Genomic DNA, 216786 nt, shown 5'->3' with positions numbered 1-216786 from the left:
TCATTGACAAGATCCTCCCGTGTAGTTCTGGGCTGATTCCTCACCGTTCTCATGATCATTGCAACTCCACGAGGTGAGATCTTGCATGCAGCCCCAGGCCGTGGGAGATTGACAGTTATTTTGTGTTTCTTCCATTTGCGAATAATCGCACCAACTGTTGTCACCTTCTCACCAAGCTGCTTGGCGATGGTCTTGTAGCCCATTCCAGCCTTGTGTAGGTCTACAATCTTGTCCCTGACATCCTTGGAGAGCTCTTTGGTCTTGGCCATGGTGGAGAGTTTGGAATCTAATTGATTGATTGCTTCTGTGGACAGGTGTCTTTTTATACAGGTAACAAACTGAGATTAGGAGCACTCCCTTTAAGAGTGTGCTCCTAATCTCAGCAAGTTACCTGTATAAAAGACACCTGGGAGCCAGAAATCTTTCTGATTGAGATGGGGTCAAATACTTATTTCCCTCATTAAAATGCAAATCAATTTATAACATTTTTGACATGTGTTTTTCTGGATTTTTTTGTTGTTATTCTGTCTCTCACTGTTCAAATAAACCTACCATTAAAATTATAGACTGATCATTTCTTTGTCAGTGGGCAAACGTACAAAATCAGCAGGGGATCAAATACTTTTTTCCCTCACTGTATATATATATATAAATATGTGTGTGTGTGTGTACAAGTAAAAGTTTGGACACACCTACTCATTCAAGGGTTTTTCTTTATTTTTAAAATGTTCTACATTGTAGAATAATAGTGAAGACATCAAAACTATGAAATAACACATGGAATCATGTAGTAACCAAAAAAGTGTTAAACAAATGAAAATATATTATATATTTGAGATTCTTCAAAGTAGCCACCTTTGCCTTGATAACAGCTTTGCATTATCGCAACCAGTTTCATGAGGTAGTCACCTGGAACGCATTTCAATTAACAGGTGTGCCTGGTTAAAAGTTCATTTGTGGAATTTCTTTCCTTACTGCATTTGAGCCAATCAGTTGTGTTGTGACAAGGTAGGGTTGGTATACGGAAGATAGCCCTATTTGGTAAAAGATTAAGGTCGTATTATGGCAAGAACAGCTCAAATAAGCAAAGAGAAACGAGAGTCCATCATTACTTTAAGACATGAAGGTCAGTCAATCTGGAAAATTGTGCAGTTGCAAAAACCATCAAGCACTATGATGAAACTGGCTCTCATGAGGACTGCCACATGAAGACCCAGAGTTACGTCTGCTGTAGAGGATAAGTTCATTAGAATAACTGCGCCTTAGATTTCAGCCCAAATAAATGCTTCACAGAGTTCAAGTAACAGACACATCTTAACATCAACTGTTCAGAGGAGACTGCATGAATCATGCCTTCATGGTCGAATTGCTGCAAAGAAACCACTACTAAAGGACACCAATAATAAGAAGAGACTTGCTTGGGCCAAGAAACATGAGCAATGGACATTAGACTGGTGGAAATCTGTCCTTTGGTCCAAATTTGAGATTTTTGGTTCCAACCACTGTGTCTTTGTGAGACGCAGAATAGGTGAATGGATGATCTCTGCATGTGTGGTTCCCACCGAGAAGCATGGAGGAGGAGGTGTGATGGTGTGGGGGTGCTTTGCTGGTGACACTGTCAGTGATTTATTTAGAATTCAAGGCACACTTAACCAGCATGGCTACCACAGCATTCTGCAGCGATACGCAATCCCATCTGGTTTGCGCTTAGTGGGACTATAATTTGTTTTTGAACAGGACAATGACCCAAAAAACACCTCCAGGCTGTGTAAGGGCTATTTGACCAAGAAGGAGAGTGATTAAGTGCTGCATCAGATGACCTGACCTTCACAATCACCCGACCTCAACCCAATTGAGGTGGTTTGGGACCGCAGAGTGAAGGAAAAGCAGCTAACAAGTGCTCAGCATATGTGGGAACTCCTTCAAGACTGTTGGAAAAGCATTCCTCATGAAGCTGGTTGAAAGAATGCCAAGAGTGTGCAAAGCAAAGGGTGGCTACTTTGAAGAATGTAAAATATTGTAAATATATTTTGATTTGTTTAACACTTTTTTGGTTACTACATGATTCCATATGTGTTATTTCATAGTTTTGATGTCTTCACTATTGTTCTACAATGCAGAAAATAGTAAAAAAATAAAGAAAAAACCCTTGAATGAGTAGGTGTGTCCAAATTTTGACTGGTACTGTATATGTGTATATACACTGGACAAAAATATTAATGCAACAATTTCAAAGATTTTACTGAAGTTCATATAAAGAAATCATTCAATTGAAATAAATTCATTAGGTCCTAATCTACGGATTTTACATGACTGGGAATACTAATAAAATAAATAATAATAATAAAATAAAGTAGGAGCGTGGATCAGAAAACCAGTCACTGTGTGACCTTCATTTGCCACATGACACATCTTCTTCGGGCTGTTGATTGTGGCCTGTGGAATGCTGTCCCACTCCTATTCAATGGCTGTGCGAAGTTGCTGGATATTGGCAGGGACTGGAACACACTGTCGTACACGGATCCAGAGCATTCCAAACATGTTAAATGGGTGACATGTCTGGTGAGTATGCAGACCATGGAAGAACTTGGATATTTTCAGCTTCCCTGAATTGTGTGCAGATCCTTGCGACATGGGGCTGTGCATTATTTACATTTTCATTTTTACATTTTCGTCATTTAGCAGACGCTCTTATCCAGAGCGACTTACAAATTGGTGCATTCACCTTATGATAGCCAGTGGGACAACCACTTTACAATATATCCCAAAAAAAATTGGTGGGGGAGGGTAGAAGGACTACTTTTATCCTATCCCAGGTATTCCTTAAAGAGGTGGGGTTTCAAGTGTCTCCAGAAGGTGGTGAGTGACTCCGTGTCCTGGCGTCGTGAGGGAGCTTGTTCCACCATTGGGGTGCCAGAGCAGCGAACAGTTTTGACTGGGCTGAGTGGGAACTGTGATTCCGCAGAGGTAGGGGGGCCAGCAGGCCAGAGGTGGATGAACGCAATGCCCTCGTTTGGGTGTAGGGACTGATCAGAGCCTGAAAGTATGGAGGTGCCGTTCCCCTCACAGCTCCGTAGGCAAGCACCATGGGCTTGTAGCTGATGTGGGCTTCAACTGGAAGCCAGTGGAGTGTGCGGAGGAGCGGGGTGACGTGAGAGAACTTGGGAAGGTTGAACACCAGACGGGCTGCAGCGTTCTGGATGAGTTGTAGGGGTTTAATGGCACAAGCAGGGAGCCCAGCCAACAGCGAGTTGCAGTAATCCAGACGGGAGATGACAAGTGCCTGGATTAGGACCTGTGCCACTTCCTGTGTAAGGTAGGGTCGTACTCTGCGAATGTTGTAGCGCATGAACCTACAGGATCGGGTCACCGCTTTGATGTTAGCGGAGAACGACAGAGTGTTGTCCAGGGTCACGCCAAGGTTCTTTGCACTCTGGGAGGAGGACACAACGGAGTTGTCAACCGTGATGGCGAGATCATGGAGCGGGCAGTCCTTCCCCGGGAGGAAGAGCAGCTCCGTCTTGCCGAGGTTCAGCTTGAGGTGGTGATCCATCATCCACACTGATATGTCTGCCAGACATGCAGAGATGCGATTCGCCACCTGGTTATCAGAAGGGGGAAAGGAGAAGATGAATTGTGTGTCGTCTGCGTAGCAATGATAGGAGAGACCATGTGAGGATATGACAGAGCCAAGTGACTTGGTGTATAGAGAGAATAGTTGAGGGCCTAGAACTGAGCCCTGGGGGACACCAGTGGTGAGAGCACGTGGTGCGGAGACAGATTCTCGCCACGCCACCTGGTAGGAGCGACCTGTGAGGTAGGACGCAATCCAAGAGTGAGCCGCGCCGGAGATGCCCAACTGGGAGAGGGTGGAGAGGAGGATCTGATGGTTCACAGTATCAAAGGCAGCAGACAGGTCTAGAAGGACAAGAGCAGAGGAGAGAGAGTTAGCTTTAGCAGTGCGGAGAGCCTCCGTGACACAGAGAAGAGCAGTCTCAGTTGAATGACCAGTCTTGAAACCTGACTGGTTTGGATCAAGAAGGTCATTCTGAGAGAGATAACAAGAGAGTTGGCTAAAGACGGCACGAGAACAGTCTACTAATTGACATCAATATTGTCAGATCTCTGGATTATAAATGTAACGTGTTGTGTTCACTGATAGTAAGTGCTGCGGCAGTAGGTGTAGAGATCCATCCAGTCCCACAATTGTCTAGGACTGTGTCATTGGCCCTGGCCTGGAGATGGCTGCCTTCTCCCTCACGCTCAGGGACAGGCACATCTTGGGCACTCTGCAGCCAGCAGCAGCTTGTGTGCCTGCGCATTCACAGTGGGACCAGCGAACCCCAGCCTAACCCCGCTGCCTCCGCCTGGTTCCCACACACACTATCAAAAGGGATCAGCCCAGAACTACACGGCAGGACCTGGTCAATGACCTGAACAGAGCTGGGACCACAGTCTCAAAGAAAACCATTAGTAACACACTACGCCGTCATGGATTAAAATCCTGCAGCGCACGCAAGGTCCCCCTGCTCAAGCCAGCGCATGTCCAGGCACGTCTGAAGTTTGCCAATTACCATCTGGATGATCCAGAGGAGGAATGGGAGAAGGTCATGTGGTCTGATGAGACAAAAATAGAGCTTTTTGGTCTAAACTCTACTCGCTGTGTTTGGAGGAAGAAGAAGGATGAGTACAACCCCAAGAACACCATCCCAACCGTGAAGCATGGAGGTGGAAACATCATTCTTTGGGGATGCTTTTCTGCAAAGGGGACAGGACGACTGCACAGTATTGAGGGGAGGATGGATGGGGCCATGTATCGCGAGATCTTGGCCAACAACCTCCTTCCCTCAGTAAGAGCATTGAAGATGGGTCGTGGCTGGGTTTTCCAGCATGACAACGACCCGAAACACACAGCCAGGGCAACTAAGGAGTGGCTCCGTAAGAAGCATCTCAAGGTCCTGGAGTGGCCTAGCCAGTCTCCAGACCTGAACCCAATAGAAAATCTTTGGAGGGAGCTGAAAGTCCGTATTGCCCAGCGACAGCCCCGAAACCTGAAGGATCTGGAGAAGGTCTGTATGGAGGAGTGGGCCAAAATCCCTGCTGCAGTGTGTGTAAACCTGGTCAAGACCTACAGGAAACGTATGATCTCTGTAATTGCAAACAAAGGTTTCTGTACCAAATATTAAGTTCTGCTTTTCTGATGTATCAAATACTTATGTCATGCAATAAAATGCAAATTAATTACTTAAAAATCATACAATGTGATATTCTGGATTTTTGTTTTAGATTCCGTCTCTCACAGTTGAAGTGTACCTGTGATAAAAATTACAGACCTCTACATGCTTTGTAAGTAGGAAAACCTGCAAAATCGTCAGTGTATCAAATACTTGTTCTCCCCACTGTATGTCTGCCAGACATGCAGAGATGCGATTCGCCACCTGGTTATCAGAAGGGGGAAAGGAGAAGATGAATTGTGTGTCGTCTGCGTAGCAATGATAGGAGAAACCATGTGAGGATATGACAGAGCCAAGTGACTTGGTGTATAGAGAGAATAGGAGAGGGCCTAGAACTGAGCCCTGGGGGACACCAGTGGTGAGAGCACGTGGTGCGGAGACAGATTCTCGCCACGCCACCTGGTAGGAGCGACCTGTGAGGTAGGACGCAATCCAAGAGTGAGCCGCGCCGGAGATGCCCAGCTCGGAGAGGGTGGAGAGGAGGATCTGATGGTTCACAGTATCAAAGGCAGCAGATAGGTCTAGAAGGATGAGAGCAGAGGAGAGAGAGTTAGCTTTAGCAGTGCGGAGAGCCTCCGTGACACAGAGAAGAGCAGTCTCAGTTGAATGACCAGTCTTAAAACCTGACTGGTTTGGATCAAGAAGGTCATTCTGAGAGAGATAACAAGAGAGTTGGCTAAAGACGGCACGCTCAAGAGTTTTGGAGAGAAAAGAAAGAAGGGATACTGGTCTGTAGTTGTTGACATCGGAGGGATCGAGTGTAGGTTTTTTGAGAAGGGGTGCAACTCTCGCTCTCTTGAAGACGGAAGGGACATAGCCAGTGGTCAAGGATGAGTTGATGAGCGAGGTGAGGTAAGGGAGAAGGTCTCCGGAAATGGAGATACATGAGGTGATGGCGGTGGATGAATGGCATGACAATGGGCTTCAGGACCTCGTCACGGTATCTCTGTGCATTCAAATTGCCATTGATAAAATGCAATTGTATTCGTTGTCCGTAGCTTATGCCTGCCCATACCATATCCCACTGCCACCATGGGGCACTCTGTTCACAACGTTGACATCAACAAACCGCTCGCCCACACGACACAATACACACTGTCTGCCATCTGCCCGGTACAGTTGAAACTGGGATTAATCCTTGAAGAGTACACTTCTCCAGTGTGCCAAGTGGCCATCTTAGGTGAGCATTGGCCCACTGATGTTGGTTACAACGCCAAACTGCAGTCAGGTCAAGACCCTGGTGAGGACGATGAGCATGCAGATTAGCTTCCCTGGGACGGTTTCTGACAGTTTGTGCAGAAAGTCTTTGTTGTGCAAACCCAGTTTCATCAGCTGTAAGGGTGGCTGGTCTCAGACAATCCCGCAGGTGAATAAGTCGGATGTGGAGGTCCTGTGCTGGCGTGGTTACACGTGGTCTACGGCTGTAAAGCCGGTTGGACGTACTGCCAAAATCTCTAAAACGACGTTGGAGGCAGTTTATGGTAGAGAAATTAACATTCAATTCTCTGGCAACAGCTCTGGTGGATATTCCTGCAGTCAGCATGCCAATTGCACACCCCCTCAAAACTAGAGACAGCTGTGGCGTTGTGTGACAAAACTGCACATTTTAGTGGCCTTTTATTGTCCCCAGCACAAGGTGCACCTGTGTAATGATCATGCTGTTTAATCAACTTCTTAATATGTCACACCAGTCAGGTGGAGGGATTTCAAGTGCAAACAGAGTGAGCCGGGCGCCAGACTGAGTTCTGGAGGTGAAATGGAAGTGAATGAGGGCGAGTTAAGTGAGGTGGAAGGTGTGGTGAAAAGCTCGGAATCCGAGCATGGCATCAATGGACATGATAAAGAAGAATCTGGTCCAGTAGTAGTGAACTTTTTGGGGAAAGTGGATCCTTGCCTTTTGGTGGATCCATTTGTTGTTTCAGGGTGGGTGAGAAAGGAGTTTGGTGCAGTTGAATCAGTTAACGTAACCTGTGGTGGACTTATTTGTTTGTGTTTCTTCTGACCAGAGGGAGTGGGTGCTACATGTTACGCAACTTGGGTCAAGATCTGTTTCTTGCTTTGCTCTTAGGAACAGGGCACCATTGAAAGGAGTGATTTCTGGGGAAGTGTTAAGTGTGGAGGTGGAGCAATTGAAGTTTAAGATTCCTGGTGTTTGTGATAACCGCCGTTTGGTGCGGCGCAGACCCAGTGGTGAGCGTGGTGAAGTAGAGGAGTCACTGTCAGTCCTTTTGAATTTTGAGTCATGGTCTTTAGCCGACAAAGTCATGTTAGGATAAATCAGTTATCCTGTTAGAGCTTTTGAGCCGAATCCACTGCGCTGTTCTCGCTGTTTCAGGTGCAACGTTTATGGTCATGTTGCAGCAGTTTGTAGGAGGGAGATTCCAAGATTTGGGAACTGTGCAGGAGGGCATGTGATAGAGGATTGTGTAGTTTTGGTAGGTAACATTTTGTGTGTTAACTGTAGGGTGCCCATGTTGCTGGGGATCAGAAGTGTCCTGTGCGAGAGAGGCAGGTTGAGGTGGCTAGAGTCAGAGTAGTGCAGAAGGTGTTGTATGCTGAGGCAGTGAAGAAAGTAGATGAGGATGGTTCAAGGGTGAGGGATCCTGAGAGGATCCCTGTGAGTAGTAGATCTGTGTCAGCACAGAGGGATAGGCCAATAAGTGACATATGCTTCAGTAAGGCAGGTAGCTTAGTGGTTAAGAGCGTTGTGCCAGTAAACGAAAGGTCTCTGGTTCTAATCCCCGAGCCGACTAGGTGAAAAATCTGTCGATGTGCCCTTGAGCAAGGCACTTAACCCTAATTGCTCCTCTATGTCGCTCTGGATAAGAGCGTCTGCTAAATGACTGAAAAGTAAATGTAAGGTTGGCTTCTTAGCGTTCATAGCAATGGTTATCAACTGTACTGCAGAAATGGAATGTAAATCACAGAAAATAGATGTGGTGGCAGCTGCAGAGAAGTATTTGGGTATATGGGATTAGACGTCAGAATAGTTGTATTTATTTTTATTTTATACTTCAGAAGAGTTACAGGGTGTGTTGAGTGGTAGTGTTCCGTCCTCCCAGGCCGTTGGCATAGTGCAGAAGTAGACAGGGTCAAAGTAGTGGAATGGGGTAGTGGGTTTTTAATGAGTGTAGGATTAGTTTGAAGGATGTTTTTTTATTTCATTTTGTATTACGAAGTATAATGGATTTATATTATAGTGCAGTTGGGGGCGGTAATGCAGCATATTGGATGCTACCCGCCGTTAAACTCAGAAGAAGAAGAAGAAGAAAGTCATGTGCATTATCTTGGCAAAGGAGAAATGCACACTAACAGGGATGTAAACTAATGTGTGCGTATGGAACATTTCTGGAATCTTTTATTTGAGCTCATGAAACATGGGACTAACACTGTTACATGTTGCGTTTATATTTTTGTTCAATATTTGTATGTGTTATTGAACTGGTTTGAATTGTGTATTTCGCTATTGTTGCGTGTCATTTGTAAACATTGCAAGAATTGCATAAAAAGTTAAGCCCTTCCCTCAACGTTAACGCTTGAATCTACTTCCGGTGCATTTCTTCGGGTCAGTTTGGACGTGTGCTGCTAGCAGAAAAATGGCCTCAGACAAGCAAAATGAAGGAAAAATATTACCTTTGGACGAGAATAAAGAAAATACAACGGAAGATGGAATAGGACTGGAGAGTATCCTTTCTAAAGCTATAAAGCTGACCCGGGACAAATATGTAATTTAGCGACAGGAGGGCTTACCCAACTAACTAGTTAGCTAACGTAATGCCGGATGGCTAGCGCTACGTGTCATTAGAAAAGCGGTTTACAGATGTTGTTGTCATTAGAATATTGCTAAAATCATGTGTATTTAAGTAAATTAACATTGTCAACTTGCTACATCCATCACATAATGCAAATCCACTGCTAAAGTATATTTAATGTGAGCTTTTCTCAAATGCACCACTGTGTACGTAACTAGGTTCTTGTGTGAATGTAGTAGACTGGCCTTTAACGCAGACTTGCAGTTCTCCAGATCATCAAGGATTCCCAGCAACAACATGGTTTACGACACGGGGATTATCAAAGATACAGGTGAGATGGAGGACTGGACACTGACGCGATATGGCAGAGAATGGGAGTTTGACAACCATAGACCATACCTTATGGTTGGCTCGTAGTTTCACACTGTAAAATTCACCTGTCTTTCTCTCTGTCCTAGGGGATACTGCTCCCGGCGCTTGCGTCGTCTGCGCAAGACCCTGGGCTTCAAGTGCGGTAACAGGCACAAGTTCATTGGGAAGAAAGTGACTGTCGAAATGCTCTCTGACAACCGGTACTGTGACAACAGGTATTCCCTACCAATCCCATTCTTTCAACAGTATTAAAGTAGAACTGGATTTACAATCCAAATACTTAATGCATGATACCTGCCGGCAACCATCCTGCTTGTATCATGCAGTTCTAGAACTACAATCAAAATACTCATCATGCATGGTGCCCAGAGAGGCACCAAAATGGCGGCCAGCACTAAAGTTGGCCCAAGTCCCTTGAATATAACAAATTCCCTTCCCCTTTTAGGTATCTACTGCTGGTACTGATGGAGGCTGAGAGGGCGTGGAGCTATGCCATGCAGCTGAAGCAGGAGGCAAACACAGAGCCCCGCAAGCGCTTCCACCTGTTATCCCGCCTGCGGAAGGCCGCCAAACATGGAGAGAGGCTGGAGAAGCTCTGTGAGAGCCCCCGTGTGGATGCAAAGACCAAACTGGAAGCACAGGTAGGCTAATGCCCTGACATGGAGAGTCAGTGACTTTCCCTATTGTTTTACCTTCATTTATTTCAACATGTGGTTCAAATGCTGTTGAAGTGAAGTAAGAATTTTCAACTGAAACTAATATTTGAGACACATATCTATCAGGTGAGGAACCAACAGTATAGGCAGCTGGGTGTGTCCTGGAGGAAAGAGTGCTTCAGGGCCCTGTCTTTGACCTAGCCGAAATAACTGCTGATGACCTCTGAATTAATAATAATAAATAATGAATGCAACTTGTCTGCAGGCCTACACCTCCTACCTGAGTGGCATGGTGCGCTTTGAGCTGCAGGAGTGGAAGGCTGCCATGGAGGCCTTCAACAAGTGCAAGTGAGTCTGACCCCACTACCTAAAGGCCTAAGTGTGGCACTTTTGATTGCTGAGCTTTTGATCTAGAGGAGTAAGATGATACTTTGACCTGGGGCAAATGAGGCCTCAAGAATATAGGCTACATTGTATGTTGACAGATGTCAAGTTGTCTAATGTTTAAAAGCGGTACCTAAGCGTATGCTTAGCATAGCCAAACACATTCAGCAAATAGCTGTATTCCCGGACCACCATCTCGCTGCTTGTGAACTATAGAAAATGCCATGTGACTGTATTGTAACATCTCTCAGGACCATCTATGAGAAGCTGGCCAGTGCCTTCACTGAGGAGCTGGCAGTGCTGTATCACCAGCGTGTGGAGGAGATCTCACCCAATATCCGCTACTGTGCTTACAACATCGGTAGGTGACACACACAGTCCATCGCTCAGATTGACAGTGAATTGCACTCTCATATGCATTCACACATGCACACCTCTCATATAGAGAAAATCCTACACACCTATTCATTCTCCCACTTCTCTCTTTCCCACACACACACACACACACACACACAACTCATTCCTGTTCAGTTGACTGGTACTGAACAACCCTACTTTCCTCTGACTCCAGGGGACCAGAACGCAATGAATGAGCTGATGCAGATGAGGCTGAGTGCAGGAGGAGGAGGAGGCATGATGGCTGAGAAACTAGAGGTCAGTGTGTGGTCCCTCTCACTGTAAAACACATACATAATAACTACTACTGTGCTACTGGGAAGTATGGTCATAAATCTGTCCCTACATCTATATTTTACTCTTTAGTGCAGAGAAAATCACTATGTTCCAATGTCCATACTGTTATACCACTTAGAATGCATGCCCAATACATTGCTACCTTTTTTCAGTAGCAAGCTAGTGTGGATATTGGATCAGACCTGTCTTATGTAGCATACTGTTAAATGGTCTTATTATGGTATTATTCTAGGCCCTGATCACACAGACGAGAGCCAAGCAGGCAGCCACCATGAGTGAGGTGGAGTGGCGAGGCCGAACGGTGCCCGTCAAGATCGACAAGGCCCGCATCTTCCTGCTGGGCCTGGGAGACAACGAGGCCGCCATCGCCCAGGTCAGTGACCCTACCAGGGGACTAGTCACATACGCCATTTTCACACTACTGAGCCAAGCAGAACATGACTGGGCTGGCCTGGTTTCACATCCACCACAGTTGCTAGAACTGTGCCAGAAAGGACAATGTGAAAATAAAATATCAGAGCCGGAACAGTACGATTCAGGTCAGCACGATAGTGTTAAAAGCAAGGCTCGACATTAACGCTTGTCCTCTTGTCCGGGACAACCAACAACAAAAAGTCGGACAAGCAGAATATAGATTTAAGTGGTCCGAATGGACAAATAAATAATTCACATCAAAATATCAAGCAATTACTCTGATTAGAATTGGATCTAAGTGTCTTCTGGATGTGCTGTCTTGCGCACTTTTTTCCCCAATCTCTGCAGAGCGCATCTGAGTAGAATTATTGTATTGCATTGACAGGTACGAGCGATCTTTCAATCACCTGTGGTTGCAAGATGTGCTTTTGAGATCACCCTGTTCATGTTTGTTCATTCCTTGCTAGCTAGTGAGTTATTTGCCCAGTTATTTTTGGTCAGCAAACAGGGTTCATTTGCATCTTACAACATGCTTATCGGTGACCTTTTTTGGCCTATGGTGTTACAGGCCTTTAATTGTTTGGGGGGGACAAGTAACTTGAGCTTTCAGACAAGTAAAGAATTTGTCCTACTTGTCCGTTGGACAAGTGGCTAAAAAAACCGTTAATGTCAGGCCCTGAAAAGGGTTTTGCTGTTCTGCTTGGACACCTCTGCTTCATTATGGGCTAGTGGGCTTAGGGAAGTAGCTACAGGGCTAGTAGTAAACTTATGGGGCTAGTGGGCTTAGGGAAGTAGCTACAGGGCTAGTAGTAAACGTATGGGGCTAGTGAACAAGGATGCCTAATGGAACTAGAGAAACTGTTGGTGAACTAGGGGGCCAGTGAACAGGGGTATCAAGCTGTTATCAACCAGTCTGTTGGTGAACTAGGGGGCCAGTGAACAGGGGTATCAAGCTGTTATCAACCAGTCTGTTGGTGAACTAGGGTGCCAGTGAACAGGGGTATCAAGCTGTTATCAACCAGTCTGTAGGGAGAGGTTATCCTAAAGGCAGGTAAGGAGAAAGGGTGGCTATCATCTCGTGTAGTTGACCTTGGGTCTCAGTAGGTGGCGTTCTCTCCACTACAGCTCACTGACAGGTGTCTATTGTCAGACTCTCCTTACCTTCCCTGTCGGTCTTGATGTAGGCCTACCTCTTCCTCCCTGTGGCCACACCCGTCACACCCAACTGCACTCACAGCTCTGGCATGCCGCCGCTCGTGCTGTCAAGCTGCATTCTATGCATAGCAACCCACACACTCACACGGCTACACCCATCATCCCTAGTCTCTATGGACAGACAAGCATCAGAGCTAAATGGTTATCAGTTTGGGAGTGGGACCATCATTTGTGTTAGATGTAGCATAGAATTACATGTAATTGTGCTTACACTTTTGAAGTAAGGCTACATTTGGGTATGGTCAGAAATTCCCCTCATACCTGTCCTGTCCACAACCAGTTCTATGGTCCTCTGTAGCTCAGCTGGTAGAGCACGGCGCTTGTAACGCCAAGGTAGTGGGTTCGATCCCCGGGACCACCCATACACAAAAAAATGTATGCACGCATGACTGTAAGTCGCTTTGGATAAAAGCGTCTGCTAAATGGCATATTATATTATTTATCCAAATGTGCTTTTCGAGTTGAAGGTTAACATTTTATGCACCTTAATCCTTAATTGATATATTGTGAGTCAATGATTCTGTTACATTTATGGCCAAAATGTCACATGCCAACTTGAATTATTTTTCATTTATGCATTTAGATACAAATGTCCAATATATGTCAACAATCCTTCCTCCAAAGGACTATTCTGTAGATTACATTTAGTGAAAATCCCCCAAATCATGGCCATTTTTGTCTGGGTTTCGTGAGGAATCACTCAACCATTCCAACGGAACTGCCATTTAAGGCCATGCACAGGCCCTTGGGGACATACTGAAAAGATATCCGCCATCCCTCCCTCTGTTAAAGGCACAGAAGACACCAGACTGGTTCTCCCAGTGCTGTTAGGGACTAGGTGTTGCCAGGGTGGTGGCAATAGTTTGTGTGGCACCACAACACACCCTCCCTACATGCTGGATGGATAGGAGTGAATGTTACTTCAGTCTGTCCAATACGAATTTGTGTTCAAGGGCAACTCCACAACTCTTCAACCTCATTTTAATTATCTCCAGCACAATACAATTTTTTACGTTAAGAAGTTCTACCCGATGATATCAAAATGTACAAAATTTTTAAAAACAGTGATTTTCAAACACAGATTCGTGGTGATGTGGGGAGCTAGAAACTCATAGTTTTTTTTAATGACTTTTTTTCCTTTAATCCTACTCTGTGATGTCACGAGAGGTTTCCATCCAATTCCAAAATCTGCATAAAGAAAATATCAGCGTGTGGTGTGTTTCCACAAGAAGTACTTACAGCAGATTTAAAAAAAATCGGTGCCTGATGACTTATTGTACACAATGTACTTTTTCTCTTTAAGTTTTCATATATATCGAATAACAATCGAAAGTTCAATGTGTTTCCATTGCATTTTCAACTCTACCAATAGTATCAAATTGTATTTGTCACATTCGGCGAATACAACCGGTGTAGACCTTAAAGTGAAATGCTTACAATCCTTTAACCAACAATGCAGTTTAAGAAAAATAAGTGTTAAGTAAAAAATAGGTAAGTCAAATAATTAAAGAGCAGCAGTAAAATAACAGTAGTGAGGCTATATACAGCGGGTACCGGTACAGAGTCAATGTGCGGGTGCACAGGTTAGTCGGGGGGGGGGGACAGACAATGCAAATAGTTTGGGTAGCCATTTGATTAGTTGTTCAGGAGTCTTATGGCTTGGGGGTAGAAGCTGTTAAGAAGCCTTTTGGACCTAGACTTGGCGCTCCGGTACCGCTTGCCGTTTTGTCACAAATGGTTGCGCTAAATAGCAAATGTTCCTACTCTGGTCTTGGCACACGCGCTCTAGCCAACTGCTTGCAAATACAGTGCGTAGGGTTGGGCTATATCCGGATTTTCATACCGTTTCTGTACCATACACGGTATTTCCAGAAGTGCACACAAGGGGCGCTATACTTTTGAAAATTTTATTTTAAGTAGTCATTTTTCTCTCACACAAAACAATTTGGGCAACAGGGATCTTGATCCAGGAAAGGATTGAATGTCTCTGCTGTAACCAAGAAGCTTGATCTTGACATCTAGCCACTTAGCTAGCAAACCAAATGCATAGCTGGAGCCCTTAAATTATTTGACACAACTTAGATTTATTTTAATTTAACAGTATTTAAAATTATACCGTCGGTATTTCGAAATACCCAGATATACGGTTTAACCGGTATACCGCCCAAGCCTAACTGTGCGGGTAGGCTACTTTACATAATGAGATTATTAAGAGCGAGAATATATTTTTGTCAAACGGCAGTCAAGCATCGATCATCATGTCACCAGAATAAGACCGTCAATATTAATTGGAAAGGAGCATCAAGGTCACTGTGCATTTTCACCACCCTGTGAAGTTCATTATAAGTTATTTAATATGTAGCCTAATAAACTGCATGGTTTCCCGAGTTGTACTGGGAGGACCACAGATCATATAATCTCATGACTCGATATGATGATTATTATGTAAATATTTGTGCATTAAGGAGTCTCCACCTCCATTTCTCGCATAATTAATTTTACAGACACAAAAAGATCCCACCATGTCGAATGAACAAATTATCTTTCGGCATTTATAAAATTGTACTGAAACCATCAGTTTCCATCACAGCTGTCATAATAAATTTTTTAAAATACGGTATGACTTTACTCGCATAACTGGATGGAAATGTGGTTAATGGTAAGCATTCTTTTAGGATATTTTTATATTTTTAACCACAGATCATATAAATGTGCCTTTTCAAATATGTAGACATTGGTATGGTGCTGGAAATAATAAGATGATGAATATGAGGTTGAAAAGTGGCAGAATTGTCCTTTTTAAGTGGAACGCTCCCAAAGCGTTCCCCGCCATGTTTTAGCACTTTATTGATTGCTTAAGTGTTTTTGTCAGCTAAAGAGAAGACACTGGCGAATCCTCTGAGAATTACGATGTCTCACACAGATTCGTCAGAGGATAAAATGCAGCAAAATAATTTAAAGATTGGATGGATTCGTCAGCAGGGGAAAATATAACAAACAAATTTTATTAGCAATTTTTTATTTAATATGGCCGCTGCTAGGACGTTCTAACTAGGACATATTAGTCATTGACGATATTGTAATATTTAATCCTATATCATTTCTCTGACTCACACTCATCTTCTAAAATGACTGACATTTTACATAAACAATACAAACCACAACACTTGGCTGCCTCCTAACCTGCAAGCTAGCCTACTGTACCGTAACCCAGGCTTATTGTAAGCTAGCCTACTGTACCGTAACCCAGGCTTATTGCAAGCTAGCCTACTGTACCGTAACACAGGCTTATTGCAAGCTAGCCTACTGTACCGTAACCCAGGCTTATTGCAAGCTAGCCTACTGTACCGTAACCCAGGCTTATTGCAAGCTAGCCTACTGTACCGTAACCCAGGCTTATTGCAAGCTAGCCTACTGTACCGTAACCCAGGCTTATTGCAAGCTAGCCTACTGTACCGTAACCCAGGCTTATTGCAAGCTAGCCTACTGTACCGTAACCCAGGCTTATTGCAAGCTAGCCTACTGTACCGTAACCCAGGCTTATTGCAAGCTAGCCTACTGTACCGTAACCCAGGCTTATTGTAAGCTAGCCTACTGTACCGTAACCCAGGCTTATTGCAAGCTAGCCTACTGTACCGTAACCCAGGCTTATTGCAAGCTAGCCTACTGTACCGTAACCCAGGCTTATTGCAAGCTAGCCTACTGTACCGTAACACAGGCTTATTGCAAGCTAGCCTACTGTACCGTAACACAGGCTTATTGTGTAAATCTTGGGGGGGATATGAAGAACACGGCTTCTCTTTCACATCGATCCTGAGCTACAGTAACTCTAGGGATTGACCAATTACAGGAATGTCTACAGCAACCTGCTCTGCTGCATACTTCTGTCTCTCTCCCAGTCACAGCCTCACCCAAGACCTACTTTAAGTTTTACACTAATATTTACATGTTTGTATAATTTCATCTGATTCGTACAGTAAGCAAGGCTCTACAGTGCAACCATTTCAAGTATGAGCACATGTGCGAGTAAAATGCTGCCATAGCTATTTTCAAAGTATTTCAGCTGTTTTGTTTCATACTCTTGCTATCGCACAAAGAAATACGAATCCCATATCCCACCTCGCGCTGCAACAGTGCCTGGGGGCTGTGCACACTGTAAGTAATGTGCTAAGAGATACATTTTTAGAAGGCCACAGGCATAGGGAAGATCTCTATTGCCTATGCCTCGTGTCCTCTATCCTCATGTCTTTCTCAATACCCATTGGAGGAGAAGGTCAGTGGAGAGGAGGTATATATGAATGTATATTGTATGTCGTATTTATACTGGCTCACCATTTGTCACCCACAGGCAGCCAATGAGGAGACCAAGGAACGTCTGTACGAGACCCTGCTAGCCGAGTGCAGAGACACCATCCAGGCTGTGAGAGAGGAGCTGAAGACTGAAGCGGTAAGGATGACTGACTGACAGAGATACAGACATTACCGTTTTGGGTTACGGAATGACACATTTGAGGTTACAGACATGACAGTTTGGGTTACGATCTGACCGGGGTTCACATTGATACTTGGGGTTACGGACCTGACATAGTAAAGTTCAAAGGATAAACAGTAACGTGAGTAGTAGGGTCAAGGACTGCACCCAGACCCTGTCACTATCTGTCCATGTGTAAATGCCCCCTGACTTTTCAACTCTGCAGAAGCAGCGAGAGCGATCTGATGAAGCCAGTGGCAAGGTGTCCAACCTGCAGTTCCTGCACAGGTAAGAGAGGTCATTGTGTCTGTCTGTGACATTTGTCAGAGGATGCAAGATGCATGGTGACCCTATCTCCTCACCGCGTCCTCAACCGTATTGGAGGAGAAGGTCCAAGGTCCCTCCCCTCAGACCGTCTTCTCCAATGAGTTTTGAGAAGATGAGAAATACAAGCAAATATGAATTAAGAGCCTATCTGTACATGGAACCGGTCTTTGACCTGTTTGTGTTCCCCCTTCCATAGCTACCTGACCTACATCAAGCTGTGGACGGTGGTGAAGAGGAATGAGAGCATGGCCCACGTGCTGCAGGCCAAGCTGAAGGAGCCGCAGACGGACGAGAACAAAAGGGGCCCTCGCCCCCAGGACCTCATCCGCCTCTACGACATCATCCTCCAGGTACAAAAACACACATTTGGGTTGTATTCAGTAGCCACAAAAAGGGGAAAAATAGAGTAAAACAGGGCGGTACAACCTGAGGTTGTTAAATGAAAATGTATTTTTATTTTTCTGTTAAAATGTTTTGCTGTTGTGTGCGCTTATGAGTACACTTCTGATAAAACAACAACACGCGTCGCTTGTCATCTCTGGCTCATTCCAAATGTCTATCTGTTTCCTTGTCGTCTGATAATGTTACAGTAATTGATAGTGAAACTGAATGGTTTGATATTTTCCTGCTTCATAACCACAAAACATCCAAACCACTCTTGTAGTTGGAGAAAGTTAAAATACCTCTATTTACTCAGCATACCCAGGATCAAGTCCAAAAACTATACTGAACAAAAATATAAACTCAACATGTAAAGCGTTGGTTTCATGATCTGAAATAAAATAAAACAAATGTTCCATACGCACAAAAAGCTTATTTATCTCAAATTTTGAGGACAAATTTGTTTACATCCCTGTTAGTGAGCATTTCTCGTTTGCCAAGATAATCCATCCACCCGACAGGTGTGGCATATCAAGAAGCTGATTAAACAGCGTGATCGTTACACAGGTGCACCTTGTGCTGGGGACAATAAAAGGTCACTCTAAATTGAGCAGTTCTGTCACACAACACAATGCCACAGATGTCTCAAGTTGAGGGAGCGTGCAATTGACTGCAGGAATGTCCTCCAGAGCTGTTGCCAGAGAATTGAATGTTAATTTCTCTACCATAAGCCGCCTCCAACGTCACTTTAGAACATTTGCCAGGATGTCCAACCGGCCTCACAACCACAGACCACGTGTAACCACGCCAGCCCAGGAACTCCACATCCGACTTCTTCACCTGCGTCTGCGGGGGTGCCTGCCATTCAAGCCTAATGTTAAGCCTATAGAAATATAATGATTATTTCTGGTTAAGCCTCTACCAGTGAGTCATCTTGTCCTTGTTGATGTTGCCTCATGACTGTTTCTACAGAGTCTGGCTGAGCTGTCCACCCTGCAGGGGCTGGAGGAAGATCACACATTCCAGAAGGAGGTGGCCCTCAAGATGCTGGTCTACAAGGCCTACAGGTCAGAGCTCACACCACATAGGACACACATTACACACACATACGCAGTACACACACACACACTCCCACAGGTGTTTCTTCATAGCCTTGATGTACAAGCTAGTAAAGAAATGGAGCGAACAACATATACACACACACACAGTTATTGGCATGACCCCTGCCATTCAGGTGTTTCTAATCTGCCTCTGCCAGAACAGAAGCATGCACACAGTCACTAACATCCCTCCTATTTCTCCCTCAGGTGTTTCTTCATAGCCCAGTCGTACGTGCTGGTAAAGAAGTGGAGTGAGGCTCTGGTCCTGTATGAGCGGGTCCTGAAGTACGCCATGGAGGTCCAGTCCAAGGCCAAGAGCCTCAACAACAGCCTCAAGGTAACAGGCACTGACCCCTGAACTTTGACCTCTGACTGTGGCCAGTGTGTAAACGCACATTTTAACATACAGGTAACTGCCAAAATAAAGGAAATGCCAACATAAATTGTCTTAATAGGGTGTTGGGCCACCACGAGTCAGAACAGCTTCAATGCACCTTGAGGATGGATGCGACACCATTCTTCCACAAGAAATTCCATAATTTTGAGTTTTGTTGATGGTGGTGGAAAACGCTCTCTCAGGTGCCACTCCAGAATCTCCCATAAGTGTTCAATTGAGTTGAGATCTGGTGACAGACGGCCATGACACATGGTTTACCTCATTTTCATGCTCATCAAACCATTCCATGACCACTCGTGCCCTGTGGATGGGGGTATTGTCATCCTATGGGGGCATAGCCATGGTAGCAAAAATAATGGCTACCCAGTATTTCTATACATGACCCTACTCATAATTAACTCAGCACACCTGTGTGGAAACACCTGCTTTCAATATACTTTGTATCCCTCATTTACTCAAGCGTTTCCATTATTTTGGTAGTTACCTGTATATATAACTCAAGGGGTGAAGAAAAGCTTTGTCGTCTGTCAAATACTACTCATGATATAGAATCTATTGGCTCTGAGTTCAAACCATGACAATATCCACAAAGTAGGTGTTCTATTATCTGTTGGGCATTTTTGGGGGAGGGGGCCTGTCATTGAAATTGATGCAGGTAGGTAAACACGTGTTATTAATGATACTCTACTGTTGGACCGTCTACAATGTCTTAACTAATGTATCTGTCTCCCTTGCCTATAGGATCTGCCTGATGTGCAGGAGCTGATCACAGAGGTCAACGCTGAGAAATACTCGCTTCAGGCGGCAGCCATCTTAGGTGGGTACCTGACTTGCAATGGCAGCCGTTTCTGTTTCTATAGGGTAATGCCCTTACCTGGGTTAGGCAACTGTCTTTGTAGTGACTTTTCTGCTTGACTTGTCATTGTTTTTTTTTTTTTCTTTCTTCCAAGACTAAGGTCTCTGGTTTATTTTGCTTGTGTTATGAAGCTGAGGGTGTGTGTTTGTATTTTAGACACGGAGGATGCTCCTGAAGCTCCCTCTCAGCAGAAGGTGAAAGACAACACGGTAAGAACAAAGAAAATCAGCCTCCTGCAAAAAAAAAGTCTCACAGTTAACCACCCCCAATGTGCTTGGCCCTAACACTAATCTCTTGTGGAAAGAATATTGGTGTAATTACGACGTTTGGGTTTTTCCGTCACTGGTTATTTGGACTAAACAAGATTTCGACCAGCGTTAGCATCTTCACTTTCAGGTAGTGGTGGAATAAATGGAAACTGAGTGTAGTGAATACTAATGTATGTATGTATGTATGTTAGTTGTACAGTAGTGAGAGGAAGTAGTGTTGGGAATAGTAGTGTGCCTACCACAGATCATTGCCTTACATGTGCCAGCCTGTGGGAAATAATACTCCCAGACCTGCCTCAGTTAATACAGGACAGAGCTGGAATGCTGCCTAGCAGACTGACACGGAAAAACAACAATGTTTGGGTGATATATGACCTATATCAGGAGGCCTCTGCCAGACATACTGTATGTCATTGCGTAATCCCACACCGGATTGGGTTTCATTCTTAAATCCGTCATAGAAATGTCATGATGCTGCTGCCATGAGCAGTGTATGTCGACATGGCAGGTATTAGAGTTGTTCACTGCTGAACCTAGTGCTGGTTCATGAAAGATTACCTCTGCTTTGCTAACAGACCAAACCTCATGACAGGTTCTAGTCATTTACTTTTACCAGTCCCTGCTCTCCCTCTAATTTGTCTATTCCCCCTGTCCGTCCGTCCATCCAGCCTCTCTGCGAGCGCCTGGAAACCTTCCACCTGGACCCCACCCTGGTGGGGAAGCAGCCCAACCTGGTCCAGTTCCCCCCCGACTTCCAGCCCATCCCGTGCAAGCCCCTCTTCTTCGACCTGGCACTCAACCACGTGGCCTTCCCGCCCCTCGACGACAAGGTGGAGCAGAAGGGCAAGGGCGGCCTGACCGGCTACATCAAGGGCATCTTCGGCTTCGGCAGCTAAATGGAGTCCCAGGCTTCGGCGAGGCCTTCAGGGTGGAAGCCACCATGGGCCCCAATGATATTGATAAACAAGCTGAGTGGGTTTCTAGAATACTGGCTCTGTCTCCACCTGAACTGTGGAAACAATGTCTGTGTCTGGAAATGGCAACCTGTTCCCTTATGTATTACACAACTTTCCTGGTCGAAAGTAGTACTCTGCATAGGGAATAGGGTGCCATTTCCAAAGCTACCAGTCTGAGACTTCATGTTATAGAGGTTTCCAGGCCTTGTGTTTGTTCCCTTCAACAACCCCCAACACACTTTACATAGGGAATACAAGCCCAATTGATTTATCTTGAATTATTTTCATTTACCAACTCTTAAAAGCGCCTTCATGTACCCGGTCTTAATGTCAGTATACAGAAGGGAGAGGAAGTGTTATATTAATCACGATCATAAAGGACAAACTGTAATAAATGCACAGGGTAATTCCACGACCGAGCCGTGATGTCTCATAACACATTCATTTCTGATAGGATTTTGACAGTATCACCTCTGTATTGCCTCAACTTTCTTATGACTGTAATATCTAGATTGTGAGACAAGTTCTCATTTTAGAGAATAATCTATTCAATGTATCTGTCCTTGTCCTGCACGCCAATACATCTCTGCATGGATGACACTTAAAGTTAGACTAGACATTAGGATTGAAATGGTCCTGTTAATTTCCTTACACAACAATGTGGTTCAGTGGCCAATTACTTTATATTTGGTACAGGAAAGAACTCTATAACATGTATGTTTATATTCTCTAATGATCTTACTTTTTAAAACATTTATGTAAGTTCTGTGTGTGACAAAAGACAGAATGACCTTTGAGGTCAAAGGTGACTGCTTAGATCCCTTTTTGCCTCACCCCCGAAAGTCTAGGAGGCAGCGTTCATGAACATCTGTCCAAAACAACCCTAGTATGTCTAGAAATACTGTATTTTAATACACACAGTTGGGTCGTATCAGTTGGGTCGTATTCCAACATCTTTTTAAGGGGAGGGAGCAGGCACCCTTTTTGAGTGCCCAACACCTCTTCAGCTTTCCCCGTACCAAAGCCAGTTCTGTAATCATGGTTCTTTAGCTATTCAATGGACCTCATATTTGCATTTGTCTATGATGACTAACCGTATTCTACACTACAGGTTGTCAATTTACCTTCTGTCCTCTCTTCAATCTGACTCTTTTGTTTTCTGTTTAATTCGGGTTTATGTAAGTCTTGTACTTAGTCATTTTACTTCTATGCATTTTTTAAAAATAAACAGGATTTGGGTTAGATGCGTATTGGAATGGTTTCACGCATCATCACCCAAGATGGCCCAAAAATAATTGTTAACATGATTTGCAAAATAAGTGGAGTATTGAAAGAAAAAATTGTGAAATGGATGATGAAATAGTTTCCAGGCTTCTAATTAAAAAAGAGATACATTTGCGCCAAACATGACCAGAGTTTGACCTTTATTCACTCATCCCTAGCTTCGAACGTTTCAAGATGTGAAAACTTAGTTTTCACTCACTTTTTTTAGTTTTACTTTTTCTCTTAGGATTGAACATGTGACTGATAATGACTTTGTACTGTAGCATAGCTGCAATCGACAACCTCTATCACACAAACTTTAAGTCTGCTACTATAATTTCGCAATAAGGCCAGAGGGGCTGTGATATATGCCACGGCTAAGGGCTGTTCTTAGGCGCAACGTGTAGTGCCTGGCTACAGCCCTTAGCCGTGGTATGATGGCCATACGCCACAAACCCCCAAGGTGCCTTATTGCTATTATTAACTTGTTACCAACTTAATTAGAGCATTACAAATAAATGTTTTGTCATACTCGTTGTATACAGTCTGATATACCACAGCTGTCAGCCAATCAGCACTCAGGGCTTGAACCTCCCAGTTTATAATAGTGCTTTTGGCACTCCCACAGAAGCTTATTAGTGTAGTTTTGTGATCATAGGCTCCTGTGTCAGGTGTGGGAGCAGCATGAGATGCCGGTGTTGGGTGTGTTTTTGTCCCAGGCAGGCATACAGGTGCTACATGTTAACAACTTTAAAAGCTAATCAGCCTCCCACCACCGAACGTTTTTCCTTGATCCCTTATTGGTTATCAACAGTTGGGCTCTCATCACAAGCCGATATGTGCATTCCACCACACACTTCAGACACCATAAAATGCGTTCTGACCTCGTGGTATGGGTAATTGTGTGTGTTTGATAACTGCCCATGATCAGGAGTCGTCATCAGTATGATGATGATTGATGTACTGTTTGTCTGGTGAATCCGTTTCATTCTACTGTATACATATCTATACAGGGTTATGTACTTTCGTATAAAATGGCTAATCAAAATTCTACTTTATGTGTGCGCTAAATTAATGTGGCACACCCCTGTATTAGGCTACATGGATTACACCATCGCTGTATTACACCCCTGTATACACACAATCTCACACCTATGTTTACTGTTTTCCCATGCACTCTTACTGCAAAAGTGTTGCCATAGGAACCTTGAGGCTGGCAGTTCCTCCAAGTTTTACCCATGTTCCTTGTACTCCACCCAAACACCTACACGGTATGGCAGCGTGACAACTGAGTTTTCCTAATGATTGTGACTTTAGGAAAAGTCAGATGTGGTATGGCTTCAATATAAGGAAATTGACAACCCTGTCCATTGATAAAAGCAGCCATATTTCCCCCCTCATGGCCATTCTTGAGGAAGACTAATGTTGAGGGCATTACCAAAACACCGCAGGTAACACCTGATTACACTCAAACCCCTCACAGAATTAGCAAAAACAGTAACTTATTATCAATCAATGGGCAAATAATATGCTTGTTAAACCAGACTGAACATGACATCAAGTAAAACAATGGTGAGTTCAACCAGGCTATAGGCAAATAATCCCTTAATGGCCCCAATGGCTATTTATGACATGAGTAAGGTCATTTTATTTAGTTGTACATAAGTCCATACTTAACAAAAAAAAATGCAACATGTTTCGTGAGCTGAAATAAAAGATCCCAGAAATGTTCCATACTGACGAAAAGCTTATTTTTCTCAAATGATGTGCACAAATTTGTTTAAATCCCTGTTAGTGAACATTTCTCCTTTGCCAAGATATTCATCCACCTGACAGGTGTGGCATATCAAGAAGCTGATTAAACAGCATGATCATTACAAGCGTGCACCTTGTGCTGGGGACAATAAAAGGCCACTCTAAAATGTGCAGTTTTGTATCACAACACAATGCCACAGATGTTTAAAGTTTGGAGGGAGCGTGTAATTGGCATGCTGATTGCAGGAATGTCCACCAGAGCTGTTGCCAGATAATGTAATGTTAATTTTTCTACCATAAGCTGCCTCCAACATTGTTTTTGCGAATTGTGCAGGATGTCCAACCGGCCTCACAACCACAGACCACGTGTAACCACGCCAGCCCAGGACCTCCACATCCAGCTTCTTTACCTGCCGGATCGTCTGAGACCAGCCACACGGGCATCTGATGAAATTGAGGATTATTTCTGTCTGTAGTAAAGCCCTTTTGAGGAAAACTCATTCTGATTGGCTGGGCCTGGCTCCCCAGTTAGTGGGCATGGCTCCCAAGTGGGTGGGCCTATGCCCTCCCAGGCCCACCCATGGCTGCGCCCCTGCACAGTCATGTGAAATCCATAGATTAGGGCCTATTGAATTGATTTCAATTGACTGATTTCCTTATATGAACTGTAACTCAATCAAATCGTTGAAATTGTTGCATGTTGCATTAATATTTTTTTCAGTAGAAAATGTCAAGCTATTTAAATAAAATCGAAGGAAAATCAAACATTCAATAAATCAAAAGCTCAGTAAATAATATGTAACTAACTCAAATAATCAAGGCAAACTAGGCAGATCAAATAAAAAATAGTAAACAAAAATCTAATGGCCATCAAAAGGAATGGAGGGAAATATCTATCAACAATAAAGAAATAAAAAAAGCAATGTCCTTTCGCTGTATGGCATGAGTAAAGGAAAAATTAAGGCTGGCGTGCAAACCGATATTTAATTTCAGAATTGGTTAAAATTAGGATAAGGTCAGGGTTAAGGATTTGGTTGAGGTTGGGAATAAATTATGCTTCCATTAACTTCTCCAGTGATTTTTTTTGTCGGCATTTAGAAAGTTTGCATAGAAAATAGATGCGACAATTGCCTGCTAAGGTGCGTTTCCATTGAACTGTCTTGTGTCGATAAAAACAGCTGGATGTAATTATGTCACACCCCCAAAAAATGTAGAATAAAAATGAAGTGGTTGAAGTGTTTCCATTATCCATTTAGGCAATTGGACATGAATAAATTGGTGACAGCCTGTATGCTCTCCCACCTAGCATTTATAATTACATCAGGTGCCCCGCGTACCTTCAAAATGATTCTGCAATTATCATTTATTCGAAAAACACAATTTCCATCACCATTTGTCGCAATAAAGAAAGACAAATCCACCCCTGTCGAACAGATACACATTTTGTCGATCTTTAGAACATTTCTACTGTAGCTGCCGTTTCCATTACATTTTTTTTGCGACATTGCTTTTGTCAAATAAACCTGAGTCAATAGAAACCTGCCTACTTTTGGATTTTTTCTAGTCGGGCTGTCAATGGAAGCTTAGCAGACATCCTAGTCTTGAATGAATGTACAAGTCTTCCGTTTGGCAAACAAGGACACTATCAATGTATGAAATATTTGTATGATTAAATATTTTGCAGTGGGCCTACTAGTTGAGATTTCCCTTGTCTTAGATCACTCCCAATAACAGTAATTATAGGCCTCTATCCTGTTCCTTGTTGATTGCTGGTCAACCTATTGATTAGAGCATTCATACTTTTGATATCTGGTTTTATAAAGGTGCACAGCAGTCTCCTGTCTATACCTGGGTAATTGAGGATAATGTCAAACTTTATTGTAGATTTGTGACAGGCCATCGTTTGACGCTAGTTTCTACTTCACAGTAGGGCTGTTTTTGGTTGCAGAAATGGCTTCATGAAGATGTGAACTTTCATGTGTCTTAATTATAAACTTGTATGGGAATAATAAATATGAATACAAATGTTAAATTATGAGCCTAGTTTAGCCAAGGAGAAAGCACTGAGCTACAGTGGGGAGAACAAGTATTTGATACACTGCTGATTTTGCAGGTTTTCCTACTTACAAAGCATGTAGAGGTCTGTAATTGTTATAATAGGTACACTTCAACTGTGAGAGACGGAATCTAAAAGAAAAATCCAGAAAATCACATTGTATGATTTTTAAGTAATTCATTTGCATTTTATTGCATGACATAAGTATTTGATCACCTACCAACCAGTAAGAATTCCGGCTCTCACAGACCTGTTAGTTTTTCTTTAAGAAGCCCTCCTGTTCTCCACTCATTACCTGTATTAACGGCACCTGTTTGAACTCGTTACCTGTATAAAAGACACCTGTCCACACACTCAATCAAACAGACTCCAACCTCTCCACAATGGCCAAGACCAGAGAGCTGTGTAAGGACATCAGGGATAAAATTGTAGACCTGCACAAGGCTGGGATGGGCCTACAGGACAATAGGCAAGCAGCTTGGTGAGAAGGCAACAAATGTTGGCACAATTATTAGAAAATGGAAGAAGTTCAAGATGACGGTCAATCACCCTCGGTCTGGGGCTCCATGCAAGATCTCACCTCGTGGGGCATCAATGTTCATGAAGAAGGTGAGGGATCAGCCCAGAACTACACGGCAGGACCTGGTCAATGACCTGAAGAGAGCTGGGACCACAGTCTCAAAGAAAACCATTAGTAACACGCTACGCCGTCATGGATTAAAATCCTGCAGCGCACGCAAGGTCCCCTGCTCAAGCCAGCGCATGTCCAGGCCCGTCTGAAGTTTGCCAATGACCATCTGGATGATCCAGAGGAGGAATGGGAGAAGGTCATGTGGTCTGATGAGACTAAAATAGAGCTTTTTGGTCTAAACTCCACTTGCCGTGTTTGGAGGAAGAAGAAGGATGAGTACAACCCCAAGAACACCATCCCAACCGTGAAGCATGGAGGTGGAAACATCATTCTTTGGGGATGGTTTTCTGCAAAGGGGACAGGACGACTGCACCGTTTTGAGGGGAGGATGGATGGGGCCATGTATCGCGAGATCTTGGCCAACAACCTCCTTCCCTCAGTAAGAGCATTGAAGATGGGTCGTGGCTGGGTCTTCCAGCATGACAACGACCCGAAACACACAGCCAGGGCAACTAAGGAGTGGCTCCGTAAGAAGCATCTCAAGGTCCTGGAGTGGCCTAGCCAGTCTCCAGACCTGAACCCAATAGAACATCTTTGGAGGGAGCTGAAAGTCTGTATTGCCTAGCGACAGCCCCGAAACCTGAAGGATCTGGAGAAGGTCTGTATGGAAGAGTGGGCCAAAATCCCTGCTGCAGTGTGTGCAAACCTGGTCAAGACCTACAGGAAATGTATGATCTCTGAAATTGCAAACAAAGGTTTCTGTACCAAATATTAAGTTCTGCTTTTCTGATTTATCAAATACTTATGTCATGCAATAAAATGCAAATTAATTACTTAAAAATCATACAATGTGATTTTCTGGATTTAAGTTTTAGAGTCCGTCTCTCACAGTTGAAGTGTACCTATGATAAAAATTACAGACCTCTACATGCTTTGTAAGTAGGAAAACCTGCAAAATCGGCAGTGTATCAAATACTTCTCCCCACTGTATATAGGGAGAAAGACAGGTTCCTTCATGGATAGCCATGATTGTCTGAGATAATGGTGGGGTTAACCATACTGACAGTTGGTCCTGCGTTTACATATGAATTCTTAAAGAGTTGGGTGGGGCTAAGGCTTAAGAGGGTGTGAACGATGCTGAATGGGCATTCACAAAGAAGAGCTCTCTAGGAAGTGTGAAAATAATTTTCTCCGAAATGGGATAGCAAGTTTCGCAAATTTCAAAGCAGCATGTTTACTCCAACAGTGTATGAAATACCATTTTGAAGCCGAGTTTGTATAAAATGTAAAAAACTAAAGCAAAATCACTTACATTTGACATAAGCCCCCATAGAGAAATCTGGTCACATTTGTGAAAGCTTGGTTGAAGCCCACTGTAAGGAATATGTACTTGTATTGTATATAACAGACCCAATTTTCTTATGGTACAGTTGAAGTCGGAAGTTTACATACACCTTAGCCAACTACATTTAAACTTCGTTTTTCACAATTCCTGTCATTTAATCCTTGTAAAAATTCCCTGTCTTAGGTCAGTTAGGATCACCACTTTATTTTAAGAATGTGAAATGTCAGAATAATAGTAGCGAGAATGGTTTATTTCTTTCATCACATTCCCAGTGGGTCAGAAGTTTACATACACTCAATTAGTATTTGGTAGCATTGCCTTTCAATTGTTTAACTTGGGTCAAACGGTTCGGGTAGCCTTCCACAAGCTTCCCACAATAAGTTTGGTGAATTTTGGCCCATTCCTCCTGACAGAGCTGGTGTAACTGAGTCAGGTTTGTAGGCCTCCTTGCTCGCACCTGCTTTTTCAGTTCTGCCCACACATTTTCTATTGGATTGAGGTTAGTGCTTTGAGATGGCCACTCCAATAGAATACCTTGACTTTGTTGTCCTTAAGCCATTTTGCCACAACTTTGGAAGTATGCTTGGGGTCATTGTCCATTTGGAAGACCCATTTGCAACCAAGCTTTAACTTCCTGACTGATGTCTTGAAATGTTGCTTCAATATATCCACATCATTTTCCTTCCTCATGATGCCATCTATTTTGTGAATTGCACCAGTCCCTCCTGCAGCAAAGCACCCCCACAGCATGATGCTGCCACCCCCATGCTTCACGGTTGGGATGGTGTTCTTCGGCTTGCAAGCAACCCCCTTTTGCTCCAAACATAACATTTTACATTTACATTTTAGTCATTTAGCAGACGCTCTTATCCAGAGCGACTTACATTACACTTTTTTTTTTTTTTCATACTGGCCCCCCGTGGGAATCGAACCCACAACCCTGGCGTTGCAAACGCCATGCTCTACATCCCTGCCGGCCATTCCCTCCCCTACCCTGGACGACGCTGGGCCAATTGTGCGCCGCCCCATGGGTCTCCTGGTCATGGCCGGCTACGACAGAGCCTGGATTTGAACCAGGATCTCTAGTGGCACAGCTAGCACTGCGATGCAGTGCCTTAGACCACTGCGCCACTCGATGGTCATTATGGCCAAACAGTTCTATTTTTGTTTCATCAGACCAGAGGACATTTCTCAAAAAAGTACGATCTTTGTCCTCATATGCAGTTGCAAACCGTAGTCTGGCTTTTTTATGGCGGTTTTGGAGCAGTGGCTTCTTCCATGCTGAGCGGCCTTTCAGGTTATGTCGATATAGGACTCGTTTTACTGTGGATATAGATACTTTTGTACCTGTTTCCTCCAGCATCTTCACAAGGTCCTTTGCTGTTGTTCTGGGATTGATTTGCACTTTTTGCACCAAAGTACGTTAATCTCTAGGAGACAGAACGCGTCTCCTTCCTGAGTGGTATGACGGCTGCGTGGTCCCATGATGTTTATACTTGCGTACTATTGTTTGTACAGATAAACGTGGTACCTTCAGGCGTTTGAAATTGCTCCCAAGGATGAACCAGACTTGTGGAGGTCTACACATTTTTTTCTGAGGTCTTGGCTGATTTCTTTTGATTTTCCCATGATGTCAAGCAAAGAGGCACTGAGTTTGAAGGTAGGCCTTGAAATACATCCACAGGTACACCTCCAATTGACTCAAATGATGTCAATTAGCCTATCAGAAGCTTCTAAAGCCATGAAATCATTTTCTGGAATTTTCCAAGCTGTTTAAAGGCACAGTCAACTTAGTGTATGTAAACTTCTGACCCACTGGAATTGTGATACAGTGAATTATAAGTGAAATAATCTGTCTGTAAACAATTGTTGGAAAAATGACTTGTGTCATGCACAAAGTAGGTGTCCTAACCGACTTGCCAAAACTTTAGTTTGTTAACAAGAAATTTGTGGAGTGGTTGAAAAACGAGTTTTAATGACTCCAACCTAAGTGTATGAAAACTTCTGACTTCAACTGTATGTGTAAAATATAGTTTCTCTGTTGGATATATTCTAACATTCAGAACTTTTTAAAATCAATGTAATACTTGGAAATGTATTGTTTTACAACAGGGATCATCACACAGTAAACCATCTATCTGCCACTTCTATTTGTTTATGCCCCCCCCCCCCCACCCACACACACCCACCCACCCACACACACACACACACACTATAGGAACAGAGTACACAGGCATCCACTGTGTTCATTAAGATAGGATTGTACTTCATCTTGCCTTGCTTAAGGTTTACATTACCTCCACTACCTAGTATCTAATTACCCACAAGCCCATATGTTATTCTACACTGATCCTTATAGAAACGGAATGTTTCTCCAGACTAATACTCCCTAGCAAAATAGTAACAGTGACTTTAGAAAACCTGACAGTGAACTAATGAATGGGGAGGGTTGAACTAGAGAGGTGACTGAAGGAGGGCAGGAGTGAGGAGAAGGGGGAGTGTGTAGAACAGGTTGGCCCGGTCCTGTGGAACTAAATAGATGTCTGGGTGTTGAGTCGACACACTTGTTAACAGGGAGGGGCACAGGTACACTTTCAGTCAGCTTAATCACAGTGCTGACACCAACAGGGACACATACTAAAATACGCACAGGGAGTGTGTGTCTTTTCTGTGAGAGCGAGAGCGGAACAGAGAGTGTAAGGGGACCAGAGAGATTTGAGTTCTGTCCGTGGAGTGGAACTTCCACTCACCAAAAGATCCAGGATGTTCAAGAAGAAGGATAGTAATACCGTGAAGGTGTCCAGCAAGACCAGCAAGTGAGTCTTTAAGGAACGATAGCAAACTCGGTCCACCCTACCTCCTTCCTCCTTTCCTCTCCTTCTTCCTAAACTTGGATATGTTTCATATTTTTTTTGCTGTGTTGCCCTCTTTCTCATAGAATCCTCAGGAATCTCCTTTGTTTGTTTCATTCCTAACTCCTGGATAATGGAGATTGGAAGATAGATGGTTTACTGTGTGTTTTGTCATGTTGTTGTAGTCAAGAAGACAAACTTTGTTCTATGTAAATTTCACCCTATAGAAAAATATGAGTCACTTGAGCTTCCCTAAGGTTGATAATCAACCTTTACCTTTTGTTTTGTCTTGCACTGGGCATAGACAGCTTGGCACCAGGATGGTTGGTGTTTATGTTGAGGCAATGGAGACTGACGTTAATGGAGATGTAACCTATAAGTCTATGGGTGTTACACTGCTGAAAAGACTCCCACGAGAAAGAGATGGGAATGAAAATGCTTGAAGCGTGAATTCATGGAAAGTGTGTTAGTTGATCATTGTGATACTCAAATAGCAGGATGATCGTCTTCTAGTATCCATGCACTATTCCTGGACTACATTCAAAAACTTGTCATCGGTTTCCCTTTGCTCTTTCCTTTAAGAACACTGATTTAGTGAAAGGACTTAGCATGTCTCTACTTGGAAAGCTTTTAATGGAGTCAAGGAAAGTTAACAATTTAGGATTATTGGTACACAGCTCTCTACAGTTTGACAGTTCAAATGGGTCTTATCCACTGTGTCCTGAGCAAGAGGGAGGGAGAGAAGAAAGAGAGAGATGGAAGGGTTAGAGACCGAGATGAAAGATAGAGGTGATGACAATTCGGAGAGCGAGAGTGAGAAGAGTGCCACTGGTTTCACCCTGCCTCAGGGTCACTGTGTGTTTGATGGCCCTGCTGATCAGGGCAGGGCAGATAAGGCTTCTGTCTGTGCTGTTCAGCTGGTTTCTCCATGGCCTACAGGTGTTGACTCACCCTTTCGCCACGGTGGTGCAAATGGGATATTTAAAGGGAATGTCCTTGTCTGGTTGATAGACTGCACTGTGAAGAGTACTACAGTACAACTGTTGATGAAGTATTTAATCACAGTGAAAATACTTTAGTATAGTAGGCCTATCTTAGTTATGGAGGAGGGCATTGGGCGGCAGGTAGCTTAGTGGTTAAGAGCGTAGTGCCAGTAACCGAAAGGTCGCTGGTTCTAATCCCCGAGCCGACTAGGTGAAAAATCTGTCGATGTGCCCTTGAGCAAGGCACTTAACCCTAATTGCTCCTGTAAGTCGCTCTGGATAAGAGCGTCTGCTAAATAACTAAAATGTAAATGTAAATGTATTGGTGTAAAATGTATTTAATGTGTTTAAGGCGCATAAATAGTTCACCCAGTCCGTCGCCTGTAGAAGTTGTCATTGGAGGGATAGTGGTGTTTGAAGGGGAGGTTTGTGAGTCATGTAGTGCTGGTATTTAAAGGTTAGTGACTTATCACATCAGTGCTGGTATGGGTCCATAGGGGCAGGTTGACATGAAAACACGGATCTACGGATCACTGAATCTGTCATCTTATGCTGCTGGTACAAGCATATGTCATCTCATTACATCACAATACATGTTTTACTGTTGATAACAACACTTTAAATTCAAAATGGCTCCTTAGGTTAAAAGGAACATGGACAACAAGATTGGGGTCATCAATTGTAGTCAGTTCAGCAAATTCATCTTCACAGTCAAAATAGTGGACTATTTTCGACACATGAACTGAATATCACCTGAATTGGTAAAATGAATTGATCCCAACTCAGATGAACAGTTGTATTTTACAGCTTATCAGGCAATCTGAATAGCCTGGATTCAAAGCTGTGGAGAAGTATTCAGCACACTTCTAACCCTCTCTGGAGATCAATGCTCTACCTTGAGTACCCACTAGGTACCCCTGTAGCTCAGTTGGTAGAGCATGGCGCTTGCAACGCCAGGGTTGTGGGTTCGTTTCCCACGGGGGGCCAGTATGAAAAATGTATGCACTCACTAACTGTAAGTCGCTTTGGATAAGAGCGTCTGCTAAATGACAAAAATGTAAAATGTAGGTCAGCCGAGAGAGAGAGCAATACAGACAGTCACAAAGAGGGAGTGACAGAGAGACAAACAAATAGTTGTTATGGAGTGTTCAGCGTTTTGGGAATTCTCAGGTGGGGCAGTGGAAGTGATTCACCCTCCCGTTGATCCCAGGTCAACAGGAGGGTGGCACACTATTCCCTACATATTACACTACTTTTGACCAGAGACATGGCCAAAAGTACTGCACTGTGAAGGGAATAGGGTGCCTTTCGAGACTCCTGCTTGGTCTCATTTCAAGAGTGTTGTCTTATGTAGGGCCAGGGGTTTTTCCTGAACATGAAGAACTCAGTGCCCTAGTTATAGGTTCCAGAGTTCTTCTGGTCCTAGTCGTACAGCTTCACACACATCTACTCTGTCTGTGTCACTATCTATTCTTGCCTGTGGTTTTATATCTAATGATTTTGCATGTTAGGTTTTGTAACTGAATAGCTTACACAAGGATAATGGCCTCAGCATCCATCTTAAATGTTTAGCACCTCAACCTTGACCTGCATTGGTCACTTAAATCAAGGACAACAACTGCAGTGCTCGTAAATGGTCCAAAACTAAAAAATGATTCAGACAGAGTTTCCATTTCCACATTCCTCTCTCTGCCTCTTTCCTTTTTGTATTTTGTATCTTCTTTGCTATTGATCTAAATCTTTATTCTTTAACTTTTGCCCTCTTAACAGGCCCACAACCAACGACTTGGCCTTGGTGATTGCGCGCATGCAAAGTAATTCCGACCAAGTGGAGAAAGATATCCTCCGGGCCGAAGAGCTACTTGCTGTGGTGAGAACACACACTCACAGTCTCTCTCTTTCTTACTCTAGAAATAATAGTGTGTCCATGGACTCAATTCTGGCCACTAACCGTTCTCGTCTCACCTACTGTCTTCATCCCCATTGCCATGTAGGACGCAGAGAGTGAGAAGAAGAACCTGCCCCTCCAGCACCAGAAAGTGGTGGCAAACAACCTGTCTGAGGCTGAGGGCCTGCTGAATGACCTCTTCCTGGATGTGGACAAGGCCAAGAAGTACAAACACCCCCAAGGCAGCGAGATAGAGAGCGAGTAAGTGACCTTTTATAGGCCCAACCCACTGTGCACAGACGTCAATTCAACGTCTATTCCACGTTGGCCACAGCATTTCAATGAAATGACGTGGAAACAACGTTGATTCAACCAGTGTGTTCCCAGTGGGATATCCCCAAGCCATAAGACTCCTAACAGCTAATCAAATGGCTACCCGGACTATTTGCATTGTCCCACCCCCTCTTTTACGCTGCTGCTACTCTCTGTTTATTATCTATGCATAGTCACTTTAACTCCACCTACATGTACATATGACCTCAATTACCTCGACTAACCTGTGCCCCCGCACATTGACTCTGTACCGGTACCCCCTGTATATAGCCTCGCTACTGTTATTTTACTGCTGCTCTTTAATTATTTAATATTTTTTACTTATCTATTTTTTACTCAACACACATTTTTCTTAAAACTGCATTGTTGGTTAAGGGCTTGTAAGTAAGCATTTCACTGTAAGGTCTACACCTGTTGTATTCGGCGCATGTGACAAAAAAAAGGTGATTTGATATATCTTATGAACACTGATATCATTTGGGCTCTTCAGCTGCTTCAAAAAGATGAGTCTTTACCATAAATCCATCTTTCCCTTTAAGACATTTGATCATTGGGGGATACAGTAAAGGTCCAGCTGCATTTATTGACTAAAACGTGCCAGTTCCCTTTGTTATCATGCTCATGCTGAACATACTAAACGTCTTTTCCCCTCCCTCCCTCAACCTTTGGGTCATTCCAGTGTCAAACACCTCCATGACCGTTGGCTGAAAGACTGTGCCTTCTACCGGGACATCTATGAGCCTGTCAACGATGTGGAGCTAATGCCCAGAATCGACTGGGCTTCAGTGCTCAATCAGAAACAGGTAAAATTAAGTGTCCTCTTCTTCTTTGGCAACTAACTTAAGACCAAGCCTCCCTATTGTAAACATCCTTATAAAATAATGGTTCTCATCCCCTTGACAAACTGTTCTGTTGACCAATCCAAGCTGAAATGTGCATGCAATCCACCTTCCTTCAGTTGTACTATATATTGACTGACTTGGTTAAAACAACAGTACACAACACAACAACTAACACAACAGTACACAACGTTCAGTTCATCATTATCCTAAAATACCCCATAAGAATGCATACTACCACAAAGCCTCTTTAGTTTTCTTCTGAGTGTAATTGTGTCCGTGACTGACCATACCCTTCTGTGTGTCTGTCTCTCAGAGGGAGGTGAACACAGAAGAGTATGGGCCCACCATGGCTGACCTGAAGAAGCAGATCGCTGCCCACAACATCCTGCACAAGGAGATCGAGGCCTACAGCTCCCAGCTCAGCACCAGCTCCACCAGCACCAAGGTAACCCCTTCAACTCTCTCATCTCCGTGACGACTAATTCAAGGGTTCATGGATTGAATGGATGTATTTGAAAACGTCTTGTAGCTAGTGAACATGACAACAATTCATTTGTGTTTCAGGAGGAGTATGCTCCCATCAAGAAACAATACAACAACCTTTTGGTAAGTCATAGTTGTCATATGGGTACTATGAGATACAGAGGAGGCTGGTGGGAGGAGGTATAGGAGGACAAGCTCATTGTAATGTCTGGAATGGAATAAATGGAACAGAGTCAAACGTGGTTTCCATATGTTTGATGTGTTTGATACTGTTCCATTTATTCCATTACAGCCATTACAATGAGCCCGTCCTCCTACAGCTCCTCGCACCAGCCTCCTCTTATGAGATCGGTGGGATTTCACTTTCGATCTTAAAAGTAATTGTAACATATGTTCTCTTTTTGGTGTGACTCTTTACAGTTGTTATATAATATTGTTATATCCCCACAGGACAATTCAAAATGGCGGCACCACTACCTGAGCAGTCTGTATGACTACATGCAGGGCTGTAACAAGGAGCTGGCCTATCTAGGAGACGAACAGGACAAGATCCTGAAACAGGACTGGAGCGACCACATGTTGGATCCTCCGGATGTCCGCAGACAGTATGAGGTGAGAGACCATCTTAGGGGTCAAATAGAGTGTCATTCGATGTCAATGGACTTAATATAACAACAAAGTATGAAAATGTTGCTTGAGGAGGTGCTTCATACGTTTCTGGCATGGATGTACATTTAGTTTTCCATTACTGAATGAGCCGTGTTCAGTGACATCATATTACATTTTTTATCTCAATCAGAACTTCAAGAACAACAGCCTGCTGTCCCATGAAAGCGAAGTGAACAAACTCCAGGATGACGGAGATCGACTCATTGAACTAAAGCACCCGGCCAGCACCACAATACAGGTACATGCCAATAACCAATAAAAACTTGTCTTCAATCAAGAATCAATCACTCTTCCATAGATTAGACTTCTACATTTAGGTCCACCAAGTTTAGAATGTTCCTGAAAGATATAGAGATTTTCCTTTACGTGATGGCTTCATCTTTATACTTGTTTCAGGCTCAGAGAGATGCTTTGCGGAATGAATGGCAGAAGTTCCTTAACCTGTGCATCTGCCAAGAGACCCATCTGGATTATGTTGAGGATTTCAAGAAGGTAAATGTCACTCAGAATACATTTACAAGGCTTCTTAGTATCTACATCAGTTTAGAATAATATTCAGACTTCTGTCTTTCTGGTCAGAATGGAAAGGGTATCTTCTGTTTGGTTTTGAACCAGAAATGTCCCTAACCACATTACTATAGACATTCATACTGCAGCATGATCAGAAACCTGGATAGGTCAAAGATACTGTATGTGAAAAAGATGCCATGTTCTGATGTTTTGTCTGTCTGTGTCCCTGTTCAGTACCAACTAGATGTGGAGACACTATCGGAGTCTCTGAGTGAACTCAACTCTAGCCTGAAGAAAGTGGAAGGTATAACTGGGAGGAGCGGCTCAGCGATGACTCTGCAACTGGAGGTAAGATAAGATATCGTTTATTAGTCCATACTAGATGGACATTTGTCTTCTACTGTTTTCCCAACCCCGCCGATACACACACACACACACACATACACAAATATAGGTAATGCCAGGATTTTAACACTGATAATCTATTGTACATCTGGATGCAATTCCAGTCTCATTGACGCTTCGGTGTTAACTTGCGCAGTAAACTTTCAACACACCCATGAATCATAAAAATGCTACATTGCATTTCATATTGTAAAAAATTAAATAAAACTCATGCTTTTACCTCTGCATATTTATTATCAATAAAAAATAAAATAAAACATTTTCAAGACCATAATTTTTTCTAAAATGTCAATTTTGGGGCTTTAACAATAGATAAATAAATGGTAGTCTGTGTGTTAACACTTCACTTCTAAAGACATTATATTTCTTTCACACATTATCCAACGTTATCATGACATTACCCTACTACATTATGTAAATAATGTGAAGAAAAATTGTTATGCCGAAATGCAACGCAGGTGGTCCTAATTCCCCAATTTCACCCCCCGCCCCTCTCTGTCACTCTCTCTTTCTCTTTCTTTCTCCATCTCTCTCTCTCAGGCAGAGGAGAGCACAGTGCAACGTAACGAGCAGCTCCTGGCTGACCTGAGGAAGAGGAGCACCACCATCGCCCCCCTCAAGCTGCGCCGCTACCCGCCCACCAGGTCCACCACCGTGGAGTCCCTCTGTGACTGGAAGACTGAGAAGGTATGACCAGCTGCTCTGACCTCTCACCTTTTAACTTTGACCCTGTCCTGGAGCCTCCACCACAGGTTACGGTATAAAGTCAAAGCGGGTTCGAAACCTCTGTAGAATCTTTGATGAAGTTACTGAGCAAGGACGTGACTGCTAGAATAGAATAGAATGCTCTACCACTACACTGAGAGGTGTGTCAAGGCATGTAACGTAATGTAGGCCCATGTAAACATCACAAAACCAAACATTACTTTGACTAGGGAACTCACTAAATTAAATTAAAGTTCCTAGATACCTCAGTATTGGGCATTGTGTTTGAAAGATGGAAAGGAATATTTACATGTGATCCATTCTGAGGAAAGTTCTCTCTTTGTGTTCTTTTAGGCTGAACTCACTCGAGGGGACAAGTTCACCCTCAAGTCGAATTCAGACGTTGAGAACTGGGATGTATTGAACAGCAGTGGGGCAACCAAAAGCTTTCCAGGGGTCTGCTTCCTGATCCCACCACCTGACCCAGAGGCCATTGCCACCGTAGACCTGTAAGCAACAGGAGAATATGTCATTTATGTCAATTATATGACATGCATATGGACAACAATATGTCAATTTTGTGGTTTTTGTGCATGTGTGTATGTGCGCACAGACATGGTGATGTGCTTGACGACATCAAGAAGAGGAGGGCTGTTTATTTAGGCACAATGAAGGACAAGATCCGTTGTGTCGAAGAGAGACCTGTATACACAGGTGAGAAAAATGTGCTCTATTAATCCCAATACCTCAAAACAAAGCCTTCCAAATAACTCTGAAACTGCTACTGTTACTGTTATGATCATTAACTGTAAATAAGGAGAAATGGCTTCTCTAACTTTTGATTCAATTCATCACATCATGTAAACCCCAAGCCAAAGTGTATTTATGGGACATTAACTAAGGCTGCAGCTAAAATGGCACCCTATTCCCTACATAGTGCACTACTTTTGACCAGAACCAAAAAGGCACCCTATTCCATATACTGTATAACGCATTACTTTTGATTAGGCCAGATTATCATTGCCCTGTGCTCCCCACATAGCCCCTCCATCCAACCCTAAAGCTAAAGCCGTGGCTGGTCAGCTGGATAAGATGGATGAGGACCTGGTCAAAGCCAAGCAGGGCATGCTGAGCCGTCTGAGGGCCCCGCTGGACCGCAGTGACCCCACCACCGACCTGGCCAAGAGGCTGAAGGAGCAAGAGGTGAGAGAGAAAGTCTTGTTTTTAACTTTATTGAGACAGATACAAGTGGAAACGAGCAGGGAGAGAGAGAATAGCGGTGGAGCCGGGATTCGTACCCACGCTGGGGGGTGATATGTGTTGCAGGCCACATTACCCACTAGACCAGCCTCAGGCACAGTCTAAGGGGACATCCGAAATGGCACCCTATTCCACTACTTTTGATAGATAGAACGCATGTCTACCAGCCATTGTAACTGTACAATATATCTTCATGCTGGTAAACTAGCTAAATCTGAATAATTTTAGATTGACATTGATGGATTCGCGCCTCCTAAAGATGATGAGGACAACGATGATGAGTCTAATGACTATGGCGATGATGATGATGGTTATGATATTGTTGGTGAGGATGGTACTGATCCTAATGATACAGTGGTTGTATCTCTTTTAGAAAGCCGCAGATGCTCTGGCGGCTATGGAGCAGCCGAAGTTGGAGAAGGACGCCTCCAAAGGCCTTGCAGCCAAACTTCAAGCTACCAAGGACAAGCAAGATGGCATCGCAGCCCTGGCCGACCTATTTAACAAGAAGTACGACCATTTTACAAACATACATTATCACCGATCACCTGTCTTAGCGATATGATATTATCAGAAAATAGAATCAAACAACAAATCTTGCTGTTTCAAAAAAATAAATGTTTATGACATTTCTTCTATAGGGCTAATGCATCTCTGAACCTGGAGAAGCAGATCAAGAAAGTGGACGGCATCGTCTCTGGCTTTGAGGAAAAGCTGAATAAGGATGGCCCTATCCCAGATGCCCCCGATGCTATTCAGGCCCGCACCCAGGAGATCCAGGTTGGTGGGACATTACCAGTGCACCCTATTCCCTATATAGTGAAATACTTTTGACCAGGGCCCATTGCCTACACTGCCTTGGATTAGCCATTGGACACACCTCAACTTTCTTAAGAGAACCAAATAGATTCTACAGTATCCTTGAACAAATTGGACCAGAGAATACCCTAGTAGTTGACTTAAAGTAATAAAGGACTATGTCATTTGACTGCACATTTCAGTCATCCCTTGTAATTTAGCTAAAAGCACACCACCAGGACACATATTCATCATATCTGTTCTCTACAGAGTCTGCGTAAGGACGTGGCAGGCTCTCAGGATGAACTGAAGAAGCTGGGCCAGGACCTGGAGACCAGCCAGCAGCTGTGTAGTTCCCTGCAGCAGGGCTACCAGGAGTACTGCCCAGACATCCATCGCCAGGGGACCCAGGTCAAACAACTACAGAACCGCTACTCTAATGTCAACAACCAGCTGAAGGAGAGGTGAGCCCAGGGCCACTTTGTCTGTTAGCTAATGTTGACTACACACACCATGTCTGCAAATATATGGTATCAAAATAGTCCATTAGTTTGCTCGAACGTCAGATGAACAGAATACTTGTTTTCAGTTTGTCGTCATGAAAGTGTTTTTCATTGCGTTTTTCTATCGTCTCAGAGAGGGCCTCTTGCAAGAGGCTGCAGGCAAGAACCAGGAATTCCAGAACACAAGCAAATCTCTGAACTACTTCCTGAAAAATCTGCCCGACAACAAGATCAGCCCCAGCGATGACCTATCACAGGTCAACTCCAAGCAGACCTCCCAGAAGGTCAGTTTGTTTGTGTGTCAAGAAGCTCTGAAATTGTTGGCGATATTCTTTAAATATCATTGTAAGACACATATTTTGCAATCAAGTTTAATTTTGTAATTGTTTATTCCCCCCCAACCTACCTACACCTTTATTGCAGAGGGTGGTGGATGACATCAAGAGGAAGGGAGACGACTTGGACAGAGTGGTTGACCTTTCCCAAGATTTGCAGAATATCCTCAATGTAAGACTCTGATTAAGTTACATTATCCTACTGCATCATGATAAACCTTTTATTTGTGTAACAGATATTTAAATATTTGGATATTGAATAATAACATCTTAATTTCAACTGCTTGTGCAGGAATATGAGGTCAACACTGACAAATACAGCAGCACCCTTGATAATGTGGGAGCCAAAGATGCCAAAAAACGTCACACCTCCACCCTTGCTGATACTGTGCAGAACCAGGTAATGCATAAAGAATGGAAGTCAGTAGACACAAATTACATTAATGTTCATCCACTTCTATGCAGACCAATGTAGGGCGCATCATGTTTTCCTGCATGTTTTCTTGAGCACTGTGAGCTGAAGGCTTCTTTGTGTATTACAGGAAAAGGCTTTGGTGAACCACTATGCTAAAACGTCAGCTGAGAATGACCAGCTGCTCAGTCAGATGGGCTTTGCTAAGAACCTCATCGCTCAGGTGAGTTGGAAAATCTAGCTGCACATAACTTATTTCCCGCTGCCAAGTTTGATCAATTGAATGTGTTTAGGATACAGACAAAAAAATGATGAAAAGGTTTAAGTATTTTCCCTGAAATTGCTTTTAAACCTATGCTTTTTTGTTTACTTTTTGCAGAAACATGAGAAACAATCCATAGAACCAACCATAAAACCAACCATAAACATAAAGAGCCTGCAGCAAGAGTTGAGTGCGGAGCACGATAGACGCAGCCGTGCTGAGACTGACGTGGAAACATTCAAGACCAGGATGCTATCTCTGAAGAGCCGTAAAGGGATGTATCGAGTTGAGGAGAAGGAGGTGCTCGAGTACTACCGCGACCCTAAACTGGAAACCGACCTAAAAGATCTGGAGGACCAAATCCACAAAGAGGCCTTGAAGCGCAGCCGTACCCAGGGTGAGATCGAGGGTGTGAAAAGCAAAATCGCCACTGTTGGGGGCGACCTTAAGTGCATCAAGCCCAAACTGGTGACTAGAGAGGTGACTGAGTTTGAGAGAGATCCTCAGTTGGATGTAGAAGCCTCCAAGTTAAAAGATGAGATCGGCAAGATAAAGGATGAGGTTCGAGTAAAAGAGGGAGAAGTAATTCAACAGAAGACAGAGGTCACCATTCTGAATGCTACAAGACCCAACATCAGGGAGAAGGTTATGAAAAAGGAGGTGATTCGATTGGAGAAGGATCCAGAGATGCTAAAGGCTGTTAAAACGTTTGAGAAGGAAATCGCAGATGAAGGCAACAAGAGCAAGACTCTGAATGACGAGATCTTCCAAACGAGGAGCCAGATCAATGCATTGGAGAGGATCATTCCCACCATTCAGCCCAAGGTGGTCACCAGGGAGGTGAAGAAAGTCGAACAGGACCCTGAGCTCATCAATGAATCCAAGAGGCTTCGATCAGGCCTAGAGGAAGAGAAAATTGAGACAGACTCTCTGGTCAGGGAGGTCTCTCAGCTCAAAAGTCGCTATAGCGAGGTGGGGCAGTGGAAGTCCAAGGTCGAGCTCAAGGAAATCGTCAATGAGATCTACCGCATAGATCCACAAACAGAGTTGGAGATAATGCGTCTGAAGAAAGATGTTCAAGACTTGAACAAGCAGCGTTCTGACTTACAGGATCAGATCACTCTGGTCATGGTCGATCTGGAAGCCCTGCGTTCCAAGAAGCCAAAGGTGGAGCTGAAGGAAGTCATCCAAGACGTGGTGAAAGAGGAGAGGAGCCCTGAGAACGAAAGAGAGATACAGAGGCTCAATGATCAGGTGAACCATCTGCACCGTACTTACAATAATGTAGAGGACCAGATGAACCTCCTGAGAAAAGAGAGGGACGAGTGGAAAGCAGAAAAATCCAAGGTGGAGACAAAGCTTATGACCAAAGATGTCTTCAAGTATGAGGATGATCCGCTCTTGGAGAAGGAGGCAGATCGGCTGAGGAAGGAGGTACGCGAAGAGCAACAGCGTCGCCGTACCACTGAGGAGATGGTGTTCGACCTACAAAACAAGTACATCCTGCTGGAGAGACAAAAGCCAGAGGAGAAGGTGGTGGTGCAGGAGGTGGTGCGTCTACAGAAGGACCCCAAGCAGATAGTTGAGCATGATAAGCTTGGCAGGAGCCTGGATGAGGAGGTTAAGTCTCGCCGGCAGCTAGAGCTTGAGATGCAAAAACTTAAAACCTTAGTGGAGGAGAAGGAGAGCATCCTAAAGCAGAGTGATGAACATCAGAAGAAGATTAAAGTGGAGTCTGAACTGAAACAGATCAAACTGCGCATCAAAGAGCTGGAGAATGCCCCACCGCCCGTCGAGGAGAGTATCGTTGTCGAGGAAGTCCTGAAAGTTGAGAGAGACCCCAAACTGGAGAGGATGACCAACAGTCTTCGCTCAGACATGGACAAGGAAACCAATGATGTCCTGCATATTCAGAGAAACATCAGGAACACAAATGTCAAGCTTGAGCTCCTTCAGCGAGAGAAGGCCATAGAGAAGACAGTGTACAAAGAGGTGATCCGGGTGGAGAAAGACCAGGCTGTAGAAGCAGAGAGATACCGCCTGAAGAGCCTGGTGTCTCAGGAGAAACATGCCAGGCAGGACCTGGAGGAAAAAATCAAAGAACTTTCTGACAAACTCAACCGACTGAGTGGCACTCAGTCAAGCACTTCTCGGGAAGAGACAAGTCTCATTCTGGCCAGGGACACCTTGCAGAGGGAGAAAGACAACCTCACCCGGGAGCTGAAGAAGTTGGTGTCTGAAAGGCAGGACATCAGTTTATCGTTCCAGCAGCAGACCAAGCTGATGAGCGAGAGAAGCCAGATTAACAGGCAAAAGAGCGTCAAGATGGAGTCTGACGTGCAGCGTCTGGAAAGGGAGATACTGGACGAGAAAGACACCATCCACCAGAAAGACAACACCATCAGGGAACTCCAGAGGGACAAGGAGAAGGAAGACAATACAGAGACCCGGAAAAGGGAGACCAACGTCTCCACTAAAATCACCATCTTGGACCCTGATACCGGCAAAGAACTATCGCCATATGAAGCCTACCTGCAGGGACAGATCGACCGTACCCAGTACATGCATCTGCAAGAGCTGGAGTGCGATTGGGAGGAAATTACTTCCACAGGACCTGATGGGGAGACCTCTGTGCTGCAGGATCGCAAGAGCGGCAAGCAGTACTCTATCAAAAATGCCTTGAGAGACGGCAAACTGACCCAGTATGATCTGCAAAAATACAAGGGTGGAAAAATGCCCATTTCAGAGTTTGCCCTGCTTGTCGCAGGTGAAAAAGAAAAACAGCCCAAGTTCAACTCAATCACATCAAAGCCAGCATCCTCGCTAAAGTCGTCCCCTACTAGCAGCGCCCCTGTTCCTGCCCTTGCCCCTAAGGAAATATATCCTATCGCTGGTGTAATTGACACAAACACAGACACATGCTTCTCCATACGCAGTGCTGTGGCCCGCAAGCTGATCGAAAGCGGCACGGCACAAAAGCTGTTGGAAGCACAGGCTGCTACAGGGGGCATCGTTGACATCAGCAACAAGGAGAGATACTCAGTCCACAATGCAGCCGAGAGGGGCCTCATCGATTCGAGCCAACTGCAGAGACTTCTCAACGCCCAGAAAGCCTACACTGGCGTGGAGGACCCCATGACCAGAGAACGCCTGTCGGTGGGAGAGGCCGTCCTGAAAGGTTGGATGCCCAAAGAAACTGCCCTGCGTTACATGGAGGTGCAGCACCTGACAGGAGGGCTGGTCAATCCCAACAACACGGACCGTGTTGGCATACAGGAGGCCATTGGAGCCAAGATGATTGACAGCACCATGATGAGAGAGCTTCTGTCCGAGTACAACTACGCCAAGGAAATCGTCGACCCCACAACAAACGATAAAATCAACTACAAGCAAGCGATGGACCGCTGCAAGACAGATCCTCTGTCTGGCCTGCTGATGCTACCTGCTTCCTCCAAAGTGTCTGACAGCAGCTACACCCCTACATACAATTCTCATCGATTCTCTTCTAGATAATAGACCTGTTAACAGTGTGCTTGGAGGGTATTCTTGTCTCTAGGGTGATTTATATGAAGTCAAATTATATTGTATAAACTTAAATATCAATACTACCCAGAATGTATAATTTAATTTTGTCTGAAAATACTGCGTAGCTCACTGTAAGGTCATAATTGTTGCTGCTGAGTTGCTTTTGTTTACCAAATTAGTTTGAAGTGGGCAGAATTTACTTTAAAAAAGGAAAGTTTTATGTTATTTGTTTATCCTTGATATTATTGTTTTACTAGAGATGATGGGACTTGGTGCAATGTTATTTACTAAATTTTGCTTGTTTATTTCTTATTATTATTATGTCTTATTATTTCCCTGACACTGATCCTTTTAAATGCAACCTTGATACTGTATCAATAAAATAATTATTCATTAAAGATTATATTGTCAACATGTGTTTGCTTCTTCAATTTCAACACAATAGAAGAATTAACTACAAAAAAATTAAGCAACACGATAACACACCTCGTCCACAAATACATCTAATATTAAATCAAGAATAATTTATTTATGTTTCTCACAAAGATAAATTTCCAAGCTACATATCAGTTTTCATTCACAAATGTAACCATTCATAAATGGCCACATCAAACATTCTCTCTGATCTTAGATTAGCTACAATAATAAATGTAAGTATGCATTTTCTTGACCTACTTTATACACCTGCCAAACACTGTCAGGAGGAAGAGGGTGTCTTCCAGAACTGATATCGTATGACAAATAATGGCAGGACTTTACAGTGCACCAGAACAAGCAGCTTTTATGTATCAATCAGGACTTCCTCAGAAGTCTTTTTATAGCACAATCCATTCTAAATTAGCTAGAGGCACAGTCTCATAATCCTTGACATCCCCATGTAATCAGCTATTTGGGCAAATATCCCAACCATAATAAAATCTGACCTTTTGACACAATCCATCTGAGGTATAAATGAGGTCATATAAACATTACAACATTCAATTCAACCTGGTTCATAACTTTCCACCAGTAGCACTGTATCAGTGCACGGTTGTGACTGATTAATTCTTATTGGGGTCCAGGTCAGGGAGGAGCATCTCCCTTGCTCTCCATCCTCTCTCTGAAGTAGCTCCTCTGTTCATTGACAGCTCTCTGTAGCAGGGCTAGGTTCACCCCATCTACACAGTTCAGCACACGGGCACGGACCATCACACCATCACCTCCTGTGAAGAGATAGATAAGTGGGACAGTGGGTTTTGGGAGTTGCAAAGCATATAACCAAATAAAAACCTAATCTTACCCTCTGAATTTTCAATCTCCCCCACAACTAGGTACTGGGCTCCAATGATGGGTTCAAAGGGTTCCACAAATGTAGTCTGAACAACAACTTGGTGCTGTGTTGCTGCATTCTGGGCAGATAGTGTAGCCTTCGATTCCTCTGGTTGGTAACTCACCAATCTAAAAAATTAACTTGTCTGTTAGCCATGCAATCCAAAAGGGATAACAAATAATTTTTAAAAAACTATTATTGACTATTATTAGGTATATTGTGTTAAAGACAGTACCAAGGGAGGCTGCTGAGGGGAGAACGGCTCATAATAATGGCCGTAATGGAGCAAATGGAATGGCATCGAACACCTGGAAACCATGCGTTTGATGTATTTCATACCATTCCACTGATTCTCTTCTGTCATTAACACGAGCCAGTTCTCCCCAATTATGGTGCCACCAACCTCCTGTGGTAGACACACTCCTCACCTTCCAAATGTTCTCACTGAGCCTCCCTCCTTGACTGCACCAGAGTTGACTTCCCAAGGGAAATGAAAGACTGCAGGTGCTGGAAGCATCTTCTCAAGAAGTTATCAAACGGTAAAATAGGCCAAATACTATAAAGATCCCAGTTGTGTGTTTTGTCAGTTCATGTCGGTAGTATTTCACAACGTCACATAACGTGATTTCTTTTTTATCCGCCCCCTCTTGTAGCGTTCAGGAAGTTGTCAATAATTGGTCAGGCTCCCAGTTATTGCAGTGCTGAACTTGGTTCCTATAGGCCCAAGGTTATACAACTCACATTTTTATTGCAACAAGCAACGTGGTCTTTTGCAAGGGAAAATACATTTATTTCGCCATGAATCCTGACATAACTAGAGAGCGTGAGAACGCTACATTTAACGTGGAGAAACTCACACATATTCTGGACGGTGGCATCGAGAAGACCAAAAGAAGAAGAGAAATTGGTAAGGTTGGAATGTCTTGTAGTGTCTCGTGTGTGTAGCCTCTTTGGTTGCAAGGTAAAGCATCATGAAACAAGTGTAAACAAAACATTGAACTAGCAGCTAGCTAGCTAACAAAACAAGTTGATAGCTAGCTAGCTATCCAACATTAGTTAAGGTTGGTTATACATAGCCTGGGCAGCCGATAGTGGTCGCTAGATCTGCACGGCCACTATCGGCTGCCTGGGCTAGGTTAACAAGTTAGTTATCTATCTGTTGTAACAGTAGTTATAACTAGTCAGCTGTTGTTTATAATTGTGAGCCAATGACAAGATGAAGACCAATTTTTGCATTCATTGTAACTGTGCATGCTGTTTACGAAATGCATGCTGTTTGTGTAAAAACAAGGCTCTGATTTGTGCATTGTCAGATAATATAGCCAGCTAGCAGCAACCTTGCTAGCTAGCAAGTTAGATTAGGGTCACTTGACCCATTCATATAGCTACAGTCGTTGGTTGACCCACTGGCTATTTGTATAGTGAAGGTTGACCCCATGCAGGATTAATTATGGCATCATATAAAAATAAATAAGACAGATGATATGGGGTGTATTATGTTGTAGATAGAAATGTAGCTAAGGATATTAGACACAATTATTTATCCAATGGTAATACTACACAATCTGCACATAATGTTCGACCTAGTCTCGCATTGCCACCCTTCCAAAATCCCGTCTTGTGTGAGAAGCCTGGGTTTCTGAGGCTATGCTCCACTCTGATGTCTTAATCCCCCAATCTTCTCTATCCCCCACAGAGTCACTGGTGATCAGTGACCCAGACTTCCAGAGTGAGGACCTCAACTTCCTGTCCAGGAGCGAGCGATACAATGCCGCCGCGAAGAAGAGTGCCCAGATGATCCTGAAGCTCAGAGAGTATGGCATCTCAGACCCTGAGGAAATCTACTGCTACAAGAGGTAAGGCTGGGACACAGACCTAGGCCAGCTACCTGCTATGGGCGGCAGGTAGCCTAGCAGTTAAGAGCGTTGGGCCAGTAACCAAAAGGTTGCTGGTTTGAATCCCGAAATCAGCCGATATACCCTTGAGCAAGGCACTTAACCCTAATTGCTCCTGTAAGTTGCTCTGGATAAGAGCGTCTGTTAAATGACGTCAGTGTAAATGCTATGGACCTGCACATCACATCTAGATATGGAAAAATAAGTATAGGATTTTGTCCGTAGAGTTGTCTTCCTATCAGCTAACCTGTTAGGTGTAATGACCGATGCAGGTGAAAGGTGAGGAAATAAGGATCATTTGGGCTAGTTTCGTTGTTTACAAGCAGGATTTGGTTTCAATGGACTGTATGAATTCTGTAAGGGTTTGGGATGATCAAAGCAAATGTAATGTATCCCGGTATTCTCCTCTCATAACTCCTTCACACATTTCATGGATTTTCTTGACATTTCACAGAAAGTTCTAATAGTAAACACAGTGTGACAAACATCAATTAGTTGTTTATCATGCTTGGTTTGAAGTGCAGATAGCTGTATTGATGTTGCTTTGGACGCACTGAAGCAAAACGCAGCATTCGCTGAAATTACACAAACAGTCTCTAAGCCTTTCACCTATATGCTAAAGTCTTCTCAACATCCCATGCAAATGTATTGCCTGCTATTAGCCCCATGAGTAATTGCATTGTCATGCTATGAGGAGTTTGTTGGTGTCTTCCTGATCAGTCTGTATTATCTATGGTGAAGCAATAGGAATGTTACGGTACTTTTTGCACTGTTATAGTGTTGCCTATGGGGCAAGACCCTGGTACTCTGCAATGTGGCTACAAATGTTTGTGTGTGTGTTAGGGATGTGCATGCTTATTCAAATATTAGAATATCAGAACGGACGTTAGTATTCGAATACTTGTGAGTCATATTTTTTGTCACATGCACAAGTACAGTGAAATGCTTAACTTCAGAGCTCTACCCAACAGTGCAGTAATAGAACAAAAATAAACGCAACATGTAAAGTATTGGTCCCATGTTTCACGAGGTGAAATAAAAGATCCCAGAAATTGTCCATACGCACAAAAAGCTTATTTCTCTCAAATTTTGTGAACAAATTTGTTTACATCCCTGTTAGTGAGCATTTCTCCTTTGCCAAGATAATCCATCCACCTGACAGGTGTGGCATATCAAGAAGCTGATTAAACAGCATGATCATTACACAGGTGCAACTTGTGCTGGGGACAATAAAAGACCACGTGTATGGCGTCGTGTGGGCGAGCGGTTTGCTGATGTCAACGTTGTGAACAGAGTGCCCCATGGTGGCGGTGGGGTTACGGTATGGGCAGGCATAAGCTACGGACAACAAACATAATTGCATATGGATGGAAAATTGAATTCACAGAGATACCGTGACGAGGTCCTGAGGCCCATTGTGGTGCTATTCATCTGCTGCCATCACATGTTTCAGCATGATAATGCACGGCCCCATGTTGCAAGGATCTGTACACAAATGTCCCAGTTCTTCCATGGCCTGCATACTCACCAGACATGTCACCAATTCAGCATGTTTGGGATACTCTGGGTCGATGTGTACGACAGTGTGTTCCAGTTCCTGCCAATATCCAGCAACTTCGCACAGCCATTGAAAATGAGTGGGACAACATTCCACAGGCCACAATCAACAGCCTGATCAACTCTATGCAAAGGAGAAGTGGCGCGCTGCTTGAGGCAAATGGTGGTCACACCAGATACTGACTGGTTTTGTCATCCATTCCCCTATTATTATTATTATTATTATTATTATTATTATTATTATTATTATTATTATTATTATTATTATTATTATTTATTTTTGACCAACAGATGCATATCTGTATGCCCAGTCATGTGAAATCCATAGATTAGGGCCTAATGAATTTATTTAAATTGACTGATTTCTTTATATGAACTGTAACTCAGTAAAGTCTTTGAAAATGTTGCATTTTATGTTTTTGTTCAGTATAGTTTCAAGTTACAACGTGCACAGGATAAAACGGGTGTAAAACAGGACAGTGAAATTCTTTGAGAGCTCTTTCCCAACAATGCAGTGATAATAATAGAAAATAGAATAAAAAATAAAAGTATGAATAAAAACCACACAAGAACTATGATGAGAGTTAAAGAACACGAGAATGCAATTATACAATATACAGTGCCGGTACCTTATTCAATTTGCAGGGGTACTGGAGTGGTTGAGGTGGGTTTATACATAAAAAGTGACTGGTAGTAAGATACTACTGAGTGTACAAAGCATTAGGAACATTAGGAACACCTTCCTAATATTGAGTTGCAACCCCTTTTGACCTCAGAATAGCCTTAATTCGTCGAGGCATGGACTCTACAAGGTGTCAAGTGTTCCACAGGGATGCTGGCCCATGTTGACTCCAATGTTGTGTCAAGTTGGCTGGCTGTCCTTTGGGTGGTGGACCATTCTTGATAAACATGGGAAACTGTTGAGTGTGAAAAACCCAGCAGCGTTGCAGTTCTTAACACACACAAACCGGTGCGCCTGGCACCTACGTCCATACCCCGTTCAAAGGCACTTTAATCTTTTGTCATGCCCATTCACCCTCTGAATGGCACACATACACAATCCATGTCTCAAGGCTTAACAATCCTTATTTAACCTGTCTCCTCCCCTTCATCTACACTGAATTGAAGTGTATTTAACTAGTGACCTCAATAAGGGATCATAGCTTTCACCTGGTCAGTCTATGTCATGGAAAGAGCAGGTGTTCCTAATGTTTTGTACACTCAGTGTACACATACACATTGCTGAAAAGTGACTGGTAGCAGGAATATATAAATACTTGTAATGGTAATATACTAATGGTACAGTGCCCTCTGTAATTATTGGGACAGTGAATAATTTTTTCTTCTTTTAGCTCTATACTCCAAAAGTTTGGATCTGAGATCAGACAATGACTGAGGTTAAAGTGCGGACTGTCAGCTTTAATTTTAGGGTATTTATTTATTTTACTTTTACCTTACTTTTTTTCTCCCCAATTTTCGTGATATCCAATTGGTTGTTACAGTTTAGTCCCATCACTGCAACTCCCCTACGGACTCGCGAGAGGCGAAGGTCGAGAGCCATGCGTCCTCCGAAGCACGACTCTGCCAAGCCGCACTGCTTCTTGACACACTGCTTGCTTAACCCAGAAGCCAGCCGCACCAATGTGTTGGAGGAAACACCGTCCAGCTGGCGACCAAAGTCAGCTTGGAGGCTTTTTGCTACTTTAATACGCATAAGTGAATTTGTCACAATACATTTGCTCCCCTAAAATTGGGGGGGACTATGCACAATTAGTGCTGTAATTTCTAAACGGTTTACCCGAATTGGTAGAAAATACCTTCAAATTAAACCTCAAAGTCATTGTTTGATTTCAAATCCAAACTTAAGAGGAAAAAATGCTTCACTATCCCAATAAATACGGAGGTCACTGTACATGTAAACAGGAGTATTAGTGACCAGTAGTGGGATAAATATACTGAACAAAATATAAATGCAAGAATTTCAAAGATTTTACTGAGTTACAGTTAATTTAAAGGAATAGGTCAATTGAAATACATTCATTAGGCCCTAATCGATGGATTTCACATGACTGGGAATACAGGTAAGCATCTGTTGGTCAAATATACCTTAAAAAAAAAAAAAGGTAGGGGCGTGGATCAGAAAACCAGTCAGTATCTGGTGTGACCACTATTTGCCTCATGCAGTGCGACACATCTCCTTCGCATAGAGTTGATCAGGCTGTTGATTGTGGCCTGTGGAATGTTGTCCCACTCATTTTCAATGGTTGTGCGAAGTTGCTGGATGTTGGCAGGAACTAGAACACGTGGTCGGACAAGTAGATCCAGAGCATCCCAAACATGCTCAATGGGTGACATGTCTGGTGAGTATGAATTGTGTACAGATCCTTGCGACATGGGGCCTTGCATTATAATGCTGAAACATGAGGTGATGACTGCGGCTGAATGGCACGACAATGGGCCTCAGGATCTCGTCACTGTATCTCTGTGCATTTAAATTGCCATTGATAAAATGCAATTGTGTTCGTTGTCCATAGCTTATGTCTGACCATACAATAACCCCACCGCCACCATGGGGCGCACTGTTCACAATGTTGACACATCAGCAAACCGCTCACCCACACGACACTATACACGTGGTCTGTTGGACGTACTGCCAAATTCTCTAAAACAACGTTGGAGGCGGCTTATGGTAGAGAAATTAACATTCAATTCTATGGCAACAGCTCGGTGGACATTCCTGCAGTCAGCATGCCAATTGCACGCTTCCTCAAACCTTCTGTGGCATTGTGTTGGGTGACAATATTGCACATTTTAATCCATGCACCTGTGTAATGATCATGCTGTTTAATCAGCTTCTTCATATGCCACACCTGTCAGGTGGATGGATTATCTTGGCAAAGGAGAAATGCTCACTTTTTATTTTTTTATTTTTTTTATTTCACCTTTATTTAACCAGGTAAACCAGTTGAGAACAAGTTCTCATTTACAACTGCGACCTGGCCAAGATAAAGCAAAGCAGTGCGATAAAAACAACAACACAGAGTTACATATGGGGTAAAACAAAACAAAGTCAAAAATACAACAGAAATACATATAATATACAGTGTGTGCAAATTTAGCAAGTTATGGAGGTAAGGCAATAAAATAGGCTATAGTGCAAAATAATTACAATTAGTATTAACACTGGAATGATAGATGTGCAAGAGATGATGTGCAAATAGAGATACTGGGGTACAAATGAGCAAAATAAATAACAATATAGGGATGAGGTAGTTGGGCGGGCTAATTTCAGATGGGCTGTGTACAGGTGCAGTGATCGGTAAGGTGCTCTGACAACTGATGCTTAAAGTTAGTGAGGGAGATAAGTGTCTCCAGCTTAAGAGATTTTTGCAATTTGTTCCAGTCATTGGCAGCAGAGAACTGGAAGGAATTGCGGCCAAAGGAGGTGTTGGCTTTGGGGATGACCAGTGAGATATACCCGCTGGAGCGCAGACTACGGGTGGGTGTTGCTATGGTGACCAATGAGCTAAGATAAGGCGGGGATTTGCCTAGCAGTGATTTATAGATGGCCTGGAGCCAGTGGGTTTGGCGACTAATATGTAGTGAGGACCAGCCAACAAGAGCGTACAGGTCACAGTGGTGGGTATTATATGGGGCTTTGGAGACAAAACGGATGGCACTGTGATAGACTACATCCAATTTGCTGAGTAGAGTGTTGGAGGCTATTTTGTAAATGACATCGCCGAAGTCAAGGATCGGTAGGATAGTCAGTTTTACGAGGGCATGTTTGGCAGCATGAGTGAAGGAGGCTTTGTTGCGAAATAGGAAGCCGATTCTAGATTTAACTTTGGATTGGAGATTCTTAATGTGAGTCTGGAAGGAGAGTTTACAGTCTAACCAGACACCTAGATATTTGTAGTTGTCCACATACTCTAGGTCAGACCCGTCGAGAGTAGTGATTCTAGTCGGGTGGGCGGGTGCAAGCAGCGTTCGGTTGAAGAGCATGCATTTAGTTTTACTAGTGTTTAAGAGCAGTTGGAGGCTACTGAAGGAGTGTTGTATGGAATTGAAGCTCGTTTGGAGGTTTGTTAACACAGTGTCCAATGAAGGGCCAGATGTATACAAAATGGTGTCGTCTGCGTAGAGGTGGATCTGAGAGTCACCAGCAGCAAGAGCGACGTCATTGATATACACAGAGAAAAGAGTCGGCCCAAGAATTGAACCCTGTGGCACCCCCATAGAGACTGCCATAGGTCCAGACAACAGGCCCTCCGATTTGACACATTGAACTCTATCTGAGAAGTAGTTGGTGAACCAGGCGAGTCAGTCATTTGAGAAACCAAGGCTATTTAGTCTGCCAATAAGAATGCGGTGGTTGACAGAGTCGAAAGCCTTGGCCAGGTCAATGAAAACGGCTGCACAGTACTGTCTATTATCGATCGCGGTTATAATATCGTTTAGGACCTTGAGCGTGGCTGAAGTGCACCCATGACCAGCTCGGAAACCGGATTGCATAGCGGAGAAGGTACGGTGGGATTCGAAATGTTCGGTGATCTGTTTGTTGACTTGGCTTTCAAAAACTTTTGAAAGGCAGGGCAGGATGGATATGGGTCTGTAACAGTTTGGATCTAGAGTGTCACCCCCTTTGAAGAGGGGGATGACCGCGGCAGCTTTCCAATCTCTGGGGATCTCAGACGTTACGAAAGAGAGGTTGAACAGGCTAGTAATAAGGGTTGCGACAATTTCGGCGGCTAGTTTTAGAAAGAAAGGGTCCAGATTGTCTAGCCCAGATGATTTGTAGGGGTCCAGATTTTGCAGCTCTTTTAGAACATCAGCTGTCTGGATTTGTGTGAAGGAGAAGCGGGGGGGGGGCATGGGCAAGTTGCAGCGGAGGGTGCAGAGCTGGTGGCCGGGGTAGTGGTAGCCAGGTGGAAAGCATGGCCAGCCGTAGCAAAATGCTTGTTGAAATTCTCGATTATTGTAGATTTATCGGTGGTGATAGTGTTTCCTAGCCTCAGTGCAGTGGGCAGCTGGGAGGAAGTGCTCTTATTTTCCATGGACTTTACAGTGTCCCAAAACTTTTTGGAGTTAGTGCTACAGGATGCAAATTTCTGTTTGAAAAAGTTAGCCTTTGCTTTCCTAACTGCTTGTGTATATTGGTTCCTAACTTCCCTGAAAAGTTGCATATCGCTGGGGCTATTTGATGCTAATGCAGTACGCCACAGGATGTTTTTGTGCTGGTCAAGGGCAGTCAAGTCTGAGGAGAACCAGGGGCTATATCTGTTCTTAGTTCTATATTTTTTGAATGGGGCATGTCTATTTAAGATTGAGAGGAAATTACTTTTAAAGAACAACCAGGCATCCTCTACTGACGGAATGAGATCTATATCCATCCAGGATACCTGGGCCAGGTCAATTAGGAAGGCCTGCTCGCTGAAGTGTTTTTGGGAGCGTTTGACAGTGATGAGGGGTGGTCGTTTGACCGCGGACCCGTTACGGACGCAGGCAATAAGGCAGTGATCGCTGAGATCCTGGTTGAAGACAGCGGAGGTGTATTTAGAGGGTAAGTTAGTCAGGATGATATCTATGAGGGTACCCATGTTTACGGATTTAGGGTTGTACCTGGTAGGTTCGTTGATAATTTGTGTGAGATTGAGGGCATCTAGTTTAGATTGTAGGATGGCCGGGGTGTTAAGCATATCCCAATTTAGGTCACCAAGCAGTACGAACTCTGAGGATAGATGGGGGGCAATCAATTCACATATGGTGTCCAGGGCACAGCTGGGGGCTGAGGGGGGTCTGTAGCAAGCGGCAACAGTGAGAGACTTATTTCTGGAAAGGTGGATTTTTAGAAGTAGGAGCTCAAACTGTTTGGGCACAGACCTGGATAGTATGATAGAGCTCTGCAGGCTATCTCTACAGTAGATTGCAACTCCACCCCCTTTGGCAGTTCTATCTAGACGGAAAATGTCACTAACAGGGATGTAAACAAATGTATGCACAAAATTTGAGAAATAAGCTTTTTGTGCGTGTGGAACATTTTGTGATCTTTTATTTCAGCTCATGAAACATGGGACCAACAGTTTAGATGTTGCGTTTTATATTTTTGTTCAGTATAGATAAATACTAATGGTAATGGCAATCAATAATCAATGGACAGCAGCGTAATGGAGTAATCTGATCAATAATAATTTTTGCAGCAGCGTAAGTTGTCTTAGTGGTTAGGGACCTGTGGATGGTTATAGTCTGTTTGTCGGAGCCTTGATGCACCGGTACAGCCTATTGGACGGGAGCATGGAGAACAGTCCATGTCTCGGGTGGCTGGAGTCCCTGACAATTTTTCGGCCCTTTCTCAGACACTGCCTGGCATGTACATCGTGGATGGCTGGGAGCTCGTCCCCAGGTTTGTGCTGGGCAATCCGCACCACCCTCTGCAGGGCCTTCCGGTCACGAGCGGTGCAGTTGCCATACCAAACGGTGATACAACCAGTCAGGATGCCCTCAATGGTGCAGCTGTAAAAGTTTGTGAAGATCTGAGGGGCCATGCCAAATCGTTTCAGCCTCCTGAGTGAGAAGAAGCGTTGCCATGACTTCCTCACGACTGTTCTGGTGTTAGGGGCCCATGTTAAGTCCTCAGTGACGAGGACACAGAGGAACTTGACGCTCTTGACCCGCTCCACTACGGCCCCTTCGATGTGGATGGAGGTGTGCACCTGCCCCTGTTTCCTGAAGTCCAAGATCAGCTCCTTTGTCTTGCTGACGTTGAGGGAGAGGTTGTTGTCCCCACACTACCAGGTCTCTGACCTCCTCCCTGCAGGCTGTCTCATCGCCGTTGGTGATCAGGCCGACCACAGTCGTGTTGTCAGCAAACTTAATGATTGAGTTTGAGACGTGCGTGGGTCACACAGTCGGGGATGAACAGGTAGTACAGGAGGGGGCTAAGCACATACCCCTGGGGGGGCCCTGTGTTGAGGGTCAGCGTGGCGGAGGTGTTGTTGCCTGCTTTTACCACCTGGGGTCGACCCGCCTGGAAATTTTAACACTGAAAATTATTTTTTCTAAATTAAATTCTAATATGTGACATTGTTACATACAAGGATATACCATGACATTTCAAATTATTCATTTAATAAAAAAAACTTTTCAGTGTAGTTTTAATGACGTGTGACATATAAAAAGATTAGTAGCCTTCACGTGTGTAGCTTGTTGTTTTGTTTTATGTTGGCCAATCAAAGCGGCAAAGAGGCTGGATCTGTAGCAAGTGGAGAGAGAACTCACTAATGCAATGGAAGATGTAATAAAATAATGGAATTAAAAGTGAGCGAAATGAGAAGTCGTAGGCTATAATGAGCAAACAACAGGTAGGCTGTTTTTATCTATTTTATCTTTTATTGTATAATAAAGCCTATCACCCAGCTGGAAAAGAGTAACGGTCTGACTAGGCAATATTTTTATCAGCCATCTTCCTCTGTCTGCTCCATTCTGATCACACACACAAGGCCCCTCCGCAGCTGCAGCAATAGAGCGCCAGCCTCTCTCCCTTGCGCAGCAGTGCTCAGCTTTAAAAACCAAACGTAAAAAAAAACACATGTATTTCGGATATCCGACAAGTTCATGATACTATTCGAATAATGAAATTATTTCAAAACTCCATCCTTAGTGTGTGTGTGTGTGAGTCATGGAGTACTGCTGCAGGACAGCACGATCTCTCTAGGCAGAGCAAAGTTCACAAAAAGATTACAACTGTCACAGGCTACGCTATGTCCTACCTTTTCACTTGTTCAAACTGCCAATTTGCCTTGTCAAATATGTTTAGCCTTAAATAGCCCAAGTCAACTATAAAATATATTTTATATTTGAGATTCTTCAAATAGCCACCCTTTGCCTTGATGACAGCTTTTTACACTCTTGGCATTCTCTCAACCAGCTTCATGAGGTAGTCACCTGGAATGCATTTCAATTAACAGGTGTGCCTTGTTAAAAGTTAATTTGTGGAATTTCTTTCCTTTTTAATGCATTTGAGCCAATCAGTTGTGTTGTGACAAGGTATACAGAAGATAGCCCTATTTGGTAAAAGTCCATATAATGGCAAAAACAGCTCAAATAAGCAAAGAGAAACGACAGTCCATCATTACTTTAAGACATTAAGGTCAGTCAATCCGGAAAATTTCAAGAACTTTTAAAGTTTCTTCAAGTGCAGTCGCAAAAACCATCAAGCGCTATGATGAAACTGGCTCTCGTGAGGACCGCCACAGGAATGGAAGACCCAGCGTTACCTCTGCTGCAGAGGATAAGTTCATTAGAGTTTTTTGATTCCAACTGCTGTGTCTTTGTGAGACGCGGTGTGGGTGAATGGGTGATCTCAGCATGTGTATTTCCCACCGTAAAGCATGGAGGTGTTATGGTGTGGGTGTGCTTTGCTGGTGACACTGTCTGTGATGTATTTAGAATTCAAGGCACACTTAACCAGCATGGCTGGTTTGGGCTTAGTGGGACTATCATTTGTTTTTCAACAGGACAATGACCCAACACACCACCAGGCTGTGTAAGGGCTATTTTACCAAGAAGGAGAGTGATGGAGTGCTGCATCAGATGACCTGGCCTTCACAATCACCCGACCTCAACCCAATTGAGATGGTTTGGGATGAGTCGGACCGCAGCATGAAGGAAAATAAGCCTACAAGTGCTCAGCATATGTGGGAACTCCTTCAAGACTGTTGGAAAAGCATTCCAGGTGAAGCTGGTTGAGAGAATGCCAAGAGTGTGCAAAGCTGTCATCAAGGCAAAGGGTGGCTATTTGAAGAATCTTAAATATAAAATATATTTGTTTAACACTTTTTTTTGGGGTTACTACATGATTCCAGATGTGTTATTTCATAGTTTTGATGTCTTCACTATTATTCTACTATGTAGAAAATAGTACAAATAAAGAATAACCCTGGAATGAGTAGGTGTGTCCAAACTTTTGACTGGTACTGTATGTGCACCACGTCATTGCTCTCGCTCAATCTACTGTGTGTGCGTGCGTCTTGCTAGCTGTCACTCAAATGGTGAGGAGCTGAAGCTCATTGGCTAGAACTCTAATTGCTAGGGGACTGGCCCATGTGGGGGAAAATGTAGGTAGAGTGGCGCTGCACAGCTTCATGTAAACAGTTGCTTTCAAACTAGGGATTTCGTTGCTCTATGCATGTATGAACTACACATTGACACATCTAGCCCAAAAGGGGAGATTTAAAAAAATACTTACTAGACGCCAAAGGTCCAGAGCATGTCTTTAAAGGGATACCGTTTTCTACTTACCCAGAGTCAGAAACTTGTGCGTACCATTTTTATGTCTCTGTGTGCAGAATGAAGGACATTAGAGAGCTTCAAGTTCCTTGGTGTCCACATCACCAACAAACTATCATGGTCCAAACACACCAAGACAGTCGTGAAGAGGGCACGACAAAGCCTATTCCCCTTCAGGAAACTGAAAAGATTTGGCATGGGTCCGCAGATCCTCCAAAAATTCTACAGCTGCAACATCGAGAGCATCCTGACTGGTTGCATCACCGCCTGGTATGGCAACTGCTCGGTCTCCGACCGCAAGGCACTACAGAGGGTAGTGCGTACGGCCCAGTACATCACTGGAGCCAAGCTTCCTGCCATCCAGGACCTCTATACCAGGCGGTGTCAGAGGAAGGCCCTCAAAATTGTCAGATTCCAGCCACCCTAGTCATAGACTGTTCTCTCTGCTACCGCACGGCAAGCGGTACCGGAGTGCCAAGTCTAGGTCCAAAAGACTTCTCAACAGCTTCTACCCCCAAGCCATAAGACTTCTGAACAGCTAATCATGGCTACCCAGACTATTTGCACTGCCCCCCACCCCATCTTTTTACGCTGCTGCTACTCTGTTAATTATTTATGCATAGTCACTTTAACTCTACCCACATGTACATATTACTTCAACTACCTCAACTAGCCGGTGCCCCCGCACATTGACTCTGCACCGGTACCCCCCTGTATATAGCCTCCCTACTGTTGTTTTATTTTAATTCTGCTCTTTTTTTCTCAACACTTTTTTGTTGTTTTATTTTACTTTTTTATTTAAAATAAATGCACTGTTGGTTAAGGGCTGTAAGTAACCATTTCACTGTAATGTCTGCACCTGTTGTATTCGGCGCATGTGGCCAATAAAATTTTATTTGATTTAGAGGTAGTTTTGCGAGCCAACGCTAACTACCGTTAGCGCAAGACTAGAAGTCTATAGGTACAGTAGCGTATACTAGCGTACCTGTAGACTTCCATGCTTAATTACCAGAATCTTGCAGAATCCCTTTAACAAATAAAAAGCCTTGCTTTTAAGGGAAGGTCATGTTGACACTAGTGTCAACCCTAAACCTGGGTTATTTTAAGTAGGCAAGAAACACTTTGAAATGGAAAACTAAAATGCACATTCTTATTGGACAAGTTTAGGTAGAACCTCCCCTTTTTTAAACAGAGTATGACCACGAACCTGCTGAGTGGTCCCGTCCAGTCTGTCCATCCGTCAACCTGTGAGTCTGTCCCCCTCTCTCAGCGTGTTTCGGGGCCACCATCACGAGGCTCTGGGGACCCACTTCCTCATGTTCCTCCCCACCCTGTACACCCAGTGTAACAAGGAGCAGTTCAAGAAGTGGGTCCCCCTGGCAGAGTCCTTCAAGGCCCTGGGCACCTACAGCCAGACAGAGATGGGGCACGGTCAGTTCCATACAGATAATTTATAATAATGATAATGTAATAGCACTATTTATACAACAAAGTGCTTGTGCAATTTTTTTAACTAGCTAGCTAAGTAAGTTATATGTTTGAATTATGGAAAGGATCATAGGGAGGCTTAGGGATGGACAGTTGTCGATCCTTGATGTAGGATTTTCTTTTAATGTTGTTTACAAATCATGGGGTGGACATTTTGATTGAAAGTGATTCCTTGTAGGTGTTTGACAGATCACTGTAGTTGTTTGTGTAGACAAAATGTGCCCAAACAGTAGGCATAACGCAATAGTTATTAGCTAAACTGAATAGCCAAAACAAAATGCTGGATTCAAAATGTCATGATTGCTTGTTTTCCGAGTCCTCATAACCTGCCCAATACCTTGGAAAAGGTGGCTAAATAAACAATAGAAGGACAAAAAAAATCCGTAACATTGCGCTTAGAAACAATACAAAACAATCCTGTCCTTAAGAACCTAAATGACTCCCATCTAGTTTTTAGTTTCATTCCATTCCTCCTCAAACCCCTTTATTTCCTCTCCTTCTGCTAGTAGTGGCCTATTAGCCTAATGAGTCTTTCCAAGCTTTTGTCAGTTAACTCTGATTGCTATTAAGTCTTGATTTTCTCTGAATCCAGGCTACTCCTTACAAATGATTAACCCTAACACTGTAGAATTTTGACTTTTTAAGCAAATGACCTAACATTCTGAATTGTGCATTTGAGTGAGTTAAAATTCCTATGTGGGTGGTTGGATGGTTGTAGGCCTAATTGTTTGGCTGTTCGTGAATTAATGGCTTGGATGAATGAATATAGGCCTCAACTATTGTTCTTGTCTGTCGAAGTCTCAACTCATAGGGAAGACTCATGGTGTCCTGCCAAAAAACATGCATGTGGGTTGATTTTCGGAACCCTGAATATCCCATTGATAATCTGTAAGCAGAACAATCTGTGCGATGTAAAACAATTTTGGTCAAGCCAGATGTCTCTTGTTGCCAATGTTTCACTTCTATGACGCTGCGAAGTGGACATTATTCACGATCACGTAACCGTGGCATTTCCATGACAATGTTGTACTCTAGGGAGAGTCCAGGACTGGCTGTTCAGAATTTTCTGTGGGGATCCAAGGCCTCCTTTTTCAGAGTTCTGTTCTGGTTCACTTCTTCTTAGCAACTCACTAGCTAGGTTTCCATTAACTTGTCAAGTGATTTTTGTGTCAATATTTAAAAAGTTTGCATATAAAATAGATACAATTGCCTGCTGTGGTACGTTTCTATTTTAATTAGCTTGTGTCTATAAAAACATCTGGATGTAATGACCTCGCACCTAAAAAGTACTTTTTTGGAAAAACCTAAAATGTCGAATGAAAATGTAGTGGTCGAAGTGTTTCCATTACCCATTAAGGCAAATTGCGCTTTAATTAATTGGCAACAGCGCTTATGCCCTCCCACCTATCTGTCTCATGTCTCAGGGAGCCCGCTAAAGCCAGCATGGATAGAATACAATCACTTACTAATATTTGCCATATTCTAATAATTCGCATGTGCCAACGTATTGCCACTCCTGTAGATCGGAAATAATTGGTTGGTGAAACTTGCCAGCCAACCAGAAAAGCAAGGTGTAAGTAATTCAAAGTCAGGATAATCCTTGTCCTGCAAATAAATATTATTTTGATAGTTACGTGACGACGTCACATGCCCGTGTACCTTCAAATGTATGTGGCAATCAGCATTTATTCGAAGAACACTGGTTCCGTCATTTGTCACAATGAAGAAAGTTCGACAAAATAAATATCCACCCCTGTCGAACTTTGCCTATCTTTAGAAAATGTATCCTATATCTATTAGTAATAATTAGGTGGGTACTTACATTTGTCCTATTTTGCACATGTAAAAGTGTGTACATATGTGTGAATTGGAAATTATTATTATTTTTAATTATTTTTTACGGCCAGGGATCAGCCATTATGCGACTATGGAGCAAAAGTGCCTTGCTCAAGGGCACAGTGGCATATTTATTTTCACCTAGACGGCTTGGGAATTCGAACCAGTGACCTTTCGGTTATTGGCCCAACACTCTTAACCACTAGGCTACCTGCAGTTTCCGTTACACGTATCGCACAGATGTTTTTTTTGCAGACATTGCTTTTGTCGATTAATCCTGGGTCAATGGAAAACTGCCTATTGTCTTAACCTTAAATGTCCTTACAGCTTCTTCACCCTTCCTTATAAACCTAAAGCAGGGGTAGGCAACCCTGATCCTGTAGTTTTTCAGGCACTTCATGTTTTTGATTTAACCGACCTGGAAGACCAGTTGTGTTGAATTTAGGCAATCACTGAACTGGTCAATTAGCTCAATTGGTCAGGTGTGGTGCATAGTTGGAACAAAATCCTGCAGTACCTGTGGCCCTCCAGGAACAGGGTTGCCTAGCCCTGGACTAAAGAGTCTGCTTTAAAACTGCAAGTTGCACTGCACTAGTTGGTGGCATTAGCATAGAATATAATGTTGACTTATTGGTTGACATGCATTTGACATTTTACTGCCTCAGGGTTGTGTTCATTAGGGCATGCAATGAAAAAACATTTTACAGTGGAAAACTAAATTAGCCATTTCTTAATGGACCAAGTCCAGTTAGTCCCTTCTTGTGTCAGTTTTCTTCCGTTGGGTCCCTAATGAACATGGCCCAGAGTTTGCCTCACAATTAAATTGGAATTTGAAATAGGTTTTCAGTGAAATGAGAGTACAGGTTACACTGCTTTTGGAGATTAACATGTCAGGCAAATAAATGAAAGGTTGCAACAATCATGCCTGAGAAGGTTATTTTGTATGAAATAATTAAATTAATACATATTTTCTTGAGTCAAGCCCAGTCTAAATGCAGATGATTCTAATCCGTTCTCCGCAGTCAATTTGCATGACTAGCTCAGTTTTTATTTTTTATATTAATAATTGCACTTTCCCCTCCATCCCTTCATCCATCTATGCATCCCTCCCTCTATTCATCCATCCTCTACCCCCAAAATATGATTTACTAACACTTCCAATCTCCCATCTTTTCCAACCATGGCTCCATTGTCATGTCCTATTATATGGTCTATTCTATGCCTAAAAACGTAATTTTTTTCCTTGGCTATACCTTATTTTGCATGCCCCTCCCATCCTCCCTTTACCCTCTTCCCCCTTCAAACTACCCTCCTATCCCCTACCCCCTCCTCTTGCCCCTCCCCCCTTGCCGCTACCCCAGCTGTGTGCACCGTGGGCGGTCAGAGCCGCTGGACCTCCACCTGGGAATGTTCCTGCCCACCCTGCTGAACCAGGCCAGTCCTGAGCAGGTGGAGACATTCTTCATACCCGCCTGGAACCTGGAGATCATCGGCACCTACGCACAGACAGAGATGGGCCACGGTAAAATGCTGAACAAACCGTACCTGATCACCAGCCTCCGGTCACCCCCATGCTCTGTGGAGTGGACGAGATGCATGCCCACCCTCTTTGATATTTGAGTCGAGCCACCAGAAAACTCTCACATACTCGTTAGGGAATTTTGCGTAAAAACGTCTCCCCAGATAAAACGTTTGTGTTGTTAAAGGTCCAATGCAGACGTTTTTATCTCAATATCAAATTGTTTCTGGGTAACAATTAAGTACCTTACTGTGATTGTTTTCAATTAAAATGGTCAAAAATAGCTTCTTAGCAAAGAGACATTTCTCAAGCAAGCACTGTCTGGGAGTGGTCTGAGTATGGAGGGGAATACTCAAAAGTAGCTGTTATTGACAGAGAGGTTTGGAACTAATTTACCGCCTGATGATGTCACCAGGCATTCCAAAACTCCATCCCACCAAAACAGGCTGACATTTTAGGCGGTCTTTTCAAACAGCTCACTAAAAGGGCATTATCAATAATTTTCACAATTTCACAGTATTATTCCAACCTCATAGTGTGGAAATATATATAAAACACAGGAATCATATTTGTGACTGCACTGGGCCTTTAAAAAAAAATGATATAAATAACAAAAAGGGCATTTCACTCTGGCCTTTTACTCTAACAACTAAAACCACTAATACTGGCTGGCTTGGAGAGTGCGTGTTGTGGGCCGTACAGCTTCGCACGGCTTCCCTTTTGGAATGTGCTCTGCCCCTGGTTCTCACACAGTCTTGTTGCCAGCCACGGTGAACGTGCATCACTTGTAAAGCACCCTAAGTGACTTCCTTTCCAAAACGTGTACCCTCCACCGCCTCTGTCCCTTTTGTCCCCCTTACTGTGTTTGGAAGTACATTGAGTTTAAAGATAGACAACCAACGTCCTTCGTCACATGTATCTGTCAAACCGATTAAAATAATGAATCGAGTTAGTGGCGTTAGTTATAGGCATACTATGTTTTCATTGTAAAGGAAAGAAACAATCTATCAGAATGTTTCACCATAACACAAAAGTCACTGTAACACACAGCTGGCTATTAATGGTCCCAATGTTTAAGTAGGCCTACTCCCTCTTATCATTGTTCTTGAAGTTTAACACTTGCCCACAAACACACTCAAGTACTTCTTTCATTCCAATTTCTAATTGGAGGGATGACTATAGGGGGGGAAAAAGAACTGGCTCTATGGATACAAATAACATTTTGAACCTGTTCAACAATGTTATGAGTTCCACAGAAGACTAACAACAGCTCAGCCAGGTCTGAGTTGATGTAAAATATAATACAGCTATTAGATCTACCCTAGGCTACTGATCCATGTTCTTCATCAACTAGTCACAAGCTGCTGCTACTAGAACTGGGATCATTTGCTTATATCTTTTGACCTGATAACTAAAACGGTAGCAAAATTAACAGCATAAAAAATGTCAGGGGTTAACTTTGACAGCCATAAACCGTACACATATTAGTTATGCGGATTGTAAGAAATATATTATTTTCTTTGGTTTTGATTATTTGGTTTTGGTCTGTCAAACACCTACAATAGTTTTTCCACTATATAATAGAATAACTTTTTGTTTTCAGATGAGGGAACTGGTTAAAAAACAAAAATGACATAAACAAAGTAGGCTACAAAGGATACCCACTAGACCCAACAAAGTATATTTACTGCTGTAAGAAAAAGCTAAGTTTGAAGTTGCAGTATTATTTGAGATTCGATGGCTAGTCTTGTGTCAGTTTTGCACTGCATAATATTTGAAAACATCAATGTACTCCTGCCATAACTTAGTGATAACTCTCTTTCTTTGGTTTTATGTGTTGTGTGTTTGGGGGCCTTGGTTTCTTTCTCATTGTCTAGGCACCCACCTCAGGGGGCTTGAAACCACGGCAACGTATGACCCGGCCACCCAGGAGTTTGTCATGAACAGCCCGACCATCACCTCCATCAAGTGGTGGCCTGGTGGATGTGAGTACACTCACGCACTTTAGCTTCAGGGCATGGTCCATACACATACAATCAAACCAATCCCCAGTTAAGTTAGTGGACTTTGCTTCTGAAGAAAACACATTCCACAACATTGCTGAACAAGATCAGACCATTTACTGCTGATTCTCATTGTAGTGTGGACTAGAGACTTAAATGACTGCCAAATTATTTCAATAGAATTAGTTAAATAGTGAGAACTGACATACAGTGGGGGAAAAAAAGTATTTAGTCAGCCACCAATTGTGCAAGTTCTCCCACTTAAAAAGATGAGAGAGGCCTGTAATTTTCATCTTAGGTACACGTCAACTATGACAGAAAAAATGAGAATTATTTTTCCAGAAAATCACATTGTAGGATTTTTAATGAATTTATTTGCAAATTATGGTGGAAAATAAGTATTTGGTCAATAACAAAAGTTTCTCAATACTTTGTTATATACCCTTTGTTGGCAATGACACAGGTCAAACGTTTTCTGTAAGTCTTCACAAGGTTTCCACACACTGTTGCTGGTATTTCGGCCCATTCCTCCATGCAGATCTCCTCTAGAGCAGTGATGTTTTGGGGCTGTCGCTGGGCAACACGGTCTTTCAACTCTCTCCAAAGATTTTCTATGGGGTTGAGATCTGGAGACTGGCTAGGCCACTCCAGGACCTTGAAATGCTTCTTATGAAGCCACTCCTTCGTTGCCCGGGCGGTGTGTTTGGGATCATTGTCATGCTGAAAGACCCAGCCACGTTTCATCTTCAATGCCCTTGCTGATGGAAGGAGGTTTTCACTCAAAATCTCACGATACATGGCCCCATTCATTCTTTCCTTTACACGGATCAGTCGTCCTGGTCCCTTTGCAGAAAAACAGCCCCAAAGCATGATGTTTCCACCCCCATGCTTCACAGTAGGTATGGTGTTCTTTGGAAGCAACTCAGCATTCTTTGTCCTCCGAACACGACAAGTTTTTTTGGTTTCATCTGACCATATGACATTCTCCCAATCCTCTTCTGGATCATCCAAATGCACTCTAGCAAACTTCAGACGGGCCTGGACATGTACTGGCTTAAGCAGGGGGACACGCCTGGCACTGCAGGATTTGAGTCCCTGGCAGCGTAGTGTGTTACTGATGGTAGGCTTTGTTACTTTGGTCCCAGCTCTCTGCAGGTCATTCACAAGGTCCCCCCGTGTGGTTCTGGGATTTTTGCTCACCGTTCTTGTGATCATTTTGACCCCACGGGGTGAGATCTTGCGTGGAGCCCCAGATCGAGGGAGATTATCAGTGGTCTTGTACGTCTTCCATTTCCTAATAATTGCTCCCAGAGTTGATTTCTTCAAACCAAGCTGCTTACCTATTGCAGATTCAGTCATCCTAGCCTGGTGCAGGTCTACAATTTTGTTTCTGGTGTCCTTTGACAGCTCTTTGGTCTTGGCCATAGTGGAGTTTGGAGTGTGACTGTTTGAGGTTGTGGACAGGTGTCTTTTATACTGATAACAAGTTTAAACAGGTGCCATTAATACAGGTAACGAGTGGAGGACAGAGGAGCCTCTTAAAGAAGAAGTTACAGGTCTGTGAGAGCCAGAAATCTTGCTTGTTCGTAGGTGACCAAATACTTATTTTCCACCATAATTTGCAAATAAAGTCATTAAAAATCCTACAATGTGATTTTCTGGATTTTTTTTCTCAATTTGTCTGTCATAGTTGACGTGTACCTATGATGAAAATTGCAGGCCTCTCTCATCTTTTTAAGTGGGAGAACTTGCACAATTGGTGGCTGACTAAATACTTTTTTTCCCCACTGTAGCTAATGTTATGAATCCATAGAAGTGTAATGGACTCGCTTTCCCTGTCCGTCTCGCTCTCTTCTCCTCTCTCTCCAGTGGGTAAGACGTCTAACCACGCCATAGTTCTGGCCCAGCTCCACACCCAGGGGAAGTGTCACGGCCTGCACGCATTCATCGTACCTCTCCGCAGTATGAACACCCACATACCACTGCCAGGTACTGTACACACTGCTGTGCGTGTGTCAAAAAGAGTGTGTTTGTGTCTGTTTTCCAGTGTCTGTGGTAGCCTACTGTCTAGTGAACTCACTCTCTTTCTCTCTCAGGTGTGGTGGTAGGGGACATAGGACCCAAGTTTGGCTTTGATGAGGTTGACAATGGTTACCTGAAATTGGAGAACGTACAAATTCCTCGCGACAACATGCTGATGAAATATGCAAAGGTGAGTGACTGGGCAGTTAAGCACATTTCAAGGAGACACTGTTCTTTTATTCTGTTGGTTAGGATAGATTCTAATGCTGTCACAGCATAGATGTTAAGGTATATTGTATGCATATTCGGAGGGGAGTCTGTGTGTCTGTATGTGATGACACGCAATACTTTCCATTACACACTTAACTTCTTTGAGTTGAGCTACTTGATTGTTTGACCTTACAGTGTATACTTACTAACTGATTGTCCTAGAACTGTATACCACAGACCAGTGGTGGTCGGTGCCGTTTAAGATGAGGGAGGACGATTTTCTTTTTTGAGCCTTATTTCTATTACAGCATATTGGATGACTGTCGTTCATATTCCATTCACCCAGCTCAATGTAACAGCGATAGGGTTAGGCTACTACATGATACTACACCTTTCCCATACCCATCATGAGGTTGCTACAACCTAGCCTATGAATGAAAGTTTACAACGTATGTGCACACATGTCGAGAGAGAATTTTGTAATCAAGGTGACAGTGACACATTCAATACCGCCTTGCACACTGTTGCCTGCATCTAGCTGATCTAAGGTGTAATCAATAGATCAACAGTGGCAAACAAGAGTTTCTATTGGACAAATTCAGGTATGTTTATCCCCGTTCCTTTTGCTTCCGTTTAAGAAACATTTTTCAACAGAATCGGTGGAATGAATACACTCCTGATCACACACAAACAGTTCACTTTCATAGCAGCCACTTACAAAAAGCATGATCACTTTGCTTATTGTATTCCTTCTCGCATATTAGTCTACATGCTACTAGAACTAACACTTTTTAGTAAACCCACTACAATCATGCAGTAAGTACAGTGTGCAGTCAGCAAGCAGTTTAACAGTTACACCGGCAGGCCCCAGTGGCAATAAATTAACTTGACTTGGAAGAGTTCCAGTGTTGGATAGCCATAGCCAGCTAGCGAATATAGAATCTGTTTCTGTTTGTGCCGGGTGTTTGAGTAGGCTAAACTAGCTAGCTGCATTCGCTAGCTAAGTGAAAAAAATACAATGACAAATAGCTAGCTCCCTCTCTCTCCACCTTCATAAAAAAATAAAAATAAATGTTTGTTCAAAGCTGTTCAACTATTGTCTTTCTCTTTCTTTGAGTCAACTACTAACCACATTTTATGCAGTGCTAACTAGCTGTAGCTTATGCTTTCAGTACTAGATTCATTAATTGATCCTTTGATTGGGTGGACATGTCAGTCCATGCTACAAGAGCTCTGAAGTTGTCATAATTACTGTGTAAGTCTATTGAAGGGGGTAGAACCATGAGCCTCCTCAGCTTTGTATTGAAGTCAGTGTTCCCAGAGGAGGACAGAAACAAGCTGTCCTCCGGCTACACCATGGTGCTACCCTACATAGTGCTGTTGCGGCTATTGTAGACCTACATCAATTATTTGGTGACGTGAAGATATTTATTATAGTTTCATCAACAAAAAAATGAAATATTCTGAAATTCACTGAGGAGGATGGTCCTCCCCTTCCTTCTCTGAGGAGCCTCCACTGCCACAGACAGTATGTATTCTCCCCACCAGGTGGAGGCAGACGGTACGTACGTGAAGCCTCCCAGTGCCAAGCTGACCTACGGCACAATGGTGTTCATCAGGTCCATGATCGTAGGGGAAGCGGCCCACGCCCTCGCCAAGTCCTGCACCATTGCCATCCGCTACAGCTCCGTACGGCACCAGTCTGAGATACGCCCAGGGTCAGTCGTAGCTCTGGACACACCAGGGTGGTGTCCATTAGGTCACACTGTAGCAAAAGGTTTTGAGACGAAAATGAGTGATTCTTATTGTACAGATACTACTTTCCTGTGTTTATGTTTAGGTGAGTTTTCATCCGTTTGGTGCCTAATGAACATGAGCCTGGATATACACATTTACTAAAACATACATAAATAGTCAAACGAATACAAAAATACTCTTATGTATACTTACACACATCCATACACAAGTAACACACTCCGACACAAACAAGAATAGGAAGCAAAGTACTATAACCTTTACCATTAACTAAATCTATACTCATATTCTAATTGTGTGAGAGCTGATGTAGAAAGACGTTATATAGAGTTTGGGTAGATATTAGGAAGCGTTACTCATATAATATCTTATCTAAATGTTCTTCAAAGACTAACACATGATAGCAAGCGAACCATTAACCTTATATCTAAGTCTATATTCTTATTGTGTGGTTCCTCCAGAGAGCCGGAGCCCCAGATCATGGACTACCAGACCCAGCAGTACAAGCTGTTCCCCCTGCTGGCAACAGCCTATGCCTACAAGTTTGTGGGTCATTACATGAACCAGGTCTACCACCGCATCACTGGAGACATCAGCCAGGGAGACTTCAGTGAACTACCAGAGGTACATACAGTAAATACTAGCCTGAGATCCAGAACCTGTTTTGCTAACTTTCCACGCCTTGTAGTCCGTGTCATGCTAAACAAGGAGTGACAAGGAGTGGAATGATAGCTAAACAGACTGGTACCCAGGCTAAGTAAATACCTCCTCTTGATATAGTACATGGTACATGACAAAATAGTTTTTTTCTAACCACGTGACCTGACCTGACCAGGAAAAAGGGGAAAACACTGCACTCACTGAAAATAGTCTTGAAATGTTTCATCCAATTTAAGCGGCAGAAGTCTAATGGAGGTGTTTTGACAACAGGCTTCGTCTGTGTTAATTCTTTAGTCTAAGACATTGGGGGAGGAGGGAGGTGCTAAGCTGACATGGAATTGTTTAAAAGATGGTCATCCTATGGATCATTTAGCTATTTTATTTGGAATTTTAAACAATTTATTTGATAAAATATTGAATTTGGCCTTTACTACTGAAGCCCATAGAAACACATTGAATAACATTCATAAATAGCAAAAAGGAAAGTCAAAACTTATCATAAGAAACAAGGTTTTGAAGTGTCTGTCCTAAATCTTTTTTTTTTACACATATGTTTGGGGTAGGCATAAAACTACCTTCATACTTCCATTTGTTTATTAAAACCGTTACCGGTTACCTTAAGATGAGTTTGTAGCCCAAACGGTTCGGACAGTTCACACATCGACGGTACCGACTTAAGACGTGTCTCCTGACACTTGTGGGGGTTGTAGAGCAAAACAGAGAACGTGTTCGTGAGAGTCTCCCCTTTCCATAGATAGAGTGGTTCGGACGCTACAGAAGTTTTCGTGAGAATACCGATTTTCTGGATGTCTCATGGTCTAACAAACACCGCTCTAGCTCTGTCACCTTTCACCGCAGATGCGGAAGTGCGACACTAGCGGATGTGGTGGATTGAGACACATCCAATGCAACAAAACAGATATCTCTTGCTTAAACTTACCCTGTGCCCATCCTCTACCATTCTGTGTCAATATAACTGTACCCTGTGCCCATCCTCTACCATTCTGTGTCAATATAACTGTACCCTGTGCCCATCCTCTACCAATATAACTGTACCCTGTGCCCATCCTCTACCATCCTGTGTCAATATAACTGTACCCTGTACCCATCCTCTACCATCCTGTGTCAATATAACTGTACCCTGTGCCCATCCTCTACCATTCTGTGTCAATATAACTGTACCCTGTGCCCATCCTCTACCATCCTGTGTCAATATAACTGTACCCTGTGCCCATCCTCTACAATCCTGTGTCAATATAACTGTACCCTGTGCCCATCCTCTACCATCCTGTGTCAATATAACTGTACCCTGTGCCCATCCTCTACCATCCTGTGTCAATATAACTGTACCCTGTGCCCATCCTCTACTATTCTGTGCCAATATAACTGTACCCTGTGCCCATCCTCTACCATTCTATGTCAATATAACTGTATCCTGTGCCCATCATCTACCATCCTGTGCCAATATAACTGTATCCTGTGCCCATCCTCTACCAATATAACTGTACCCTGTGCCCATCCTCTACCATCCTGTGCCAATATAACTGTATCCTGTGCCCATCCTCTACCATCCTGTGTCAATATAACTGTATCCTGTGCCCATCCTCTACCAATATAACTGTACCCTGTGCCCATCCTCTACCAATATAACTGTACCCTGTGCCCATCCTCTACCATTCTGTGTCAATATAACTGTACCCTGTGCCCATCCTCTACCATCCTGTGCCAATATAACTGTATCCTGTGCCCATCCTCTACCATCCTGTGCCAATATAACTGTATCCTGTGCCCATCCTCTACCATCCTGTGTCAATATAACTGTACCCTGTGCCCATCCTCTACCATCCTGTGTCAATATAACTGTACCCTGTGCCCATCCTCTACCATCCTGTGTCAATATAACTGTACCCTGTGCCATCCTCTACCATCCTGTGTCAATATAACTGTACCCTGTGCCCATCCTCTACCATCCTGTGTCAATATAACTGTACCCTGTGCCCATCCTCTACCATTCTGTGTCAATATAACTGTACCCTGTGCCCATCCTCTACCATCCTGTGTCAATATAACTGTACCCTGTGCCCATCCTCTACCATCCTGTGTCAATATAACTGTATCCTGTGCCCATCCTCTACCATCCTGTGTCAATATAACTGTACCCTGTGCCCATCCTCTACCAATATAACTGTACCCTGTGCCCATCCTCTACCATCCTGTGTCAATATAACTGTACCCTGTGCCCATCCTCTACCATCCTGTGTCAATATAACTGTACCCTGTGCCCATCCTCTACCAATATAACTGTACCCTGTGCCCATCCTCTACCATCCTGTGTCAATATAACTGTATAACCCTGTGCCATCCTCTGACCTGTGCCCAGCTCCATGCCCTGTCCGCGGGCCTGAAGGCCTTCACTACATGGACGGCCAGCGCGGGCATCGAGGTGTGTCGCATGGCGTGTGGCGGGCACGGCTACTCCCGCTGCAGCGCCCTCCCAGACATCTATGTTAACTTTGTGGCCACGTGCACCTACGAGGGAGAGAACACCGTCATGATGCTGCAGACCGCCAGGTAGGTACACACACACACACACACACACACACACACACACACACACACAAATATAAGACACAGATGTGACACACACACATAGACACACACCCTGAAATGACACATTCTTTCCTCGCTGAATCAAAAACATCAATTAGTCACATTATACAGCTCACACAAACACACATTACAATGTATTCCAATACTTGCAAATCAGGGCAAATACAGTACCAGTCAAAAGTTTGGACACACCTACTCATTCCAGGATTTTTCTTTATTTTTACTATTTTCTACATTGTAGAATAAAATTTACATTTGAGATTCTTCAAATAGCCACCCTTTGCCTTGATGACAGCTTTGCACACTCTTGGCATTCTCTAAACCAGCTTCACCTGGAATGCTTTTCCAACAGTCTTGAAGGAGTTCCCACATATGCTGAGCACTTGTTGTCTGCTTTTCCTTCACTCTACCGTCTGACTCATCCCAAACCATCTTAATTGGATTGTGGAGGCCAGGTCATCTGATGCAGCACTCCATCACTCTCCTTCTTGGTATAATAGCCCTTACACAGCCTGGAGGTGTGTTGGGTCATTGTGCTGTTGAAAAACTAATTATAGTCCCACGAAGCCCAAACCAGATGGGATGGCGTATCGCTGCAGAATGCTGTGGTAGCCATGCTGGTTAAGTGTGTCTTGAATTCTAAATACATCACAGACAGTGTCACCAGCAAAGCACACCCACACCATAACACCTCCATGCTTTACGGTGGGAAATACACATGCTGAGATAATCTGTTCACCCACACCACGTCTTACAAAGACACAGCGGTTGGAACCAAAAATCTCCAATTTGGACTCCAGACCAAAGGACACATTTCCATTGCTCGTGTTTCTTGGCCCAAGCAAGTCTCTTCTTCTTATTGGTGTCCTTTAGTAGTGGTTTCTTTGCAGCAATTCGACCATGAAGGCCTGATTCACACAATCCCCTCAGAACAGTTGATGTTGAGATGTGTCTGTGACTTGAACTCTGTGAAGCATTTATTTGAGCTGCAATTTCTGAGGCTGGTAACTCTAATGAACTTATCCTCTGCAGCAGAGGTAACTCTGGGTCTTCCATTCCTGTGGTGGTTTCATCATAGCGCTTGATGGTTTTTGCGACTGCACTTGAAGAAACGTTCAAAGTTCTTGAAATGTTCCGTATTCACTGACCTTGATGGACTGTCGTTTCTCTTTGCTTATTTAAGCTGTTCTTGCCATAATATGGACTTGGTCTTTTACCAAACAGGGCTATCTTCTGTATACCCCCCTACCTTGTCACAACACAACTGATGCATTCCAGGTGACTACCTCATGAAGCTGGTTGAGAGAATGCCAAGAGTGTGCAAAGCTGCCATCAAGGCAAAGGGTGGCTATTTGAAGAATCTCAAATATAAAATATATTTTGATTTGTTTAACACTTTTGGTTACTACATGATTCCATATGTGTTATTTCACAGTTTTGATGTCTTCACTATTATTCTACAATGTAAAAAATAGTAAAAATAAAGAAAAACCCTTGAATGAGTAGGTGTGTCCTAGCTTTTGACTGGTAGTGTAGGTCTAGTATTAAAAAGCTATTGTGTGATATTGTGCCCTGCACATCAAAGGTAGTAATGATCAACAAAGCATCGATCTAACTGTCTACAGGTTTTTGGGAGTGTGTTCAGTTAAGCACTGCCAAGTGTGAGGTGTACAATGGAAAGTAATTGAATGGGAGTGAGTGAGACTAGGACCAAATGAATAGGTGTGTATGAGTTTTTGTTTCCTTAGCGCTAGAGCTGGGTGTTCAACCGCATTTGACTATACACCTGTAATGATGCACGGACTGGTTTGGATTTGTACCTTACATAATGGTATTTCAATGTTTGGTTAAATGTAATATAAATGTAATAACTGAGTGATTTAACTTGGAAAATGATTGCAATCATCCGTTCTTACCGCCAGAAAGAGCATGCTTACAGTTGAGAACTGATCATTTTCTAGGAAGAGCTTTGGGTGCGCACATGTAATTGTGTGCCATGAATAGGCTAGTGCCTGTGAGGCAGTGATGGTGCCAAAAGCGCCTTAGAAATTGACACAATGCCCCTTGTGGCTAAAGTAAGAACTGCCATGGAATCCATTTGAAAATACATGGTCAGAGAATAATTATTTTCATTAAGGAAAAGTTACTTTTTCACAATAGAGGCATACAAAGACAAAACTAATATTTTTCAGTGTGAAAATGATAACAAATGAGTGAAGGAAATTGATGAAAAGGCTGAAAATTATTTTGGGTTTGAGTTTATATAAAACAATCAAAGACAGAAAGCCCCATTTAAACCAGGTAGAATGTATTTGTTGCCACCCTAGGGTCATGCATTACTCATGAATTATATTTAGAACTTTTTATTATTCCAAAACACAAAATACCGTCAATTACCGTCAAAAATGAGAAAGCTATTGTGATATGATATGTTGGCCCTATCGCCCAGCTCTACTTTGTGTGCGTTCTTGTCTGTGTGTGACCTTTGACCCTATCCACTGTCTTCCTCACTTGTTTGCATCCCCCTCTCCCCAGGTTCTTGATAAAGAGCTACCGGCAGGCGTCGGCAGGCCACCAGCTGAGTGGCATCGTGTCCTACCTGAACGAGTCAGAATGTAGGCTGCAGCCCCAGACTGTGTCCTCCGGACCCACTGTAGTCAACATCAATGACCTGGCCAGCCTTGTGGAGGCTTACAAACTACGAGCTGCCAAGTAAGTGGGCCTACAAACTCACCAAAATGTAATAGTAATAGATCGCATTTAGATATTTGGTCTTCACTAAATATCAAAGGCCTGTACATTATAAGGCAGAGACTTTCAATCAGAGCAATGTATTAGTTGGTGCCAGGCAATGCAATGGGTTGCGCTAAAACGTTCCACCAGTCCAGCAAACCAGCACACAGCTAAATGTACTTGTACTCTATGGACAGTCATGCATCAGTTTCTGTTAAACGGTGTCCTATGTCAATGCCTCTGTGTGTCTTTAGGCTGGTTGAGTTGGCAGCTAAGAGTATTCAGCAGGAGCTACAGAAGAGGATCAGTCAGGAGGATGCCTGGAACAACAGCGCTATAGACCTGGTCAGAGCCTCCGATGTAAGTCACCTTACCAACCTGGGATATGGAATGTGTTGTTTTTTGGGAGGGAGCCACCCACACACAGTAAGGTAAAAAAAACAAAAAAACATTGTTGATGTGAAATGCTAAAAACTAAATCCTACTCCTTTCCTCCCTCTTTCAATTTCCTTTTCCTATCTCATTCCTCCTATCGTCCTCATTTAACTCTCATCTATCACTTCTCCCCCTCCCCTCTCCATCTCCAGGCCCACTGTCACTATGTGGTGGTGAAGCTGTTTGCAGCTAAGCTGGGGGAGATAGGAGACACGGGAGTGCACTCTGTCCTCGGCACCCTGGCCCTGCTCTACGCCCTCCAGGGCATCCAACAGCACAGCGGAGACTTCCTCCAGGTAACCACCACCATGGCAACTGTCAAACCCACACTATCTCCCAGGGGGGAAAAAGGGACTACATACATACTCTAGTACTATGTTAATATGTGAATTTCAATGCGACCATAAATGGGTCCCATATTAAGTCTATATTCATTTTTATAACGTCATGTATGATGTTTAAAGCAAGACATGGTTTTACACTCTCGTACTTGTATCACTTATAAAAGGAAGATTATCTTCTTACTCTTAACTTTCCGATTTGTTTGATTTGATCCTACATATAAAGGCTTTACCTCGTTTGTCATGACATTTTAACCTATTATTGCCTATTTATTGAGAACACATTCTCTTTAACAATAACGACCTGACAATAATTCCTTCCTTACTCTAGACTGGTCTCCTGAGTGGGCCCCAGCTCTCCCAGGTGTCCCAGCGTCTGAAGGAGCTTCTGGCCCAGCTGAGGCCCAATGCAGTGGCCCTGGTGGACGCCTTCGACTACCGCGACGAAATGCTCAACTCCGTCCTGGGACGCTACGACGGCAACGTCTATGAGCACATGTTCGAGTGGGCCCGCCGCTCGCCTCTCAACAAGACAGAGGTCAGAATTAATGGAGAGGGCCTTAAAAAAAGAGTCTGAGATTAAGATTTTTTTTTTTTCATTATTAAGAACATGAATAGGCCATTTGAGAACCATTTACAAGCATCTGTTTCAGATTATGAAATGCCAAATTGTCTCTTTGTTCATTGCGTAGTTTGCCTACATAAAGATGGCTATCTAATGAATGATTTGCTGTAGTAGTAAGTCTTCTGCAGAGTAACCTTGTCCCCAGGCTAATTGCTACCGACAAAGAGAGAGGGAGCCGGTGGGTGGAAGAGACTACCTGCAGAGTATTCAAACTGACCCTCCTTCCCTCTCCTCTCTCTCCTCTAGGTCCACGAATCCTACCACAAGTACCTGAAACCCCTGCAGGCCAAGCTGTGAGATGAGATGACCCCTGAGCCTTCACCTTTGACCCCTGATTCTCACCTGACCCCTCCACTACAGGGGACAGGAAGCACACTAACACTAATCCAGCTGTGGGACCCCATCAAGGCCGCCTATCCACCAATCGGAAGGGCTCATTCCACCTGCCCCTTCTGTGTTTAATCAACCACAGGTGGTGAACATTGGAGATCAGCCTCCTTACCCCACCTCTACTGATGTGCTGCTAATGAATCAATCATTCTACTGGACTTATTCAACTAGCTAACTAGACTCATAGGTATTTAGTTTGAGTTTTATATACCCCATGCCTAGTTAATGGATTGAATCCAAGAATCGAAGGTCTGAGAAAACATAAGAAGGAGAGGAAGCAAAACTACTGTAGTTAGCATGCGAGGTGGCCTAAAGATGAAGGGGTTTTGATGACTGATCCTTGTGATCTAATCAAGCTCTTTGGATCATGTACATTGCAAATCTCTCGATTTGTTGAGATATGTTAAATCCCATTTTAATCTGGATGATTTCTGATCATGCATGTCACAGTATTTGACGCTAATGTACTGTGGATGGGTGTCTGTAGTAGTGCGGGTCAGTTGTGGTTTGCAATGAACCAAGGTGTGCATGTCTGTCTGTCTAGATGTGAGAGAGTTTGGTTGTGGGGTAGTGAATGTGATTAGTGAATAATGAGTTGATGAGTAAGCTATACCAGAGTGTGATTCTGAAACTAGTGATTTGAGGAAAGGGGCCTTTCAATTCTTGCACTTAATACAAACTACTAGTATATATGCATGAGGATCTTTTCTACCACGTGGGGCTTAATTACCAAGAAATTACATGAAAATCAAACTAGCTTGATGAACAAGGTCGTATTCATTAGGGCACACCGTGGTAAAACGTCTCGCAAAGGAAAGAAAACAAGCGGTTCTTATTGGACAAGTCCGGGTAGTTCCCCCTCTGTTTCAGTCAGTTTTCTTCCGTTTGGTGCCTATTGAAAATAACCCTGATGTGGCATTTGGAACAAGTACATTCTTCAACACAATGAAATAAGTATTTTTATACTTGATTACTAACTGTTGATTGTACTGCTGTTGGCTTTTACAGTATGTTGCAGATTGATACATGATTGATAGTTTCAAATGGAACGAAACAGTAATTACTGTTTGTGGGAGAATTATGTGCCTGCAGAATTTGTTTTACTTTAATACTAACATGTTAGCTCCATTATCACACTTGGTTGATGCGTATATTTTTGATTGAAGAATATGCTTTATACATTTATTTTGTGGATTTTCGTAGCAATTTAAGGATGTATGATTATTATTTCAATGTACTTACCGAATTTTTGTTTAACTAATTTTTGTGATAGTATTAGAAATCCATTCAGACTGAATGTTGTTTTTAAACAGATTTTGTTTATTGAATTTTAACTGAAAGTGAATCATTTGTCATGCTTAATGATCTTAGTAAAAAACTGGAAATATTAAAAACTATCAAACGATTTTCATGGTTTCCTTCAACTGTTTCATAGACTGCCAGAAGCAACCACTAGATGGTGCTATGAAATCAGAGCCATGTTTTTTTCATTACATTTTTACATTTTATTTCAGTGGCATATAGATTTAGGAGAACCAATTATACAAATGGATGGAGGATAAATGATTGAGTGTAATCATTCATAAGATTATGAAGAGACTGATTATATTAGCACATTAGATTATAACACTGCAATGAATCTGATTCAGAAAATTAATCTGTACTTTTACAATAAATCAATGCATTCTATTTAAAACCTTTGGATATTGTTTCTCTTGATGATATTCTTCTTCTGGAATAGTTTTAACTCATGCGTGGGTGGAAATGTCAAATTAAGTGCTCTCACTTCTCCTTTCCATATATAACTATAGCAAGACGGGTTACTTTCATGTTAGTTTTCTTTAGCATTTTGGGGAGGGATTGTTTTTGCTGGGAAAGTCTCATGTCTCCCTTATTGCGTCATTTAGGGGTGTCAAGCTTCGGGACTCAAAGAGCATTATTATCAAGTTATATTTATGCCCTTTCACAAACACAAGCATGCAAACAACCAAAATATATAAAACTATTACAAGCCCATCAACGGCGGACATAACTGGACTATATTAATATTATTACTAAACCATTCTTGACTTCTATGTGTGTCTGTCATTTATCAGATAGGTTAGGCCTGTCTAGTATTAACTCCGCCCACCTTCGCCTGAGAGTCGCAATCAGGATATTTGGAGAGAGAAGGAAAGTAACACGTTGGTGCTACATTGTATGAATGTTAGGAACAAAAATTGTATCTTGTTTTGAGTTACATTGATGAAAGTAACATATTTTTCCATAAAGGTGAGTAGCCTATTTTCTTTTCCAATATTTAATAGTTTTTTCAAAATGTGTTTATGATCGAGTGAGCACAATGTGTGGTTTTTACCAGTCCTCTTAATGGAGTTTCAGACAGCGAAACAATAGGAAAATTGTAGGCGTGAGGAAGTCACATGAATTATAGTCAATGAATTATAAAGTAATTTAACTATTTGAACATTGGAATTGGAATCATCAAAGGACCGCAAACGATATCATGGCACGCGCGCAGGTAAAAGGTGAAAACATACTATTCATATTCCATTGTTGCGCTGCCCGGGAAAAATAATTCACTGAAGGAAAATGTGTCAATTCCATTTTCACACAACCTTCGTTCAACTTCCGTCAAACGCCCGCTAACTGTCCTCACGTTACAACTCCGGTTGGTTTCCCACTTTTCCAGAAAATGTGGGAGGGTTTGGTTTGTTGACACGACAGGATACAGTATCGTTTTTATTGAAATTCGGTAAGGAAACAATTTTTTTGTATAATTTTGTTGACCTGTTTAAAAAATGTTTTTGTTATGGATACATGAAATGTCACTAAGCTTTAGTTCATGTACATGTAGCCTAGTAATGTAGGCTACTACTGGACTTGGCAACGACTTGCTTAATTATGCAGCCTCACTGTAACTAAGTAACGTTATGTAGTTCAACATTGTTAAATAGTTGCTACATATTTTTCTTATCTTGTTGCCAAAGTTATGATATTAGTTTACGGTGCAATGAATTACATGCCTTTTTGATAGATGTTTGCCACAGTCACTGACTGAACTGGAAGATTAATGTACATGAGTTAACGTTTCTTATAGGGTTAAATAGTGAGAAAGTAATATGTGATATTAATATTATATCTTTATGAAAATGCTCAAATATCGTTTTAATGCAGTCTATAAAATTATGCAACCATTGTTGCAGTGCTGAGAAACTGGTAGAAATCTGCAGATAAGTAGTTCAAGATAGCCTGCCCTACTGAGGAATGGATTGTATATTGTAGGCCTAACTTTGAAATGTCTGTATCATTAGTGCTCTTTTATTCATCCATGTTTTAAACAATGGAGTTTTACAGATCTCTTCCTTTTGAACTATGCATACTGTAGTGTATTTCAGAGGGAACAAAGAATATAATGTTGATAAGCAACCACTGATCCACAACACCTGCATCAGTAGTCTTTAACTGTTAATTCTGTTACACCACAAGTGCACCTGCTGTCAAGCTAACAAGGTGTAGTGGAGTGAAATGTAACCTATGTAAATGCTAGTAGGAAAACAGAAAAAGTCAAATGGCCATGGTTGACTGCACTGGGAATCAGAAACAAGGTTGGTTTTCCAGATTAGCAAACATTTAGAAAAGGAAAGGAAGATGCCTAGTCAGTTGTACAACTGAATGCATTCATCAGGTAATTCATCTGCATTAAATGGTTGGATGGTAACCTGGAGAATGACTATTCAGGCCTACAGTCGTTCATTCTGTCTTTCCTCCCCCTTGGATTCTATGGAGTCATGATTGCAACCCCCCCGGCCCCTCCTAGGTTTCTGCTCCAGTTCTCAGCTGTTGTGCCACAACATGCCTGCCAGAAAGCAGAGCCTTGACTCTCTCCTAGCGACACGCCTCATCCCAGTAGTATCTGTGGGCTCATTGGGATTTTTTCCTGCTACGTCATGGTCATGCCAATTCAACTTCCATACTGTCTGACGCATCAATCTTTGCTTCGACACGACACAGGAAAAGGGCCTAAACCTCAACCTGAAGGGAAGCAAGGCTGCTGAGGTAGTGGGACTTTGACATTAAATGTGATTCTCATAAACATCAGAGCATCGGAAGTTCAAAGCTTAATCCATTTTCTAATTCATGCACGCTGATCCAGGAAGGGATCTGACTGAAATGTCTGCGAATATTGGCGGAATGTGTGTCACAGACTCGTAGTATCCCGCTGTGTCTTCTTCAGATCGCTCTCATCTGCTGAGAGTGAGCCAGTGACGCATTCCACAGTCTGGAGGCTGGCTGTCTAGATGGCTGGCTTCCTCCTTGTGCTGTACTGCGCTCTAATGCAGTTGCACCCACGACAAGCCAAAAAACATGACATGCTGTGCAACTGGGAAATATCAGCACTGTCCATGTTGGATCCAGTTTGAAAGGTAACCCTGTTGAGCTCAGTGTCTCTGTGTATGCAAAATATTCACGGCCCTTGAAGGCAGCTAGGGGTCTCGGTAGAGGTGTTTTGAGCTGTGGTATTTGTAGTAAGCTTCCCGCCATTGCAAGTTTGGTCCTGCATGCATGCTCTGGGAAGTGCAGATTCGGTTTTCAGCTACAGTAGAACACTATCCAAGAATACTGTGATGAATCTTTCACAATAATTCTCTAGTTTCTCTGAGAAGCTTTCAATTGCTCAAAATGACAGAGGGTCTCATAGATTTGAGATCAGATGACCTAGCCTACTACTGTATTTTTCAACAAAAGTTATTCAACTTCTTAAACTGTTTGGTCACAAGAAAAGAACTAGCCCTTTGAGCAATGTAATTACCACACACATTGTGGTTAGGTTGACGAGTGAGGGGGTGTTTTCAGTAGCTACACTGATGTATTGATGCATTCTGAAGTCACTTTCCTACACCATTCGATTAATTCTCCTCCTGGTATGAAGAGATTACTGTTCTTGCTTGTTCATCCATGCACATGCAATTGCCAATTACACCATCAATGCTATTGACATATTGCACAATTCACACAAGTCCTTTTGAAATCTATTGAAGTCTGACATTTGTCATGATCTCGAGTCTCTCAAAGTTCTTGGTGGGTATTTATCTACAATGTTCTGACTTGTGGTTCAAATGCTCTTTCAGGTTGAACTAATCAGGGTGGTAGAGAAGATGGAGGATGTTGCTGGTCACAGGATGTGGTGATGAGGCAATCATCTGAAGGACTCTTCCTCTTTCGTCCTGCTGCGAGTGGTCGGAGGTAACAGAGACCGATCGTCAGGCAACACCCATTTCTGGTGGCGAGTCGAGCAGTAAGTGTGAACGCTGTTCCACAGCTCCAAATGTGTGAGAATTATGTCAAGTGAGAAAATATGTGCTGGTACAGTATTTAACTGGCTTCATTTCTGTTATTTGTTTGAAACAGCTGTGTTTCCTACTCTTTTGAAATGTGTATGTTATGTGTGAGGAGTTAGTGTTCATATTGAAGCAGTGATGGAGAACAATGGATGTATATTGTACAGCTGAGAATGCTGAGCATATCTGTACTGTACAGCTCTGCACAAGATGCCATTGAAGCTACAGTATATTCTTCAGTGGATGTTGTCATGTATTTCACAGCAAAAAGTGAAACTTCTGCATAGGTATCTAGTCTTAGAGAGTCTTAGCGTAGAACACAAAGGAAGGTTAAATGGCACCTGACGCGCTTAAGCATGTAGCCATGTAGCTAAACTCACCCAGGATGTACTGTACTTGGGCCGAACTGTTCAACATTGAAGCCTATGACAGAAAGTGAAACATGACACCAACTGCCCTTGCCTTTATCTATGTTTGGGAACTGGGTTCTAGGCCATTACCACTTCTGACTGTAACTAGCTATCACCGGTGGCAACCAAACCTAAACATTTCTGAAAGAGCACATTCCTGTCTGCCTGTGACCAGGGCTACGGTGTGAGGTGGCAGCTCACAGGTGTAGACCTTACCGTGAAATGCTTACTTACGAGCCCTTAACCAACAATGCAGTTTTAAGAAAATAGATTTCATAAAATATTTACACCATTTTTAAAAAGTACAAAAAAACAACAACAAAGTAACACAATAAAATAACAATAACGAGGCTATATACAAGGGGTACCGAGTCAATGTGCGGGGGTACAGGTTAGTCGGGGTAATTTGTACATGTAGGTAGGGGTAAAGGGGTGCTTGGCGTCACGATAACACGCAGCAGCAGCACTCTGTGGACTATAGGGGCTTGGTGACAGACACTCATTTTCGCAGGAGGACACACACACACACTCATACAGGAACACACGGTGGCACCAAACACCAAGGATGGAAATGAAGCATTGACGCCACAGGAGGTTGGTGGCACCTTAATTGGGGAGGACGGGCTCGTGGTGATAGCTGGAGCTGAATGTGTGGAATGGTATCAAATACATGAAACACATGGTTTCTATGTGTTTGATGCCATTCCATTTGCGCCGTTCCAGACGTTATTATGAGCCGGTCTCCCCTCCGCAGCCTCCACTGATTGACGCTAATCTGCTAATGACTTAAGGCCAGGGTCATGTTCATTAGGCACCAAACAAAATAAACCAGACTGAAACAGGGTAGGACTACCTGGTGCTTGTCCCATAAGAAACCATCATTTTAGTTTTCCGTTGCAAAATGTTTCCCGGTGCGTGTCCTAATGAAGATGACCCTGCTCTCAATCATGTCATCTTCAAGAGCCCCACTCTCAACAGTGGCCCCAATGTAAGAAGTGGACAGATGGCTTAGATTTCTTGAGTGGCTTGAAGTACACAGAGAGAGGGGGTGGAGAGAGAGACTGGGAGTGTGGAAGCTAGTGATACAGTAGTCGTGATAGGAGCACAATGGTTGTCACCCTGGGTATGTCACTACACGTTTGTGACTCACTACTGGGATGTGTGACTGGGCTGGGACTTGGAATTAGAGTGTACAAAACATTAAGAATACCTGCTTTTTCCATGACATAGACTGACCAGGTGAAAGCTATGATCCATTATTGATGTCACTTCAATCAGTGTAGATGAAGGGGAGGAGACAGGTTAAACGATTATTTTTAAGCCTTGAGACAATTGAGACATGGATTGTGTATGTGTACGGTGAATATGGTGAATGTATGGTGAATGTAGCCAGGCGCACCTGTGTGTGTCAAGAAATGCAACGCTGCTGGGTTTTTCACGCTCAACAGTTTCCGGTGTGTATCAAGAATTGTCCACCACCCAACTGTGGGAAGCATTGAAGTCAACATGGGCCAGCATCCATGTGGAACGCTTTTGACAGTCCATGCCCGAAGAATTGAGGCTGTTCTGAGGGCAAAAGGGGGTGCAAATAAATGTTAGGAAGGTGTTCTTAATGTTTTGTACACTCAGTGTATATCATCAGCTGTGTTTTCTCTTTCAAGACGACTGTGACACTGTATTTTGGTTCCCACTACGGCTGTGGCGGTTATAAAATTTTGTCTGCCGGTGATTGTCAAGCAAATATATGCCGGTCTCACGTTAATTAACATAAACACATTTAGCATCTCCTGGCTTCCACACATAGCCTACAAGCCACTGATGCAGTCCTTTGGAACATCTACATTTTAGTCTAGTGAGTCCATGTAATATAGCCTACACCTTCACAATAAATCCATTATTTATTTTAGACAGGTCTAAAGAAACATGATATGAAGAAAGTGTAGTCTGTTTCAGAAGAACATAATAGCATACTCTTGAGCTGTCCTGATCTGGCTATGCCATATGGCTGTGGGCTACGCTAGTTCATTTAGCAGACAAGGTTTGCTTAGAATTCCGTGGCGTTATTTTATAGTATAAGGAATATAATTGAACAAAGCTGAATAAAATAGAAAGGATATTTGAGGGAGTGCGCACATGTGGCTATTCTGTGTTGAGCGGTTAACAAAGAAATGGGTACTCCTGTATGCTTAATTTAGTTATTAATGTAACTTTAGTTGTTCTACAAATGTTGGGCTATATGTTTAGATTTTTTATACATTGTAAGGCTGCATGATGCGACTTTAATGATGATTTGAAAAAAGTTGAGCATGACGCTTGAAAGGCATGCTTTGTTTTTTGCACAGGCTGTACACAGTTCATCAGTCTCTCATTCACAATTTGACAAGCACTTGATAATGCCTCGAATTTCCCAGTGGCATCCCATAATAATTCCCTTCTCCCTGAACGCTATGTGCTCTGAAGCACCTCTCACTCACATGGCTCTCCATCACGTGATTGGGACTTTCTCACAGGCTACAAGTGAAGACACACCCATTGGAGACGCAACCGCAACTTATCCAATTCCGAGGTGCATATTGAAGATGGGAAGAAATGTCCACATTTACTTTTCGTCAGCAAACAAGATGAGTAGGCCTAATGAACAGCAAAAGCACTAGCCTATGTCAATCTACTATCCCCCATAGTACAAATGTTGACCTATTCTGTGCGAGAAATAAATATTCCAAACATAGTCTGGGACAGTTGTGGGATGCGATAGATCCAAAATTAATACAACCACTAGCATCCCAAAAATTGTTTACGAAATGAGGCTGATGCAACAGATCAGAACGTTTAGCTTAAAATGTTGATGAACTATTAGGCTATTTCTTCACATTATAAGCGCAGCAATGCGCACACGGCAGTAGGCTATAAGCGCAAATGTTCCATTAGCGGAAAACACCATTATCAAAAGTGACCACAAATGCGATTGCGAATGCGATGTAGTGCTTTCATTATAAAGGTGAATTTTTATGTTAAATTATCTTCCCCAAACATGAAACTCACACTATGCTTATGTATGCCTGTTAGGCACTACACCCCTTGTAAAGCGGATTAATGTGCTTAATTTTAAGAAGTTAATTGGCTACTTTAGTTGTGATACAAACCTTATCAAAACATATAGGCCCATGGGCTAGGCTACATGAGGTGTGCGACTATGATTTAGAAAAAGTCACACAAAAAAGGCATTGTTTCTCGCCTTATGCTGGACATCATTCACAAGTGATAATATATAATTCACAAGTGATAGCCTAATATTGTCACCCATCAGACTATTCTTGATTTAATCTTGTCTTTACTTTTTTTAAACTATTTTCTACATTTGTAGAGTAATAGTGAAGACATCAAAATTATGAAATAACACATATGGAATCATGTAGTAACCAAACAAGTGTTAAACAAATCAAAATATATTTTATGTTTGAGATTCTTCAAATAGCCACCCTTTGCCTCGATGACAGCTTTGCACACTCTTGGCATTCTCTCAACCACCTGGAATGCATTTCAATTAACAGGTATGCCTTCTTAAAAGTTAATTTTTTGAATTTCTTTCCTTCTTAATGCGTTTGAGCCAATCAGTTGTGTTGTGACAAGGAAGGGGTGGTATACAGAAGCTAGCCCTATTTGGTAAAATACCAAATCCATATTATGTCAAGAACGGCTCAAATAAGCAAAGGGAAATGACAGTCCATCATTACTTTAAGACATGAAGGTCAGTCAATACGGAACATTTCAAGAACTTTGAAAGTTTCTTGAAGTGCAGTCGCAAAAACCATCAAGCGCTATGATGAAACTGGCTCTCATGAGGACCGCCACAGGAATGGAAGACCCAGAGTTACCTCTGCTGCAGAGGATAAGTTCATTTGAGTTACCAGCATCAGAAATTGCAGCCAAATAAATGCTTCAGAGTTCAAGTAACAGACACATCTCAACATCAACTGTTCAGAGGAGACTGTGAATCAGGCCTTCATGGTCGAATTGCTGCAAAGAAACCACGACTAAAGGACACCAATAATAAGAAGAGACCTGCTTGTCCTTTGGTCTGGAGTCCAAATTGGAGATATTTGGTTCCAACCTCTGTGTCTTTGTGAGACTCGGTATGGGTGAATGGATGATCTCTGCATGTGTATTTCCCACCGTAAAGCATGGAGGAGGAGGTGTTATGGTGTGGGGGTGCTTTGCTGGTGACACTGTCTGTGATTTATTTAGAATTCAAGGCACACTTAACCAGCAAAGCTACCACAGCATTCTGCAGTGATACGCCATCCCATCTGGTTTGGGCTTAGTGGGACTATCATTTTGTTTTTCAACAGCACAATGACCCAACACACCTCCAGGCTGTGTAAGGGCTATTTTACCAAGAAGGAGAGTGATGGATTGCTGCATCAGATGACCTGGCCTCCACAATTCCCCGACCTCAACCAAATTGAGATTGTTTGGGATGAGTCGGACGGCAGAGTGAAGGAAAAGCAGCCAACAAGTGCTCAGCATATGTGGGAACTCCTTCAAGAGTGTTGGAAAAGCATTCCAGGTGAAGCTGGTTGAGAGAATGCCAAGAGTGTACAAAACTGTCATCAAGGCAAAGGGTGGCTATTTGAAGAATCTCAAATATAAAGTATATTTTGATTTGTTTAACACTTTTTTTGGTTACTACATGATTCCATATGTGTTATTTCATAGTTTTGATGTCTTCACTATTATTCTACAATGTAGAAAATAGTAAAAATATAGAAAACCTTTGAATGAGTAGGTGTTCTAAAACTTTTGACCCATAGTGTACTAAATAATATATGTGTGAAATTTGTTTTGATTTAAAATGGACCATTTCATGCACCTGTCTCGAAGCAGGGGGAAAAAATACATGTCATCTATGCACTTAAATAGCGAATGGAGGACGCTTTTCCCGTGGTTCATTTTCATGCCAGCCAGATAGGCTAAACTCCTGTTGTAAAGAGAAGCAATGTGCTTAATATTAGGAAAGTTGAGAAATAAATATACTAGGCCTAGCCTATAGAAAGCTGATGGGATCCTCCTCTTTTTAATAGAGGCCATCACTCTGTTTTCTCACACAATTGCATAGCCTATAGAAATGTTGCGCAACATGGGCTCTCATGAAGTGTTTGATTCGATTTTCGATTACATTTGCATTGATGGTAGAGTGATTAGAGGGACAATAGAGTGCTGAGTACCAGGCAGTTAACAAGTTTGGCAGGCTACTAATGACCATCAGAAGCCTAATTACCGTGACTAAATGGTCACTTGGAATTTGACTGGTGACCGCTGGTGTGGCGGTAATACGGTCACCGTAACAGCCCAAGTTCACACTCACTTAGGATATTTGAGTGGCAGAGAGGGAGTGAGAGACTGTGAACTAACAATCTACAGTACATTTTTACATTTTAGTGATTTAGCAGACGCTCTTATCCAGAGCGACTTACAGTTAGTGAGTGCATACATTATTTTTTTATTTTTCATACTGGCCCCCCGTGGGAATCGAACCCACAACTCTGGCGTTGCAAACGCCATGCTCCACCAACTGAGCTACATCCCTGCCGGCCATTCCCTCCCCTACCCTGGACGACGCTGGGCCATTCGAACCAGGATCTTTAGTGGCACAGCTAGCACTGTGATGCAGTGCCATAGACCATCGGGAGTTACAGTACAGTGCTCAGTGTGCTGGGAGTTACTGTGGAAGCCATGGGCTGTGTTTTCACATTTAATATTCCCAGACTACTGTGTGAGTGAGACTCCCTCTGGACTCCCACCTACAGTTATTAATTATTACAAATGTTCAATAATGATCAAGAAAACATACCCTTATGCCACCAGCTAGTAGCTACTATTATGTTTCTCACTCACTCTCTAACGATTGGGTAAATCTGAATGTGCAACAACACAAAAGTTCCCCCCTGAGAGGAAATCCCTCATAGTCCTAGAGCTGTTGTTTCCCCAGTGGACTGAAGATGATGATGCTAAATGTTCCAGTATTGCCTGAAAATCACCTCTATGTTGCTCGGTAATCTCCTTATATTTATTTTGGCTGTGGAGTGAAACAATGTCAACAATGAGACCGATCTCTCGCTCTCGCTCTCCACTCTATCAAAACAACAACACCCTGACTCACTCCCTGACTGTCTCCCGATGGAAACTATAAAAGCATTCTCCACATTGACAGACTGTGCGGTTAGTAACTGTCTGCCACTGAAGCCCGGAACCACACTGTTAAAACCCCTCCATTAGTGAAAGCCTTGGATATTTCATTATGTGAGAGGGTGTGGGCCTGATCCGGTCCCATAGGAACACATAATAGTTATCCCACCCCCCAACCAGTCTCCGTACTATTCTGCTCCCACAGCCACAGACTTGATTGCCATTGACTTGACTGGTGTCAAATTTCCCTGCCGCTGCCGTTCCTGACGCTGACACCAAGGCCCTTTCTATTGATGTATAGCAACTCAAAGGCTTCAAGACCTTGACTAGACTACATAATGGACATGTATGGCCAGGGAGAATACCGCTATAGGAATATTGCAGTCTTGCCTTTACTTGCCTATGGAAATATACAATGACACAATGCAAAAAGCTTGAAGAGTGAGGACTAATTGAGCTCTGAGTGGGTCCAGAGGCCGATTATGATTTCTAATGGAGACTTGAAGCCTGGGACAGGAAGGCATGCTCATGATGATGGTTGTGGCCTTGAGCATATAAGAAAGGTAGGCTTATGTACTGATATTGAATGTCATTTTAGTTAAGTTTAGTTTATTTGATCATTTAAAGGTACACATACAAAATTATGCACTTGATTAAGAATCATCGAGGGTAAACACAAAAGTTGATTACTTAGTTCTGTTGTGGTCCTTAAGTAACATCTCATTAAAGATGAGGGACCCAAGATGGCTTTCAGAGATAGTTGCTGTATGGTATTACTGGATGTAAACACTTCATGATGGTCTTCCTGTGCACATGGCTCTGCAGTCAGTCAGTCCATTAATCATGGCAGGACTAAATTTAAGACGGTTGCTTTGCTGGAGGGTCTTTTTACATGGATTTTTCTGCATAGAAAATGCTTGGGCAGGCCGTCTAAGTGTTTTTCAGGCTGCCTAAGGTCAAACAGTGTAATATAATCATGAATGAATAATGATGTGAGAGAAAGTTACAGGCACAAAGATCATACCCCCAAGACATGCTAACCTCTCACCATGACCAATAACGGGGGAGGTTAGCATTTTGGGGGGGTGGGGGTATGATATTTATGCCTCTGTAACTTTCTCACTCATCATTATTCACGATTCATTCATGATTATCCGTAATCATTGTAGCATCCACATTAATGGAGAAGTGCTTAGAAAATATTGTATTCTTATTTACAATAAAAGTGACTCCAAAAATGACACAATACATTATTTACCATTCATTTCTATTGGGGAAACATAATCTGAAACACAACCAAAACAAACAGCAAATGCATCCAACATGTTTGTAGTCACAAGCTTGATGTAATCATTGCGTGCTAGGAATATGGGACCAAATACTAACATTTTGACTACTTTACTTTAATACACTAAGTGAATTTGTCCTAATAACAGATCTAGATGCATGAAGTGCTTTCATTTCTAAACGGTAAAAAAGATATGTATGAAAATACCCTCAAATAAAAGCTTACATTCTGTACTGTTGCCTCATTTAAAACATTTGATCTCAAATCCAAAATGCTGGAGTATAGAGCCAAATATTTTTTTTTAGCTTCACTAACCAAATAAATACATACAGTGAGGGGGAAAAAAGTATTTGATCCCCTGCTGATTTTGTACGTTTGCCCACTGAAAAAGACATGATCAGTCTATAATTTTAATGGTAGGTTTATTTGAACAGTGAGAGACAGAATAACAACAAAAAATCCAGAAAAACGCATGTCAAAAATGTTATAAATTGATTTGCATTTTAATGAGGGAAATAAGTATTTGACCCCTCTGCAAAACATGACTTAGTACTTGGTGGCAAAACCCTTGTTGGCAATCACAGAGGTCAGACGTTTCTTGTAGTTGGTCACCAGGTTTGCACACATCTCAGGAGGGATTTTGTTCCACTCCTCTTTGCAGATCTTCTCCAAGACATTAAGGTTTCGAGGCTGACGTTTGGCAACTCGAACCTTCAGCTCCCTCCACAGATTTTCTATGGGATTAAGGTCTGGAGACTGGCAAGGCCACTCCAGGACCTTAATGTGCTTCTTCTTGAGCCACTCCTTTGTTGCTTTGGCCGTGTGTTTTGGGTCATTGTCATGCTGGAATACCCATCCACAACCCATTTTCAATGCCCTGGCTGAGGGAAGGAGGTTCTCACCCAAGATTTGACGGTACATGGCCCTGTCCATCGTCCCTTTGATGCGGTGAAGTTGTCCTGTCCCCTTAGCAGAAAAACACCCCCAACGCATAATGTTTCCACCTCCATGTTTGATGGTGGGGATGGTGTTCTTGGGGTCATAGGCAGCATTCCTCCTCCTCCAAACACGGCGAGTTGAGTTGATGCCAAAGAGCTCCATTTTGGTCTCATCTGACCACAACACTTTCACCCAGTTCTCCTCTGAATCATTCAGATGTTCATTGGCAAACTTCAGACGGGCCTGTATATGTGCTTTCTTGAGCAGGGGGACCTTGCGGGCGCTGCAGGATTTCAGTCCTTCACGGCGTAGTATGTTACCAATTATTTTCTTGGTGACTATGGTCCCAGCTGCCTTGAGATCATTGACAAGATCCTCCCGTGTAGTTCTGGGCTGATTCCTCACCGTTCTCATGATCATTGCAACTCCACGAGGTGAGATCTTGCATGGAGCCCCAGGCCGAGGGAGATTGACAGTTATTTTGTGTTTCTTCCATTTGCGAATAATCGCACCAACTGTTGTCACCTTCTCACCAAGCTGCTTGGCAATGGTCTTGTAGCCCATTCCAGCCTTGTGTAGGTCTACAATCTTGTCCCTGACATCCTTGGAGAGCTCTTTGGTCTTGGCCATGGTGGAGAGTTTGGAATCTGATTAATTGATTGCTTCTGTGGACAGGTGTCTTTTTATACAGGTAACAAACTGAGATTAGGAGCACTCCCTTTAAGAGTGTGCTCTTAATCTCAGCTCGTTACCTGTATAAAAGACACCTGGGAGCCAGAAATCTTTCTGATTTGAGAGGGGTTCAAATACTTATTTCCCTCATTAAAATGCAAATCAATTTATAACATTTTTGACATGCGTTTTTCTTGATTTTTTTGTTGTTATTCTGTCTCTCACTGTTCAAATAAACCTACCATTAAAATTATAGACTGATCATTTCTTTGTCAGTGGGCAAACGTACAAAATCAGCAGGGGATCAAATACTTTTTCCCCTCACTGTAGGGGTGTGTGTATGTATAGATAGATAGATAGAGAGAATTTGAATGCTAGTGATCTCTCTAAAAATGTGTCCCAGCGGGTGCAACTTTCTATGAATGACATGTTGGAGCCTACACCCCCACTAGCACTGCCAAGTAACAAGCTATTGTCTCAGTCACCTCAGTGTCAACTTAACCTGACACCATGCATTCATTCAAGCTCATACCATGATGCTTCTATCAATGACTGGCTGGCGTCCTAGAGATGAGGTCACAGTCCCTACAGAAAACCTATTGTTAACTCATTCAGTGTAGCGGCCCACAAGAACCCTTAACTAATTGCATGTCAAATAAGAATGATGGTACTAGTAGACGGACAAGTGTTTGTGTGCTGTTACTAAATTGCATAGAAGTGTTGCTAATACACAGGGTTGCTAATGTAACAGATCTTTGGGGTCTTGACCAGGATCGCATCAAATGAACATGGAAAAAACACCTGCTGTTTTTCAAATACATGTTTGATTGGAAAGGCAGTCAATGTTTTCCTTCAATAGATATTGTTATGTACTGTATGTGGCGGAAAAGGCACCTACTGGGCCCCAGTGATATGGATATTGTTTACGTAGTGCCGGTCAGCGACTGTTACCCAAGAGTGAGGCTAGTGTGCCAGGCTCCCATCCTCTCACATTGCTGGGTCTTGTTCATTAGGGCATGCAAAGGAAAATGTTTGAAAACGCTTTGCAACAGAAAACAAGAATGAGCGTTTATTGGCCAAAACCTGGTAATCCCTCCCTGTTTCAGTCCATTTTCTTTTATTTGGTGTCTAATGAACACTACCCTGGGGAATGAGACAAGTGTTATGCCTGTGTTGTGACGGAGTTATCATATAGGGTTACTTTCCAGCTTGATCCACTGACCCAGTCTACATATAGCGTGTGTATTTAAGACACAGTAGCATGCCCAATGTGCACATACAGTATATATTGTTTAGCCTATATATGTAGAGTTCTGAGGAAAGTTAGATGGAGATGTCCAGGCATTGGATTTTATGGTGTTGGGACCGCTGGGGTCAGAATGCGCTGCAGTCGGGTATGCTGTGGCGGGCTGCTTTGTGTTTGGTATGGTTTAGCTGATAGGCTTTTACATGGAAAACGAAGCTTCAGCAAAAAGGGTGGTATTCAAATCCAGTGGTTTCCCTTCCCTATACACATGCAAAAGGTTATTTCAGCAGGGCGATGTGTCCTTCCTTGTTGCAGATAGGAGTTCCTCTAGTAATTTGTCATTTGGCTAATATGTTTGTGTTAAAGTAGCTACTTCAATTAGTTCCTGAATGGTTCAAAGTCCCTGTCAGTGTTGTTTGGCTTTTCTTTGTAAATGGAACCACATTTGCGTAAGTTGTGAATGAAAGTGGAAGTTGTATGCTACTGAGAAATAGAGGGGATCTGAGAGTTGTAAGGAATGGAAAGAAGGGATCACAGCTGGTTTCTCATCTATTTTTGAAGAAAGAAATAAGAAATGCAAGTTTTTGTCTTTGAAGAAGATTATTTCTCAACATGCCATTAATCAATTTTACTCTCGTTTGCCCTCAGAACTCAGATAGGATGCAGTCACAGGAAGGGGAGGAGCCTTCTCCTAACAGCAGCCAATCAGACAGCCGGTTGAAGAGCAAGAAGCCGCCCAGTCTGGTCATAGCCATCCCTGCCCCAGAGGAAGAAGAGAGGGTTGAAGAGAGAACTGAAACGGTCAAGCAGGTACCACTTTGACCTGCTCTTTCCATTTTGACCCCTGTTATGCCAACATGGTGTCTACTTGGAAAATGGCAGTTGAGGCTCTGATGAAGGGCCATTTCAATAGGAAAGGGAAGAATTGGCATGCAAACTTCTACAGTTGGTAGTATAGTCAGAGTTTCAGCCCCCAACTGAAACACTTTTTACTATAGAGGAGCATGCTGTCTCCCTTTCCTTCATATAGGTATGTCATTTCATTGGGGGGAAGTATGGCATTTGGGACATCTGCTGGTGTCTATGGGCACTGGGCCATCCATATCCCAACCAGGGTCCCCCCCCCCAGTCCACTCATGCTAGTGTTGCACGGTCAGTCACGACTAGCTACTCTATAACAAAGCTGAGATAGGCCCTGTTAACATTCCTGTCTTTACATTTTGGGTTTTATAAATAGGGGCAGGTTGTTTTTTCTGATTTGGACAAAATTGCCCCCAAAATCCAGAAATGTTTTCCCTATAAGACTCGTAATCAGTAATTTTAAAATCTAATCTAATGTAGTCACATTAGCCAGTTTTTGGGTCCAATTATCCATTGTCCTGTTTAACTCACTTCTCTTGTCTTAACTGTCTGGCACACCCTGGGGGACTCCTTCAGATTAAGTGGTTATTTTGCCCCAAATGATCTGCTCCATCAAGCATTAAGCACTCCCTGCACCATTACTTGTCAAAAGTCATCAGTGTTAGGGGTATGCCTGCAGAGAGTGTGTGGGTGGGTGTGTGTGTGAGGGAGAGTGCATGTGTGAGAACACAAGTGTGTGCGTGTGCGTGTACTCATTAATTTGTGTGTGTGTGCGTCTACGTGTGTGTATGTGTGTGAGCACTGTCAGTACACAGGGGTTTCCCCAACAAAGAGCCTCTGGTGGCTGGCTGGCTAGCTAAGCACACCCCCTGCTGGTTCACACACAGGCAGCACATATGGCTCTCACAATACTCAATTAACGTCACAGTGACTCGACAAGTCTTTATCCAAGTCACTGTTAAAGACGGGAATGGGGTTTTGAAAGAACGTGCCATACAAAATGAAAGAACATTACAAAAACAAATGCCCAAGTCTCCACTTTTGAAGTATAAGACGTTAGTCTAATGGAAAAATACTAAGCTTTAGGATGATTTGGTGGTTCCTTAGTATCACTTCTTTGTTTTCTAACAAAGTGAAAAATGATTTATGCATAAATAAAACTCCTTACTTTGCTTTTCTTATACTTCTGTTTTGGAATAAGTTGATTGATCTGAGCTAAAGCAGATAGCTGTAATCCCTCACTAAAGTCAATGGAACGCTGTGGGCTGAATCATACAAAATAAATAATGCTCTTAACACGCATCCCCTTCCAAATGTTCCATTGACAGTAATGCATGATTTACACGATCTTCAAATTATTCACACACCCCAAGTGAAGATTTAGCCCAGTAGTATACCAGTGATGGCGTGAATTCCATTTAAATTCAGCCAATCCATTTTGAGTGCCCTTTATTTTCATGGCCTACAGTATACTGACTCTCTGAGCTAGGATTATGCTCAGTAGTCCCTCTGCTCTCTCCCCTGTCCAGCCCCTGCGTTCATCCCTGAAGAAGAGTGAGAGCCTGCAGCAGGCCAGTCCTCTGTCTGACAGTGGTACTGATGGGGGTGGAGGTCACTCTGCTGGGGACAGGAGGGCAGCCTTCTACAGACAGACCTCCCTGTCTCAGAGCATACGCAAGTAAGTGGGCTGGGGGGGGGAGTGGAAAGAGAGAGGGAAGATATAAGGGAAGGGATGAAGAAACTAATGGAGGGCAGAAGAAAATCTGATAGGGGGCATAGGAGGATTTTAGGGGTAGTGGGTGAGAAAGGAGGAAGATGAAGAAAGAGGGAAGAGGGTGAAAAGACAGGGAAGGTACTGTATGATAAGATTAAAAGAGGTTGGGGTTGTGGAAAGAGACTGTAGATTAACAGATGGTGGCAGAGAGAGAAACGAAAGAGAAAGAGAAAAGACAGTGGGAGAATCAATATTACTCCTCACATCCTCTCTCCTGGCCTCTTTCTCAAACCCCATTGGAGAAGAAGGTCAGAGGGGAGGGACCTCTGGCTTTCTCATCCAATGGGTTCTGAGAATTGGGGGGTGGTGGTGGTGGGTGGGGGGGACATACAGCGGGGGATTTCCTTTTATGACTGTTTGGAATGTTGGACATAATCAAGTTGTATTCTCTCCTCCCCCCTCCCTCTCTCTTTTAACCCTCGCTGTCTCTCTCATCTCTCTTCGGTATTCCTCCCTCCCTCCCTCCCTCCTTTCTTTGGTTTACCCCTTCCTTCCTTCCTCTCTCCCTCCTTTCTCTCCTCTTTCCCCTTCCCTCTCTCTCTCCCTCTTCCAATACCCTCTCTCTCCCTCCCCGTCCTCCAGGGGTACAGCCCAAGCTACAGCCCAAGCAGCAGGTTGGTTCGGGGTGGGTGAGAACTGTGAGACCAAGCAGCAGCTATGGCAGAAGAAGAGTCTGCGCCACTGCAGCCAGCGCTACGGCAAGCTCAAGGCCCAGTACAGAGAGCCAGAGCTCCCCGTCAGCATGGACCAGGGCCTGGACTCACCCGCCGCAAACAAGATGCCCAAGGTAGGCTACCGAACACACACATACATATGGAGACCACTCCTAGCCCCTAGGTCTGACAGAACTGGATAGGTACAGTGCATTCGGAAAGTATTCAGACCCCTTGACTTTTTCCACATTTTGTTACAGCCTTATTCTAAAATTGATTAAATAACGTTTTTCCCTCATCAATCTACACACAATACACCATAATGACAAAGCAAAAACAGTTTCTTTATACATTTTTGCAAATTTATAAAAAATAATAAACTTAAATATCACATTTACATAAGTATTCAGACCCTTTACTCAGTACTTTGCTGAAGCACCATTGGCTGCGATTACAGCCTCGAGTCTTCTTGGGTATGACGCTACAAGTTTGGCACACCTGTATTTGGGGAGTTTCTCCCATTCTTCTCTACAGATCCTCTCAAGCTCTGTCAGGTTGGACAGGGAGCTTCGCTGCACAGCTAGTTTCAGGTCTCTCCAGAGATGTTCGATCAGGTTCAAGTCCGGGCTCTGGCTGGGCCACTCAAGGACATTCGGAGACTTGTCCCGAAGCCACTCCTGCGTTGTCTTGGCTGTGTGCTTAGGGTCGTTGTCCTGTTGGAAGGTGAACCTGTTTCTCAAGGTCTGAGTCCTTTAGGTGCCTTTTTGGCAAACTCCAAGCGGGCTATCATGTGCCTTTTACTGAGGAATGGCTTCCATCTGGCCACTCTATCATAAAGGCCTGATTGGTAGAGAGCTGCAGAGATGGTTGTCCTTCTGGAAGGTTCTCTCATCTCCACAGAGGAATTCTAGAGCTTTGTCAGAGTGACCATCAGGTTCTTGGTCACCTCCCTGACCAATGCCCTTCTCCCCCGATTTGCTCAGTTTGGCCGGGCGGCCAGCTCTAGGAAGAATCTTGGCCACTGTGTTCTTAGGGACCTTCAATGTTGCAGACATTTTTTGGTACCCTTCCCCAGATCTGTGCCTCGACACAATCCTGTCTCGGAGCTCTATGGACAATTCCTTCGACCTCATGGCTTGTTTTATTTCTCTGACATGCACTGTCAACTGTGGGACCTTATATAGACAGGGGTGTGCCTTGCCAAATCTTGTCCAATCCAATTGAATTTACCACAGGTGGACTCAAGTTGAAGAAACCACTCAAGGATGATCAATGGAAACAGGATGCACCTGAGCTCAATTTTGAGTCTCATAGCAAATGTCTGAATAGTTATGTAAATAAGATATTTCATATTTACATTTTTAATACATTTGCAAAAATGTCAAAAAACCTGTTTTGACTTTGTCATTATGGGGTATTGTGTGTAAATTGATGAGGACATTTTTTTTTTTCAATCCATTTGAGAATAAGGCTGTAACGTAACAAAATGTGGAAAAAGTAGACGGGTCTGAATACTTTATGAATGCACTGTATAAGAGGCAAGTAAAGATACTACTATATGCATATTTTTTGATCTACATGAAGTGCCCAGGGAGTGAGGGATAGGGATTGTTTCTAGACGGGGCTACTGTATTTGTTGCACCATCAAATCAACTTTACCTAACAAGACGCTATCATCAACAACCATCATCATTTGTCTCGGAGTCAGACATCAGATTAGACTCCACTTTGGACCTCTACTCAGAATGGAGAAATCATAGAGAGCAGGTGGAGGAAAGGCGGCAGTAGTGCCACTCAGGGGGAAGTGAAGTGCACCCTCTGCCTGGCATAAATAATGCAGAGTGTGGCACCATGATGGCAGGAGGTAGGCTACATCAGAGCCTCAGCCAGTGTGTCTGTTAGCCCCCACACACTCCGCTCTCCTCCACCGACTCTGACACACCCACTCACTCCTGGGTGCTTATATGTCTCCACGACTCTCTCTCTTTCTCTCTCTTTTTGTCTGTCACTCTCTGCCCCCTTATTTCTCTCTCTCTCTCTCTCTCTCTCTCTCTCTCTCTCTCTCTCTCTCTCTCTCTCTCTCTCTCTCTCTCTCTCTCTCTCTCTCTCTCTCTCTCTCTCTCTCTCTCTCTCTCTCTCTCTCTCTCTCTCTCTCTCTCTCTCTCTCTCTCTCTCTCTCTCTAAATCTTTCTTTCTTGTTGTTCATCCTTCTCTTTTGCTCTCTGTCATCTCCTATGAAGAGTCGGGTAAGACTTCAGAACAAGCGTCTACATTCTCTCTAACACACTCACGCTGACTGACACCTCTACACACACAGACGCAAACACACACACACACTCTCACACGCAAACGCACACACACACACACAGACATGCAAACTTCGAACACTCCTAGTAGATGGATTATTGCTGTGTGAATGTCATTGTGACATCAGTAACGCTTTTATGTAGAGCTGTCAATGTAATTCTGTGTCAACTCTTGTAGAATGCAATGTTTTCCTGCTTTAGTTTCCTCCAGCTAGCAGAAATGTCACCATTTGAGGATTTCAGCATTACAATGTAGCTTTTTTGTGATGAAGCTAATGATGTGACAGTTAATTATTTTATTGTTTATTTCTGTTTAATCAACATGAACATGTCTGTCCTCCTCTTTTTCGCTTCCCCCCAGATTGTGGACCCCCTAGCGCGGGGGCGAGCGTTCCGCTACCCGGATGAGACGGACCGTCCTCCCCGTACCCCCCACACGGGACCCGTCACCCCGGGGTTCACCTCCCTTTCCTCCTTCACCTCCCAGCGCTCCGGGAACTACGCCCGCCTGCCCCGACGCAAGAGGGAGTCTGTAGCCCGCATGAGTATACGAGCAGCATCCAACCTACTCAGGGTGAGTGGGCACTGGGGAACGTTAGGTGAAGTGTGTGCATGGATGTGTGTGGATGGGGTTGCATCTGTGCCGCCTCCAACCTGATCATCACTGGGGATTGTTAGTGGAAACTAGATTACGTTTGAGTGTGTGCATGTGTGTTGCTGTTAAGCACTTTTGACATGCATTTATAAGGAACAGCTGTACAGATGAATATTTGATGGTTTTGCGTACGTGTATCTACGTGCCTGTCATAAATACAGATTTTGCCCTTAAAAGACTTTGTTGATCTGTGTATGTTGTACTGTACATCACAGTCATATTTGAGTTGTCTCTCCTCACATGCTAGTCGTTGTTGTCCCACTAACGTCCTGGTTGTGTGTCTGTTTCAGGGTCGTTCAGGTCTAGTGGGCTCCCAGACAGGTCGTAGTTTCCCCCGGCGGAGCTTCGCCCGGCCCAGCTGGCTGGAGGAGGACACTGTGGACTCAGCAGACACTCACGAGTCTGTGTTCTTCAGCAAGGTAATGATACTCTATCTACCTTTTCTCTCTGTGTCCTTCTCTTGCTTTTCTGTCTCTCCATGTCTGTTCTTCTCTTGCTTTCTCAGTCTCTTTTTGTTTTTTCTATCTCTCCGTGTGCCTCAGTCTGTCTCCTTTCTCTCTCCTCTTTCGCTGCCTCCATCTGCATGTTTTTGTTTGTATTAGTTCTCAGTCTCTGTCTTTTCCCCTCTCTGTCTCTTCTATATGTCTCTATATCTCTCTCTGTCTCTTCTATATGTCTCTCTCTGTCTCTATATCTGTCTGTCTCTTCTATATGTCTCTGTCTGTCTCTTCTATATATCTCTGTCTGTCTCTATATATCTCTCTCTCTGTCTCTTCTATATGTCTGTCTCTTCTATATGTCTCTCTCTGTCTCTTCTATATGTCTCTGTCTGTCTCTTCTACATGTCTCTCTCTGTCTCTTCTATATATATCTCTCTCTTCTATAAATCTGTCTGTCTCTTCTATAAATCTCTCTCTCTCTTTCTCTTCTATATATCTCTGTCTGTCTCTTCTATATGTATATCTGTTTGTCTCTTCTATATATATATGTCTGTCTCTTCTATATATCTGTCTCTTCTAGATGTCTCTGTCTCTTCTATAAATCTCTGTCTGTCTCTTCTATATGTCTCTCTCTGTCTCTTCTATATGTCTCTCTCTGTCTCTTCTATATGTCTCTCTCTGTCTCTTCTATGTCTCTGTCTGTCTCTTCTATATGTCTCTGTCTGTCTCTTCTATACATCTGTCTCTCTCTGTCTCTTCTATATGTCTCTCTCTGTCTCTTCTATATGTCTCTGTCTGTCTCTTCTATATATATCTGTCTGTCTCTTCTATATATTTGTCTCTTCTAGATGTCTCTGTCTGTCTCATCTATATGTGTCTGTCTCTTCTATATGTCTCTCTGTCGGTCTCTTCTATATGTCTCTCTGTCGGTCTCTTCTTTAAATCTGTCTGTCTCTTCTATATGTCTCTCTCTGTCTCTTATGTCTCTCTCTGTCTCTTCTATATATCCCTGTCTGTTTCTTCTATACATCTCTGTCCTGCTCTTCTAAACTCAGCAAAAAAATAAATGTCCTCTCAATTTCAACTGCATTTATTTTCAGCAAACTTAACATGTGTAAATATTTGTATGAACATAACAAGATTCAGCAACTAAGACATAAACTGAACAAGTTCCACAGACATGTGACTAACAGAAATGAAATAATGTGTCCCTGAACAAAGATCAAAAGGGTCAAAATCAAAAGGAACAGTCAGTATCTGGTGTGGCCACCAGCTGCATTAAGTACTGCAGTGCATCTCTTCCTCATGGACTGCACCAGATTTGCCAGTTCTTGCTGTGAGATGTTACCCCACTCTTACACCAAGGCACCTGCAAGTTCCTGGACATTTCTGGGGGGAATGGCCCTAGCCCTCACCCTCCGATCCAACAGGTCCCAGACGTGCTCAATGTATTGAGATCCGGGCTCTTCGCTGGCCATGGCAAAACACTGACATTCCTGTCTTGCAGGAAATCATGCACAGAACGAGCAGTATGGCTGGTGGCATTGTCATGTTGGAGGGGCATGTCAGGATGAGCCTGCAGGAAGGGTACCACATGAGGGAGGAGGATGTCTTCCCTGTAACACACAGCGTTGAGATCGCCTGCAATGACAACAAGCTCAGCCCGATGATGCTGTGACACACCGCCCCAGACCATGACGGACCCTCCACCTCCAAATTGATTTCTCTCCAGAGTACAGGCCTCGGTGTAACGCTCATTCCTACAATGATAAACGTGAATCCGACCATCACCCCTTGTGAGACAAAACCGCGACTCGTCAGTGAAGAGCACTTTTTGCCAGTCCTGTCTGGTCCAGCAACGGTGTGTTTGTGCCCATAGGCGACGTTGTTGCCGGTGATGTCTGGTGAGGACCTGCCTTACAACAGGCCTACAAGCCCTCAGTCCAGCCTCTCTCAGCCTATTGCGGATAGTCTGAGCTCTGATGGAGGGATTGTGCGTTCCTGGTGTAACTCGGGCAGTTGTTGTTGCCATCCTGTACCTGTCCCGCAGGTGTGATGTTCGGATGTACCGATCCTGTGCAGGTGTTGTTACACGTGGCCTGCCACTGCGAGGACGACAGCTGTCCGTCCTGTCTCCCTGTAGCGCTGTCTTAGGCGTCTCACAGTATGGACATTGCAATTTATTGCCCTGGCCACATCTGCAGTCCTCATGCCTCCTTGCAGCATGCCTAAGGCACATTCACACAGATGAGCAGGGACCCTGGGCATCTTTCTTTTGGTGTTTTTCAGAGTCGGTAGAAAGGCCTCTTTAGTGTCCTAAGTTTTCATAACTGTGACCTTAATTGCCTGCCGTCTGTAAGCTGTTAGTGTCTTAACGACCGTTCCACAAGTGCATGTTCATTAATTGTTTATGGTTCATTGAACAAGCATGGGAAACAGTGTTTAAACCCTTTACAATGAAGATCTGTGAAGTGATTTAGATTTTTACGAATTATCTTTGAAAGACAGGGTCCTGAAAAAGGGATGTTTATTTTTTTGCTGAGTTTCCATATCTGTCTGTCTCTTCTATATGTCTCTCTCTGTCTCTTCTATATATCGCTCTGTCTCTTCTATATGTCTCCCTCTGTCTCTTCTATATATCGCTCTGTCTCTTCTATATGTCTCTCTCTGTCTCTTCTATATATCTGTCTGTCTTTTCTATATGTCTCTCTCTGTCTCTTCTATATATCTGTCTGTCTTTTCTATATGTCTCTCTCTGTCTCTTCTATATATCTGTCTGTCTTTTCTATATGTCTCTCTCTGTCTCTTCTATATGTCTGTCTCTTCTATATGTCTCTCTCTGTCTCTTCCATATGTCTCTCTCTGTCTTTTCTATATGTCTCTCTCTGTCTCTTCTATATATCTGTCTGTCTTTTCTATATGTCTCTCTCTCTCTTCTATATATATATCTCTGTCTCTTCTATATGTCTCTCTCTGTCTCTTCTATATATATATGTATGTCTCTTCTATATATCTCTCTGTCTCTTCTATATGTCTCTCTGTCTCTTCTATTTGTCTCTCTGTCTCTTCTATATATCTGTCTGTCTCTTCTATATGTCTCTGTGTCTCTTCTATATATCTCTCTGTCTCTTCCATATGTCTCTCTCTGTCTCTTCTATATGTCTCTCTCTGTCTCTTCTATATGTCTCTCTCTGTCTCTTCCATATGTCTCTCTCTGTCTCTTCTATATGTCTCTCTCTGTCTCTTCCATATATATCTCTGTCTCTTCTATGTCTCTTCTATGTCTCTCTGTCTCTCTTCTATATGTCTCTCTCTGTCTCTTCTATATCTCTCTCTCTGTCTCTTCTATATGTCTCTCTGTCTCTTCTATATATCTGTCTGTCTCTTCTATATGTCTCTCTCTGTCTCTTCCATATGTCTGTCTGTCTCTTCTATATGTCTGTCTGTCTCTTATATATGTCTCTCTCTGTCTCTTCTATATGTCTCTCTCTGTCTCTTCTATATGTCTCTCTCTGTCTCTTCCATATGTCTCTCTGTCTCTTCTATATATTTCTCTCTCTTCTATATGTCTCTCTCTGTCTCTTCTATATATCTGTCTGTCTCTTCTATATGTCTCTCTCTCTCTTCTATATATCTGTCTGTCTTTTCTATATGTCTCTCTGTCTCTTCTATATGTCTCTCTCTGTCTCTTCCATATGTCTCTCTGTCTCTTCTATATATTTCTCTCTCTTCTATATGTCTCTCTCTGTCTCTTCTATATATCTGTCTGTCTCTTCTATATGTCTCTCTCTGTCTCTTCTATATATCTGTCTGTCTTTTCTATATGTCTCTCTCTGTCTCTTCTATATGTCTCTCTGTCTCTTCTATATGTCTCTCTGTCTCTTCTATATGTCTGTCTGTCTCTTCTATATGTCTCTCTCTGTCTCTTCTATATGTCTCTCTCTGTCTCTTCCATATGTCTCTCTGTCTCTTCTATATATTTCTCTCTCTTCTATATGTCTCTCTCTGTCTCTTCTATATATCTGTCTGTCTCTTCTATATGTCTCTCTCTGTCTCTTCTATATATCTGTCTGTCTCTTCTATATGTCTCTCTCTGTCTCTTCTATATGTCTCTCTCTGTCTCTTCTATATATCTGTCTGTCTCTTCTATATGTCTCTGTCTCTTCTATATATCTCTCTGTCTCTTCTATGTCTCTTCTATAAATCTGTCTGACTCTTCTATGTCTCTCTTCTATATGTCTCTCTCTGTCTCTTCTATATGTCTCTGTCTGTCTCTTCTATATGTCTCTCTCTGTCTCTTCTATATATCTCTGTCTCTTCTATATATCTGTCTGTCTCTTCTATATATATATCTCTCTGTCTCTTCTATATATATATCTCTCTGTCTCTTCCATATGTCTCTCTCTGTCTCTTCTATATGTCTCTCTCTGTCTCTTCTATATGTCTCTCTGTCTCTTCCATATGTCTCTCTGTGTCTCTTCTATATGTCTCTCTCTGTCTCTTCCATATATATCTCTGTCTCTTCTATGTCTCTTCTATGTCTCTCTGTCTCTCTTCTATATGTCTCTGTCTCTTCTATATCTCTCTCTCTGTCTCTTCTATATGTCTCTCTGTCTCTTCTATATATCTGTCTGTCTCTTCTATATGTCTCTCTCTGTCTCTTCCATATGTCTGTCTGTCTCTTCTATATGTCTGTCTGTCTCTTCTATATGTCTCTGTCTCTTCTATATGTCTCTCTCTGTCTCTTCCATATGTCTCTCTGTCTCTTCTATATATTTTTCTCTCTTCTATATGTCTCTCTCTGTCTCTTCTATATATCTGTCTGTCTCTTCTATATGTCTCTCTCTGTCTCTTCCATATGTCTCTCTGTCTCTTCTATATATTTCTCTCTCTTCTATATGTCTCTCTCTGTCTCTTCTATATATCTGTCTGTCTCTTCTATATGTCTCTCTCTGTCTCTTCTATATATCTGTCTGTCTTTTCTATATGTCTCTCTCTGTCTCTTCTATATGTCTCTCTGTCTCTTCTATATGTCTCTCCCTGTCTCTTCTATATGTCTCTCCCTGTCTCTTCTATATGTCTCTCTCTGTCTCTTCCATATGTCTCTCTGTCTCTTCTATATATTTCTCTCTCTTCTATATGTCTCTTTCTGTCTCTTCTATATATCTGTCTGTCTCTTCTATATGTCTCTCTCTGTCTCTTCTATATATCTGTCTGTCTTTTCTATATGTCTCTCTCTGTCTCTTCTATATGTCTCTCTCTGTCTCTTCCATATGTCTCTCTGTCTCTTCTATATATTTCTCTCTCTTCTATATGTCTCTCTCTGTCTCTTCTATATATCTCTCTGTCTCTTCTATGTCTCTTCTATAAATCTGTCTGACTCTTCTGTCTCTCTTCTATATGTCTCTCTCTGTCTCTTCTATATGTCTCTGTCTGTCTCTTCTATATGTCTCTGTTTGTCTCTTCTATATGTCTCTCTCTGTCTCTTCTATATATCTCTGTCTCTTCTATATGTCTCTCTCTGTCTCTTCTATATATCTGTCTGTCTCTTCTATATATCTCTCTCTGTCTCTTCTATATATATCTCTCTCTGTCTCTTCTATATATCTCTATCTGTCTCTTCTATATGTCTCTCTCTGTCTCTTCTATATATCTGTCTGTCTCTTCTATATGTCTCTCTCTGTCTCTTCTATATATCTGTCTGTCTTTTCTATATGTCTCTCTCTGTCTCTTCTATATATATATCTCTGTCTCTTCTATATATCTGTCTGTCTCTTCTATATATCTCTCTGTCTCTTCTATGTCTCTTCTATAAATCTATCTGACTCTTCTATGTCTCTCTTCTATATGTCTCTCTCTGTCTCTTCTATATGTCTCTGTCTGTCTCTTCTATATGTCTCTGTTTGTCTCTTCTATATGTCTCTCTCTGTCTCTTCTATATGTCTCTCTCTGTCTTTTCTATATATCTGTCTGTCTCTTCTATATGTCTCTCTCTGTCTCTTCTACATGTCTCTCTCTGTCTCTTCTATATGTCTCTCTGTCTCTTCTATATGTCTCTCTCTGTCTCTTCTATATATATCTCTGTCTCTTCTATATGTCTCTCTGTCTCTTCTATATGTCTCTCTGTCTCTTCTATATATCTGTCTGTCTCTTCTATATATCTGTCTGTCTCTTCCATATGTCTCTCTCTGTCTCTTCTATATGTCTCTCTCTGTCTCTTCTATATATCTCTCTGTCTCTTCTATATGTCTCTGTCTCTTCTATATGTCTCTCTCTGTCTCTTTTTATATGTCTCTGTCTGTGCTCTGTGTTCCAGGTGAAATCAGCCAGTCTCAGCCTAGCTACCGTGCTAGCTCACACAGATTTAGATAATTAACACAAAATGTCAGGTGGCTATTTTGGGTCTCCTTCTCTCTCTTCCAGCAGTCTGTATGTGCTACCAGATTAATCACAGTCCAGCCCCCAAAGTAATGTACCGTTGGAGTAAGAGAGATGAAGGGATGTAGTCTGGAGATATGTATGGGGTATTGAGGGCTATGTGGGATGAGGGTTGGGAAGAATAGTAGGTGCTACAGTTAGTGGAGTGATGAGGGTGCAGAAGGGTGACTAGAAGTTGTCTTGAGATTTTCTTGGAAGTTAAGAAAGCCAGATACTGTACTGTTGGAGTGAGACATATGTGATGGCGTATGTAGTGATATATACAGTGGGGAGAACAAGTATTTGATACACTGCCGATTTTGCAGGTTTTCCTACTTACAAAGCATGTAGAGGTCTGTAATTTGTATCATAGGTACACTTCAACTGTGAGAGACGGAATCTAAAACAAAAATCCAGAAAATCACATTGTATGATTTTTAAGTAATTAATTTGCATTTTATTGCATGACATAAGTATTTGATACATCAGAAAAGCAGACCTTAATACTTGGTACAGAAACCTTTGTTTGCAATTACAGAGATCATACGTTTCCTGTAGGTCTTGACCAGGTTTGCACACACTGCAGCAGGGATTTTGGCCCACTCCTCCATACAGACCTTCTCCAGATCCTTCAGGTTTCGGGGCTGTCGCTGGGCAATACAGACTTTCAGCTCCCTCCAAAGATTTTCTATTGGGTTCAGGTCTGGAGACTGGCTAGGCCACTCCAGGACCTTGAGATGCTTCTTATGGAGCCACTCCTTAGTTGCCCTGGCTGTGTGTTTCGGGTCGTTGTCATGCTGGAAGACCCAGCCACGACCCATCTTCAATGCTCTTACTGAGGGAAGGAGGTTGTTGGCCAAGATCTCGCGATACATGGCCCCATCCATCCTCCCCTCAAAACGGTGCAGTCGTCCTGTCCCCTTTGCAGAAAAGCATCCCCAAATAATTATATTTCCACCTCCATGCTTCACGGTTGGGATGGTGTTCTTGGGGTTGTACTCATCCTTCTTCTTCCTCCAAACATGGCGAGTGGAGTTTAGACCAAAAAGCTCTATTTTTGTCTCATCAGACCACATGACCTTCTCCCATTCCTCCTCTGGATCATCCAGATGGTCATTGGCAAACTTCAGACGGGCCTGGACATGCGCTGGCTTGAGCAGGGGGACCTTGCGTGCGCTGCAGGATTTGAATCCTTGACGGCGTAGTGTGTTACTAATGGTTTTCTTTGAGACTGTGGTCCCAGCTCTCTTCAGGTCATTGACCAGGTCCTGCCGTGTAGTTCTGGGCTGATCCCTCACCTTCCTCATGATCATTGATGCCCCACGAGGTGAGATCTTGCACGGAGCCCCAGACCGAGGGTGATTGACCGTCATCTTGAACTTCTTCCATTTTCTAATAATTGCGCCAACAGTTGTTGCCTTCTCACCAAGCTGCTTGCCTATTGTCCTGTAGCCCATCCCAGCCTTGTGCAGGTCTACAATTTTATCCCTGATGTCCTTACACAGCTCTCTGGTCTTGTCCATTGTGGAGAGGTTGGAGTCTGTTTGATTGAGTGTGTGGACAGGTGTCTTTTATACAGGTAACGAGTTCAAACAGGTGCAGTTAATACAGGTAATGAGTGGAGAACAGGAGGGCTTCTTGAAGAAAAACTAACAGGTCTCTTCTATATGTCTCTCTCGGTCTCTTCCATATGTCTCTCTCTGTCTTTTCTATATGTCTCTCTCTGTCTCTTCTATATATCTGTCTGTCTTTTCTATATGTCTCTCTCTCTCTTCTATATATATATCTCTGTCTCTTCTATATGTCTCTCTCTGTCTCTTCTATATATATGTATGTCTCTTCTATATATCTCTCTGTCTCTTCTATATCTCTCTCTCTGTCTCTTCTATATGTCTCTCTCTGTCTCTTCTATATATCTGTCTGTCTTTTCTATATGTCTCTCTCTGTCTCTTCTATATATATATCTCTGTCTCTTCTATATATCTGTTTGTCTCTTCTATATATCTCTCTGTCTCTTCTATGTCTCTTCTATAAATCTGTCTGACTCTTCTATGTCTCTCTTCTATATGTCTCTTCTATATGTCTCTGTCTGTCTCTTCTATATGTCTCTGTTTGTCTCTTCTATATGTCTCTCTCTGTCTCTTCTATATGTCTCTCTCTGTCTTTTCTATATATCTGTCTGTCTCTTCTATATGTCTCTCTCTGTCTCTTCTACATGTCTCTGTCTCTTCTATATGTCTCTCTCTGTCTCTTCTATATATCTCTCTGTCTCTTCCATATGTCTCTCGCTGTCTCTTCTATATGTCTCTCTCTGTCTCTTCTATATGTCTCTCTCTGTCTCTTCCATATGTCTCTCTGTCTCTTCTATATATTTCTCTCTCTTCTATATGTCTCTCTCTGTCTCTTCTATATATCTGTCTGTCTCTTCTATATGTCTCTCTCTGTCTCTTCTATATATCTGTCTGTCTTTTCTATATGTCTCTCTCTGTCTCTTCTATATGTCTCTCTCTGTCTCTTCCATATGTCTCTCTGTCTCTTCTATATATTTCTCTCTCTTCTATATGTCTCTCTCTGTCTCTTCTATATGTCTCTCTGTCTCTTCTATATGTCTCTCTCTGTCTCTTCTATATATATCTCTGTCTCTTCTATATGTCTCTCTGTCTCTTCTATATATCTGTCTGTCTCTTCTATATATCTGTCTGTCTCTTCCATATGTCTCTCTCTGTCTCTTCTATATATCTCTCTGTCTCTTCTATATGTCTCTCGGTCTCTTCTATTTGTCTCTCTGTCTCTTCTATATATCTGTCTGTCTCTTCTATATGTCTCTGTGTCTCTTCTATATATCTCTCTGTCTCTTCCATATGTCTCTCTCTGTCTCTTCTATATGTCTCTCTCTGTCTCTTCTATATGTCTCTCTCTGTCTCTTCCATATGTCTCTCTCTGTCTCTTCTATATGTCTCTCTCTGTCTCTTCCATATATATCTCTGTCTCTTCTATGTCTCTTCTATGTCTCTCTGTCTCTCTTCTATATGTCTCTCTCTGTCTCTTCTATATCTCTCTCTCTGTCTCTTCTATATGTCTCTCTGTCTCTTCTATATATCTGTCTGTCTCTTCTATATGTCTCTCTCTGTCTCTTCCATATGTCTGTCTGTCTCTTCTATATGTCTGTCTGTCTCTTATATATGTCTCTCTCTGTCTCTTCTATATGTCTCTCTCTGTCTCTTCCATATGTCTCTCTGTCTCTTCTATATATTTCTCTCTCTTCTATATGTCTCTCTCTGTCTCTTCTATATATCTGTCTGTCTCTTCTATATGTCTCTCTCTCTCTTCTATATATCTGTCTGTCTTTTCTATATGTCTCTCTCTGTCTCTTCTATATGTCTCTCTCTGTCTCTTCCATATGTCTCTCTGTCTCTTCTATATATTTCTCTCTCTTCTATATGTCTCTCTCTGTCTCTTCTATATATCTGTCTGTCTCTTCTATATGTCTCTCTCTGTCTCTTCTATATATCTGTCTGTCTTTTCTATATGTCTCTCTCTGTCTCTTCTATATGTCTCTCTGTCTCTTCTATATGTCTCTCTGTCTCTTCTATATGTCTCTCTGTCTCTTCTATATGTCTCTCTGTCTCTTCTATATGTCTCTCTCTGTCTCTTCTATATGTCTCTCTCTGTCTCTTCCATATGTCTCTCTGTCTCTTCTATATATTTCTCTCTCTTCTATATGTCTCTCTCTGTCTCTTCTATATATCTGTCTGTCTCTTCTATATGTCTCTCTCTGTCTCTTCTATATATCTGTCTGTCTTTTCTATATGTCTCTCTCTGTCTCTTCTATATGTCTCTCTCTGTCTCTTCCATATGTCTCTCTGTCTCTTCTATATATTTCTCTCTCTTCTATATGTCTCTCTCTGTCTCTTCTATATATCTGTCTGTCTCTTCTATATGTCTCTGTCTCTTCTATATATCTCTCTGTCTCTTCTATGTCTCTTCTATAAATCTGTCTGACTCTTCTATGTCTCTCTTCTATATGTCTCTCTCTGTCTCTTCTATATGTCTATGTCTGTCTCTTCTATATGTCTCTGTTTGTCTCTTCTATATGTCTCTCTCTCTCTTCTATATATCTCTGTCTCTTCTATATATCTGTCTGTCTCTTCTATATATATATATCTCTCTGTCTCTTCTATATATATATCTCTCTGTCTCTTCCATATGTCTCTATCTGTCTCTTCTATATGTCTCTCTCTGTCTCTTCTATATGTCTCTCTCTGTCTCTTCCATATGTCTCTCTCTGTCTTTTCTATATGTCTCTCTCTGTCTCTTCTATATATCTGTCTGTCTTTTCTATATGTCTCTCTCTCTCTTCTATATATATATCTCTGTCTCTTCTATATGTCTCTCTCTGTCTCTTCTATATATATGTATGTCTCTTCTATATATCTCTCTGTCTCTTCTATATCTCTCTCTCTGTCTCTTCTATATGTCTCTCTCTGTCTCTTCTATATATCTGTCTGTCTTTTCTATATGTCTCTCTCTGTCTCTTCTATATATATATCTCTGTCTCTTCTATATATCTGTTTGTCTCTTCTATATATCTCTCTGTCTCTTCTATGTCTCTTCTATAAATCTGTCTGACTCTTCTATGTCTCTCTTCTATATGTCTCTTCTATATGTCTCTGTCTGTCTCTTCTATATGTCTCTGTTTGTCTCTTCTATATGTCTCTCTCTGTCTCTTCTATATGTCTCTCTCTCTCTTCTATATATATATCTCTGTCTCTTCTATATCTCTCTCTCTGTCTCTTCTATATGTCTCTCTGTCTCTTCTATATATCTGTCTGTCTCTTCTATATGTCTCTCTCTGTCTCTTCCATATGTCTGTCTGTCTCTTCTATATGTCTGTCTGTCTCTTATATATGTCTCTCTCTGTCTCTTCTATATGTCTCTCTCTGTCTCTTCTATATATCTGTCTGTCTCTTCTATATGTCTCTCTCTGTCTCTTCCATATGTCTCTCTGTCTCTTCTATATATTTCTCTCTCTTCTATATGTCTCTCCCTGTCTCTTCTATATGTCTCTCCCTGTCTCTTCTATATGTCTCTCTCTGTCTCTTCTATATATCTGTCTGTCTTTTCTATATGTCTCTCTCTGTCTCTTCTATATGTCTCTCTGTCTCTTCTATATGTCTCTCTGTCTCTTCTATATGTCTCTCTGTCTCTTCTATATGTCTGTCTGTCTCTTCTATATGTCTCTCTCTGTCTCTTCTATATGTCTCTCTCTGTCTCTTCCATATGTCTCTCTGTCTCTTCTATATATTTCTCTCTCTTCTATATGTCTCTCTCTGTCTCTTCTATATATCTGTCTGTCTCTTCTATATGTCTCTCTCTGTCTCTTCTATATATCTGTCTGTCTTTTCTATATGTCTCTCTCTGTCTCTTCTATATGTCTCTCTCTGTCTCTTCCATATGTCTCTCTGTCTCTTCTATATATCTGTCTGTCTCTTCTATATGTCTCTCTCTGTCTCTTCTATATGTCTATGTCTGTCTCTTCTATATGTCTCTGTTTGTCTCTTCTATATGTCTCTCTCTGTCTCTTCTATATATCTCTGTCTCTTCTATATATCTGTCTGTCTCTTCTATATATATATCTCTCTGTCTCTTCTATATATATATATCTCTCTGTCTCTTCCATATGTCTCTCTCTGTCTCTTCTATATGTCTCTCTCTGTCTCTTCTATATGTCTCTCTCTGTCTCTTCCATATGTCTCTCTGTGTCTCTTCTATATGTCTCTCTCTGTCTCTTCCATATATATCTCTGTCTCTTCTATGTCTCTTCTATGTCTCTCTGTCTCCTATATGTCTCTGTCTCTTCTATATGTCTCTCTCTGTCTCTTCCATATGTCTGTCTGTCTCTTCTATATGTCTGTCTGTCTCTTCTATATGTCTCTGTCTCTTCTATATGTCTCTCTCTGTCTCTTCCATATGTCTCTCTGTCTCTTCTATATATTTTTCTCTCTTCTATATGTCTCTCTCTGTCTCTTCTATATATATGTCTGTCTCTTCTATATGTCTCTCTCTGTCTCTTCCATATGTCTCTCTGTCTCTTCTATATATTTCTCTCTCTTCTATATGTCTCTCTCTGTCTCTTCTATATATATGTCTGTCTCTTCTATATGTCTCTCTCTGTCTCTTCTATATATCTGTCTGTCTTTTCTATATGTCTCTCTCTGTCTCTTCTATATGTCTCTCTGTCTCTTCTATATGTCTCTCCCTGTCTCTTCTATATGTCTCTCCCTGTCTCTTCTATATGTCTCTCTCTGTCTCTTCCATATGTCTCTCTGTCTCTTCTATATATTTCTCTCTCTTCTATATGTCTCTTTCTGTCTCTTCTATATATCTGTCTGTCTCTTCTATATGTCTCTCTCTGTCTCTTCTATATATCTGTCTGTCTTTTCTATATGTCTCTCTCTGTCTCTTCTATATGTCTCTCTCTGTCTCTTCCATATGTCTCTCTGTCTCTTCTATATATTTCTCTCTCTTCTATATGTCTCTCTCTGTCTCTTCTATATATCTGTCTGTCTCTTCTATATGTCTCTGTCTCTTCTATATATCTCTCTGTCTCTTCCATATGTCTCTCTCTGTCTCTTCTATATGTCTCTCTCTGTCTCTTCTATATGTCTCTCTCTGTCTCTTCCATATGTCTCTCTCTGTCTCTTCTATATGTCTCTCTCTGTCTCTTCCATATATATCTCTGTCTCTTCTATGTCTCTTCTATGTCTCTCTGTCTCTCTTCTATATGTCTCTCTCTGTCTCTTCTATATCTCTCTCTCTGTCTCTTCTATATGTCTCTCTGTCTCTTCTATATATCTGTCTGTCTCTTCTATATGTCTCTCTCTGTCTCTTCCATATGTCTGTCTGTCTCTTCTATATGTCTGTCTGTCTCTTATATATGTCTCTCTCTGTCTCTTCTATATGTCTCTCTCTGTCTCTTCCATATGTCTCTCTGTCTCTTCTATATATTTCTCTCTCTTCTATATGTCTCTCTCTGTCTCTTCTATATATCTGTCTGTCTCTTCTATATGTCTCTCTCTCTCTTCTATATATCTGTCTGTCTTTTCTATATGTCTCTCTCTGTCTCTTCTATATGTCTCTCTCTGTCTCTTCCATATATATCTCTGTCTCTTCTATGTCTCTTCTATGTCTCTCTGTCTCTCTTCTATATGTCTCTCTCTGTCTCTTCTATATCTCTCTCTCTGTCTCTTCTATATGTCTCTCTGTCTCTTCTATATATCTGTCTGTCTCTTCTATATGTCTCTCTCTGTCTCTTCCATATGTCTGTCTGTCTCTTCTATATGTCTGTCTGTCTCTTATATATGTCTCTCTCTGTCTCTTCTATATGTCTCTCTCTGTCTCTTCCATATGTCTCTCTGTCTCTTCTATATATTTCTCTCTCTTCTATATGTCTCTCTCTGTCTCTTCTATATATCTGTCTGTCTCTTCTATATGTCTCTCTCTCTCTTCTATATATCTGTCTGTCTTTTCTATATGTCTCTCTCTGTCTCTTCTATATGTCCCTCTGTCTCTTCTATATGTCTCTCTGTCTCTTCTATATGTCTCTCTGTCTCTTCTATATGTCTGTCTGTCTCTTCTATAAGTCTCTCTCTGTCTCTTCTATATGTCTCTCTCTGTCTCTTCCATATGTCTCTCTGTCTCTTCTATATATTTCTCTCTCTTCTATATGTCTCTCTCTGTCTCTTCTATATATCTGTCTGTCTCTTCTATATGTCTCTCTCTGTCTCTTCTATATATCTGTCTGTCTTTTCTATATGTCTCTCTCTGTCTCTTCTATATGTCTCTCTCTGTCTCTTCCATATGTCTCTCTGTCTCTTCTATATATTTCTCTCTCTTCTATATGTCTCTCTCTGTCTCTTCTATATATCTGTCTGTCTCTTCTATATGTCTCTCTCTGTCTCTTCTATATGTCTATGTCTGTCTCTTCTATATGTCTCTGTTTGTCTCTTCTATATGTCTCTCTCTATCTCTTCTATATATCTCTGTCTCTTCTATATATCTGTCTGTCTCTTCTATATATATATCTCTCTGTCTCTTCTATATATATATCTCTCTGTCTCTTCCATATGTCTCTCTCTGTCTCTTCTATATGTCTCTCTCTGTCTCTTCTATATGTCTCTCTCTGTCTCTTCCATATGTCTCTCTGTGTCTCTTCTATATGTCTCTCTCTGTCTCTTCCATATATATCTCTGTCTCTTCTATGTCTCTTCTATGTCTCTCTGTCTCTCTTCTATATGTCTCTGTCTCTTCTATATCTCTCTCTCTGTCTCTTCTATATGTCTCTCTGTCTCTTCTATATATCTGTCTGTCTCTTCTATATGTCTCTCTCTGTCTCTTCCATATGTCTGTCTGTCTCTTCTATATGTCTGTCTGTCTCTTCTATATGTCTCTGTCTCTTCTATATGTCTCTCTCTGTCTCTTCCATATGTCTCTCTGTCTCTTCTATATTTTTTTCTCTCTTCTATATGTCTCTCTCTGTCTCTTCTATATATCTGTCTGTCTCTTCTATATGTCTCTCTCTGTCTCTTCCATATGTCTCTCTGTCTCTTCTATATATTTCTCTCTCTTCTATATGTCTCTCTCTGTCTCTTCTATATATCTGTCTGTCTCTTCTATATGTCTCTCTCTGTCTCTTCTATATATCTGTCTGTCTTTTCTATATGTCTCTCTCTGTCTCTTCTATATGTCTCTCTGTCTCTTCTATATGTCTCTCCCTGTCTCTTCTATATGTCTCTCCCTGTCTCTTCTATATGTCTCTCTCTGTCTCTTCCATATGTCTCTCTGTCTCTTCTATATATTTCTCTCTCTTCTATATGTCTCTTTCTGTCTCTTCTATATATCTGTCTGTCTCTTCTATATGTCTCTCTCTGTCTCTTCTATATATCTGTCTGTCTTTTCTATATGTCTCTCTCTGTCTCTTCTATATGTCTCTCTCTGTCTCTTCCATATGTCTCTCTGTCTCTTCTATATATTTCTCTCTCTTCTATATGTCTCTCTCTGTCTCTTCTATATATCTGTCTGTCTCTTCTATATGTCTCTGTCTCTTCTATATATCTCTCTGTTTCTTCTATGTCTCTTCTATAAATCTGTCTGACTCTTCTGTCTCTCTTCTATATGTCTCTCTCTGTCTCTTCTATATGTCTCTGTCTGTCTCTTCTATATGTCTCTGTTTGTCTCTTCTATATGTCTCTCTCTGTCTCTTCTATATATCTCTGTCTCTTCTATATGTCTCTCTCTGTCTCTTCTATATATCTGTCTGTCTCTTCTATATATCTCTCTCTGTCTCTTCTATATATATCTCTCTCTGTCTCTTCTATATATCTCTCTCTGTCTCTTCTATATGTCTATCTCTGTCTCTTCTATATGTCTCTCTCTGTCTCTTCTATATATCTGTCTGTCTCTTCTATATGTCTCTCTCTGTCTCTTCTATATGTCTCTCTGTCTCTTCTATATATCTGTCTGTCTCTTCTATATATCTGTCTGTCTCTTCCATATGTCTCTCTCTGTCTCTTCTATATATCTCTCTGTCTCTTCTATACGTCTCTGTCTCTTCTATATGTCTCTCTCTGTCTCTTTTTATATGTCTCTGTCTGTGCTCTGTGTTCCAGGTGAAATCAGCCAGTCTCAGCCTAGCTACCGTGCTAGCTCACACAGATTTAGATAATTAACACAAAATGTCAGGTGGCTATTTTGGGTCTCCTTCTCTCTCTTCCAGCAGTCTGTATGTGCTACCAGATTAATCACAGTCCAGCCCCCAAAGTAATGTACCGTTGGAGTAAGAGAGATGAAGGGATGTAGTCTGGAGATATGTATGGGGTATTGAGGGCTATGTGGGATGAGGGTTGGGAAGAATAGTAGGTGCTACAGTTAGTGGAGTGATGAGGGTGCAGAAGGGTGACTAGAAGTTGTCTTGAGATTTTCTTGGAAGTTAAGAAAGCCAGATACTGTACTGTTGGAGTGAGACATATGTGATGGCGTATGTAGTGATATATACAGTGGGGAGAACAAGTATTTGATACACTGCCGATTTTGCAGGTTTTCCTACTTACAAAGCATGTAGAGGTCTGTAATTTGTATCATAGGTACACTTCAACTGTGAGAGACGGAATCTAAAACAAAAATCCAGAAAATCACATTGTATGATTTTTAAGTAATTAATTTGCATTTTATTGCATGACATAAGTATTTGATACATCAGAAAAGCAGACCTTAATACTTGGTACAGAAACCTTTGTTTGCAATTACAGAGATCATACGTTTCCTGTAGGTCTTGACCAGGTTTGCACACACTGCAGCAGGGATTTTGGCACACTCCTCCATACAGACCTTCTCCAGATCCTTCAGGTTTCGGGGCTGTCGCTGGGCAATACAGACTTTCAGCTCCCTCCAAAGATTTTCTATTGGGTTCAGGTCTGGAGACTGGCTAGGCCACTCCAGGACCTTGAGATGCTTCTTATGGAGCCACTCCTTAGTTGCCCTGGCTGTGTGTTTCGGGTCGTTGTCATGCTGGAAGACCCAGCCACGACCCATCTTCAATGCTCTTACTGAGGGAAGGAGGTTGTTGGCCAAGATCTCGCGATACATGGCCCCATCCATCCTCCCCTCAAAACGGTGCAGTCATCCTGTCCCCTTTGCAGAAAAGCATCCCCAAAGAATTATATTTCCACCTCCATGCTTCACGGTTGGGATGGTGTTCTTGGGGTTGTACTCATCCTTCTTCTTCCTCCAAACATGGCGAGTGGAGTTTAGACCAAAAAGCTCTATTTTTGTCTCATCAGACCACATGACCTTCTCCCATTCCTCCTCTGGATCATCCAGATGGTCATTGGCAAACTTCAGACGGGCCTGGACATGCGCTGGCTTGAGCAGGGGGACCTTGCGTGCGCTGCAGGATTTGAATCCTTGACGGCGTAGTGTGTTACTAATGGTTTTCTTTGAGACTGTGGTCCCAGCTCTCTTCAGGTCATTGACCAGGTCCTGCCGTGTAGTTCTGGGCTGATCCCTCACCTTCCTCATGATCATTGATGCCCCACGAGGTGAGATCTTGCACGGAGCCCCAGACCGAGGGTGATTGACCGTCATCTTGAACTTCTTCCATTTTCTAATAATTGCGCCAACAGTTGTTGCCTTCTCACCAAGCTGCTTGCCTATTGTCCTGTAGCCCATCCCAGCCTTGTGCAGGTCTACAATTTTATCCCTGATGTCCTTACATAGCTCTCTGGTCTTGTCCATTGTGGAGAGGTTGGAGTCTGTTTGATTGAGTGTGTGGACAGGTGTCTTTTATACAGGTAACGAGTTCAAACAGGTGCAGTTAATACAGGTAATGAGTGGAGAACAGGAGGGCTTCTTGAAGAAAAACTAACAGGTCTGTGAGAGCCAGAATTCTTACTGGTTGGTAGGTGATCAAATACTTATGTCATGCAATAAAATGCTAATTAATTACTTAAAAATCATACAATGTGATTTTCTGGATTTTTGTTTTAGATTCCGTCTCTCACAGTTGAAGTGTACCTATGATAAAAATTACAGACCTCTACATGCTTTGTAAGTAGGAAAACCTGCAAAATCGGCAGTGTATCAAATACTTGTTCTCCCCACTGTATATATGGACAGGTAGAGGGGGATGATGGTGTGTAGGGGAGGATTGTAGATGGAATGATGAGTGCAGAATGGTGGATGGCATTTTCTACATTAGAAAGTTGAGAAGAGATTTGTTTTCTGTGGGCCTCTCAATAACATACTCCCCACGTCAACTCTCTCTCAGGTGGATGCCCATGAGGAGTTGTACTCCATGGCTGATGATGTGTTCGAGTCTCCCCCTATGTCGGCTTCCTACGGAGACCACCATGAGCCCTACCAGAGCCTGTAAGTAGCCTACATTAGAGGGATGGGGAGAGCGATTAAAAGACGTAGATTGATAAAGTCTCGTTGGCTTTCTCTCTCTCTGTGTCTCTCTCTCTGTGTCTCTGTCTCTCTCTCTGTGTCTCTCTCTCTGTGTCTCTGTCTCTCTCCCTGTGTGTCTCTCTCTGTCTGTTTGTGTCTCTCTCTCGCTGTGTGTCTCTCTCTCTCTCTGCCTCTGTGTGTCTCTGTCTCTCTCCCCCCCCCCCAGTAGGGATTTGTCTAAAACCCCCACCGTGCATATTGAGAAGGCCGGGCCACAGCAGCGGGGCCGTCGTATCGCCTCCCAGGTCAAGCACTTTGCCTTTGACAAGCCCAAGCGGCAGTTCGGCATGGGCGTGGTGGGGAAGTGGCTCAACCGCCACTACCGCCACAGCATCAGCAGCCAGGTGCAGAAACAGCTGGACGACTTCAGCAGCCACAGGTGAGGCGGGAAGGGAAACGCATGCATAAGAACACGTACAGACAAACACACACACACACACACACACACACACAATCCACACCTAGTACATATTTAGTGGGCATTCATTCATCTGTGAGAACCACAAAGGAAACTTTATTTCATACATGTGATTTTCGCCCTGCGGTGATATCGTTGTGTACATTTTCAAATGATCCAATCCAAATAAGTAAAACAACCCTGCTGTGTCGTCTCCCTCAGACCGTACTTCACCTACTGGATCACCTTTGTCCACGTGGTCATCACCATCCTGGCCTGTGCTACCTATGGCTTTGCCCCTGTGGGGTTCGCCCAACACTCTACCTCTGAACTGGTGAGGAGTCCCATAGGGCCTAGGCAACTGCACCGCCTAATTGGATCCAAAATGGCTTCTGTGATCCAATGGTTTCTGTGATGGCTTCTGGCATAGCTCCTTTTGATCCACAATGGCTACCTTAGTGATCTATTGAGCTGTTTCTCCTGACTGTGTTTTCTTGGTCTCCCTCCATAGGTGTTGAAGAACAAGGGCGTCTATGAGAGTGTCAAGTTCATCCAGCAGGAGAACTTCTGGATCGGCCCTGGCTCTGTGAGTCACTGCTCTTCTATCTCACATGTCATACATGCTGTATGTCTTTTCAGTCTTACATTTGGGGTCTTTTAGTTTTGATGGTCTACATCTGCAGTGGTGTTGGTAGGTGCTAGGTGGGAGGCGAACTTAGCCTTCAACAGGACACGCTAAAGAGGTTCTGGACTCACTCACTAGTACTTATTAACTAGTTATTTACTCACTTACTGTAGTGTACTTACTAGTGTGCCTACTGACTGTACTGAAGTACTTACTGACTGTACTAAAGTACTTACTGACTGTACTAAAGTACTTACTGACTGTACTAAAGTACTTACTGACTGTACTAAAGTACTTACTGACTCGTTCACACTTACTGACTTCACTTTGCCTTGAGAAACTTCACGCTTGTCAGGTTCAGATCCACTTCAACAGTGATACAGAATGTTCATTTCAGAGAATGTGGTGGGCTGACAGTCAGTAACCCATGTTACAGTTTATGTTCTATGTAGTTTATGTTCTATGTAGGGTGTCAAGTGAAAAAGTGGGTGTTTTCTAATAAAGTAAGACGATGGCTCCACCACAGCATCCCACATAGGCCACAATATGAACAGAGTAAAGGGTCCCACACGACTAGTCTAGTGGGTGGCTATAACTCAAATAACTGGAGCTGTGGGTTTGGTGGCTAACTGTGTCTTTGTCTGTTCTGTACTGTGATGCTTTAGCTACTACCTTTGCATGGTTGACTATCAAAATATGATCTCTTGACTACTTACAGTACAGAAAAGAGGTCTAACGGTCAGCTAAAACAAAGGCTAGGCCAGTAAGCCTAACTCTTTTTTTTGGCCCTGGTTCTGAGTTGCCCGGTTAGGTTAACTTTATTGGATTCCCAGGTTAGGTGAACTATTTTTGGTTGCTAGATCAAATATGTGTCTGGTTGCCAGATTAAGAATGTATTCCTGTGTTCTATCCCCCCTCTCAGGAGGACCTAATCCACCTTGGGGCCAAGTTCTCCCCGTGTATCCGCAAGGACAGCCAGATAGTCAGTCTCATCCAGAAAGCCAAGGACCAGGAGAGAGAGTCAGGCTGCTGTGTACAGAACGACAACTCAGGCTGTGTCCAGACCCTCAACAACGACTGCTCGGTATGCAAACACACACGTACGCAGTACATGCATATGTATTATTGTAGGCCCACACAAATACTGTAGTAGACCAATGCACGTGCACACACACACAACCCCCCATTGTACTCCCACTTATGCTCTCTCTCTCTGTGTGTCACACTCACACACGCTCTCCTGCCACCTAGAGATTACTGGTTGTAAACTTGAAACAAGATTATCAACTTTTTTGTCTGGCTGTGTTTATTCTGGTCTGTGTGTAGGAGTCATTGGCCACCTTCATGAAATGGAAGGATGAAGATGTGGATATTCTGAGGTCATCAGGCTCTGTGTGTCACCAGGACCCCAGGTACTGTCTTTGATACTGTTCTACTATACTGAATACAGTGCTAACACACACACACAGACACACTCACACTGGAGTGCTGACCTGTTAAGGTAAAACTGTAACTTGAGGGTATCATAAAGTGTCTTCCTGCTATCTGTTTTCCTGATGCATGCTGGAAACAGGACCTGTGAAGAGCCTGCCTCCGCAGAGCCTCACATCTGGCCCGATGACATCACACATTGGCCGGTGAGTGACAGGAGGATCTTCCAATGTTATGCTTCATCTGACAGCCCTGCTAATATGTATTGTGTGACCAGACATCATTATACATGACATGTATACATTCAGAATGTTGTACCCCACTGTACAGTATAAGCCCCTGGTATTAAAATACAGCAGTGGATGAGGGGTTACAGAACCATCATAACCTCAGGTCTTGGATCAGTGGAAACCAACACTAGCTTCTTCTCACCCTCCCTCCATCTGATCCCAGATCTGCACCTCCCCCCGCAAGACGAACCTGACAGGCTACAGACACATGGACTGTAACATCAAGGGACGACCCTGCTGCATAGAAACTAAGGGCCGGTGTGAGATCACAACGAGAGAGTACTGCTCCTTCATGCACGGTTACTTCCACGAGGAGGCCACCCTCTGCTCCCAGGTAGGTGGGTGTGTGTCCGTCTGTCCGTCCGTCTGTCCTATGTGGATGTTGTTTACAGGGTTCGTTGAATGACAGCCATCTCCCTATCTGATCCTGTGGTCTCTCTTTGTTAACAGATCCACTGTCTGGATGATGTGTGTGGCCTCCTGCCCTTCCTCAACCCTGACGTCCCTGACCAGGTCTACAGGCTGTGGCTCTCCTTGTTCCTACACGCAGGGTAATCATACACTGTATTTCTATAGTACTTTTTATACATTATCTTGTTTTTAGCCTAAAGTGCTTTACAGTATGAGTATGTAGACCCCAGGTCATCTCACTGTAGTCACATCAATACTTAGTGCCAATCCAAACACCATAGGTAGAGTCATGGGTTTTTGCTGACCACTTGACCTGGCCAGGAACATCTCTGTTATACTCTGTTAAAGGTCCAATGCAGCCGTTTTGATCTCAATATCAAATCATTTCTTGGTAACAATTAAGTACCTTACTGTGATTTGTCTGGGAGTGGTCTGAGTGGGGAGGGGAAAACTGAAAATGTTCTGTTATTGGCAGAGTGCTTTGGAACTCTCTTTCTTATTGGTCTATTAACTCATTTACCGCCTGGTGATGTCACCAGACATTCCAAAACTCCATCCCACCAAAACAGGCTGAAATTTCAGGCAGTCTTTTCAAGCAGTGCTTACACTAATAGGGCCTTATCGTCATTTTCAAAATTTCACAGTATTATTCCAAACTCATAGTGTGGAAATATATATAAAACACAGGAAAATCACGTTTTAGACTAAACTGGTTCTTTAATACTTTGTTTAACCCTAGTTGTAGCCTACTACACGGCTCTGATTGTTCCTTGTCAGTTTACATGGTCAGTGAAAACTCAGGGATATCCTATTGTATCCCACAGTACCTAAGTATGGCCTTAACAGAAAATACTGTGTTGAGGGTTCCCCCACATGATTAAGATATGGGTGCTTAGTGAGGAGATTACAGCACGTGCTGGTGTTCAGGTTTGTTTGTGTGTGTGCACAGGTTAATATAACATAAGCCTACAGTATGTGTGTACATTTCCATGCGTTGTCCTCTGACTGGCCTCTTCCCTTTCCCTATGAAGCCTCCTCCACTGCCTGGTGTCCGTAGTGTTCCAGATGACCATCATGAGAGACCTGGAGAAGCTGGCTGGCTGGGTCCGCATCTCCATCATCTACGTCCTCTCTGGCATCACCGGCAACCTGGCCAGCGCCCTCTTCCTCCCCTACAGAGCTGAGGTACACACACACAGGCTCACACATAGGAGCGCATGTACACACTCACACACCTTTTCAGCTCACACAACTGCCACTGCTGATCTCCATTGAGCTGGTCAGGTGTTTTATAGGAAAGCTGGTGAGAGAAAGAGCGTTAACATCTCAGCTATACCCTTGGCAGCCGCTGAGCTTAGCTCGGTTACTGGAGGAGCTTTGGATAGGGAGATTACTGGACTGGACGTGACCCTGTCTGGAGGGTAAACGGTAAGGACTTATCTGCCTCTGCCCTGCCTCCATATCACCATTACACATGACTTGAGAAAGCCATAGAGATCCTCTATTCATTTGTATGCGCAAAGCATTGGTAGAAACGTATTGCAATTGTGCGAACTGGCTGAATTGCTAGGATTGGCACTGTCAATGAGACGTTCTTACAGCCTGAGAAATAGGGCCTTAGCTGCTGTAACCAGATGTGGTGTGCCAGGATCCCCCTAGTGGTGAAAATTAGTTTCAATTCACTCCATGTAAACTGTAAAGGTCCATGCATTCCATACATTTGCATTCCTTTGTGCAACACACAAAACTGGGTTTCAAGTTCATGTATTGTCACTAATTAGTGTTGACCCAGTCAGTTGACTCATTCTTTCTGTCTCAGACCATGTCTGAATCTCTCAAGTGTGGTCGCACACACATACACACACACTCTTACACGTTTTGTCATTCACATTGTAGCCCTATCCTCCCTACAGAAGTAATGTCCAGCTTTCTGTGTTCCTCTCCCTGACCGGGAGACACTGGTGCTTGTTGTGTTATCTGGACATGATCTAATCCAACCAACCCCTTTTCTTCTGCAGTGTGTGATGTGCTAATGGAAAGTTAGTCCAATCCCCTCTGAGGTGAGGCAGCTGGCTTAATTGTGCCTGTGTGTTAAGGAGAGAGCGAGAGAGGCAGGGACACTCAGTACAGGTTGCGGAGTCAGCAGTAGGCTAAATGTGAAGGGCACAGGAAGTGATTTCAGAGCGCCTTTGGACAGGAGACACTGTTCCCTTGTAATCTCCTCTCATAGCTTTATCAGGAAAAGTTACGTTCCATTAGGCTATTGCTGTCCATTTAGCATAGGAAGAGTGGACAAGTGACTTTAATGTTTTCCCCTTGTTCTATTTCTTCTGGTGTTAAGCCCCCTTTCTGTATGACCAGACTGTAATAGCCCACCCATGCTAAACTTCATTGATTACAATTTGATTTGGAGAAATGAAGAGTGCAAATGTTACTGGAAAGAAGAGCGTGCTCTACAGTTTTGTGCTTGAGGACAAGGCTCAGTATCTTGGACAGGATGCGTTGTTTGTGACGTGGGCATTGCCAAGTGGGAGGAGAGAGCTGGTGTGGATTACCTAATTGGTGCAAACTAACCTCTCCCAATTGACCTCTGTAAGACGCAGCCTCTTTCTTGCTTGCTACACTCTAATTATATTGTGTGTGTTAACAAAGGGCACTGCTACGCTAATCCAGATTCCTGGTCTGTTAAATTGTTGAACAAATAAATGGTCTGGTCTTCCAGTGCTTCTACATACAGATTATGGATCAGAGTTTAGTACTCCTGAGGAGTACCTATTTCTAGAAAATCTGTTTTTTCATTTCACCAGACTACCAGCTCTATTATAAAAGTCTGCAGGTATGTGGCTGCAGCTGTGTCTTTGACATGATTTGGCGCTACATACGTCTGTCACGGTTCTAGTGTGAAGTTACAGTGAGGTAGCACTCAGAAATGTCACCGCTGCTGCACCAGCAGGACGCAGGCTTTCACGCAACAGAAATAGCCCCAGAGACGTAAGGCGAAGCACGACTCCTCATCTCAAGCCAGTTAGTGCCCCGTTTCAGTAAGAGGGGATTATCCCATTGGTGTAGTAAACAAGACCCCGAAGCTGTGGCCGGACCACTCTCTATCCACTGTGGTTAAACACATCACAAGTAAGGATTCGTTTGAGGTCTTCATGATGTTGGAAACGAAATGTTTGTTATACCCCTGAAAGGGGGAAATCTATAAATAAATCACACAGAGATGTAGCTTCGGCTTCAAGTCACTTGTAATGAGTCTTTTCATATAAAATCATCAACCATTTACATAGGTACAAAATATATTATCTTCAATTACATAGCTGTTACAATTGTTCAATAAACCAGTATTGTCTCATTTATACATTACAATGGCTCAATTATTCCGTTATTGTCCCTCTTTAAATTGACACTATGAAATGCAATGACAAACCTTTTAACCTTTTTTAAATGCATCACATATCCCACTATTTATTATCACCATGAATTATCCTTGTATATACTGTTCCTATATTTATTACATACTGTATGTATTAATTCCTATCAGTATGCAAACTCATCCTAATAACAAAAACATGTATAACCTTGTATTAATTAGTATTTAGTGCTTTAGATTACAACAACATTCACATTTCCCTAAAGTTTTCCATTGTTCCCATTCACCCACACACACACAGGAGCTGTGGGCGCGGTCTCTCTCAGGCACGCTCTGATCACGAAGTCACCTCGTGCAAGTGAGCAGCCTTCTAGAAAGCTAGCTAGCAAAACGGCTAATTTCGAAGTGGCCTAACCTTACAAATAACACATTTACTGTTTTAAACATCGTTGCTGCTGACCAAATAACCCACAGTAACAGTCTGACATTAACAAAAACATTAGAAATTGCATTCATACCTGATAGAAATAAATCACACAGATGTCGCTTCGGGTTCAAGTCACTTGTAATGAGTGAGCAGTGTTGCCAACTCCTCAGTAAGGAAAGTAGCTATTGGCTGTCCTAAAAGTCGCTAGAAGTCGCTAAATGACGTCATCACCTAATTTGCATAATTGGCCATGTGCATGGAATTGTGATGGACGCTGTAGGAGAGAGGAATAACGTTATGGGAGAGACAAATAGTGAGTAAAAAAAACACCCTAAATATGTTTAGAAGTACAAATGAACAACCTTCTGTCGATTCTTGTTTTTTTTTATGTCACAATTCCAACCAACCTCCTTTATCCGGGCTTGGGACCGGCAAAAGTGACCCAAAAGAGACACTGGCGGAGTTACTTAGTTCTTTATTTATTTTTAATATATATATATTTTTAGTTTAGTTTTCTTAAGTTTGGTTTGGTTTTTAACCTTATGGTCCACTTAGGAGCCTACAACAAGTCACAGTAAAACATGAAAATTTTTAACCATAACATTTTAAACATTTTTTTGTATACAATCTACATTAACAATCTAAATGGACCAAAAAGAGACAATTAGAAAAAACTGTCAATGGCAATGTGAGAAAATTATGGTAACTAGTCTGGCCCTAATTCAGGTTAATTGTTTTTTTTCCCCAGACCCCACCACACACACACAGGCTGTGCTGGCTCACAGAAAGAGTGGGTCATCGTCATTTTGGTCAAGGCTCTCTATGGCAGGTTTAGCAACTGAGGGAGCTGACTTAAATGAGTAACATTATCAGGCAGCTGGTACTCATAGCAAGCCTCACCAGACAGCTTCAGTCCATATCGAATGTACAGGATGGAGTTAAGGGTCTGCAAGGACATCCGATTTCTAAGTTTGCTTTTTACCACACTCATCTGGCTGAATACTCTCTCGACTTCAGTATTCGAGTGTGGCAAGGACAACACAGACACAGCAGCCATGGCAAGTTCTTGAAACGGGTTGATATCAGCTGCATCCCTGAACTTCCAAATCTCACTCCAGAAGCCCAGTGTGTTTTTTGTCTCATTCCATTTACTAAGATGGATGGCACGCCATTGCTGGACAATCTTGTCTATCTCTGCAGGGGAGTAGCCAAGGAGCTTGGCTATTTGTTCTATTTCTCCAGGGCTCTTATTGTGGGTTAGAGTTTCCTCCACATTGAAAACTGACGTGTACTGCAATGCTTCGATGTTGTCCGGCAGTCTCACCCTCTACTCATTAGTGAGGGAGATGGTGAAGGCTACACACCGCTTTCGTACATTGTTTTCATCCTCAGGCGCAAGGTGGAGCTCAGCTGCCTTTGACTCAAAAAGGTAACCAAGGTACGGTTTGGGACTGATGTACAGTTGAAGTCTGAAGTTTACATACACCTTAGCCAAATACATTTAAACTCAGTTTTTCACAATTCCTGACATTTAATCCTAGTACAAATTCCCTGTTTTAGGTCAGTTAGGATCACCACTTTATTTTAAGAATGTGAAATGTCAGAATAATAGTAGAGAGACTGATTTATTTGAGCTTTTATTTATTTCATCACATTCCCAGTGGGTCAGAAATTTACATACACTCAATTAGTATTTGGTAGCATTGCCTTTAAATTGTTTAACTTGGGTCAAACGTTTCGGGTAGCCTTCCACAACCTTCCCACAATAAGAATAATAATAAGAATTTTGGCCCATTCCTCCTGACAGAGCTTGTGTAACTGAGTCAGGTTTGTAGGCCTCCTTGATCGCACACGCTTTTTCAGTTCTGCCCACACATTTTCTATAGGATTGAGGTCAGGGCTTTGTGATGGCCACTCCAATACCTTGACTTTGTTGTCCTTAAGCCATTTTGCCACAACTTTGGAAGTATGCTTGGGGTCATTGTCCATTTGGAAGACCCATTTGCGACCAAGCTTTAACTTCCTGACTGATGTCTTGAGATGTTGCTTCAATATATCCACATAATTTTCCTTCCTCATGAAGCCATCTATTTTGTGAAGTGCACAAGACCCTCCTGCAGCAAAGCACCCCCACAGCATGATGCTGCCACCCCCATGCTTCACGGTTGGGATGGTGTTCTTCGGCTTGCAAGCATTCCCCTTTTTCCTCCAAACATGAAGATTGTCATTATGGCCAAACAGTTCTATTTTTGTTTCATCAGACCAGAGGACATTTCTCCAAAAAGTACAATCTTTGTCCCCATGTGCAGTTGCAAACCGTAGTCTGGCTTTTTTATGGCGGTTTTGGAGCAGTGGCTTCTTCCTTGCTGAGCGGTCTTTCAGGTTATGTCGATATAGGACTCGTTTTACTGTGGATATAGATACTTTTGTACCTGTTTCCTCCAGCATCTTCACATGGTCCTTTGCTGTTGTTCTGGGATTGATTTGCACTTTTTGCACCAAAGTACGTTCATCTCTAGGAGACAGAACGTGTCACCTTCCTAAGCGGTATGACGGCTGCGTGGTCCCATGGTGTTTATACTTGCATACTATTGTTTGTACAGATGAATGTGGTACCTTCAGGCATTTGGAAATTGCTCCCAAGGATGAATCAGACTTGTGGAGGTCTACAATTTCCCATGATGTCAAGCAAAGAGGCACTGAGTTTGAAGGTAGGCCTTGAAATACATCCACAGGTGCACCTCCAATTGACTCAAATGATGTAAATTAGCCTATCAGAAGCTTCTAAAGCAATGACATCATTTTCTGAAATCTTCCAAGCTGTTTAAAGGCACAGTCAACTTAGTGTATGTAAACTTCTGACCCACTGGAATTGTGATACAGTGAATTATAAGTGAAATAATCTGTCTGTAAACAGTTGTTGGAAAAATTACTTGTGTCATGCACAAAGTAGATGTCCTAACCGACTTGCCAAAACTATAGTTTGTTAACAAGAAATTGTTTGAAAAACGAGTTTTAATGACTCCAACCTAAGTGTATGTAAACTTCCGACTTCAACTGTATCCATCTGTTGGCCCTTTGAGTACATCAACATTTGCCAGTGGATTCAGCACCCTGCTGCTCACAGACTTGATCAGGCTAACCAAGCTGTCAAGTAGCTTAAGAGGATCTACTTGCTCTCCCTCAAAAGCCTTGATGGCCAACTGTACCTCACCCAGCACTGACTTCCAAAAAGTCAGATACAATATATTTTGAGGATCACTGTACATGGAGTATAAAACCTCAGCCATGTAGCAGTGTTCACTGGACTTGGTGACTACGAAATGCAGCCTAAGCTCCTCCCACTGGTCCAAAATGCGTGAAACCGCGGGTTCAATGGAGAGCCAACGTGCGGCACACTCCCCACAGTTGATGGTCTCATATATGGCCTTGTAGGCCTCCCTGCGCTTTGGAGACACTGAAAACCAGTTATAAGTCTCTCGTACCAAGTACTCCACACTACGGGGGATGGTGTTATTGGAAGCATGACTTACAGCAAGCTGCAGAGAGTGGCACACACAGCGAATAAGAACCAGATCTTTGAGGCCATACTCCTCCTTCAGCACTTTATGGACCCCATTGTTAATCCCCATCATAACAGAGGCATTGTCAGTCCATATTCCCAGGAGTTTCTCTTTTTTAAGACAACACTTCTCGAAGGAAAGCCACAACAGCACGGGCTATAGATTTGGCATCTCCTCCCTCCAACTCAACAAGCCCCAGAAATGTTGATACAATTGTCTGCTTGGTGTCACTAAAGTACCTTATCACAACCCCCAGGTACTTAGTAACACTTACATCTGTGGACTCATCGAGGAGGAGGCTGAAACGCTGGTCACCCACATCTGCGACCAACATTTTCAGAAAGTATATGCTAGAACACCATTAATAATTTCTGTGCACTTTGTCCTGTGCATTTTGAAGTGGGTAGCAGCAGTGGAGTCTGAGAAAGCAGCTCTACATGCTTCTCCAATGTGATCACATGCCAGCATGGAACAGTGTTCAGCGATAGCTAATGCCATGGTGGCCTCAGCCTTTTTTGCAGAGTCAATTTTTTTAACCATAAATGGCAGCTTGTTTTGGGTGGAACTGTTATAAGGCTTTGCCTTTTGAGTGTGTTTTTGAGTTGTCATGTGTTTTTTTACATCACTAAGTTTGGCGTAGAAATCAGCCTTACAATACAGGCAGTATACTCGTGTATCATCTCCAATAAACGGCTTCAACCAGCCTTTGAATTCAGGGTTTGATTCCCACTCCTTTCTGTATTTTTGAGTGTACAGTTTAGACTGAGACATGATGAGCTAGCCAGCTAGATGTTTAGCTGATGTCACAGAGAGGCACACACACAGTGGACGAGGTGAGTAAGTGACTGAGGCTGTGTGAGTCAAATGCAGTGATTTACTTTTGTGCAGTGATTTATTTTAGACAAAGAACATTTTACATTTACATCCCGCCCTGAATGTAAGCCAGGGCGGGATCAGCCAGCGGCGGCTTCCCGCATGCGCGATTCATTTGCAGTCTAGACGCGGAGGGGTGAACATCTCCTGCTCTAACTGCAGCTGGGAGGGACTGCTGCGCGAGGACTGGGCTGCCTGTGAGTGCTTTGGGACGGGGGTGGGGCCCACGGCAGCACCCGCTGCTCGTTGAGAAGAGTAAGAACGATACGTGCTTTCACGTCAGTCTCCAAAAGTTTCCAATAACACCAGAAAAAGTCGCTAGTCGATTTTTTGAAAATGTGTCGCTAGAGGGTTATGAATACTCGCTGAATATAGCGACACAGTTGCTAAGTTGGCAACACTGCAGGGAAGCCCCGTGCGCCCCTATAGGAATTCCTAGGTATAACCAATCAAACTCAGATCAGACATCAATAGAGCACACAGATCGTATAATCAGCATTTAGATAAATGAACAGAATACTACTTACTGGACACATTAGGATTCTGTATTATTATTTCGTTATTATTAAGGCACTTTTTTTATTCTATCACATTTGCTCATACCAAGTCTGACTAGTAAGACATTTCCTTTGCAAAATATTAATTCAAGATCAACCAAGATGAACAGGGTAAATTGAATGAGCTAGACACTTAATTAACTCATCAGAAACCTTAAAATAGCAACCATTTAGTTTTCTTGGCTTTTGATGAATAAACTACCAAAGACCTCCTCTTCAACCCTCTCCCCCATGTTGTTGTTATGAAGTGAGAGTACTACAAAGGTCACACTAGTACACCAAGTTTCACAACAAGGGCTACTGAATACCAATCACCTTCTGTGTTAATCTCCCAGTGCTGCTGGAAGTGGAAGTGGTGGAAGACCAGGTACGTGTCATATGCCAAAGTAAAGATTACATAAAGAGGCATCAGTCCAAGGGAATGCCTGAGAATATGTGCGTGTGTAGGGTTGCATAACTCCTGGAACTTTCAATAAATTCCCTGGTCTTCCTCAAATTCCTGGTTGGAGGTTTGCCAGAATCAGAAGGGAATAAGCAGGAAATCCGGAATCCTCAAACCAGGATTTCTGGGAAATTTTATTGAACGTTCCAGGAATTTTGCAACCCAATGCGTGTGACTTGATGTCAGGGTCTATTATTACTGGCTAAAGCATCTGGTGATGCGTGATGATTCCCATGAGGTCTAAACCAGATTACCGTTCGGCATATCATTGATCCGCTCAGTGAGCAGTATGACCAGGAGTCTTGGGTGGGTCAGGGTTGGATGGCCTAGGGTTATCTCAAGATTTTTATAGAAATTGCAAGATTTCTTGGATTGCTCATTCAACTTTAAAAGTAGTTCATTCAGTTCTGGTGGCGGTTTCAGAAATGCTTAATGACACAACAGTAACACTCGCTAGTACTTCTTCAAAGGACTTTGCGTCACTCTTCAGTGCAGAAATTCTGATGTCAGAAAAAGTTCAGATGTTCTGAAACTCAGCCTCTCTAAAGAAACAACTAGATCTCACAACAGTAACACTCCCTAGTTCTTCTTCAAAGGACTTTCTGAGTCACTCGTTAGTGCAGAAATTCAGAAGTCAGAGAAAGTTCAGACATTCTGAAACTCAGCCTGTCAAACGAAGTGTTGAATGGCGAGTGAAGCTTAGACTGTCTAGTGCTGGCTGGGGTATGACTGGATTCAGATCACCCATATAGCATGTAGGCCACGTGCCTAGGGCGTGTGAAAAGCCTTACTCCTCCTCTCCCGTCGTTGTGGGAGGTTAGAATCTCAGATTAGCCATCTGCCCCGGTACGCCCACCACAGCCCTGACGTCAATCTAATCAGGATGCCAGCCGTAGAACCAGTGACCAAAGAAGCATTGCTCTTGGTTTCAATCTAGACCTAATTATTGAGACGGTACAACGGAAATGTAACTAAACAGTCATAAGGTTTGGAATGGAGGCACAATGTAATACTCTTTTCTTTTTATACTACTCCAACAATGACACATTCCCATTTTTGGAACATCCACCATCACTGTATACATATAAAAGTGACGGTGGTTAAAATGTCAGATGGTGTAATTACATATTGATCGCAGCATTTATTTGGGGACATTATACCAAAAATAATTACCCTGCGGAGAGAAAGTCAATTGCAGGGCTGAACCTCTCCAGACCCCTGAGCTGCATGCATTTGCATCAGTAGACTACTGACTAAATTCACTATTACACACAGACGTCAACATGTAATGCACTCAGCTGGTGCACCTGCTTCCCATTTTGCCTGATTCCTATTGTCTTCTGCTATGAGGGACTATAACAACTCAGCCTCAGTCATCTGCCTGTCCATTAACAAGGCGCACGCTGACGTACGCTACCACCACTTCCTTCATGCTAATGTACTAGCATTTGATAGGAATTTCAACAGATACTACTGAACCGCCAGTGAGCAGGATGCATGCATTTATCCCTGCTTCTTCCGCTGATATGCCCCATGCTATGGTCAACAGTGACTCATTCATTCATGCACATGCTGGCCTTGATACCCATTCATCCAGTGGTGGCATCGTCATCCAGTGAAACATCAACCCCCAACCCCTCCCTCCATTTTGTTTGGTCAGAGCTGGTGGATGTATGACTCTCTTTTCCCTCACTCTCTCTGTCTTTCTATGGTTATCATCCAGGTTGGCCCAGCTGGCTCCCAGTTTGGGTTGCTTGCCTGCCTGTTTGTGGAGCTCATCCAGGGCTGGCAGATGCTGGAGAAGCCGTGGAAGGCCTTCCTCAAGCTGGTGGGCATCGTCTTCTTCCTGTTCCTGTGTGGCTTGCTGCCCTGGATCGACAACATCGCCCACATCTTCGGCTTCCTCAGCGGCCTGCTGCTCTCCTTCGCCTTCCTGCCCTACGTGACGTTTGGCAACTTTGACAAGTACCGAAAGCGCGTCCTCATCCTGCTGTCGCTGCTGGTCTACCTGGGCCTGCTCTCCTCGCTGGTCGTCTGGTTCTACATCTACCCCATCAACTGGCACTGGCTGGAGCACCTCACCTGCCTGCCCTTCACCAGCAAGTTCTGCGAGAAGTACGACATCGACCATGTGGTGCACTAGGCTAGCACTCACTAAAACGCTAACAGCTAATGCTAGCTGGCTTTAGAGCCTGGACAGGAAGCGCAGTGGAAAATACTTTTAAGGGAAATGGAACTTTAAAGGAGAGGCCCGTAAGGCTGTAAGTGTTGAAAGCACCCAGGGTATCTATGCACATTGACTTCAAGACTGTAAAGCCATGCTAGTTCCTCTGGAGAGAGAGACTCAGTCTGAGCATGCTGTTAAAGTAGACTTGGAAGACTACAGAGGATATCTTAACATTCGGTTCATAAACTGTCAAGTTAATACTACAGAGGCCTCTTATTTGTTACCTTTTGTACTCGTTTTCTACAACACTGGATGTATCTAACACTACGTGATGTAGCATTTCATTATGTTCAAATACTTTGAATTAGCTGTTCATGTGAGCATTTCATTATGGTATTGAATACAAGTCATACAGTCATTCATGGTTTCAACCTGAACCTAGTTTTGTTTGCTTTTCATGACTTTTCCATGGCGCTTTTGTTGTTGTTGACCAGTTAAGTGTTAAGAATTCCATCCAATAGCAGTTGCTTTTCACAATGAATTATACTGTACAGACAGTTTCAGTGAAATTGTGTTATTGTATCTGTAAATTATGCTTGTTCTTCATCTGAATGATTGGTCTGACCTTCCAAATCCTGCCTTCCAATCTGCCTAGGTTATTTAAATCAACTGCCACAGGTGCTAGATAAATATACGTCTAACTAATTCCAATTTAACTGTGTCACTGCCCCAAAGACAAGCTGTTAGCCTTATGGAAGGCTTTTCAGTTGAAGTGCACTACTAATTAAACACGTTGACTTGTTTTGGCCATAATTGTGCCATATCACTAGACATTGTGTTTATAACTTTGATACTCAAACGTTAATTAAATGTATGATTATAAAATTTGACTGACCGTCCAAAAGGCAGTATGTGATCTGATTGAGCAAGCTAGAAAGTCCATGTTGTTTCACGTCAAACTACGATGTGCTTGCACTATGTCTCTATAGTAATTATAGCACTTCAGTGATATCAATCCAAATGACTTATCAATGTGTTATGTGTATATATTTCAAAAGCGAACGAAAATCAATGTACTGTGCTTTGATCAATGGCCATTGATTCAAGAAAGGCTGCTAGTCATTCTTGCCATTACAGATACCAAATTGGCCAACAGAGTTTCTGCTACCCCGGCCTGCTCCTGTGTTCTTGGATTATGTCCCTCTGCTCTGGCAGGTGTCCGCTCTTAACTGCTTAGGACGTTTCCTGAGAGGTGGATTACTGCGGTGATGTGGATTATTTTAGCAGGATTTACTATGCTTTGTTTAGTCACTTTACACACCAGCAGTCAACTGGTTGCGTTAATGGCCGACTTTGTCAATAGTGTGGAATTCTTCACAGGTGTTGGTTGGACAATCGTTGAGTACTGTTTTACATTGTTTTACCATTGTTTTGTCATTTGGGCATTTAAATGGTTGTGACCCTGTTTCATTTGCTAGGAACCTGTCCCTCCTTTTCTTTTTATATGAACACTTCAGCACAGTCTGCTCCTCGTCATAGGAATTCACAGTGCCTTCTGAAATGTGTGTAAGCCTTGAATTTGAGTATCTGCAAGAATAAGTCTATATATGCATTTGGACCAAATTGATTAATTTATTGGAATAAAAAAGGATACTTTGGAATTTGCTCTTTTACTGAGATATTGTGATATTTTTGCTGCAGTTTTTGAAGATATTACTCACGTATGTGTATGTAAAAATTCAGATGATGTTCTTGAAAATAAATGTAAATCTAGTCATGTTTTCCCTCTTGTGTCTTGACCTCATAGATTCAACTACTGGTAAACTTTCCTGACTTTTGCCAAATGGCACAAGGAACTACTATGGATCTATGCGTCTGAACTATTTCTCTTGACAATCGCATTCAGCCAGGTAGTGTGGTGGCGCTTGAAAAGCTGTTGTAGATTCACCCTCTTCAAGAGAGATTTACTCCACAACTTTAATCTCTGTGGGTCACGTTTTGCAAGCTGAGATGTTGAAAACAAGTCACTCTGTCCTCTAAATCTGGCGTTTGTTAATCATAGAAACCCTACAGTGTAATGCATTGCTACATTCCAAATGAAAGGGAAACAGTCAGAAACAAATGTTAGAAAAATAAATAGTTTATTTTCTTATTTTCAAAATGTTATAAAAATCAGTCATGTCTTGATTCAAGATTGATGGAGGCAGAGGTGGTGGTTTTCTACAGGGAAAAAGGAGACTCCTTTATCAGGGGGAATGGAGAACACCGGGGAGGTATATTGGCAAACATTGCTGTGTTTCAAACATCAAAATGCTATAAGTCTATTCTCAAACACTGTGCCAGCTACAAGTATATTGTTCACATACTAAATTGGCAGCAGCAAATAGACGATTCTCGTAAATCCCTAGAAGTTAATGACAATAATACCTGCTAATGGACAAGTTAGCAGTTAAACCCCTATAGCCCCGGGGAGAGAGGTGTGCAATACTGGTCTACTTTGGAGACCGAAAAACAAACACCGCCTGGTTTGATTATATTTCTGCCTGATATACTGTATATCGGTAATCTAATCAGTGTTTTCTCACAATCTAGAAAGAAACAGGTGCTAGCTAAGAGACAATACTACTACCATGAATAATACTACCATGGTATATAGAGGTGTATATAACATGGTTCATAAAAGCTATTTTAGCTACCCAGGGCATTTTAAAGGCATACATACAGGCATAAATATAGAAGGATAAACAAAAACATTAGTGATCTTGAAAAGCAAATGAAAGTCCCAGGCAATCGCCCAGGTGTTGATGTGCCATAAAGCTGCATATTCAGACAGGCAGATTGAGATTGAAAGTCTCCTTCCTGGTTGCTTGGCTCACGAGACCACAGTAAAAAAGAGACATTGAGTTAATGCTGTTTTAATGCTTGCAATGGATCGATACACAAGCAGCACAGCCACAAGACGCTAACAGGAAGAGACAGAAGCTAGCTGATCCTCCTATCTGCATTTTCATTAGATGCTCAAGTCATCCATCAAAATGCAGTTTGTTTGCTAAAATCTCAGACTGAACATGAGTTGAAAAATGTCTAGCATTTTATACAAAAATGTAATTGACAACAAACATTGTTTTAAAAAATAATAATTTAAAGTTATGTACAGTTTAAGTTATTTTCAATGCCTTGCTGCACTTCTCTAATGTAAACCTATCATTTTTGGTAGTTAGCAGATTCTATTTGGTCATCATATGAATAAGAGATTTTGTAAAAATGAATGAAGTAATAAACGTATAATCACGTAATTACTCAAGTAATTCCATATCTTCCCCAAAGATCATGTCAGCCTTTGAGATGAAAAAAAGCCTTTTGTGAACTAAACTCACACATGACTTTTTCCCCCTCTTACTAGCTCTGACTTTGCTGATAGCTACTTTGAGGAGAAATATACTTCCTATGACTGATATGTTGTTCTCCCACCTAGCTATCTTAAGATGAATGCATTAACTGTAAGTCCCTCTGGATAAGAGCATCTGCTAAATGACTCAAATGTCAAATGTAAATGTTTGAGTTTTGTGGTAGGTTAAAGTTGGTCTCTTACGAGTCAACTGTCTTCTCTAACACCCACAACACAGGACACACAAACCGTGCCACACCACAAATCAGTGAGCACAGACAAACACCTGGCAACCACTGCACTAGTAGCCCACATGTAACTCACAGCAAGCGTAATCTCATTCCCAGAAACTTTGTGCAATAGACTGGGGACGAGGTTACAACAAGCTGCTCACATAGCCCTCTTCCAGCCACGGAAGCTCGGTCAAACACCCCCCATTGAAGGAGGCATCCATCTTGGTTCGCGGCCCCTCAAACACCACTGTTGCGGCGCATGTATGCGTGGCCCCGGACAGGGTACATCATCTCAATGAAGGCCAGTGGCCCCACGGTGATGTCGCTGGGGCCCTGCACTTTAAAGCCCGACTTCTGGTAGAACGGGACCAGGAAGTCTTCGCACATGAGCACGGTGCGGCGCACATAGGGCAGGCAGCGCAGGTACTGCAGGTAGCGCCACATCAGGATGGAGCCCTTGCCTTGCTGCCGGAAGGTGCGGTGGACAGCCAGCACGTGGAGGTGGACCGTGGAGCCATGGGGCTTGTGGAGGGTGAGAGCGTCCTGAAAAAGGAGGGAGGGAAGGAGTGCATGAGTGCTATCACCCGACTCTAACCATTTATCATTGTCATGGAGATTTCTTCATGATGGATGTAAGGTTGGTTGTGTGGATGTAAGGTTGGTTGTGTGGATGTAAGGTTAGTTGTGTGGATGTAAGGTTAGTTGTGTGGATGTAAGGTTGGTTGTGTGGATGTAAGGTTGGTTGTGTGGATGTAAGGTTAGTTGTGTGGATGTAAGGTTAGTTGTGTGGATGTAAGGTTGGTTGTGTGGATGTAAGGTTAGTTGTGTGGATGTAAGGTTAGTTGTGTGGATGTAAGGTTAGTTGTGTGGATGTAAGGTTGGTTGTGTGGATGTAAGGTTAGTTGTGTGGATGTAAGGTTGGTTGTGTGGATGTAAGGTTGGTTGTGTGGATGTAAGGTTGGTTGTGTGGATGTAAGGTTGGTTGTGTGGATGTAAGGTTAGTTGTGTGGATGTAAGGTTGGTTTTGTGGATGTAAGGTTGGTTGTGTGGATGTAATGTTGGTTGCTTTCTCTGATTTTGAGGTGTTTTACATAAAAACCTTGAAGTCCCTGTGCTAAAAAAATAATTTTACTTATCCATTGATAAAATACCACATTGAAGTATATCCTCAAAGCTTGACTTTTGATTCATTGGGTAGGCTACCAAAAGTCATTTATTATAATAAAGACAATGTCCTACTTATTCAACAGGTTTTGACTTGGGGCTTACCATGGCTAGTTTCTCCTGGTCCCACAGTGATCCTATGATGAAGGCAACGAGGCGTCCCTCCTCAAACCAGCCCAGAGACAGCTCAGGGCACAGCGTCAGGAAGTGACGCACCTCATCCAAGTGGAGTGGACACTCTCCAGACACAGAGATGAAGGCTGAGGAGGGCAGACAGACAACACAAGTCCATGACCAAGTACACATGTAGTTGCTTAGTCTAATCTCAGGTTGCTTAGTTCCAACTACATTTTTTAATTTTATTTTTATTTTTTATTTCACCTTTATTTAACCAGGTAAGCCAGTTGAGAACAAGTTCTCATTTACAACTGCGACCTGGCCAAGATAAAGCAAAGCAGTGCGATACATACTTGGTGACATGAATCCCATCATGACTGACTGACTGTTTGTTTGTCATGAATTTGGTTGGTATCCAAAGATGTATTCCCAAAATGTATATTAGCCTAGTCTATTAAAAAACGTTAGTTAACTTTAAACGTAAAGCAAAATGTATATTAGCCTAGTCTATTAAAAAACGTTAAAGTAAACTTTAAACGTAAAGCAAAATATATATTAGCTTAGTCTATTAAAAAACGTAAAAGTTAACTGTAAACGTAAAGCACCTCATTAAGTCCAATGAATGACAGCATATTTTTTCCACAAACCATTACTATACCTTTTAACGTCTAGGTACAAAGTTGTATAGAAAAACGACCAGTATTGGGGTAAAAACAAGTTCTACATTTGAGTAAGTTAAAAGTTCTTACCCTCTCTCTCGATCTCAAACACGCTGATTGCGTCCTCCGGGCTGAGGCAACGGAACTCGCTGGCCGGGAGTGTGTGGCGACGCCCGCGCCTATGGGAGTGGGAGCCCATGGGAGGGCGCATTTGGAGACTAGATTTCAGGAAAGGCAGGGCACTGACTGTCGACATGGTGTCTGATCGAAGTTCCAAGGTCTTAAATCAATTTAAAATGTTGATATTTCAATATAGTTTCTCCTTGTGTATTGAATGGCTGTCTGTCTCGTAAAGTCTGGTTAAAGTGGCGCGCGGTGTGTATTTATACCTTTGGTGCTTAAGCGCTAATGGTCATAAGCCTACAACAAGCTGGATGACCAAATCCTCCATTCTGAGAGATTACCTGTCAACAATAAACATATTTACCCGGATTTATTGGGGATATTCGTCACTTGTGTTTGGAATTCGCCTCTTGTCAAGATGCAACTAATGGATCGGCTTTTGGCTAAGCCTACCTATCACCTACTTTCAGTTATTTTATTTATATACACTACCATTCAAAAGTTTGGGGTCACTTAGAAATGTCATTATTTTCGAAAGAAAAGCAATTTTTTGTCCATTAAAATAACATCAAATTGATCAGAAGACATTGTTAATGTAGACATTGTTGTAGACATTGTTAATGTTGTAAATGGCTATTGTAGCTGGAAATGGCTGATCTTTAATGGGATATCCACATAGGCGTACAGAGAGCCATTATTACATTTTACATTTTAGTCATTTAGCAGATGCTCTTATCCAGAGCAACTTACAGTTTTAGTGAGTGCATATATTTTTCATTATCAGCAACCATCAGTCCTGTGCGTTTGCTAATCCATGTTTATCATTTTAAAAGACTAATTCATCATTAGAAAACCCTTTTGCAATTATGTTTGCACAGCTGAAAACTGTTGTGCTGATTAAAGAAGCAATAAAACTGGCCTTCTTGAGAATAGTTGAGTATCTGGAGCATCAGCAATTGTGGGTTCGGTTACAGGCTCAAAATGGCCAGAAACAAATAACTTTCTTCTGAAACTGGTTAGTCTATTCTTGTTCTGAGAAATGAAGGCTATGCCATGCGAGAAATTGCCAAGAAACTGAAGATCTCGTACAACGCTGCGTACTACTCCCTTCACAGAACAGCGCAAACAGGCTCGAACCAGAATAGAAAGGAGTGGGAGACCCCGGTGCACAACTGAGCAAGAGGACAAATACATTAGAATGCCTAGTTTGATAAACAGATGCCTCATAGGTCCTCATCTGGCAGCTTCATTTATTTTTTATTTTTTTTATTTCACCTTTATTTAACCAGGTAAGCCAGTTGAGAACAGGTTCTCATTTACAACTGCGACCTGGCCAAGATAAAGCAAAGCAGTGCAATAAAAACAACACATAGTTACATATGGGGTAAAAAACATAAAGTCAAAAATACAACAGAAAATATATATACAGTGTGTGCAAATGTAGCAAGTTATGGAGGTAAGGCAATAAATAGGCTATAGTGCAAAATAATTACAATAGTATTAACACTGGAATGATAGATGTGCAAGATATTATGTGCAAATAGAGATACTGGGGTGCAAAAGAGCAAAATAAATAACAATATAGGGATGAGGTAGTTGGGTGGGCTAATTTCAGATGGGCTGTGTACAGGTGCAGTGATCGGTAAGGTGCTCTGACAACTGATGCTTAAAGTTATTGAGGGAGATAAGAGTCTCCAGCTTCAGAGATTTTTGCAGTTCGTTCCAGTCATTGGCAGCAGAGAACTGGAAGGAATGGCGGTCAAAGGAGGTGTTGGCTTTGGGAATGACCAGTGAGATATACCTGCTGGAGCGCAGACTACGGGTGGGTGCTGCTATGGTGACCAATGAGCTAAGATAAGGCGGGGATTTGCCTAGCAGTGATTTATAGATGGCCTGGAGCCAGTGGGTTTGACGACAAACATGTAGTGAGGACCAGCCAACAAGAGCATACAGGTCACAGTGGTGGGTAGTGTATGGGGCTTTGGAGACAAAACGGATGGCACTGTGATAGACTACATCCAATTTGCTGAGTAGAGTGTTGGAGGCTATTTTGTAAATGACATCGCCGAAGTCAAGGATCGGTAGGATAGTCAGTTTTACGAGGGCATGTTTGGCACTATGAGTGAAGGAGGCTTTGTTGCGAAATAGGAAGCCGATTCTAGATTTAACTTTGGATTGGAGATTCTTTATGTGAGTCTAGAAGTTGAGTTTACAGTCTAACCAGACACCTAGGTATTTGTAGTTGTCCACATACTCTAGGTCAGACCCGTCGAGAGTGGTGATTCTAGTCGGGTGGGCGGGTGCCAGCAGCGTTCGATTGAAAAGCATGCATTTAGTTTTACTAGTGTTTAAGAGCAGTTGGAGGCTACTGAAGGAGTGTTGTATGGCATTGAAGCTCGTTTGGAGGTTTGTTAACACAGTGTCCAATGAAGGGCCAGATGTATACAAAAGGCATTAAATAGTACCCGCAAAACACCAGTCTTAACGTCAACAGTGAAGAGGCGACTCTGGGTTGCTGACCTAGGCAAAGTTGAAAAGAAAAAGTCCATTTTCTGTTCTTTTGCCGATCTTAATCTTTTATTTTTATTGGCCAGTCTGAGATATGGCTTTTTCTTTGCAACTCTGCCTAGGTCAGCATCCCGGAGTCGCCTCTTCACTGTTGACGTTGAGACAGGTGTTTTGCGGGGACTATTTAATGAAGCTGCCAGTTGAGGACCTCATCAATTTGATGTTATTTTAATGGACAAAAAATTTGCTTTTCTTTAGAAAACAAGGACATTTCTAAGTGACCCCAAACTTTTGAACGGTAGTGTATATGAATGACAATTTACATATAGGTGTAAAAATTCTGTGTTTGATGTGTACACTTTTGGCTTACTATACTGAACAAAAATATAAACGCACATGCAACAATTTCAAAGATTTTACTGAGTTACAGTTCATATAAGGAAATCAGTCAATTGAAATAAATTAATTATGCCCTAATCTATGGATTTCACGACTGGGAATACAGATATGGGTCTGTTTGTCACAGATAGCTTTTTTTTTTTTTTAAGGTAGGGGTGTGGATCAGAAAACAAGTCAGCATCTTGTGTGTCCACCATTTGCCTCATGCAGGGTGACAACTCCTCTGCATAGAGTTGATCAGGCTGTTGATTGTGGCCTGTGGAATGTTGTCCCAATCCTCTTCAATGGCTGTGCGAAGTTACTGGATATTGGCACGCCGATCCAGAGCATCCCAAACATGATCAGTGGGTGACATGTCTGGTGAGTATGCAGGACATTGAAGAACTGGGACATTTTCAACTTCCAGGAATTGTGTACAGATCCTTGCGACATGGGGCTGTGCATTATCATGCTGAAACATGAGGTGATGGCAGCAGATGAATGGCACGACAATGGGCCTCAGGATCTCCTCACTGTATCTCTGTGCATTGAAATTGCCATCGATAATATGCAATTATGTTTGTTGTCCGTAGCTTATGCCTGCCCTTACCATAACCCCACCGCCACCATGGGGCACTCTGTTGACAACACTGACATCAGCAAACCGCTCGCCCACACAATGCTATACACGTGGTCTGCGGTCGTGAGGCCAGTTGGACATACTGCCAAATTCTCTGAAATGACGTTGGAGGCGGCTTATGGTAGAGAAATTAACATTCAATTCTCTGGCAACAGCTCTGGTGGACATTCCTGCAGTCAGCATGCAAATTGCACACTCCTTCAAAACTTGAGGCATCTGTGGCATTGTGTTGTGTGACAAAACTGCACATATTAGTGTGGCATTTTATTGTCCCCAGCACAAGGCGCACCTGTGTAATGATCATGGTGTTTAATCAGCTTCTTTATATGCCACACCTGTGAGGTGGATGAATTATCTTGGCAAAGGAGAAATGCTCACTAACAGGGATGTAAACAAGTTTGTGCACAAAATTAATAAGAAATAAGCTTTTTGTGCATATGTAAAATGTCTGGGATCTTTTATTTCAGCTCATGAAACATGGGACCAACACTTTACATTTAGCATTTATATTTTTGTTCAGTGTATAATTTCAAACATATGTGGAGAATATGTGTGTAATTTTAAAATGCCTATTTTATTTAAATGTTGATATCAATATCACATGGCATAGGCCTGCTGGTGACTGTATTATAATCCTATCGGGTTGCCCAAATCTATTTACCAAACGTCTCAGTTAAGGGAAACTTTTCCATTGGGAATTAATTGTCTCGAGATGGTGGTTCATAGTTTGTTTCCCATGATATTTTGTTCAAATCTATAAGAGGATTAGGGGGAGCAGGTAAGTATTTGTTGATCATTATTTCAGTTTTAATTTATAGTTTATCCCCTGCTGCTAATACGTTGTTGACCTATACGAAATTAGTTTTACAAAAATTTGGCAACCTGATAAATGCAGGTATAGAACAGAGTTAGCCTATGTATTTGACGGAATCCCTTGTGCAAAAAATATCCCTTATGCTTCTCGCATTATTACATTTTAGTCATTTAGCAGACGCTCTGGATAAGAGCGACTTACAGTTAGTGAGTGCATACATTTTCATAGATTAATATGCTTTGGCATTGTGTAGAAACGCGCATTTTTGCGCATGCCAAATAAGACAAACGTCCCAATATGCCCCGTCACGTTAGCCTACTACAGTGTCAGGCACGGTATGCACAAAATATGTTATTTCATGTCACAATCCTGTGTTAAAACCATGTCTGTGTCTGCAATAATAAGCGAACTTGAACACTCGCACACTGACACCAAGTGGCGAAAATTGGTCCATTCATGCTTATGGGTGAAGCGCGCGCATAGAATGCATATTCGAGCTCGGGCTACAGACTTGTTGATGGCATTATATTTAAAAGACCATGATCATGGCTGTGATATTTAATTAACTTAATTGACAATAGGCCGTGTCCTAGGGGGACCCTAATTCTATGAAATTGGGCACATGACATCATACATTTGTATCATCATGTAGCTAGCAACACCTTACTGTGTGACTAGAATATAAAGAAAGATGTGTTATAATAACGGTGTGATATATCTGTCTCAGACTCATGTACTCACCAAACCCACGCTGAAATAAAAAGCGCCTATGTCGATCTGACAGGCCCTCGATTATTCTCTGAGCGCATTTACGCAGCGCGCGCCCTACGTATCGACGTAAACACGTGCACTTCCCTGGTTACGGGTTTCTCTTTTTTCTTCTTCACCATCCTCTCCCTTTCTCGCATTATTCCCTGACAACAGCAGCGATGGCGGAACCCGTGGCATCGGAGGCAATAGCAACAGACGCAGCTCTTTCTCCGGCTGTAAGCCCGGGTTCGGAGCCTCCATCCATAGCGCTCTCTCCTTCTGCAGGCGGCTCCCAGCGGCTTCTTTTCTCCCACGATTTGGTGTCAGGTCGGTATCGTGACTTGGTCCGGTTCGGCCTAGTCAGAATGATACAAGGCGAGGAGGAGTTTGATTCAGACTCGGACCTCGACGATGGCGGAGGTAGAAGCGGTGGTGGTGTTGGCGGTGGCTGTATCCCCTGTAACTCGGACACCGAGAGCAGTGTTGTGGACAGCCTCGCTCCTCTGGGAAGGGGTTTTGTCCGGGTGCAGTGGTACCCAGAAGGAGGGAAGCAAGACATTCGGGAAACAAAGGTAATTGTCTGTTAACGTTAGCTAATTAGCCACACAATATGTTTTCAACGTTGGCGGTAACGTTAGTTAGCAAGCTTACAACACTTCCAAGGTGTGTTTTCCCGTTATTATTGACAGCTAACGTTAGCTGGTTCAATTAACTACTAACGTTACACCGGTTTACCATGCTATAACCAGCGTTGCGAACGTTTTGTCCGCGCGCTTGTTTAGTTTGTTGCGGTTAACGTTACCTAGCTTCAGCATATTGCACACATTTCTTGAAATGTGCAGTACAACTGGGTGTGACTTAGCAGGCTTAGCTAACTAGCTGGCTAGCTAGTTTTTTTTAATTAGTGTTAGCTAGTTTAATCGGCACACAGACATTTATTTCTGTAGAGTTAACATTAAACACTAACCAGCTTAGCTAACTGGCAGGATGTCTAGGCTAACTTGATAGCTAATTAAACGCACATTGCTGCCCAATTAGCTAGCTAGTTTGCATCTCAGGTTTTAAATAAATGAGTCAAATGATTGATAACTTTTGTAGGAGAGGGAACACTTGCTCAAACTGCTGATAAAACAATGAGACTTTAACTGAATCATGTAAGGTGGTCTCTCTAGCTGATGCTGTATCTGACACTGACAGCTCAAGCTAGCCATGACACATAACGAGATGAGATGGCTAAGATTATATCACCTATAGAACAATGAGCCAGATGTTTCACCGGATCTAGAAATCTGAGGCAAATGGTTGGCGTTTCCACTCACCACCAAATATTGGGATGGGAGGAGATGGAGCTAGATGGATTTTGGCCGACATTCTGCTAATTTTCTCATCGATTAAACATATTTGATGACATCAATACAGTTTTCTGTTACCAAAACTAGAATATTTTACGAACAGAGTGGGTTGTTCAGGAGTGCAAGGGCGAATTGAGCTATTGCACACGCGCACTTCACAGAGTAGGCCTTCCCTAACAGAAATATGCAAATACATGCTAGAATGCGTCAATAGGATCTCGCTAGCTCGTGCTTGGCTCTGCCCACATTCCAGCTTGTTCTGCCCACTATGATTCATTTCCTCCAATTGGAAACTAAAAGGCTGTGGTCTTACTTGGGTTAGTTATAAAAAATCTTTGATTCTATGCTATAGCGAGATATCCAAGGCCATCCCTCCACTGCACGAGGAGTCAGTAACAGTTTAATCAAAGATACTGATGCTGTAATGTTTGTTTGCATTGGCCAAAGGCAGTTTTAAAGTGGATAACAGCCTGCATACGTTTTATTTTTTATTAACAATAATACTTTGATACAAAGGTATAAGTGTTATTTGCCTATGAATTAGTTTTGCATTAGCTACCTAACCTAGTCGGAAGCAGGTTGAGACTATGGCCTAGTATAGTCATTATCAAATCAGGTAACCATAAAACTATGGCCCACAAAATGTACACTGTGTCTTATGCATGAACCTATGCCATCACAAAAATATCAAGGTAAATAGGCCTTGGGTCCAATCGATTCACAATATTCATTCAAAAGAAAGATTGCCCAAAGCAGAGTATCCAAGCGCTCAAAGCCCATGCACAAAAGCATTGTAGAGTTAAGTGACAAAGGCAGTATCATTACAAACCAAATAGAGAGCTATTGTCGTGTTGACATAATGGGATTCAGTACTGCAGTAACAGGGAGCTCACTCCAGGGCCTTATGGAAAAGGGGCACACTGAGCGAGAGGAGCTGGGATGGGCTGGGCCTAGAAGATGCTCACGGTGAACAGTGCAGGCAGGCCGTGCTGCTTTGTCCTCTGGGGTAAATGTGTAAAGTTCTAGCCATGGAGTCAGGGTCTGGAGGTCAGGACAAAGGTCGAGTCGTGTGTCTGTGGGGATAACAATGGGTCAGGGATGTTTACCTACACACACACACGGGTGACTTGGCTCTGTGTGACTAAATGCCAGTCATGTTTTAGGCCTTAAACATTGCCCTCCCTGTGTGTGTGTGTCATCCTTATTAGGTTGTGTGTTTGTCCAGCCTGATCTGTGTGTTTATTCTTCCTCCATGTGTGTGTGCATCTGTTTGGCTGTCTGTTAGGGCTGGGAATTGCCAGGGACGATACGATATTATCACGTTACTTAGGTGCCCATACTATATGGATTGCGATTCTCACGGTTCTGAATGTATTGCAATTCCATACTCAGATATTATTACGATTTGTTGTTCCAAACATATTGCTCACTATATGTCTACTGCAGAGGGACAAGAGGGCCGTGAGAACTAGTTTTGATCAGTCATGGAAATTAAAAGTGCTGAAAACAAATTGGCCCCCTATTTAAAATTGAGATGGAGAACAAGCTATGAAGGAAAATGACTGGAGTTTTAGTGCTATATTGTCAAAACAATATGATATTTCGTCATAATATCCCGATATGTAACTGTATCGATTTGTTTTTCCCCATCTCTACTGTCAGTGTGCGTCCTCTGTCCACTTGCTGCTCAGATGGTGTTTCGTCAGTCACATATTCTCTTGAGCAACTCAAAGATCCACATCTGTAATTCATGACCAGGCCACTTCCTGCAGTATGCAAAAATATAATATTTCCAAGAAAGTCTGTCCTTAGATTGACTGCTTTTCTTTCTCACCTTCCTCTGCTTTATACCCATTTTCACACTCTTCCAGGGACACTGGAATAGGGGGATACATCAATGTGTACGAAAAGTAATTACCTCAACCCTAGTTTTGCATAGCCATGCATCCAAATCACGTTGTTGTCACACCAACCTTTGGCGGTCTGAAGAATTGGCTAGAATGGTGTGCAACATTTTTAGTGGATGATACATTTCAAGAACCTCCCCCCACGTGCTAGTAGAAGGGGTGCTGCGTTATGTTAGTCACTGTTTTCTGACCGGATAGGACACATTTTGCAGAGTTGTTGCGTATGCGCCATTCAGGTCTCCCGAATGGCGCAGTGGTCTAAGGCACTGCATCGCAGTGCTAGCTGTGCCACTAGAGATCCTGGTTCGAATCCAGGCTCTGTCGTGGCCGGCCGCGACCGGGAGACCCATGGGGCGGCGCACAATTGGCCCAGCGTCGCGTCCAGGGTAGGGGAGGGAATGGCTGGCAGGGATGTAGCTCAGTGTTTGCAACGCCAGGGTTGTGGGTTTGATTCCCACGGGGGACCAGTATGTAAAAAATAATGTATGCACTCACAAACTGTAAGTCGCTCTGGATAAGAGCGTCTGCTAAATGACGTAAATGTAATGTAAATGTATGCTATTTTGTAACATTGCATAAAATTTAAGAAACCTAGAGGAAAAACTGAATTCTGTTTTGCCAGAAGTGTGCTCTATACACAAAATCGAGTCATTGAAGGCTATACAACTCTTCTGCTTGAGCACTACAAAAAACAAAGGTGTTCGTTATGACGTGTCTACCTACAGGCTATGGTAAAAGTTGAGTGTATCAAGTGTGGCCGACGGTCTCCGATTGATTGAAATTGAAAGTCACCACAAACACGGCTACATCAACATATTTTGATGGGATTTGAATGAGCTATTTCCCGACCATCGTCATGCACTGTTGCTCCTATGGCACAAACAAATTTAGTGGGCACCTTTTGAGCTCCGCCCAAGCAAGGGATTGGGTTGACGTGTTGCGAAGCGTCACTGGTTTCCACCCCTTTGTAGCTACTTTCTGCCATTGACTTCACCAGGCTTTCCTATTAGGGAAGCCTGGTTCTCGACGAGGCTACCTGAATACCTGATCTACCAGCCCCCCCCCCCCCCCCACACAGTTATTATTCGTACTCGGAGAAAGTGTAATAGAAAAAGAAGCGTCCCGTGGGGTGCACCGCTTGCGTTTCCCACTGTCACCTCGGTAGTTATTTATCTTCAGATGGAACCATATTACTCTTTATCCGCGTTCCCCTGTGGAAACGTATTTAGAGGGACGCCGCCGCCTCAACAATGGCAGACTGACTCTATATTTCATCTGCACTGTAATAAGCTACCCTGCGTTTACCCAATGAAATCTTAATTACATCTCCAAAGGGAGAGTATCGTATGATTGGTCTCAGATCTTCCACCGGAGTGGCGCTGTTTCAATCACACCCCAGAACCCCATTATCGAAGCCGGTCAAGAACATGCTTTTGCCTCTGACACAGTGAAAGATATGGGGGATATGTGTAAGGCTTGGCACATTGCATTGAGCCTCAGTCGCTGTCTTTTCTAAGAGATGATAATGGGTGTGAGTAATCATATAATCTAGGGCAAGGACCACCGCCTCTATCTCTGTGACGTCTTTGTTTGAGCGGACAATCCTTTTCCTCTATAGTGATCTCTCCATCCAACTTGATTGGAAAGGAAGGTGCTTTGTTTTGCTTTGCTAGTTCTCTGAGGTGGACTACTACCCAATGTTTGAACCTTGCTTTCTTCAAGACTTATGAGCGAAATGGTTTTAATGAGGCTCAGTTGAATAGAATGTGTAGCTACCCCTTTTAAACCTGATTGGATAGGAAGGGGCTTTGCACTCTCATGAAGGTGGCCTACAGTCATATTATAAAATGCACAAAGAACCCCATGTTTCAGCCTTGCTGTCTTCATCAAGACTGATGTATGAAAAGCCGTTAATATTGCGCTCGGTTAAATGGATTAACCACTAACTGGAGGTGCCCCATGAATAGCAATTACATCGCTAGCCTAGCAAGGACGCTAGGACTGAAAATAGTGCGTCTCTTGACTACTAAGGACATTGTTTCTCAATGAGGCTAAGGAGCCTATTGAAGGTCTTTGACAGGGTCCATGCTGTGGAAGCCTGTGGCTGCCTAAAATTCAGTACAGCGACAGTGGACACACAGCGGCATTGCTAGGACACTAGCTGACTCAGCCCTGTTGCTGCAGTACACTGTCTAGCACTCCCAATCGACCTATGATAGGCTATCACTGCAGCAGGTAGCTGACAGTGGAACGCGGGGCGTGGTACTGTGGTGGGGCGATGGGTTCCCTCCCACCCTCTTATCCCTTATTCAATGCTGGGCTCGGAGACTGAGCTGTCAGACAGAGGGGGGGCTGAGTTGACCGTGACGCCCAGGCCAGGGGCCCCTCCCTGCGGGGACGGCGTTGGCCCTGGGGGTGGAGGAGGAGTGGAGTGTGGCTTGATACTGGTAATGACGGTGGGTGCAGCCGGGGCCAGGGCCGACTGCTGCCGTCTCTACCGCAGAGAGAGAGGGGGATGAAGAGAGAGCGGAGGAGAGATGGAGACAGTAAGGGGAGAAAGAGGAGGATGAAGGGAGATGGAAAGATAACAACAGGATGATAGAGGGGTAATGAGAGGGGGCATGATGGAGAGATACAGGGAGGGGAGGGAAAGCGAGGAATATAAGGGCTAGATCTGGACAGATGGCTGCTATGCTAATGAAGAGCTTTTTGTCCTTAAGTGATAAGGCCCCCCCCCCCCCTTCTGTCCCTCCGGTTCGTTTTTCCTCTTTGTATTTAATTTTTTATTTTACCGTGTCTATTTTTAGAGTCATTTCTTGTTGCATGCAGTTGCAGTTATAGGCCTATCCCCTTAGTTTGCTGAATAGGCCTATATCCTTTTTACATACAGACTTGGGAGTATTTGGTCCCCTGTTGTTGCTCTGAAGGTAGTGCGGTACTTTCAGGGTGCCGTTTTAAAGGTATTGCTAAGGCTAATCTATGCTAGGCTAAAACGCTGAGTATCAGCATTGACCAGTATTGGTCTTTATTTGTTTGCAAAGGGCTGACTCTGGTTTATCCGGGGTAATGAGTGAGCATTCAGTCAGATAACGGCCTGTGTTGGGCACTGGAATGTAAATAATGGTTTGATATACATTTGGTGTCACCACACGACCAGCTGAAAAGGTTAAAGAGGTAGGCTTTTCAGAGGCTCGTAAGCAGCAGCACAGCAACGATTAGATGAAGAAGGTTCATGCTTTGCATTTCTGACCTCGTCTCTCCTGCTCTGTCCCCTCTGGAGAACATGATGTCATACATAAGCCTTGGTCCTATTTGTCACCTTTTTTCCCAGTCACTCCACATATGCTGATAACAGTAGCTAGCTAGCCTTCTCCAATCTCATTGAGACAGGAACCATCTTGTCATTATTAGGTTATTAATTATGTAGCCAACTCATTAGCATGCTGTTTGAATAATTGCCATTAGCGGTTAGCCATTCCCTACTGAGGAGCCTTAAGCTATCACAAATTAGGGTATCTGTATTTAGACATCAGATGATCTAATTGACTTACAGTTAAGACTAAATGGCTGACACCACCTTGATGCAGCACCATTCTCCTCACATGTTTATTGACATGTAGTTTGTTTCAACGCAATTAGCATTAGCATCACAGTCATTAGCCACATTAGCAAACTGAGGGTCTTTGCTACTATGTCACTTTTTCGTTACTAGCCTCTTTGCTACTTAGCAACCTGGTTCTAGTCCTGTAGTGCTCAGAGAATAGAATAAACTGCTGGTCCTGTAGTTGACTATTAATGAAGTAAACTGGGACACACTGCCACTGCCAAGTAGCCTCAGTGTTCGAGGGGAGTGCTTGAGTAATGTTGAGCAGGTGCCAGGGCCTTAGCTTAGAGAGTGTAGACAAACACACACACACACACACACAACACACTGCTGGTCAGCCAAAGGCCTTAGGGTCCAGCTCTACACACACACACACACACACACACGTCACACGTTCACAAGCAGCCAGAACAAGGGATCATCAGCATAGGGAGAGAAAGTGACAAAGGAGGTCTGGAAGGTGAAGAGGCGTTACAGCAGGTGGAGGAGAGGTGAGAGTAGAGAAGGAGAGAAGCAGCTGTCATCTTGGATCCATCCTTCCCTATAGCCAAGGGCTTGAGAGAATAGCCTCGGTAACTCACTACAAAGATGTGAAACGGTAAGCTGTAAACCTTGCCCCTTATCTCCCGTCCTCCCTCTCCTTCTCCTATCTCTCTCGTCCCCTCCTCCCTGTCCCTGTGGAGTACTGTGCTGGAGAATGCAGAGCAGTGATGTAATGTGGAAGGGTTGTTGTCAACCACACCCCTCCTTAGATTATGTATCTGATGCTCGCTCTCTTTCGGCCTTGCTCGCTCTTTCTCTCGGCCTTGCTGGCTCTTTCTCTCTGCCTCGCTCGCGCTCTCTCTCTGCCTCGCTCGCTCTCTCTTGCTCGCTCTCGCTGCCTCTCTGTGTGTGGTGGATGTGTCCACTGGGGACTTGAGAAGAAAGGCCGGCTGGCTGCAGCCTCTCTCCCTCTGCAGTATTGACCCCTCACAGTGGGGGAGACAGGCTGGTTCTGTGTCTGGTTCTCTTTCTCTCTGTTGTTTTTTCCCCCTCCCTCTGCTTTGCTCTGAACTTCCCTCTCTCTCCACCCCTCATCTCTCTGTCTGTCTCCCCTTATCTGTCTGACTGTCTCCCCTTATCTGTCTGTCTCCCTCTGTCCTCTTGCCCTGCCACTATTTTCACTCTCAATCAGTAATTCTCGCTCTGTCGCTGCTGACCCATCCTCAGCTCCCATCAGTTGTTTCAGAAGTATATAGTGGTTTTATACCAGACTGTTAGTTCTATTAACGGCACCTGGTTCTCCTCTCCCCCAGGAGAACGGGAGTAAAGGCCTAGAACATTACTACATAGCCCCTCTAATGAAGCTGTGTGGTCCCACTGTCTGGATCAATGGACCTCCAGCTCTGTCAGACAAGGCTAGTCTAAAGGAGATGGAGGAGGGAAATGTAGGGGTGTTTGTGTGTCTATGTGTCGTACATGGCCCTGGTGTGTGTGAGAGACACAGAGGGAGAGTGAATCTAGTATGATAAATATTTTAATCTTTATCATCTTAGGTATGACCATGCTGTATGTGAATGGAGAACAGGCGTGGCCCAAGGCTGCAGTCTCTCCTCTCTCGCACTCCTTTTCCTCCATCCTTCCTCCTGCACCCCACCTGGAGAGAGTGACTCGTGTTAATGAGCCCAGGAAGACAACACAAATACTGTTGTACTAGGGATGTGCATCTTTCCCTTTCAAGAACATTTGATATGTATCTAGGTACATGGGCTCCGATATGATACAGGAACGATACGTTTTATTTTGAAATTATTCGGTGCGGTTCGTTTAATACGATTCGATGCACTAACATTTGCTGCATGAATCACATTCATTTTCCATTCTGAATTCAAATGTGCTGCTGATGGAGCTCATGAGCTGGGCCTGTCTGAGCTGGGCCTGTCTGAGCTGGGCCTGTCTGAGCTGGGCCTGTCTGAGCTGGGCCTGTCTGAGCTGGGCCTGTCTGAGCTGGGCCTGTCTGAGCTTGAGCTGTCTGAGCGGACTTCTCGCTCTCTCTCTTGCTCTCTCTCTCGCTCTCTGTGTGAATTATGTGTATGTAGGCACCTGAGCTGTGCCATGAGGGAAACTGGGTATCTACCACCCCACACTTTTAATCTGAAATTACCATCACCCACTAAAGAATTTCTAATTTTTGCAGAATCAGTGTTTGAGCTAGTAATATATCAATATTTATCTTTAAAAATGTGCTATGACATAGCCATTGTGTGTGTAGAGAATGCAGAGCACACATACAGTGCATTCAGGAAATATTCAGACCCTTTCCCTTTTTCCACATTTTGTTATGTTACAGCCTTATTCTAAAATTGATTCAATTTTTTTTCTCATCAATCTACACACACTACCCCATAATGATGAAGCCAAAACAGGTTTTTAAGAAATGTTTGCAGAAATACCTTATTTACATATGCTACCAGTCAAACGTTTGGACACACCTAGTAATTAAAGGGTTTTTCTTTATTTTTACAATTGTTTTACATTGTAGAATAATAGTGAAGACATCTCAACTCTTAAATAACACATATGGAATCATGTAGCAACCATTTTTTTTTGTTGAACAAATCAAAACATATTTTATATTTGAGATTCTTCAAATAGCCACCCTTTGCCTTGATGACAGCTGGTTTGGGCTTAGTGGGACTGTCATTTGTTTTTCAACAGGACAATGACCCAACACACCTCCAGGCTGTGTAAGGGCTATTTTACCAAGAAGGAGTGTGATGGAGTGCTGCATCAGATGACCTGGCCTCCACAATCCCCCGACCTCAACCCAATTGAGATGGATTGGGATGAGTTGGACTGCAGAGTGAAGGAGGAAAAGCAGCCAACAAGTGCTCAGCATATGTGGGAACTCCTTCAAGACTGTTGGGAAAGCATTCCAGGTGAAGCTGGTTGAGAGAATGCCAAGCGTGTGCAAATCTGTCATCAAGGCAAAGGATGGCTATTTGAAGAACCTCAAATATAAAATATATTTTAATTTGTTTTACACTTCTTTGGTTACTACATGATTCCATATGTGTTATTTCATAGTTTCGATGTCTTCACTATTATTATACAATGTAGAAAATAGTTTAAAAAAAGAATGAGTAGGTGTGTCCAAACTTTTGACTGGTACTGTAGATATTCAGACCCTTTGCTATGAGACTTGAAATTGAGCTCAGGTGCATCCTGTTTCCATTGATCATCCTTGAGCTGTTTCTACAATTTGATTGGAGTCCACCTGTTGTAAATTCAATTGATTGGACATGATTTGGAAAGGCACACACCTGTCTATATAAAGTCCCACAGTTGACAGTGCATGTCAGAGCAAAAACCAAGCCATGAGGTCAACGGAATTGTCCGTAGAGCTCCGAGACAGGATTGTGTCAAGGCACAGATCTGGGGAAGGGTACCAAAACATTACTGCAGCATTGAAGGTCCCCAAGAACACAGTGGCCTCCATCATTCTTCAATGGAAAAAGTTTGGAAACCCCAATTGCTCAGTTTGGCTGCCCAGCTAAACTGAGCAATTGGGGGAGAAGGGTCTTGGTCAGAGAGGTTACCAAGAACCCGATGGTCACTCTGACAGAGCTCCAGAGTTCCTCTGTGGAGATGGTTGTCCGTCTGGAAGTTTCTCCCATCTCTGCAGCACTCCACCAATCATGCCTTTATGGTATAGTGGCCAGACGGAAGCCACTCCTCAGTAAAAGGCAAATGATAGCCCGCTTGGAGTTTGCCAAAAGGCACTTTAAAGAACTTTCAGACCATGAGAAACAAAATTCTCTGGTCTGACGAAAACAAGATTGAACTCTTCTCTTTGTCCTGAATGCCAAGCATCACATCTGGAGGAAACCTGGCACCATCCCTATGGTGACAGCATCATACTGTGGGGATGTTTTTCAGCGGCAGGGACTGGGAGACTAGTCAGGATCGAGGGAAAGATGAAAGAAGCAAAGTACAGAGATCCTTGATGAAAACCTGCTCCAGAGCGCTCAGGACCTCAGACAATGACCCTATCACACAGCCAAGACAACGCAGGAGTGGTTACGGGACAAGTCTCTGAATGTCCTTGAGTGGCCCAGCCAGAGCCCGGACTTGAACTCGATCAAAAATCTCTGGAGAGACCTGAAACTAGCTGTGCAGTGAAGCTCCCTGTCCAACCTGACAGAGCTTGAGAGGATCTGTAGAGAAGAATGGGAGAAACTCCCCAAATACAGGTGTGCCAAACTTGTAGCATCATACCCAAGAAGGCTCGAGGCTGTAATCGCAGCCAATGGTGATTCAACAAAGTACTGAGTAAAGGGTCTGAATACTTATGTAAATGTGATATTTCAGTTATTTTTTTAAAATGTGCAAACTTTTCTGAAAAACAGTTTTTGCTTTGTCATTATGGGTTATTGTGTGTGTAAATAAGGAGGGGGTGAAAAAACAATTTAATCAATTTTAGAATAAGGCTGTAACGTAACAATGTGGAAAAAGTCAAGGGTTCTGAATACTTTCTGAATGCTCTGTATATATACAGTACCAGTCAAAAGTTTGGACACCTACTCATTCAAGGGTTTCTCTTTATTTGAACTATTTTCTACATTGTAGAATAATAGTGAAGACATCAAAACTATGAAATAACACATATGGAATCATGTAGTAACCAAAGAAGTGTTAAACAAATCGAAATATATTTTATATTTGAGATGCTTCAAATAGCCACCATTTGCCTTGATGACAGCTTTGCACACTTGGCATTCTCTCAACCAGCTTCATGAGGTAGTCACCTGGAATGCATTTCAATTAACAGGTGTGCCTTGTTAAAAGTTAATTTGTGGAATTTCTTTCCTTAACGCGTTTGAGCCAATCAGTTGTGTTGTGGCAAGGTAGGGGTGGTGTATATAGAAGAGAGCCCTATTTGGTAAAAAACCAAGTCCATATTATGGCAAGAACAGCTCAAATAAGCAAAGGGAAATGACAGTCCATGCCCGTTACCCCATTTTGATATATATACAGTGAGGGGAAAAAAGTATTTGATCCCCTGCTGATTTTGTACGTTTGCCCACTGACAAAGACATGATCAGTCTATAATTTTAATGGTAGGTTTATTTGAACAGTGAGAGACAGAATAACAACAAAAAAATCCAGAAAAACGCATGTCAAAAATGTTATAAATTGATTTGCGTTTTAATGACGGAAATAAGTATTTGACCCCTCTGCAAAACATGACTTAGTACTTGGTAGCAAAACCCTTGTTGGCAATCACAGAGGTCAGACGTTTTTTGTAGTTGGCCACCAGGTTTGCACACATCTCAGGAGGGATTTTGTCCCACTACTCATTAAGGTTTCGAGGCTGACATTTGGCAACTCGAATCTTCAGCTCCCTCCACAGATTTTCTATGGGATTAAGGTCTGGAGACTGGCTAGGCCACTCCAGGACCTTAATGTGCTTCTTCTTGAGCCACTCCTTTGTTGCCTTGGCCGTGTGTTTTGGGTAATTGTCATGCTGGAATACCCATCTACGACCCATTTTCAATGCCCTGGCTGAGGGAAGGAGGTTCTCACCCAAGATTTGAGGGTCAATGGCCCCGTCCATATGTGCTTTCTTGAGCAGGGGGACATTGCGGGCGCTGCAGGATTTCAGTTCTTCACGGCGTAGTGTGTTACCAATTGTTTTCTTGGTGACTATGGTCCCAGCTGCCTTGAGATCATTGAAAAGATCCTCCCGTGTAGTTCTGGGCTGATTCCTCACCGTTCTCATGATCATTGCAACTCCACGAGGTGAGATCTTGCGTGGAGCCCCAGGCCGAGGGAGATTGACAGTTATTTTGTGTTTCTTCCATTTGCGAATAATCGCACCAACTGTTGTCACCTTCTCACCAAGCTGCTTGGCGATGGTCTTGTAGCCCATTCCAGCCTTGTGTAGGTCTACAATCTTGTCCCTGACATCCTTGGAGAGCTCTTTGGTCTTGGCAATGGTGGAGAGTTTGGAATCTGATTGATTGATTGCTTCTGTGGACAGGTGTCTTTTATACAGGTAACATACTGAGATTAGGAGCACTCCCTTTAAGAGTGTGCTCCTAATCTCAGCTCGTTTTTCAGGATTTTGTTGTTGTTATTCTGTCTCTCACTGTTCAAATAAACCTACCATTAAAATTATAGATTGATCATGTCTTTGTCAGTGGGCAAACGTACAAAATCAGCAGGGGATCAAATACTTTTTTCCCTCACTGTATATTATTTTCAATTATTAAAACAAAAAAGGTGATGTAATCAACAGCCAATGTTTACTTTTTTTATTTGGGGCTATGGCAGTCAATTACAAATCAGTCTGACGGTATTTCAAACTGAAGGAAGTATGGTGTGAAATAACTGAAATGCATCAAAGGGATTGGAAAGTTCAGAAGATCATCAGGCATTTGTAGGAAGAAAACAAAACTCTGTCATGACCACATTTAGTGGATATCGGAGGTTACTCACGTAACCGTGGTTCTATGAACCAAGCGGCGAATTATCTCAACCCCTAGTTTAAGAAATGCTGTTCTATCACCAGACAAGAACTCTCCATCCTTGAGATGAGACAAAGGAACAGTTGTACATTTTGATCTGCTTTGTTAGCCTTTAGCCTGACAGCTTAGCTCGCCCTTTCAGAGAGATGTCCCTTTTGTTTGTGTGTTCTAGTAGCCTGTGTGTGTGTGTGTCTGTTTGCCATTGTGTTGGCACTAGTGTGTATGAGAGATACCTCCCCCCTCCTCTTTAACAGCACCTTTTACAGAACAGCCTGCTGGTTTCCAGGCTGCCGCTTGACGCTGTGCTGCTGACTAACAGCCATTGTTATTGGACAGTTACTGGTGCCTGAACAAAAGACTCCAATACTGACAGGTGTTTCCACTGAATTCCTGAACACCACTATCGTGTCGACAGGCAATCCTCCAACGTACGAGACACACTAAGGATGTTTTCAGCATTTTCCTATGGATATTTCTAGCTTTAGGATCGTTGTTCAGACCAGGGGAGAAAGTGTGTATGTTCTCTTTGTGTTAGTAGTTTTACATATGCTACGTACCATTTGTATGCCTAACTGGATTGCATACTGTGTGTTCCATACCTACAGGAGGAGCAGTGATTTGTGCAGGATGCGGCGAGGCACAGATCAGCTCATTGAGCAGTGAACAGGCAGGCAGCAGATGAGACAGTCAGTGGTGACATCTCTAGGAAATAGGCCTAGCTTCCTTTGGTGGGCCTGGGGAGAAAAAAAATACAAGACTAGAAAAGGGAGAGAGGGAAGATATTCATGCTGTTCTTTTTCGGAGCTCTCGATCACCAGCAGTTGTAAATGAGATGAGCTCAGAGACTGTAGACCCTTCCTCTGCTCTCTCCCTCTCATCCTGTCCTCCTCTCCCTCTGACTATTTCTGGGGATGGAACTGCCACTGTGTTACAAGCATCCCATGAATAATGAATGATAACTAGGCTAAATTGGGTTGTTTTGATAGCTATAAAATAGTCATTGTAGAATATGCTTCCTGGAAGGTGTGGCATGCCCTATTGTATTCTATTGTAATGTCATATCTTAGTACTTCACATGGTTGCTTCCATCATATTTGGTTGAGTATGTATTGATTTTAGCCTCATGGTTCCTATGCAGTGGGAATATTGGTGCATCCGGAGGCTGCCTGACCCCTCTTCTCCATGGCAGAATTAGAATCACTAAACACACACATGGGACTGTGCTTCAGTGTAGGCCTGTCTGTGTTTGCGTAAGTGTGCATGCATGAGTGTGTCCACCCTCTACACTGGGAGTGGTGTGACGGTTAAGACGGCGTTATGTGTAAAGAGTTTACAAGGGAGCATCGATCCCATCTTGCCCACCTCCTCTCCCCACAATTTACAGGAGTAAGGTTACAGTCCAGACAGCAGAGCCTGAATACATGGGGATAGCTGCAGCTGGCCTAGCCCAATCAGATTGGTGTGTACAAGAGATACAGGATTACAAAAGTAATAGCTTTTATATCTCCATAATGTCCAATTTTGGCTAACACACTCACTCCCTTCCACTTCATAACCACACTTCCTCCCTCCTAATTTTCTCTCCTCTCTTCTTTCTCCTAATCATCTCTCGTCCTGCCTCCCTCCTCTCTCCTCCATAAGTATATTGTAGGTGAAGGCATCCGGCTGGCAGCTGCCAACCATTCCAACTCCAGCCAGAGGAGCAACTTGCCACTACTAGCGCTAGCCAAATTACACTGATTAGTATTATGGAGCATGTTGCCACCCCACCACTAGCCTATGCCTGGCTTACTGAATGACTCTTGCCTTTGAAGAGTGATCTGTCTGTCCCCACACATTTGAGAACAGTACGTGTCATCACTTGGAAAATGGAATAGACAGCAACGAGCTGATTTGACTCTTTTAGTGAGTCTGGTATTGCGTGGGCTCAGCTAATTCTCCTGTGTGTAATTCCCATTTCCCAGTCATGTTTGTCTACTGCATCAACATGGTGGATGATTAAAGTCCTGTGGTCCTCTGTAGCTCAGCTGGTAGAGCACGGCGCTTGTAACGCCAAGGTAGTGGGTTCGATCCCCGGGACCACCCATATACAAAAATGTATGCACGCATGACTGTAAGTCGCTTTGGATAAAAGCGTCTGCTAAATGGCATATTATTTATTTATTTTATTATTATTTAAAGATACGCCTAAATTAGAGCTAAGACTGTGAGGAATACAGGCTGTAAATGTGTTTTGAGTTACTGTATCTTATTGGGAATTGGTTTAAAGGTATTGTCTAGGTTTCAGAAATGTATGGAGTAGAACAGATATAATTGTCTTTCAAGGAGTATGTCCGCTCTAGTCATTGCAATTTTCTGCAACATTCTGAACATTTCACCTCACCAATTGTGTTCACAGGAGAACGGCACTCGGAGGCACAGGCTTTCCCAGTCAGCCCCTGATAAGGCATCTGTGCTCCCCTCCCACCCCTCAGTTATTGAGTTTTGTCTAGAAAGGATACAGCTTTTGTAAATTGACTTTTCGTAGCACGTTTAGGAGAACTTATGCAGCAGGTTAGGAGAATTATAGTAGCAAGTTAGGATAATTAGGTTAAGGTTAGGAAAAGGGTTAGGGTTAGCATCTTTTGATGTCAAATTTGACAAAAGCTGTATCTCATCTAGACATGACCCAGTTACAGCCTTAACCAATCAGTCCCAACCCTATTTATCCTCCTTTCTCCTTTCACTCATTGATTACTTCCACCCAGTAAATTCTGCTTTCATTTAGTAATTTCCCTGTATACCAATTCCTTCATTCATCTATCATCCCTTAATCGATCAATCTATCCACCACCCACCAACCTATTATTAGGCTATTGCTGTACCTAGGGCTGCCAGGGTATATAGATCATTTGTAATTAGTAGTGCCTCTCTTGAACTGCCACTCTCCTGCTGCAGTGGTGGAATTTTGGCATTTTATTTTAGTATTTTATTCACTGTGACGTTTTGTAGACTAACAAGGACATCATTCCAACAGTGTTTTCCCAGATCTGTGTGTGTGTGTGTGTGTGTGTGTGCCGAGAGTGAGACTGAACTGAACCCTCTGACATCCAAATGTTGATCTTCTACTCGGATACTCTTATCCCCGCTTCCACAGAGATCCCTGAATAAACTCAGTGCACTGTCTATAGACCGCATCATCTCTGTACGACCTTGTGTGGCATTTGGATGAGAGACCAGGCAGGGGGAAGTTGCGGCCAAAGTCGAGACTTTCATACCTTGTACTATATAGTGTTGTGTGATCAGAGGTGTGTACGTACATTATTGTGGTTTGGAAAAGGCTGACTAGTATTTAGCACAGCCTTACGTCACTGTTGCGTTATCACTATTGGTATCAGGCAGCAGTCATAAGACTGGGTTCAGATGAGATGATTGGGTTGGAAACCGGGACCCAATGGCATCCCAGCTGCCACCAAGATGCTAAATGACCACTGAAATTAGACCACGTCAGTTGTCAGTCTTGTCTATATATTCTATGATGTTCTCATCTCACCCCCTCTCTCTTTTCTCCACCCTCTCTTGCAGCTGAAACTTATAGATCGATCCATCGTTATCCGAGACATTGTGCGGCGGATGAATTCTAACGTAAGCGGAGCTCCCTCTCCTGTCGTATCACTACACTGTGTTAGCTGATGACACCCTACATGACTGTCGTATCAACACAGGATGACTGTACAAGCTGCAGTGTTTGATGTAGAATGTGCTACATGCCTTTATCAGAATGCGCTTTCATGCCCTCTTTGTTATAATGGGGACTGGTGCAAGCACATTGACATATTGAGTAAACATTTTAGCGTATGTGTAGCTAATGAGAATTTTCAACACCTGTCCCTTGGTGGTATTTCTTGAATTGACTAGTGATAGAAAACTTAAATTAAAACGCACCGACAGAAATTGGTGCATTGTTTTTAGATAGTGTCAGGGTGATGGTGATATGGTAACCCTTGTCTTGGTTGTGGTTTCCAGGACAACCAATGTGGCATCGTGACCAACATCGACATAGAGTGTGCTGTAAAACTAGTGGGGACCAACTGTGTCCTGTACCCCGTCAACAGTAAAGACCTACATCACATCTGGGTAAGAAAAACCAGAGATACCGTAGTATTCACTTGACCACCCTATGTCCACAGAGGAGTTACAAGATGGAAGCATTTCCACATGTGATTTATCAAATTAATTTGTAATTTATTATTTTTGTTACGATTTATATTCTAATTAACCATTTGCTTACATATACTCATTTAATTAGGCTATTCAATTGTCTTGTCCTTCTCGAGTATCTCCCATAGTAGCCTATGCCTTGAAGGTCGTCCATAATTTACTCCTTATTCTTTGGTAAAGATAGAGACATCATTTACATGCATACAGTACCAGTCAAAAGTTTGGACACACCTACTCATTCAAGGGTTTTTCTTTATTTTTACTATTTTCTACATTGTAGAATAATAGTGAAGACATCCAAACTATGAATAACACATGGAATCATGTAGTAACCAAGAAAGTGTTAAACAAATCAAAATATATTTTATATTTGAGATTCTTCAAATAGCCACCCTTTGCCTTGGTGACAGCTTTGCACACTCTTGGCATTCTCTCAACCAGCTTCATGAGGTAGTCACCTGGAACGCATTTCAATTAACAGGTGTGCCTTGTTAAAAGTTAATTTGTGGAATTTATTTCCTTAATGTGTTTTAAGCCAATCAGTTGTGTTGTGACAAGGTAGGGGTGGTATATAGAAGATAGCCCTATTTGGGAATAGTGCAAGTCCATATTATGGCAAGAACAGCTCAAATAAGCAAAGAGAAACGACCGTCCATCATTACTGTAAGACATGAAGGTCAGTCAATACGGAAAATGTCAAGAACTTTGAAAGTTTCTTCAAGTGCAGTCGCAAAATCCATCAAGCGCTATGATGAAACTGGCTCTCATGAGGACCGCCACAGGAAAGGAAGACCCAGAGTTACCTCTGCTGCAGAGGATAAGTTCATTCAAGTTACCAGCCTCAGAAATTGCAGCCCAAATAAATGCTTCACAGAGTTCAAGTAACAGACACATCTCAACATCAACTGTTTAGAGGAGGTTGCGTGAATCAGGCCTTCATGGTCGAATTGCTGCAAAGAAACCACTACTAAAGGACACCAATAAGAAGAAGAGACTTGCTTGGGCCAAGAAACACGAGCAATGGACATTCGACCGGTGGAAATCTGTCCTTTAGTCTGACAAGTCCAAATTTGAGATTTGTGTGTCTTTGTGAGACGCAGAGTATGTGAACGGATGATCTCCGCATGTGTGGTTCCCACCGTGAAGCATGGAGGTGGTGTGGGGGTGCTTTGCTGGTAACACTGTCAGTGATTTATTTAGAGTTCAAGGCACACTTAACCAGCATGGCTACCACAGTATTCTGCAGCAATACACCATCCCATTTGGTATGCGCTTAGTGGGACTATCATTTTGTTTTTCATCAGGACAATGACCCAACACATCTCCATGCTGTGTAAGGGCTATTTAGATCAAGAAGGAGAGTGATGGAGTGCTGCATCAGATGACCTGGCCTCCACAATCACCCGACCTCAACCCAATTGAGATGGTTTGGGATGAGTTGGACCGCAGAGTGAAGGAAAAGCAGCCAAGACGTCCTCAGCATATGTGGGAACTCCTTCAAGACTGTTGGAAAAGCGTTCCTCATGAAGCTGGTTGAGAGAAAGCCAAGAGTGTGCAAAGGGTGGCAACTTTGAAGAATCTCAAATATAAAATATATTTTGATTTGTTTAACACTTTTCTGGTTACTACATGATTCCATATGTGTTATGTCATAGTTTTGATGTCTTCACTATTATTCTACAAAAGAAAAACCCTGGAATGAGTAGGTGTGTCCAAACTTGACTGGTACTGTGTGTGTGTGTGTGTGTGTGTGTGTGTGTGTATATATATATATATCTCACATCAATGTCTCTGTTACAATCATTTGTTTTATGTATGTTCCCTGCTAGTCTTTCATGTATGGGGACTACATAGCCTACGACTTCTGGCTGGGGAAGGTGTACGACCTGACCAACCACATCATCCTCAAGTTGTCCAATGGAGCCAGGTACAGAATCTGTCCCAGTATGAGTGTAAATTCAAAACTGTTTAATTTACATCTGTCTGCTTCATGGTTAGCTCAACTTCTCTCTCTACTACTGCAGGTGTTCCATGAATGTGGAGGACGGCGCCAAGCTATACGACGTCTGTCCACACGTCAGTGACTCGGTAGGTGAAATGCCATGAGCTGCATTTTGTGTGAAAACGTAGCCATCTGCCATCTTCCACTGCGCTTCACTGATCTGATAAGGCTGGCTAGGTGGAAGTAATATGAAATGAAGTTACTGCGCACAGCCTTGAGCTTCCTATTCCTCCTTATGGACCAGAGGTAGTGGGGTAATACTTTGTAACAGGGCTGGGGGTCAATTCCATTTGAGCTGGGTCAATTTAGGAAACCGATTTTTGAAAATTGAGTTTAAATGGATCGACCCTAATCTTGTTTAAGGTAGCAGGTTGCGTGCGTCCAATATTAATCGGAAACTGTTGTGCTTTGACTGGAAATACCTATGTGTTACTCCTGTTCACTTTGGCTGTTATATTTCAGAAACAATACAACCGTATCTACGTAGAGTCAGTTAACTTTCTCTTCTTAAAAAAATGAACACTGAAGGTTGATAAGTACTAGCTATGTTCTCCTGTCATTTGTTGAAATGACCAATGAGCAGCAGGATATCTTACAGACCTTTTTAGGTTCTCCCTGGACTGGGTTAAGGAAACTGCCTCTGTGTGTTATTAAGATGAATCTCCTCTCTGGTTGTTAGGGTCTGTTCTTCGACGAGGCCTATGGTTTCTACCCAGGCCAGGTGCTGATCGGGCCGGCCAAAGTTTTCTCCAATGTCCAGTGGCTCTCCGGGGTCAAGCCCGTACTCCGCAAGAAGAGCAAATTCAGGGTGGTGGTCGAAGAGGTATGATGGTGGCAATTTGCATATTTTATAGTAGTGCATTATCCAAAGGCTATAACTTTGCCTCTGAGTTTTTCCTGGGTTTTACTGACCACATAACCTTACCACCTAATTATAGGCTTAGCTACTAAAGTATGTGTGATGTCACTGCTCTAAATGGTTATCTGTGTGTCATGTGAACCCGTAGGTCCAGGTGGCGGAGCTGAAGGTGACGTGGATCACCAAAAGTTACTCCCCCAAGGGCACGGACAGCGTCTACCCCCCTCCGTCCACCATCTCACAGGAGAACCTCTGCAGGTACTGTACTGTACTGCTCCCAGTCTGTCTGTTCATTCCAAGGCTCTACGCTGACCGTTTTTACAAGAGCACGTGTGCGTCTAAATTGATAAAGGAATTTAGGAGCATAACGACAAATATTTGAGATATTAAAGCTAGAATCCTTCATTTTTCTAGGCCACTTGTACTCCTAAAATAAAATTCCAGGTCGCACAGCAAAAGATTTAGCCGCATATGCGAGTACAATGGTCGCGCTGTAGAGCCCTGCATTCATTGATTCATCCATCCATCCACACTGGAGCATAGAGGATACAGTTTTCTATCATAGATATACAGTGTATGAACAGTATTTCTAGTGATCTGGTCCACATACATTATATACACACCTCACAATCACAACTCTCTTACTCACACTTGCGTGCATGTCTTAATTGGATACTTACATGAACAGGGTGAAGTTGTAATTTCATAACTAGGACCGTAATAATTTTTGCGAGCTGCACTGTAAGCCTATAGTTGGAGCTGGAGAAAGAGCAGCTCTCCTCCGTAAAGTTCCAAACGGTCAGAACCATTAGCTTTTGAGACGTGTGAAATCCTAAGCTGTGCTATATTAACCCCCTAAGGACGATGTCCACGGCCCCGCAAAAATCTAATTAGCATAATAAAAAAATCCCCATTAAAAATCTGTCAGTTTAAGCTAGAGATATCTGCATCTCAATCCACCGCATCCGCCTATGTCGCACTTCCGCATCTGCGGTGACAGAGCTAGAGTGGTGTTTGTCAAACCCTGAGTCATCCGAAAATCTGTCTTCTCACAAAATCGTCTGTAGCGTCCGAACGGTTTGCTCTACGACCCCCACAAGCAACTTGGGACCCATCTGAAGTCGGTTCAGCCGATCTGCCAACTTCTGTCTGTAGCGTCCCAACAGTTTGGGCAACAACACTAATATGAGTCATCTGTGGAAAGGTGAGACTCTCATGAACACGTACATGTCAGTTGTTTTGCTCTAGGACGTCCACAGGCCTCAGAAGACTCATCTAAAGGTCCCCCGGTACCAGTTGAAAGAATTAATGGAAGTATATATGGAGATTGTTAGTGCCAGAAATGTGTTTGTATGGGCTAATAGCAGTAAGGCCAAATACAATTTGTAATTTTTTTCGGCTTAGACAGGGCTTAGACTATTTAGTGCTAAAAAAGAAGGGGCTAAATAAATACGTTTCCTCATTTTTCATATATCTCCGATATAGGGCAGACACTTCTGAACAAACTTTTTTGGGGGGACGATCTGTTGTTCCATGTCTTGAATCTGTTATTCAATGCGTTTGTATGGGCTAATAGAAGTACGGCCAACATTTTATTTATTTTATTTTAAGGGGTCTTAAAATTCCAAATCAAATCGCAAATGATCCTTGGTATGACCTTCCTAAAACAATTCCATATAGCTTAGTAGTACCCCCGCCCCCCTGGCTTAGACAGGGCTTAGTCTCTTATGGGTTAATCTCATTGGTCATTTCTACAGAAAAATATTGACATATTACTAGCTAAAACATATATCCGCGAAAATGATCAGTGGGTGATGGGGATTTCAGATAAAAAGCATATTGAACCCCGCTCAGAGGCCCAGCTCAGTATCAGATTTTAATTTCGAATGGAAAATGAATGTGTTCATGCAACAAATGTTAGTGCATCTATCAGAGCCCATGTAACTCGATGGAGGGATACTCATCTCTAACACACACCCATTATTTTACTTCTACTGACACATTCCTCCTAAATGTGTGTGTTTGGATCCAGAGTGAAGCGTCTGGGCTACTACGACCACACCCAGAGGCAGCTGGGGGAGAGGGCCCTGTACGTGTTCCCAGCCAAGGGAGACACCACACACATCACCTGTGAGTGGCCCGACGGGGCCCCCGGACTCCCAGAGGACCCCGTAGCCAGGAAGGTGTGTGAGAGATATATTTTTAAAAAATTGTGCGTGCCTGTCCCCGTTTGTATGTGTGTGAGAAACAATTGGTTACAATATTGCCTCTGTTTGCACAGATACTCCATGTATCCAATTTTTTCTTTTTCATATTATATCAGTGTCTTATGACAATGTCCTTCCTGCAGTTGAAAAGAATGTTCAAGAAGGAGTTGTTAGGGAAGAAGACCAGTGATAATGCAGAGACACAAGGTGCAAACCAGCACTCCACCGACAAGACGGACAGCCTTGACGGTACATGCTGCTTTTATTTATCTATGTTGGTCATTAGAAATGTTGCCTTGTCATTTTTTGGTAGATATCCTAACTTAAACAGCTGACGAGCTCAAACTCAATAATAATTTCTAGCTCAATACAGTCTACTGATAAGTGCCCATCTGATAACTGCACACCTTGTGCAGGGTAGTTCGCCCCACAATTAAAATCTGTTCTTCATGCTTTGCTCAGTCCCAAGTCACTGCATATACAGTACCATTCGTGAATTATACATGTAAAACCAACTCAACGACCATCACCCGTGTCCTCTCCCCCCACCCAGGTGACCTCAAGCCTGACAACACCCATCCAGACTCCACCACCCTCCCCCGCCCTCACCGCCCCAACCACGCCCTCCAGCCCTCGCCCCTTTGCCCTCCCCCCTCCTCTGACCCATGGCCTGAGCCCGCGGAGCAGGACGCAGACGACGAGGCGGGGGCGGAGGACACGGACGACACCTTGTCGCTGACGTCGTCAGCGAGCAGCACGGCGTCGTCGCAGAGCAGCGGTCTCGGGGGCCTGAACAGGAAGAAGAGCATCCCGCTGTCCATCCGCAACCTGAAGAGGAAGCACAAGAAGAAGAGGACCAAGTTCTCCCGCGAGTTCAAGCCCGGCGACAGGTGAGCCAGTTGTCAATCAAATCAATTTGTGTTCATAGTATGCTATGCGACTACAAATGTAGCAGATATAAATGGCTACAAATGTAGCAGGCTAGGTCAGAGCCTAGGTCTCACTTTAGTCCTCTCCCCTCTTCTACTTTCTGCCTTCTCTCCCTCACGCCCTCCCTTTCTTTTGGAACAGCCGCTATTCCTCCCTCTCTTGCGCCCTCCCTCAATTGCTCTCTCTCCGTTCAGGAGATGGCCTTTCCCTGGCCATCTCCTTCTCTCTTTGGCATGTGTAAAGGATGATCAATAGCTTGTTGGCAAGAATTCAGCTACCCGCTGGCAAAAATGCTGCATCCTTGAACCCACTGTCACTTTTTTATTTGTTTTTATTGTCACATTCACCGGATAGGTGCAGTGAAAAGTGTTGTTTTACAGGGTCAGCCAAAGTAGTACGGCGCCCCTGGAGAAAATTGGGGTGAAGTGCCTTGCTCAAGGGCACATCGTGCCTCTCCCAGCTTCTCATGCCTCCCAGCCTTGTACAGATACACAATCACATCATTATCCTCCGTCTTAGGCCAGAGACAGAAGCATCAGAAATGGCACCCTATTCCCTATGTAGTGCACTACTTTTGTCACTTCCATTTGGGACACACAGAGACGGTCACCTTACACCCACTCCCCAGCCAAACGGACCAGTGTTCATCGATCTAACATCTTGTCTCCCAGAAAGTGTCCTCTCCTCCTTACGAACCTTCTGATGGCTTGTTACTAACTACGGGGATCGATTTCAGGTTGATTTCTCGGAGCAGATGTACACTAATGACCCTGGGTGTTAGTAGGCTGTGTGGATGCTGCCAGTGACGGTGTGACCTGGCCTTGTCTTAAAATCTTGAACCAGTCTAGCACCAATCCAGTACTAGTGCCACTCTATGGCCAATATAGTACTAGGCCTAGTAGTACCAATCTAGTGCCAATCCAGTACTTGTCCTAGAACTAATCTGAATCTAGTACCAATTCAATATTAGTACCAGTAACAATCCACAGGTTATACTAGCATAAATCTAGTATTATTGGTGTGATGTGAAAATGAATAAGCTCGCTACCGCACTCGCTCTCCTTGTGGTCCTTTAAAATCACGCCGGTGCCCACAATTAGGCCTAGCTATGCACCAGTAGTTTGACGTTTCCAAATAGGTTGACGTTTGGGTCGATGTAACCTTTTCTCAAGACATTGCAGAATTCAAGAACTTTAATTTCTACCAGGCGCCATTCAGAAGCGGCAGGTTTACCAAGGCTGCACATGTGAAATGGCACCCTATTTCCTATATAGTGCACTACTTTTGAACAGAGCCTTGGTTAAAAGTAGTGTATTATTTAGAAAATAGGATGCCATTTCAGACGCAGCCCAAGGCTGTGATTTACCCCCTTTAAACTGCCCAGTAGAGCAGATCTGGTGGTTAAATATAGCTGGCAGCTGATAAATCATGTATCATGTGCTTAGGTGTGCCCAGATAACATCCAGGTCCTCTAATTGAAGGAGACAGATGGAGCGAGAGAGAGGGGGAAAGTGTGATGGAGAGGGGGAAAGAGCAAGGGAGATGGATTGAGTTGCAGGGGGAGAGAGCGAGAGGAAGACTGATGGGGGGAATAAGACGGCAAGGGAGAGGTAGTGACAAAGGCAGAGCGAGGGGAACGTGGCTGAGTTCTAGTGGGGGATTGAAATGAGATTGATAAAAAAAAAAAAAAGACGGATATTATGGATGGAGAGAGACAGTGACAGAATGCAATGCAGAGGAGATCAAGCTCGTCACCGCTCACCCTGCGAGATCTTTGGTTCACACTGCTGCTGCGCAAATGGCTGCGTCAGTTTAACATTCCATTCTGTAACTTGTAGGTATTTTCCACTCTTAACCAAAACAACTTACTGTAATAGTTAGGCCCTGTCAGTGAAGACACAACTTCCAGTATTAGTTAGTAAGTCACTAGTTCTAATATCTGCCATCTCCCTGTTTTTTACCGTCAGGGTGGCGGTAGAGGTGGTGTCCACCAAGACCTCGGCCGACGTCCTCTGGAAGGACGGTCGTATGGAGACCCTCATCCGCTCCAACGACCTCATCCCCATCCAGCACCTGGACAACCACGAGTTCTGCCCCGGAGACTTTGTTGTCGACAAACGACGTAAGTAGCTAGCACACTTCCCCTCGTATTCAGGCCTTATATATATATATATATGTGTGTGTGTGTGTGTGTGTGTGTGTGTGTGTGTGTGTGTGTATGTATGTACGTACAGTCGTGGTCAAATGTTTTGAGAATGACAGAAGTATTGGTCTTCACAAAGTTCGCTGATTCAGTGTTATATATTTTTGTCGGATGTTACTATGGTATACTGAAGTATAATTACAAGCATTCCATAAGTGTCAAAGGCTTTTATTGACAATTACATTAAGTTTATGCAAAGAGTCAATATTTGCAGTGTTGACCCTTCTTTTTCAAGACCTCTGCAATCCGCCCTGGCATGCTGTCAATAAACTTCTGGGCCACAACCTGACTGATGGCAACCCATTCTTGCATAATCAATGCTTGGAGTTTGTCAGAATTTGTGGGGTTTTGTTTGTCCATCCGCCTCTTGAGGATCGACCACAAGTTCTCAATGGTATTAAGGTCTGGGGAGTTTCCTAGCCATGGACCCAAAATGTCGATGTTTTGTTCCCCGAGCCACTTGGTTGTCACTTTTGCCTTATGGCAAGGTGCTCCATCATGCTGCAAAAGGCATTGGTCAACACCAAACTGTTCTTGGATGGTTGGGAGAAGTTGCTCTCTGAGGATGTGTTGGTACCATTCTTTATTCATGGCTGTGTTCTTAGGCAAAATTGTGAGTGAGCCCACTCCCTTGGCTGAGAAGCAACCCCACACATGAATGGTCTCCGGATGCTTTACTGTTGGCATGACACAGGACTGATGGTAGCGCTCACCTTGTCTTCTCCGGACAAGGTGTTTTCCGGATGCCCCAAACAATCAGAAAGGGGATTCATCAGAGAAAATGACTTTACCCCAGTCCTCAGCAGTCCAATCCCTGTACCTTTTGCAGAATATCAGTCTGTCCCTGATGTTTTTCCTGGAGAGAAGTGGCTTTTCTGCTGCCCTTCTTGACACCAGGCCATCCTCCAAATGTCTTTGCCTCACTGTGCGTGCAGATGCACTCACACCTGCCTGCTGCCATTCCTGAGCAAGCTCTGCACTGGTGGTGCCCTGATCCCGCAGCTGAATCAACTTTAGGAGACGGTCCTGGCGCTTGCTGGACTTTCTTGGGCGCCCTGACACCTTCACAACAATTGAACCTCTCTCCTTGAAGTTGTTGATGATCCGATAAATGGTTGATTTAGGTGCAATCTTACTAGCAGCAATATCCCTTGCCTGTGAAGCCCTTTTTGTGCAAAGCAATGATGACGGCATGTGTTTCCTTGCAGGTAACCATGGTTAACAGAGGAAGAACAATGATTTCAAGCACCACCCTCCTTTTAAAGCTTCCAGTCTGTTATTCTAACTCAATCAGCATGACAGAGTGATCTCCAGCCTTGTCCTCGTCAACACTCTCACCTGTGTTAACGAGAGAATCACTGACATGATGTCAGCTGGTCCTTTTGTGGCAGGGCTGAAATGCAGTGGAAATGTTTTTGGGGGATTAAGTTCATTTTCATGGCAAAGAGGGACTTTGCAATTAATTGCAATTCATCTGATAACTCTTCATGACATTCTGGAGTATATGCAAATTGCCATCATCAAAACTGAGGCAGCAGACTTTGTGAAAATTAGTATTTGTGTCATTCTCAAAACTTTTGACCACGACTGTACAGTGTCTACTGTGTATGTATGTATGTATGTATGTATGTATGTATGTATGTATGTACAGTGCATTTGGAAAGTATTCAGACCCTTCCCCTTTTCCACATTTTGTTACGTTACAGCCTTATTCTAAAATTGTTTAAACACATTTTTTCCCTCATCAATCTACACACAATACCCCATAATGACAAAGCGAAAACAGGTTTTTAGAAATGTTTCCAAATGTATATAAAAAAAAATACGTTATTTACATAAGTATTCAGACCCTTTGCTATGATACTCAAAATTGAGCACAGGTGCATCCTGTTTCCATTGATCATCCTTGAGATGTTTCTACAACTTGATTGGAGTCCAACTGCGGTAAATTCAATCGATTGGACATGATTTGGAAAGGCACACACCTGTCTATATAAAGTCCCACAGTTGACAGTGCATGATAGAGCAAAAACCAAGCCATGAGTTCGAAGGAATTGTCCATAGAGCTCCGAGACAGGATTGTGTCGAGGCACAGATCTGGAGAAGGATACCAAAAATGTCTGTAGCATTGAAGGTCTCCAAGAACACGGTGGCCTCCATCATTCTTAAATGGAAGAAGTGTGGAACCACCAAGACTCTTCCTAGAGCTGGCCGCCCGGCCAAACTGAGCAATCGGGGGAGAAGGGCTTGGTCAGGGAGGTGACCAAGAACCCGATGGTCACTTTGGCAGAGCTCTAGAGTTCCTCTGTGGAGATGGGAAACCTTCCAGAAGGACAACCATCTCTGCATCACACCACAAATCAGACGGAAGCCACTCCTCAGTAAATGACACATGACAGCCCGCTTGGAGTTTGCCAAAAGGCACCTAAAGGACTCTCAGACCATGAGAAACAGGATTCTTTGGTCTGTTGAAAAAACAATTTAATCAATTTTAGAATAAGGTTGTAACGTAACAAAATATGGATAAAGTCAAGGGGTCTGAATACTTTCCGAATGCACTGTACATACACTACAAGTCAAAAGTATGGACACCTACTCATTCAAGGGTTTTTCTTTATTTTTACAATTTTTTACATTGTAGAATAATAGTGAAGACATCAAAACTATGAAATAACACATATGGAATCATGTAGTAGCCAAAAAATTGTTAAACGAATCAAAATATATTCTATATTTGAGATTCTTCAAATTGCAACCCTTTGCCTTGATGACAGCTTTGCACACTCTTGGCATTCTCTCAACCAGCTTCACCCGGAATGCTTTTCCAACAGTCTTGAAGGAGTTCCCACATATGCTTGTTGGCTGCTTTTCCTTCACTCTGCGGTCCGACTCATCCCAAACCATCTCAATTGGGTTGAGGTCGGGGGATTGTGGAGGCCAGATCATCTGGTGCAGCACTCCATCACTCTCCTTCTTGGTAAAATAGCCCTTACACAGCCTGGAGGTGTGTTGGGTCATTGACCTGTTGAAAAACAAATGATAGTCCCACTAAGCCCAGACCAGCTGTCATCAAGGCAAAGGGTGGCTATTTGAAGAATCTGAAATATCAAATATTTTGGTTTGTTTAACACTTTTTTTGCTTACTACATGATTCCATATGTGTTATTTAATAGTTTTGATGTCTTCACTATTATTCTACAATGTAAAAAATTAAGACAAACCCTTGAATGAGTAGGTGTGTCCAAACTTTTGACTGGTACTTTATGTGTGTGTATGTATACGGTATATAGTGACATTATCTTTTCTACACGCTTTGTATGTGGTTTTAGTTGTTTAAGTTTACACAGGAAAAAAAAAAATACTATCCCAAAAATGAATATAGGAGAAACACTGACTATAATTGCTGGACTAGAAAATAAAATATCAGAGCCAGCACAGTACGGTTCAGGTCTGTAATGTACAGTGGGGAAAAAAAGTATTTAGTCAGCCACCAATTGTGCAAGTTCTCCCACTTAAAAAGATGAGAGAGGCCTGTAATGTTCATCATAGTTGAACTATGACAGACAAAGTTGTCAACTATGACAGACAAAATGTGAAGAAAAAAAATCCACAAAATCACATTGTAGGATTTTTAATGCATTTATTTGCAAATTATGGTGGAAAATAAGTATTTGGTCAATAACAAAAGTTTCTCAATACTTTGTTATATACCCTTTGTTGGCAATGACACAGGTCAAACGTTTTCTGTAAGTCTTCACAAGGTTTTCACACACTGTTGCTGGTATTTTGGCCCATTCCTCCATGCAGATCTCCTCTAGAGCAGTGATGTTTTGGGGCTGTCGCTGGGCAACACGGACTTTCAACTCCCTCCAAAGATTTTCTATGGGGTTGAGATCTGGAGACTGGCTAGGCCACTCCAGGACCTTGAAATGCTTCTTACGAAGCCACTCCTTCGTTGCCCGGGCGGTGTGTTTGGGATCATTGTCATGCTGAAAGACCCAGCCACGTTTCATCTTCAATGCCCTTGCTGATGGAAGTAGGTTTTCACTCAAAATCTCACGATACATGGCCCCATTCATTCTTTCCTTTACACGGATCAGTCGTCCTGGTCCCTTTGCAGAAAAACAGCCCCAAAGCATGATGTTTCCACCCCCATACTTCACAGTAGGTATGGTGTTCTTTGGATGCAACTCAGCATTCTTTGTCCTCCAAACACGACGAGTTGAGTTTTTACCAAAAAGTTATATTTTGGGTTCATCTGACCATATGATATTCTCCCAATCCTCTTCTGGATCATCCAAATGCACTCTAGCAAACTTCAGACGGGCCTGGACATGTACTGGCTTAAGCAGGGGGACACGTCTGGCACTGCAGGATTTGAGTCCCTGGCGGCGTAGTGTGTTACTGATGGTAGGCTTTGTTACTTTGGTCCCAGCTCTCTGCAGGTCATTCACTAGGTCCCCCCGTGTGGTTCTGGGATTTTTTTCTGGGTGAGATCTTGCGTGGAGCCCCAGATCGAGGGAGATTATCAGTGGTCTTGTATGTCTTCCATTTCCTAATAATTGCTCCCACAGTTGATTTCTTCAAACCAAGCTGCTTACCTATTGCAGATTCAGTCTTCCCAGCCTGGTGCAGGTCTACAATTTTGTTTCTGGTGTCCTTTGACAGCTCTTTGGTCTTGGCCATAGTGGAGTTTGGAGTGTGACTGTTTGAGGTTGTGGACAGGTGTCTTTTATACTGATAACAAGTTCAAACAGGTGCCATTAATACAGGTAACGAGTGGAGGACAGAGGAGCCTCTTAAAGAAGAAGTTACAGGTCTGTGAGAGCCAGAAATCTTGCTTGTTTGTAGGTGACCAAATACTTATTTTCCACCATAATTTGCAAATAAATTCATAACAAATCCTACAATGTGATTTTCTGGATTTTTTTCTCTCAATTTGTCTGTCATAGTTGACGTGTACCTATGATGAAAATTACAGGCCTCTCTCATCTTTTTAAGTGGGAGAACTTGCACAATTGGTGGCTGACTAAATACTTTTTTTCGCCACTGTAGATCAGGCATTAGATTAGGCTCATATTTAGGCCATTGTTTGACTGTACCACCATGTTTACTCCATCGTCTATATTTAACATGGTTTAAATATAGAGTTTATTTTGGTTCTGTATCTGTGGAGGAAATGAACGAGGGAGCTATTTATCAGGTTAACTTTTGTACTTGGTGTCCTTGGTGATACATTTTGTACCTCAGGTCACGGAATTAACTTCAGCTCTGTGTGTGTGTCTGTCTCTCTCTCTGTGTGTGTGTGTGTGTGTGTCTGTCTCTCTGTGTGTGTGTGTGGTCCCACAGCCCAAGCCCCTACGGACCCGGGCATGTACGGGGTCATCCAGTCGGGCGACCACAAGGGCAGGACGTGTGCCGTGAAGTGGATCAAACTCAACGCCTCCAGCGACGACGTGGAGGTCAGTCTGCTGGCCATTGTAGATCGGCTGGGGTCGCCCGGGGAACAACCTTTTTTATATTCCATTAATAGCTCTATAGAAGTTGATTTTGGGCAAATCTGAAATGACTCTATTCCAAATGAGTCTATTCCAAATTACACTATTCCACATGTGGTGCACTACTTTGGGCCAAGGCAATAGCCCCATGGTCCTATGGCTTTTGTCACAAATAGTGCACTATATAGGGTGTCATTTGAGCTGCATGATATCAGTCTAATGAGTGGTGGTTTTGTTTGTTTAGGTTATAGGAGAAGAGGAGGATGTTAGTGTGTACGACATCGCCGACCACCCAGACTTCCACTTCCGTACCACTGATATCGTCATCAGGATAGGGAACTCTGAGAACGGGCGCAATACAGATTGCGAGAACGATGTAAGTTCGAAAAAGTCTCTAATTTTGTCAGTTGACATGTTAGTAGTTTTCCCCGTGGTGCTTGGTGTTCTTTGCCTGTCCACGTTGTGCAGGTGCTTTGGACTGGTTACAGATCCAGCATAGTTGCTAAAAGCATAGTGTAGAAAGAGTATTTTCACATACCGGTCTTTATATCTTTTTTTACCTGCCCAGACGTCAGTAGGTCAGGTCTTCAGAGTGGACGTGAGCAGCAAGGTGGAGGTGGTGTGGGCCGACAACTCCATGACCATCGTCCTGCCACAGGTACTCATGGTAATTGTAGTCTTTCTGTCCCTCACGTGCGGTAGTTGTAGTTTGCTGTCCGCATGCGAGGTTGTAGTGGTCACTAATTGGTGGCTCTGTTGGTTTCTGTTATGTTTGTCAATGAAGTGTGCTACTACTGTACCTTCTTGCTCAGGTTTCTGTTCATGATAATTATGTGTTCATGATAATTATGTGTTCATGTTAATTATGTGTTCATGCTAATTATGTTTTCAATCTGAATTTGTGTTCCGGATAACATGCTGTTGTGTTTAACTTGCATGCTGCCCTTTTAAAAATATGTATTATTCTATAACGACATTTGATATTGACACAAAAAGCACTTAATGAATGTTAGCATTTATTAATGATTAATGAGTGCGTATAAACGCAGTGATTTAGTTTCTCTAACCCCCCTCCATCTAGCACCTGTACAACGTGGAGTCTGAGATCGAGGAAACGGACTATGACTCTTTGGAGGAGAGCAGCAGTGGCCTGTCCACGGAGGAGTGGGAGGACGAGAGCGACAGCTGGGAGACGGACAACGGCCTGACCACCAACGAGGACGACCAGCACCCCGGCAACGACGACACCGCCACCCCGGCCCCCACCCCCACCGGCTCCAGCCCCTTCATTATCCCCCTCGAGGAGGGTGGCAAAGCAGGGGCCACCACCCCCACCAAGCCCCCTAACTCCACAGAGGACCTGGATGGAGCTGGAGCTATAGCCAGCCCAGGCACCAGTGCTGGAGGAACCACCCCTGGAGCAGGAGGGGGTGATGCCGCAGAGAAGCTCCCCGGGAAAGAGGGCACGCCGCGGGGCTTCCGCGAGCTCAAGGAGGCCCTGAAAATCCTGGAGAGCCTGAAGAACATGACGGTGGAGCAGCTATGGACCGGCGGCTCGCCTACCTCGCCCACGTCCGGTGCCGTGCCCTCCGCCAACGGGACTAACGCCAACGCCGCAACTGCCATCACGCCCGAGAAGCCCACCAAGGAGAAACGCTTCCTGGATGACATCAAGAAGCTCCAGGAGAACCTGAGGAAGACCCTGGACAATGTGGCCATCGTGGAGGAGGAGCGGATGGAGGCGGTGGTGGAGGCCGTAGGAGGCGGGGCAGGAGGAGGTGGGAGTACAGAAGGAGGGGAACGAGGGGGCGAAGAAAGGCCCCAGGAGGAGGCGGCAAAGACGCCAGGCGCGGCGCCAGAGTGGCCCAGCGATACGCCTGTTCTGTGCCAACAGAGTGGTGGCAAGCCCGGCGTAACCTTCACCAGTGCCAAGGGAGAGGTGTTCTCTGTGCTGGAGTGGTCACCAGGTGAGGACGCAATACTGCGCTTTTAGCTTGTCATTGTTGGATGCATTGTTACGGAGACATCCACTAAACTACACATCATGACCCCAAAAATGGCCTGTTATAACTTTTTTTATGCACTGGTCCATTACTTAAAATGGCCTTTTCAAATACTAAATGCCTTGTTGGAATACCTAAAAATGTCTCTGACCCCTGCCAGACACCCACACCTTTAAGAAGATGGAGTTCCAGCCGGCCGAGGCCAAGAAGTTTTTCAGCACTGTGAGGAAGGAGATGGCTCTGCTGGCCACCTCGCTGCCCGACGGCATCATGGTCAAAACCTTCGAGGACCGCATGGTACGCTCACACACACTTGACAAGAGACCCGTTTGGAAGTGATCCGAATGTAGTCGATTACAGTCAAGTATTAAATTGCATCAGACCACTCTTCAGTGGCTAAAGTGACTCCGGTTTTGAGCTGCCAGTTTCTCTGCTCTCATTAAACACTTGATTTAAAAACTCTTCATCTAAGTTTGAGAGCAGTGCGTGGTTATTTTGAAGATAAGTGATGATAATTCTGATGATAGTTCCCCATTCCTCTCTCCCTCTCTCTTCGTAGGACCTATTCTCGGCCCTGATCAAAGGGCCCACCCGCACCCCTTACGAGGACGGCCTGTTCCTGTTCGACATCCAGCTGCCAAACATTTACCCGTCGGTGCCGCCCCTCTTCCGCTACCTGTCCCAGTGCAGCGGGCGCCTCAACCCCAACCTCTACGACAACGGCAAGGTCTGCGTCAGCCTGCTGGGCACCTGGATCGGCAAGGTAAAAGTAGACCTTTATCCACCCCCAAAAAAGTGTGATACTTAGACCACCCATAACTGTCCCTTTGTCTGTTCTCAGAACACCCATAACTGTCCCTTTCCCTTTTTTTAAATATATTGTTTTGAACATTATCTGTTTGTATAAAATGTGCCTCACAGTCTTCCCTGTTTATCAATCCTCAGGGTACAGAGAGGTGGACCAGCAAGTCTAGCCTGCTGCAAGTGCTCATCTCCATCCAAGGTGAGCCTAAACTGACCTCATTAGACCTAGTCTTACACACACACACACAATCTTGGTTTGATTTGATCCTTCACCCCCCCCCCCCCCCCCCTCTCATCCTGAATCCTCATTTCCAGTCAGGTTCTGGTCCTTTAGGGACCACACATCCCCCTCCCGTTGTCCCCCCTGCAGCAGAAGTGTATGTTTTATTCATGCTGTTCATTTGCTCATGTCTGCTCCGGCCGCAGTGAGTGCCACACACCATCACGCTCTGACAAGACAGTTGTGGTTAAACTGCCTCACCTTCCTATCAGCAATATTCAGCTCAGGATTTTGGAGACAATTATAGGATTTGTTGCTATCACAAACTAGGCTAATAGGCTTGTACAGGTTATTCCACAAAAGGCTGAATACATTTTAACTGTTATTAAGGGGTTTGTGATATTTGAACCATTACGTACACTAGAATAAAGGGTTAATGTGTGAATGTCTTTGATTTCTGAGGTATTTGGGTCCTTTGTAATTTAAAGGTCCAATGCAGCCGTTTTTATCTCAATATCAAATCATTCCTGGGTAACATTAAATACCTTACTGTGATTGTTTTAAATTTAAAATGGTCAAAAAGAAACAAAAATAGCTTCTTAGCAAAGAGCATTTTCTCAAGCAATAATTCTGCTAGGACTGTCTGGAAGTGGTCTGAGTGGGGAGGGGAAAACTAGCTGTTATTGGCAGAGAGGTTTGGAATTCTCTTATTGGTCTGTCTAGAAACTAATTTACCGCCTGGTGATGTCACCAGGCAGGACATAACTCTATCCCACCAAAACAGGCTGAAATGTCAGGTGGTCTTTTTAACAGCTCTTACACTAAAAGGCCATTATCATAATTTTCACAGCATTATTCCAACCTCATAGTGTGGAAATACACACTGAGTATACCAACCATTAGGAACACCTTCCTCATATTGCGTTGCACCCCCATATTTGCCCTCAGAACAGCCTCAATTCGTTGGGGCATGGACTCTACAAGGTGTCGAAAGCATTCCACAAGGATGCTTGCCCATGTTGACTCCAATGCTTCCCATAATCGTGTCAAGTTTGCTGGATGTCCTTTGGGTGGTGGACCATTCTTGATACACATGGGAAACTGTTGAGCGTGAAAAACCCAGCAACGTCGCAGTTCTTGACACAAATCTGTACGCATGGCACCTACTACCATACCCTGTTCAAAGGCACTTAAATATTTTGTCTTCCCATTCACCCTCTGAATGGCACACATACACAATCCATGTCTCAATTGTCTCAGGGCTTAAAGTTCTTCTTTAACCTGTCTCCTCCCCTTCATCTACACTGATTGAAGTGGATTTAACAAGTGACATCAATAAGGGATCATAGCTTTCACCTGGTCAGTCTGTCATGGAAAGAGCAGGTGTTCTTAATGTTTCGTATACTCTGTGTACATAAAATGCAGGACAACCACGTTTTTGACTGCACTGGGCCTTTAATGCTTCATTGTGGGTCTTGAAGAATATATAGCGTGTGCTGTGTTGTCTCCCCCAGGCCTGATCCTGGTCAACGAGCCCTACTACAACGAGGCAGGTTTCGACAGCGACCGGGGCCTACAGGAGGGCTATGAGAACAGCCGCTGCTACAACGAGATGGCCCTCATCAAGATGGTGCAGTCCATGACCCAGCTGCTGCAGACACCCATAGAGGTCGGGATACAATTTGATCAGATTTTGTTTTATCTAGAGTCAATCTGTTTTGTGTAGATTTTATATGATTTGATTATATTTGTGTGAATACACACACACAGTAAAAATCCCTCCAAAAAACTGAAGGAGAGTTATTGTATACTGATAGTTAATGTATAAATTTGACCTGTAAGTCAGTGCCAAAGACAAATTTCAATTTTCTGAAGATTTAAGAAAACGTTTGTCCATTATCTTATTAATGGATGAGTTGGTGACAAATGGCAGGTGGCGATGGATGGTTCTAGTTGGATGGTTGCCGTGGTAGAGTGGTCTGTAACTATTGTACTTATTTGTAAAAATAAAAACACAAAAATAATTAACGTTTTTGTTAACAATTAGTTTTTATTCCATATGCCTTATGTTTTTGAGCCACAAATTTGCAGATTGACTGATAGTTGAACTATAATGTTTTTGTTTGAAAAATGCATCTGGATACAGTAGGCTACCAGCTTTTTTGTTTCACCTGGCTGCCAGTTCTTTTGAACATAATTTGAGGAGTCACCTCAAATTCAAGAGGAATGGGAGATGGAGGAATCCAGCAGTGCTGAGGAAGAGGGCTCGTAGTGAGGACTACTGGCTACTATTCTGAACTTTGTGTGATGAACTTTCTGACGCCCAGATCTGCTGAGGCATCATCCAAGTGGGTGCTACACAGAGTGGAAGAGAAGTCCAGTGGCTATAAGACTCAGGCTGGTTTCCAGACTTGCCCTCTCCATCACCATCTACCATCCTCGGACCAGCTCCCTCCGCTCAAGCCATCAACTGACCCTCCATCTTCGGAGGGAAGACTTGGCCTCTACTGGTTGACCTGTCATAATATATTGTTTGTTTGTTTTTGGTCTTGAAGCGCTATAGAAGTTGAATAAATTATTATTATAGGTTTTGGTTCAGATCATGGTGAGATTGAGCCATAATAATTATTTTGTCTGTTTCCAAACAGGTGTTCCAGCAGGAGATCCGGCAGCACTTCACCTCCAGTGGCTGGCGCCTTGTGCACCGCCTGGAGGCCTGGCTGGAGCTCCACGAGCTAGCCGAGAGAGGCCCTCCGCCAAGACCATCCCGGGACAGGCCTCCCTCAGTGGGGCCTCTGGACGAGACGCTCCCCTTGGATCTGCTGGCCCACAGCACCCCCAACAAGCCCCATGGCACCGGGGATGAAGAGCTGGAGGACTCTGGCCTGAGCCTTTCCACCACCGCCGCCTCCCAGCAGGAGCTCAGCCAGAACTTGGACTGCGACGGCGCCGTCTCGGCCAGTGAGGTGGCCGGGGCGAGTGTGGTGGTCTCCGGGTCGGTTAGGGGGGCCTCCTCGGACTCTGCTGTCGGCAGCCAGCCGGCGGTGCGACCAAAGAAGCGCAGGAAGAGCTACCGGAGCTTCCTGCCCGAGCGGAGCGGATACCCGGACATTGGCTTCCCCCTCTTTCCGCTCTCCAAGGGCTTTGTGAAGAGCGTGCGCAGCGTGCTGCTGCAGTACCGGGCCGCCCTGGCCGCCGCCTCCATCCCCGACCACATAGAGGACAAGTAAGTGACTAGTGCCTCCCCCAACGCCCTCCTCCTCCTCAATCCTCAGCCCACCCTCCAAGAGCTGCACTGTGCCCCCAATGATTTCCCAAATAGCCCCCGTACCCTCTGATCCCCCTTGCCCAACTGCTGCCCAGTGCCCCTGCCCCTCGGCCATCTATCTAGTGCCCTCTTGCCCTCTCCTCCCCTCCCTCAGACCACTAGAAGCTAACTGGGTGTATGCACTTTCCTTCAATGTCCAGAGGCCAGATGGGGCGGGACGGGGGGAGTGTCTTATGGGGATCTAACCCCCCCCCCCCCCCATATCGGACCTTCTGAGCTCTCATGGACAGCCGGACAAGGAGTGAGAGCCTCGACTGGAAGGCAGCGCCACACGTCTGCCCCTCGTGGGCCCTCCTAGGCCCTGACGGACGAGGGAGGGAGGGAGGGAGAAAGGAAGGAGAGATGTAGAGAAGCTGGTTTGATTTTAAAAAGATGCCATTGACTTGCATCGTCTATAGCTGCTGTAAGGGGTAGTGGAATTACCTGAAGAGAGACATTCTTTGGGAATTGTCACCACAAATTTGATTTCTTAGCACAAATTAAAAATGTTACTCTGCTGGGTCAATTGGATCTTAAAAAATAAATAAAATGGAGACTGTTACAGTAGCCATGGCGTCCTGGAATCGGCAGGGTCAAAAAGGGCAACCCGGACAGATTCTCAAAGCTGGGTTTTCTCTGAACTACGTTTCCCAGTATGCCTGGCTCCTTTGACCCTGGAGGGCACCTTTAGCACTGCTCCTGTGCCCCTTTACCACCCTGCATTCTCCAATCAACGGACAATCTCTGCAGGGTTGGGCACCTTTTGACATGCTGACGTATTGAGTTTCTTTTTAAGTAGATGTTACTTGTTGTTCGCTTTTTGCCCTGCTCCTCTCGTTCTTTCTCGCTCTAGAGACACACTAACTATCTGAATGTTATAAACTGCCCACCTACAACCGCTTCACTCTGCTATGTCCTTGCTGGTTTCCTCGCCAATCGCTCACACCAAAACATCTCGTTGCAGAAATACTTGAGTGACAAGTTTACATAAATCACTACTTCTGGATGTTATATAACCTACTAAGCCCTACGGTATATCCCTGAGGAGAGACTTGGCTCTAGAATAGAGGTGTGCAGTTACATGTAACTATATGAAGGACAGTGTCTCTAGGTAAGGTCAAATTAGCTCTCTAATATCTTTGACTGTAGAAAGTTTCCATTCTAAGACTTGATAACTTTGTCACACTGTACAAACGTTTAGTTATATCACCCATTTCTGTCTTAAGACTCAACTTGACATCTTTTTTTATTCTACAAGGGATCAAGGCTAGGTTGAAAATGTAATAATTCAATGCGGCAGTGTTAGAAAATAAACACATTCATTGGACCAGCAGCGTTGTTGATTCTACAGGATTAGCATTGAAAACGTGACCAGCGGTCGGGAAATCAAGTTAAGTGGCTGTATGTGTTTGCTGAGTAGTTAGCTGACATTCACTATGAGTATGTTTATTTTCCCCTTTGATGGCAAACTTTCTGCACTGCTAACATTAACTTCCATTCATTTTCGCTCTGGCGCTGGTCCAATTAATGTTTATTTTCTAACGCTTCGCCATGGAATTATTACATTGTCTTAACCTTCTCCATCTTCAAGGTAGTGATGTTTTTCCTTCCTTGCAGCTTTCATTGACCTTTGAGGCTGGTCGTTCAGAATGGTCCTCCAGAACTATCCCACAATCCTCTCTTCTTCTGCTCACTCATTGGGCTACTACTAGAGGCGGAGCCACAACAGTGCACATGACGAGTAACAAGCCGCTATCCATTCCATCACTACATGAGTTCTATCTCATCTCAACATGTTGCCTTACTTGAATTGTTCTTCTTAATATATTATCAGACCCTATGTACAGAGCTGCTTGTTACCCCCGCCTGACACCCACTACATTCACCCCCATTCCAGTGTTCAGAGGTTGGTCGTCTAATATCAGATCTGGGATCAGTTTTTCCTGGACTTCTGAGGTAGGAAAAATGTATACAACTAATAATAAATAAAACAAAATATCTGATCCCAGATCTGCTTTGAGAATGGCAACTTCAGCCCAGAAGTTGAATGGTGAATTTACACAGCTTTAGCCATTGTATTCCAATGTTACTCTCAACTGCTGTTTGTTCAGTGATGGAGATTGATTGATTGAAGTTTGGAGACCGAGATTGGGTGTGGATGCAGAATGTTTTGATAAGATTATACTTGATTTTGTTCTTGCCCTTGCCTGGAGCACAATGGCGTGTCACTGTTTGCCCCCAAGATTGGAACACTCTCCCTTTAATTTTCCCAGTTTAAAGGGTGAATGAGTTACTTTTGATAACATGGCCCATGACATAGTCATGCTTGTACTATGTGATATTACTTTAATATTTCTTTAAATTATTGCTGGTTCGTTTATACTTGCTTGAATTGGGTGAAACATTGTGTTCCATTTATTAACGCAGGGAGCTATTCTCTGTATGGCCACCAGGGGTCAGTGGTTCCACTCATTGTGTGCTCCAAAGAATGAAAGTAGCCTGGTCCCAGACCTGTATGTGCTTTGACCAACTCCTCTGACTAGTAGTTGATATAAGCACAAACAGATCTAGGATCGTGTTTAAAAGGAGTACTGTGAAAGAAAGTGCAGAGATTAACGCCACCTGGTTCTTATATAGCCTGGTCCCAAATCTGTTTGTGTGGTCTTTGACAACTTAGCGAGCATGCACAAACAGATCTGGAACTGGGCTAGTTCTGATCGTGCTTCCTGGGTTATTTGAACAGTCGTTGTTTACATCCATCTGGAATATATTATTATGCTCATGCTTTTTGCCAGATATTATACTGTTGGTCCATTCCCCTTGTGCTTACCTGTGAACTGAAAAACGAGGGAGTTGGCTAATCTTTTTGCTTGAATAAAGATGCTTAGTGTTCATGAGTGTGTGTGAGACAATACAATGTGCCATTGTAAATTAGTTTGAGTGCAAAGCGTGAGACAAACTGATTCTTGTGAAGAAGAAAAGGACAGGTGAATGGGATGTTTTTTTTTTGTTGCTTTTTCCCCTCCATCCACCTTTTTTTTAAAGTCACATTCCTGTACCAAGCATGTCAATCAGGCTTCCATTACTTCTCTTCCTCGACTTTCTTGCTCTTTTCTCCTTTGCTGCCTGTACAGTAAGCCCTTAAGGACGTTCCTTTGCTCTCCCATTTTAGGCTGCAGTACTTGTAGCGTTGCAGCCTTGGTTGGTTCCCGCAAACCTTCAGTGTTTGCAACCTTAGATCTCTCTCTCTCTCTCTCTCATGCCCTTGTTTCTCCACTATTGCAAAAACATAAAAAATGTGAAGCCAGGTCTCGAAAGAAAACATGGAGGATCAAGCACATAAAGTGATGTACTATTTTCTGTGTGTTTCTATTCAGACTTATTAATTACTGCGAGAGATTTCCAGCCAAAGCATGTAACATGTTGCTTTAAGCCTTGAACGGACACAAGACTTGACTGTACGATGTGAACATTTCCACAGTGGCCTGTATTGGTAAACTAATAAACGTATGATTTTTAGCCTGATCCCTCTGTACAGAAGTCATGATTATACTATAAATACATATATATTTAACAAACTTTATCTGTAAGTTGTCATGTGAACACTTGGGACATATGTATACATTTGCTGATTTCTTTTTTTTCTTGATTTGTAATTTTTTTTACAGTTCCTTTCATTGCGTCGAGCTGTTTAAAGAGATGCATTAAACTTTGCAAGCAGTATGGTTACAAGTTGTCGCTTGTGGTGGATTAAAGTTAGTTGTACAACAGTGTTTAGTTGACCTCATTCAAAGGACAAAACAGCAACTTAATCTTGTTATTCAAAAGAAACAATCAAGTAACATTTTGTTTTCACTTATTTGATTATTTTAATTCAACATTTGCCAAGTGGAAAAATGGAGCTCTATATTCAACTCAACAAGTAAAGAATATAAATCATCAAGATTTGTAAAAAGAACAGTTACTTTCCCAAATACACCTGAGGAAAAAACTGGCAAGACAACAGTCAAACAGCAGCAGTAAGACGTCTTAACATCTAACAAATCCAAGATCTTTGGGATTTAGTACCGGACAGAAAGTTAAGCTATACACCTTCAAGTGTCAACAATTGAGTATATTAGGGTCTGTGCCAGAGATTTCACAAACTGGGACATCTAAGCTTCATCAATCCTCATTTTCCGTTCTTAAGCAAGCACTCAATTAAACTGGAAATGGGTTACAGGAGTAGGTCCGTCTCCTCATAAATCCAATGAGGAAATGAATAGGACAGGTATCAGGGTTGTATCCAAAGTCTATGCGTCATGACAGTACAGTACACACCCCTCTTCCCACCACTAAGGGGCGACATGTTCAAGGCACACCAAACAGTTTCAGGGGCTCTTTCTCAATCGTCTAAAATCTGTCCTCGTTTCTTTTCCTGCATTGCTCTGATCTGAAAGAACTGACCAGGTGAAAGCCTGTCAGCCTAATGACGAGCTTCCACCATATTGTTTTCATTTGCCAAATACTTTCCAATCAGTGCAAACAAGCAGAAGAAAAAAAAGGGTAATAAATGTTACAATTGAGAAAGCACCAGGGACTGCGATCCCGGGACCACCCATACACAATAAAAAAAAATGTATGCATGCATGACTGTAAGTCGCTTTGGATAAAAGCGTCTGCTAAATGCCATATTATTATATTATTACTGCATCACCAGCAAGGCAGGTAGACTTTGCATAGGCTATGAGTAGGGCCCAGAGTTTTCTTGTCAGGAAAAACTGAAGGCCCAAGCTAGCTATAAGGAATGGATTTTTTTGGAGCATGTTTCAAGCCCGAGCCAAGCAGAAGACTCCTGTGACAATCAATGGAGTCTGAACAACAATTTATCTCATGGAGAAACTGAAATAAGCGACCGTGATGTCATGTGCGTCTTTATATTTTCACCTCCATTTCCCCATCATAACTCATTGATTCCCAGCATGCGAAGGGGCGCGTTCCTCTGCCCAGGTGTTGCCGACGCCTGCCAGAGCTTACAACTCCTAGACAGCTGACACACAAAAATACCTATGTAGCAATCTGTCAGTCGATAACGTGGCACACAACCATTGGTTGATGCATGCAACGTCTGAGCAGAGGAACGCGACCAAGGTAGGGATTGGAAATGTATGTGCTGCTGCTCTAAAATGGCAATCAGTAGGGGATGAACGCCAGCAGAGCTCAATCAATTAATCAGTAGGGGAGTAACGCCAGATGAGCTCATGCCCCTGAAAGGGTTAAAAGCGCAGTAAATCATTGTACTTTAAACGTCAATGCAAGGTGCTTTCTTCTGCATGTAGCACAGCGAAAATCAAATTTCTTTAAAAATAGAATTTGTCTTCCCCATTATAATGATTTAGTCTGCAATAAGGGCAGGTTTACAACATCAAAGCTACAGTCATTGCACAATATCAAAACATTAAACTAACATTTCTGCATTTTGGGAAAATCTCATGGCCCAAAAGTGCACTCAGTCATATCAGGGGCACTTTGTGGTTCCAAAGAACAATATGAACATAAACATCTTTCTTTCACTGTCAGTCAGAACCTTATGCTAAACATTATGTTCATTCTCCACAGCAGTGTATCTGTGGAGTAGGGTTATGTGCCAAATGGCACCCTATTCACTACATAGTGCACTACTTTTGATGAGAGCCCTATGGGCCCTGATCAAAATTAGTGCACTTTTTAGAGAATAGGGTGCCATTTGGGATGCATCCCACACAATGCTGGTCCCTCATGCAGCATTTAACAAGTCAAACCTCTCCCTCATCCCTCCCTCTTTCCCATCCCCTGACCAATGTGCTGTTTAATCAAGTGTCCCCTCCCTTCCTTTTGTGTTTAAGGCAGAATAATCGCCCTCGTTCCGAGAGTTCAGAATCAGGACAGAAGAGGGCTATGACGAGCGTAAACTCAGGCTAGCTACTGTATTAGCATCACATTAGCCTTTGGTTGCGCTCGTCATCATTTCATAGTTTATCTTCTCTGTGTGTTTAAAGCTTTATGATAAGGACACCTAGGTGATGATGGCTGAGAAGGGGTCTGTACTGTGTGTGTGTAGTGTACTGTTGGGGTGTCAGCTGTAGTTGCAGGCAGACAAAAGCGACTGGGACTGCTCTGTGGTGCACTGCAGTGTCAAGAAAAGGAGGAGTCGGGATGGATAGATTGGATGGAGGAGAAGGATGGATGGATGGATGGGGGGAGGTGTATGGGGAAAGACTGCAGTCGGAGACCTGATACAGGCACTACAAGTCATCAATCACTTAACCTGGACCTGTGCTGCATGCCTTCCTCTGCAGGACAGGCCACAGCACAATACGTAAGGGCAGTCTCTCTCACTCTAGGCCATTTAAAGCTAGTGGTTCATGAAAATATGAGGTATAAAACAAGCACATATCAAATTACTTGAAAATATGTCTTCTTTAGTATATTTGTTTGCATGTCAATGTAAGGTGGCTGGTTGATTGAAGAAGTCATGGAAGTATGGTGCGTTTGCAGCTAATCACAACAATACCTAATCCAAAATAAATTCAAATATTTTCAAATCCAAAACCGGTCATCAAGTTGTCCAGGGTCTAGGCCTTAGCATAAACTATTGGCCCTCGAGATTCAAGCTTCAAGTTAACCAAAAACAACCCTATTGTAATTGAGCATCAATTGTTGAGGGTTGATTTCAGGATCGACGCAACAGTCCCCTAATTACTTGAGTTCAAATAAGCTGGTTTCTGATAATGTCAATGCTGGCTCCCGGAGATTGTATGTATATTCCATATTTCCACGTCACAGCGGAAGAGCGCAATGAAGGCATCAATCCAACCCCCATTTGTTGCATAAGAAAGAAAATTCAAGTTGCGATGGCAGTTTAGTGATGCCCTCCCATAGACATAAAGCATGCCCAGGGTGTGTGAGGGACAGGGTGGGTGACTGACACTGCTTGAGGTGTTCTCGCTGTTGGCAAAGCCCTACATCATATGTCCCCCCGGTAAGGAGAATGTTTGTATGTGTGGGTGAGTATGGGGGTGGGGTTTGCAGTGGGGCGAGAATGTTCATATTTCTAGAGTTATGCTTATGGAGTAAGACAGCAGAGCTCTTGATCTATCTCTCACCTCAGTTCTAGTAATATATTAATGTCATAGCTTGCAACAGCCAATTAAAGGTCAGTTGCTTTGTGCTAGTGGGAAGCCATTTTGGGACAGCCTAAATGCAAACTAATGGGAAGGGGAGATTGAGAACATTGGGCTCTGTAGAAATAAAAACGTACCCACCCATTGTGGATTTTTTTTGTTTGTTCTAGCCTTGCTACTCCATCATGGCACTTCCAAGACTAAAAAGTCCATTGATCCCACCTACCCTTTAGATGTGAGCATAACATCGTCCAGAAAATGCTAACGCTAGTTGTTAGCATAGCATCGTCCAGAAAATGCTAACTGTTAGCTTTTAGCGTAGCATATCTATTAGCATAACACGATAACGCTAGCTATCCATCCAGTGGATCTTGTTTATCATCTAGTGATGAGCCTGGCCATCCCGCCGTGTACCTGGGCCTGGACCGGCCCATACTCCACCACCTCCCCGTCCACCGTGATCACCCCTTTGGGCGAGTAGGGCTCCAGCCGCAGCGCCCGCACACGGGCGTACACCAGGTGGGGGCAGTTGTTGGCTAGGTGGGTGCCCTTCTCCATGGCCAGGAAGAGCCGGAGCAGGGCTGTGCGCGATATGCCTGCTCGGACGTATATCAGGTGGATGAGTCCGTCATCGAGTGTAGAGTCGGGCGCGGCATACAGGTTCTCTGCCAGGTGAGACTGGTACATGGCCAGCATGAGGACAAAGTCCTCCTCGGGCACCACCACCCAGTCGCTGGGCACCGGCTGGTCCAGGGGCACCAGGAGAGAGTCTGGCGGGCCTGTTAGCGTGGCATTAGCGGACATGGGTTCCCTCTTCTTCACCTTGAAGGCTTTGTTTGAGTAACAGGAGTTGTGGAAGGTGTGGTAGGCTGCGTTCTGGCACGGCGAGTCCTTCGAAGGTCGGCAGAGGAGGGTGGAGGAGCAGAAAGCAGACGATGGCGGTTGGCGTTGAGGTGACACGCTGGTCATCTCCTCCAACGAGACTGGCGATTGCCCATCCTCTTCCGCTCCATCCACCTTGTCAACCGGCAGGTATGCCAGACGGCCCTTATACACCCTCAACGATGCCAGCCTGACCAACGTCCCCATGGTGAAGCGGGCGGCGCCCACATGGCGGTACTTCTCGCTCTCCACGTCCACGTCAGCCACGAAGCCCCAGGCCAGCGAGAGGAAGGAGAAGAGGCGCGTAGGGCTGGAGGGGCTGGAGCCCAGGTGGACGGAGGCCAGGTCCATGCGAGACACCAGGCCCTTACACAGCAGGAAGCCACAGCTGACGAGCAGTTCCTCGCTTGACACCGGCTGGGCCCTGTCAGGGGGGAAGAGAATGGGGGGAGAAGGAAGATGATTGGGGGAGAGAGAGGGGGGAGTTAGCGGTATACATGACAGACAACAAAGACAAGCCCAGCTGGGAGAAGGTGAGGCGGTAGAGAGGTCATGGGACCACTAGCCCCACATCAACCACCCAGCCTGCTGTCTTTTCTCCTCTACATCACAGCCAATTAGGTAATTACGTCTCAATGGAGTTCCATACCACTGGGGTCACGTCCATATGGCAGCGTATCCATATTCAGTTTGTATTCAATATTCAACCTAGTCATTAGGCTCACCATTCAATAATAGCCATTGGGGTGTCTGTTTGCTTTCTTTTATCACGGTTTTTGTACATTGTTTTTTATAAACAATAACATCGGACCAGTTTGAGCTATTTTCTTAGTATGTGCTTTTGCATTAGTCACTTTTGCATTAGCCACTGGGGTGTAGTATCTCTTAACGACCAGTAGAGGGGGTACTATCTATAAACTGTGAGAGTCCGATCCCACTGCTCAAGGCAAAACTGACCCGTTTTACCATTATGTCCTATAGCCTACAGCCCAAACAGATCTGGGACCAGCCTATATACATAGGACAACCGGTGATACAGTAAACCACTGTTGATCAAAAACAGAGCAGATCATATTCTGGATCCCCCTGCAGGGCAGAGAGAACAAAACAGACTCTGGGTCCTTCCTCTCATTGTGTGGCTGGTTGACTGGGGCTTCTGGTGGGGGGCAGAGATGGATAGACAGGAGGGCATGCTGGTTGTGTAATCGTGATTCATTGTGTTGATGTTCTATACTATGTTGGTTAAAGAAAGAGCCAGCAGCAGTAGGTTTATTCTCTGTTACTGATTCTGGAGATTGACTCAATACAGTTTGTCAAACATATAGGCAGTAGTATGCCCTGTGACTGTGTAGATGGTTGTCTATAGTGCATCCTTCGTTTCGGTCTTCCTTGAAGTATATTTCTCACCCAACTGGATAGATTTGTTTTTAATTCATGTTTCCTTGTTCCTTCATTATTCCCTTCCTAATCACTCATCCAACATGGGAAACATCAAAGCAATGCATTACTTGCCACAATCCAATCATGCCAGATTGAGTAGTTCAAGGAAGGGAAGGGGGGAAGCATGCATTTTCAAATTACATTATTGGGACTAACTGCTACATGGGGGTCTTGGTGTGTCACCCACCCAGAGTAGTGGTGTCTAACTGCTACTAATTAACTGCTACATGGGGGTCTTGGTGTGTCACCCAGCCAGAGTAGTGGTGTCTAACTGCTACATTGGGGTCTTGGTGCGTCACCAACCAAGAGTAGTGGTGTCTAACTGCTACTAATTAACTGCTACATGGGGGTATTGGTGTGTCACCCACCCAGAGTAGTGGTGTATAGAGGCAGCCAGGGCGTTACCGGAGCCCCCCGGTAGGATGCCCAGTGGGGTTTGGATGGCCTCCTCCCAGTCCTCTCTCTCCATCAGGCCATTCACCACCTGTGGCAACAGATAGAGCAGGGGTCACCCAACAGCCAGAGACTCACCAGATCTAGGGCCACTTTCACAGACCAAGATAAGGCCTGGTCTAAACTAAAGTGCACTTTCAGTGGAAACTCTCCATTTAAAGTGCTGGATGAGTCCACAAATAGGCTTAAATCGGTGTCTGTGCAACAATAAGCAAGTTCAGGCAGAGCCACGGATCTCAGCAAACTGGGTGAGGTTTAGAAGCTAAATGGATGCCATGTTGGCAGGAATGGATTATTGTATTTTGTACCTCACCTCAAACAGAAGTCCGTCCCCGGACATGATGACTAGAGCTTCCCACTGTGACAGGTCAGCCTCTCTCACCAACTCTCTGGCATGGTTCTGCCGCTCTGAAAACATACGTGGAAGAAGAGTATGTTTACGTGTGTTTATGTGTGTGTGCGTGGCCTCTTTTGTAGTTGTGAGATCTTTAACTTTCCAATCACTTTGGGAATCAAGTTGTTGTGAATACAATAGCTGAACAAAACAAAGGGAACATGGAAGGTATGGTAACAGGCTAGCAAACGGTGGCCAGTTGGCTTCTTTAGACTGAGCAGTAGAGTACAACTGATATCCCACCTACAGTACCAGGCTCAGTGGAGGTTGCTGAGGGGAGGACGGCTCATTATAATGTCTGGAACGGAGTCAATTGAATGGCATCAAACACATGGAAACCATGTATTTGATACCATTCCACTAATTCCGCTCCAGCCATTACCACGAGCCCGTCCTCCCCAATTAAGATGCCACCAACCTCCTGTGACCAGGCTAGCAGCACATGTCTTTAGGGCAGAGAGGACAGTTGATATGCCACCTTAATGAAATGTAGTATCACATTGCAAATTAGATTACAAGGCCAAATTACGGTAGGGCACTCCATCAAATTAGACTGGGGCAATCAGCAGATTGTACATTGCAACAGGAGTAAGATTACGTTTCCCCTATGATGCTGATCTAAGGTCAGATTGCGTGTTTCTCCCCAAATAGTGAAGGTTGGTCTTAGGTGAGGGTAAGATTATCCTAGAACTGTACCCATCATTCCACCAGGAGCAGGATTACGTTTCCCCTAGCACTAACCTAAGGTCAGTTTTGTGTTATTTCCCTGTATGGTTAATGTTATGCTTAGGTGAGGGTAAACAGATCGTAGATCTGTACTAATGGCTCCTAGAGCTGTAATTCATTTTCTTTATGGGGCAGTAGTCTATCAGTGGAGGCTGCTGAGGGGAGGACGGCTCATAATAATGGCCGGAATGGGGCAAACGGAATGGCATCAAACACATAGAAACCATGTGTGTTAATGTATTTGATACCATTCCACCTATTCCACTCCAGCCATTACCACGATCCCGTCCTCCCCAATGAAGGTGCCACCAACCTCCTGGGGTGTCTATATATAGTGAGTGACTGGTATTGCTTCCTGTATCATCATCATCACCATTACTTTTAAATCGCACTTTTTATTCCACTACATTTCCCTAACACTCTGCCAGGGTTAATATTAGTAGCACACTCTCACCGTGAAATGCACACACGTATTTCCTCTCTCCTCAAAACACACTCTTTATAAAAGGCCAGACCATCTAAGAGCTCTTTGGTTGTAGCCACTCAAGCTTAACAGCATAAGCCAAGTTTTTCTTTCTTCCCCAATGAATCTTATTACTACCTCTCTCTAAGGCTACGTTTACACAGGCAGCCCAATTCTGATCTTTGTTTCCACTAATTGGTCTTTTGACCAATCACATCAGATATTTTTCATAGCTGATCTAATTGGTCAAAAGACAAAAGACAAAAAAAAAAGATTTGGGCTGCCTGTGTGAACGCAGCCTAACGCCTTGATCACACCGATATAGTACGCAGCATCATCTGGATATGTGTGCCACAAAAGCTCATCATTCACCTTCTGCTACCATTTCTGTCAAGCCGTCTATGCATACAGTTTGACGCATACGTTCGATAAATCCAACGTATGCACCACACAGAACACACTGCAACTGCCTCGGCAACGCAATGCTGCAAGGCAAACGCAGCGTTCCATTGGAAATGAATGTACTTCTGGTGTACCAAAATGCAATGATGCTGCCGGTGTGATCGAGGCGTAAGTGTCTCTTTGCACAGAGATACTGTATAGCAGTGTTTCCCAACTCCGGTTCTCCAGTACCCCCAACAGTACATATTATTGTTGTGGCCCCCTGACAAGCACACCTGATTCTACTTGTCAACTAATCATCAAGCCCTTGACAAGTTGAATCAGGTATGTTTGTCCGGGGCTACAACGGAAATGTGTACTGTTGGGGATACTGGAGGACCGGAGTTGGGAAACACTTTTGTAGCTCTCTATATTCCCTTGTTTGTCCTTGCATCTGAAACCCACTGACACTGACAGCAATACCCAATCTCTATTTTTCCTTTCTGTGTGTGTAGTCTACAATACAGTAGTGCGATTGTTCGCTGTATCGTTTTATGCTGGTCTTGACACAACAGTAGAGAGCATTTCCCTCGGCAACATAGGCCTCGAGGGGAGGCATCCGATTCCTGAGGATGCGTCCCAAATGGCACCCTATTCCCTAAATAGTGCACTACTTTTGACCACGGCCTATAGGGCTCTCATTTGCATATACAGAGGCTGTAAACATAGTGTGTGTATAGATAACCGGTCAGTTTTAAGGCGGAGGGCAACAGAGCTGTAAAATAGGAGAGGTTGGTTGCTGAGTAGGAGGAGATGTTAATATTGATGTGGTTAACACACTCCCTTTACTGTTTATGTGGATAGCTGATAGTAGCCGATAGCAAAAAAGAGGGGAGATAGCACTTTAACACACACACACACACACACACACACACACATACTGCTCATGGGGGGAAGTTGGTGCTTTTAGTCATTTTTATGAGTGTTTGTTGTGGTGGTGGGTTGGATGTTAAAATATATGAGGTCTGGGACTGGGTGCAGTGCAGTACTGTAGTGTAGCTTGACTGACCAGCTCAGCCTCTGGGCTGCAAGCAGTCGTTCTTCCTCTTCCCAGCTCTGTGGCTCTGTGGAATGAGAATCATTACACTGCTCCTTTCTGCTCTACACTGGCTCGTGGCTGGAGGGGAGGTGTGTGTGTTTGGACAACTATCCTGTTCTCTACAGTGTGTGTGTGTGTGTGTGTGTGTGTGTGTGTGTGTGTGTGTGTGTGTGTTTGGACAACTATCCTGTTCTCTACAGTGTGTGTGTGGGCGTGCACGTGTCTTTCATGGTTGGTCTCAGGGCAGCCATTGTTGTCCCTCTAAAGAAGCTATAATTCACACAACTCTGGGATTCCAAAAAAAGAAAAAGCGTGAGGCTTAACCTCCAATACCACCAATATACCATCACTTTACTTCAGTCTTCTTTCTCTGTCCCTCTCCTCCCAGCCACACTCTCACTGACCCTGCCTCCCACAAAAGGAGGTTCCAAACCCATCTCACACTAGGTATAAACGATGCTGGGCTGAGTGAAGTAAGGACACAGACATGACATTTAAAAAAGGGGACCATTCAATGGTCTAGGTCCGACTGCACCAGGGCTCCATAATGCACACTGACAGTAATAGCAGGGATCCTTTTCTCTGCCGTGTGTGTGTGTGCGCATGTATGCGTGGGTGACTACCTGTTCACAAAGGCTGCACTGAGTGTGTGTCTAACGGGAGACTCTGGGTCAACAGCTGGAGCAGAAGTAGCAGTGGTGTGTATAGATAAGTCAACCCGGTTGGGAGCTGGAGGATACGCTGTGGCAGCTTAGTCAGCACCCAGGGACAGGGACAGCCTGAGGGATGTAGAACCACTGCCTCACCGCACGCTCTCCCCGCCCTGAGGACCAGCCATAGAGAACAAGCCACAGGACCACAGGCTATATAACTCACTGTACTGTTCTAGGTTACAACTGAACTGGAAAGATAACATCCTGCAACAGATTCTCCTAGGTCTCAAAACGGACTCTCAATAGTCAACAGTGTTTATTTCTACTATCTAGTTTCCTCCATCTGAATTGAGAACGGACCACAGGCTATAATATAGACATTTACTGTTCTGTTCCAAAACCACCACAGCTAACACATATGCTAGATGGGTCACAACTGCACTGATCTCACTGGAAAGACTGTATGTCTCTGGGAAGATAAGATAACAGAATAACATCCTGCTACAGACACTTTCCTTCTGTTAGGGTGTCCCTCAATAAGGTAGCTTCCTTTCCTTGTATACTTTCCTTCTTCGTTTGAACTGACAGAGAGAAGGCGTCCTCCTACCATAGATCCTTTTAATTTTGCTTTGGTACGTGTCAATAGTCTACAGTGGCTTCCTCTCCTTTTCTCCTTGCTCCATTTGCACTGATTGACACTAACAAGACTAGAGGAGACAACTTTAGACAATTGAGATGCTTCCTTAGTCTCCTGTCTTTCTGACTCTTATTTTCAGGACAAAATGTGAATAATATGGAAAGAAACACAGCTAAAAGAAGGACTTTTGGAAGTTCTCTGATCTCTGACAAGGCCACTGAAATAGAGTTAGAATTGATATTGAATGAAGGAAGACAGGAGAAGCGTGCTGTCATTCATTTAATCGTGCCTGACAGGCTTTTCTCAGCCTAGAGAGGGTAGAGCAAGAGGGAGCTGAGGGGGAGAGCGAGGGAAAGATGGAGAGAGAGAGAGAAAGAGATCCTCTGAGACCCTTGTGCCAAGCCTCCTCCATGCCCAGTTAACCAGTCTCTCTCTGGGCTGTGGACTCATCCTTCCCTTCCCTCTGGCACCGCCACACAGCCAGGGCTCCAATAATGGGCCTGTCCTCTCTCATTAGAGTCCCCATGCTAACCGTTCGCTAGGCTAGCACAGCTCTGGCCCTGCCTCAGTCTCACTGCATTAGCACCGAGAGACACTGATATTTTCTTTTCACATTGACTTTTTCAGCATGGTTCCAGTAAATGGATAACCAGCCCAGAACAGCTTGGCTCGGCTGGACTCTGTAGTGTGAAAAGGGGTAGCAATGGTGATGCAGAATCTTTGTTTGCAAACTAATGCCTGCACAACCATTCGTCTTACTCTGAAAAGTGTTGGCATCTACCTGGCTATGGGATAAACAATTACAGGTTAGATTGAATTAAGCCCAGTGTCTCTGAGCTGTGGCTGATCATGGAGAAGGATGAGGACATCCCAATAGACAATGTCCTAGTGAGACTAAGGTCAGAGATCATCTACCCTTATATCTGGCAAGCTAGATCACCCATCGTTCTGCATTGGACTAGAACAAAGGCTCTCTTCAATGGGGAATTTAATGTTCTATGAAAAAGCACATTCATTCTGAGAATGGAGAATTGAATCTATCCACACATTGTTCTCAGGATTAATTTCCCATAAAGTGTGTCCCCAAAGTCTGGGGTAGTTCTGAACTTTTTTCTACTTTCCAATTTTAACATATTCAGCACTTCAGAATGTGTTCAGAAGATTGCTCTCTCAGTTTTGGGAAAGGGATTCATTTTCTTGACTGCTCTCTGACACTGCAGTGATTTAAGAACAGAGAGAGGGAGAGAAACTCAATAGACTGAAAGGAGGGCTGAAATGTAGGGCTTCAAAAGCCACATCTGGGTTGTATTCATTAGGCACCAAATGATAGAAAATGTACTAAAACGTGGTAGGGACTTCCTAAACTTGTCCAACAAAAAACATGTTTTCCTTTTCAGTTGCAAAGCTTTTTGCTACAGTGTGCCCTAATGGATATTACCCATCTATGAGCTTTGAACCAGAAGCCCAGTGCAAAACCAGGACATTATCATTACAATATCCCCAGACTGTGGCAGCACACATTATGATGATTACCCCATCAATGTGGCTTATAAATTACATCAAATCACACACACACACACACACACACAGATTATTAGCCCATCAATAGGGCATAACATCACGGTGAACCAGATTTACAGAAGTTTGTGTATAAATATAACATATGACATAATGGATCTACATACATACATACATATGTGCCAGCAGCACTTGATCAGAGTAATGACTGCCAGCTAGTGCTGAAAACAGCCAGAGGATTTATAATGGGGGAGGGAGAGGGGGGAGAAAGAGGGAGGGTCAGCTTGAGAGAGATGGGCATTAGCTGCTTTGCTTTGTGGATCATTGCCAATTGGAGTGGAGGGACACAGAATGATGGTTTCTGTTTTGTTTGTCCAGTCGCCAAGAGGCTGAGCGTTAGTGTGTGTGTGTGTGTCGTACTGGTAGTGCAGTGCTTTGACAGTCGAGTTATTAATTGACCTGTAATTGCAGGTGTTAACGTAGGATATTGACCTGTGATAACCTGTGTGTCAGTGTATGCACATGCATTAACTCAGCAGAGATGACGTGTGTGTGTGTGTATGTGTACGTGCGCAGTGTTTGTGTACCTGTATTTGTACACCTGTATTTGTACCTGTGTGCGTGTGAGCGCGCGTGTGCGTTCATGCATGCATGCATGCATGCATGCATGTGTGTGTATGTACAGTACCAGTAAAAAGTTTGGACACACCTACTCATTCAAGGGTTTTTCTTTATTTTTTACTATTTTTTTACATTGTAGAATAATAGTGAAGACATCACAACTATGAAATACCACATATGGAATCATGTAGTAACTAAAAAAGTGTTAAACAAATCAAAATCTATTTTATATTTGAGATTCTTCAAAGTAGCCACCCTTTTCCTTGATGAGTTCAGTGTGTCAAATCGGAGGGCCTGTTGTCTGGACCTATGGCAGTCTCTATGGGGGTGCCACAGGGTTCAATTCTTGGGCCGACACTTTTCTCCGTGTATATCAATGATGTCGCTCTTGCTGCTGGTGACTCTCAGATCCACCTCTACGCAGACGACACCATTTTGTATACATCTGGCCCTTCATTGGACACTGTGTTAACAAACCTCCAAACGAGCTTCAATGCCATACAACAATCCTTCAGTAGCCTCCAACTGCTCTTAAACACTAGTAAAACTAAATGCATGCTTTTCAATCGAACGCTGCTGGCACCCGCCCACCCGACTAGAATCACCACTCTCGACGGGTCTGACCTAGAGTATGTGGACAACTACAAATACCTAGGTGTCTGGTTAGACTGTAAACTCAACTTCCAGACTCACATAAAGAATCTCCAATCCAAAGTTAAATCTAGAATCGGCTTCCTATTTCGCAACAAAGCCTCCTTCACTCATGCTGCCAAACATGCCCTCGTAAAACTGACTATCCTACCGATCCTTGACTTCGGCGATGTCATTTACAAAATAGCCTCCAACACTCTACTCAGCAAATTGGATGTAGTCTATCACAGTGCCATCCGTTTTGTCTCCAAAGCCCCATACACTACCCACCACTGTGACCTGTACGCTCTTGTTGGCTGGTCCTCACTACATGTTCGTCGTCAAACCCACTGGCTCCAGGCCATCTATAAATCACTGCTAGGCAAATCCCCGCCTTATCTTAGCTCATTGGTCACCATAGCAGCACCCACCCGTAGTCTGCGCTCCAGCAGGTATATCTCACTGGTCATTCCCAAAGCCAACACCTCCTTTGGCCGCCATTCCTTCCAGTTCTCTGCTGCCAATGACTGGAACGAATTGCAAAAATCTCTGAAGCTGGAGACTCTTATCTCCCTCAATAACTTTAAGCATCAGTTGTCAGAGCACCTTACCGATCACTGCACCTGTACACAGCCCATCTGAAATTAGCCCACCCAACTACCTCATCCCTATATTGTTATTTATTTTGCTCTTTTGCACCCCAGTATCTATATTTGCACATAATCTCTTGCACATCTAGCATTCCAGTGTTAATACTATTGTAATTATTCTGCACTATAGCCTATTTATTGCCTTACCTCCATAACTTGCTACATTTGCACACACTGTATATATATTTTCTGTTGTATTTTTGACTTTATGTTTTTTACCCCATATGTAACTCTGTGTTGTTTTTATTGCACTGCTTTGCTTTATCTTGGCCAGGTCGCAGTTGTAAATGAGAACCTGTTCTCAACTGGCTTACCTGGTTAAATAAAGGTGAAAATAAAATAAAAAATGACAGCTTTGCACACTCTTGGCATTCTCTCAACCAGCTTCACCTGGAATGCTTTTCCAACAGTCTTGAAGGAGTTCCCACATATGCTGAGCACTTGTTGGCTGCTTTTCCTTCACTCTGCTATCCGACTCATCCCAAACCATCTCAATTGGGTTGAGGTCGGGTCATCTGATGCAGTACTCCATCACTCTCCTTCTTGGTAAAATAGCCCTTACACAGCCTGGTAGCCATGCTGGTTAAGTGTGTTGGGTCATTGTCCTGTTGAAAAACGAATGATAGTCCCACTAAGCCCAGACCAGATGGAATGGCGTATCGCTGCAGAATGCTTTGGTAGCCATGCTGGTTAAGTGTGCCTTGAATTCTAAATAAATCACAGACAGTGTCACCAGCAAAGCACCCCCACACCATAACACCTCCTCCTCCATGCTTTATGGTGGGAACTACACATGCGGAGATCATCCGTTCACCCACATCGCGTCTCACAAATACACGGCAGTTTGAACCAAAAATCTCAAATTTGGACTCTAGACCAAAGGACAAATTTCCACCAGTCTAATGTCCATTGCTTGTGATTCACACAGTCCCCTCTGAACGGTCTTCCATTCCTGTGGCGGTCCTCATGGGAGCCCGTTTCATCATAGTCCTTGATGGTTTTTGCGACTGCACTTGAAGAAACTTTCAAAGTTCTTGACATTTTCAGTATTGACTGACCTTCACGTCTTAAAGTAATGATGGACTGTCGTTTCTCTTTGCCTATTTGAGCTGTTCTTGCCATAATTTGGACTTGGTATTTTACCAAATAGGGCTATCTTCTGTATACCCCCCTTACCTTGTCACAATACAACTGATTGGCTCAAACGCATTAAGAAGGAAAGAAATTCCACAAATTAACTTTTAAGAAGACACACCTGTTAATTGAAATGCATTCCAGGTGACTACCTCATGAAGCTGGTTGAGAGAATGCCAAGAGTGTTCAAAGCTGTCATCAAGGCAAAGGGTGGCTATTTGAAGAATCTCAAATATAAAATATATTTTGATTTGTTTAACACTTTTTTTTACATGATTCCATATGTGTTATTTCACTATTATTCTATAACGTAAAAAATTGTACAAATAAAGAAAAACTGTTGAATGAGTAGGTGTGTCCAAACATTTGACTGGTAGTGTACATACAGTACGCTAAACTCACCTGTGATGACCAGTGTGTGTGGGACCCCGGCCTCGTTGAGCATACGTTGGACGTGTCCGGTGAAGAGGCTGAGGGCCTGGCCCTTCCCACTGTGGGGGTTCACCAGTAGCATGACGCTGCAGGGACGGTGCACCTCACTGTACAGCACACCTAGAACAGAGAGATGCATGGACAGGGGTTATGAGAGATCTTGAACCTGCAATTTCTGTTGACCTTGGCAGAAATTCCCATAACCACAGAATCCCATTCAAAGATAACTATAATGGGAAAATATAAAATCACTAAAGTTCATATTCAGTTTAGAGTGTTTAACACAATGTTTAGCATATTTATATAATTTTCCCTTTCTGTAACATACATGATTTCCAGTGTTCTACTCAAGTTGCGGGTTGATGGTCACTAGACTTGATACTGAATGTTATGGATTATTCTCATATCTGTTGATAGTGATTGACACCAGACTGGAAGTAGATCGAAGACACACTGATGTGTTATTCTGTAGCAGCTGACAGTCATTGCCTTTTGGGTTTTACTTCCTACAAGCCTCTCGGGCTGGTGTTTACAGAACAGTTGGTGCTGTCTGATTAGGACATAAAGGGCCTGTCTCCAAGAGGCCAGTTAGAAATTTTCTCTGCTTCCGTGTTGGGTGTTGTCTCAATGTTGCAACTTGTAATAAACCTGATAGATTTTTTATTGACTCAATCTGTGACTGCTCTTCTCTTTTGTTCACCTGCAAATTCCTATTACAACAATATGCAATGGAGGGAGAAGCTTGACGTTACTATTATTAAGGTCAGGAGTTTTTCCTGACCATGTTCCATGACCAGGCCTATAACTAGGGCCCAGAGTTTTCCCTGTTCAGGTCACACTGGTGGTCAGAAAAAACTCCCATCCCTTATGTCTACTATTAATCCTCAGAATATACTGATTAGACAAACACTCAGAACTATGACTCAGGGCTTCTTTGCCAATTTTCTGCATCAGTCCGCTCTAGCTAAATCATTCTGGGAAATTAAAGTATTTTAGTCACGGATGGGAAAGCAAGGTAAACAAGTTTGACAGATGATGAACGATTTGAATGACTTGCTATGGGTGGAGCACAAGGCCAGTTTTTTGGATGCTCCCTGGATGAGGTTCATCCACCAACATCAAACCTAATTGGCAGGATGTGTTTTTCTAGACGACCCCACGTCTACTGGAGCTACTGTCAACATATATCGCAGACTACACCAATACAAGTTAGGAAACACCACCTATCAGAGTTACAGTATCTGTACTACTGTAAACAGTGTATTGCAGTCTACGAGTTTGTTCCAAATGGCACCCTATTCCCTTTATAGTGCACCACCTTTGAGTAGTGCGCTACAAAGGGAATAGGGTGCATTTAGGGACGCAGCCTCTAACAACAAAGGTTAAGTTATGAAACACCACCTATTAGTACTGTAGATCTGTGGTATCTGTGGAGTTTGGTCACGGGGCTTTGACATAGTTAGCGTAACAGGGCATAAGATGGAATGGGGTGTGTCTACTGTAGGTGCCTTTTCACAAGGCAGTTAAAGTGACATCGTGTTTTCTTGAAGTGTTTGATAACACATGGCCTCAGTTAACATGACCTTTTGTACCTAGATAGCCTTCCTACTTTGCTTGACGTATACTGAACAAAAATATCAACTCAACATGTAAAGTGTTGGTCCCGTGTTTCGGGAGCTGAAATATAAGATCCCAGAAATGTTCTGTACACACAAAAAGCTTATTTCTCTCCAATTTTGTGCACACATTTGTTTACATCCCTGTTACTGAGCATTTCTCCTTTGCCAAGATAATCCATCCACCTGACAGGAGTGGCATATCAAGAAGCTGATTAAACAGCATGATCATTACACAGGTGCACCTTGTGCTGGGGACAATAAAAGGCCACTCTAAAATGTGCAGTTTTGTCACACAACGCCACAGATGTCGGAAGTTTTGAGGGAGCATGCAATTGGCATGCTGACTGCAGGAATGTCCGCCAGAGCTGTTGCCAGAAAATGTAATGTCAATTTCTCTACCATAAGCTGCCTACAACGTCGTTTTAGAGAATTCGGCAGTACGTCTAACCGGCCTCACAACTGCAGACCATGTGTAACCATGCCAGCCCAGGACCTCCACATCCGGCTTCTTCACCTGCGGGATCGTCTGAGACCAGCTACCCGGACAGCTGATGAAACTATGGAGTATTTCTGTCTGTAATAAAGCCCTTTTGTGGGGAAAAACTCATTTTTATTGGCTGGGCCTAGCTCCCCACTACGCCCCTGCCCAGTCATGTGAAATCCATAGATTAGGGCCTACTGAATTTATTTAAATTGACTGATTTCCTTATATCGTTGAAATTGTTGCATGATGCGTCTATATTTTTGTTCAGTATAGATAACAAAGCTTTGTAGTAGCCCCAAATACACTTCCATCTAACAAACCACACCCTCACACAAAATATACGTTGAATCAACATTGTCAACATCATGAATTTGCTAAAAAAGCCACACTGTTTTTCATGTCTCATTCTAACCCAAATTTTTACCACATACCAACAATAATGTTTTTGGTTCATTCCAAGTTGAATTTACGTTTGTTACCACTTTAATATCAACCAAATTTGATTTTTATCTGATGTCTTTGCCTGATGGGCCTTGTCCCTTTTTTTCTCAGAGAAAAAAAGGGTTTCTATGAAATGTGGACCCTTCTCAACAAGTAATGAAGTCCTGGGAGGACGGAGATGGCAGGGCCCTCATTTATAACCGTTGCGTAAATTTCACACAACATTTCTGCGTGCTCCATTGCTGAAAAGTCTGTGCACATACAAAAATATTGAGATGTATTTATATTTTGCAGTGACTTTTTCAAGCTAAACATGCATGCTGCCTGTCCCACACATTGACAAATTCTGCAAGATTAATTGTATATTCAAACAATTTAAAAGCAGGCTAAATGCTACAGCCCCAGACGAATTGTTGTTCACCATTTTGTTTGTCAATAGACTATTGGGGTTCTATGACCTGCCTTGGTAGGCTCTCAGATTAAACAGACAATGATATTGCGCTCCTATCATACGGCAATACTGTATCCTACTCATACTGTAAAATGATTTGACATAAGCTACCGGTCTATTGACTAATTTATGCTGTATCTGGCAAAGGACTGTGTCCGTTTCTGAAAGAGAACACAATGGCAAATTGTTGTGGACCTGTCAGCAGAATTCTGAAACATTGTCTAGGGCAGGCTACTCCATTTTTGTTTTATTACAGTACTTACAGTAGCATACCTATGCCTACTTCAATGTAAAACAAAATGTTCACCTGTTAAATTCGGCATTATATTATAAACCGCGCTGCCCATGGGATTACAAAACGTGAACTACATATAGCCTATCTATTTACTAGGCTACTAGGTCCAATTAAGTGAGAGATGTGCATGGTAATTTGTTGTGTGGCTACTTCGGGAATATGAACCAATCACGGACAGAAAAGGTGGCAATAAATTCTAAAAATAAAACACTGATTTTCGCTCTTCTCACTAACGGCAAATGGCTGCATGCTTGTTAATGTTTTCCGTTGTTTTATTAATACGATTTTCATCATATCCCCCATTTGCACAAAATACTTACTTGCCAGCTTGCAATACAATATTTCAACCACTAGCAGATGTATGTACGGATGGTCTAGAGTTTGTGGAGAGGTGAGCACATTCTCATGTCAAGTAAATTTACTATAAATGCCAACTTTTGCGTGAAAAATGCCGCACGCACATTTTGGGGTTATATTTTGTACTTACGCACAGTTTATAAATGAGGCCCCAGGGCAGTGCCCTCATAAATAATTTGGCATGGGCTTGTGCCAACCCAGCTGGCAAGGGCCCCAACCATGCTGTGTGTCTGCCTCATCATTACCTACAAGGCCCGTCTGGTCTGGACCCATTGACACTTCCTCTTAGCCACCCTACTCATTCCTAAACATTCCTTCATTATAAACTGGCTGTGATTGAGTGTGCCACCTCCACCTATGGTCTTGGTTGTCAGCAAGATGCAATGGTTAGGGTCAGGAGTTTTTCCAGGTGAAACTGGTCTCTAGCTGACCTGACCAGGAAAGCTCGACCCTAGTTACACTACCAGTCAAAAGTTTGGACACACCTACTCATTCAAGGGTTTTTCTTCTTTATTTTTTTACATTGTAGAATAATAGTGAAGACATCACACCTGTTAATTGAAATGCATTCCAGGTGACTACCTCATGAAGCTGGTTGAGAGAATGCCAAGAGTCTGCAAAGCTGTCATCAAGGCAAAGGGTGGCTATTTGAAGAATCTCAAATATATTTTGATTTGTTTAACACTTTTTTGGTTATTACATGATTCCATATGTGTTATTTCATAGTTTTGATGTCTTCACCATTATTCTACAGTGTAGAAAATAGTAAAAATAAAGAAAAACCCTTGAATGAGTAGGTGTGTCCAAACTTTTGACTGGTACTGTATATTATAGCCTACATATCCTACAGCCTATAACTAGGGTTTGGAGTTTTTCCTGCTGAAATCAGGGAACATCCAGAGTGTAACCCATCATCAGCTAAAACATGGCTCATTGCCACAGGACACATCTAGACGAAACCAACAAAGCACACACCCAAACAGAGAGAAATAAATCTGGTTGCTCTAGAAATAAACTGACATTATTCATTGTGTCCGCCTCCCCACTATGGCTCTTTTGTAACCGGGGGAAGCCATGGCTGCATTTCTAGGTTTATTATTGTGACTAATGATACTAGATGTTGCTCTCTGTTTGTTTTGGCCTGGTGTGGTCGGAGCGCTGAACAGATCTGTGTCCCCTTAACAATTACATCTGAGCATGCCCAGTGGGCACTGAGGTAACACAGTAGTTTGGGGGCGGATAAAGCTACAACACCACTTGCCATGCCCTTAAAAGGTCATAATCGGGTTATCCTCATCAAAGGCCAATCTCTTAATTCTCACATCCTGTGGTTGCGACATGTAGTGGTAGCAGACTACTATAAAACTATAGTCTGGTTGTTATCTGTTTTAGTCTGTTGCCCTTGGTTAAGTAGACAAACACTGATAGTATCTATTATGACACAAATAAGACACAATAAAAAAGGCAATAGACTTACTGTAGAAAGACGAAGGCAAATGAGCCACAAGCAATTATTCGGGATGGTTAAAGATGCCACTAAAAAGGCACTATCCAAACCGATTACTGTAGAACCATCTTCACAGTGGTAAACCAAACAACTCCAAAGGAACGCTTGCTGTCTGAGCGACATTTCAACTGAATTCACTAGAGATGTCATTAAGAAATGTCTCATCCGTAGACTTCAAAACCTAGAGTGAACAATTTGTTCTGAACTTTAATGAAATAATCACTACTCTGTGCTATTCACCACAGTGAATGCCAGTTGAAATGAAAGGGAAAGGAGAAAAACCCCAAAGAGAATTTTTCTGGTCTAGGCCTAGGATGGCATCTTAGAATAGCAAACTTGCACAGTATTGCGTGACAGATCTCTGTTGCGACTCAGCGAAGTGTCGGTTCTCGTTAGACATGGAAGACAGAGCATTTGTTTATTTATTAGCTAACGCTTTCGCTTTTCCTCGAAACTAAACTGGGTGGCTTACAGCTTCAATTGACTATCAAGATGTTGGTGTAGGGTGAAGTTGTCCCTAGGCACTGAGCTTGGGTCAGTTTTCAATTTTCCCTCTAATGGTTACGGTTAGGATTTGGGGAGAGGAAGCTGATCCTAGATCTGTACCTAGGGGAAAGTTCACCTCTGTGCGATTATGTTCATATCAGTGAAAGACTGACGACTCACAGTTGAACTTACAATGAAAACATTATTTGAATTATGCATTAGTCACTTATTCTAATGTCACTACTTTGATTGTAGCTCAAGTTCTCCATTTGTGACTGGGGAGGTATGACACAGCGTTAATCGCGGCTGAATGAGACCGAGATGGCCTATCTATCTTTATAGGAAGGAGGGGAAGGCCAGGGGTTTTATACGCTTGGCTGGGCCCAATATGTCTTTCTGTCTGCAGTCTATGTGGTTATGAATGCCTGATGTGGCCATTCTCCCTCCTTTGTCTCTCTTGCGTCTGTCTCTCTCTCTGTGTCCTTTGGGAGTTCTGTCTAGGGGGAGAGGATGGGGGACAGAGGGTTCTGCTATCACCTCTCTGCTCTTCCCCCCACCTCACTTACAGGCTCAGTTCTAATAGTTTGAACATGATCTTTCCTTCCTCCCTTCCTTCCAGTAATCCCTGATCTTACATAATTAGTTGTGTAAGCAATGCAGGGGCGTGCTTGCTTTCACCTATCCGACTGTTAGTTAGTGATTACTTTGAGGTAGGGAGGAAGGAAGGATGCAAGTCTTCCTTAAGAGGGCCTTAATAGGACCTCATCCGCCACCTTTAAGTCTTTCAACACTTTGGCTCAGCCACTTTATGATCGCAGGCCAGATGTCACCGTTTCATAGCAAACTGTTTCCTATACTGTATGTTACACTCAGGTCGTAATCAAGTTCTTTATATCGGCTTGTTTCGATCTGAGGAAATGGTATTGACTAGGATGGCACCTTTGAAACGTGGTTTTCAGACACAGTCATAACTCATACAAGGTGTCTACATTCCTTTATGACCATAGTAGTCTGACCTAATTTCAACCAAACTAAACTACTCCGGTACATTATATTGTCAGTTACGTTATACTGCCTGTTACGTGATACTGTCAGTTCAGGGATTCTTGAAAGACGGTACAATCTCAACTTTTTCTTCACAAATATTATTCTAAATATTTACATTTGAAATATATACATTTCATAGCACTATATAATGCTCCAGGGCTAATTTCGTTAGCATTTTGGCATTTTCTTCTAGATTCAGAACATAAAACAACATTTAGAAAGAAAACATTATCCCTTGGATCTTGCACAGCAAATACGTCAATAGTTGAAGCATATGTTGCAGAACAGCGATTAAAATATTTTTTCTGAATATTGACAAAAAGATCGATCTTATGGGCATTAGCCATCAATGATGTAGTTGACAACAAATACTCAAAATATATATTTCTGACTATATAAATAAAAATGAAATACAAATATTTGTAAAATATAGAAAATTAATGTGAAAACCCCCAATAAAAATATAACCATTCTATCAGATCTTTCAGCACTAACGTTAGACAAAAATTTGACAGAGTTTATGTTTTACGGAGTTGACAAAAATGCACCAAAATTCATATCCTATCCTAATCCATCAGGCAGATGGAGTTGACAGTTTATGGTTGTGACAATGGTGATTTCAATATTGTTTGTTTAAATCTATCAAAAGTAGAATGCTTTACAGACCATGATTTGTCTTGTTGCACTACATGTAATGAGGACATGAAGAAGGGGTCCTTATGGTGTCGCTGACCCTGCTCATTCATGATTCATTTAGTTGACTAAATCTCCAGACACATCTTTTAGGAATCACAGTTTTGAAATAAATATTGTTTAAAGTCAGAGAGGGCTATTGCGAGAAACTACACAATATCCTTTTTCAGTTAATATTCATTATTGACAATTTTTTGAATTTTAAACACTTTTTTTTGAGAGTTTTAAATTGGGAGCATTTGCTCCGGACAAGGGCATTTCCGAGCATTGAGCCGACATGGAAATGAATAATATTGAAAATATTTAGATAATTCCAAAAGCAAAATCTTTCCCATTATAAAATTCCCCTAAATGTAATTTCTAAGCACAAATAATACAACAAAATCCTTTTTTTCCCAACTATAAAAATAAAGTTTCCCTGCTGGACAAGGATTGTCCCGACTTTCAAGAATTCCTGAGTTAGGTGATACTGTAGGTACATAACCTACCATGATAAGCGCAATGCCAACATACTCTTAAGTAGTACAATAATAACAAGCCAAGTCATGCTTAATTATTGCATTAATATTGTATGTACCCATCAATGCGTTCATAAACCTCAGAGGTAGGTCGTACTAAATCTGGACAAACCCCCATTAGGAGAAAAGCCAGTTTCCACATTAAAGGATCTATGGATTATAGGTTATTATCACCCATTTGGCCACTAGCAGTCATAACACATATCTTACGTATAATATGGAGTAGGACTGGACAATATATCGTGAATACCGGTATACCGTTATGAATCCACATACCGGTATAGATTTTTACAATACAGTCTATAATTATATTTTGATAAAGTGCTAAATAAATGAAAAGTTCTACAAATTGGACTACTTTACTGTCAGTTTTGTCCATGTTTTGTTGAGCATTAAACCATCAGAATGGAGAAAGCCAATTAAAACATCTTAGAATAAATGTGTTGCCATTCTAAGACCATGCACTACTCATAAAACATATTTAGAACTTTTATTATTCAGAAACATAAAATACCATCAAATACCGCCATACTGTCAAAAATTTGAAAAATATTGTAATATGATATTAACACCTAGCCTTAATATTGAGTGGATTAGTCATAGGCTAGCACATCCACTAAATGTAGTTAGCTTAAATGACTATATTTGTGCTGGTAAGATACAAATCTGATGTGTCTTGTGTAGGCTGTTTTAGCTTCCCACCCCCAATGTCTTTTTAAATCGATCCTGAAATCATCTTTGCACACCTACACAACCTGTCCCTCACCAACCCAAATGCATCTTATATACATCTGATGGTACCTCACCGAGACAAACACAAATAGAATAGTCTTGGACACAACAGCGTGGCAGTGTGTTTGAGCGAGTAAGCAGCTCCTGGCTGAGTTGCAACTCAGACCAGACCGACCACAGAGGGTGTGGAGGGAGGAGATGCCTGGTGTGGTGATATGTTCTCAGAGAGAGTGAGACAGGGAGAGAGAGGGGGAGAAAGAGAGAGGAGAGCGAGAGGGATTCGGAGAATGAGAGAAAGATGGGGGAGAGAGAGAAAGGGGAAAGAGAGGGAGAGTCTGAGAATGAGAGAGAGATGAGGGAAAGATAAAGAAGAATAGAGAGAATGGCAAAGATGCAGATGGGGGGAGAGAGAGAGAGAGAGAGAGAGAGAAGTTAAAGATGCATAGAGCGTAAGTCAGCGAGAGACAAAGTGAGTGAGAGGAGCGGAGAGGATCTAACCACCGGCTGTCACTCTCGTCTTGAGTGGTGTCTCCTGGGTATTTTCGGCAATGGGGTGAGATGGGCGAGACAGCTGAATAAAAAAACGACTCTGAAGTAAAAACGTAATGTATTTTTATAACTGACAAGACTTTCGCATTCAATACTTTATTTATTTCACTCAGATTTAACTAAAAACTTGCAGCTTACATGCCTTACATTGTCTGTAAACATGCAACGTAACATAGCAGCAGATTATAGCCATGATACTTTAAAAATAAAGCTGTGTAGAGGAAGCTGGCTACCAACCATGAAAACCCACAACCACATAGTGAGAGACTGACATTCTCATAGACTGTAATAGACCATGTTGGTGTTCGTTGAAACGTGGTTGAAACGTTGTTGTGTCATTAGCCAAATAGAGAACACGCAAACACAGCAAGCCATAAGCGGACAAGAACATTCACATTATTTTATTGCTTTACAGATGTAATTATTTTAAAAAATCACTCAATGTGCTGTACATTGTTCTGTGTAGCCATGAGAAAAAACAGATACACATTCCTATCAACATTATTAAGTGACAATGACATTTTTCAGATTTTCTGTCCAGTGTTGTAATTTCTCTTTTTCCTTCTGTCATCTTCACTGAGTGGCCTGAAACACTGAGCTGCTGTGAGCCCAAGGGTCTAAATAGGGAAGGCCCCAGAGAGAGAGGTGTGTGTGTGTGAGAGAGCGAGAGAGAGATGGGCTTAGTCAGAGGTCTTGACAGCACGTCAAGGCTCATCTTGGAGAACGTCCGACAAGAGTCCTCAGGGAAAGGACCGCTGCCTCACTGCTGGGGCTTCCGAGTGAACACACACACAACTTTCTCTCCCTCTTTCTCTCTCACTTTTCTCTTCTGCTTTTGAAGCAGAGGAACAGATGTATGAATACAGAGAACTCAATGCTGAACTATGCCCCTTAGTATTGGGAATAAAAGATAACTCTCTTTGCGGTGTAGCAGTGGAAATCTGTGGTATATTGATCAATTTCATCCAGGATCGATAATATCCGATAACATACAATAGTATATTATTACACCGTATCAACTCCAAGAGAATATCAATATGTGAAATGATGTCTATATCAAAACAATATGCCGTCATCCTAGCATTAAATAACATTTGATATGCTATGGTGTATGAATACACCCTGTTCTTTACTATACCCAAATTCTCTAAATGTGTATCATAATGCATGCTGTTGTCCATGCACTGCATCGGGTTTGTCGAAAGGGCCAGTGGGTAATATATTAGTAATGGTATTGAGTGTGCTGGAAGCGACCTACTTTGTTGCTGAAAGGAGAGGCCCTTGAGATGTGGGACAATGATGCCCATCTTATTATTCTCCTCCTGTGTCCCAAATGGTACCCTATTCCCTACACAGTGCACTACTTTTGACCGGAGCCCGTGTAATAGGGTGTCATTTGGGACACAGATTCATTTCACGCTACAGATGTACTGTAATGACATGGGTGCCACGGGATAGATGACCTTGTTGATTTACAGGCAGATGAACAGATAGTAATGCTCCCTAAAATGGTATGTTGTTTTATGGTAATAAAATGGTTGTGTAAACATTGAGGCGATATCTATATCCAGTTTCAAGGCAACTATAATATCCATCTTGCAAAGTTGACTTCTATCTCATCTCTAAACTATCTTGCTTAGTGGTCAGTTTGATCATTGTGGTTTCAACCACAGTTGTAGTTAGATTGTGCTGCAGCCCACGTTTCTACCACCATTAGAATTGACGGCACACAGGCATGAATTAATGTATTGCGTAAATAGAAATACCTCACTTTGCTGAGGAATTTAAATAGCTCACATCCTTTGATAAAGTCTCTCTATAGAATTCCCAGCACCTCGGTTATAGGCTACCTTCGTCTGTTTAGTTAGTGTGATTGGATGACTAAGCTCTAGACTTACATAGCGCTTTCCTTCTGGAAGGATCAATCTTTTATTGGTTCCCTGCATCGTTACCATGGCTACAAGGTAAGAGACAATGATGTGGGTTGACCCTTGTCACCCTGCACTTGTCATCCTGTCACGTCACAAGATTCCACAGGAAAGTTGCCTCTAGCCACTGATTTAAGGTCATCCAAAAATGGATGTACCAATCCCAGATTGCACCTTTAAGGTCAGTATTCCAAGACTGAACTTCAACTTCGGCACCTGTATAGGTATAGGAGGATGCTCAAATAGAGTATTGTAGATGACTGTGTATATGAATGGCTGTGTTACTGTACAAAGGCAAGGAACCATTTATGTTGCCACAAACAATGTTGATGGATAGGTCAGGGAAAAGAGTTTACAAGAGGAGTTTACATTTTGAAGGACAAAGATGGAGAGAGAAACTTGACAGTCTTTACTTTCCCAGAACATTCAGGATTATTAGGTTGAGTAAACTGAATGGATGTATTCTAAGGTGCGGGACAGTTTCAATTAAGTCTTAGGACCTTCAGACTCCACTCTGGACCTTGAAGCCAGTTCCACTGCATTTTTCATTGTTCCCCTCTAATCAGGGACTGATTTAGACCTGGGATACCAGGTGTTTGCAATTAATTATCAGGTAGAACAGAAAACTAGCAGGCTCCAGACCTCGTAGGGTAAGAGTTGAAAACCCCTCCCGGTCTTAGAACACACAATACAATGTATGTTACTTACTACAGCATTCCTTCCTGCTCAAAAGGCAATGCAAGTGTATAGGGTTGCAGCATTTTTTGTACTGGTAAAAATACATTCGTGTAAATGGGGACATTTTGTCTGGGTCACAGCTCACTGTGTACTGGTTATATGATTGTTGCTTGGAAAGTTTGTGTGAGCTTTTTACACAGCGTGGGCACAGGGAAGGAGCCCAGAACAGACAAACCCAGAACAGACAAATAATGAGATTGCTTAGCTTCTGAACCTTCCAATTATAGTGCATTATGCCCACTGGAGTGATTATATACTTATACCCCTTAGCACTCGTACCTTTAGTAGGCCTATTGTCTAGATCAGGGTTTCCCAACACTCTCCTCGCCCCCCCCCCCCCAGACATTTCAAATTTTTGTTTTAACCCTAGAAACCTGATCCAATTAGTCAACTAATCATCTAGTCTTTGACTAATTGAATCAGGTGTGCCAGTTTAGGGTTAAAACGAGGAGAGAAGAGTGTTGGGAAACCCTGATCTAGATGCTGTTTTTTTCTGTTAGTATTTCTCTATTAATTGGCTTAGGCCAGGGGTATTCAACTCTTACCCTATGACAGGACTGCCCAACCCTGTTCCCGGAGAGCTACTGTTCTGTAGGTTTTTGCTCCAACCCTAATCTAGCATACCCATTTCTAATAATTAGCAGGTTGATAAGATGAATCAGGTTAGTAACACCTGGGGTTGGAGTGAAAACCTACAGGAGGGTAGCTCTCCAGGAACAGGGTTGGGCAACCCTGCCCTATGAGGTGCCGAGCCTGCTGGTTCTGTTCTACCTGATAATGAATTGCACCCACCTGGAGTCCCAGGTCTAAATCAGTCCTTGATTATAGGGGAACTATGAAAAAAGGCGGTGGAACTGGCTTCAGAGTTGAGTTTGAGGGGCTTAGGCTATTGTTATTCTAGATGCTGTTTTGTTGTTACTTTGGGCTGTTAAAGGTTGCTTAGTGCACATTCTGTAACTTGAGTGTCAGTCAGACCAGTCCTATTGTTTTATTCATTTACAGTAGTTAAAGGTAATATAATAGCCTGAGACAGATGACACTGATAAGCGTGAGAACTTGCACCACAGCAGTAGACTAGACTACCCAAAGACAACCCTTCTTCCTCTGTCAATGACTAAATAATGTGCGCTAGGCAGGCAAACCAACTTTATAAATAACATGAATGTGATAAGCACACACAGCACCGTCCTCAACCACTTATGAGAAAATTATACCAAACTATTGTATATCGTTTAACTAATTGAATTCATTACTTGCTCACCATTTCTCAAATGTTGCTGACGAGCAGAGCTCTCGCGGATGGTGCCAGCCCATTTCTCTGCCTCCTCCAGGTTGGCGCGCTGGTCTTGGAACAGGGCTACCCGAAAGCACTGCTCGACCCGCTGCCTGGCCACACCAGAGCTCATCCATCGTCTTTTAAACGGGTAGAAATAGGCAGAGAAGTACGCTCCCGCGTCCGTGTTGTCATCTGTCCTGAAAGCCCGGCAGCCGACACAGTCCCTCAAGTTGAAAACCACCTTGCTCCGTCCCGCAGGTGTCGACGTGATCTTCTGAATGGTGAGGTCCCTCTCGGTTAAACTCACGGTGTACCTCACCTTTCGGTTGCCGGTGACCGTGAATTCCCCGTACTGCAGAACCTGGGTGATCCCGTTGCGAGAGGATGGAGGGTCCGGTTCGGTTATCTTCGGGTCCATCCTGCGCGCAGAGGGAGGAAGGGGCGCGATCCGCAGACCTGCTTGCGGGTGATAGGGGAACGCACACAGTCATATACCCGCTGACGAAGCAAGCGGTCCGCAGGGCAAGAGACTGCGAGTGAGTTCAACGCTATTAAGCTTTTTTGCCCTTTGAAAAAGAAGTGTCAGGTCGCTCTCTAGTGATAGAATTGAGGAACGACAATTAGAGCGTTGTGCACCGCGCCTGTACCTATCACCAAAAGTGCTCGTATAGATTTGTGCACGAAATAATATATACATGTTTTTTCACAGTACATTTCACATGGGACCTGTCAATGACTTACATTATGTTCAGGCTTTTTAATCAGGCCCTGTCTACAAAGTGTATGACCAGTGTGTCATTTCGAAAGAATGTAGCCTACATGGGCATCTCTTCGCTAATCAGCGCGCAGGAAATGGGTGGCGGAAAAGTGGAGGGCAAAGCACACTTGTCATTCATCAGTAGAATCTCAGAGGAAATACCAAATTAGTCTGAAGAAGAAAGTGTCAGTGTCCATTTTAAGGAGACTGTCTTAGGCTCCTTTAAACCCATGCGTAAAACTGGGCAGCATTACCATCTATACAGACTAAACGGAACATGTTTCCCAGTCCTGAAGTTATTTCTGGGAAAAGAAAGCAGCAGTCTAACATTCGTCTCAGCTGTTCGTCACAAAATGTATTATCTGCGGTCTGTAGCGCGCTCTCTGGAGGAGGCAGAGCTTGTGTTGTAATAATTGTGGTCTACCACTACAACCAGAAAGAGGAAGTGGAGGATGCTGGCACTTAGTGCGGCTTGCCAGTGCGTATCATAGGTTATTTTAATGTTTTGCTCAGTAAACGCCCCTGTGGCCAATGTTGCTTTCTCTAGAAATGAAGAGTTTCATTCCAAAACGCTATATATCCATTTTCAGACATTTTGGTAAATACGTTTTTATTGTTTAAAGAAATGATGACAGTGATTGGTGTTTTTTCACTATCTAATCATGGCATGGGGTTGTTCAATGACAGGCATGTATTTGTTTAAAATCTATCACTTTATTAAAGATAACCATGTTTTTTGCAAAATGCTATATATCTGCCTCGCTCTCAGAGAAATAAGTAGACTGCCAGGTTTTACAGTCAAATGTAACAAAACTACATTTTCAATAAAGAAATGTACAAATTATACATTGGTAACATCAATATTTAAAAAACGTTTGATTTTTATTAAAGTAATTTGAGATCTGTATGTAAAACATTTACATTTTAGTCATTTAGCAGATGGTCTAATTCAGAGCAACTTACATTAAGTGCATTCATCTTAAGATACTGTAGCTCAGTAAAACAACCACATATCACAGTCAGACATATAGGATACAAACATTCCATTCCAGCTAAACAATGGATATATAGCGTTTTGCAACAAAACACAATTTCATACACATCTAAAGTCCATGAATTAAAAATCTGAGAACAGTAATATTTTACACATACATTAAGGTAAGCAATAACCATTTCTGATGAAAAAACATACATTTGAAAAATTGGTTGACAAAATAAATTCTTAATATGTAATATGATGATCAACATTTATTTTATTATTTGAAATCATTTTTCACAGCAACACTGTTGATATTGAGTGTTGATATGGAGTTTTTACATTAATTGTTTTTAAAAATCTTGATAATGATGTTATTACAGTTTAGGCTAAACATATCAGCATTGTTGTACTTACTCTGACACAGCATTGTATTGAAGATGCACTAATGGCTCAACCCTTGCAAGCTGCTGAGACAGCCTTGTCAGGCAAAGCTATTGGATATGAATTGATCTGCTGCAACTTGGTCTGGATCTGCTATAACCATGGTTGTAGTGGCAGAGGATAGTGTCAGGGCAGTTACAC

The 216786-nt window shown here is 43.1% G+C and overlaps 8 protein-coding genes across 10 annotated transcripts; 5 read left to right on the top strand and 3 right to left on the bottom strand.

Moving 5' to 3' along the window:
- Window positions 1-8486: 8486 nt before the first annotated feature.
- Window positions 8487-22719, top strand: LOC311113259 (signal recognition particle subunit SRP68-like). Of its 2 annotated transcripts, XM_084156466.1 has the most exons (17): window positions 8487-8565; window positions 8805-8918; window positions 9251-9317; window positions 9445-9573; window positions 9804-9999; window positions 10280-10362; window positions 10650-10759; window positions 10970-11052; window positions 11324-11464; window positions 17069-17167; window positions 17418-17479; window positions 17715-17868; window positions 18872-18966; window positions 19207-19336; window positions 20138-20213; window positions 20409-20461; window positions 21190-22719. In XM_084156466.1, exons 1-17 carry the CDS (start codon window positions 8562-8564, stop codon window positions 21415-21417), a joined length of 1824 nt encoding a protein of 607 aa, XP_084012592.1. In that variant the 5' UTR covers window positions 8487-8561; the 3' UTR covers window positions 21418-22719. The 2 variants fall into 2 exon arrangements, with proteins under 2 accessions (XP_084012592.1, XP_084012591.1); XM_084156465.1 differs by lacking the exon at window positions 8487-8565 and having other exon boundaries at window positions 8757-8918.
- An 8368-nt stretch (window positions 22720-31087) lies between these two features.
- On the top strand, window positions 31088-45702 carry LOC311113495 (envoplakin-like). The gene is made up of 22 exons (XM_084156724.1): window positions 31088-31343; window positions 34133-34232; window positions 34357-34511; window positions 35263-35386; window positions 35739-35870; window positions 35990-36031; window positions 36359-36520; window positions 36708-36815; window positions 36974-37069; window positions 37322-37435; window positions 38033-38179; window positions 38552-38706; window positions 38811-38911; window positions 39240-39400; window positions 39831-39967; window positions 40099-40237; window positions 40526-40719; window positions 40892-41042; window positions 41182-41265; window positions 41386-41493; window positions 41636-41728; window positions 41885-45702. Exons 1-22 carry the CDS (start codon window positions 31291-31293, stop codon window positions 45278-45280), a joined length of 5952 nt encoding a protein of 1983 aa, XP_084012850.1. The 5' UTR covers window positions 31088-31290; the 3' UTR covers window positions 45281-45702.
- Window positions 45703-46269: 567 nt separating this feature from the next.
- Window positions 46270-47178, bottom strand: ten1 (TEN1 subunit of CST complex). The gene is made up of 3 exons (XM_084156958.1): window positions 47030-47178; window positions 46572-46729; window positions 46270-46494 (listed from the first exon to the last, which is right to left on the bottom strand). The coding sequence occupies exons 1-3, from the start codon at window positions 47116-47118 to the stop codon at window positions 46355-46357; spliced, it is 387 nt and encodes a 128-aa protein (XP_084013084.1). The 5' UTR covers window positions 47119-47178; the 3' UTR covers window positions 46270-46354.
- Window positions 47179-47301: 123 nt separating this feature from the next.
- LOC311113673 (peroxisomal acyl-coenzyme A oxidase 1-like) lies at window positions 47302-79374 on the top strand. Of its 2 annotated transcripts, none has more exons than XM_084156956.1 (14): window positions 47302-47508; window positions 48298-48457; window positions 64027-64187; window positions 66062-66169; window positions 68057-68176; window positions 68284-68399; window positions 69968-70137; window positions 70636-70798; window positions 73215-73405; window positions 75980-76156; window positions 76432-76537; window positions 76765-76908; window positions 77285-77491; window positions 77825-79374. In XM_084156956.1, the coding sequence occupies exons 1-14, from the start codon at window positions 47400-47402 to the stop codon at window positions 77873-77875; spliced, it is 1983 nt and encodes a 660-aa protein (XP_084013082.1). In that variant the 5' UTR covers window positions 47302-47399; the 3' UTR covers window positions 77876-79374. The 2 variants fall into 2 exon arrangements, with proteins under 2 accessions (XP_084013082.1, XP_084013083.1); XM_084156957.1 differs by lacking the exon at window positions 64027-64187 and adding an exon at window positions 60612-60772 and having other exon boundaries at window positions 47317-47508.
- A 746-nt stretch (window positions 79375-80120) lies between these two features.
- LOC311113749 (inactive rhomboid protein 2-like) lies at window positions 80121-135494 on the top strand. The gene is made up of 18 exons (XM_084157051.1): window positions 80121-80239; window positions 83098-83264; window positions 94697-94858; window positions 96439-96587; window positions 97266-97470; window positions 100004-100216; window positions 100588-100716; window positions 118979-119079; window positions 119327-119536; window positions 119777-119888; window positions 120066-120140; window positions 121102-121263; window positions 121506-121591; window positions 121753-121816; window positions 122064-122234; window positions 122351-122451; window positions 123343-123496; window positions 133270-135494. The coding sequence occupies exons 3-18, from the start codon at window positions 94709-94711 to the stop codon at window positions 133687-133689; spliced, it is 2502 nt and encodes an 833-aa protein (XP_084013177.1). The 5' UTR covers window positions 80121-80239; window positions 83098-83264; window positions 94697-94708; the 3' UTR covers window positions 133690-135494.
- Window positions 135495-137571: 2077 nt separating this feature from the next.
- On the bottom strand, window positions 137572-139530 carry LOC311113559 (serotonin N-acetyltransferase-like; the record flags this gene model as incomplete). The annotated part of the gene is made up of 3 exons (XM_084156809.1): window positions 137572-137877; window positions 138604-138758; window positions 139365-139530. 3 exons carry the CDS (start codon window positions 139528-139530, stop codon window positions 137572-137574), a joined length of 627 nt encoding a protein of 208 aa, XP_084012935.1.
- Window positions 139531-144651: 5121 nt separating this feature from the next.
- LOC311113481 ((E3-independent) E2 ubiquitin-conjugating enzyme UBE2O-like) lies at window positions 144652-182017 on the top strand. The gene is made up of 20 exons (XM_084156705.1): window positions 144652-145059; window positions 161424-161483; window positions 161865-161975; window positions 163889-163986; window positions 164084-164147; window positions 164741-164884; window positions 165069-165178; window positions 166953-167103; window positions 167271-167376; window positions 167681-168017; window positions 170025-170179; window positions 175610-175722; window positions 176003-176134; window positions 176327-176416; window positions 176840-177725; window positions 177922-178058; window positions 178321-178524; window positions 178707-178764; window positions 180300-180454; window positions 181434-182017. The coding sequence occupies exons 1-20, from the start codon at window positions 144667-144669 to the stop codon at window positions 182013-182015; spliced, it is 4086 nt and encodes a 1361-aa protein (XP_084012831.1). The 5' UTR covers window positions 144652-144666; the 3' UTR covers window positions 182016-182017.
- Window positions 182018-189612: 7595 nt separating this feature from the next.
- LOC311113480 (sphingosine kinase 1-like) lies at window positions 189613-214886 on the bottom strand (the record flags this gene model as incomplete). Its single annotated transcript, XM_084156704.1, has 5 exons — window positions 189613-190540; window positions 191925-192040; window positions 192323-192417; window positions 201318-201467; window positions 214454-214886. 5 exons carry the CDS (start codon window positions 214884-214886, stop codon window positions 189613-189615), a joined length of 1722 nt encoding a protein of 573 aa, XP_084012830.1.
- Between the last annotated feature and the right edge of the window lie 1900 nt (window positions 214887-216786).

This window comes from Coregonus lavaretus, assembly GCF_964263955.1.
Source record: "Coregonus lavaretus genome assembly, chromosome: 40".
Taxonomy (NCBI): domain Eukaryota; kingdom Metazoa; phylum Chordata; class Actinopteri; order Salmoniformes; family Salmonidae; genus Coregonus; species Coregonus lavaretus.
The sequence above is the reverse complement of the archived record's forward strand: the minus strand, read 5'-3'. Positions and strand labels throughout refer to the sequence as shown.

Bases quoted from the DNA above. Each gene is read 5' to 3' on its own strand.
- LOC311113481 (XM_084156705.1), top strand. From the start codon at position 144,667: ATGGCGGAACCCGTGGCATCGGAGGCAATAGCAACAGACGCAGCTCTT. The intron at 161,484-161,864 runs GTAAGCGGAGCT...TGTGGTTTCCAG, and splicing joins TGCGGCGGATGAATTCTAAC to GACAACCAATGTGGCATCGT. The intron at 178,059-178,320 runs GTACGCTCACAC...CTCTCTTCGTAG, and splicing joins AAACCTTCGAGGACCGCATG to GACCTATTCTCGGCCCTGAT.
- LOC311113495 (XM_084156724.1), top strand. From the start codon at position 31,291: ATGTTCAAGAAGAAGGATAGTAATACCGTGAAGGTGTCCAGCAAGACC. The intron at 39,401-39,830 runs GTGAGAGAGAAA...TATCTCTTTTAG, and splicing joins AGAGGCTGAAGGAGCAAGAG to AAAGCCGCAGATGCTCTGGC. The intron at 41,494-41,635 runs GTAATGCATAAA...TGTGTATTACAG, and splicing joins CTGATACTGTGCAGAACCAG to GAAAAGGCTTTGGTGAACCA.
- LOC311113673 (XM_084156956.1), top strand. From the start codon at position 47,400: ATGAATCCTGACATAACTAGAGAGCGTGAGAACGCTACATTTAACGTG. The intron at 48,458-64,026 runs GTAAGGCTGGGA...CCGCTACCCCAG, and splicing joins GAAATCTACTGCTACAAGAG to CTGTGTGCACCGTGGGCGGT. The intron at 68,177-68,283 runs GTACTGTACACA...TTTCTCTCTCAG, and splicing joins CACCCACATACCACTGCCAG to GTGTGGTGGTAGGGGACATA.
- LOC311113259 (XM_084156466.1), top strand. The intron at 8,919-9,250 runs GTATCCTTTCTA...GCAGACTTGCAG, and splicing joins AGATGGAATAGGACTGGAGA to TTCTCCAGATCATCAAGGAT. The intron at 11,053-11,323 runs GTCAGTGTGTGG...GTATTATTCTAG, and splicing joins TGATGGCTGAGAAACTAGAG to GCCCTGATCACACAGACGAG.
- LOC311113749 (XM_084157051.1), top strand. From the start codon at position 94,709: ATGCAGTCACAGGAAGGGGAGGAGCCTTCTCCTAACAGCAGCCAATCA. The intron at 119,080-119,326 runs GTAAGTAGCCTA...CCCCCCCAGTAG, and splicing joins CATGAGCCCTACCAGAGCCT to GGATTTGTCTAAAACCCCCA. The intron at 123,497-133,269 runs GTACACACACAC...GTTATCATCCAG, and splicing joins TCCTCCCCTACAGAGCTGAG to GTTGGCCCAGCTGGCTCCCA.
- ten1 (XM_084156958.1), bottom strand. From the start codon at position 47,118: ATGCTTCCAGCACCTGCAGTCTTTCATTTCCCTTGGGAAGTCAACTCT. The intron at 46,730-47,029 runs GTGAGGAGTGTG...TTAATTTTTTAG, and splicing joins TCAGTGAGAACATTTGGAAG to ATTGGTGAGTTACCAACCAG. The intron at 46,495-46,571 runs GTAAGATTAGGT...ATCTCTTCACAG, and splicing joins GGAGATTGAAAATTCAGAGG to GAGGTGATGGTGTGATGGTC.